At 37.6% G+C, this 210318-nt stretch overlaps 2 protein-coding genes across 4 annotated transcripts; both read left to right on the top strand.

The window, feature by feature from the left end:
• The first annotated feature begins 12127 nt into the window (after nt 1-12127).
• LOC132123099 (uncharacterized) lies at nt 12128-14076 on the top strand. Its single transcript, XM_059533639.1, has 6 exons — nt 12128-12228; nt 12591-12684; nt 12825-13154; nt 13256-13421; nt 13579-13706; nt 13807-14076. The coding sequence occupies exons 1-6, from the start codon at nt 12188-12190 to the stop codon at nt 14074-14076; spliced, it is 1029 nt and encodes a 342-aa protein (XP_059389622.1). The 5' UTR covers nt 12128-12187.
• A 17194-nt stretch (nt 14077-31270) lies between these two features.
• LOC132122823 (cell adhesion molecule 1-like) lies at nt 31271-203738 on the top strand. Of its 3 annotated transcripts, XM_059533263.1 has the most exons (11): nt 31271-31413; nt 144361-144381; nt 153516-153662; nt 158458-158610; nt 160962-161099; nt 164022-164180; nt 166109-166205; nt 166454-166626; nt 177043-177096; nt 202506-202631; nt 202717-203738. In XM_059533263.1, exons 1-11 carry the CDS (start codon nt 31275-31277, stop codon nt 202833-202835), a joined length of 1326 nt encoding a protein of 441 aa, XP_059389246.1. In that variant the 5' UTR covers nt 31271-31274; the 3' UTR covers nt 202836-203738. The 3 variants fall into 3 exon arrangements, with proteins under 3 accessions (XP_059389246.1, XP_059389247.1, XP_059389248.1); XM_059533264.1 differs by lacking the exon at nt 144361-144381; XM_059533265.1 differs by lacking the exon at nt 177043-177096.
• The last annotated feature ends 6580 nt before the right edge of the window (nt 203739-210318 follow it).

Genomic DNA, 210318 nt, shown 5'->3' with positions numbered 1-210318 from the left:
AGCTTGTTAACACAGTGATTGCAAAGACAGAATGGTGAAAGCATCAAAGCAACATCCTGTTAATATGTTACAGAATTTAGTTTAAATTCACTTTATAATGCATGCATGTTAAGACCACTAAGACCACAGAAATGCATGACCTTTACGCTTTCTAAGTTCCTTGAGAATCCATGCTGCAAGATTTGTGCTCAGTGATACAAGGACAAATGGAAAAATATGCATGACTTGCACCTCCCTGGTGTACCACTTCAATAACACTGCATATTGATGTGATTGTTGATTTGTTCTGTGGGCACTGAAAATGCCCTCTCTGATGGTTTTCAGAACAAGAGCACAGCCCATGGAACAGGACAAAAAAAGGAATTCATGTGTATGTGATGGTAGACTTCTGCCTTAAATGATGCTTTATTCAGAATTTCTTGTTTCACTTTTATAATACATGTATCAGATTTACTTAAACTCAAGATAAGTTTGTGTCTTCATTGAAATGGATTTGGAGAAATTTAGCATTACATTACTTGCTCACCAAGAGGTCCTCTGCTGTCAATGCGTGCAGTAGGAAGTCCAACACTTGAAAAAAAGGTCACAATAATCCACAAGTAATCCACATGACTCCAGTCCATCAATTAATGCATTGTTAAGTGAAAAACTGAAGATTAAAGCTGTGTGTTTGTAATAAACAAATCCATAAGTGAGCCCTTTTAAAGTACAGACCTTTGGTTCCAGCTAAAATATGATTCAAATAAAAACCCTCTAACTATAATATTATCTTCTCTCAGGAAAAAGTTGTTTTATCTGAATCAGGAGAGAAAACAGTCCAAAAAAAGTGACAAAATTAAACCACTTTAATGGTGGATTTGTTTATTACAAACACACATCCTTAATCTTCACAAGACATTAATTGATGGAAAATATTCAGTAGATTTAATTTTTGGGTTAACTATTCCTTAAAAGGGTTAAATTAGCAGAACACTGCAGAGTTATCACCATAAAAACTTTCCATAGCAATAAACTTTAAAAAGTAAAGGAAGTAAACATTTTATAGTATTTATAATGTATTTATTAATTTTTGTTTAGCCTGAAGGGATATGTTGTACTGAAAAGCACTTTTGATGATGGATAGATTGATTTGTAGCTTATCAAACAATACAGCTTTTAAAATTGAAACATATGAAACCACAATTGAGAAAAATGCATGACAGACCAAGATGGTGGTAAAATCAAAGGGAATATTTATATTCGTCCTAGTTTTTATTTGGTCGAAAAGGTGGTCATCTGCTGAATACTCAATCAACATTAAGAACTTTTGCACTCGTCAAAAGCTATCACAATTGGTTTAGACATGTTTTTGAATGCAGGGACGATCAAACTGAGTATAAAGAGTGCACAGAGATGTTTTAGGGTTTGGACAGTATAACTCCTGTTCACTGCATTCACCAGATGGCTTGTCAGAATATGTATACTTCACTACTTGCAAAAAGAAGTAGGTGAACATTACCTTGGTGATGTACTGTATCCAAAGAGATTTTGAAATCTGCAACCACAGGAGGACACATTACTATCCCATGAGGCTGAAGCTGATAAACTGTCAGAATCAAAAAGTGAAGAGAACTGTGAGCTGAGCCACGTGGCTCTTTTTCTAGACTAAATGCTATTAGAAACAAGAATGTATTTTTTTGTTTTTTTTTTGGTTGTTAGTGATAGATGAAATTGGTATATTTTCATTATGTTTAAACCTTCAAACATTTTTTTTTATAAATCTTGTTATGTTGACGTAAACAAAACCATGACATATACTGTGTAAATTGTTTATTATTTTATTATTATTAATGTTAATACAATTTTACGTTGCAATGAAATTGAAGTATTGAGAGATCATTTTTTTCATATCGTGACGTACATCCAAGTGTGATCTATAATATGCATTTAGATAGATAGAACTATCTATCTATCTATCTATCTATCTATCTATCTATCTATCTATCTATCTATCTATCTATCTATCTATCTATTTTTTAAATGTTTATATTTCAACAACAAACTAAAGTAGAAACTTAATTATATCTTTAAATAAGTATTTTTAATATTTTTTTTATTTTATAATAAATTCCTTATATCAAAAACATCCTTATGTGCACATGTATAACTTACAGCAATATTTGGGTTTATTTTATTTATTTGTTTTATGGAAAAAAGAAGACGTACTGTTCCTAATTGTTTATATCCAAATGAAAGGGAATCAATTCTCAAGCTTGCTTAATTAAAATTAGGAAAAATGAAATTTGTCTCAATATTCAGCCATCTTCATATATATATATATATATATATATATATATATATATATATATATATATATATATGTGTGTGTGTGTGTGTGTGTGTGTGTGTGTGTCTATATATATATATATATAATACTAACTGCTGCTTATAAACTAGCATGTCATATGACACTCTAGATCTACAAATAGCTATGAGTGTCAAGATTATGAAGAAATGACAGAAGTCAGCTGTATTACTGCATAATTAAATTCCACCTGCATTGAAACTCACTTCTGGACACAGTGCACCCACCCATCCAAATATCAAAACTATTCAAATGCCATAGAAACCTGTTTGATCAGAGCAAGCCTTGTACATTGTGGTCTAATTATGTAATTTCTCACAAAATGTCATGGTTGCCCATTTCATAAAGTTTGACAGCTCTCAGATAATTACATAATGTGACAAATTTGATCATTAGCAAGAGAAAATTAAATTCTGTGCTTGGACGCATTAAGTATGGCAGCCTCACACGGCCTATTCGAACATTTGCTGATCTGTCATGCAGTCCCCTAATGCTCAACACTGTGCCAAATTGAAAATGACAGCGGGGCTGAGATTCCCCTAGTGAATTTTAAAACCACAACTATACTGGTGGAGACAAAAGGAAAACTCTTTCCGTCTACCTGTCTTTGCTTGTTTCTGTTAAAATAACCCAGAGCATTTGACTTGCAGAGCGATGCAGAAGCGTAAGAAAGCCCACTGTGTACGCTTAGCTTTTGTGTGTTATGATTGCCTTGAGCACTGAATAAGAACCATTTTAAACATTTCTTTCAACATTTGCAGGCATGTTTTCTTTCTTTTAGAGTAAACGACCTTCAGTAAAACTCAACAGTAGTTTCTGTGGGATTCTGAGCTGTTATAAGAATTGCTACAATTTATTTACTGTACTTCATCTTTGCCACCTTGCTTCAGTGCAAAAAAAAAAAAAAAAAATTAACAGTAAGATAAAATAATAATAATAATAATATGCTAAGGACAATATTTGTGAAGGTTTAACATTCTACCTCCTCATCCAATTAGGGAAATGCACAAATTGTTATTAGAGGATTATAATAATTAAGGTCACTTTATTAAAGCCCTCTGGTTTAACAATACATTATGAATAATCCACAGGGAAGACTCTATGTTAAATTAAGCACGCTGTGGTGCTCCAATAGTGACTTAATATTTTATTATGACTTAATATTTTGCATTAATTGTGCATTCATCCTCCCTAGTAACCTTGTGTTTCTCATTTTAAACCACAGGTAATGATGCCATTTAAATAACTAGCTATTTACCCATTTATAGCAGATATTTTTAAGACAAAAGAACTTGGGTCATTTACATGTTCATTGTTTTTGTCTCTTTTATAATGCATCAAAAAGAATAGTTCACCAATAGTTATTAATTTTGTTTATCAGAACAAATTTTGCATTAAATCACTTTATCCATTAATTAACATTTTGTGAAGTGAAAACTCTGTGATTGTGATACACATACTTAATTCATAATAACGCTTGAAACAGTCCATCCCTTGTTGTCCTCTCACATCAAAATATACCAATGTATTTGTTTAGAACTGTTTTCAATTGTAAATTGTGCTTGATCTGACAATATTTCTCTCCTAATTCAGATGAGATGGTGTTTTATACTGGAGAAACAAATATTATGGATAGAGGTATTTTAGCAGGAAGCATCGGTTTGGCGTTAACTGATGGATATGTTTTTTACGACCATGCATTTTATTGCTTCACTAGATGTTAATTGATGGACTGGAGTCATGTGGATAACTTGTAGATTATTGTTATGTTTTTATCAGCTGTTTGGACTCTCATTCTGACGGCACCCATTCACTACAGAGGATCCATTGGTGAACAAGTGATGTAATGCTACATTTCTCCACATTTTGCCCCACTGAAGAAACAAACTGATCTACTGTACATCTTGGATGGGCTGAGGTTGAGCAGACTTGGCAAATTTTCACTTTGGGTGAACTATTCCTTTAATTTCTGAATTAAAATTAATTCTGATATTTTTTTTTGGGGGGGGGGGGGTGAAATGAAATTTTTTTTATGATATAATTAAATTAAAGAATTAAAATATAAGAATGAAGTTACTGAAAAAAAAAAATCAGTCTGAAGTAGCATGGCACAATGTTTTAATATTATTTCTTATTAATTATATTTCTTATAATTTTATATAATGACATTTTTACGACAAAATAAGGTTAGTACACATTGTAAAATCATGTGATGTGACTCTTCAAAACCCTGAATATATTTATGAAGTAATAATTAATAATATTTGTGAAAATGCTTTTATTAGGAAGTATGCACTTACATGTGTTCAGGGTGTAGAGGAAAAATATGCAACAGAGCAACATGGCCATTCTGCTAAATATCTCAGTTTGTGCTCCACGCAAGAAAGAATTGTTTGAGTTTAACGGTTTTAATGGATGATAAAATTATTTTTACTATAATTATTACTGGCTTATGCATAAACATACAACAAACAACTAAACACAATGAGATAACCTTCAATAAAGGGAATCTTCACCTCTAGCGAGGCATTCACACAGATGTATTGAGTGCTCCCCACTGATTACTGGAGTGAATCTTTTCAATGTGCCACATCGAATTATCCTTTCCAATTAGTGTTTAAAGTGCTGCAGGCTCCAGATTTCTCCATGTGACCTTTATAAGAGCAACATTGTCTTTAAATCTTTGTAATCTTGTGCATTTTAAATACAGCACTACACATGGCCTTGCTGAACAACAGCAAATAGAAAATACTATCTATGGTGTGGGTATTAATATGAGATTTTTATGATTTGACTCGCTTTAATTGTTAATGCCATATAAGGTTTGAATGTTTTGTTTATAGTTTTGACATAAAGTCTGTGTTGGGTATGACCCAGCTGCACGTAAAAATTAGTTTGGAGTGTATATGTATGTGTGTGTGTGTGTGTGTGTGTGATTGAAAAACAGTTTATTTTAAATCATACTGTTTGGAAGACTGAATACTCTCACCCCAGCCTAATATCTTCCTTTCAAACCTCTTTTAAAGGTGCAGTCCATGAACGACTCACACATTTCGGCCTGATTATTGTATAGATTCTGCTGCAAATAGATTAATAGCAGACCTATCCACAGTTCACTCTGCAGTGTATGATTGGCAGGTTGGTGTAGAAAAACCCAGTTAAACTGGTCTCGAGGGTATAAAGAGGAACTTGTTACATCCAAATTGCCAGAGGACTGCAGTTCTGCTTTGTGAGCCATGAAGCTAATGTTTATCTCTGGGCCAGACACAGTCAGCACAGTGTAATGAGCCACACAGCATTGAAATGCCCCAGAGAGGTGAACCTTGGTAATCTGATTTTATAGTTAAAAAATAGCATTTAATTTGAGAATTTTACATGTTTTATAAAATATCCTGGAATTAGTAATGGAATAGAAAGAGATGTCCTTTTAAGCCAACTGTTGGCTACTTAAGTTTAAAAATATTTTATAAGTCTGTTTTTGATTTAGTCAAAACCCATTCAGGATGATTTGAAGATCATTAATTTAGTTAACATAATCACACTGGCAAGATAATCAACCAGTTAGCACTGTGTTCTTGTGACTTTTACAAGGCTGTTTGCTACCGTACTGCAAAAAAAAAACAAAAAAAAAACTTTTTTTTATCTTCATCTTGAATATTGATTAAATAGATTCATCGGTTTTGTCTCATTTTCCAATAAAATATCTAAACATCAAGAGAAATTTACTTGAGGAGTTAAACAAGGTGATATCAATATTTGTTTTTAGGCATTATATATATATTTACTCATTGATATTATGTTTACTGTACATTAAAATATTGATATAATTATTTGCTCTTGCCACTTATTTTCTTTTTCATTCCTTTTATTAATATAAAATAAACAGAATTCAAGAAAAATTCCCTGAAAGCAAGTCTTTAAAAGTATGATTTTGTTTTAGGATGTTTAGATAGAGTAATCAAGGTTTTATTTTTATTTATTTATTTATTTATTTTCAGGAAAGGCATTAAGACCTGTTTATATATATATATATATAATACATTTTCTTATGCAAGATGTTATGTTTTCTGAGAATATATCTTGAAGTTTATTCTTCTTACCATTTTTTTTACCATAAAAAAACATAATCGTAAATCTCACTTCGCCAAAAGTTAATTGATCTTCTTTTAGGATGTTTATTTTTACAAGAAAATATGACAAAGTAAAGAGTTTAGAAAAGCTGATTTTTCTTTTTTTCTTCTTTAAACCCTAGCAGACTGCAATGCTGTCTTGGGAATGCATTCTTCAAACCCGGTTGTGCTCTCTTTGAGGGTAGACACACCTTTTGATGGACATTGGAGTGATGGCTCCACTTTCTGAATGTTATCTACTGCCTTTGACCAAATCGGTTGAGTGGACTGTAAAGTGCACTTTCAATTCCTCAGAACCATTGTTCCCCGTCCCACAAAAGGTTTGTTATCGCAGCCTCGTTTTGGACTTGAATCTTGCCTCAAATCAAATAGAGTTTAAAAAATAAAAAAATTAAAAAAAACCCTGCTTTGTTCTTGAAGTCTTTCAGGTCATTCTCCACTATTGACAAGCCAGGGCATTTAGTGCCTTCACTTTTCATGTACCTGAAATGCAGTATCATTGCCCTAAACTTTATTTACACATCACTGTCACTGCTAACTTCTGGCCTAAAAACTGATTTATAATGCCAGAACCTTTTTCTGCAGGTCTTGTCTTCAGGCCGTATTGTATGTCTAATATTGAATTTTTTTTCTTCTTAAAATAGTCATTGACCAGTGAGCAATTAGGTAATTATCCCACTATTCAAATGACAAGAAGCTCAGCAATGTTCATTTAAACTGACCCTTTGTGACAGAACATTTCTCTAATTAATATTATGCAAATACAAGTACATATGGCATATGAAAGAATGGTAAAGTAATTATGGATTATGATGTTTGAAGATACATAAAACTAATTTTCTTATGCAAATTAATCCAATTAAAAATTTCTAACCTTCCTTACAATCTCACTCAATTTGAATTTGAATACTCTATACTTTTCGCCTAAAATTAGTTAATGAACTCCAAGGCAGAAACTTACAGTTTGGAACTTGCAATGCACTGGGGGGAAAATTTGCTTGAATGATTTTATTGCAGCGATGCCATGGTACTCTTTCACATATATTCTTTTATGAAACTAGGCTTTATGAAACTTACAGTAGATACTGAAAATGCAACTATGTTATATGTGAATCAAGGGACACACTAAGGATGCTTGGTGAACTCTCTTTCTCTTTCCTTCGCCTGACTCTGATTACCTCGAAAGCCCTCCAATGAGCATACATTGTTATTTGGTCATAAGTGCAAAAAAATAATAAAAAATACAAATCTCAACTAAAACATTGCTCCACCCCTGTATATATAATTTGATGTTGACAACCAGTGGCAACCCAACACAGAACCAAAATTGATAATCATACAAAAGTAAACAATATATACACTCACTGGCCACTTTATTAGTTATACCGTGTTTGATCACCTTTTCCTTCAGGACTGCCTTAATTCTCCGTTGCATAGATTCAAGGTGCTGGAAATATTCCTCAGACATGGTTCATATTGCAGATTTTTTCTGCTTCACATCTACAGTATGATGTGAATCTTGCATTCCACCACATCCCAAAGATCTGACCCTATACCATCCGAAATGATCATCATTTCTTTTACCTTATAGTATTCTTCATGGTTTTTGTGGATGAGGATTTTGCATGCAGCCTTTTATGTCAACAGCAGAAAATATACACGTACACAGCAAAATCAAAAGTGTTAGATTTTCAGTGTTAGAGTTGAGAGCAAAAATGTAGAGTCGTTTCAACTCTTTTTAAATCTAATTTAACTACAAGAGAGTTATTTCTCAAAAAGAGTTGGTGTTGTCACTGAGAGTTAAATGTCATATAGATGGTTTAACTCTACAGTGTTGATTTAAACTCAAAAGCTAGTGTTACCGCCTGAGGTCTATCATTTCCGTTACTTGCCTGCAGTGAGGCGGGAAACCAGACAGCTTTTTTTTCACTCGACTGGATCGGACTGGACACGCTCGGAGCATTCACAAGTAAGTAAATTTAAACCAGTAACTTATGTTTATTTAATTATATTTGTAGTGGTGGACTTATTTTTTTCGACAGGTAACATTAAGTTAGCTAATGCTTAATATTCTAGTTAGTTTGATAGTGCTAGCTAATCAGTTCACCATGCAACAGTTATTACCACGCTCAAAAGGATAACTTATGTGTACAATTTCACGTAACGCTCAATGTATGGAACAAATACAGTGAGAATTTTCTTATTTCTTATTTTCTTAACGTTAACTTTTCTGGCTTTGGGTGGGTAAAATGAGCGCGGCGCAGTAGACGTGAATACGCCTCATTCGTGCGTCGACACACAGGAAAAAATCACCTCTCTTGGAAAAGGATTAGTGAGGAGATTGTACAACCTGGTAAGTTGTAAGATGTACAAATTTCACTTTTGAGTCACGTTATTGACCTAACGTTACTAACCAGCTAGAAAGCTGCCGTGCTGCAATTTTACAAATATTTTCACGCTAATATACATAAATATCTTGTAAAAAGATGGCCCCCAACGGATTTCGCCTCCGTTCTTTTTGACGCGCGAATGGATTCAAATTATTTAGACAAGGCAGGCGGGAATTTGACGCGCGTCTGGTGTGACTGTGAACGCACAGTCATGGAGGTTGGCTCGCTTGTTTCTTTTCCATGGACAGTTTATCTGTGCTTGCTGCCCAGGTTTAAAAAGTGTGCACGCTTGCTGTATAGCAAGATGTTGCGTACAGGGCATTGTGCAATTTGGAATAATTTTGTGTGAATATAAGCATCCACCTTCATTTTTTAAGAATACCGTTTAGGCTTCCTTTATCATGTTTCATGTGAACCTTTATGATTGTTGATATTGCGTCACTATTTTCTAATGAAATCGTGTAAATAAGTGTACGGATTTATTTTTAGGTTAGTCACATTTCCGAGGGAAATGTTATGAAATGTTAATGTAAACGTTATGTTAACTCGCCTCTCTCTATTAGCTTTACCTCCTCTGTGTTAGTGCTTGTCACGGTAACGTGCACATTTTCTCATTCATTACGTTTCTGAATGTATTTTTTTTTCTTTACAGCACATCATGTTGGTCAAAGTGAGATTTGGTGAAACTCAGAAGTATGTTAAAGTTGCCCAAACTGAAGAGGGCTATGAAGACTACAATACATTTCTTCAGAAAGGTTTTCATCACTTCATTATATTGAAGTCATCAGTTTCTAAAATGTATTTTCCATTTACAATGGGACTGTAATCTGGTTATATTGCCCCAGCCACCAAGTTGTGTTTATTGTGTTGGGCAGTAATAATTTCTTGTCAAGCAGTCCAAATATTGAATCTAAAATGCAGAAAAAGAAAAACACCTGACACTGCTCAGAATGCTACAATTGTTAACATTTTTTAATACTACAACCCGAATTCCGGAAAAGTTGGGACGTTTTTTAAATTTTAATAAAATGAAAACTAAAGGAATTTCAAATCACATGAGCCAATATTTTATTCACAATAGAACACAGATAACGTAGCAAATGTTTTAACTGAGAAATTTTACACTTTTATCCACTTAATTAGCTCATTTAAAATTTAATGCCTGATACAGGTCTCAAAAAAGTTGGCACGGGGGCAACAAATGGCTAAAAAAGCAAGCAGTTTTGAAAAGATTCAGCTGGGAGAACATCTAGTGATTAATTAAGTTAATTGATATCAGGTCTGTAACATGATTAGCTATAAAAGCTTTGTCTTAGAGAAGCAGAGTCTCTCAGAAGTAAAGATGGGCAGAGGCTCTCCAATCTGTGAAAGACTGCGTAAAAAAATTGTGGAAAACTTTAAAAACAATGTTCCTCAACGTCAAATTGCAAAGGCTTTGCAAATCTCATCATCTACAGTGCATAACATCATCAAAAGATTCAGAGAAACTGGAGAAATCTCTGTGCGTAAGGGACAAGGCCGGAGACCTTTATTGGATGCCCGTGGTCTTCGGGCTCTCAGACGACACTGCATCACTCATCGGCATGATTGTGTCAATGACATTACTAAATGGGCCCAGGAATACTTTCAGAAACCACTGTCGGTAAACACAATCCGCCGTGCCATCAGCAGATGCCAACTAAAGCTCTATCATGCAAAAAGGAAGCCATATGTGAACATGGTCCAGAAGCGCCGTCGTGTCCTGTGGGCCAAGGCTCATTTAAAATGGACTATTTCAAAGTGGAATAGTGTTTTATGGTCAGACGAGTCCAAATTTGACATTCATGTTGGAAATCACGGACGCCGTGTCCTCCGGGCTAAAGAGGAGGGAGACCTTCCAGCATGTTATCAGCGTTCAGTTCAAAAGCCAGCATCTCTGATGGTATGGGGGTGCATAAGTGCATACGGTATGGGCAGCTTGCATGTTTTGGAAGGCTCTGTGAATGCTGAAAGGTATATAAAGGTTTTAGAGCAACATATGCTTCCCTCCAAACAACGTCTATTTCAGGGAAGGCCTTGTTTATTTCAGCAGGACAATGCAAAACCACATACTGCAGCTATAACAACAGCATGGCTTCGTCGTAGAAGAGTCCGGGTGCTAACCTGGCCTGCCTGCAGTCCAGATCTTTCACCTATAGAGAACATTTGGCGCATCATTAAACGAAAAATACGTCAAAGACGACCACGAACTCTTCAGCAGCTGGAAATCTATATAAGGCAAGAATGGGACCAAATTCCAACAGCAAAACTCCAGCAACTCATAGCCTCAATGCCCAGACGTCTTCAAACTGTTTTGAAAAGAAAAGGAGATGCTACACCATGGTAAACATGCCCCATCCCAACTATTTTGAGACCTGTAGCAGAAATCAAAATTGAAATGAGCTCATTTTGTGCATAAAATTGTAAACTTTCTCAGTTTATACATTTGCTATGTTATCTATGTTCTATTGTGAATAAAATATTGGCTCATGTGATTTGAAAGTCTTTTAGTTTTCATTTTATTAAAATTTAAAAAACGTCCCAACTTTTCCGGAATTCGGGTTGTACTAATAATGGGAAATGCACTGTTTTTCTTTATTTTCCTAAATCTAATATTCTCTCAGTCATAGAAAAGTTAGGTCTTCCATTGCAGACCGAGCTGCATGTCACAGATGAATCTGGGACAGAAGTGGATGCGGATGTGTATGAGGAGCTTTTAAAAGCAGGGAATCTTATCATTCATGTGTCCACAGAAAAGTCTACAGGTAAGACTTTGCTCCGTTAGAGTGTTAGTTTTTCAAAGTTCAATTAAAGCTGAACTAGCCTGTTGTGCCCTAATATGCTAGACCGTTTGGTTGTCAAGCCTAAAATAAGTTGTTAGAGGTTCTTGAGCTTGTATGTTTCTTTTAAATGTCTTGCAGTTGTGCTTAATCAAGATCTCTCACATTCTTCGTCAGAGTTGCTTGTGTCCGACACGTCATCCTCTGTGGCGTCTGATTCATCAGATGCAACAGTGATTCTTGATAGAAACAATGTATATAAAAGAACCCACATTGAGCAGGAATCAGCAAATGAGGTATTGGGGAATTTCAGTAATAAATTAAGTTAGTTATTAATCCTCAAACACAAAGATTCTGTAGAAGAGCTGTGGTTTTATTGCAGGAATGTCTAACATGATGACTACCTTTGTGATTCTTCTTCATGTTTTAGATGGTGAGAAACGTTCTCCAGTCTAAGCCGGGGGAGAAAAAATCTTGCACGAGTATGACAAAACAAAGACATTGACGGATGCTACACGGCGACAAATGGTAAACCTCCTGGTTGCAGACATGATGGAAGTACATGGGTAAGTATACCATGTTGGTAACACTTTATTTGAAGGGGTGTGCATAAGACTGACATCACCTTCATAATCATGACATGTCACATGTCATGAGGTTTTATGCATGTTTATGACAACTGTCATTAAGTATCATTCACTCAATTATGACATTTTTAATGCAAATATGTCATAACAAAGACATCTCAAACAATGTCATATTTGCATTAAAAATGTAATAATTGAGCTAATGACACTTAATGACAGTTGTCATAAACACACCCCTTCAAGTAAAGTTATACCGTTTTGTTTGATAGGCATTAAGTCCATATTTGTATCCCTTTTGAAGGGGGAAAAAGCTTGAACAATAATATTTTCTACTTTTAAAGGAGAATACCACCAACCCATGTGCGAACAAAATATGCTGTTGGCATCACCACTCTATTTCCCAACCTTAGTGATCCATACTCTGGAAACGGATATGTACGTTTTTTTTTAATTAATGGCTTATATTGCAATATATGAAGAATGTGAGAATGTGTATGTTCTTAATTTCTTCTAATGTTGCCATGTGGTGATGTGACCCCTGTGTTGCATTCTTTTGTTCTTTTTGGGTTTTACAGGAACACTACTATGATGCAGAAAGTGGGTCTGGCTACTTGGCCTGGAGGATAAAGACCGTCCAGCGCAACACTGCAGTTCAATCTCGGAGATGCTCCACCAGCACTACGTATGGTCCAAAGAGCAAGAGGGATTTTCTCCTGGCTGACAAGCAACTGTTCGGCGAGGAATGCCGTGAGGCAATATCCTTATTGAAACATTCAACTGATGTGTCAGTTGTCAAAGATAAGATGATGGCAACATTTCAATACCGCCAGATGCTAGTTCAGGACCAGCAAAACTCTGCAACAGTCTTGGATGTGTTCCCGCGGTTTCTCGACATCCCCGGCTTGGTAAGAAAGACATACCTTTTTTTGATCAGCGTATTTTTGAAGTGAACAATTATGACTCAATATTTTTTCAGTATCAAGGACTTAAGGTGTTTCTTCTGTAGATTGACCAAGATTTCACCATGATGTTTGGAGAAGAGGTTTCTGGCAGATTTTTGGCAAAATGGCCGACGTACTTCAAACCCAGGCTCCTGGCAGACTGCAAGAACCGGACTTCTAATGAGCATGTTGAAAAACTCTTGTCTGCGCAGCAAAACTCAAATGAGTCTGGTAAGTGTGCCTCATTCTGCCTTTAAAACATTTACACAACAGATTCTTATCTTCTTACCTTAAGTATTGTCTTTGGCATAATCTGTCATTTTTTTAGTAATATTTTAAGATAGAAATGTTTCGGAACATCTTACACTTAATTCTACTTTGCTCCTAGGCTGGGACAGTGACCTGTCAAGCGTTCTACTGCTGGTTCACCTGCTCCCCCCTACGTCAAAAGGCCACAAGAAGAGTGCTAAGATTAGCTCATATCAAGCTGTCAACCATGTGGCGAGATATCTTAAGGTATTTTGTGTTTAATGTTTTTCATCCACTTGTTCTCATACTGCCGTTGCTTGTGTTGCATAACTTAAATTAATATTTTCTGTCTCTGTGTTTGTCACAGATTGGAGCCAGTGTTGAGGCCTTCCTAGGGAGCTTGGAACCAGGACAGCCCTTCCTCCTCTGTGTTGGTGAACAGAAGAACAACATTCAGAGGTTCTATGTCATCATTGACAAGAAGGCCATCCCTTGCAAGGCGCAAACATCCCTGGCAGTTTTCGATGAGCTTTTCAAGGCACACTTCATCTTCAGTGTTAACTACCATGAATCCCTCAACAGCTTCTACACATTCATCCAAACCACAGTGTTTAACATCGACTTGGGAAGTTTATGAAATATGTTTTATTTGTAAGGCACACCAGAAAAGTTCTGCATTGCTTTGTCAGCATTTGAGACTTCACCATGGATTATATCCAGGAAAGACATTACGTTTGAAATGTGGACAACCGGGATGTTCTTTATCATTTTGTACGTATTCAGGGTTCAAAAAACACCTTTTTCGTTTGCACAAGGACACTTGTTCACCAAATAAACACCTCGTTCGTTTGCACAGGGCCACTTGTTCACCAAATACTATTGACAATGTGGACGCTCAAAGTGAAGGTGATGAGCCTTCAAGTTCTCAGGCATTCTGTACAGACACTCCAGTAACTAGCCGGACCTCTGTTGACAAGCATCATTTGTTAAACCTGTGTGGATCTGTTGTAGCACAATTGCAAGCATCAGGTGTTGCTGAGAGCATTGTCCAAGCAATGGTAGGCTCAATGGAAGAGCTTGTAAATGACATTCATGAGCAAACAAGAGAAGCTGTTCTCAGCTGTACTTCTTCAGAGATTCAAGCAACCGATTTGGAAGAAAAGGTGGAAAATTGTTTTGATCAATTGGAAAATCCTTTCTCTGTCTTAAATACAGCAGCCAAACGACAGAAGTTCTTCGAGGAAAAGTGGGAAATAGTTGAACCTGTAGAGTATGTTCTTGGGGTGCGTTTTGATTTGCGAAGAGATCGGACAACAGGAGTTTACAATCAGATCCCTGTAACAGATAAATTTGTGTATGTACCCATCTTGGGAACCCTGAAATCTATGTTTAAGAATAGTGAATTATGTGAAAGTTTCCTGCAGGTCAAGCAACATCAAGAAGGTGTTTATAAAGATATATGTGATGGTTCATACTTCAAAAGTAATGATTTGTTTTCCCAGCAAAAACATGCTCTACAGATTCAGCTTTATTACGATGATTTTGAGACGGCAAATCCCTTGGGTTCAAAGAAAGGGATACACAAGCTTGGTTGCATTTACTTTATATTGAGGAACCTGCCCCCAAAATGTAATTCTGTTCTGATGAATATTCATGTTGTGGCACTTTTTCATTCACAAGACCTGAGGAAATATGGTTTTGATGAAATACTAAAGCCTCTCATTGATGATGTTAAAACACTAGAAATGGAAGGAATAGAGGTACCTTTCTCAGACTCACCGTTGCGAGGGACTGTTATTCAAGTAACAGGTGATAATCTAGGTTTGCACGGATTGTTTGGTTTGATTGAATCCTTCAGTGCAACATATTTCTGTAGATTTTGTTTAACTACAAAGGAAGAGTTACAATCTGTCTTCACTGAAGATAACCCTTGCTTGATTTTCCGTACAAAAGAAATGCATGCAGAACATTGTGCATCTCTACAGGAAAATCCAATGTTGGCATCAACATTTGGTGTCAAGAAGACATGCTTGCTCAATACACTATGTTTTTACCACATCTCTGATAACTATGCAGTTGACATCATGCATGATTTACTTGAAGGTGTAGTGCAGTACGAATTGAAACTAGTATTTCAATACCTGGTCAATAACAAGAATCTGTCTTTAGAAACATTGTCACAGAGGATCCAAAGTTTCAACTACGGTTATATTGAGCGAAAAAACAGGCCAAGTGGGTTGAAAATGGATGAGGGTAGTAAAGATCTTGGATTGAATGCAATTCAGTCGTGGTGTCTTGTGCGAAATGCTCCACTGATTTTTGGTGATGTAATTGAAAGAAATAACGGTCACTGGAACTTGCTCCTCCTCTTGATTCAGATAGTGAATATAGTGTTTTCACCAGTTGTTACTAATGGTTTGACGTATTATTTGAAGCATTTGATTAATGATCACCACAAGCTGTTCAGATCCTTGTTTCCTGACAGAAGATTAATTCCAAAGCATCATTTTATGATCCATTATCCAAGGTGCATTCGTAAAATAGGTCCACTTCTTCATGTATGGTGCATGAGGTTTGAGGCCAAACATAATGTTTTTAAACGAGAATTTTAATTTTCAGAGATTTGAGTTTGGTCCAGTGAGGAAAGAAATGATCGATAACTTGGAGGGTGGTGAGAATTTAAGTGCTAAGTTTCATGTGAATGCATTTTCTGATGTGTCAACTACTAATTGGGTGAAAAACTTTGGAACTGAGTATCAAATTGGTATGTTTGTTTGTATTACAACAGATATGGAAATTCCTGTGTTCAGAAAGATCACAAATATCATTATTAATGAAGATCAAGCTTTTATTTTGACATGCAGAGTTGACACACTTTATTTTGATGACCACTTTAATGCATATTGTATTGAGGAGAGAGCTGATTCCTTTTCTGTTATTTCTATTGATGAGTTGATTTATTACAGACCGTATGACAAACAGTTTTCTAATGAGATGGATGAAAAAACATATGTAGTGCCACATTGCCATTTTGTGTGACCTGTGCTAGAGGATTGGTTGTCCATTGTTAATGTAAAGCCAATGCTTTGTTGTGGATGGTGTGCTTTATTTAATATACAGTTTCACTTGAACTACAATCTCCCTGTTTTTGTCTTTTTTGTAAATTATTTTAATCAGTTACGTTGGGGGGAGGGGGAGGGGGTAAATTGATTCCTAATAGTATTACAAATCACAAATTAGAAAAGAGTTGCATTTTATGTTAAACTTTACAACCTATGTAGTGTTAATATGGCAACAACTCTGTAGTGTTGAAAGAAAAACTTTCTATTTTGACACTACGCACTGGTGTTGGGTAAATTCAACACTAACCAGCGTTGACTAGTGTTAAATGTTAACTTTTTAGAGAGTTGCTGCAACTCTGTCATAGTGTTAAATATTTAACACTTTGAAAAGTGTAGTTTTAACTCGATCTAGTCTGGACCAATATAGACACTTTTAAAGTGTTGAATTTAACTCTGTAGGTGTTGAATTAGCACTGCTGATTTTGCTGTGTAGGAAGCATTTTCCCTTTTAAAAGTGAATAAATTTATTTATCTGCTTAAATTTAGAAATGTTTTGTCACTGCCTTCTGCAGCCCTATCAGAACAGATTGTAACCCAACTGAGAAGCGCTGTCCTAGGTTACATTCTTAAAACCTCAAAGTCAGTTGACAGGAGAGGGTTATCTTTCACTGTGTACTTTTGAGAATTTTTTAATATTAACAGAGCGCTGTCAAATCAATACTCACAGCAAGCACTTTTGCGTATTTCTTGCGCTTGCCTCTTCAGCAGAGAAGACTACAGCACCAGCATTCACTAGATCATACTTTGCACATCCATAAAAATACCCCTACAGGCGAAAGCCATTTAGAAACATTGTATAAATTAAACAAAAGCTATATATAGTTAGTAAAGTGTTAAATAAAATGTATTATGCATTTTGTTATAAAACAGCACTGTTTTATATCTACACATATTGGACAACCTCTTCCTATTTCAACTGCCAGGGCTATGCTAACAGCCCTGAACAGCAAGAAAACGCAAATTAAAGGTAATAAATACCGCAATGCCTTTGATGTTGACAGATTTCTGAAAATATATAACAGATATTACATTCAGTCAATCTTGAAAGAGAAGCTGACAGGATCATAAAGACGTGAGGGCACGAAACAAAATCAGCCACGGTGGTTTATTTTATTCCATCATGACTCACTGTATCTACTAAAGTGCTGCGCTTTAATGCAACACTGCAGTTAGCAAAACAAAAAAAATAATAATAAGTGAAATGGCAAGGAATATGTGGTGTATTTTATCACTAAGACTGTCATCGTGATTGAAAAGATGCCTTCTTAGAACACACACACACAAATGTTTATATGTTCTGCATGTTGTGTACAAAAAAAGATTGTGCATTGCATTGTGTATTAATTCTTCATAGAACAGAATATACAGTACAGACCAAAAGTTTGCACACACATTCTCATTCAAAGAGTTTTCTTTATTTTCATGACTATGAAAATTGTAGATTCACACTGAAGGCATCAAAACTATGAATGAACACATGTGGAGTTATATATGGAATTATATACATAACAAAAAAGTGTGAAAAAACTGAAAATATGTAATATTCTAGGTTCTTCAAAAAAGCCACCTTTAGCTTTGATGACTGCTTTGCACACTCTTGGCATTCTCTTGATGAGCTTCAAGAGGTAGTCACCTGAAATGGTCTTCCAACAGTCTTGAAGGAGTTCCCCGAGAGATGCTTAGCACTTGTTGGCCCTTTTGCCTTCAGTCTGCGGTCCAGCTCACCCCTAAACCATCTCGATTGGGTTCAGGTCCGGTGACTGTGGAGGCCAGGTCATCTGGCGCAGCACCCCATCTCTCTCCTTCTTGGTCAAATAGCCCTTGATGCCTTCAGTGTGACTCCACAATTTTCATAGTCATGAAAATAAAGAAAACTCTTTGAATGAGAAGGTGTGTGCAAACTTTTGGTCTGTACTGTATGTTGGGGAGTAATAATATTGCAGTGTGCAGTATAAGTACAACTGTAGCATCACTACACCTAATAAAATCATATTGTCTCTAAAAATGAAGTCAGCTACCTTTTAAGACAACATTCAAACCATGGAACCTGATAACGAGTTGGAACGCACTACATAGGCAGCAACACCAAATAGCATTCCACATGGGCTATTGTATTTCAATACAATAGAGTTTGGCATTAGCATTTTGCTAAGCTACAGCATAATAATTGATCTTTTTTTATGAAATATGTTTATTTACCATTTAACCATTTCTCTGTACCACTGTTTTAGATGTGATCACATAGAGCGTGTGGCATTGCATTCTGGGGTTGGCTTCTCTGGAAATAATGCATGTGATGCTGCTTTCAAATTTGACTAAAACAATGTATCTTAAGACATCTTAATTACATTACTGTCACGCTGTCAGTCTCTGTTTTCCTGGGTGTCCACTAGTGAGCTCACTTCTCCTTAGGCACTTCACCATAGGCACTATAATTCCTCCAGTCTGGTCCTGTCTTCACAGTAATTGCACTCCAGTTAATCGCACAGGTGCAGGCAATCTATTGTCATTAGTCTCCTTATAAATAGCTGTCCTTCCCTGTTGTTTGTATGGAGTCCTTACCCTTCGTGTACCTATGTTCTCGTCTCCCGAGACTTCCCCTTACCTTCTCGTTCCTCCGAGTTCCCGTTCTGTTTCATCCAGTTACCTCTTTTGTTTTGTTTGTCTACTTGGACTGTTTGTTTTGTATTACCTTTTTGAGCAATAAACATACCAGCAATTGGATCTTCCCATCTCCTCGTGTATTCCTGATACACAACCGTCACAGAAGGACTCCATCACAAAACAGATCCAGCGGTATGTCTTGTCCAATTTCCTCCCCAGCCATCAAACGGGAGAGGAATGGATATGAGGGTACTCACCTTGTTGTGTTCCGGGGGACCAGGGGTGGTCGCTCCGGAGCAAGCAGTCGAGAGGAGGTCCGGCAGCGATCTCCACTGTGGGCTCCCGTTGACCCGGGGGTTCGGTTGGGAGCCGCCATTTCCCCATTATGACCAGAGAGGGGAGAGGAGACGCAAATCGGCTGAGCCAGCGCCGCTGTGCAAGATGGCCGCCAGTCCTGTGCCGCTGCACAAATTGGCCGCCAACCCAGCACCACGAGGCAAGATGGACGCCAGCACAGCGTCAAAGCACAAAGTGGCCACCAGTCCAGCGCCACAGTGCAGGATGGCCGACAGCTCAGCGCCAACACACAAGATGGCCGCCAGTCCAGCGCCACAGCACAAGATGGCTGTCAACCCAGCGCCAAGAAGCAAGATGGACGCCAGCACAGCACCAAAGCACAGGGTGGCCGCCAGTCCGGCGCCGCCGTGCAGGATGGCCGCCAGCTCAGGGCCAAAGCACAGGATGGCCGCCAATCCAGCGCCATGGCACGATATGGCTGCCAGCCCAGCGCCAGGAGGCAAGATGGACGCTAGCATAGCGCCAGAGCACAAGGTGGACACCCGTCCAGCGCCACAGTGCAGGATGGCTGCCAGCTCAGCGCCTACGCCCAAGATGGCAGCAGTGACATTTTTGGATTATTTCTCCAGGCTGTCAAAAATCCTAGAGATTCCCAAGACTGTTCACGTCCCGTCTGCTGAGCCAGCACCACTGCACAAGATGGCCGCCAGCCCGGAGCCACTGCAGAGGAAGGCAGTTACAGTGGGCTTTCCCGAGTCGAGTCAGATTCCGGTTGACCTTCCAGAGTCGAGTCAGGTGCCCGTTGACTTTCCAGAGTTGAGTCAGTTTCCGGTTGACCCTCCAGAGTCAAGTCAGGTGTTCATGGACCCTCCAGAGTCAGGGTTAGTCACTGTCGACCTTCCTGAGTCAGGGTTAGTTACCGTGGACCCTCCAGAGTCAGGGCTAGTTCCTGTTGACCTTCCCGAGTCGAGTCAGATGCCCGTTGACTTTCCAGAGTTGAGTCAGTTTCCGGTTGACCCTCCAGAGTCGAGTCAGGTGTTCATAGACTCTCCAGAGTCAGGGTTAGTCACTGTCGACCTTCCTGAGTCGAGTCAAATTCCAGTTGACTGTCCAGAGTCAAGTCAGGCTCCTGTTGACCATCCAGAGTCAAGTCACATTCCAGCTGATTCCCCAGAATCAAGTCAGATACCTGTTGATCGTCCAGAGTCGAGTCAGGTGCCCGCTGACTTTCCAGAGTTGTGTCAGTTTCCGGTTGACCCTCCAGAGTCGAGTCAGGTGTTCATGGACCCTCCAGAGTCAGGGTTAGTCACCATCGACCTTCCAGAGTCCGGGTTAGTTACCGTTGACCATCCAGAGTCAGGGCTAGTTCCTGTTGACCCTCCAGAATCTAGTCAGGTGCTCGTGGACCCTCCAGAGTCAGGGTTAGTCACCTTTGACTTTCCTGAGTCAGGGTTAGTCATCTTTGACCTTCCAGAGTCAGGATTAGCTACCATGGACTTTCCAGAGACAAGGCTAGTTACTGCTGACCTTTCAGAGTCAAGTCAAGTCACTGGTGATCTTCGAGGACAGAGTCAAGTCACTGGTGATCTTCGAGGACAGAGTCAGGTCACTGGTGATCTTCGAGGACTGAGTCAAGTCACTGGTGATCCTCAAGGACTGAGTCAAGTCACTGGTGATCCTCAAGGACTGAGTCAAGTCACCGGTGATCTTCGAGGACTGAGTCAAGTCACCGGGGATCTTCAAAGACTGAGTCAAGTCACCGGGGATCTTCATGAAGAAATGCAAGTCACCAAGAATCTTCGTCCTCCCGTTGGTTTGGCCACAAGGACGTGGTGGTCTTCCGCTCTGCCCTGGGGGACTCCGGCATCGACCACAAGGACGTGGCGGTCTTCTGCTCTACCCTGGGGGACTCCGGCATTGACCACAAGGACGTGGTGGTCTTCCGCTCCGCCCTGGGGGACTCCGGCATCGACCACTAGGATGTGGTGGTCTTCTGCTCCGCCCTGGGGGACTCTGGCATCGACCACCAGGATGTGGTGGTCTTCTGCTCCGCCCTGGGGGGGCTTCTTCTTTGACCACATGGGTGTGGTGGTCCTCTGTTCCGCCCGGGTGGGCATCACGTGATGTCCTTCATGGACCCATTTTTTTGTGTTTTTGTTTTCTTTTGTTTTTCTGTCTGTTTCCTTCTTTGGACCTGGCCCTCCGTCCCTCCCCCTGATCCTCCGCCGGTCAACCACCCTCCTGGACTCCTTGTTTTGTGTTACACTTCTCTTGTCTCTGTCTTTCCATTTTACCTGGTTGTTCCGTCTTTGTCTCCCCATTCTACCTGGTTCTCCTGTCTCTGTTGTCCCATTCTACCTGGTCATCCTGTCTCTGTATACTATGTTTTCTGACCCTCCGTCCCTCCCCCTAGTCCGCCGTCGCTCCACCTCCCTCCTAACATCTTTATCTGTTGGGTTTTCCTGGGTTCCAGGTGGAGCATCTGGCAGCTGCTCCGTAGGGGAGGGGGTAATGTCACGCTGTCAGTCTCTGTTTTCCTGGGTGTCCACTAGTGAGCTCACTTCTCCTTAGGCACTTCACCATAGGCACTATAATTCCTCCAGTCTGGTCCTGTCTTCACAGTAATTGCACTCCAGTTAATCGCACAGGTGCAGGCAATCTATTGTCATTAGTCTCCTTATAAATAGCTGTCCTTCCCTGTTGTTTGTATGAAGTCCTTACCCTTCGTGTACCTATGTTCTCGTCTCCCGAGACTTCCCCTTACCTTCTCGTTCCTCCGAGTTCCCGTTCTGTTTCATCCAGTTACCTCTTTTGTTTTGTTTGTCTACTTGGACTGTTTGTTTTGTATTACCTTTTTGAGCAATAAACATACCAGCAATTGGATCTTCCCATCTCCTCGTGTATTCCTGATACACAACCGTCACAATTACACTCAAAACTTTTTATTTTTTATTAATTTTATATTTATTTATTGCTGCTTGTTCAGTTTACTTGATTAAAATGATCGTATGCAACAATTTGGAATTTATTTTGTGACCATAATTTAATTGTATTAAATCCACTTAGTTTTGTAAAATGAGAGCTTACTTAATCCATTTGTACTGGGACTAAAACCCCTTTTGTTCCATTAAACTGGGCAGTGTATTTCTCCTTCCTAGGAATGAGTAAATGTTGATACATTAGCATTTAGCATGCTTATGTTTTATTTGTAGCTAGTACTAAAAGAGATTTGTTTGAGTTAGTTAAATTTAGTGGTGCTTATGCTGCTTTCAAGTGCATATTGGAAGGTCGGACCTCTGAGTCGGGCATTCATTTTTACAACATGGCTACAGTCAAGTCTGAAAAACAACAGAAGTATAGCCTAAACAAAACAAAAGAAATACATAGTGATTCATAAACCCAACCATACATCTCAGCCACTCGTGTATAATCTATAGTTAAATTAGAAGTAAATTGGTCATTCATTCTTGTGCTCGGAACTCATCATTATGATATTTCCAACTCCATTTGAAGAGCACTTTACTCAGTTATGGTATATTTCTACTACATATTCTACTTCAAGAGGTTTATAAGTTGAGTCTGCATGGTTATTTTGTATGCTATATATTTAAAAAGTACTCGGTTACTAAACGTAACCTCTGTTCTCTCTAGAAGAGCGAACGGGTACTGCGTCTTAGCTAAGACGCTACGGGAAAAGTCTCTTTTCACGAAATACTGAAGCAAAAAATTATCCTTAATTTAGTATTTTTGTAAAGCGCATTTGCAGCAGTACACAGCCATAGGCGAGACGGCTTGTTCGCTCATTGGCTTGTTCTGCGGCCACTGCACAGCCTATCGAGCGCAGGCTGATGCAACATCAGACCAATAAGGGCACTTCACGCCCTTCTTGCCACTTCCCGCCGAAACGGGTGTGGCCCAACCTATAAAAGGAGCTCGAAAAGGCTGACTCACCTGATTTATTTCATCGCCGAAGCGAACCAGAGTGAATCGTACGCACGGCAGAGAACGCAGTACTCGTTCGCTCTTCTAGAGAGAACCGAGGTTACGTTTAGTAACCGAGTACGCTCTCTTACGATAGCTCTCTCATACTGCGTCTTAGCTAAGATGCTACGGGAACCCAATGTAAAACGCCGTGCGCGCAGGGATCACACACCAATAAACCTGAAGCAACGCCCAGGATTTACAGTGCATAGTCACCTGAGGGACTCACAGAGAGTCCAGGACAGGAAGGGGGGCAGCCCTCAGTCCCATATCTAGCAGCATCCGTAGATGCTATCTGTAGATGCGGTGTTGAGGGATTTCGGCACATAACCGTGCCTAGGTTTGAGTATGACCTTTGAGTCATTAGGCCCAAACTCCAAGCACGACTGGCTCACCGAGAGCGCGTGCAGATCCCCCACACGCTTCACTGAAGCGAGAGCCAACAAGAATACTAACTTGAACGACAGATGCTGGGAACCATGGTTGGTTCTTCCAAAGAGGTGCTACAAGCAGTATTGAACATCTCGTTTCTCTCACCCGTTCCATCACCTGCGGAAGGAGGGAGACGGGAGGGAAAGCATAAAGCGGGCAGCACGGCCATTTCCGTGACAGCGCGCTTTCTATCTTGGAAAAGAACGCGGGGCAGTGAGCGTTTTCGTGGGACGCGAAGAGGTCCACCTCCGCCCTACCAAATCTCTCCCACAACAGCCGGACTGTTTGCGGGTGTAGAGACCATTCGCCCGTAGGAACATTGCCTCTGGACAGCTTGTCTGGACCCAGATTCTGTAGCCCAGGCACATGCACTGCCCTCAGTGAACGCACGTTGCGCTGAGCCCAAACCAGGAGGCGTTCCGCCAGCCTGTACAGGTTTCGGCGCCCGAGACCGCCCTGGCAATTTATCTAGGACACCACAGACATGTTGTCCGAATGGACTAAGACGTGGTGGTCCATGATTTGGGGACAAAAGCGCATCAGCGCGTTCTCCACTGCCAGCATTTCCAGACAGTTGATATGATGGAGCTTTTCCCGTTCTGACCACAGGCCAAAGGACGGTCTGCCCTCGAGCAGCGCTCCCCATCCCGAAGTGGAGGCGTCCGTCGACACCATCTTCACATTCGGGGTTAGTCCCCAGGCTTACACCTGATTGGTACCAGCCGTTTGCTGTCCAGGGTTTCAGGGCTGTGACACAGCTCTGATTGACCTTGAGACGCAGTCGGCCAGACACCCACGCTCTGCGCGGCACCCAGTTTTGATATTTCGGCCCGAAGTATGTGTGCTACTTCTGTTTTGACTGTAGTTTCGATGCGCGCTAAAAAGCGCGGAGGACGTTGAAAAAAACTGTAGCGAGTAGCCTCTCTTTATAATGCCTAGCACCCAATACAAAACCCCTGGAAGCGCTGACCATGCATCTGCATGAATGGCTAAAGGCTGGATGCGAAGCGCGCTCTGTTGACTGGGCAACGGCGGCGCTTGGGTGCGCTGCACCATGGGCGTTACGCCTGTGGCATTTGAGGCGGGGAGCGCGCTGATCACAGCGGGCAGATCGCTCGTCCTCGACCCCATCCCGGTGCTTAACTGATTGGGGGAGGGTCCCGTGGGACTCGTGATGTCTGCGAGTAACTGTGCACATTTACCACTTTCGACTCGCTGTCTGCCTGGGCATAGCGTACGTGCATGGGTCTTGCTTTTACAGAAACCACGCGACGTGTGTGACATAGTGTATGTGGGCACTGAGGAGTGGGCACGTTTACTATGTGGCGCGCGTGACCGATCTGAGTCGATCTTATGTGCGCGAGCCCTGTGTGCAGGGCTGTGCTTACATGTGGAGATGGGCACTGAGGAGTGGGCATCGTCACTACATTTATAGCACCATCGGCCGTGGCCGGACGAACGTGCACGGGTTTCGTTTTTACAGAAACCACATGACGCGTGTGACATAGTGATTGTGGGCACTGAGGAGTGGGCACGTTTACTATGTAGTGCGCGTGATCGACTTGCGTCGCTTTTATGGGCGCGAGCCCTGTGTGAAGGGCTGTGCTTATATGTGGAGATGGGCACTGAGCAGCGGGCATCGTCACTACATTTATAGCACCATCGGCCGTGGCCGGGACACCAGAAATTACACCTTTTTCGGGAAATATCTGGGTAGCCGTGATAACGGTTTTTGTGTGCAGGCAAGCGGGCAACCGCACAGGCTTGCGCATTGCAAAAGACGCTGAAACAGTCACAATCCCTGGAACTGAAACAGCGGCGCGCTTAGGTGAAAGCCCGGCCACAGCGGAACTCGTACACCGGCGCTTCGATGAAGCAGCAATCGTGTGTAGTGCAGACACAGCGTCATGCAGCAGGCATAGATGGCCTTCTTAGGATGGCTTCGGGGCTCCCGGCCTCACCGTAATCCTCTGCCGCGGTCCCCGCGGCGCGGGGCGACGGCCGGTAGAGCGAGAACGGGATTCTCGAGCTGCGTTGCTGAAGCTGTTGTGATAACGGCTTTTGTGTGCAGGCAAGCGGGCAACTGTGCAGGCTTGCGCATTGCAGAAAACGCTGAGACAGTCACAATTCCTGGAACTGAAACAGCGACGCGCTTGGGTGAGAGCTCGGCCACAGCAGAACTCGTACACCTGCGCTTCGATGAAGCAGCCATCGTGAGTAGTGCAGACGCAGCGTCACACAGCAGGCTTTAGATGGCAACACTGCTTTTGCCGCCGTCCAGCAGAGGGCGGACAAAGGTGCGTCGCTATCGCCTGTTCCACGAGACGGTTCCGGAATCCGCTGGAAGTGGCGCTTTCACGGCGCCTCAGTGCAGCGGAGAATGCAGGCTCAGAGAAAAAGGCCAGGCGAGTCCTCAGAGTCACCATGGCAACAGCTCGCAGTGAGGGCATCCGCCGTCAGCAAGCGCGAGCGCTGCATGATCTTCACCCAGGCAGGAGACACAGATGACGTACCGGTCTCCCTCGCTGAGTGGGGCTCTGACGTGCCGCAGGAAGGCATCTTAAAAAAGACGCAAGCTCTTTTACGAGTGTGTGTCGCAAGGCGAACACACACACACACACACATAAAGAACAGTTGGATATAACAGAATTGAAAGGATATAGGCGCCGGACAGCGCAGCAGGAACGGCAGTGGAAGGCGGCGAAGGCCAGCAGCTTCAGAATGGCTCGTCCCGCTGATATGCTTCTCAGACGGCGCTTGCTTCTTCTCGTGATCCAGCGATGCGTGATCACACCCGTTTCGGCGGGAAGTGGCAAGAAGGGCGCGAAGGGCGACCTTATTGGTCTGATGTTGCATCAGCCTGCTTTCGATAGGCTGTGCAGTTGCCGCAGAACAAGCCAATGAGCGAACGAGCCGTCTCGCCTATGGCTGTGTAGTGCTGCAAATGCACTTTACAAAAATACAAAATTAAGGATAATTTTTTGCTTCAGTATTTCGTGAAAAGAGACTTTTCCCGTAGCGTCTTAGCTAAGATGCAGTACGAGAGAGCTCTCGTAAGAGAACTAATTTCCAAATCCATTTTATTAAGCCACTTACTTACCCTTTTGAAAAAAAATCCTTTAATTTAAGTGATCTATAAGTGATCTTATATGTTTTACATTTATGCAGTTATGCATTCAGCAGGCACTTTTATCCAAAGGAACTTGTAAGTATATTCAAAGCATACATTTTATTATATTTATTTATTTTCAGTTATGAACCCATGACCTTGGTGATGCAATTCCTAGTTTTTCAGAAAAACCTGTTTATATGCACCGCAGAATCACATTTAATCAGGCTTTCCGACAGAGTATCTGAAAAGAGAGGTCCCCAGACACACTCAACTGTTCTTTGTTCGCAGCAAGATTTTTGATAGAGAACTCTGTGAGCAAGGATGATCTGAAGCGGTGATTTGAAACAGCCCAGAATGCTTTGTGTTTTTTTGATGCATGCCTCCACATCTATTGTTGAGGCCTGATAAATTGCTTAATGCCTTTTAAATCTGCCACTGCCATTGCGCTGATACCACTGGGCTAAAGGTAATATGTGGCACCCCAGTATGACAAATTTATGAGTTTTGTCAGCATTCATTACGGCTATTGCCTCAAGGCAAAACAAAGGGAATTCAACTGTCTTGGCTCTCTGTTCCTCCTGTGGTTCCCCAGAGAGTTCAATGGCACACAGCGGTCAACCTGCACACACAAACACACACATACACAGCCTCACAGTGGATAGGATTTGCGGTTCAGTGCTCTTATGTGCTACAGGGATCAGGCTGAGCTGTGACCAGCTGCAGCTACAGGGAAGCTTCAATCATCCAATATACCTTCTCTCACATTTCCGTGTTTTGTATGATTTATATTGGACCTAGAAAGATGGAAAAAATTCATAGAAAACCAACTGTCTGAATAGACTGTTTTCTAGAAGGGATCTCTGAACATGTCAGAGTGCCTAAAGGGTTAGAGATGTGTGATATACTGTAGTGGCCATATCGGCTGTCAATTGCTATTATATTTTTTATTTATCAGCATTGTTAACATTTAATTGTGCATGCTCATTTTCCAAACTACGTGTTTTAGATTACACTCTAAACAAATACCCCTTTAAAAATTGGCAGCTGCAAATTCAAAAGGACTGATTTTATGGCATATTGCTATCTGTATGTTTTACAAAATATTACAGTATATTATAAAAGTGATGTAATGTTAATATAACAACAATTTTACCTTAAAATATACAGATAACCACCATTATAATGCCTGGTAGTCTAATAGAAAATCACATGATGAATCGTAAGTGGCCTGTTCATAAAACATGGTCAATAGTCATATATACAATCTGCTACTATTGATTGTGGTTTATTTCAGATGGAGCAGGGTTATGCACACAAGAAGAAAACACTATCAGGGCAAGACAACACTAAAATAATACAATAAACATTATGCAATACAGAAAATGTAAGATATTAATATACATTATTGACAACCATAATAAGAAACAAAACTGTATAAATAATCATCAGGAGTGCTGTTTCATGCAGGGAGTTCTGGGAATGTCCTTTTATTATTTTTTTAACATTAATTGTATTAATTTGAACTTTGAAAGTATTTTACAGTAAAATTACATATAATGTCATGTGCAAACATTTAAAGTTTACATATACGGTATGAAAACTTACAATTAACCCATTAATAATTTAAAGATTTGCTAAAGAAGTTATAATTATTATTATTTGCTATAGCTAATTTGAAATTAATCATTCATTTTTTAGATGAACTTAATGTGAGCGTTAGATGATGTCAAAGGTGCACTGTATAAAAAGGTTTTTACTGTAGCATTTTAACCGTCTTTTTCTGTGAAAATTTAATTTTGCATACCTTTGCCTTCATCTAAAGCTCACATGAAATTTTAAAAAGTTGAAATTATATTACATTACATTAAAAAAAGATGAAATGATTGATTACACTGATTACCTTTAGTGAGTAATTATTTATTATAATTATCTTTAGCAAATCAAATCTATTTTTCCATCCTGTAGATTGTGATGTTCTGATGCCTATATTAAATGTAAATAAAAAGCACTTAAAATTAATTTATTACAATTTTATATACACAAAATATTATTTTTAAATCTGTAAATTATATAATTAATGTAATCCAGGTATAAACGGATCATTAGTTGTATGCTATTTGTGTGCTGTTTACAGTTGCCAAGCAGCTTGAATCTCTGTTTATTAATATAGAATGTGAATCAGAATTCAGAGTCTGAACTATCCACTTCATAAAAAAAAGACTGTCATATCCTCAGCAAGCCTTTTACAGTGTTTTAAAACTGAATTTTATTGATCACAAATGAAGCCTTGGGATGCAAAAAAAGAAACAAAAGAAAACCAACAACAACAACAAAAAACTGTCACATACAACAGCCCAGACAGGTATTACCCAAAGCTTGTTATCATGCTGTTATACAATATCTTGGTGCAGTATTTGCTACCTTTAAGAACGTTACAGTTGGCAGCCTGCCATGGATAATGATATCAAAAGTGAATTTGATGTGTGGAATTCAATCGTTGCAAAGAAAACTGGCTGGCAGATTAAAATTAGGTTCTAAATGCTATCTGTGGCTACCGTAGAATGAGAATTGACATGAAACACTTGGAGAAAAGATGCAAATAGATTGAGCAATTAGATGGCATTCTGTCTGCTCGGTTACTGGTACTGCCATGGCAATACAGACAGGGCAGATAATATACACTGTTCCAATCCCTGCACTTCTCTGCTGCAATTTTCTGTTTATTTTTCCTTTATTTATGCCGCTACTAGCACACAGCATTTCTTTAGAGAATGTTTTGGATGTAGCCTTGGGCTACACTTGATTAAATTAGTGCATATTTAAAAGTGTGTAGAAAAAATAACATTTTGACATCCTCTGGGAACAAAGCTACAAATCTCTGAACAATCTGTAAAGTATTGAAGTCTTTAACAAATTTTTTCCTCCTCTTCATCATCCTTTTCAAACTTTCGAGCGCTGTATCAGATGGAAATACTTGGTATTTTCTAGTACTTATTATAATAATTATATTAATAATAATATTTACATATTACTATTTAAGGTATACCAAGGTATTACCAAACCAGATAACAAGTTGGTGGCCAAAGAAAGCTGGTTTGGTTCTTATTTACAGCTTACTTCTAATTATAAATACTAAAAGCCATGTGGAACTGTAGGTTTTTATACAATTATTTTAATATTAGGGAATAAGTTATAAGGAATGGTTATAGCCAAAAATGAAAATTTATCATGCTATAGTATAATAAATTAGTAAGTAGCCCTACTAAATCATTTGAATGAATAACATGTGCTTAATATGTACTTATTTTGTAGAATAACCTGCAAATAGCTGTTCATATTGCTATTACAGTAAACTATAATAATATTTATGAAAAATAGTATCACCAAATTGTAGAAAAGCCATTTCAAATAAATTTACCAATAAAGTTGAAAAGCAGGATGCTCACGAGGTCATTTGCATTTTGCTAACTTGAGATGACTGACGGGTTAATGCAATGGAATGCAACAAAATGATTGCACTCATAAATCACTAGAAATACTCATACACAGATGGATGAGCATTTGTTGTGATTTATGGGTGGGCAGCTGGACAACTGCAGTGACATCGCTGTATTTTGTGGTGTCACTCATATGCTTGTTTTTACTCTACTTTTAAAAAGCTTTCTTTGTTTATTGTGTCTGGGTTATAATTCAAATCTGTTTTTGTCTTAATATTCCATAATGGTGTGGAGCTAATGAAAAAAAAACTGTTTAAATATCACCTCGGATATTGGGTTGTGTTGAGGCTGCTCTGCTACGCGCATGACCATAGGGGGCGCTGTTTGTGTTTGGAAACACTGTGATGGGATAGAGAAAGGCTTAATTCACACACACACACACACACACACACACACACACACACACACACACAAAACAACACGTACTGCCCAATATAGTAATTTTGAATGTAGGCTAAATATTGTAAATCCATTATAAGAATTTGGTTTTTAATAGTGTTTTACTCGTCTTGGAGTTATTATGAGCAAAAAAAAAAAAAAAAAAAAAAAATAGATAGATATAGATAGATAGAACTTTATGTCAGCGTTCTGATAGGGTTTGTTTTGTCGCAGTGACCGACCGAGTTACTTCACATATTATGGGATCATTTAATAAAAGTAATATTTCGCGCAGTTTGAAGTAAACAGACACTTTCTGTTGTTAGCTAATTGCATACTTTGTGCGCTCGCGCTCGTTTGTGTGCGTGCGCGCACGCGCGCGCGTTTACTCCCTCCAGATTCTCCGCATCTCATGATCCTGCGAGCGTCTCTAGGTGATTTAGCGCGCGGCGCCAGTCTGAAGCAGGTGTTCAACATGGCGAGCTCGGGACTCGGATCTCACTCTATTTCACTCTTTTTCTACGTGGTTTTTGCAACGTTTCTGCATAAAGGTAAGACAAGCGGAGTATGTATGAAAGCTTATGTTTAGTATCGAAGAGAGAGCAGTGTGTAAACAACATATGTAACACTTGCGCACGTCCCTGATGCTCTGCACTCGCAGTATGTGCACTAGTCCCAAAGCTCTCATAGTTTATCTGCAACAGTATTCATGGTCATGTGATGAGTTCTTCGGCACGTTTGACTGTTCTGAATTGTGTTTTTGGTTGTTTAGCTGGAGAAAAGTACTGTCCATATGCATTACATTAGCCTACCTCAGTGCTGCTGATGAGAGGGGCACGAGTCCGTATCTCACAGTCAGAAGTCAGTATTACATGCTGGTGATGTGAAAACGGTTAAATGACTAAAATATAGTCATGTTTAAGATGTTTAACGCAGATTTTAAACATTGAACGTGCGCATTGCAGGATAACGACACAATTGCATTAACTTTATGGAGTGACATAGCGCGCACTTGTCTAATGTAGCCTATCTTGAAACATATAGGCTACCGTCACTTATACTGACATTGGCATTTTATAGAGTCGTTTAATGTGGCGTTGGTGTTCTTATATATATATATATATATATATATATATATATATATATATATATATATATATATATATATATATAAAACATCATTTTACACCCTATTTGCTAGTTTTCCTGGCTTATATGGGAAACGCTCCGCTGTTAGATGGAGCATGCTGTTAGAATAGCATATGGAAAGCTGTTTTAACATTTATAGCTTTATGCTAGCTAATATGTACTTTTATGTTATTAGTAAGCTAGGCTAATTATTTCAGTTAATACTAATATAATTTCAACTTCTATTTTTAGTGGCACAAATATTCATTGGATACTAAACTAGTCACTAGCTCCAGATTTTATCATTACTGACTTCTATTGGGATCCGTGCTTCAGATATCAACTATTTACTTGACTGGTTTAGTCAGCACTGGTGCTTGTTCTAGTTTTACTTTTAACTATTTATTATGTAGCTACCAGTTACTTCTTATAAATGGTAGTTATCCAAACAGTTGCTGGCATTTATTAGATACTAGTATCTATTCACAAAAGAATAATTAAACACTATTTCTTGCATAGTTAAAATTGCCTTTTTTACTTTTCAAAGTCAGAATTTATAGTCCAATTAGTTAACTAAATACACATTAATTGTTTGACTGAAAACTATAATAGATACTATCTAAAGTATATTTAACCCTCTGTCTAAGGGTATTTTTGGGGCCTGGAGAAGTTTTGTCATGCCCTGACATTTGTGCTTTTTTCAGTTTCTTATAAATATCTAAATGGGTAAAGTCTAATCTCACTGTAATCAGCACAAACTGGGCTGTAATAATATGTGAAATGCATGTATGTACATGATTGTGTTTTTGAGAAAAAAAATATTATGCGTGGTTAGTGAAAAACTAAAAATGTTAAAACACTTCAATAAGGCAAAAAAACACATAAAGAACAATGGTTCCCGGGATTTTTGAGAACTGGAGCTTGTAGCCTAGAATTGTTCTTTCTAAATTATGTGAAAATCATCTTGTTTACTCACTCACAGAAAACAATATATTGATTTAAATTTCCTAAGACACTTTTTGTTGGTAAAAGTCATATGCGAGTAGGCGTCAACTACCATGAATATCATTGTGATTTACACCTGAGAAGACAAAGGCCTGCATAATGAGCTGCATAATGAGCCATTCAGTCATCTGTGCCACTGAGAGGGAAGGAGTTACAAGAAAGAATGTGAGAACAAAATAAATCTATATAATTTTATGTTTGTAGTTTATTTAGAATATATTTAATTATCCCACAACATAATTTAATATCCACTTGGGGGAGCAGTTAAACAGTTTATCAGGAACAATCAAAGCTGACTTTCAAACAAATTGTTTTGCATCATTACTCCAGTCACACAATCCTTCAGAAATCCTTTTAACAATCTTATTTTCTACAACAAAAACATTTATTGTTATTATTATTATCATTATTATTAATGTTGAAAAGAGCTGAGAATATTTTTCTGGATTTTTAAGGGGGAATAAATTGAAAGAAAAGCATTGTTTTTACATTTGTTACAGTTATCTATTTGTTACATTTATATTATTTACATCAAGATTTTGAATGGTATAGTATTGTATATTGTTATTGAAACTTCATAATGTTTCACTTGATTACTATACATTTAGTCAGGAATTATAGTTTGGAAAAAGTATTTGGAAAAAGTCTAACTAGTAAAATGTTTACACGTTATGTGAAAACTAGTACAAGTATATAAATAAATAAAAAGAGACTTACTCATGTTTATGATCTCTGCTGAATAAAGTGCTTCATTCTTTTTTTTCTGAGGAAATCCATTTCTCAAATCCTCAACCACATGACATCTTTTTGGGGTGATTTATGTCTTATTCCTCTCATCGCGAAGCAAACAGTAAAATAAAAACTTGAAGAACAGTCTCGCTGCTTTTTCTTCTGTTATGGGCGTATTCAAGCCACGCGCTTCAGTTTGAATCTGAATAGCGCGTTCAGCGCGGGGGCGTGGTCACATTAGATATAATGAAGGGAGACTTGAAAAACAGACATCGCGTTGTTTTCATATGGATTACTTTATCACAGAAAACCGGTTTTCGGCGGTTTCGTTGAGTATTCACGGAGTTACAGTTCATTTAAATGACGTGTTTGTAAAAGAAGATCGGCGGAGACAAAGGCTGCAGACAGCGCACCTTGTTTGTTATCTTTATTTTATAAGTGCACAAAGTTTTGTTGTTATTATGTCTGTATCCAAAAAAAGTAGACCCTTTACAGATTCGATTGATGTATTGCTCTTATCTGTACGATTAAAACTGAAAGTGTAATTAAAGTTCTTTTCGGGGTTATCAGGAGAAAATGACTCAAAACGTGTATCCGCGTTAATCGTCTCGAAAGGGTTAAAGTATATATATATATATATATATATATATATATATATATATATATATATATATATATATATATATATATTGGCAAAGAACAAGTACTTGTGAAATTTACGTTTACGTTACATTTATGAATTTAGTTGATGTGTTTATCCTAAGTGACTTAAGAGGAGAAGGAACAAAGCAAATTTGTCAAAGAGCTAACAAAATTCATTATACACAATGGCAGGTTTATAAGATAAATAGATTAGGAAGCAAGAAGAAAAAAATTGACAAAGATACTGTCACTGTTGGATTACTTGCTAGTAATAATCAAAAAAATACTATTCTACACTAGTATAATATACTAGTAGCAAAAATATACACTAGTTAACTTCAAGGAATAAATGTTTAAATGGCTTGCCAGAATAGATTTTTCTTCTTCCCATCCATCAACAGGTTTTCCTCAAGATATTGACTTTTTATTCCGTGTTCTGGGAATGAGATTGCAGTATTCTGTTAGAATTGAGTTATAATTATTTATTTTTTTTAGTGATTTTTGTGTGTGTTACCCATTCATTCACTGTTAAAGTCCCCTTTGTAATAGACATTTGTGGATGGTGCAGCCTATATTAACAACAAAGGTTTTTCTCTTTGTGAATTATGCTTTTGTCAAGGGTAATTTTCAGTTTGCATGACTCACAGGTATAGTTTCCTTCAGTGCGTGGAGCTCGAGTTGTAAATATTAGAAACACACTGCAGCTTTTGCATAATTCACGATGCCCCATGATAAATGTTATGGAAGATGAATGGTCTGATACTCCCCACAACAATCAGCACTAATTTAAAACCCTCTAAAATCAAAGAGAAACCTTGTAAAACATACCCACAGAGAAAAGTCTCGAGAGGAAAAAATGCTCATATACAGCATGACACTTGCTCATATATGGCAGAGGTGCTGCTTTTATAGTCATTTGTCTGGGAATTTCTGCACTTTTCTGCTGAGATTGTCATATATTTGTTTCTCAGAATGGCCTGAATTCCAGCAAACTGATGATACGCAGTGAATTAAAATGTTTTACCCTTGGTGCATTAACTTTCTAAGATCGTTTGTTGGAACAATTTTCTTTTCTATTTAAAGCGAAGAATTTATAGCTCATTAGATTTACATTATCCCTGCTTAATAAGCCTTGTGCTGATTGCTAAATAATGCACAGCACTACATTATGCTTCTACCAGATGCTAAAGTTGCCGAGATGGAAATGTGAGATAACTTACCATAGAAGTGAAGATGTTTATGATATGCCATGAGAAAATGATGCTGCCCAGAATAATAATTATTTTTTTTAATCAATGTTTTTTTTTTTTTTTTTTTACAATGTCATTAAGGAACTTGAATCAGAATAACTGCGTCTCGCATCAAAGCAGTCTTTTTAAGATTAAGTTCAAAGCTGGCTTTAAAGTTATATAATTTTGAAAGCTCGACAATTCTGCTTCATTTTGTGTTTGTGTATTTCAGCAAATATGCAGACCATATTTGAATATGAGTCCGCAATCTGTTAGTTGACTCCGTTGGGGTTATTACATATTGCACATCCTCTTACGTAACTTCATAACAGAAGCCTCTCTAGCGAGTCAACACACAAGTACAGGGGATGATGTGAAGCACTACGAAGACCTCCCCTGTCTTAGTTTTCTGTTTATGCCTCCGTATTACTAAACATCAGAGCTGAAGTATCCTCTTGTCAGTGCTAGTCTGTGAGGAAAATGATGCTTGAAGCCGATAGACTATTGCTTCTGTAGGACAGATACCAGTTGAGCACTATGCAGCAGCACACAGTGGTAAAAGATGGAAGGAAGCCCCAGTGGAGAGAGAATGCTTCATTCATGACACTGCTGGAGTAATGAGAGTGGAATATGATGAGGGGAGGGGGTTCCTGTCGTCTGTGATAAATATTGTGATTGTTCTCATTCTGCACTGTCTTTCATGGATCAAGCTCATTGTCTGTCTTAGTTGGCAGAACTGTTTTGGCACTGACCATGAAAAAAAAAAAGTAATTATGTTGTTTTTCAGGTCACAAAGTGCACTGCTTGCTTGGTTTATCAGCCTCTGAAGAGCTGCAGAAATCTATGTAGCATTGGAATGCTGTTGACACAATTGACTGATTTTAAACTGTGCTTGTCATACTGGGATGGATTTTGAATTATGGCGCCTTTCAAATGTCAGTATTTTGTTTTCAAAGTCTCTATTATTATATTATAATCAACTCTCTACTTTTGCGAGGTAATCACTCGCATATACTAAATGATGTCTAATATTAGCCGATGCCTAATAAATTCTTAGATTTTACTCGCCAGTGTGTGAGTTGGAGGCTAAGTATAAGTTTAGCACAGTTTTATTTTCACTCGCCGAACGCTCAGAGTTTCACTCTCCGTCAAGAGATCTGTGATATTTTTCAGGTAATCTGAATGGACGCCCAGCACACCTGTGTTTGTGTAAAAAAAATACATAATTCAACATAATTCTAATGAATGATTTTAAATGTGATGAATTAAAAATGCAATAAAGGTGATAAAAAATATATCTTCCAAACCATGTCTACCATGATAACCTAATAGTGATTTATATTTGCATACATACATCATTCACTTATGTATGCAAGGTAATAAAAGAAGTAAAAAAAAAAAAATTTTTTAAATATACATATTTACAGCTTCTAAAATGTATGCAATCCATGGCAATCCGAGCATAGGTCTGTCACAGTTCTGTATTTTCAGCGAAGCATAATCATGAAAATGCCTATAATGGTGTCACCTTTGCCTTGTGCATTGCGGAACAGAACCAAGACCAACGTTATTCAAGTTCACCCCTTTTGTAATACCAAATTTAGCATTTTATGAACTGTTTATCATATGCCTTAGTTCTTTTAGTACTTTTACTAAAAGAACTTCTCGTCCCCAGAAAAACCTTTATCCCAAGCAAGAAACTTTCCAAACCTTTCATTTCACCCAGATGGATAAAATCTTCTTTCTTTCTCTCATTGTATATTTTGTATATCTAAAATGTCACAGTATGGAAGCAAAACAAGTTGATTCATGTTGACCTCAAATAAAAACAGTACACATTATTTGCTCTCCATCCTTGTTCTCCTTGTTCCCAAAAACCTATAAAAACATATTCCAGATGCTCTGATAGGTATTTTTAGAGTCTGTTCACAGCTTGTGTGTTTGCGATAGACTTGTGAAACATATTTTTATATTTGTGTTGTGATGGCCTACTTCATCTCACCATGCTTTGAGTGTTGTTGTGGAAAATGTTCAGAAATATATGAATGGTGACATGCCCCCAAAGCTCAAAGAGATGTGACCCACTTACAAACAGAGCTGCTGATGGAACCTATAAGGTCTCAGCATCATCTCCAGAGACCCCTGCCTTTACTTACTCCATGTTTTTTCGTTCTCATGAATGCTAGAGAATTCAGCTTTTCTTCCTCTGTTTCCCTTTAAGCAGAAACTGATCTCAATCTCAGTAATTAAATACTTTGAGAGACAGTATTTTGTATTTTAAATATTTAAAATTCTTAGTCAAGTAGGTCATTTTATTCTCAAATAATACAATATCCATTCTTCACCAGAGTTAATAGTACTGCCAACTATAGCCTATCACAGTTTTTGAGATGTAAGTGAATCATATGACATCCTGTTGGATCCATAGGCATAAAAGGATGATTCCCACAAAAATTTCTTCGGAAAACAAATGAAGATTTGTTTTGCTGGATTTTCCCAGCAAAACATCCCTGATTCCTTAAAAATAAAAATGACTCTTCAGGCTCTCATTTTTAAAGTTTTGTCACATGCTGTTTACACATTACATGTTAAAAAAAAATCCTTCATAAAGCCCCTTTTAAAAAGTAATTTTGTCCATAGAAACAAGTAGCTAACTTTAGCTAGGAAGCTAATGTCACTTGTCAATAACATTGTAAGCAATAACTGATAGTATATATTTTAGTACATACTTGGCCAGGTTGCACTGAGCACCAAAACAGCTTCTTTCAAGTTGTAAATTTTTTGTGCAAACAAAGCACTCATGCCGCTTAATAAAACTAAGGTTAAACCACTGGAGTCACATGGATACTTTAACGATGTCTTTCCTACAGTTCTGGGCTTTGATTGTGTAAGTTGTGTTACTGCCTTTGGAGGGGCAGGAATCTCTCAGATTTCATCAAGAATATCTTCATTTGTGATCGGAAGATGAACGAAGGTCTTACAGGTGTGGAACGACATGAGGGTTGCTAGCTAAAGTTAGCTTGTTTCTATGGACAAAATTTAATTTTTAAAGGGGCTTTATGAAAGAATTTTAATGAGAAGAAGTATTAATATTTTTTTTATCGACAGTCTGTGAACATGAGGTAATGAAACTTTAAAAATGAGATCCTGGAGATTAATTTTTATTTTTAAGGCTGTTTCGCTGGGAAGATCCAAGGGAAACTATCATAACAGGGTACAGTGCCGATAAAAAGTATTCATACTTTTTCTTCACATTTTGTTATGTTGCAGTTTTATGTTAAACTGCTTTAAATAACTTTTTCCCCCCACTTCAATCTATAATGACAAAGCAAAAAACAGGTTTGTAACAACTTTGCATATTAAAAAACTGAAATGATTCCATTGCATAAGTATTCATACCCTGTTCTGGGACAGATGACATTTCACTCAGGAGCATTTATATACTTATAGATGTTAATACACTTCATGTTAACCTCGGGGCGATTCAATTGAATAGATGTGATTTAGAAAGGCACACACCTCTCAATAAAAGGAGTAACAGCTGAAAATGCATATTAAAGCAAAAACCAAGCCCTACGGTCAAAAGAACTGCTTGTCAAGCTCAGAGACAGGATTGCATCAAGCCACACATCTGGGGAAGAGTTCAGAAAAAAATTCTGCTGCATTGGAGGTTCACAGAAGTGTGTAGTCTACATTGCTCTTAGTGGAAGAAGTTTGAAAAAACTAGGACTCTTCCTAGAGCTGGCCAAACTGAGCAATCGATGGAGAAGGGCTTTGGTTACACTAGTGTTGTCAAAAGGTTATTTAAAGCAGTTTAGCATAAGGCTGTGACATAAAAAAACACACATTGGTCATCGCTCACTCACATTACTATGGAGTGTGTGTGCAAGAGCATGAGCAGTAAGTTGCTGGCCACAGCTCACTTAATGGCCACCGGTGTCGCTAGAATAACAAGGGTTTCCAAATTCTACACAAAGCCCTTTAACAGCTGAATTTAAGCATTTTCAGGAGTTAATCTTTACTGTTGAAAGTGAAATTGCTGGAGCCATCCTCTTTAGTAGGAATAGTATGACAATACATTTTCACAGGACTGCTTAATTTTTGACTCATTGATAATGAAATAATAAAGGTGCGATAAAGAAACATGAAAAATGAATTAATATATTGGATATATTGTCTAGTGTTAGAGTTAAGGATGTTGTTCAAGGAGGGGTAAGCTCTTCTCCTTCTCTTATGCGTGTATCTAACTCCAGTATTAGTAAATATAATGGCACTGTTTCTTGCACTTCAAATGATTGCTTGTATTTTTGTATCTTCAGATTACAAATTAAAGTTGTATTTTAATTAAATACATTTCTCACACCAGTATTTTGTATTTTGATGAGCAAGAATTTGTAATTTGTAACAAAATACTTTTTGATGTATTTGTGCCCATCTCTGATCTCAGTGGTTTTAATATTTAAACAGGCGAGGTGTGAGCTAGTTAGAAACCACAGTGACATCGTGAATGCGGTCTCGACTGCTGATCGCATCCCCATCGATCAGTTGAGACGTAGAGTGGGACTCCAGGTGTCTGAGTAAGAGAGAGTGACCAATCAATTGAACGTGCATACAGATGGTGTCTCAAAGGGGAGGTGCTATTCAATTGAGCTGCTGAATACTTAAGAATGTCAGGACGCTGGATACTCGCAGTGGTTGATCTCATCACCTCGAGCAAAACGAGGTTCTGGGACAGCAACATCTGTCTGCACAGTCATGCTTGTATCCGCTTGTACTATATTGGGATCATTGCTGTAAAATGAGTGCCATTGATTGCGCTGTTAAAGGTGGTTTGTGTAAAATAAATTTACCTGTATATACTTGTTTTATATACATAGACAACTACAAGTGAGCCAATTTTTGAGCCCCCTGATAAAATCCAGCATTGTGGCTTTGCGACGCTTTTAAAAAATGGCTTGCTTTGTTTACATATCCTGGCACAACCAGTGAGTTTGGCTGACCAATGGTAGACTGGAGTGTTTTTTCGGGAATTGCCTTTGGTGTTTCTAGCAATGTTATTTTAATATTATTTATATACTCATACAGTTTTCTATTAATATTTTATTAAAATATTTTCAGAACAGAAGCCCATACCAAAAATTAACATTTGAAAAAAAAAAACAACAACTCAAAATATATATAAAAATATTTTTAAATTAAAATGATTTATTAATATATATATATATATATATATATATATATATATATATATATATATATATATATATATATATATATATATATATATATATATATATATATATATATATATATATATATTATTTTTTTTTTTTTTAAAGTTGTAATTTTGAATTTTATTTAATTATTTGTATATATTATTTATTGTTAGTAATTGTGTTATGAGCATATTGTTAATTTTATTTATTATTTCAGTGGTAGTCTTCATTTAGCAATTTTCATTTAGCCATTTTGAAATTTTAGTGCTTCTATTTAAGCTTGAAATAACTTTCACATAGTCATCTCTGATAGCAGATCACCTTTTATTATAATGTAATAACATAAATTTTCTGTAAAGATGCTTTGAAATGCTTTGAAATTGAGTTTGAAAGATTTAAAATTATTTCAACGAGTTGCCAAGGCAGTATTAAGTCATTTTAGGTGTTTCATTTAATATTTAAATTTGATTTTATTTCAGCTTTTTTCAATTAACAAAAATGTTTAGAATAGTTTTAGTTTTAGTTAACAATAATAATAATAAAAAATTGCTTATTTGCTTTTTTGCCAAGAAGCCTCAATGGTGCATAAAAACGTACTCGGTTACTAACAGACCATTTGGAGGCATAGAGGCGTCGTATAGATGGAGCTCTAGCCTGTGAAATTGTGTTTAGCACATGCTCAGGGAGTCCCGTGGGATGCCAAATTGTTCCGTCCGCCTGAGAAAGGAGGTCCCGTCACAGAGGAACGGTGAGCATCTGTGACAGGTCGGCTATCCAGTGCTGATTTTCCCAGGGTGGGGCTACAAGAAGAACCCTGCATCTCTGGTCCCTGACCTGCCTGATTACTTGGGGAATCAGAGGAACCGGAGGAAAAGCGTAAAGAAGACGGTTGGGCCAGTCCTGGGACAACGCATCCTCGATCTTGGCAAAAAATATGTTGGGCAATGAGAGTTGTCTTTTGAGGTGAAGAGGTCTATTTCTGCTTTGTCAAAGATGTCCCATATCTTCTGAACTGTCTGCGGGTGGAGCCTCCACTCTTCTGAGGAGACTCCGCTTCTTGACAGCATATCCGCACTCTTGTTCAGTTTTCCCTGCTCTCAGGGACCCCAAGTTGCTCTGGGTCCATTCCAGCAGTCACGACGTTAGTCTGAAGAGACGCGTCGATGACAGCCCACCTTGGTGATTTATGTAAGAGACCACTGTCATGCTGTCTGATCTGACCAGCACGTGGTGGCTCTTTAGGTCTGACAGGAAGCTCTGGCAGGCTCGTTGAACTGCAATCATCTCGAGGCAGTTGATGTGAAAACTGCTCTCCTCTTTCGACCATCGGCCGAAAGCGGGTTTCCCTTCGCACAGCGCGCCCCAATCTTTGTTGGACGCGTCTGTGGAGATCACTTTCCTTCTGCAAACCATACCAAGCGGGGCATCCCGTTCCATCCATTGCATGTTCCTCCAAGGGGTCAGGGCCGAAATGCAGTCCTGACTCACCCTGATGTTCAGGCGTCCGTGACACCACGCATGAGGTGAAACACGCAGTTTCAGCCAATACTGAGCTCCAGCACCGGCGATGGAGCTGCCATAAGACCCACCAACTTCTGGAAGGTTTTTAGGGGGCGAGAAGCACCTATTTTGAAAGAGGCCGTGAGTCGCTGTAGAGCTGCGGCACGCTCCTTCACCATTGTTGCCCTCATCGTAACTGAGTCTAACACTTTTCCCAGAAATGATATCCGTTGGCTGGGGGACAGCAAACTCTTGGCAAAATTCACCCTGAGCCCCAGGCATTCCAGATGGCTGAGTAGCAAAGTTCTGTAACCCAATGCCTCCCCCTCTGACTGAACTAGAACTAGCCAGTCGTCGAGGTAATTGAGAATGCGGATTCCCTTCTGCCTGAGTGCGAGGCGCTAGAGACAGCCCAAAGGGGAGGACCTTGTATTGGTAAGCCACACCCTCGAGAGAAAATCTCAAGAACGGCCTGTGATGGGGGGCTATCTGGATGTGAAAGTAAGCGTCTTTCAGAACCAAACCCCTGAGCATATTTGTGAGAGGATTTGTTTCAACGTGATCATTCTGAAGCGCCGTCTCATGAGGGCATGGTTCAGATGTCTTAAATCGAGGATGGGGCGCAGCCCGCCATCCTTCTTGGGAACTAGAAAGTAACGGCTTCTTCCTTGCCGGCTCGCGGGAGGAAGAAAACGGGAGGGAGCGAGGAGCGAGATCGCTCTCTGAAAAGAAAGCGATTCGTGACCGCAGAGAGGCGATATTCATGTTCTCGCAATGAGAACAGGAATTCCCCGTGAACGCTGTCCCCGTTCATCAGCGTGCAGAGGGGCTCTGCACGAGCTGCAATGACGAGACGGCATTTGAAACAATGCCGTAGAAAAGGCTATTTTAGAGAAATTTGCTCTTTCAAACTCTCTCGCCGGATGGTCGCAGGGAAGCGATGTATCTGCAGTGGGGACCGGCAGTCGCATTCCAGTGCGAGGCGTGTCAACGGCGAGCAGTTTAGCGGAGATCAGCGAAGCGATGTGATGTCGTTGCTGAAGGAGAAGAAATCTGAATTCCTGTGGCGAAGCGGCCAATATATAGCCAGATTCCCCGCCCATTTTGGCGGGCTTTGGCGGGCTTCGCTGCCATAGGTTCGTGCAGCACCGCTGCCGAGCCATTGGTTTGTTTTAATAACACTGCACGAACCAATGGCCGTGCAGTTTCACTGCGTGATTGATTAAGGCTTCAGTTCAGGAGAAAAAATGAGTTTTTCCCATTAGCGTCTTCGATGCAGTACGAGTGAAGTATTGTAAAGGGAACAAAGGATTTAAAAAGTTTAACTTTGCTCAAAAGCACTGCACTTTCTTTATCCTATTGAGACACACTATCTTAGTTACTGTTGTAAAATAGGACTTTAATTTATCTTTTGTCACTGTTGAATCATGACAATGCACTCTGAGCAATCGTATTAATTCAGCAGAATCAGCCATCTATTGATCGCCGGTCCAAAGGGAGAAAGGTGTCCTTGTAATGAAGCCCCCTTTGTGGTTGATTGAGGAAAGGCACAGTATCAGATGGCTCAGATTGAATCTTCATATTGGTCCTCAGAATAGCATGATGGGTTTTTTTTTCCTTCAATCAGCTTTGCCTGTTGCACAGGCGTTTGTTAGGAATGACGTGTTATTAATGTCACCTCAAAGCATTAAAAGCAAAGCTGAAACCTTGTGCTCTCGGTAGCTATTAAAGCTTGTATATGAGGTGAGAGCCTGTTTCATCCATTTAAACAGATGTTAACATGATGTAGCATGTCTCTGTGAAGGTCTCTGAACAATATTCTAGCTCTTTTCACAGGGACGGGCTAATGCAAGAGAACCATTCAGATAATAAAACCCAGAAGGTGTTGTAGATCAATGGTTCTCAGATGGCTCCACCTCATAAACCAGATTTTTACATTATACAAATGATTCAGTGCAGTATTTCATTCATAAATGTCCTTAAACCAAATGAAATTAATTACAAATATCCTCAGAATAATTATAGTAAACTCAACTTAAAACCATAAAACTAAAACAAACATAAAATAACATAAACATGAACTGAAATAGAATAAAATAAAAAAATGATAAAAATCCCTTTAAATATATATATATATATATATATATATATATATATATATATATAGTGGTATCTCAAGATGACACTGACAAGAACTTTTTCTTATTTTTAATAAAAGTACAGCTTTGACGTCAACAAAAGAGTTTTCTCATCTTTCATTTTTTTTTTTCTTATCAGAAGATACATTAGTTGACAATCATTGTTGTAAGACCACAGCGGTGAAGCCTTTCCCTCATTCGATGATGTTAATAATAACATATAATGAAAAATATGATGGCACCTCGTAAATAAATCAAGTTTACCTTCATATTTTTTCCCTTCTGATAAAAGTCTGTGATGGTTTCAGAGACTCATTGGGATTAAAAAGATAAACATCAGGATCTTAGCCATCATGTGTTAGCTTTGGCCCAAAATCTCTTCTTCTTTTTTGTGTTTATAGTAGTTTACATCTGTACAATAGGAATGTGATCCCACTCCTACACATCAGCTGACAAGTTCTTTTCTCATCTGGAGCTTTGATCACTTCAAACAAAAACACCATTTGGTTTTAGTTTATCAAAGCCTTTGATTTGTGTGATATATTTGTGTAGTTCAAGGACAGGGATGTTAAACAGCAATGTAGGTTTTCAGCAACATCACAATTTGAGTTGATTTGTAGTTTGGCTTTCAGATGTAGTCATCTTTATGCAACATTTTCTTAGTAACTTGTAGCTTAGCTTGACTGTGGTTGAAATGCCTTGAATTATGGTTCGATTGTAGGTTAATAAGCTTCAGTTTCAGAGTAGCTTCCCTTCTGCTGTTTACATATACTGTAGGTGTCATAAACTTGGAGCTGAATTTAAAGACGTGGCAACTGGAAGACAACCTTGAGAAATATCAGGAACTAAACGAGTAGCTAGAAAGAAAGTGACAAGCCAGGGCCAAAGTAGATCCACTGCTTATATGGTCTCTTGGCGCTGTGCTGGAAAATGGTTTTAACCAACTCAATATCTATTGAGTGCAATCCTAAAATCATCTCCTAGTAGGATTGAGTTGAAAAGGCCTGTGAAAGGAGGTTTTCTGGATTGTGTATTAGTATACAAAACTTTAATTATATAGAGGCGCTGTTGAATTCCTGATTATGATTTGTTAGCATGTTAGTAATTTAACATATTAGTAATTTTCTGTAAATGCATGACTGAGAAAAAGCACAGAACAACTTACAGTGCATTTGTAGTGCATAATTTATTCAAAATATAAATCTTTTGTAACAATGTACACTGCTTTTTCTTTTTCTTTTCTTGTCTTTTTTTTTTTTTGAAGGAAGTTTATACTTTTATTCAGCAAAGATATGTTAAAATGGTAAATAGTGATATTAAAGACTTATATTGTAACTGTTTCTGTTTCATAAATGAGCCTATTAGAATGATTTCAGGGATCATGTGCACAGGAGACTGCAGTGATGACTGATAAAAATTCAGCATTGAAACCACAGGAATAAATTATATTTTAAAGTATATTAAAATAGAAACTGTTATTTTAAATTTGTAATAATATTTCACAATATTACTGTTTTTACTGTATTATTGATCAAAGAAATGAAGCCTGAATGAGCATAAGGTACTTATAGAAAAAAAAGAAAAACATAAACAATCTAACTGATCCCATACTTTTTAAACGACACTCTATATGTATGTATATGTGTGTTTTTTCTAAGAAAAATAAATATAATATAATATATGTATAATATCATGTTTTAGGGCTGGGCAAGTTAACGTGTTATTATCGCGTTAACGCATTAACTGATTAACGCAGATAATTATTTTATGGCGCGTTAACAGAGCTTTTTTATAATGAAAGTCCGTTGCTCACTGGCTCTGAATACACATACAGACAGACAAATAGCTTGTTTTATATTTAATTTAATTACATTAATGTTATAAGTTAAGATTTACAAGAACTATTTTAACTGCTACTATAGCCTATTGCCGCAAAAAAGCACATTATTTGTTTAAAGTGTTTGCAAACCAGATGTTATTGCACTTTTGTTAATATAGTAGTAGTTTTAAATGAAAAAAGTGCACAATACACTACTTTTAAATGCATTATTAGTTTTGTACATAACAATGTGATTAATTGCGATTAATCGCAGACAGTCAATAAATAAATAATAATAATTGTTGCCAGCACTACATATTTTATATATTTATTTCAGAAAACAACCATGAAACGGTTTAAATTTCTCAAATACATAAATTTGTTATTATTTAATTTAAAAATGTTTTTAATAAAGCAGTCGGGCAAAAGCAATATTATCTGACGCTGTTTCTGAGCAAGATATTTAATTGGTGGAATATGACAGTAATTCTACAAACCTGAAAGTTCTTATATATAAATATGTATTTATGGTAACTGTGGTGCTAGTGGAATAATTGCCTCTGGACAGTTATGCATTACCATTTTGAGTGAGAAATTTTCAATAATTCAGAGGTCTGTCGTCAATTATTTCTAATATATGAAACACAGATGCTTGTAGAAGTAGGGTTTTTCCCCCAATTAATTTGAACTAAGCAAAGAGTGCTACATTATGAATTGTTGATGTTGCTTAATGATACATAAATATTTGCTGAAAGCATAAAGGTCTGTGTTGGGATAGAGATTCAGCATAGAAACACACTTGAGACGATACTTGAGGTGAATAAAGCAGACAAACTACATTAAAGTGAAAGCAGTGATTGAAAACATTTATCCATTTGGCATTTCATTCAAAATAAGTAATAACTAAGTGTATTGCACTGAGAACTGCAAATGATTCATGCCACATTAACGTTACATTAGGCAACAAGTGTGAGGCAGATGCTCAAAAGCACTGATTGGCCTTTGTGAAACAATGTTAATTTCTTCTGACAGGGAAGAGGTTATTTTAGCCTCTGTAATTGGTTTGCTGACATGGAAGTTGGATTATTTGTAAAACCTTTTTCAGCACCTCACATTTTATCAGTCGTGTGGCACAGACAGAAAAACTGTCTGAAGGGAAAAAAGGGAAGGTTACATACTGTAAGAAGTACTTGAAGTCTGCATAGAAAGTTTTGCAGACAGAATGTTTTTATTTGGTTCATTTTCTGAATTTGTTCACGAAGTTCTGTTCATATGTATCTTATGAACATTGCTTGATTTGATAGAATGTAAATCCTCTTATTTCCATTGTCACTGGGGTGTTAAGTTAGTTTAAATGTGTATTTTTCAATTGCTCCACATCTCAGTTTGTTCGTCACATCTGGGTAGAAGCACATTTATCTTTTCTGCAAACCAAAAATTGCAACTGTCTGACCATGAAGAGTTAGTTCAGGTGGGAGCAAATGGCTGTTAGAATGCTGACTTCATTTGATTTAATTTTGTTTTGTTTTTACCATTAATCCCATCGCATCAGGCAGAATGGAAACACGGTGCATGACGTGACTAAATACTATCGAACCATTGGTCTATAATAGAGGTTCATTATATATACATCAGTCAGTAGAACTCCATATAATCAGTGATGTTGTCTACGCTGGATGCGGCATGCCATCACACCACAAATCCCTGACAGTCAACAAAATTTTATATATGAGTAAATATATATATGACACCAAAGTAATAAACGACATTCAGTTTGGTTACTGCAACTGTCATCCTTATGGTATAAAGCATTCATTTTAGATTAATATTTTTTTTAAGAATCTTGAATCTGCACTGATTAAATTGAAAAAAAAAATAATAATTTTTTACCTATGCCTTAAATCATATCAGTCAAATATACACGCTGGACCTTTGCCTTGTTCTTTATCGGCCTAAATTGTTAGTTAGTGTAGCTATTATTATGATGAATGACATGTTTTAGGTGGCGTGGGATTTTTGTGGTGCAAGGTATTCCTTGTTCAGTGATTATGTATGATTATGCATGATGGTTCCAGAGACACAGGGGGACATCAGCTGCAGACAAAATATATGTTTGTTTTTGTCTCCTGCTATTTGTCTTGTACGAGTCAGTCACGTTCCATTATTCATTATCTCTCTTAACTGACATCAATTCAATCTCTCCCTCTGAAACTTCTCTGTCCTTTTGATTGCTTCGTGCGTCGCCTTTCGAGTGCTATCAGAGTTTTACAGTGGTCTAATTATGGTGCATTAAGCCATCACAGTGACATATCTGTTTGTCACCATATGTTAAGTAGTGTGTCGGCACCGATCATTGTTTCTTTTAATAGTTGTCCGAAAAGGCTAGTGAGAGGGCTTGTGTTCTTTCACAGATGTAATTAGAGCCAGGATTTATGGGACCAATCAGGCTTTCAGTCAAGCATGGCCTGTTTGAAGGTGACATCGGGATGTATTGCTCTATGATGTAAACATCCTGTCAGAAGCGAGCCGCTTGCCTGCAGGCTGTCACAAACCTTTTAGAGGGGCTTGTCTCCCTGAGCCTTTTAAATCTTTATCAGTCCCGCTGGTTAGTTCACATGACATATAATGTATACGAAAGCCTGTCGCACATAGGCCACCGAGAGTGACTTTGAGTCTGCCAAGTCGGGGAGTGTGGGGTAAACTGTGCCACCTTTTGCTTAACTTGTCCTCTAGGCAAGGAGAAATAGTCAGTGTTAAACAAACATCTCTTGGGCCAAAGAAATTTGTCACGTCGAGAGATGTTATTGAGGAACACATGAACATTTCAAATATAAACATTAATATAAATAAGGAATAAATGTGTTTACTAGTGTATACCATACTTATTTTGATCGTATTATTCATATTTTCAAACGCGAGCAGGAAATGGTTATCGGTTTCTGAATATTTGAATGCAGTGAAATTATTGTTGCGCATTTTTCCTTCGTTCATTCACGGCTAATTTCAGTTGGAATGGCTGATATTTAATTTATGATGTTGTTCAAACATTTTTTCATTCTGCAAGGATGCATTAAATTGATCAGAAGTGACAGTAAAGACATTTATAACGTTACAAAAGATTTTGTTCTTTTGAACCCACTATTCATTAATGAAACCTTTAAAAATATACCACAAAAATGTATATATACTATATGTATATATTTATATATACATATAAACTGCTTGTAAATATGTTAAATCAAAGGGTGACAAATATTACCCCACTCTCCCCTATATTTCTCGACGAAACAGATGAGATGCATATTGTTGTAATGTTCTGTGTTCATTTGAAGGGATGGCACTGAAGGTTCATGGAACTAGTGATGCTCGAGCGACTGATCTCTCTTTTCATGTGTACTTTGTATTTTCAGTTCAACCTTTTCTGGACTACTCTTATGGGTCCCTCACAAATTATTCCGCTCCAGCTTTTTGCTGTGACCCCTGTGTCTTTTGCCATGTTGTTTTCTCCAACAGCTCTTGGGCACAGAAAGACAGATAAAAACAGCTAAAATCACATTCAAAATCCTGGGTGGCTCATAATGAATATGTTTAAAGGTTTTTTTTTTTTTTTTTCACAGTGTTTTTGCTTTCTTTACCCTGCCATGTTTGTTTGTGTTTAAAAAGAAACAGAATCATTCATGAAGCTGCGCTAAGTTCTTCTCTGAATTCTTGGAGGGCTGTGTGAAATATTCACCAGTACGATGTACATATATTTCACAAACATCTTATTTTACAGGGCTTTGTTGTTCAAGCATCCCTCTGATGCTTCAAGATCGTTTGACTCTTGGCTTTATGGATTCTCAAATAAAGCCCATGCCCTGGCCTGAAAGCGGAAAGAGTCTATTATGAGCTAAAACGATGGAGCTGTCCTTTAAGGTGTGAGCGCATCTCCCCAGGTGAACCCACTGTTGCTCTGCCAGATATTTTCCTATCTGCAAGGACAAAGAAGGATAAATTACATCCACAGAACCTAAGCTCTCTCCAAAGCTTTCATCTGCACCTGCAATTAATCAGCCATCACTAGAGAGCTCCTTAATGTCAGGCCAAGGATCTTATTAGGGATGTCCTTTATGAGCCTTAATGAGACTTGTGTCTTCATTGAGTATTTCATTTGACTAACATTGGCCGCCTGTTTAAGGTGTTGAGCACAGACCAGCCCTCATAAAGACCTCAGGCTCCTAATGGTCTTCCTGTGGTCAGATGTTCATTTGATATATTCTGAATAAACACAGTGAATCACTTTTTCTTTTTCTTTTTCATCACAAAATCTTCAAAAAATTATTAGTATTATTATTATTTTTTTAAGTTTCTCTGGAGATCTTTACTGGCACTACTAAACAAGTACAACTTTTTAAAAATGTGTGCAATATTTATTTCACTTTAGATTATATTTGGTTCAATTTTTCATATATTTTAAGATTGCAAATCTTGATATAGACATGGTAAAATGTTTCCAAGACAAAACAAACAAAATGAAAGTAGCTGAAATCTAGTAGTTTTAATAAAAAGCCACCCCTGGGACATAAAAGTGCCCGAAGTTGAAGTTGAAGAAATCCCCACATATTTGGCTTTCTGTCCTCAATAGACAGGGCCTGAGCATGAAACTCTGAACAAATTGTCCCCTCAGGATCTCAGGAAAAGGAAAATATGGGGTGGAGGAGGAATGCTGCAGGAACCACTGTAAGAAATGTATTTTGCAACATTATAGGTGATATTATGTGTACATTTATGTTTATGCACATATTATATCTCACACCTTAAAATAAACAATGCTTTAATTTAGATCATTTAAAATTAAATGAAACAAAAATAGAAGCTTTTCATGTGCACTAACTTAAAACAGTAATATTGTGAAGTATTAACTTTCTATTATTTGTATTAATTTTCTATTTTAATATATTTTAAAATAATTTCTAATGTCTATTTTATTCCTGTCCAGATTTGTCATCATAGGAATTAATTCAAAATTTAAGCTAATTTACAACATTACTATATTTTTTGATAATCAAAATAGAGTTCTTTCCAAAACATCTGGACATTTTTTTTAAATACTTAAAATATATCTGAAAATATAAGATCTGTATTGAAATGTACATTTCAGAATTTGCTCTTTATTATCTGACATTTTAGACTACTTTTGTTAGATTTGATGCACCTTCAGATTTAAAGAAATATTGGTGTATTCCACAGATAATGAAACCGCGAGAATACAAACATAAAGCCCTCACCCTACCAGAAAAACAACAAAAAAAACATATATATTTTTTCATTTTTCCGTGCACATCAAACACCTGTCAATCCATGTCAAGTGGAAAAAAAAAAAAAATCCATGAGCCTCACTGGCCACTGTTGCTTTTACACAATAACATCTTCTCTTCTCTTTCTGTCTAACATGAATAAACTAATTAAGCGATTCTGCCATCTTCACTAAACAGCCTAAAACTAGAAAAGCCCCCCTGGAGTTCAGCGCTGGTAAACAGATGTGATCCAGCCTGTTATTAGTCCTCCCAGTAGCAGAGGTGTGAGCCTCAGCGGTCTGTGCTCGCGGTGGCGACCCGCTCTGTATCCGGATAGGACGCAGTCTCTGCAAGACCAAAGCAGATTGCTACAGCAGACCACAAATGCTGACAGATGGCTCCTCAACCTTTTCACTGGCAGCCTTTGAAAACCACCCATTTGGAAGTATTTTTGGAGTTGTTGTTCCTGTTTCTAAGGGCAAAATATTTTCAGCATCAGCTTTAAAAGGAGGATGCTGTGCACAAAGCAGTTTGGAAAGTTTAAATTGGGTGCGCATGCAGAGGAATGGCACATTTATCAAATACAAAACTGTACGTATCTAGTGGAAATCATCATATCTACTGTTACTCGACACTTCTTAATTCAAATCGCAGCACTGAACGCCACAGGAACCAGTGGCTTTCATCCATGGCTTTCACTTTTATTTGTTTACACTTCTTTTCCACAACTAAATTGTTTTTGTTTTCATCACATTCTGGTTGGACTGTACTTTAATTAAGTAACATTTAAATTGTTTGATATTGCTAATTTTAGTCAGCAATAATTGAAATAGCTTTTGTCAATAAAAACAGCTTAAATAAACACTACCATTCGAACGTTTGGAGTCAGCATTTTTTTTTTTTTTTTTGAAAAATGTTTTATTTTATTAAGCAGTGATGGGTTAAAGTAATCAAAAGTGACAATAAATACATTTATTATGTTACAAAATAATGATATTTTTAATAAATGCTATTGGTTTTGAACTTTCTATACATCAAAGAGCCCTGAAAAATAAGGTATCAAAGTTTCCACAAAATAATAATAATAAAAAAAAAACTCAATTGTTTTTAAATACAAAAATTACAAAACTAAAATAAAATAAATAAATGAATAAATAATTTTTTTATGTTTTTTGAGCGCCAAATAAACAAATCAGTCTTACTTCTGAAGGATCATGTGACACTAGTAGTAATGGGAGTTGAAAACTCTGCATTTCAGCAGCCATTAATTCAGAATAATAGAGAATAATCAATTAAAATCAATTAATTATTTAATGAAACAGTTGTGCTGCATACCGGTCATGCATTTCTTTTTTCAGGATTCATTAATGAATATAAAGTTAAAAAGAACAGAATTTATTTTAAATAGAAAACGATTGTAAAATGTATCTTTACTGTCCCTATAAATATATACATTTAGTTGGTCCTTGCTGAATAAATGTAAAAAAATTTTTTTTTTAAGTATTGACCTCAAACTTTTGAACCGTAGTGTAAATATAGATGTTAAATATATATTTAATATTTTGGCTAGTGTGACGGGAGGAGCACAAGACAGACACAGTGGACGTGGCGTCAGGCCTCGGAGAGGCTTTTATTAACAGAAAATCAAATAAAACATGGGATAAAGGTGGCCAAAGGGGAAGAGTGTCCAAAATAAACAGGGAATCTGGTGTCCTCGTCGTGCTGCCGGGTTTGTGTAGGTCGGGCAGTGTTCATGGAGGAAGGGTCCAGGTAAGGGGCGGAGTCCGGCGGCCGCATGCGCTCCCCTCTTCGGTCCGGGGCGTGAGGGGCGGCGGCTTCATCTTGCGGCTGCATCACTCTCGTTGGCCGCGGCGCTTGCAGGGGATGGACGGCCCGGCATCCTGGCCCGATGGCCGTGAAAACGGGTGCGGTTCCCATCCGGATCGCGGGTCCGGCAGCTCACGTCTCTGGTGGTGCGGGAGTCCCTCTACGCACCCTTCCTGGACCCACAAGGACACCAGTGTGCATGCACGGGGAAGAGACCGGTCTCCCGAGGAGAGGCGCGTTGGGCTTTTAAACAGCGGCGGTGATGAGGCTCCATTTCCCTTCAGGTGTGCCCCATCACACGCCGCCAGCCCCGACTCATCCAGCGCCCTTCCTCTCACACACCCACTCCAGTCGGGAGCCTGGTGAAGGGCGGCGATTTAGGACGGGGTGCCGGTGACAATCAGGGAGGAGGCAGCTGACTCGTCACACTAGATAACCAGTATACAGTCCTTGTGCATATTCAGTAATATGCAGCAGCTCTATGGTAATGTTTGGGGCTCAGCATGTGATTGGCTCAATATTGGGCTCATTTTGAAAGTTAAGAGACCTTGTTATGACACCTGAGCTCGAATAAATGTAGCATCCTTACCAAATTCAATTCTACAGTCAGTTTGAAAATGAAGGGAGGAAAATTGGAGCGTAACTTATAATAACCTCCCATCTGCTGGTACCAAAATAGAAGGGTATTATTATGTCCCTGCCAGAGGGAAACGCCCTGTGTTTAGCCTGGTGTTGCGGCTCTGTGGTGATCAGATGGTGCGTTCTTGTGGTTCTTTGATTTGAAAAAGCTCAAATTAGACTGTCATGGTCAGGCCATGAAAATGTATTCAAACTTATGCTGTATCAACAACTCAGACCAGAATATACGGGTAAACAGTCATTTTGGAATCTAAGCTAACTGTTTTTGGTTTGTTGTTATCATTTGAACAATAACGTTTGTTTGTGTTTGTGACACAATGAGAAGAGTGTTTGTTTGTGCATAAATATGCTTTAGACGCTCTCCTTCTTCCTTTCTCTTGCATTGTTAGTCATCTAACTCATGTCAGTCTGGATTCAACAAACCGTGATCAAGACAGCTTTCTGAGGTTTTCATGGTCCTCTATTCATATCTGAGAGTCATATTCCTCAGGAACTGAATCTCTAGTGTCTCTTATGATGCAATTCATTGTAATATTCAATCCCTTTGAACTTTGTCTTTCATGTCAGTCAGCCAAACAACCCATTTTCATTGTTTTAGAATATAATTTTTTGTCAGTTAGGGAATATGAAATACAAGGTCATAAGAATGCTGCAAGTCAGAAGCTCTGCTTATCGGTTATATTTTTAGTAGAGCTTTCAACCTATTACATTTTTTAATCAGATTTATGACATTATATGCTGATTAGTAAATTGCAGTTAATTGCATATATCAGTGCTTCATCTATTAGTAAGAAAATTACCCCAAAAATATAATTCGAAGGCATTATTGTTGCAGACAAATAAATCATTGAATTTGTCAAGGAGTTTTCAAACTGTTATTATTGAAAATGTAAAAGACCTAAAAAAAATCTATCTATCTATTCTTTAGAAAATTACACATATATACTACAGTAATATGTATTATATAATTATTTTTTTAATTGATTAAAAGTTGCAGTAAAGTAATTTTTCATTCCACAAAAATATTAAGCATAATTTTTTTTTCAGCACTAGAAATATTATTTTAGCACAGAATCAGTATATTAGGTTAATTTCTGAAGAATCATGTAATGCTGACTACTGAAATTAACTGAGTTATTTTTAATTGTATTAATAATTATCAATATTGCGTTTTCACCAAATAATTATTTAAAAAAAAAAATTTTTTTTGAACTTTTCCACAGAAATCTTTAAGATGGAATTTACAAACTAACCAGGGTGATGATTAATTGTATTATTATGTTTTTGCATTATCTTCTTGAAAATGAATCCCTATAAATAATAAAGTTAAACTGACAGCCCTAATTTTTAGTGTTTGTCGGTGCAGCTTCAGTAACACGCTGTCAGATCCGACTGCTGCTTATCACCCTGTTGAAAGTCAGCGTATGTTGTGTTTGGGATGCTGCTGTCTTCTCTAGCAAGCTCAACCAGCTTCAGTAGAAACACTGTGCTAGTTGCCTAGCATTTTCTCCCGATATATGGCATATACCAGCTTGTAAATTCATGCTGGTCTTGTCAGCTGGCAGCCAGATGGATAAATGGAGTCTCCGTTGGTTTTGCGTCACCGCCGTAGAGGTGTGGGTTGGGCCTCACGCTGGCACTGGACTTATTAAGAGAGACCTGTGAGTTCACCTCCAGCTGGAGGAGAGTCCCGCTCGCTGACTGTGTGGGGGGTGGGATTCATTCTTGGAGGAGGAGGGTCAGCAGATGGAGAGGCGACACAGATTCCAGGCCCCTGAGCCTGAGATCTATGAGACAGGAGGTGCCGGAGTGCCGGCTTGCATGGACTGCAACATTAGTCATGGTTCAGCAGCACAAAACCGTCAACCTTTGATGCAAACTCCCTTTCTATGTGACCGTATTGACTAACAGTTATGAAACTAACAGAGATAGACATTTGTAGTAGAGCTGCACGTTTAATCGAAATAAAACCAAAAGGCAGTTAAATATATGCATTGCATGTCTCAGAGTAACGCGCGTGTTATTACACATGTGCAGCTTATTATCTGCCAGTCTTTGTTCAGTTTGCAGGTAAATGCGGCACCACACAAACTCATCTCTGCATCTGCCCTGACCTTTGGGTAGCTTTTAATGTGCATTTGGGAATGCAACATGAGCCAACTATCTTCCATTCTTGTGATGAGAAATCCCTGTCAACAAAGAGAAGCTTTAAGGGCCCCGTGTTTTTTTTTTTTTTTTCTCAAATAAAAGTTTGGTGGTGTGATGTTAAAAAATGAAGAAATAAAGTACTAATATACTATATTAAATAAATAACATCAATTTTAAAATATACTTAATGTTTTATTTTTCAGTGGAAATTTTACATTATAATATTTCTTATTAGTAATTATTGTTATTTTATTTACACTATTATTACTATTATTATTATTATTGACATAATAGTGATATCATTTTATTAAATATTAAGTAATTATTGCTGTTATTTTATAATAATAATAACTAATATATGATCATTTAAACTTAAACATTCTTTTCTTATATTTATTTTACAGATAATTATTACATTATAGTACTTTTGGTTTAGATTATATGGAATTTATTTTATATTTGTATTTATTAATACTACTACTACTATAATATATTATATTGATATATATAATATATTATGATATGATACTAATGTTATATATTTGCATATAATTATACATTTTATATAAATATTATATTAATATATAAAAAATAATTAATAATAAGTATAATTATCATTGATAATTAATTAGTCATTATTGTTATTTCATAATTATTGTATTATTATTATTAATATTATTTATAATACTAATCATAATAATATTGTCACACACCTGGACTCATTTTGTGTGTTTTTTGCCCCTGTGACCCAGTTTCTGTCTCTATTTGGTTTGATTAGTTCCCAGGTGTGTCTAGTCATTTCCGCATGTGTTCCATGTCCCTGTTAATTTAGTCATGCCATCCACCTGTGTTTCCCCATTATCCCTTGTATAAAAGCCTTGTCCTTTCAGTTCTGTTTTGTCGGGTCTACTCGTCTACTTGTTACTTGTCAACTTGTCTACTTGTCCACTTGTTACCTGTTACTTGCCACTTGCCACTTGCCACCTGTTATTTGCTACTTACCTTGCCTATGTTTGATTTAATAAATCCTTGTTTCGTTTATCCCTCGGCTCCGTGTTCCTTCCAGCAGCGTAAGCCGTGACAGAAGACCCGACCTAAAAAGTAAAAAAAACTGCGTGTTTTCCCTTCGTTTTGTTTTCCTTTTTTTCACAGTCATTTTCTTTCGGTAGTGTGTAATGGATCCCCTCTATCGCCCCGAATACCTCCTCCTCCTGCTGGAGCAGGAGGGACTTTCTCTCGAGGACCATACTAGACGGTTTCTCTTGATAGCTAATGCCACCATCTACCCGGACCACGCGCTCTGCACCTTTTATCACGCCAGCCTGAACTCCAGGTGCAGAGCGTTGTCGCCCGAAGATGGTCCTCGGGAGGATTTCGCCGCATTCATAGAGTGGAATCTGGTGAGAAATGGGTCACCTCTCACGGTCGGCCCAATGGAGGATCTCGCCAGGTCCACTCTGGACCCAGAGCCCAGCCTACAATCTCCCCACAGTACGAGGCATAAGCCCGAGCCCACCGATGACGGAGAGCCAGAGAGCAACCCGTCAGACCAGGTGCGAGAGCCGGCGACACTGCCCACCACGAGGGAGCAAAATGTGGAGTGCCAAATGGGTCAAAATGAGGGGGTTTCCAATTCACCTATGCCAGATCCTCTGTTAAGCCCAGGAAGGGCTCCTGATCTTCCGTTAAGCCCAGGACGGGCTCCTGATCCTCCTGTAAGCCCAGGACGGGCTCCTGATCCTCTGTTAAGCCCAGGAAGGGCTCCTGATTCCCCGTTAAGCCCAGGACGGGCTCCTGTTCCCCCGTTAAGCCCAGGACGGGCTCCTGATCCTCCTTTAAGCCCAGGACGGGCTCCTGATTCCCCGTTAAGCCCAGGACGGGCTCCTGAACCCCCGTTAAGCCCAGGACGGGCTCCTGATCCTCCGTTAAGCCCAGGACGGGCTCCTGATCTTCCGTTAAGCCCAGGATGGGCTCCTGATCCTCCTGTAAGCCCAGGACGGGCTCCTGATCCTCTGTTAAGCCCAGGAAGGGCTCCTGATCTTCCGTTAAGCCCAGGACGGGCTCCTGATCCTCCTGTAAGCCCAGGACGGGCTCCTGATCCTCCGTTAAGCCCAGGAAGGGCTCCTGATCCTCCGTTAAGCCCAGGACGGGCTCCTGATCCTCCGTTAAGCCCAGGAAGGGCTCCAGCCCCAGAGCTTACTCCAATGCCTGCTCCTCCGAAATTCCCACCCTCCCACCCACTCCTGCCTCCTCCTCCGCCGTCATCTGGCAGCCCCTCTGCTCGCCCTCAGCCTACCATCATTGTGGTGTGAGCTCAGCGGGACCGCCATCCTCCAGCGACGCCTTGGTTGGCGTCTCCCTCACCTCCGCCTCCAGCCTCTGAGGCCTGGACTCCGCCTTGGCCCGTTGACCCGTCGGCTCCACCATGGCTCCTAGATCCTTCCTCTCCGCCGTGGCCCGGCAGTCCACATGCTCTGCCTGGCTCCCTCGTCCCTCCGGCTCCGCCTTGGTCTGGCGTCGTCCGTCCTATGCCTCGGGACTCCACTCCTCCGGCTTCGCCTCATCCCTCCGTCCCTCCGGCTCCGTCAGGCTCCTTCATCCCCTCGGCTACACCTCAGTCCTCGGTCACTCTGGCCTCACCGCGGCCTTCCGGATCCACATCGCCGCGTCAGTCACCAGAGCCATCAGTTCCGCCTAGGACCTCCGGCTCCTCCCCATCACCCTGGCTCTTCGGCTCTCCGTCTCCGCCTCGGGCTCCTCCTCCACTTGCTCCGTTGCCGTGGGTCGAGTCCCTGGAGTCGGTGACCATTCCTCCTCCATGGCTCCTTCCTCCGTCGGCCCCACCTTGGGCCGTTATGGCTGTGGCCTGGGTCCTGCTGGGTGCCTCCTGCTTCAGATCCTTCCTGTCTCCTCCCTGGCTCCTCCCTCCGTCATCTCCTCCCTGGCTCCTTCCTCTGTGGTCCCTGTCTGCTGGCCTCCCTTTGTTGTTTCTACGGTGCGAGGACGCACCTACCGGGAGGGGGGAGTACTGTCACACACCTGGACTCATTTTGTGTGTTTTTTGCCCCTGTGACCCAGTTTCTGTCTCTATGTGGTTTGATTAGTTCCCAGGTGTGTCTAGTCATTTCCGCATGTGTTCCATGTCCCTGTTAATTTAGACATGCCATCCACCTGTGTTTCCCCATTATCCCTTGTATAAAAGCCTTGTCCTTTCAGTTCTGTTTTGTCGGGTCTACTCGTCTACTTGTTACTTGTCAACTTGTCTACTTGTCTACTTGTCCACTTGTTACCTGTTACTTGCCACTTGCCACTTGCCACCTGTTATGTGCTACTTACCTTGCCTATGTTTGATTTAATAAATCCTTGTTTCGTTTATCCCTCGGCTCCGTGTTCCTTCCAGCAGCGTAAGCCGTGACAAATATTTGTATAAAATATTTGTAATAATAGTGATATAATGGTAATATTTATATTTCTGAATTAGTAATTATTGAAAGTATTTTTGTAATAATAATAATTATAATAATAATAATAGTAATACTACGACTACTACTACTATTACTTTTACTACTATTGCTAAAATGTGGTGAAATTGTGCAGCTCTACAAAAAAAAAAAAAAAAAAAAAAAATTACCCACACTAATTCGAAGTTCATTTATATGATATATAATATGATGAAAAGCATACTCATATGTCTGCTCAAGGCTGATATGAAGGGTTAGGGATTTGTAAGTCACTTTTGATCCTTAATTATTTTTAAGCTCTCTCCTGGCACTTGACTCATACAGGGAGGTCAAACTGTTAGGCCAAGGCAAAAACACACCATATTGCAATCATCCCCCTTTATTCTCCCACTGCCGACGGGCTTCACTTTGGAAGCGGAGATTTGGACGTCCCCTACCGTCTCGGCCACCTGTGATATTTTCCATCTCTGGAGGGAGTTTTTACGGCCAGTAACTCTCATCTCATTGCTTCTCCACCTCAGTGCAGTTCTGTAACTTAAGTGGGTCGAATGAAAATGTTAGATGTAAATTATTCAGAGTGGCACTCTTTAAAAATGAGCCAGTTGAATAGACACTTTCTACCTGTGTTCCCCTATTGCCTGAGTTAAATGAAATGCCAGTCACTTAATTAGGTTTAAGTTTACCAAATTCGTGTCATAGACAGCCCTAGCGTATCCATTTCTGGGATAACCTTTGCTCGGATTACAGCGTCACGATGCTTTTTAGTTGCATTTTAAAATGCAGATGGACGTTCAGAAGCCCGAGAAGTGACATATTACTCAAAAGCTGTTTTTTTTTGGGATTGTATTCACCCCTCTTTACCTGTCTTTTACTGCTTTTAATAGTGAGCTTTGCCGATGCTGTATCTTTTTCGCATGCCATGCTGTGTAATAAAATACAGAGAGGAAATTGACGTTCCCCCATCCAATCAAACTGGGTCTCTTCAACACAGACACACAGTTTTACTCTGTTCATTGTTCAACTCCTGTTGCTCCCAAATATATCTGTGCTAAAATGGGTCATAAAGCAGCGACCTCAATGTAGTTCCCAGAGTTTTCCAGCATCTTTCAGAACACTCATCAAAGGACACGCGTATGATCTAGGACACACACCCTTGGCATCATGGAGTATTAAGGCTTGGTACTGTATGTACACGCATTATAGTAGCTCTATTTGAACTGTTTGATACCAAGGACTATTTGATATTCACCTCAAAGTATGGCATTTGGTTAATGTAAACAGTTGGTATTGGTTTGTTTACTTACATTAGTTAATAACTGAATAAGTAAATAAATATTATTTATAGTTCTAACAGAATTAAATCTATCTATCCATTAGGGTGTCGAAATTAACAGTTTCTTTGATGCATCACGATGCAGATGAGGACAATCTGTTATAGGTTCAGTAATAGACCATAACAGTAATAGATTATAGTGTACTGACACTTTTCTGACGTCATTTGTCACATACATGCTCCGTAGTACGAAGCATCTACCACATATTCCAAGAAATCGATTTAAGTTACGTGCACAAATAAAAGCCTAACAGTGTGTGTGTGTTTGTTGAATTTCTATCTCTGATAAATTATTCACACATTAAATTGTGCAATTTAATACCAGTACGAATATCAATATGGATGTAATAGAAGAATAATGTACACATATGAATTGCATTGACAAAATAGCATAAATGTGAAGTAAAATTGAAAATTGAGGATGCAGTGCATTGTCAATGCATTGTGACATCGAATTGAACCGAATCGATGACATGAAAATCGTAACCGAACCGAACCAGGAGACCAGTGTACAGTAGGTTCACACCCCTACCATCCATCCAGTCGATCTTTTTGGGGTTTGGCATCCCATGGTCACTGTATGGCAAGAGTTTCATAACAAGTCTTCCATAAAGTCAACTTTTTTTATTTCTTGAAAGAAATAACAACATATGTTTTGGAACAAAATGAGGGTGAGTAAAGAATGGCAGAAGTTTCTTTTATGGATGAACTATCCCTCTAAATTGTCAGCATAGAAACACACAGAGTGAAATAAACAACTAAGACACCTCTCTGAAAAATACTTTTCACACTGAAAAACGAGATGGGTGATAATTTCAGAAAATGTGAGACTTTTTGTGTAATGATGAGGCTGTGTATTTACTCCACCTTTATGGCCACTTCATTGCTAAAGGACAATAAATGAACAAGATGTAGTGGCCTTTCATGTGTCCGAGTAATTTCACTCCCTTCCCTGTTTCATCACTGCCAGAGATGCGGGATATTGATCAAAGGAGCCCAGAGCATAGTTTTATCTGCTATGTGTCTGCAGTTCACAAACTCTAATGTAGACACATAACATCTTGTGGCACTTTGTGTTGATGACCAATAACTTTACATACAGCACTGGTGTTGCTGTATAATGAGGATGTTTTGGGGATGGGTAATAGGCCATAATTACTTCTATGAGAAACTCCTGTGGGAAATAAAGTATGTGGAGCTATAAGAGCGACAAGAGAATATTGATCTGAACCTTGTAATGCTTTACAAAAACATGATATAACACAGTGACAATGACCCCAGCTTTTCACAAGTTTCCCTCAATATGACAGCAAATTAATCACCTAATTTGTTTTGTTTTTCATGCTGGGTTATAAATAAAATGATCATTTCATTGTCGCAATGAAATTTCTACCTCACTTCCCACTGAAAATGATCTTTTTGAAAGTATATCATCTGGAAAATATACTGTGCAGTTTGCATAACAACTCTGGCAAAAGCTGAAAAAAAAGGCAGTTCTGCTTGCCTTTTTGTCTTTAGTTCCTGTTTGTTTTTCTTGTAGGATACAGTTGAATTGTAGGGAGTTGTAGTGTGGCTGCATCTCTTGGATTGTGTGTTAGGTCAAACTAGGTCCTGCGGGTGGCTGGAGGCATCAGCCTCCTTACTCTGTCATGTTATTAATGGGCTTTTAGCAGAAGGCCAGGGGAAATAGAGACACACAGTTAATTCTTCAATGTTAGTCTTTGGCACACAAGTGAGCCTCCTCATCCATAGTGAGCCGTCCTCTGCTGCTCTCATAGAAATGCCTGAGGAAAGGCCATCAAAATGAACCAGACTCCAAGCCGAGTATATTCGTGAGCCATATGGTGCTCATATGGAAAATGCAGGTTCGAATCTTACCTACATCATGTCCTGATCTCGTTTACCCATTTCTTTTTTCCAAATACTTATATGCTTTTTTGATTTACACTGCTGGTCAAAAGATTGGAATAATTACGATAATAATTACTGAGGCTGCATTTATTTGATGAAAACTACAGTAGAAACAGTAATTTTTCAGTTTTTTATTTTAATATATTTTAAAATTTCATTTATTCCTGTGATAACAAAGCTGAATATTCAGCAACTATTACTCCAGTTCTGAGTGTGACACATGATTTTTCAGAAATATTAATTTTCTTACCTTACTGAAATTCATTCATTAATTCAATGTATTATTTAAATATATGTAATAAAAAAAAATAAAAAAAAAAAAAAAAAAAATATATATATATATATATATATATATATATATATGTATGTATATATGATGTTTTTGTGAATACATTCGTCAGTACATACTATTCCAAGGGGGAAAAAATGTCTTTGTGTTGTTTCATCAAAATGTAACAACAAAATTTATTTATTTTTTCTGCTAATGTCACTTATTGGATAATGTTAGCCAATAGCCATTTAGACATAATTTTTTTGAAAACCTGTAGTCAAATCTGATCTGTTCTGGTATGCAACCCCCACTTTTTAAAATCCCAATATATGAATTGTTAATTAAGGTGTATTATTTCGTTAAAAAAATTTAAGGCTTCCCTACAAATAAAAATATATTATTAATAATTAATTTAAAGTCTTCCCTATGAATAAAAATAGGTCCCGTTCTAATTTTATTTTATTTTTAAATTCAGAAATACATCATATTGTGCAAGTAAAATGTGCGGTGCATTTGATTTCATTGAATTTATACTTGGTTTTGATAATCTAAGACAGTGTTTGACCTTTGATCTTTTGACGGTAAAAGTCTTCAAACAGAATCTGATGCTTTTCATGATTTCACCAGGAGAGACGTGAGTGGCGTAATTCATCGACATTTGCATGAGCCTGGCACCCTAACACAGCGTTTCGAAGACTGACTGGGGTCAGTAAAGGTCAGAACCCGTCAGGCTCCCATTTCCTCTCAGGTGATTGCACATTTCGCCCCTTTCAATCGGCCTTGTCCGTACACTCTCCCCAATCTAGAAAGCATCAATCCGTCATGGACATCGCAGTAATGTGGGTTTTGAGCTGCTCTTCGGTTCATCCCTGCTCTGAGTGACTGGGTTGTTGTTATGGTATAATGTGACTGTCAATCTGTTTATAATTGAGCTGTGCTCTATTTTATCTCGTAGCAGCATGCAGTGAATGAGGGCTGGAGGGAGGTTGGGTCTCTCAGTTCATCCATCAGTGGGCTGCGTGCTGGATGATTGCCGCTCTCGTAGACATTGTGAGGAAGATGGCCGCTGATGGTGGGCCTATCTCACCTCTGTGGTCAGAAAATACATTTGACTCCTTTTGTGTTGTGGCACGCTGAAGAGCTGTCTAAAATGCCTGCACAAAAGGAGATACAGCAGCTGCCCCCTCTCGAGTGTGATTGCTCTCATTCGAGAGAATAGAAAGAGTCTTTGTTGTTTGCTCTATCTGTACTGTACATGGAATTTGAGTGTGTGTGTGTGTGTGTGTGTGTGAGAGAGAGAGAGAGAGAGAGAGAGAGAGAGACATAGCTTTTTAAAATTTACTTGAGAAGTATTATCTAATCTATCTATCTATCTATCTATCTATCTATCTATCTATCTATCTATCTATCTATCTATCTATCTATCTATCTATCTATCTATCTATCTATCTATCTATCTATCTATCTATCTATATATATATAATATCTATATATAAATAAGAGTATTTTCATAATTCTGTTTATTTTTACATGCAATTTCATTACAGAATTATTATAGTTATTGTTATTTTTAACCTCACAAAATTGTTGCTCAGGAAAATAAAACTAGATATATTCTAGGTATATTCTCTGAAAACAATTTGCAATTGAAAAGCAAAGCTGTTTAGAATAAAATAAGTTGTTAACTTAAAATAAAAGGTCCAGAAAATGACTATATCTAGAAATTACTATATCTGCCTGCAACTCATGTTTTCAATAAATATGAGCAATTTTGCCTTATTTTTGCCTTAAAGCACAAACTTCACTTATTTTTCTTGCAAAAAAATAAAAATAAAAAAATGAAGAAGAAGAAATAGAAATAAAAACTCTAAATACAGGATACTTTAGTATCACTGATATTCTATTTTAATATAATTTAAATAGTTTGTATTATTGTATTTAAAATTTAATTCAAGTTTTAATAATTTTGTTGTGTGTTTTTGTCGTTATTAATTAAGCAAGAGTAGCTATGTGTTTTTTAAACGTTTATATAGTTATTTTTAATTTTTATATTCAACTAAATATTAAACTAAAAGAATTCTCTGCAACTAGCTGAACTTTTATTTATTTATTTATTTATTTTTCAGTTCATGTAATGAAATTCATTTATTTACTTTTGTATTTTTTGTATTATTGATAATTTTTGTTTGAGTTTACAATAATTACTCTGGTGTACATTCTCTCAAAAGTCTTTGCTGGTTTTTGCTTTTCAAAGTAAATTTAACTTGCTTGAATGATTTTTTTTTATATTTTAAAGGACAAGATACAAATTAAGAACATGCTTTTTGCACTCTATGATATACTAAGCCAAGTCTGCCTCAAGCATAGCCCAGAGCATACAATATGTGGCACTGGAAGTACCCATATCCATTTGATCATATGTGGCTGGTCTGACATTCTATTTGAGTCAATGGATCGGATTGCATAGGTGAAAGAGCCATTATGTATGTGGGAGAGCCATTGTTCTGTGCTGATAGCATCCTGTTCCTTAGCAGTTGGAGTGGGCAGTGAGAGCTAATGTGGTACATTTTTCAGGCAATGTTCTGATGAATCTAATTTTAATGGTAGACATCACACTGTTTTTGAAGGAAACACATTCAGTCTCGCAACAGCTCTCCTGTAGAACACGACAGTCACACTGAATATATTATGAGCCATTAGACAGTCTCACTGACATCAACAACTTGGCTTTCAAGAGAGATGCTGATTCAGTCTCATATTCAACAAATTGTGTCTGCATGTCATACGTTGTAATGCTGATACCACATAAACTGCAGTCAAAGCTCACATTATGTCTATGGACTCCCTTCCTCTCATGTTATTAATTAGAAGTGGGCAAATTAGTCACCCGTGCAAACATCAAAACAAACCTCTCTACTCTATTAGATATTAAATTCACACTAACAAGCTCTGCTGAATTTGGAAAAAGTGAAAATGTTTAGTGACTTGTTGCATCTTCTTGAATTTTTCTAGCTGGCTTAATAAAACATTTTATGCATTTGGTTTTGTCCATATCAGCTGACATGTAAGGTATCGTACCAGTATGTATGTTTCCTGGGAATCGAACCCATGACTTTGGCAATGCTAGAGCCACTCTTCATTTAGTGCAGCAGAATAGTGAAACAGTGAGTTTTGCCATATTCTTTGCCTCTTGCACAAGCTCATATGATTCAACATGTCCACTGTTGTTCAGCAAATATAGATGTTTATGCTGAGTAATGAACTGTGTATAATCTTATTAGATAAGCTGCTCAACGTAGAGAAGCCCTATTGTGATTAATTAATCAATCAATAAGAAAATCTATTGGAAATCTGCCAAATAAAGTAAGAATAGTTTTTTTCTTGAATTCTGTTTATTTTTCTGACACTTTTGGCAGCTGTTTTTTCTTGTTTTAAACTTAAAGACTTCATTTAATTTATGACTTGACAAATGATTTACAGTGAATAATTTACAATGATTTAATTCAGATTTCCCCCCCCTTGCAAGTCACCAAAAATAACACATTTTCCTTACACTCTGAATATATGTAATTGTTAGTATACACATCTTAATAATTCATTTTAGATGAATAAAGGTTTTTTTTCACATATTTTACAACCAGAACTAAGCTTGACTTTTCATAAAAGATTTCATTATTTGACATATCAAGGACTTCCAATTATGGTGCACAAGTTGGAAAAGAGCATCAAGAACATTATTCTGAGTTTCTCTTTTTGTATCCCACGGAAGAAAGTCATACATGTTTGGAATGACATGGAGTTGAGTAAATAATGATTCATTTTTGTGTGAACAATCCATTTAAGCCAAGAAATATTCCTCTGAGTCAAATCAGCTCATGCTTAGATAAGGGACGTGGAATCCTAGAATTGCTCCTGCTGTGCAACACCCTGAATTTTCGGCAGTTGAAAGTCAGCATTCTCCCTCAAACTCTCGTAGCAGAGTTACCTTAGTTATTCAAACAGATGGTCCATTTTCTGCTGCTTTCTCAAAGTCAATAAGAAAACCAAATTGCTGCCACCAACCAGGCTCTTTTGTCTCTTTATTGTCCACCTCACTCTCAGTCCCTTGTTAATTTCTTAAAAGAGAGTGCTGGGGACAAAAGTTGTCTCTGATTGGCATCTGACTTCGCCTTCTCTGCACTCCATCGTCCAGCTTGCTGTTCGCTGAAACATCTGCCTCACGTCTCAAGTAGAATCTTGAATGTGAAATGAATGGTGGCATTGTGTGAATAAGTGCTGTAATAACACATCCTCCTGAAAATGATGCCACTATAATGGAAGCTCAAATTGTTTTCTCTTCGCTCATAAAAAAAAGAAAAAAAAATGCGAACGAGACAGCTCCCGACAATGACAATCTGGCATCTAAAGCTTTCTCTCTGCTTAAACACTCAGATAAAGAGATGCTGCTCTAAGCCGGTTTCGTTCCCGCCTGGCGGAACCGGTCTGTGTGGTTCTTTATCTGACTCTCATTCATGTGAGTGCTCGTTTATATTTCTTATAGCTCTTGCGTTAATTGCTGTCTTCATTAATGTATTTACCACAGACAGAGAGTGCCTCGCTATCATCTCTTTAGCAAATCACACTATTGTGTTGAACAGAGCTAATGTGAACGTGTTCTTTAGCTCTCATAATGGGCAAGAGCCGGTTAATTGGTATCTAGGGAGAACTCAACATATGTCCCTACACTGACAGCTGTAGCTAAATGGATAAATTGTGTACCTTTCACAGAAACAATGTGCATGGATGGTTTCCATATCCTGGAGATTGTTTTACTGATATATATTTATGACTGTATGTGTTTTACATACAATGTTGTACTAAAATGTAAAGTAATTACAGCTCTGATATAGGACATGCAGAATTAAAGCATTCCAACACTCTTTTAAATTGATCATACAGTATGAACTCTTTTGTAGCTTTTTTCCCTTCCCGAAGTCTACTTTATAATCTTAGTAAATGGATAAATGTGAAATGTTGTTTGCAACCCATTGTAGTTCCATAATTTGATGTACAATATAGAGATAATTGGCTTGGCCAGTATATTTAGGCATGTATTGGCATATGTAAATTGATCTTTAAATGATAACGTCCAAAACTAGTATTCACAGGTAAGTTAACCGATGCATTGTATAATAATATTATTAATAATAATGTGATAACTGGGTCAAAACTGCATTGTTGAATAAAACACAGATAAATTGTATTGGTGTGTCAGTGGTATTTCTATTATTATTTTCTGAAATAATTTACAAGATGGGTAAATAAGAACAGAGCAAAACAGGAATGCAAATAAGTTTTAAGTATAAAACAGACATAAATTATAGTGGTATTTAAACAAACAAAACAAAACATTAATTTAATTATATAAATTGCTTTGTATTAAACATTGAATAATCTGATGTTTCATATGACAAAAACAACTCATATTCAGGGGCATACAGTGATAATAATTATGTATTATAGTCATAATGAATATTATGTTTTTAGTGTAAATATACTTGATTTTATTTTTATTGTAATATTAATGATTTAAAACAAAGAAATTGATATTTGAATCAATTAGTTAATTATTAAAATTATTTTTTATTTTTTTTATTTTTTTTGCAAATCGGTTATCTAGCACCTTAACAAAAAAAATTATCTATATTGTATTAGTTATTAAAAAGTCAATATCTAGTTCACTTTATAAATGAAAATGAAACTAATTTTATTTTGATTTTCATGTTAACTAAGTAAATGCTACTGTACCTTTAAGACTTCTCTGTAAATGACCTGTTATGATGTTGTTGGCATGTATCGTTCATCAACAGGTTTACAAAACAGAATAGGGAATATCATGGAAAAGACTGATTTCAGGCATACACCCTCTTAACATTTCTGTGTATGATCTCTGCTCTTAATCTGATCTTTTGAATGAAATATGACGAGGGATCTACAGTGATGATGAACAGTTCTTTGAGTGTATTTTGCGAGTGTTATTTCAGGGGCCTGTGAGGAGTGTAGATTGATTGTGGTGTGCAGTTATAGGTAATGTTGTGATGGCCATGACAGATGTTCATGCTCCAATGAGAATGAAAGTGAGAGAGAGAGAGAGAGAGAGAGAGAGAGAGAGAGAGAGTGGCTGCTATACTCTTGGGACTCTGCCAGATGCTTCATGTCTCCATGACAACTCCCCACACTGCTCCTCTCCCTTTAAACTCTTATATATTTATTAATTTCTTTGTCAGCACTTCCAAAATAAGTTAATTAAAGCTGAAGAAAGGGAACATGCTGGGTGAGATGACAGGAGGTCTAAGATTATTTGTGATGGATAACTGCACTCCGCCATTCATTTATTTATGTCATCAGAAGCTTGCTGTAATTCCTTAATTGGTAAGCAGCGTGAATGATAAATGGTAATTTACAGAATATGTTATCTATCTCCGGGTTTCTTTCTGTTAATATCGAATAAAGCATCATATTAACATGCATATTAAATAGCAACATCATTTTATAGATATATTTAAGCAGTGTCACGTTTACAGTCATGCTGTTTTAGTGAATTTCATACATTTAGAATTTAATATGTGTTACTTCACTTTTAATGATGTGAATAGAAAATATATATTAGACATTACATTTCATATAATGTTTAATACATTTTATATATGGAGTCAATCACTAATAGAGAGTGATTTGAGATTGACACCTGTCAATCACCCATCAGTAAGAATGATCAGCATGATTGGATGTTTCCTTGATTCTATTATATTCCTATTACTGTCTCCAAGACAGCTTGAAATGATAACTAGATATTTTCTTTTCACTAGATGTGAAAACTTGAAAACTGTGACAGTTTTCATGCCTGTAGCATCATTTGCTTAGTGTGTGCTATCCGGCTATGTGTTTGAAGTGTTTTTAGTGTGTTACATTTTCGTCTATTTATGCATTAAGATGCACACTGAAAGTTAATATTAATATGAGGGATAATAATAGTGATACAAACCCCTACATGTACAAGCACCAAATAGTTTAAAGCCCCAAAATGTTAAATTATGTTTTTCATAATTCATTCTCTAATGAATACTGAATCCAGCAGAGGCCGTTTTTTTAGTGAGTCAGGCATAGAAGATGGTAATCTTATAGTAATTGCTTTCAAAAACATAAAACAGGCAAGCCACTCAATTTACACCGTAACACAATATGTTTGGCCTTTACATGACATGGCCTCCTTTTTGCTGCTAGTAAAAAAATAGGTGAAAAGAAGCATTGAGCTGGCTTAATATTGACAGATGGCTTTATGTTGAAAAGTGGAAAATAGACTTAAATATGATTGAAATTGCTGATGATGAAACTAAAATACAATAATATTTTCAAAATCTATTTTATTTTGTAGTATGACTTATTGCTTTATGAAGAATAAAGTGGAAAATAGACAATTTATTGACGTTGGTGATGAAATTCAAATGAAATAACATTCAAAATCAATTTTATTCTGTATTGTGATGTATTTTTGTGTCAAACTGGATGTTAGTTGAGAAAAAGGGCAGGGCTTTTAACAAATGTGTTTTTTTTTGTACTTCATTGTCACTTTATGTGAAAATATTCAGTAAAAAAAAAAAAAAAGTTTTCTCAGTGGATCTTTGCCTTTTGATTGATATGTGGATCCCATGTTGTTTTCTACTATGTGAAGTGAAGTTGGTGCCAGACTATATTTCATAGTTTTTGACTTGACTGTAGCCATCAGAAATCAATTGGATTATGAAAAAGGGCTGTATGCAGTTCATTATGGAGGATTACTGTCCTTCTAAAACATCGCCAACACTCATTGGTCGAAACTCAAGAGGCCTTGGTGATGTAACTCGAATAGGAAATTCAGTTAGAGGTTAAGCAAGCAAGTCATTACTTTGCATGACAGACAAACATTTTTGTGTTCTATCAATTGTTGTGACCAGGATGATAAATTGTGTGAATTTTGTGTTCATTCTTCGCAATGTCACCCATTTTGATCTTTTTCATAACAGTGTGGATGAATCTACAGGTTTTCTGCTGTACGTGTGAGTGAGCTCTCATCCTGGCTCAAACACTGTATATTGGAGCTCTGAGTGGGGATTTGAACTTGTAGATGAATTGTACGCTGTGAGAATGGTTAACAAAAGGCAGACTTTTGTTCAGAAACTCAGGCTGCGGATACAGTATCACATCCATGCACAAACTGCATTGGACAACGTAGCCCCACTCCAGATTCGCTTCTTTTTCTTTGATAATAAGCTCAGGAGGAGAGATAGATAGATAGAGAGACAGGGAGATATGAAAAGGAGAAGGGTTATCCATCAAAGGCTCCAACTAAGATTTGGATCCTCTGTGAAGATTAGGAGTGTTAAAAAAGATGGATCGCTATTGTCACAGCTAAGCATCATCCCCAAATGCTTAAATTAAATAAAAAAATTCTCTAGGGTGGCCACAATTACACCAGTAATAACTGCAGTAGGGCCAGACCAGACCAGCTTCACTCGTTATTAGAACTGCACAGACAAGATTGTAAGCTTGACAAATTATTACCATTAGCTTGTATTAACTCAATTGATATGTGATGGGGAAACTGGGGTGGCTTTGCATGTGTGTTTGGTGTAAGGATTGCTCATAAAACACTTTGTTCAGGAGGCCATTTTTAACAATTCTAATGATTTTCCCTTTGCAAACCTAATTTTTATTACACAATTTCAGAGATAATTGACCCTGTTGTGTGCCGCTGTCATTTTTGCTTCTGCTAACATTGTTTCACGTGGAACAATCAGTCACTCTCTCATGTTTAATTACAATCCATTCAAATTAAATGTGCTGTGGTTTTGTGGAGTTAAAACTCTCTCTATTCACTGTCATTTTGTGGAAAAGAGCAGTGTGAACATTCTGCTCTTTTTCTGTCTCTCATAAGCAAGAAAGTCATACAGGAATATTACAATAAGATTGGAAAGCCCTTGTGAAAAAGAAGTGCATTTAATGGAATGTGCACTTATTGTTTACTAAAAACCTTTTTATACCAAATTATATTATATATCACTAGTGGTCGACCGATATATTGCAAAGGCCGATATATCGGTCGATATTTGCCATTTTTCAAATATCGGCATCACGGATAAGTTTTTCTGCTTGGCTGATGTGTTCGAGACTTTTATTTTGATAGCATTCTTCCTCTTGATCGCTGTCGTTGTTAACAGTTCTGTCTAATACTGATAGAATTCTGTCTAATAATCCGATAGAAGGATTAAACAAAGGAATACTGACACACATGCATCCATTCACTCACTTACACTGACAACACTACATTTCCCATAAGCCCCGTCCTTGGACTCTGATCACCTGCACAGGTGCCAATCATCAAGACTGTGCATATAAGCTGGACTTTCACAGTAGTTTGACGCGAAGTCTTGATTTGCTGTGTCTGTCATTTCTGAGCATTTTTACCCGTGTTTGATTTCCTGTTACCGATTCTGTCTGTTATCTTCTACGTACCTTTGCTGCCTGCCTACCGACCCCTTGCTTGTTACTGGATTTTGATTCTCTGTTCTTCCCACGCTGTTGATATTGCTGGTTCCGACCATTGCCTGTACGACTACGGGTCTTTACAATAAAGACATGGATCCCATGTCGTGTTCTGGATCATTACAGAGATCTTGTGAATTTTTATCCAGCATGATCATGTGTGCTCTGTGTGACGGTCGGTTCGTGTGAATTGAATGCTTTAAACTTTAAACTCGTGATTTCAAATTATGCTGTGTTTTATGCATTTGCCCACTGTCATATTAATGTCATTTTCACTGTGTGCTGTATGTAAAAGGAGTGTTACCCTGGCTTTATTTAAAAAATATGATTACTAATGCACACAAACTTCCCAGAACACTGAGTGCCCTGTTGGTAACAGTGTTTACTTCCTTTTTAGTTATATTTTTATTAAATATTTATTTGTGAAAAATACTTTGTCATCTAAAGTATGACTGTTTTATACATTTATTTTTTAATCCATTGTCAAATGATTTCAAATTTCTTAAATATTAATTATATATACAAAAAAACAAATATCGGTCGACCACTATATATTACCATATAATTTTTATATAAAGACTAATTGCAGATTATATAATATTAATGAAAAAAGGCCACGTAAATATACTTAAAGAGAATAAGAGAGAAAAGAGAGTAAAGAGAGCCATAAATTACTCACCCTGAAGTCATCAATAAAGGCGTTCTGTAGCAAATCAATGCGTTTTTGTAAGAAAAATATCCATATTCAAAACTTAATAATCACTTTAATCTAGCTTGCGCTCACTGTTGTAAAACGGAAGCAGTTCTGGGGGAATGAAATATGAGGTCAGCATTGCACAGCGTTGAGTCTCGTGAAACACAACGTTTGTTAACAGGAGCAAAGGAAGAAAAGTTTCCTTACTTTAGCAAAGGAAAACCAGTTTCCTCTTGGCTTATATCGAAATCCTCCGACATTCCTCTTTACAATTCCTCGTTTTGTACTTTTAATTAGTGACCGTTGTTTTGATCTCTCCATTGCTTTTCCATGTGTGTCACATCTGAATGGCAACATGCACAAAGCTGACCTCATATGCCATTCCCCCAGAACTGCTTTGTTTACAACTGTGAGCTCAAGCTAGATTAAAGTGATTATTACGTTGTGAATATGGATATTTTTCTTACAAAAACGCATAGTTTCGCTACAGGGTGCTTTTGTTCACCCCCTGGAGACGTGTGAGACACTTTTTTTTAATGAATGACCATTTTATTTAACTTCTCATGGACCGATGGAGTGCAACACCCACTGAGTTGCATCCAACAGCATGAAAGAGCAAAAACAATTTTTAAAATTACTGCAACTGAATTTGTCTGAAAGAAGAAAGTCATATACAACCAGTATGACTTCAGGGTGAGTAATTTATGTTTAATTTTTTTTTTTTGGCTGAACTAACCCTTTAAGTACACATTTAAATAAAGTAAAATTTTAATCTCAAATTAACGGTTTAGCAAAGTATATTTTAAATCATACACACACACACACACACACACACACATATATATATATATATATAACTGTACTTAAAGATTATGATATTAATAAAAGGCCACTAAAGTGTACTTTAAAGAGAGTTTTTATGAATGTCAAATTAAAAGTACATTTTCAAATTCTGTTGTGATTTAAAGTACAATTATTTTGATGTTTTGACTAAGTTACTAAAGCACCTGTAATGCCCTTGATTATAATGTTAACTCACATTTACAGGCAAATATATTTTAAATATACCAAATTTCAATTTCTTTGCAAATCAATTTTAAAAACATGACATACATGAATAATTTTTCAGTTTTCAGTCAATTATGCATTACACTTTAATCATTAGAGTTTGAGAGCAAGACATTAGAATTATGAAATTGCACAGATGTACTGTACTCCTATTGAGTGGGTCAAAAAAGTCACTCTTCAATGTAAACATAAATTATTATACAATTTCATTTTATTGGATTTTATATGCAGTTAAGTGTCTGAAAACATTGCATTCCGTTCGCACTTAAGTATATCATTTCCAGAATATGTACTCTTTTTGTATGCTATATTCTATCACAAGGTTGTGAATAAACAATGACAGAGTTTTAAAGTGAACTGGCACTTTTATATCTTTAAGTGACACAATTGTTGCAGCACTGGGCTTTCTCAGATTCATTAGTTGACATGGATTATTGTTTTTTTCCACAGTATATCCTGCTGTAAATAAGCAGTATTATATAAACACAGGTTGGCTGGTTTCAAGCCTTTAACCATAAAACACATCTTCGCTTTTGCACTGAACAGGAGTATGTCGTGTTCTTGTCTGTGCCTGACAGGTCTATATCCACCTCTGTATGTGCTTCGATGAATTTGCAAAATTTTCTCATGGAAGTAAGTCTTTCCAGTCGTGTGTTCCTGGATAATCCTTCAAGGCTTCACTATTCTGCTGCCATGACAATGAAACAAAATGCACTAACAGAGCTGGCACGGATTGTGCAGAGCCCTTGGGGAGACAGCTCAGTTTTTGACATGTTTCTGAGATGTCTGTAATCCAGTCTGGCAGCTGGCAGCACACCTAAGAAAGCTAAGTCCACCTTGTATTAGCATACATTTTCTTTGCCACTGAAATCAATATGAACAAAAGCTAATTACTAAGCCATACACTTAGTGCAGAAGGTGTGCCAGCTCAGAGGTCTAGAGAATGTTAGGTATGGTCTTTACATAACTTCCTAATGGTCAAACTTCTTAAAGTAATTGTGGATTGGAATAGATCAGTGGCAACATATGCTTAATGTCTTGGTCTCTAATTAGAGCCCTGCATTTCAGCCTGGGCCCGACAGGCCCCGATTTTTTTATGCCTCTCGGGCTAGGCTTTTGGCCAATTTTCACGTCATAGTTCAGACGCGGGCCTGGCCGCAAATCATCAGTGTAACACTTTAAAAGTTCACAATCGTGAGAAAAAAACTGGCGGACATTCAAATAAAACTTTAATTACAAAATAAACAAAACAGCGCGACAGCCTCTCGCGGACGACTGTCACGAACAAACAAAAGCCAAACACAAAATAAAGCCAAGGCCTGGTCCTCTCTCATCCTTCACTCTCATCACTCTATAATTAAATAATAGTTGTTATTATTTCATTATGTAGTAATTTAAAGCTTTCTATAGATATATATATATATATATATATATATATATATATATATATGATATTGTGAGTGCATGCAAATAAAAGTAGACCATTTACAGTTATGAATGATGTATTAATCTTACCTTTATGAGCAAAATTATGGCGGATTAAAAAAAAGAAAAGAAAAATGTGATCGCGCTGGCGCCTCCATGTCCTGCAAAGTGCGCTTCATTTATCTACAGTAGGTTTAACATTTAAACATTGTTATATGCTTGAACGTTTATATCTATAGATTTTATTTTAGGCAAGTCGTGATGATTGCTCTGATTGTATAAGAAGGCTAAATTGATCAAATATAGGCTCACTGTTTGCTGCTGGCCACTAGGTCATTACTTTAAAAAACTAAAACCTATATTTAACAAAACAAAAACTGCTCCAAACGTTTTTTCTAAATTAACTTGATAAAAAAAGGAAGAGGGAACGAGTACTGCGTCTTAGCTAAGACGCTACGGGAAAAGTCTCTTTTCACGATACACTGAAGCAAAAAATTATCCTTAATTTTGAATTATTGTAAAGCGCATTTGCAGCAGCACACAGCCATAGGCGAGACGGCTCGCTCGCTCATTGGCTGCTCTGCGGCAACTGCATAAGCCTATCGAGCGCAGGCTGATGCAACATCAGACCAACATCAGACCACTTCCCGCCGAAACGGGTGTGGCCTAGCCCTATAAAGGGAGCTCGAAAAGGCTGACTCACCTGATTTATTTCATCGCCGAAGCGAACCAGAGTGAATCGTACACACGGCAGAGAACGCAGTACTCGTTCCCTCTTCTAGAGAGAACCGAGGTTACGTTAGTAAGCGAGTACGTTCTCTTACGAGAGTTCTCTCGTACTTTGTCTAAGACGCTACGGGAACCCAATGTAAAGCGCCGTGCGTGCAGGGATCACACACCAATAAACCTGGAAGAGACGCCCAGGATTTACAGTGCACAATCACCAGAGGGACTCACAGAGAGTCCTAGAACAAGGGGGGGGGGACCCTCCGTCCCATATCTAGCAGCGTCCGTAGACGCGGCAATATGACATCACATAATCAAGGCAAGGCCTGACCAATGTGGTAATGTGGGTCTTACGCAATACTGCCCATATAACAGTCGGCAGCGCATAGCGCTTGCGATCTCAGAGTTCCAATCAGGACCCTGATTCAACTATACCGACAGCAGCTTTGCTTGCAGGGCGGGAACCTCCAGGTTATAGAACCTGATAAATGTAGACGGCGAGGCCCATCCTGCCGCCATACATATATCCTGTAAGGAGATCCACTAGACCACGCCCACGACGAGGCGACGCCTCTTGTGGAGTTTGCTCTGACGCCCAGTGGGCACTGAAGGCCCCTGGAAGCGTAAGCTAACGCTATAGCGTCAACTATCCATCTGGATAGGCTCTGTCTCGAAACAGCCATTCCCTTGGAACGTCCACTGAACGAGACAGACAGCTGCTCAGTCTGTCTGAAGACAGCGGAGCGAGACACATAATCTCCTAAAGCCCTAACGGGGCAAAGAAGACTCGAGTCTCCATCCTCTCCTGACACCGACAGGGCAGACAGGGAAATAACCTGAGCCCGAAACGGCGTGTTGAGGGATTTCGGCACATAACCGTGCCTAGGTTTGAGTATGACCCTTGAGTCATTAGGCCCAAACTCCAAGCACGTCGGGCTCACCGAGAGCGTGTGCAGGTCACCCACACGCTTCACTGAAGCGAGAGCCAACAAGAACACTGTCTTGAATGACAGATATTTGAGGCTAATCGTTTGGATAGGCTCGAAAGGGGAACCTTTCATGGCCTCCAAAACCGTCGAGAGGTCCCATACAGGGACTGACGGAGGTCTGGGAGGATTCAGCCTCCTAGCTCCTCTAAGGAAGTTGATGATCAAATCGTTCCTTCCTATTGACTGACCGAGCGTTGTCTCAGAAAACGCTGCGATGGCCGCCACGTAAACTTTGAGCGTGGAGGGGGCTCTGCCCTTATCCAACATCTCCTGTAGAAAGGAGATAACCTCCGTCACCTCACAACTAAGGGGTGAACGTCCCCGAGCTGTGCACCAGCTGGAGAATACTGACCACTTCGAGGCATATAGCCATCGAGTCGACGGAGCTCTAGCCTGAGTGATAGTATTTAGCACTCCCACTAAGAGATCAGCGGGTAACCGTTGAGCGCCCACACATGGAGGGACCACAACTCCGGTCGAGGGTGCCAAATCAAGCCCCTGGCCTGCGAGAGGAGGTCCCTCCTCAACGGCACTGGCCACGGGGCAGTGTCTGCTAACTGCATCAAATCTGGAAACCATGGTTGGTTCTTCCAAAGTGGTGCTACAAGCAGTACTGAGCATCTTGTTTCCCTCACCCGTTCTATCACCTGCGGAAGGAGGGAGACGGGGGGAAAAGCATAGAGCGGGCAGCGCGGCCACCTTTGTGACAGCGCGCTTTCGTTCTTGGAAAAGAACGCGGGGCAGTGAGCGTTTTCGTGGGATGCGAAGAGGTCCACTTCCGCCCTGCCAAATCTCTCCCACAGCAGCTGGACTGTCTGTGGGTTTAGAGACCATTCACCCGTGGGAATGTTGTTTCTGGACAGTCTGTCTGGACCCAGATTCTGTAACCCAGGCACATGAACTGCTCTCAGCGAGCGCAAGTTGCGCTGAGCCCAAACCAGGAGGCATTCCGCCAACCTGTACAGGTTTCGGGACCTGAGACCGCCCTGGCGATTTATGTAGGACACCATATTGTCCGAACGGACTAAGACGTGGTGGCCCTTGATTCGGGGACAAAAGCGCGTCAGCGCGTTCTCTACTGCCAGCATTTCCAGACAGTAGATATGTTGGAGCTTTACCCATTCTGACCACAGGCCAAAGAACGGTCTGCCCTCGAGCAGCGCTCCCCATCCCGAAGTGGAGGCGTCCGTCGACACCATTTTCACTTTCGAGGAAGTCCCCAGGCTTACACCTGATTGGTACCAGTCGTTCGCTGTCCAGGGTTTCAAGGCTGTAACACAGCTCTGATTGACCTTGAGACGCAACTGACCGGATATCCACGCTCTGCGCGGTACTTGCGCTTTCAGCCAGAACTGCAAGGGGTGCATGCGGAGCAGGCCCAACTCAAGAACTGGTAATGCTGAGGCCATGAGACCTAGCATCTTCTGAAATTCTCTGAGCGAGAAGGTCGCGCCGCAGCGGAGAGAGCTTGCTGCACGCTGAATGCCCAACGCGCGCTGTGGCGACCGCCGCGCCGTCATGGAGCGTGAGTCCAGAGCTATACCCAAAAACAGTAGTACTGGGGTTCAGCGAACTCTTCGTCCAGTTGACACTGAGACCAAGTTTCTCGAGGTGATCGAGTAAAATGGCCCTGTGTTCCACGAGCTCTGATCGTGATTGAGCCAGAATCAGCCAGTCGTCCAAATAGTTCAGCACTCGCATGCCTCTGAGTCTGAGAGGAGCGAGCGCTGCGTCTATGCACTTCGTAAACGTACGAGGAGCCATGGACAAGCCGAACGGCAGGACTGTATACTGGTATGTCTGGCCCTCGAAGGCGAATCTCAAGCATCGCCTGTGACGTGACGCTATCTGTATTTGAAAATACGCGTCCTTCAGATCTATCGACATGAACCAGTCTCCTCTGCGAAAATGCGCGAGGATTTTGAAACTGCGTTTCGCCAATGCTTTGTTCAGCTGTCTTAGATCCAGTATGGCTCTGAAACCCCCGTCTTTCTTGGGCACTAGAAAGTATCTGCTGTACAGCCCCCCTTCGCTTTGAGCTTGAGATACAGGCTCCACAGCCCCTTTGCTCAACAGTTTTGATATTTCGGCTCGAAGTAGGTGTGCTACTTCTGTTTTGACCGTAGTTTCGACGCGCGCTAAAAAGCGCGGAGGGCGTCGAAAAAACTGTAGCGAGTAGCCTCTCTTTATAATGTCTAGCACCCAATCCGAAACCCCTGGAAGCGCTGACCATGCGTCTGCATGAATGGCTAAGGGTTGGATGCGAAGCGCGCTCTGTTGGCTGGGCAACGGCAGCGCTTCGATGTGCTGTAACATGGGCGTTATGCCTGTGACATTTGAGGCGGGGAGCACGCTGATCACAGCGGGCAGATCGCTCGTCCTCGACCCCTCCACGGTGCTTAACCGAGTGAGGGAGGGCTGAGCGGGTCCCGTGGGACTCGTGCTGTCTGTGAGTAATTGTGGGCTGTAAGCGTGCACATTTACTGCTTTTGACTCGCTGTCTGCCTGAGGCAGAATGAACGTGCATGGGTTTCGTTTTTACAGAAACCACATGACGTGTGTGACATAGTGTTTGTGGGCACTGAGGAGTGGGCACGTTTACTATGTAGTGCGCGCGATCGACCTGAGTCGATTTTATGGCTGCGAGCCCTGTGTGAAGGGCTGTGCTTATATGTGGAGATGGGCACTGAGCAGTGGGCATCGTCACTAAATTTATAGCACCATCGGCCGTGGCCGGGACACCAGAAATTACACCTTTTTCAGGAAATATCTGGGTAGCCGTGTTAACGGTTTTTGTGTGCAGGCAAGCGGGCAACTGTACAGGCTTGCGCATTGCAAAAGACGCCCTCATTGGTCTGATGTTGCATCAGCCTGCGCTCGATAGGCTTATACAGTTGCCGCAGAGCAGCCAATGAGCGAGCGAGCCGTCTCGCCTATGGCTGTGTGCTGCTGCAAATGCGCTTTACAATAATTCAAAATTAAGGATAATTTTTTGCTTCAGTGTATCGTGAAAAGGGACTTTTCCCGTAGCATCTTAGCTAAGAACTAAACTAAATATAATCACTTTGCCATTACATACAAAACTAAACTATTTTAATAGTTGGAAAAGTTGTATAAGCTATTTTGGGAGAAAGGGAAAAAGTATTAAAAGGTAATTCTGATAAGCTGTTGGACACGGGCCAGGCTAGGGCCTAAATTTGAGGCCCGTGCAGGGCTCTATCTCGAATGTTATTCATGGCCTTAAAGGGAAAGTTCATCCCAAAATCCTGCCACCATGAAATTACCTTTTCCCTTTTATGTATGTGTGCAACATAAACATTTATAAATATTTAAGCAAAATGATCAAATATATATTTTTTGTCCATAGCATGAAAGTCAATGGGCTTCAGTGTTGTGTGGATCCCAATAGTCTACAAAATATCTTTCTTTAGAATATCAGAAAAAACATATAGATATCAGAACTTAAATATCAGGGGAAAATATTCAGTTAGTTAGCTAGTTATTACATTTATTTATTAAGTTAATTTATTGCATTTTTACCACTTTCGGAATGTATCATTTTATTTACGATTTTTTTTTTCTTTCTTTCTTTCTTACAAAAAATAATTAGAATATACATTTAATACACATATTAAATAATAATTACATATTAAATACACATTATTTTTAAAGAAATGTATTTATTATTTATCTGTATTATTATTTTCGTCTTCTGCAGAAAATATAATAAATGAAATAATTATTTTCTTTCATTTATTTCTTTGTGCTTTTTATATTCTTTATTTATTGTTTATTTTTTTACCTCTTACAAAAAAATTAATTAAATATTAAAATTGTCATTTTGCTGTAGTAACTATGATATTTTGGTGGAAATGTGTAGATTTGTACTAGAAATATTTGTACCTTGTTTTTTTTTTTATTTACTCTATCACAGATTAAATATAAATTGTAATTACATTGATTTAAACACTGTTATTATTCAAAAACTATATTAAAGTCTCATACTCATCTAGCAATTAACAGAGTACCAGCTACACTTTTGATCAATAATATATGATAATTGGATTAACAATCCTGTTTGATAAATAATATATCCTGTCAAACTGATGAAGATCATTACCAGCCAGAAAACCTTCAGGAAGAGTTTGTGGGAATTTATAACAGCATGTCAAGCATTTGGCACCATACATGCAGCACAGGCCTTGTCCAGACAATATTTCGGATGAGCAGACTTAAATTATATCTAATGAAAATCTATGCCATTAGTACGTGTAATTAGTGGCGAGCCTGTATTGAAACCTTTGAAAGCCATGGCCTTCTGGCTCTCTGCCTGCCCTTCTATAAGACAGTCTAAATCCTCATTAGCTGCATGGCGTCCTCCTTTATGAGCCCAGCATGTTATGTTACACCTTTCATCTACTTTACAGAGCCTGTCTGTGATCATTAATGGAGTTCTGAAGCTCTATTAGCTTTATGCTCATGATGAATTGATTGACTTCTTATCTTTTTTGTTTCAAACTCCTATTCTGTCTTGATAAAGACAATTAGTGGGATTCTCCTTTATTGTTTTTAAAATATGAAAAATATCCATTTAGAATGAGAATGCAAATCATGGCTTTCTCAGAATTTTTGTGATCTTTGATGCTAATTTAATTCTTGAAGCGTTGTAAACCATTGTGCATTTTTGTGTAAAAAAAACTTCTCCTTTTACAGTATATACACTAGAAAGACATGCAGGGTTTGGAACAAAATGAGTAATGAATGTCAAAAGTGTCATTTTGAGTGAACTGCCCCTTTAAAAATGCCCATCATCATTATGCAACAAATGTGTACATTTTGCCTGATTAGAGGGAGGTTTCAGAAAGAGCTGTGCCAGGCCTCTTAGCTGACAGACACAGTTAAACTAATAAAACATCACCCGCTTTGGGTATTAGCTAGCTAAACACACACATACTGAACAAATAAACAAATGTGCTAAAATCTGAGCAAGTTAGGCTCTGAATAATAATCATGCAATTAGGGCTGGGTTAAACGATTATTTTTGAAACGATTAATCTAGCGATTATTTTTCCGATGCATCGATTAATCTAACGATTAATTTTTTCAGACTGATTCGATTTCGATTATCTCCCCTTTAATTGACTACTAACAATTTATACATGTTGATTTACATATCTGAATGAAAAAAACATGAATTCCTTAACATTGCAATATATGTTTATTTCTCTTAAAATTACAAAATAAAAGACTGACTAAGAATGCATTACTTTGCACTTGTAAAGAGATAGCATTCAATAAAACCTTGAAGCCTTGAAAACACATAGCTTACTGAAACAAGCTTACTGAACACATAGGGCCTAGCTTACTGAAAAAAAGTTATTCTTTCAGATGAAAATAACAACAACTTGATGTCTAGCGTTCAATAAAAAAAGTTCACCCAAAATACTTGTTTAGAGCAATTGAAAGAATACAGTAACCAATGTAAACTTTAGGGCTTTAAGCTAATACAGAGAGTGCTTTTCCAAAAAATAAAAATTAACAGTGGGAGCCAGCAGCCTGTCATGGAGAAAAAAAAAATCTCCGAATGCTCCACGTGAAACTTTGGCGTTCCGCCCTTTTTCTATCGTGTCTAATGATTTTGGTTAATATGCACGAGGGAGAGAGAGAGAGAGAGAGAGAGAGAGAGAGAGAGCAAGACAGCGCTCGTGTAGTTTGAAGACTGTGAGTGCGCGAGCGCGCGTGAAACTTGGGTATTTCGCCCTTTTTCTATCGTGTTTAACAGAAGTGGAAAGTAAAGAATTACATTTACTCGCGTTACTGTAAGTGAGTAGCTTTTTTGTGTACTAATACTTTTTGAAGTACTTTTTTAAATCTGTAATTTTACTTTTACTTAAGTATATTTTGTTTGAAGTATTGTACTTCGCTACATTTTAAAACACATTAATTACTGAGTAAAAAAAAAATAAAAATAAAAAAAATAAATCGCTCCCTGGAAACTACGGCAGTAAATAATGGGCAGGAGGACGAACTGGTGCTAAAATCACAAGAAAGATGCAGACGGACAAAACAGGCGTTAGTGGTGCAGACACCGCTGAAAACGAAACCCCGTCATATTCTGAAGTTGAACTCGAAGGAAATGAAGTGAACCCATGGCCATATGTATGCTCTATTATGCAGTGTAAGCTGTACTTGCCTAGGAAGACCAAACTAGCAGCTTATAAAATCTCGACAAGACATACCCTGCTACCCTTCGCAAGAATGTAGAGGTAAGCTAAATAATTGCATCGTTGCATTGGTGGTTAAAATTAAGCTTTGACATTTTAGCAAGAGGTTTTGCACAAATTAGCCATAAAGACAGTGGTGAGGAGTGTGCTATTTTTGTTTTAATGATGTGCGCGCGCATTTATAGTGCGTTCTTTCACTGTGTGATTCAGTCTCCTAAAATGCATTTAGAATGATCACAAAATTGAAGATATAGGGGCAGAAAATTCACATATTTATATAATTTCATATATTAAATCAAAATCACACAAAGAATGCCATCTTTTCCTCCAAAAATCATCATGAATATATACATACATATATATAACAGTTTAGTAATAGGGTGACCACCCGCCCCTTGTAGCGCGTGCGCGCACAGCGTTTGAAGCCCAATTCATGCGTCCCGCAAATTGAGACTGTGTCACGCAAAATCAATGCTTGCTCAAAAAAAGTTGATGGCTCTATATCCTCGAGCCCCAGGCAGCCAAACGAACATTACTTGACAGTTCAGCACGCTACTGCGAGAGCGGGAGCGAGCGAGTTTGAATGAGAGATTAAGTTTACATCTTTATTATTTCTGTTTTAACGTTTTTCCTACATTATTTATATTAAAATATGTTATGTAGGCAATAACTCAGTTTACTATTTGACTAATTTACTGAGGTGGCATCGTTGTTAACTTACAAAAATGATAATTTGGTGGATAATTTACATTTTTCCGTTAATAACAGGTAGTGTATTCCGATGTAAAATTAACAGTCGCCTGTGGACGCTCCACAACCATCTTATCTGAGCTCAAAACGCTGCTTGAGCAAGTGTCAAGATGTGTGTTTATTTTTGTTCTCAGTACGTTATTTTAATAGCAATTAATGATTATGAACATAAAGCATTACAATATATATATATATATATATTATTACTATATAGGCCTACTATCGATGAAACCACAAAGCTGACGCGGGAGGTATGTATAACTGCAATATAGAGTAATTTTGAGTATTATTGCTATTAGTATTATTTTCTAAAATTAGGTAGATGTAATATAAAAGTACACATGGCAATGTTTTTGCAACAGCTCCAAGTCTCACGCGCAGCGTAGGTTATACGCCACTGTCCGAATCCGTTCACTTATTTATTTATTCACTCCTTCCTGATATAGTGAACTCAACTGCCATACACTATATAGGGATTAGTGAATGAGTGAATTCCCTTCCCTTGAGTTGTGATGTCAGACTTTTTTTTTTACTTTTCCTGTGGTGTTGAGCAACTACAATTCATTTTAATCCTATAATTTTATATTATAATTTATTTAAAGTGAATAAATTGTAATGAAAAATTAATAAAATAGCTAAAATAAATCGTAAGTGGAAGTGCATCTGTCAATTCTGTCATGAGCATACATCAGCAATTACACATGTTTAGGGGAATAGGGCATTATTAATATACCATGTAAGGTGGTATGTGCTAGAAATGGGTAAACCACTATCAGTGAGTCTGCCCATGGGGTGTCCCACATTGTCCCTCAGAAACGTACCCCTTGTCCCCACTTGGGCTTATTAGCAGGTGGTCACCCTATTCAGTAAACATGTTAATTAAGAGACTTGCGTTTTAGACACCATATTGCCTTTTTTAGCTCTATTTCTACAACAGAAAATAATTCCAAACACAGCCACCAAAGCACAGTTTTGCGTCTCTGAGCAACGTGACAGTGTTTCGTTCCTGAATGAATCAACCGTTTAAATGATTCGGTTCAATCGCAATGACTCACTTATTAACAGTGACTTGCTGACACATACTGGCCATTTTAATTTCACATTTAAAGTATCTTTTGATTTTTTTTTAAATAATTAATTTCTTATCATTTCAAATGAGTATTAAACATTTTATGTCTTGTATATCAAAACATTATTCATGCATTTGTAACTGCAGGTTAAATGCATTCTTGTCCTGCACTAAACAGTGTAATACATCTAAATGCCACTTCCAATGAATCTTCTGCATTTCCTCTGCATTAAAAGATGAGTTTGTTGATACTGATTTGCCTGGTAACAGCCCAAATGTTTTATTATTCTAAATAACTGATTCCTTTAATTAAAAACAACTAGTTTGAGATTAATAGACCTATCCCAGGGGTGTCAAACTCAGTTCCTGAAAGGGTCGTAGCCCTGCAGAGTTTAGTTCTAACCCTGCTCCAGCACACATATCATGTAGTTTTCAAATAAACCTAAATGATTAGATTAGCTGGATCAGGTGTGTTTAATTAGGGTTATATCTAAACTGTGCAGGACTGCCCTCCAGGAACTGAGTTTGACACCCTTGGCCTGTCCCATTTTTGCCTCCCTCCCACTGTTAAAATGTAACTAAGTAATTTTTACTCTGAGTAAATTTTAAATGAGCTACTTTTTACTTTTACTTGAGTAGATTTTTAGACTGGTACTTTTACTTGTACTTAAGTAAAATTTCATTAATGTTATGGTACTTTTACTTGAGTAGAATATTTTTGTACTCTTTCCACCTCTGGTGTTTAATGATTTTGATTAATATGCACGAGGGAGAGAGAGAGAGCAAGAAGCGCTCGTGTTGTTTGAAGACTGTGAGTGCGCGCGCAGCCGGGGCTCTCTCTCGTACGCGCCCTGTCACTGTCACTCACCGATCAAATAAGGCTTTGACAGCCGCCAAAAAAAAAGATCAATGCAGAAAAACCCCTGGATTGGTTATATAACGTTGGACAGAATGTTGATCCGGCCATCGCGTATATTCAGCGTACATAAGGTAAACGTTTTGCAAACGTTTTTTAGAGAAATAAAAACAGGTCGACGAATCGATGCGCATATTTTGCGTCGACGTATTTTTTGCGTCGACGTCATCGATGACCTCGACGCGTTGTCCCAGCCCTACATGCAATGCATGATATTGAAGCACAGCTTTTTACGACATGTATATTGTTTTTAGTATTACTAATGTCTTTAATTCCATAATCTCTGTTTTTAATTGCTTCTCTGAGACAGCATTGCGATTGAATTGAGAATCGAGAGCATTGAATTGAATTCTCAGATATTTAAATAAATTAATAATTTTCTTCAGCAAGGTTGCAAAAAATTTATCAGAAGTGACTGTAAATACTTTCTAATGTTTCTTTTTAAATAAATGATATTCTTTTGAACTTTTTTCATCAAAGAATCCTGAAAAACATTTCTGAAGGATCACGTGACACTGAAGACAGGAAAACAATGCTGAAAATTCAGCTTTGGTCATAGGAATAAAGTACATTTTTAAATATGTTAAAATAGAAAACAGTTATTTTAAATTATAATACTATTTCAGAATATTACTGATAAAAATGCAGCCTTGGTGAGCATAAGACTTCTTAAAAAACATGAATACATCTTACCGATTTTTGAACAGTTGTGTGTGTGTGTGCTCGTTTTTGTGACATATCAGGACACAACTCTGTATAATGACATGGGTTTGACACAGGTATTACAAGGAGAGGGTGACTTATGAGAACATAACCCATGTCCCCATTTTTCAAAACGCTTATAAATCATACAGAATAAGTTTTTTTTTTTTTTTGAGATCGTAAAAATGCACAAAGTTTCCTGTTAGGGTTAGGTGTAGGGTTGGTGTAGGCCCATAGAATATACAGTTTCTACAGTATAAAAACCATTATGCCTATGGGATGTCCTCACTTTTCACAAAAACAAACATGTGTGTGTGTGTGTATGTGTGTGCGCTGAAGAATACTGAAGAAGGTTTACACTTCTCTTTTCTATAATATATCGGTTGTGAGCTCTTAAGTTCCAAAAAAGCTTGTGTGCTATAATTGAAGTCTGCATATTTAAAATTGATTCATCATTTTTGGTTGCAAGATACCCAAGAAACAATGCCATCTGGTTTCATAGACATAATGCAAATGAGATCGAAAAGAAATTCAGAGATTTGGGTAACCAATAAAAGAAATGTCATTTTTGGCTGAACTATCCCTTTGAATCTCCTGAGCTGTGAGCAATAAAATCTGACACGACGATAATGTTTTTTAGAGAATACTCTTGATAGTTGTTTAGAATAGCACTGGACGAATAAAGGCCAGCAAATTGTGGTAAATTCTTCATCCACCATCTTGTGTGATCAGACTCTGTTTAGTATTTTTCGGTGATGCTGTTGTTTCTCGTATCCCAACTGTGCTCAAGTGAGCCCGTCCCCTGATGAGAGAGAGCTCTCAGTTCAACGCAGACAGAAGATTGAGAGGCAATGGGGTGACAGCTATTAGCATAATGCTGGGGGAATAGGAAAATGCAAACAAGTTGTCTTGCCATCACTTCCTGCCTTAACTGCTTACATCGCTGGATTGCAAATGGCATTTACCTTCCCTTCTTTTCTGTTTCCTTATACACTCTTAAAAACAAAGGTTGAGAGCACAGTGATTCCACAGACCCATTTAGGATTCTTAAAAGAACCTTTCAGCAAATAGTTCTCAAAAGAACCATTTTTTTCTTAGTGTTAATAACTTTTTAATAAAGGTTTTTTTTTTTTTTGCAATGGAAAGGTTCTACAATGTTAAAGTAAAGGTTCCAAAAGGGTGTTTTGGTTCCCCAGAGAGCCTTTCAGTTCTTAAAAGAATCAAACATTTTTCTACAATAGAGAACCTTTCGTGGAATGTTAAGGTTCCTTGGATGTTCTTCATGGTACAGTACCTTTTTACAGTAAGTTTTTTAAGAGTGAATGCCATTTTGGGGACCCAATTTTCCACTGAAAATTTCCCAGAAGAACCTTTTTTTTCTTAGTGTTAAGAACATTTGAATAATCTGAAGTACACTTTTTCACTAAAAGCAACTTTTGTGCATTGGAAAAGTTCTCCACTTTCAAAATAAAGGTTCCAAAATTGGGTTTTAACGGCATACCATAGAAGAACCATATTTGGTTCCCCAAAGTCCCTTTCAGTGAGCAATTCTTAAAAATAACAATGTTCTGCTGAAGGAATATTTTAATAATCTGAAAAGCTTTTTTCCAATTCAAAGAACATTTTATGGAATAGAAATATTCCTTAAAGTAAAGTTTGCTAAAGCAGATTTTCACAGCAAGTTTTCACAGCAACAGTTTGGGTTCTGCCAAGATCTTTTCAGTGATTTAATAATCTGAACCCATCCTTTTGTGCAGTGTAAAGTTTCCATTAATATTAAAGGTTCTTTATGGAACTTTCAATGCCAGTTAGAAACTTTATTTTTAAACGTGTAATCACTAGTGGTGTGGACAAGACATGCATCATATAACAGTCCATAAATTAGTGGGTACTCTTTGAGCATATTTAAAGCCATCTGTGTTTCAGTCAAAACCCATCCCTGCGGAGAAACAGGGGAATGTTTTTTCCACCAAGTAAACCCTGACATGAAAAGCCAGCCTACGTCAACATGCCAAGAATACGCTACAGAGCCACGCTGTGTGCGCGTGGTTAAGGAGCAGCTTTGGAAAGGCCGCGTATCGATTGTGCAGAGTGGATTGTGTTTGAGGCTGTAGGCGCTGCAGAAGCTGAGGTCCCTTCTCTTTCTTGTCACAGCTCAGCTCCTTTTAATTAAATGGCTTGCAGTCATGGCTGAGTGTGAATGTGAACGTCGAGCAGCACCGACTGAGTCTGCGTCACTTTTCCAGCTCTCTTCCCTTCGCTTCACCTTTCCTCATTTACCCCTCACGCTGCCCCCTGAGCGCTTCTTTTCAGATTCTTAAGGGTCTTATTTCCATTTTTCCTTTCACCTTAATTTACACAGCTGGTTTTGTTAGATGTCTTTGGCATCGCCACACTAGACGTCTCACAGATTGCGGGTTTACCTGACCTTCTTCATAGCAGCCTCAGGACTGAGTTGGTTTCATTCTGGCCAAGCAGGGATCATTACCGTGCTGTTGATTTTGTTGGCGTACATAGAAATCCTTCATGTGAGGTTTTATTAACATAAGTACTGCCTTAGATGTGTTTTGGCCATTGCCTGTAGCCATCCAACGGCATATCCACGGAACATGTGTGCTCTGAATGGGTCCAGGGAGAGTCCTTTGCAGCTGGAAGCTGTGGCCAACTCAGAAATAGTCACTGGAGAGCTGAGATAGATACATCAATATACATAATGAACTTGGTGTCCGTGCGGAGTTGGGGAACTTAATTAGGCGGTCTTAAAATGGTTGGCTTGCCAATAATGGATGCAGAATAACAATGGAAATGTACTGTCTTATTCCAGTACTGGAGTCATTTGGTGCATGTGTGATTGTTGTGTGTGATGGGCTTATGAAATGAGCAGGGTAAGTCACCTCTCTGGATTCAAGTTTTTGTTGTCCATTATAAATGCTTGCAATGGTTCATGACTTTAAACTCATTCGCATTTGAACCACCATTATCTTATTGTGTCAAAATTAAAACAATATTATATTTATGCACTGTACTATATTTGTTAACACGTTATTCATTGAACCCAAGCCACATAAATGAGTGTCAATCATCCAGTGCATGATATTTTTTGTTTGTTTGTTTAAACAATATATAATAAACAACAGCTACTAGTGACAAATTAATTAATTAAACGACACATTTGTTGAAAACAGCATAATTGATGTCACTTGAGACTTTTATGTAAAAAAAAAAAATGTATGCATTCATTTATTTATTGCAAACAAGCTACTAATAAAATATAATAATAAAAAAAGACTATCAAATTTAGAAATAATAATAATGATGATGATGATTATTAATAATAATAATAATAATAATGTTACGGATCACTCGGAGACAGATGAGTAACAGATGAAAGATGTAGTTTATTAAATGGACACAAGCAGAGGAGCGGGAAGTGAGGAGTGGATGGGTGTTGGGATCCGTGCCGGGAAGGAGGGTACCTCACACACGCACCGTGGGGTCTTTAGGAGGATCTTGGAGGTAATCCTTGGAGAGAAGATGGAAGAAGAGACTTCGGAGGTTATCCTTGGAGAGAAGGTAAAGAGGAGTTAGTCCTAATAGTTAGCGCAGGAATGATCTTGTCGCGAACGTGACCGGACAATGACTGGGTGCGTGTGTGTGGCTTTTGTGGTGCTGAGGTGGATGATAGGTGATGCGGATCAGGTGGTGATGATTAGTACTCAGGTGAGGGTGTGTGCCGTGATTGTGTGGAGGAGGAACCTGGCGTGTTTGTGACAGTACCCCCCTCCCCAGGGCCCGCTCCTGAGGGCCAGGGACCCCGACGTCGTGGTGGGCATCCTCTACCCCTGGGCGCTGGTCGGTTGGGGTGTCTTGAGTGGAAGGTATCCAGCAAGGAGGGGTCCAAGAGGTCGTTGCGTGGGACCCAGGAGCGTTCCTCTGGACCGTATCCTTCCCAGTCCACTAGGTACTCCAGCTGCCCACCACGCCGCCGGGAGTCCAGGATGTCCTTGACCGAGTAGGCTGCGCCGTCATCTAGGAGGAGAGGAGGGGGGGCTTCCGTCTCGCCAGGTTCTGTGGAGGGAAGAACAGAAGGGTGGTGAGGTTTCAGGAGTGAGACATGGAATGTGGGGTGAATCCGGTACTCGGGAGGAAGTTGCAGTTTGTAGGTGACCGGATTGATCTGCTGAGTGATAGTGAACGGGCCAATGAATCTGGGACTAAGCTTGCGGCAGGGTAGACACAGGCAGACGTCCCGGGTAGACAGGCAGACCTTCTGACCGGGTTGGTACTGGGGAGCCTCGGAACGGCGAAGGTCGGCTGCCGTCCTGCGTCTACGGAGCGCCCGTTGAAGTTGGAGATGGGCCGCGTCCCAGACCCTCTTGCTCTCCCGGAACCAATAGTCGACCGCGGGAACGTCAGAGGGCTCTCCAGACCAGGGAAACAGGGGTGGCTGGTAGCCGAGTACGCACTGGAAGGGTGTGAGTCCGGTGGTGGGTTGACGGAGGGAGTTCTGTGCGTACTCGGCCCACCCCAGGAATTGGTTCCAGGAGTTCTGGTGGCCATGACAGAAGGTATGGAGGAAGCGTCCGATCTCCTGGACTTTCCTTTCCGTCTGCCCGTTGGACTGCGGGTGGTAGCCGGAGGACAGGCTGATGGCCACACCTAGGAGGGAGTGAAATGCTTTCCATACCCGGGAGATGAATTGGGGGCCTCGATCCGACACTATGTCCTCTGGAATGCTGAAGTACCTGAAGACATGGTTAAACATCAGTTCTGCCGTTTCCATGGCAGTGTGGAGACCCTTCAGAGGAAGAAGACGACATGCTTTAGAAAATCTATCCACAACAATCAGAATACATGTGTTATTATCAGAGGGAGGAAGGTCGGTCATGAAATCCACTCCCAGGTGTGACCACGGGCGGTTGGGGACAGCAGAGGATGGAGTTTGCCAGATGGTAGATGGCGAGGACTCTTGGACATGGCGCAGCTGTTACATCCACTCACGTACCTTCTGACATCCGAGGCCATGTTGGGCCACCAGAAGCGTTCCCGTAGCAACGAGAGTGTTTCATTGACCCCCGGGTGACCAGTGCCAAGTGATGTATGGGTGGCGTGGATGAGAGGAGTGCGACGTGTCCTAGGGATGTATTGGTGTCCTGGTGGGCAACCCGGCGGAGCGTTGGCAGGAGTTTCGGCTGGAGGTAGGGTTTCGGCAGACCAAGTGATAGGGGCAACAATAACTTTGTCTGGGAGGATGGGTTCGGGGTTCTCAGACCTCTCTTCGGGTGAGTAACATCTGGACAGAGCATCGGCCTTAACATTCTTTGCCCCAGGGCGGTAAGTGATGGAGAACTGGAAGCGGGTGAAGAATAGCGCCCAGCGGGCTTGTCTGGGGTTGAGTCTCTTGGCTGCCCTAAGGTATTCCAGGTTTTTATGGTCAGTGAGAACTTGAAAGGGGTGTTTGGCTCTCTCCAGCCAATGTCTCCACTCCTCCAGGGCAAGCTTGATGGCAAGTAGCTCCCTGTTGCCAATGTCGTAGTTTACCTCCGCCGGGTTGAGCTTCCTGGAGAAGAAGGCACATGGATGGAGGCGGCTGGGTGTCCCCTGCTGCTGAGACAGGACCGCACCCACTCCGGTGGTAGAGGCGTCCACCTCCACGACGAATGGTAAGTCAGGGTTTGGATGCACGAGGAGTGGGGCGGTCGTAAAGGCCAGCTTCAGGGCCTGGAAGGCTTCGGTGGCGGCTGGAGTCCATGACAGGGACTTGGGCTTCTGACGAAGAAGGTTGGTTAGAGGACTGGTGATAGTACTAAAGTTCTGAATGAATCGTCTGTAGAAGTTCGCGAAGCCAAGGAATCGCTGTAGTTCCTTGATGGTGGTAGGAATGGGCCAATCCCGGACAGCGCTTACCTTCCCCTCGTCCATCCGGATGCCACTGCGGTCGATGGTATAGCCAAGGAACTGCACTGAGGGCTGATGGAATGAGCACTTCTCTGCTTTTAGGTAGAGCTGGAAGTCTCTCAGGCGTTGCAGGACCTCCGCAACGTGGCGTCGATGTTCGGCCTGGCTCCGGGAATATATCAGGATGTCATCGATATACACTAGGACGAATTGATGGAGGAAATCCCCGAGCACCTCATGCTTGAAATCCTGGAATACAGAGGGGGGCGTTTACTAGCCCATTCGGGATCACGCAGTACTCGTAGTGGCCAGTAGGGGTGATGAAGGCGGTCTTCCACTCGTCCCCCTCGCGTATCCGGATGAGGTTATACGCGCTGCGGAGGTCCAACTTGGAGAATACAGTGGCACCACGGAGATGTTCTAGGGCCGCTGGGACGAGGGGAAGAGGATAGCGAAATTCTGAGTAATTTTATTCAGGGCTCTGTAGTCGATACATGGCCGCAAACCTCCATCCTTCTTGGCCACGAAGAAGAAACTCGAAGCAGCAGGGGAGGTAGATGGGCGGATGTATCCTTGAGCTAGCGCCTCCCTGATGTAATCCTCCATGGCCTTCTCCTCGGGAACGGATAGGGGATAGATCCGTCCCCTAGGCACTGGTTCACCCGGCAGCAGATCTATGGCACAGTCCCATGGCCGGTGTGGAGGCAGCTTGGAGGCAGAAGACATCACTGAAGGGGGCGTAACACTGGGGTATGGAGATGGACTGGTTGACGACAGGGCTTTCAATAGAGGTAGTGTAGACTGGTAGTGATTCGGAGGGACGTTCCACGGGAACTGGACAGCCGGAGATACATGATTGAAAGCAGGCTTCGCCCCACTTCAGGATTTCTCCGGTCTTCCAGGAGATCACCGGGTTATGCTGCTCCAACCACGGGCGCCCTAGGATGACGTCAGCTGGGAATCCTCCAGAACCAGCAGATGAATGACCTCATGGTGAAGGAGTCCAGTTTGGAGAGAGATTGGACCCATGCAGTGGCGTACAAACTTCTTGCTTAACGGCCTGCCGGTGATGGTGTGGATTTGGTAAGCGGCCAGCGTGGCCGAGGTTGGAAGCCTAAGTTGACGGCAGAGAGCGCCGGAGATGAAGTTGCCGGCTGACCCAGAATCGAGGAGGGCGGAAACTGGAAGAGACACATCAGCCGCAGTAAGAGTCACAACAGTGGTGAGTGGTTTCATAGAATATCGTGAAGGAAGGATGGCACTCACCTTGGGCCGAGGAGGACGGACGGGGCACCCAGCTATGGTATGCCCCGGAGCTGCACAGTACAGACAGAGATTCTGGCCCAGCCGTCTTTGATGCTCCGCCATAGTGAGGCGGTAGGAGTCCATGAGCATGGGCTCGCTGGCTGGTTCTGGGGAGCTGACGTTCTCTGGCCGGTAGAGCGGAGAGGAGGAATGCGCCTGGCCCTGGTGCTCTCCTAAGCACGACTGCATACGAGTGGCGAAGCGGATGGACAGCTGGATGAATCGCTCGAGGCCGATGGTATCCTCGTATGCAGCGAGATGCAACCGCACTCTGGGCTCCAATCCTTGGCGATAGGTAGTGAGAAGGGCCTGTTCGTTCCACCCACTAGAGGCCGCCAGAGTCCTGAACTGCAAGGCATAATCATTGACAGACATATTCCCTTGTTTCAAGTTGTATAATCACTCACCTATAGAGGAGTCCCAGGCAGGTTTGCCGAAAACTTCCCGGAAGTGTTCGATGAAGCTAGAATATGACTGGGTTACAGGATTATTCTGGGTCCAGAGAGAGTCTGCCCATTGTAAAGCCTTGCCTTGTAACTGGGAGATAATGAAAGCTACCTTAGCTCGATCCGTTGGGTACGAGAGCGGTTGCATCTCCAGGACCAGTGAACACTGAAGCAAGAATCCGCTGCATTCCTCCGCCGAACCAGAGTAGGGCGCTGGCCGTGCCATGGGACTGGCGTGCACGGCAGGTGAAGGAGGGATGATAGGATCCGCGGAAGTGCTCGCTGGTGGTGGTGATGCAGGTGCTGACATAAGTGTACGGCGGGGTGCATCTACTAATTCCTGGAAGGGATACGTGAGGCTCATGCTTGTGTCTCTCGGTGCTGGTCCGGTCATCTGTTACAGATCACTCTGAGACAGAGGAGTAACAGATGAAAGATGTAGTTTATTAAATGGACACAAGCAGAGGAGCGGGAAGTGAGGAGTGGATGGGTGTTGGGATCCGTGCCGGGAAGGAGGGTACCACACACACGCACCGTGGGGTCTTTAGGAGGATCTTGGAGGTAATCCTTGGAGAGAAGACGGAAGAAGAGACTTCGGAGGTTATCCTTGGAGAGAAGGTAAAGAGGAGTTAGTCCTAATAGTTAGCGCAGGAATGATCTTGTCGCGAACGTGACCGGATAATGACTGGGTGCGTGTGTGTGGCTTTTGTGGTGCTGAGGTGGATGATAGGTGATGCGGATCAGGTGGTGATGATTAGTACTCAGGTGAGGGTGTGCGCCGTGATTGTGTGGAGGAGGAACCTGGCTTGTTTGTGACAAATAATAAAATTATTATTATTATTATTATTATTATTATATGGATCAGATATGATCAAATAATTGTGCCCCCCTTTTCGGTAGCTTGTGTGCAATAAATAAATTAATTAATAGAAATAATGCACAGACTTGATGAGACTGTGGCATTTTGTAAAATTGATATTAAAGTTAATATTATTATTCAGATCATATCTCATATAATTTTTATGAATCAATAATCAAGTTTTAATCACTTTAACCACACTTTAGTTCACCTTTATACATCTCACTTAAAAATTATTTAAACACCATTTAAACATTCATTCATTCATTCATTCATTTTCTCATCCAAATTTAGGGGAATTTTTCTGTCTTCTTGGACTTCGTGGACAAAACACACACATACATACACACACACACACACACACACATTGCTCCATTAAAACATACTTATCTTAAGTGTTTGTGGTTGTGAGTTTATATTTTTAAAGTTATCACTAGTAAAATGGCACAAAAAGATGTTATAGGCTGTTGAGATGCCAACTCCTCTCCAGGCGTGCACTTATCCATGTCTCAATGAATGACCATTTTCTTTTCAAAAACTCTGTTAGCAAATCAAAATGTCCTCACAGTTAGTTTTGCTCAAATGGCAAAAAAATGGCAAGTCCTTGTCTGGACTTTTTTATTTTATTTTATTTTTTGATCTCTCAAAAAATCTTTTCCAAAGAGCAAGTGTTTTGTGTCTACTAAAACAGTGTGAAGTCTGTTATCTAGGTATGTTGAGTAGCACAGTCTGTGAATTCTGCTGTTCTGTTTCTTGATTGCAGGGCACTGCAAATGGGTGCTCACTTAAAACCTTTAATGGCAACCCTAAGGTTAGAAGTTGCTGTGAATGCTACAGATCTTTATTTGTGGCTTCTCCAAGTGCAGTTCTTACTGAACTTTTCCACACTTGGGAAGAGGAATGTGAAAATGCCTTTTCTTTCTTTTCGGTTTGTGTGGGTATATACAGTACAGCCTCACTAGAGAGACCCCAGGTGTCTATTAAGAAACATATTCACGGTATGAATAGTGCTAGAAAAATAACACATGTTAGTGTCCTTTCCTTATAGAGTGTGAGATACTCGGCAAGAAATGCAATGCATAATCACCAATGGCATAGGTTTCATTAGAACCCTGTCCTCACATAGCACATGATAAATGTTGCTGGTATAAAATGGTATATATTAGCCAACTCTGAGCTGACATTTTTTTTTATTATTTAAAGGAATATTTCAACCAAAAATAAAACTTTGCTGAAAGTTTACTTATCCTTAGGCCATCCAAGATGTAGATTATTTTTGGAAAAATTGAGCATTACATGACATGCTCACCAATGGATCCTCTGCAGTGAATGGGTGCCGTCAGAATGAGAGTCCAAACAGCCGATAAAAACATCACAGTAATCCACATGTAAGTAATGCACAATTTGCATGTTTGTACTGAACAAATCCATCAAATAGAAAGTAATATATCAATAAGTGAAAAAGTCATCTTGTCTGAATCAGGAGAGAAATGTGCACAGAGCACAGTTTACAAGCAAAAACACTCCAAAACTATTCTACGAGTCAGTGGATTTTGATGTGAGAGAACAACAGGAGATGGTCTTTTTCAATGGAGGAAGCATTATTTGAATTATAGTTTTATATTTTCATCCAGATGTGACCAGAAGCTTAAAGTTGAAATGCTTTAATAATGGATTTATTTGTTACAAACGCATCTTTTTGCTTTACATGATGTTAATTGATTGAATGAAGTTGTGAATTATTGTGATGTTTTTATCATTCACGGCACCCATTCAAAAGCTAAAAAAAATGGTGCTGTTACTGTAAATAACCTGAATTGTTAAGAGGAATCAGAACCAGAATGGTTGATGATTATTTAGTTTTATGATCCTTTTCTAGTTTTGCTTTAGTACTTGATGTTTTGTTAATGCATAAGCTCAGCTCTACAAATCCCTACAACATGTAGATTGTAGCTGATTTAATGCTCTTTTCCATCTCTTTTCTACTTGGCAATCACGTCTCATTCTGTTAACAGTGGTTACAGTTGATTGGTGCCAATGAAAGAAAGCAAGACTGATTAAGGCAACGTATTGCGGCACTGAACACTTAATGCACTCTGGATGGATGTGTACACATGCTAGCCGGTGCTGACTCTGCAGCCTGGTGTGTATGAGGTATTGCCACCCATCAAGAGCTGACCACTGACTCATTCAGAGCCCTTATGAAACTGAAAGGTATTATGTTAGTTTTAAGATGGATGTCTTCCATTATGAAAATGGCTACAGCTTCCTTTGGGAGTATGCTGGGTTTGTTTTAGCATTAAGGCACATAGGTCCTCAATGAAGGTATTTCTTTGAGTTACAAATAAGATATACTGATCAAATAAGATATATATTGTGAGAAGCACAGCAAGGGAGAATCCATATATATCTTAATATACACTACACTATAGTTTGCAGTATATATATATTTATTAAATTTATCAAAAGTAACATAAATATATGTAACATTGTAAATGTCTTTACTATATTTAAATTTTTTATGCAGCAAAACAGTTTTCAACACTGACAGTAATAATAATAATAATAATATTAATAAAATCTTGAACACCAAATCAGCATATTAGCATAATTTTTGAAGGATCATGAAGACATGAGTAATGCCTGTTGAAAATTCAGCTTTGCCATTAGAGGAATTCATTTTATTTTAAAATACAGTGGGTAGAGAAAAAATATCACCCCTCTTTAAAATAACATCTCGGTTACATATGGTAACCCTCGTTCCCTGAAGGAGGACCGACGCAAAATTGGCTCTCGCTTCTATAGACCAATCTACTTCGAGTGTAAACTAAACATGCAATTATTGCATCCAGCTGCCACTAATCACTGCGTGAGTATATGAAGGCAGCAGGTGCAATGCATACCAGGTTTTCGCTGAGGAGCCGAGACGGAGACCCGGCAGCTCAGCGGCGGTACAGCAGCCATGGCGACGGGACGTGGCGTCTCCGTTCCCTCCTTCAGGGAATGAGGGTTACCATACGTAACCGTGACGTTCCCTTTCAGTCGGTCACTCTCGGCGGCACGTCGGTGACTGACGGAAAATGGGATCCCTACCAAAGTGCCATGGGTGCTGCCCCTTCCAGTTGTAGGCCGGGACTCGGAACAAGTAGTTCCACTCACCATTGTCAAAGCACTACCTCACTGGGTGAGATTGGATAACACTGGGAAAACATAACCATTCTGCTTGGAACAGGGACGCTGCGGAAGCCCCATCCTTCCGGAAGGAGGTCTCTAGAGCAAATACACATATAGCATCTGTTTAGGTGTATATGGAAAAATTTGAGGTGATTAAAACCCTCTTGGGAAGGCAGAAGTCTACAGTACGGACACTCTGGAGCAGTTTAAGCAAGCTGACACTAACCGGGGCCTCTCAGTGCCACTACCCGTTTGAGGTGAGAACACAGGAGGATACCGGCTCAGCTCAAAGGCTATAGAACCTAGCGAACATGTTAGGGGTCGCCCAGCCCGCAGCTCTACAAATATCTGTAGCGAAGTGCCACGAGCCAGCCCCCAGGAGGATGCAACACTTCCAGTTGACTGAGCTCGCAACCTGAACGGGCAGGGCACACCCTGAGCCTGATAAGCCAGGGTTATGGCATCCACAATCCAGTGGGCCATCCTCTGCTTAGAGATGGCATTCCCCTTCTGCCGGCCTCCATAACAGACAAAGAGGTGGTCTGAGGTCCTGAAGCTTTGTGTCTGGTCTATGTAGCATCTCAATGCTCGGACGGGACAGAGCAAAGCCAGGGCTGGGTCTGCCTCCTCCAGAGGCAGCGCTTGCAGGTTCACCACTTGGTCTTTGAAGGGTGTAGTGGGAACCTTGGGCATGTAGCCAGGCCGGGGCCTCAGAATACCTGGGAGTCAGCCGGCCCAAACTCTAGGCACAAATGGTCGACCGAAAATGCATACAGGCCCATACCCTCTTGATGGAGGCCAGTGCAAGCAGGAGCAGAGCTCTCAATGAAAGAAACTTTAGCTCCACTGAATGCAAAGGCTCGAATGGGCCCTGCTGTACCAATTTAAGCACTAAAGTCAGGTCCCAAGAGGGTATAGAGGGTATATTAACCTCCCGGCCCCTCTAAGGAACCTGACAATGAGGTCATGCTTACCCAAAGACTTCCCATTCACAGGGTCATGGTATGCAGCAATAGCAGCAACCTGGACTTTGAGGGTGGAGGGAGACAGCTTTCGCTCCAGACCCTTGCTGCAGAATGGAAAGCACGAGCACAATCTGGCATTTTCGGGGGTCTTCTCGGAGAGAAGAACACCACTCGAGTAACAGGTTCCACTTCAAGGCGTAAGCGTGTCTAGATCCTTCCTCAGAGGAATCGGCCAAGAAGGGGCTGTCGCGAGGAGCACTAGCTCGGGGAACCAGGTCCAAGTGGGCCAATACGGTGCCACTAGCAAGACTAGCAAGACTCACGGACTTTGCACAGTGTCTGTGCAAGAAGGCTCACTGGGGGAAATGCATACTTCCATAGGCCCTGCGGCCAGCTGTGTGCCAGTGCGTCCGTGCCGAGAGTTCCTTCGGTCAGGGAGTAGAACAACTGGCAGTGAGAGGTCTCTGGAGAAGCAAACAGGTCTACCTGAGTGGCTCCGAACCGTCTCCAAGTCAGCTGGACCATCAGGGGATGGAGTCGCCATTCTCCCGGGAGCATTGCTTGAGACAGCTCGTCGGCTGTACGGAATGTGAACGGCACAAAGTGACCTCAGAACCTTCCGACTCCAAAGGAGGAGGTGGCGGGCGAGTTGTGACATGCGACGGGAGCGCAGACCACCTTGTTGGTTGATGTACGCAACGGTCGTGGTGTTGTCCGTTTGGACCAGCACATGCTTGCCTCGTAAGAGACCTTTGAGACGATTCAAGGCAAGGTGCATTGCTAACAACTCTAGGCAATTGATGTGCCATTGCAGACCTGACCCAGAAACGCACGGGTGAAACAGCATCCTTATAAGGACGATCCGTCGTCTTTACAAAGACGCACCCGTGAAGCTTTTTTAGAGAAATTTGCTGTTTAGGAAATGCTCTTTTAGTGCTGAGGTGCACAGAGGCCGCTTGCAACACGACAGGGGTAGTGCAGCCTGAAGTGTGCAATCCATTCTACACAGGAACAACCGCCGCTGAAGCGCAGTCTCGCCAAAACACGAAGCTTCCGAGAGCGTGCTGAACTCGTTGTTCACAGTAGACACAGTTGAGCAGAACGATACTAATGCTCGGCTCCAATGCGAAAAGCTGGTATGCATTGCACCTGCTGCCTTCTTATACTCACGCAGTGATCAGCGACAGCTGGATGCAATAATTGCATGCCAATGTGCATTGGCTCGTTTAGTTTACACTTGAAGTAGATTGGTCTATCGGAGCGATATCCCATTTTGCATCGGTCACCGATGTGGCATCGAGAGTGACCGACTGAAAGGGAACCACATTTTGTTGCTTTGCAGCCTGAAATGAGGGCGGACACCAGTTTTTGTTTTACCAGCTGTATTTATTCAGTTCAGCTTATAACATCCAAGTGAAAATATAACACCAACATGTCAGAAAAAAAGGGGATAATTGAGTTGGAAAAAGGATCACCCCCTTGTGTCAGTATTTTGTGCAACCACCTTCTGCTTTAATCGCAGCCTTTAGTCTGTTGGGATTTGTCTCTACTAACTTTGCACATCTAGACTTTGCAAGTTTTGCACACCGTGACTCTGCTTTGCAGAACTGCTCAAGTTCAATTAAATTTGATGGTGATCATTCGTGTACTGCAGTCTTCAATTCATTCCATAGATATTCAATGGGATTTAAGTCTGGGCTCTGACTAGGCCATAAAAGGATATTCACCTTTTTCTCCTTCAATCACTGTGTGCTCAGTTCTGCTGTGTGGTTTGGGTCATTGTCATTTTGGAAGGTAAACCTTCTTCCCATTGACAACTTTCTGGCAGAGGGCAGCAGATTTTCCTCAAGAATTTGACTGTATTTTTCCCATCCATTTCCCTTCTATCCTGCCAAGTGCTCCAGTCCCTGCTGCAGAGAAACCACCATGCTTTACTGTAGGGATGCTGTTATTTGGATGGTGAGCTGTATGATTTCCACCAGACATTTTGTTTGGTGTTGAGTTTAGATAATTAAATTTTAGTCTTATCTGACCTTAGAATCTTGAAGGTTTGTTTTGGCAAAACTCAGTTTTACTGCACGTGGCATGTCTTCAGGAGTGGCTTTTTCCCTGCAACCCTCTCATACAAGTCACATTTGTAGAGAATTTGTGATAATGTTGTCAAATGCACACAATGCCCACTCTTTGTCATAAATTCCTGCAACTGCTTCAGAGTTGTTGTAGGCCGCTTGGTTGCCTCTCTGACCAGTTTCCTCCAAGCTCGTAAAAACTGATGCTGTCCAATTAGGGTAAATAATTTTGGGCAAATTGTCTGAAACATCACACACAGTCAAATGCTTTTTCAATAACTTTTTCAATAAAAAAACATTAAAAATCATTATGAACATTAATATTTTTTTTCTTGTGCTGCTATATTTGATTTGGAACTCATGTGTGAAAATGTCTAAAACTTGACACAAATTCAGATGCAATTTCACTGCCTGAAAATCATGTCTTGGTGTTTCATTAAAACAACTTTAACATTGTGTTTCATCGTGGAATTTCAAATCAATTATTGTAGCACAAATGAAAGTCAACAAGACTTTTCTTTTCAGTGTACCCCACACATAAGCAGATGTTGACTTGTGCAGTCGTCATTGAAGCATCACTGCCTGTCAGTATAGTATTGCCAATAAACATTGGCATCTTTCCTGACCTCTGGTTGTTGTAGGGATCACATCTTTCAAACTGGCATACAATAATGTACCCAAATGCCTGGCTTTTACAACAACCTATTCTTCATCACTGCCCTCATCCTCAGTGCTTCTATCCTCCTTGGTCCTCAACAACTTTATTATTTTATTACTACAACCTGGTTTTCTGATGTACTCATATCACTATTATCAATACTTTCTTAAATAAGTACAGATTTTTCTCTCCATCTTCCAAAAATTTTAAAACACATTCATAAAGGCTAATACTGCCCAACTATGAGTGGCAGCTACATCAAATATGCATCACATAATAGGACTTTTGTCAGTTATGCATGATGCTCAGATTTGTTGGTCTCTGAGTTGTTGTTTTTATAAAAGTGCATTAAAAATGACAAAAAATAAATAAATGAATAAATAAATAAATAAAAAGTCTAGTCTAAAATGAGCTCACTATGGAGCCTTGAGAGCATGTGACCTAGCATGTGCTAATGTCTACTTTACTACTTAGTTACAAAAAATGCAATTTTCTTACCTTCATTTATAAATTATGATAAACCATAGTAATATAATAATATTTCAAAATATAACAGTCTATTTTCTCATAAAATATGTCATGTCTATTTTATTTAATATAATACAATTTAATCTCTTTTATATAGGAGTGTGTTCTAATTGCATATTAGCATTTGGTATATGTGAAATTTTGATATTGTGGCATTAATGTCCTACAACTTTGTCTGCCATTTTAATTAGTAAATTTGACAAACATATTGCGTCGTTGTTGTTGTTTCTGAACAATTCAGACTTCCCAGATGTGCCATTTGTTTTCATTTCTATCAATCAGTATTTATCTGATTGCACCTGACAATAATCTCCATCTGCCTCTGAATCTTAAAGATCTAGAAGATGGCTTTTCTGATGAACACTGTCAAATAGTATCCACATCATTATCCATTCTGCAAGTAGTCCAAAAGTTTCGTCTGGAACAGATGGCTGTGAATGCAGGAGGTGCATTTGTCCACATGCCATGTTCTTGTTATTGCCCACTTATGGAAACTAATTAGGTATCTGTGCCATAAGTAAATCTGTGCCATAAAGTTCTTTTTATTCACCAGGCAAATGTTTGCTTATTTTAAAATGGTTGAGATTTGTTTTCACTAGTGCAGGTTGAGGAATAAGGAGGAATGAAATCTCACCATGCGATAGATCAAGATCATAATGACATTTCAATGAGAGAACATCAAAAGTCTACTTTTATTGATATTAGAAAGCATCAAAAACCAATCGTGAAACATGTAAATGGTTTTATAAAACAGCTGCTCTTATCTCTGACAGTACAGATGAACCAATGAGCAAGACATCTTTTCATTTTGATGCTGAGTGTATTTTATTCTCGTTGCTGTGAAGTTATTGGGCCGTTATGGCCTTCCTGTACGATAAATTGGAATATAATGGTAGGGGAGTATGAATTCATTAATAATATTAGACAGTAAAAGCCTATCTAAGGCTGCTTTATCAGCGTGATACAATGTCTATGATTTCTGCTTGGTTTATACCTGTATAATGTATTTATTTTATTTTAGAACTGGTGTGTTTAACCAGTGCCCTTTTGAAATATTGTCGTCAATATTAGCAAGCTAAAGATGAAACTGTGCGGCCAAAGGGTTTAATTTGTTTCCTCTTAATAGTTCTTCTGCATAGCTTTTATTCAACTAATTGGTTATGCAACTAATTTTCTCTCATTCAGAACCTCCAGTGTGGCAAAACCTTCAACTCTCTTTGTTTACAGAAATAGGTCAAGCAAACACTTGAAGTAATACACATAAATAAGATAGTGTGGCATCTTTGAAGGTTTTTTGAGTTATTTTCCCCATATCTGCACTTGTCACAACGGTTTATGTCAAGCTTTCAACATTCCAATGTTTAAAATGGAAGGTGTGGTACTTCCACTTTCACAGGCTTTCCTTAGAGGTCTTAAACAGGCCTGTCGACAGCTGAAAGAAGGCAGAATGAAAAGCCCCTTCAAAGATCTTTTATCAATAATGGACCATATGTCATTTTAATCACTGATATATTAATAATAAAACTTATTTCAATAGTCCAATTGACTAGAAACATGGGTCAGGTCAGTTCAAATATTTAAATATATAGAAATATATATAAATATTTCTAGTTGGGCCAGTCGGGACATACTGAGTAACTCAGAATGACAAAGAAAGAATAGCCTTCACTTCTCTACTTAAGCAGAGAAATTAAAAAAATATTTGAAAAAGTTTTATGTAAAAAAATAAATAATAGTGCACTTTATAGCAATATTTTAACTTCAGTGGCAGCTGCCTTTTTGAAATCACATGACTAGTCAGTTTGACCCAGTCACTATAATAATATTATAGTAATAATAACAATGATAAGCAATTACGGTGCACTTGAAACACCTAATATCTAATTAAAATGATTAATCTAATTATTTTATTCAAGCTTTATTTCAGTTAACAAAAACTAATTTTAATAGTTTTCATTTTAGTTAACATTAGCAACACTGGTATAAAACATAAACATAAAACTCTGTTAGTGTGTTTGTATCTTTAGATAAAAGCATGAGCCTCAAGCAGGGAAGGTGGTCAAACAATGCCGACAGTCATCACACACCATGAAATACCTCTGTACAACACACGCACACATACACACACACACGCAAACACACGCACACACACACACACACACACACAAATATATATTCTATATTATATTCTAAGAAAAATTGTGTGATATTAAAATGTCAAATACTGCCATTTGTTTTCACTGTATTCAATCCAGGATCAATTGTTAATGTATTTTTGTAATAATTCTACATAAGTATGAATTCATTTCAAACTTATTTGTATAGTGCTTTTCCCAAACAGTTTCCCTTTAAACATAAACAGTTCTGATACAAAGCACCATAAGTTGTTGAATAAATGTAATGCTTCCACAGTAGCTGGTGTCAGTAAAAATGTGTACCCATTTTCTGAGGGCTACTTCCAGCAGGATAATGCACCATGTCATAAAGCTCAAATCATCTCAGACTGGTTCCTTGAACATGACAATGATTCACTTTACTCAAATGGTCTCCACAGTCACCAGATCTCAATTCAGTAGAGCAGCTTTGGGATGTGGTGGACCGGGAGATTCGCATCATGGATGTGCAGGCGACAAATCTGCAGCAACTGCATGATCCTATCATGTCAATATGGACCAAAATCTCTGAGGAATGTTTCTACTTTTTTTTCATATTTGTAGGCATGAGTAGACAGATTCAGATCTGCCATTGAGTGCAGCTTTATTGCAGTGATGTAATAACTTTTTCAATCTGGAGCCACTGGATAGTACGCTTAACTTCACGCTCTGCTTTTTCAACTCTTTGAAATAGTAAATAACCGAAGAATGAAGATGGAAAGTGCACTTTTTTTTTATAAAAAGAAATATCTGTACTTATTAATATGAAGACCTAAGGATGTTTTGTACCACCAGTTGTTTTTCTCATTTGTCAAAACTTAAGGGTTTTAGAGGAGGCGCCATTTAATAATGTTACTGATAAACTCTTTGCTTGGCAGGGAATATTTTAAAAACATAAATGGTAGAGTCAAGCATCAGAGCGTTTCAAGAAGCCTGTCTGTACTCGCCATATTAGCTGTCCATTCAGAGGAGACAAACAGAGATCATGCCCCTTGTAGATTATGTCAAAGGGCACATGAATGTTCCAGACCCGTGGTGATTTCCAAATGGCAACCATGACCTTTAGATGGGGATAAGATAAACAACTGAAGGAATTTAGGAAAGTAATAGGCTGGGTGTGAAATGAATGAGTAAACCTGACATTACCCACCATCTGCTTTTGGAGCAGATGGCAGCAACTGAGATTCACTAGTAGCACTGTTTTACAAAGGGGAAAGATACAACACTGAGATCTGGCTGAATCTCTTGCTTGTTCTTGATACAACCAGGGAGGTTCTCATGTTGGCAGATACACTGTAAAATACACAGTTGGCATATACACAGTTTCACACACTAATTTTATGGACTTGGATTCATCTGGAGACATCCTGGCATACGAAACGTGTAAAGATTTGGCTGTCTATGAGGATTTGTACAGGGTCAGGAAGACATTTCTTCACAGGGAATCTTTATTGTAAATGTGTATTGCTTGGCATTTGAATCCTGAAAGAGTCAAAACAGCCCTACAACACACAGTCAGAGATGGACAGGCTCTGGGGAGCAACCAAGACTCTTCCTGGTGGACTGACTGTCTTGTGTGCCAGCCTAGTTGTCAAAACCCGAAATTGCCAGGCCTGCCCACTGCTCTTGCTGGATTACAGATATATATACAGTACAGACCAAAAGTTTGGACACACCTTCTCATTCAAAGAGTTTTCTTTATTTTCATGACTATGAAATTGTAGATTCACACTGAAGGCATCAAAACTATGAATTAACACATGTGGAGTTTTATATGGAATTATATACATAACAAAAAAGTGTGAAAAAAATGAAAATATGTCATATTCTTGGTTCTTCAAAGTAGCCACCTTTTGCTTTGATTACTGCTTTGCACACTCTTGGCATTCTCTTGATGAGCTTCAAGAGGTAGTCACCTGAAATGGTCTTCCAACAGTCTTGAAGGAGTTCCCCGAGAGATGCTACATTATCCAGGTTTTTCGACATCATAAGAACCCTGGTTCTTATAATTTGAGGGGCCATTGGAAGTTTGCTGATGTCCCCTAGTGGGCCCCGGCCTTCCAAGCCAGCCTAGATAAAGGTTTTCCTGTAGTTTTCGTAAAGCAAGACTCGTCTATGCTGTGTAAGGAAAAAATAGTGTGATATAAAAAAAATCTATGTATTACATAGATAATTAAATAATATGTTTTCAAAGCACTAAAAAAAATAAAAAATACAATAATAAAACATTATTATTATTATTATTATTATATTATCAGTTCACAATAATAATTAATCTGATAATCTGTATTGTATTTTTGACAGTAAATATTGGTGTTTTCAAAACTTTTTTTAATTTTACACTATCATTTTTTTTTACAATATGGGGATCTCCAGAAATCCTTCTCCTAGACAATTAGCATTAGCTTAGCATAAAAAGCTAATGTACGTAATGTATGACATGAAACAATTTATTTTCATACTAACTCGAGCAAGTGTATACAGGAACATTTTTTTCTGATCTAATGTAGATCTAATGTAATCTAATTGTTTAATCATGCATGTATTGGTGTCCTTATTCATCTGTTTATGTTTCTAGCTCTTTCCTGTTTGCCTGTATGATCAGAGGGCCCACCATTATATTTTTTGTCTTAAGCCCTGACGGCCCTGTCCAACATTCAAGTTTGTGACTGTACGCAGAGAGTGATAACAGTTAACCACACATTGCTCCATCAACTAATGAGATTTCATTAAGGTGAGAACATTACGGTGGCCTCCTGCACACAGTAGAATCTTCCATTCACATGTCACACTCAACACGCTAGCACATGTCTCATCTTTTCGTGGCTTTGATCAAGTCTCCCGAGTATTGTGGATGTAATATAGGCAGACTGTCTCTGTGTTTGAAAGCTTGAGATGCGAGAGAAGTCTTGAGTGGGTCAGTTTGAGCCGAGATTCCATAGTGTTATTTAGAAATTTAATGAGACTTCTGTTCTGCTTTACAGACTTGCCCATTGATTTCCTCCTGGTGACTATTCATCATATTTTCTATTCTGCTCAGTACATATCAATCATTTGGAATTCTAACCATTAACTTCTTTTTAAGAAGAGTTTTTTAAAGCTCTTGAAGTATTGTTATGGTATTTTTTTTATTTTTTTTGGTTTGTTAGGATAGGACAACATTTGGCTGAGATACAACTATTTGAAAATCTGGAATCTGAGGGTGCAATTTTTTTTTTTTAATATTTAGAAAATCACCTTTAAAATTTCCCAAATAATCATAAATTAAGTTTTAACCCTTGTGCATCAATTAAAAAAAAGTGAAAAAAAAAGTGAAAACTTTTTTTTTATAGAGGTTTAAGTTTGTGTAAATGAGTTATAACACTATTTTATATAAAATATATATTTTATGAAACATGTTGAACTCTAAACCTGCTAGAAAATCAAAGCCATATATCTAAACAAGTTATGTTCCAAATTTGAGGTTGATATTTAAAAAAAAAAAAAGCTTTCAGTAAGATTTTGTTTGGGTGCAGTCCAAATTCTCCCCAATAGATGCCAGCAAAACTCTGCTGATGCACACAGTGGTTGGATTTGTGATTTGCAATTCAGTGGAGTTTTTCTCTCTCAAATATTACAAACACACACACAATTTATTTTCATAACACACATACAAACCACACTCTGACATCCATATCAACACACCTACATAATTTTAGCTGCATTATTTATCCAATTGGCTCTATAATATGCAGAAGCAGAAAACAGGAATAAAGCAAGTATTTGCTTTATAGGCCTGAAACCTGAAAAAAAAAGATGGTACCATCTGGTAAAAAATTATAATTGTATAATAATAATAATCTGGTAAAAAAAATATTTGCCAACAGAATAAAAGTCTATTTTTTTTTTAATAATTTTACAGTTAAATGGCACTGTGATTAAAAATTGCAGTTTTAAAGGGTTTCAATGGAAAATTTATTTTCCCTTAAGTTTCTGAGAGGAACTATTTTGTGTACCTAGTGCAAAACAGATTTGTTTTAGGAAATGAGGGTGAAATAGTAAAATTCCAATAAAAATACACACCTGTGCCAAAATTTATGCAGTTGGCAATAACACAGGAAAAATAAAAAAAACTGAAAAGGAAAAAAATGTCCAAAAGGTCGCATAAGGGTTAATATATTTACAGTAGGAAATGCAGTACTTAATATCCTAATGATTTTTGCCATAAAGGAAAAATCATAAATTTTGACTCACGCCATGATTTTTTGGCTTATTCAGAATATTTTTGCATTTGGGTATAATTTTAGCATACAACACAATCAAGGATGAAACTAATTGAAATGACTTTCCAATACATATGGATGGATATATTGTTTTAGTAGTAGAAGTAGGAGGAATATTCAATAAATATTCAAACATTTGCGGTCTGTAAGATTATTGTATGTGTCTTATGCTCACCAAGGATGCATTTATTTTGTATCAAAAATACAATGAAAAGTTATATTGAGTAACACTGCAATTTGCAGTAAAATAAAATAAAAGATTATATTTTAAAATAAAATACAATAAAAAATTCAATAGATTTTAATGTAAATTAATTTTTTTTTCTTAGAATAATACATTTTAGTATCAAGCTAGAAGATTTTTGCGGAATATGCTGTTAATGTCTTTCAAAATTTGTATTTTTACTGCAGAGTAAAGACATATTTTGGGGTCTTATACAAGATAATTAACATTATCTTGTGGCTATAAAGTTGTAACTCTGTTTTTTTATGTTTAAGAATTAACCCCTATTTAATTCATTGTAAGTTTCTCACTATTAACTGTAACTTTTTTTTAAAGAAAAGGTAAAAGTGGAAATTATATTTTGTGGTGATCATCATATAAGCCATTAAATGCTATTGAACTTAACTTAACTTAAACCCTGAATATTTCTTTTAAGTATTATTTTAAGTATTGCGCTCTGCTATAGTCAGTTATCACTCATTTTAATTCATTATAAAGACCTCAGGATGTCAAATCCAAACTATGGACTGTTGACTCTGAGATTTCCAGAGCAGAACCTCTGCTTTAAAGCAATCCAATCTGAAGTAATTACTCACAGGCCTGTGTGATCCCAGCGTGAGCAGGTCTCAAGGCATTAGTCTCTGCTATGTTCACCTTGTTAATTTCACCTTCTCATGACAATCTAATACAGCTGAATTGGACTCTGAATTAATAAAGGCTCAATAAAGGTTAGATCAACAGGTGGAGACAAGCCCACAATGAAACCTTGACAAATGTAACAGTGCAAACCGAGGGCTTTGTCGTACTTCTCAGTCTTTTAATGAACAGGGGCCTGGGTTTACTTAGGTGGTGGAGTCAAAGAGCCTAGGGACAAGCATCATTATACAGAACGAATTTGCTTTGCTTTATTAGTACAAGGGCTGCGTTAATAGAACTTGAGAATATAACGATTTGATTTTCCTGTCATGCTTTCAAATACACAATAATTGGTGTGATCAGTGACCTTGCTAGAGTCATGCCTTGAATTTCAATTCGTTTTTACTGGACAGTCATTAAAGACTTCAATCAACTTAAATTGATCAGGTACAAATGTCTCTTTGAGTGGACGTCAACCAAGATGGGTTTTGTCAGCGACTGATAAGGCTAATGTTCATGGTGACCAATATCTGACATAATGCCAAAAAACAGTACATATATGATATCATACAACTAAATGAAATATCATGCAATAATGGTCATGTTCTAGCAAATCATAAACAGTTCAATATATATATATATATATAACACATAATATGGGACACATTTATATGGGACACATTAAACTGATCAAAAGTGACAGTAAAGACAAATTACAAAATATATCCCGGTTTCCAAAAAATATTTCAACTTTAATAATAAGACATTTTTTATATCGAATTTATGTATATTTTATATTGTTTTTAATTCAGTTACATAATGAAATTAATTCAGTCATCTCTTGATATGAGTAGTTCATTACCTCAAAAGTCTTTAATTTACTGAGTCTTATACCTTCATTCAGTCATTCATTTATTTAGCTTTGAATTAATTTCATTATGTTTGTTGGTTGATTTTATTAATGGTTTAATTTATTGAAAAAAATTAATAAATCTATTTTTACCTAAAAAAGGGCAGTCACTGTGAGTTGATATATCACTACAAATTAAAAGGAGACTAAATTTACATAAAATTTACTCCAAAAGTAATTAAAATTTGAAAACATACCCTCTTAAATTCAGTCTTTTGTAATCATCAAAATGCATTTGGAACACCATGTATTGGCCAATTAATCTGCTATCTGCCTGCCATTTATTTTTAGCACTTTCTCAATCTTGATCTACCAAGCCAGACATGAACAATATTATCTCCATCACAGAATATTACATTTCTGTATAATAGCAGCCATGTCATCCTGAAGCGTTCTTAACAATGTTCTATCTGATTGCTTTATAAGGCTTCAGTCAGAATGTATAGCATTTAATGTTAATGGACACTGAACTGCGCCCAACATCTCCAAGCAGCTGATCTCTCTGATTAGATGGGTTTGCAGTTGTGGCCCTTTTGCCTGTGTCTGAACTCTAGGTGTTGTGTTGCATTCAGTTGTTGGTGCTCGGTGTTGCACAATGCCTATTTAGAATTCTCATTGATCTCCATCTCCATACACTGTCAAGGTTCCTGCCCTCTCTCAGATTCATTGTTGTATTGTGCTGCAGTCAGTGATTGCATTTGGCCATTCCCGAGCATGGCTATCACTTTCTTAGCCCGCAAAGCTTCTGCTTGATGACTCTGTTAACTCACCTGTAAATTGAAAAAAGATTAAGTGAAGAAACAAATTCACAGGACACACTGCGAACATGTTCTTGTTCTGCGAGAACCGAAGGAGGAGAATATTAATTAGAGCTGGGCATTCAGGATGACTTTTGTAGTTGTGTACTCCAACTCTTACAAAACAAGTAATCATTACTGGAAAAACTGTATTTGGTAAAAAAAAAAATAATCTGAAAGTGTTTCATGCAGTAGCAGTTCTACGGTTTAATGTCAAATTGGTGAAAACTGTGTTATGTGTTGAAACAAAGTAAAGTGAAAGTCATTTTTTATTAAAATACTCTTTAAATGTCTTTGTATATTTTTTCATTCATTGAAGAATTCATAAGACTGATTCAAACTCACTCTGTTTCTTTTTTTTTTAACAATTCATTAAAATAATAAATAGATAAAGCTACAGTAAACTTTTGTCTTTTTTTTTTCTTTTTCTTAAAGGGCACCTTATAAAAAATCCACTCAAGATGTTTGGACAGAAATGTGTGGTGGAATTGAATAAAAATCCATCCAGTCGGAAGTTGCAGCTCATTTTCATTTAAGGGAACACACCCCTGAAAATGCAACACTTTTCAACACATTATATAAAACGATCTGTATGGTATTTTGAGCTGAAACTTTACAGGCACATTCATGAGAACCATAAGATTAATATTACATCTTGTAAAAAGGGGCATAATAGGTGCCCTTTAAAATGGAAAAGAAACAAAAATAGAAAGAAACAAAGGAGAAAAAAAGAAATAAATAATCTGCAAAATTCACACACACACACACACACACACACAAAAGTTTGGACACCTTCTCATTCAAAGAGTTTTCTTTATTTTCATGACTATGAAAATTGTAGAGTCACACTGAAGGCATCAAGGGCTATTTGACCAAGAAGGAGAGAGATGGGGTGCTGCACCAGATAACCTGGCCTCCACAGTCACCGGACCTGAACCAAATCGAGAAGCTTTAGGGGTGAGCTGGACCGCAGACTGAAGGCAAAAGGGCCAACAAGTGCATTTCAGGTGACTACCTCTTGAAGCTCATCAAGAGAATGCCAAGAGTGTGCAAAGCAGTAATCAAAGCAAAAGGTGGCTACTTTGAAGAACCTAGAATATGACATATTTTCAGTTGTTTCACACTTTTTTGTTATGTATAGAATTCCATATATAATTCCACATGTGTTAATTCATAGTTTTGATGCCTTCAGTGTGAATCTACAATTTACATAGTCATGAAAATAAAGAAAACTCTTTGAATGAGAAGGTGTGTCCAAACTTTTGGTCTGTACTGTATATATATATATATAAAATATTATATATGAAGTAGGCTATGTATATTTTTTTCGTTCAATGAAGAATTTGCTGATACAAAAGTTTGTGACACCCCCCCCCCCAAATAATTGTTATTTTTAATGATTAAATAAAAGAATTGTCTCATACAATTTATTTGATAATCAAATTACACTTTTTAGAATTACCTGAAATACCTGTTATTACAATGTCATCACATTTCATTCATACTCCAAACCTGTGAAATTATGTAGTTTAATTCCCAAACTTTAAGCCCAATTACCATTTTAATTGTTTCAGAATAATTTCAAGATCCTTTTTTATATATATAAATAAATCAACAGTATACTGTTCTTTAACACAAAGATTTAATGATAATGATAATAAAGAAAAACAGAAGCTAGTATGAAAGTTAGACTAAAAGCCAGCCTATTATTTTCAGTTTGCATGTTCATATTTACACAAACATAGTTTTAATAAGCATAGTTTGAGTATTGTCATACCAGTCGGTTACTCTGCTTGTTAATGGACTTGTTTTTTAAGCTGTTTGTGTGTTCTTGAGAACTGGCAATATTCCACCCATAATAACAGCAGGCACATGTGATTTAAACCAATGAATGTTCCTCTGTGCTCTTGGAGAGTAAAGTTTGCAGGGCTGTGAGAAGTTTGCTTATTTCAGGCTCTGCTTCCGTCCCAGGAGGTCCAACATTGGCTGATTGTAGTCTGCTAACTCTCAGCATGTTATGATGGATGATGGTATTGTTATTCAGCATTTCTCCTGCATGCTTTTCTGCCAAAAGCTTGTCTCCTCAGATGCCCATTGTTTTGCATCCTCAGCAAGAGTCACCTCTATGCCATGGAAATAAATGAGAGATAACAAAATTAAGACATTAATTACAGAGTTTATCTTTAGGTAAACCTGCACCAAGAGATGACTTCAGCGAGCATCCATCATGGGTGTGGTTCTTGTGTGTTGCCGAATCAGCAGACACGGGTCAGCATGAAGAGATTAATTATACATCACTGCTTACTTTATACAACTGTAAACGCCCATAATGATATACAGCCATCTGCTCTGTCTTTTCATTCCATATTGGTGTCCAAGGTATAGGTATAGACAATGGCATTAAGGGCCCTTAAAGTTTGTTGACAGTGTCACCAAATTTTTGAAAGTTCATATTTTATTATGAACACTCTTACAGTAGCTCTTTGACAATGGTGTGAGAGTGAGGAGGGACTGAACAACCAATGACAGATGGGTGAAACAAGTTTGACACACTTTAAGGTTTAGTCTTGTTCCTCTAGCCTACACCATTATTTGTTCTGACATCCCTTTTCAGAGGGTCTGACAGGGGTTGTCAGGCCCAGACAGGATGACTCTGTCTGCAGTAGGGATTTCCATCCATCTGCATTTGAGAGGTAAACTAAGTCATGTTTAATATAAGTTACCATTACCAGGACAGAATGCCACTTATTTTTTGTTTAAGATAAGGATGTGTCACGACTAATTCATCTTATGCGGGATGCTTGTGTAAGTAATCGTGTGGGAGGCATTACGTTTATATTAAAATCCGCCCTCTATAGCAGAATGTTAAAAAGTCAAAAGACTGCCACAGTGGAGGAGAAGAATTTAATCAAATTTCATCAAGAATGATGAACGCTAATGTATTTATGGAACATTTACAGAGGGAAAAAACGCATGGCTAAATGTGATAATTGTATGCCAAATGTGTATCATGTCAACACAAATATGCACATATCTGTTTGGATAATGACCTATGAACACTCTGAGGAATCTCTTGGAGATGCAAAGTGGTCTTGTTTTATGCAAAACGCTTTCTTCTTCCATGTCATCTGAAAACATAGACTGCACTCAGTCGCCTGGCCAATTATGTAATGTGGTTCCTTGGTTTAAACGGCAGAAAAGAAATCTCAGAGGTAGTTACACATAATGATAAGTGGTAAGAAGGTCTTACTTGCCACAGTATTGCTGGCATTTGAAAGGCTGGCAAAGCAGACTGCAGGTACAGTGGAAGTCTGATCACAGGCAGGTGGCTAATGAAGAGCTGCCAGGAGACAGACACGCAGGCCCGCATGGGTGCGCGGAGTGCGGTGTGACGGCTACAGTGCTGCTTTCATCAGTCACACAAACCTGTGAGAATGCCATTGCGCTTAGTGGGATTCCTCCTCCTCTACTGGTGCTGTCTTGTTTTTCCACTCCAAAGGAGGTGTAATCAGAGTAAACATTTTAATTTGGCAAAGGAAATGAGAATCATTGTAGTTTAGCAGTGGCGATTGCTGGAAGACTATACAGGAAGAACAATTTTTATTTTTTTTACTCATTTTTGTCTTTTGTAAAATAATCAGTGTGCTGCTCACTGTCTGTATGCTTGGAGATTTTCACGTAGCAGTGTTTTTTTTTGGGGGGGGGGGGGGGGGGGGTGTCTGTGATGTTGCTCCTGAAAGTTGTTTCTTAAAAACTACTAACAATTAAATTACTCAACAAAAATAATTAAGCTCAGAACTTTAATTGTAGTATTTACAATTGCATTGGTCTAGACAAATCAGACCTCCATACTGCAGAGGCCGATAGACTTACCTTCAAAAGATTCCACATCTGACCGCTCCAGACACCTCAATCAATCAATCACATCTTGTCTTGTACTTGTCGTCACTCACTGTAAAAATCAGTGAGTTCAGTGAACAGTTAACTTGCTGTTGAGTGTTCATGGTGGCAACTAATGTATAGCAGCCCATAGAAACAGCCACTAATGAAGAATGTATGTATGATGTACACTCACCGGCCACTTTATTAGGTACACCTGTTCGATTGCTTGGTAACACAAATTGCTAATCAGCCAAACACATGGCAGCAACTAGATGTGGTGAAGACGAAATGCTAAAATTCAAACCTGCCATCAAAACGGGGAAGAAAGGAACTTTGAAGACCAATATAATTCTCACAGGCTCCCCAAATTTGGACAGGCTCCCCAAGAAGATTGGAAAAACGTTGCCTGGTCTGAGGAGTCTCGATTTCTGCTGCGACACTCAGATGATAGGATCAGAATTAGGCATAAATTACATGAAAGCATGGATCCATCCTGCCTTGTCTCAACGGTTCAGGCTGGGGGTGGTGGTGTTATGGTGTGGGGGATGTTTTCTTGGCACACTTTGGGCCCTTTAGTACCAATTGAACATCATTTAAATGCCACAGCCTACCTGATGTCCATGTCCATTCTTTTATGACTAGAGTGTACCCATCTTCTGATGGCTACTTCCAGCAGGATAATGCACCATGTCACAAAGCTCAGATCATCGCAGACTGGTTTCTTAAACATGACAATGATTCACTTTACTCAAGTGGCCTCCACAGTCACCTGATCTCAATCAAATAGCGCATCTTTGGGATGTGGTGGAATGGGAGATTTGCATCATGGATGTGCAACCAACAAATCTGCAGCAACTGCATGATACTATCATGTCAGTATGGACCAAAATCTCTGAGGAATGTTTCCAACACCTTGTTGAATCAATGCCATGAAGAATTAAGGCAGTTCTGAAGGCAAAAGGGGGTCAAACCCAGTACTTGCAAAGTGTACCTAAAAAAAGTGGCCAGTGATTGTATATATCTATGGCCAGGGGTACGCTTGTTTTGATAATTTCAGACATTTTTATACATTAAATGTTTTTCTCTCTCTTTCTCTCTCTCTTTCTCTCTCTCTTTCTCTCTTTGTTTAGCTCAGTAATTCTCAAACTAAAATACAGTATGTATTTCACCGGTGGTGTTTTGAAGGTAATTCTATTGCCACCTATCGCAGTACAGAGGTTTGTTACATCCTCCAGACCAGTCAATCATAAATATTGTAAGTATTTATGGGCTCAGGTATTTTGGTTCTGTTCTGTTCAAAAACTCTCTTTGCATAGCTGCTTTTGTGTTGGAACAATAGCTAATTACTCCTCCATCCCCAGATCCTCCTCTCATTCAGTCAGGATTTGGTCTTCTGATTCCCCTTTGAATCTCACTAATTTCTAAAATGTGTACATTCAATTATTGAACATTAATGATATCTGCAATACATTTATGTTGGTTCTGTTCTGTTTATCCTTGGGGGTTATCGATGCTCTCCCTGCTCTTATCCATGGTAGGCTGCATGATAATACTGAATGACCTTATATATGGATACCATGATAGGGGTCGTATCTATATGGGTAGATTTGGATAAGCTAAGAAACAGCTAATGCGAGCTTGTCTGACATGCCCTGCCAGACCTAAGACTACGCTTGATGATTATTTGACCAAACTGAGAAATCTCTTTGTTGGCAAGCAGATTTGTGCAGAATTGCAGGCAATTGTGATTATTGGGAAATGCTTGATTTGTTGGCACAGATGGATGCAGGATCTCTGGTTTCCTGTCAGCAGCTGTATGTCTGCGCTTTAATGACAAACTCCAGAATCAGTCTTGGGTGGCGGAAGCTAAATAATTAATGAATGCACATTATGCCCATATTCATATTAAACTACACTAATGTACAGTGGGATATCAGCCAATATGTCTGTGTGGCATTCTTGATGGCTTGTCAGATCAAAAGTGGACGTTTATGATGGACGGGGATTGTGTGTAAACCATCTCACACAAACTCTTGGCTGAATGGGTGATTCTTCAGGCAGATGAGAAAGTGTTTGTGGGTAGCTATTGGTCTTCTGTGACATTACTGCATTGGAAACGACACGGTATGTTTGGCTGCACAGGTCATTGGGCCCATTGATCACGCCTGGCATTTGAAGGACATTGTGCCACTTTTCCAAGGTGCACTTGATAACTTTCACCTGGGATGGGATGTATTGAAACGCTAACTTCACATTTTTTAGCTGGGGTGCTGATATGTCAGGGAACCAACTGAATTGACAGGTCAATCTAGGAAGAGTCTGTTCACAAGCACTCAATCTACATTTTTTATGGCGGCAGCTCGGCGGATAACGAACAAGTTATGGGTGTCAGGGGGGGAACGCATGTCGAGTCCAACAATGGATCAAAACACAACTGTATCTTCACCCAGCCATCAATAAACGTCCAAAACACACTGTTTAGCAAGATACAGTTTGCCAGCTAGCTCACAGATGCTCCTCTAGTGCCGGCTGCCATTTGACGGTTAGATGGTTTTCTCAGAACTCTGCTGGTAAATCTCAGTTTTCTACATGAATGGCTGCCTTATCAGTAACTTTCACACTGTTTTCTGCCGATTTCAGGGGCCCTTCATTGGTCAGATGAACATGGTTGTCAAAAACCTGTGACAGGTTTAATAAAGTGGTAAGATTTAAAGTTGATGCAGTTGATTTATCATGTAGCCTAGAGCACATTTAAGTTATATTCTGGGTTAAGTACAGGTTAAACTAAATTCAGAGCAGTGTAAATCAACTTGTAAGTCCTTTCTTTTATTTTCTTTTTCTTTCTTTCTTTCTTTCTTTCTTTGCAAAGATCAAAGTTATGGTGAGGTCAGTGTTATTGTTAACTAAAACTATTTAAAACAGTTTTAACAAGCTGAAATCAAATAAAATATCAGTTAAATTAAATAAAAAGTAAAAGTTTCCTTGGCAGCCAACTTAAAATAATTACTGAATAATTACTTTATAATGACTAAAACTTAACCTGAAAAAAAGCTAACCAGAAATATAAAAAGTACATACAATAAAATAAATAAATATAAAAGCATGTTACAAAAAACTAAAATGAAAACTGAAAATATACCAATTAAAGCTAATTTAAAATGTTAATAAGTTCTACAGAAGTATAATCATAATACTAAAATAACACATAGTAAGGCACCTACAATCAAAGTGATTGGAGACCATTTTTGAAAGATATACAGAAATGTGAAGCTTATATTTTATATCACCAATTATATTAATTATTCTGTTAAAATGATTTGATATTAGTTGATTTATAAAGCTGTTTAAATCATTATTTTACAGCATTTTTAAGTTTTTACAAGTTTTAATATTGTCATGGCAATGAAATGTTTGTTATAAAAATTTGTTATAACTGTGCACAGAAAAGGTTAGGAAGCAATTTTTTAGCACGCATATTGTTTGTCTCGTGTCTGTATTATTGAAACAGAATATTTTATCTTTTCAAATCCATTGTTACCCAAAGTTTTGCCTTTTTTTAAGAAAAGAAGGACATTATGCAAGTTGACATTTATTTTTGTGGTAATTAACATTATTGCATAAACTATCAATTGAGCTTAACTTGTAGTGAACTTGGAGTATTCCTTTAAGATATTTCTTCTTCAGGTTATTCTTTCTCTTATGTTTTATTTTTTTATTTTTTTTACAAAGAGCATTAGCCTCAAGCATGGTTACTCTGTTGACAGGAATTTTCAGCAACCGTACCAGAACCGTACCAGAGTGATTTTCACAATGCATCACGTAGGTTGAATTTCAACTAGATTTTTAAAATAAAAATGTGTCTGGGACCTTTGGAACTTTTTTCTCAATGGCACCATATTTATTAGGATACGTTGGCAATCCAAGGCAGAGATCTTGCCCTGGGCATGGAGCTTTGTTTGTGGGGAGTCTTCATTGCATGCCATTTAACTTATCAAAGCTGTGACTCTGGTTTGTTGCCGGAAGACATTTGAAACTGTGTGGCCAAAGGTCAGGGATGAAAATTTGCTTCTTAAGGGAAGAATATGCAGGTTTATATGATGGATGCAGTTATGAAAATGCCTTCCTGGTGGCATGCCTGAGGGACGGTCTCTGTGGTTTTTTGAAATGCAAATATGTATAAAAGGAAATTGTTAAAGTGCTGTGAAAAACTCAGTTATCAGTCTTTGAAAGAAATGTCTATGCATCTTAGTCATGTTTACTTTCCATTTGTAGTGCATTTATCATCTGCAGTAATGTAGATGAATCTACATTACGTCACGTGTTGATGTGGATTTACAACATTTTTAATAAAATTATTCAAACTTTTAAAATCTTTGATTGGACTTATGTACCTGGCCAATCCGAGATGTAGATGTGTTTGTTTGTTCATCTGAATAGATTTGGAGAAAGGCATTGCTCACCAATGGCTCTTCTGCAGTGAATGGGTTCTGTCAGAGTGAGAGTCAAAACAGCTGATAAAAACACCACTGTAATACACAAGTAATACACATGACATTTAATCTTATTTCTGTTTATGGTCGATCCATTTGAGAATCGGTTTCTTGATGCAATATCATTATCAGAAGTATCAGTACTTTAAGATTGATTTCTACCAATTTCTCCTCTCAACTCTCTGAGAAACCGTGAAGAGCTGCTTTGCGTTAACAGGAAAAACCTCTGGCAGCCTCGAGTGCCATCATATCTTGCTAACAGGTTGAAATTGTAGATTATTACATGAACCTCTGAACATGATTTCGATCAAACTCTCGTCCATCTCAAACTCACTCTCATAGCTTCAATTGCAACCTGCCAGTGAAAACGAAGTCTCTATCTAGAAAGACATGCTCTTAATGAATTATTAATCAGAAATCCATAATATTATTCAGAAAATAAAATGTTTTGAGTCTCATTGCAATTTGCCATGCAGTTCAGAAGTTCCCTCTTAATTGTGCCTTCCAGTCTGATGGCTAGATATGGTACTTCATCACATCTTGAGTAATCCCATCTGGATGTCCCTGCCTGACAGGATGGGGCATGCAGCTGCATTTGTAATGTTGCATTACAAGCTTCTCTTCACTCTCCGATGTGTGCTGGTCCTCGTTTATTTCACTCTCCTACTGTTAAGGTCGTGATGGGAATTATTTGGTTTTAGTGATTTTTTAACTCTCCATTCCTCATAGCTGCCATAGTTTTTTAATTTATTTATTTTTTATGTTGTCTATTTATAGAAATATTTATATTATTATATTATTTGCATTAACTGTATTCTATTTGAGTTTATTGGTAAATTACCCTATACAGTGTTTTACTTTAAAATACTATTAGAAATTACATATTATACTTTGAATCCCATATTATATAAAAGTACTGTTCAAACATTTAGGTCTGTAAGATTTGGCTTACAGACCTAAAGCCTTCATTTAGTTGATCAAAAATGCATTGAAACTATAATATTGTTAAATACGGTTACAGTTTTATATACATAGATATCGATAAATACCACGTTACCACATCAAGGTTTTGAACCCCTTTAAAAATGTGCATGAATCAAACTATTTCCTCTACATTTTCTTTGTCTGAATATAGCGTGTTCCAAAGCAACGAATCAGTTTCTTTCCTGCACCAAAGTCATTGTCTTTTTATTTCCAGCATCCAACACTAACCAGGATATTAACAATTACCACAGATCCACTTGAACTTTCGCTAGATCCTGTCCCATTACGTCCCAGACCGATAATTACTTTCACATCTGAAACTCAGTCGTCCGAGGGATCATTTCATAACCACCACGAAAGGGTGGGTTGACACCTAGGGAGGGGGAAATTGATTTTCCTGTCAGAAGGGGTGTTATGATAGGAAATCTAGCTCGCCATGGCTGGAGACACCTGCTCTCTCAATGGCAACTCTCCGGGGAGCGGAATCTAAATTAAACAGTTTTAAAGTGTCAGTACAAGGATTAAGGCCCTCGAGGGGCCACCTTGGCTGGGTGCTGCTTGCTCCATCGTGCCTGTGTTAATTTGCGAGGGTGGCATATCAGGGCCAGGGTAAAAACGGAGCTGTCAGTGCTCCGGGCATAATCACAAGGAGAAGACTTTCTAAACTCAGCCCTAAAGGCCACCTGTTCTTGCAGCTAGGAGAAAAGTGCCGCTCTCGGCCACTGATTGAACATGCTGTTCAAGCACAGCATCGATTGGACAGAAAAATGGATGTGGCATGCGGGAGGATGGTTGGACAACACAAACACCGTGGTGACAGGAGGGTGCGTTAGGGGCCACAGCGTTAAAGGATACAAGACAGTGAAAAATTTGCCATGTTGGGCGGCCCTTTGCCTTTCACTCGGTGATTTAAATGGAAAAGATTTTCCTCCCGACCATTTGCATCCACCTCATTTGTTGTACAGGAGCACCTCCAGCTGATGGTCATTTGGTGGCATTCTGACGCTGTTTTCCTGCCATCAGCGGGCCGCGCGGCAGTTCAAACAAAATGAAACACATTTGTCACTCTGCATTCTCGCTCGCACTTAATGTCAGCGGTGGGTCAGAGTGTTAACTACCACTAGGTCTTTTTTAACAAGAAAAATATGCCCTCCTGCCATGGTCTCGGAGTTGGAGTGGAGGGATGGAGGCTCTCTGGAGGTTGAAAGTTCAGCTTGGATAATCAGTGGATTGAGGAGCTCATTTCGAGGCAGCAACAGCTTTTTTGGGCGGTCTGTGTTCGTAAGGGCAATAAATTGAATGGAAATGAAGAGTGATTAATTCTCTCTAGTTGAGGCTGCTGAATCTTTGACAGTCCTACAATAATGACAGTCCTCTGTTCCTACAATAAGTAACAATCAGTGATGCAAACTTATTCAAATATGAGACCGAGTCATCTTATGTTGATTCAGTTCAGTTTAATAACTGCATTGAAAAAGTGCATTCATTATTAAATAGTTCAATTCAGCTGTATAAGCAGCTGTACAGTAATGAGACAAAGTTGATTCAGGTATAAAGCAGCTCTACGGAAGAAAGAAGAATAGTGTCATCATTCAGCTCAGTTAAGTTTTGTTCTCATCCGATGGCATCAGTGCTGTCAAATCAATAATATTACTAAATATTAAAGCGATAGTTCACCCAGTTGTCAAAAGCCATTGACTTTAATAGTATTTTTTTTATTTTATTCTCAACAGAAGAAAGAAACTTAAACAGGTTTGGAGTAAACAATGACAGAATTGTTATTTTTGGGGTGAAATATCCCTTTAAATATTTTTAAGTACACCTTTTAAGAAGTGGGTAAGAACCCAGTCTCCATCAGCCGGCAGAAATGTTGAAAAATCCTTGGGAGAAATAAAGATTAATACATACTGTAACAAACGTATTACACTTTGTTAATGTTAGTTAATGCAAGTAAAGTGTTATCAATATCTTTAAGAAAATGTGTGCTGAAAATGGTACAAGAGCATATTAAATAAAATATAGCATTGCACATGTATTTAAATTCAGTCGGGCTAGATCCTTCTTGCCTCTTTCAGCAGTGCAAAAGGAAATTTGTGGAAGCTGCTCCGCAAAGCCACCGGTTCTATTGGAAAGAATGCACATTACATTAATATGACTAATGATCTATCACATTGAATAAATAAATCTACAAGAGCAATAATGTATTTTAATAAGAAATGCTAAAGGCCATTTAAATGAAAAATTACCTCTCAAAACTGTTAAACCACAGAATAAATCAGGTTTTTTTCGAAAATTGTTGACAAAGGGAGTCATTTAAGGTTGATTTTAATAATTGATTGTGTGGAAGTGCTTTAAAAGATGCTAGCTGAATCGAAAGACGAAGGGTCTGATGTGTCTGTGTATGGCTCGGAGCTTTTGTTTGGTTAATCTTACGTATATGATCTGCCACATTAATCTAACGCTCGTTGTGATGGTTTGATAGACAGTCTAGTTAATGGTTGAACTATCTAAAGACTATAAATCACTGATGTTATTTCTGTAGCCTGTTGCCAGTTTTGAGCTGAATAACATGCAGCCTGTTGCGTATTGTGAAATGTCAGTTTTTAAATCATGCGATATGGCTCCAGAAAGCTCATAAAAGCAGCTGTAATTTTCAGTAATTAGCAGGGTAATTTCCTCCCCTTTCGCCTTTAGTTTCAAAAAGAAGTTGCGCTGAGAGGCAACAGTGTTGCAGCTAATTTGTCATTCTTCTTTAGCCACTCTGCATTTGCACTTGTGTCATCTGTCTGTGCAATCTGCTAGTAATTTGGAAATGAAAGAACAGCTGTCCTGAAAGGAGACTTAGAATGCCTTCTTTTTTTTTTTTTTTGAAGTGGACAATAGTTCCTGTGAGCCATATCTACATATTCTCCTTCCAGCAATCCAAAAGGATCTGACCATCTTGTGGCCTAGAATGAAACTGCCTAATTGAATTGCTTACTTAATAAGCCTAATTAATCAAGCTTTCATCTACTATTGCTGTGGTACATTGACAAAGCACCATCAGGTTCCTGTCTGAATGTTTATTACCCACCACAATACACTGTGTGATTGTAAAAGCACTTGCTGTTTTAATGGTTCTTGTTTGGTTTTATAGTTGAGAAAAGCACAGCAGATACGGCTTTCCTGTCCTTGTCACTTCATTTGTGATGTTCTTTTTTATATCTGTAAATAAAGATTCTTAAGATTCAATAAAGGCAGCTTTTCACTTAACCCATTGTTAGGCCCCGTGTGTAGAGATTATTGTGAAGTATCCAAAACAGCATTTAGATGACTAGTTATCTGACATTCATATCACATTACAATACATAATGTCCGTTGTAAACAACAGACAGTATGATACTGTTAAATAGTAGCAGAGTGGTGGATGGTTTGCCAGATCCGAGTGTTAGAAAAAAAGGCAGGTGTCTATTTCAGTCGTGGGTTTGCCACAGGACATGTATAAATCATCACTGTGGCTTGTGGTTCTTCACTGTGGGATCTTCTGCCAGACCCTGTGGGGTGAACAGACTGTGACCTGGCTGCTTTGGATCTTGTAGTAAAGCATGGGATTTGCCATGGCAGCAGAGACAGGAGGTCATGGAAAGTGTCCTGTGTCTCTTTAGTTTTTTCTGACCTCCTTGTCCTGTGCTTTCATAGTGCTAGACAGTGAGATGAGACAGTGATGCCGCGGGCCTGGATGCTTCCGCTGGTGTCGGGGTGGAAGTTTTCATGTGTTGGTTTGCAACAGACACTTTGAAGCAGTGCTGGAAATGGGGACACTGTTGTAGCTTCCTCAGGATGTGCTGAACCTGAAACACTCTGTTCCCAGAGTCCCTGTCTTCCTCCATAAGTCAAAAAGTTCCACATTCAGAGCCGGCATTGTGCCAGTTACACCAGCAATGAGAATGCAGCTTTGAATGCATTAAATTCAGATTAATAATATTACACTATTTGGATATTATCTATCTGTCTGTCTGTCCGTCCGTCCCTCCTATCCATATCTAGTCCTTTATGTTGCATATATTTGAACAAAAATACAGTAAATACTGTAATAGTTTAAGATAGTATTACAATTTAAGATAACTGTTTTCTTTGAATATATTTTAAAAAGTAATTTGGTCCTGTGAAGCTGAATTTTCAGCATCATAACTCCAGTCTTCAGCATCACATGATCCTTCAGAAATTTGCTGCTCAAGAAACATTACTTAATTATCAATGTTGAAAGCACTTGTACTGCTTGATATTTTTATGGAAACCATGAGACATATACAATTCATTTCAAATAGAATTTTGTAACAACGTGAAAGCATTTATTGTCACTTTTGATCAATTTAATGCATCCTTGCCAAAATATTTTTTTCTTGCCTTACCTTACTTTGAAATGGTAGTGTATATATTTAAATCCATTTCCCATGCTTAGTTTTTATTGTAGTTTAATTTATTTCAGGTAACCCCATCTCAAAATGCCATATAACTTATTATAGCGGTTAGCGGTAGTAAAGGGCTCTGTAGGTGGACCTGTTGAACTGAGGGTGGTGAGTCTTTAATTCTGCTGATCTCAGTGTGGTGTCTGTGGAGAATAGCTGTCTTTCCCACAGCTTAGTTCATAATTATTTACTCATTAATTGGCTGCAGACATTGGAGATATAGGCTGGCAGCTTCGTTACCTAAGCATGCCTCTATAATGACATCCGAGAAAAGGAATATGTTTTAATTAGCAATGTTGTAGTTGCTGCATCAGTGCCGCAGTGCTTTGTTTAATTTAAACATAATTCAGTGATTTATTTTTTCTGTTCATTACCAGTCAAACTCTGAAAAAATACCATAGCGCTACCATAGTACAGTGATGTATCAGATGGCAAAACAATGTGGCTTTGATATTTAGCAGGAATATAATGGAAAACAGATTTGATTAGTTATGATTTACTGAAGATTATATTTACAGTGCTATATTCTTTCCGTGTTTTTAAAGATTGTTTACTCACCCTCATGTCATTCCAAAGCTGAAACCTTTTTTGAATAATGTTGGTAACGGTACAGTTTTGGTTCCCATTGACTTCCATAGTACAGAAGTCAATGGCTACTGTCTACTGTTTGGAAAGAAAACTCTTGAGAGTGAATAAATGACCCTTTTTTATTTTTGGGTGGACTATCCCTTAATGTGAGCATTAGATGATGGCAAAGGTAATCTAAAGGTAAAAAACAAATGACACATGAATATGCACAAATTAAAAATAAAATAAAAACCTCTAATAATGGCTTATAAGCAATATGGTACCTATATATTGTGCATCTCCGATATATACCACAATCTTGAATGATTATCTTATTCCTATATCATGATATTTACACTTCATAGGTACCTGAAATAATATTATTGCATTCACATTATATTTTTTGCACTAGCAAAATAAAATAATTTTTGTGCAAACTGGTTGTTTATAGCCTTTTTGTCACGATTATTAGATGGAGTGCCCATGAACTTCATTAGAGGGCACTCCACTCAGGACCATTCCACCCATCAACCACCAGATGTCACTTGGACACTAGCACCTCTCATACTGTTGCACCACACCCAAACTACATTACCCATGAGTCACTGCATCACAATCACCCTGCCACACCTGCACCTCATTCATCAGCCAATTTCCTTGCCACACCTGCACCTCATTTACACACACACATAAAAGCAGCACATTCACTCTCACTCACTGCGAAGTCTTGTTTAGCCAGTCTGACATTTCCAAGCGTTTTCCCTGTGTTTATTATTCCTGTGTTTTGACCTTTGGACTGTTTATTCCGACTCTGATTCTCTGCTGCCTGTCTCGATCCCTGCTTGTTTCTGATTACGATTCTGGTTATCCCTGACACACCTGACGCCATTCCTGATTTCTGCCTGTTTGACCATTCTTTAATAAAATGCTGCATATGGATCCGAACGCCTCCGACTCCTTGTTACACTTTTAAGAAATATGAAGATTCTCACAGACAGCAGTAATCTTTTCTGGATCGAGGTAGTAAATCATGTCACCATCATCTTGGCCTTTTCTTATGATTTACAGAAGCTATTTTGTCAGTTAAATTCTATTCAGTTTGGCCGAAAATCAGAGGCTGCATGCATCACCGTCGCCATATATTGGATCCCAGCATTCCTTCTTCCGAACAACACCCCACTGAGCCGGTAATTGCACCATTCATGCAGTGAAAGGACAGGGCAATATTTTACAGTGATAAACACCACTTACTAACTCCACTTCCCTTCACATTAGCATCTGTGAACCTCATAGGTTGCTCCATAAGGGCTGCTAGAATGATTTGATTTACATTTTAGCTGGTAGACGGGTAATTTTGTTGGATTCACAGTGGGTTTTGACCGTCGATGAGAAACACTAATCTTGATGTGGTAACAAAACTGTCATTTGATGCTCCAGCCGGCTTGCGGAAACTGGTTGCTAGCTGTTAACGGTGTACGTTTGCTAAGGTAGCACATGCTCAGATGATGTGTTTGAGGAGAACGGCAGAATGTGTGTCACTTCAAAGGCTCTTTGGAGCAGCGCATCTCCCTCAGATGATGGAGGCTTGATATCCCAGCTGTCTGCACTTCCATCATTTCAGTGAAAGATCTCCGGTAGGAAATGCTCTGCACCTTGAGTCAGGGAGATTGAGCTGTTAGTCACGCCACGGCTGCCCTCACTTAACTAACATCAATGTTCAAACTGAGCGCTGGCTTCTCTGGCAGAGTCAGCCTGCGGATGCCTGTTTCTCTGCTTTCTCTCAATAGGTGTCGGCTCTGTTTTACATGAATAACTCGACTTGATATTCAGCACCAGATTATAGCACCAGAATTGTCATTTCGGTATTTGGAACAAAAGTTCTGTTTCAGAGAACTTTGCATGTTTATTTTATTTTACTTTACTTTATACTAGCCTTTTAAAGTCCACATGAAATCAAAATTGACTTTATTTACTTTACTAGCGCACATAGCTAGTCTTGATGTGAACAATTAATCCATGCAAGTCAATCCACTGAAAAAAATTGTTTGTCTTGGAAATCTTTAATCAAAATCTGAACATTTACATCCGCTCTGGAATGGCATTCCTTTTCTGATGATGTCAGTTTGATGATTTGGGCTGAATATCCTTAACTACGCCCCTTCATCTGTTAGTTTGCTATGAGAGAGAGACAGAGAGAAGGGGCGCAAAAATAAAACCACGCCCTCTATTCAATATTCCATTTCAGATGGAAATACGTCACTACACTGAAGTTTTGTTAAACAATGCTATAATATAAACAGTAAATAGCTAAATATTTTACAGACACTTGTCAAAATATGTTGTTAGAAAATATATAATTTTTGTTTGTGAGGCTGGGTAAAATTATGTGCCAAGCAAAAATGAGAACTTATGGCCCAAAAGGCTTGCAAAGAGAAACATTGTTGAGCCCTTGGCCATGCAAACATTATTTCACAGACGTCACCTTAAAAAACAATTCCCCTCTGAATAGTGCTTCTGTCTTTGGCTTAGCAATCTGATCCACTCAGGAATCAGAGAGCGATATAAAGACAGACATCTACACAGGAAATCCTTCAACCTTGTTTTCATCAGCACCATCGTGAACACAGGGACTTATCCTTATTTGAAATGGCATTCAGTACTGCAAAAATTAATAAGTCAATATTGAGAGAGCCGCGATAGAACTGACTCTTAATTTTCTTATATTCTTTTGCGGAACAGACAGCATGACGCACAGCGAGCGCAGCGGAGACGTGTCAGGTGTCCGAATGCAAATCGTCACGTCAGATGCAGCTCTAATCTACTGATGATGAGTTGGCTCCATGTTACACACATGCATCAGAGATAAGGCCTCATTTCGTATTTCACCTGTAACCTCATGCCACCTACCGAGTGTGAAATACATTGCTCAAAGCTGAACTCCCCTAATAAAAGAGTGCCGTGTGCTGCCATGTTTGTTGTTGGCTGAACGGAGCCGCTCACAGTGAGCTTATGGAGCCTCTCTCCACCTGTCAGATGTGTGTATACCCCTGGACAGGAGGCACTGATGTGCCAGGTGACGATCAAAGGCCCGTTTTCCTGTCTTTCATTGGGAGCTCATATGGCTTCCTCATTTTAGACCTTTTTCTGATTTTTATGCGCTGAATAGCGGTAAAACGGAGATGCCTCTTGCACTTTTGTCTCACTGATTGCTCGAGGTCTTCAGTGCATAGGTGTAGATTTAGGAAATGGGAGTAGAAGGATCTGAGGCTCTTTTTGTTTTTGTTTTGTTTTCTGACATTTTAAATAAAAAATGTGTGTGTACTGTATGCGTGGTCCTGGTATTCCCTACATTATAATAATAATAATAATTCATTACATTTATATAGCGCTTTTCTAGGCACTCAAAGCGCTTTACATAGTCTGGGGGTATCTCCTCATCCACCACCAGTGTGCAGCATCCATGCGACAGCATCCATAGTGCGCCAGAACGCCCACCACACACCAGCTTACTGGTGGAGAGGAGACAGAGTGATGAAGCCGATCATAGGGACTAAATATCCTGACAATTATAATAATACCAGTCAATGTTGACATTGTAGGGATATTTTTGGTCCCCATGAGGAAAACAGCTTATAAATCATTCAGAATGCAATTTTCTGAAAGTATAAAAATGCAGAAAGTTTTGTGTGAGGGTTAGGGATAGGATAAAGGGAAACAAAATAGGATAATTTGATCATTTTTTACAATTCTAATTTATGTGTAGAACTGCTTTTCCAAACTATTTTTTTTATACTTTACATTTTTATTTTGAGTATTACTATTGTTTATTTCAAATATTAATATTCCAATATTACAAAACTATTGTTAGTGTAATTGTTGTCAAATTGATTTGAAATTTAAAATTAAATGTATTTCTATTGTTCCTTACTTATATTATATTAAGTTTGTGTTACTTTTATGGTTAACAGTTCAGTTTCACTTCAAATTGAGTTTGTATACATTACAAAACTTTACATTTTTTAAATTTATATTTATGTTATTTCTTAACTAATTTAAATAATGGTTGCTCCAAAGTAGTGTAAACCATCCTTTCATAATGTGTATACTGCATCCTTTGATTCTTACTCCATCTCTACATACTTAACATAAAATAAAAACTTTTAAGAAAGATACTTTTTTTTTTTTAGTTTTTTTTTTTTTTATAGCCAAAACATCTCCTAAAGTGGGACTTTAGTCTAAGACTTTAGTTTATGTTTTACGACTCTTCACTACAAAGCATTTTCTTTCTCTTTTATTTATGTATTTTTATTTTTATTTTTTTCTAGGAAATGCGGTCTTGCTTCACAGGGGGTGGTTATATACCTAAATGAGACTCATTTCTCCTTTTGAATATTTATAATTAGCATGTGAAAAACATCCCAAGCAGAATAAAGAGAAAAAGAAACACATGAGAGATAGTTATAGTAGAAAAAATAGACAAGTTATTTACAAAACCAATGAAATGCAACTGTAATAGGATACATGTATACATACATATGGACTAAATCAGTATACATAATATGTGCTGGAGCTGTGCTACATCTGATGCTGAAAACCAATAAAAGAAAGCACTTGTGTGTAAATTGCTATGTGCTCTCAAGCACTAAAGATGTATATCACACTTCCTGCATGTCAGAATCTAAATTACAAACCACGGATAACACAGTTTTTTATCTTAAATGTGCTCATACCCAGCGTTCTGCAGCACTTCAGTGATCGTCCAACCGAAGCAATGAATCCTGGCAGACGCTACTGACTTTATGGACCAGGCTTTAAAACCTTATTTTAGTGACATGGCTTTTGCTTAGACATATTTCTCAGTTACACACACTCACACACATGGCGACACTGAAGCCAGATGGAGTATAAACACTAGCTGCGGAGCATCAGGCTTCTCGCCAGTCAAATGTGATTGCCATCAGTGGCAAATTAACAACAAATTAAGCAAGCAAGTTGGGTAATTATACAGTCAATCAATAAGACATACTTTACACTGGCAGCAGGTAAAATTCTGCATTAATAGCAAACTGGAATTAATTAATATTGATTAGAATTTCCTTCATAAGGAAGAACGACTTTTATATCCGCACAAATTAAACTACTGTTAAAATTGTTTGTTTTTTTTAAGTGTCATACAACATATGCCAGACAGACTTGAAGAAACGATTCATTTAATTTTGTGCAGAACACAAAAGGAGAAATTATGACATTTTGATATATTTTATTTAAATGTGTAAATCCTTCAACCTTGTTTTCATCAGCACCATCATGAACACAGGGACTTATTCATTTTTGTGTGTTGAATGTGTGATCTTTATTGTAAAGTGTACACTAATTCAACATTAACTCTTGTGTTGCTAACATTTTAAAGCTGTTTAGTAACATGATTTAAGCATACCACTAACAAATAATACAAAACAAACAAACATACTGTAGATTTAACAGTTCTGTTCCTATAGTGTGACACGTTTATAATGTTACACAGAAGAAAATGAATCATACGGGTTCGAAAAAACGTGAGTAAATGATTAAAGTAAGTAGCAATAATGACTTTAATGTAATTATTTTTAGTCTTTAAAGCTAGTTTTAAAGCCATAACTATTTTGAAGTAATGATGTTGATTTTAGTCCCTGAAATATGAATTATGTTTCCCCAGAGGGTTTTTTTTAGCACGAGGTCTCCACAGCACATAGTTTGTCAGGCAACTTGTTTGCATCATCACGTCCGCTATGGTGCATGGAGAATGGAGCTCGCTCACACTCTGGAAACGTTAAGTGACTGAGTGTCATTTATTCTTTTAATATAGCATAACATTTCCAGCCATTCGTTACAAGTGGAGGAGCATTGCAATACTAGCCCAGTCTACACATCATTTTGTCATAATTCAGAATGATTTTAATTCAGACACAACACAGTGCCGCTGTTTAAAATTCATATGCGTCCAAACGGTAAGCCTCTGAGACATGGACTGGTAAAATAACAGTTGTGGTCTACTTGTGGGAGGGAAAGGCTACTCAGTCAATGAATGACTTCAATGAGAAAACATGTTTTGGAAGTATGGAAACTGTTTATTGCTTCATTGATCCTTTTGTATGCTGTCTACATAGCAAGGTGCGGTTCTGTGTGCGATGTCAGATGTGAGGCCAAAACAGCCCACATTCTTCTCAGGTCATCTGAAACGCTTTAAAGACTCTTTATGAGACACGTTGGTCACAACATATGATAATTAACAGACTAGTGCCCCATCATTTTCTTGTCATTTTACCAGTTTCTGTCTGAAGCATGACAGCAAAAAGCCGTGTAATTGGGTATGTATATATTGAAAGATAGAATACTAAGGCCTGTGTATTCTATAGTACCATATTACAGTATATTTCAAAATATATTTTTAGCATAATTTCTCCTGTCTTTAGTGTCACGTGATCCTTTAGAAATCATTTTTATATGATGATTTGCTGCTCAAGAAACATTTCCTTTTGATTTCATTGTTGAAAACAGTTGTGCAGCTTCATGTTTTTGTGGAAACTGATACATTTTAATATGAACGTTTAAAAGAATAGAATCTATTTAGAATAAAAAAATGTTTTGTAAGATTATAAATGTTAATTTTGATCAATTTCAATCCATCCTGGCTAAATAAAAGTATTAATTATATAAAAAATTAAAATAATACATTTTATTCTTCTTTTTTTTTCTTCCACACCATTAATTATGCAATGAGTAAATCATTTACTGAATTGTTAATTAAATAAGCATGTTGGCTTTCCTTTTAATAAGTAAAGATATTTTAATGTTTAATTTGTTATTATGGTCAGTAATATTGCATGGAGCCGAACCGGTGTAGACTCACAGGAAGAAATCCCAAGTTGCCTGTGAATAACAACAACTAATCAAACACTTTATTTCGCATCTCCTCAGGGGTGAGACTTCATTTTGAGCAATAGAAGAAAAGGGAAATAAAAGAAAGAAAGTGTCAAAACAAATACTGTGTAATGTTTTGTAGGGAGAAAAGGTACTAAAGATTTTTATGCTACTATTCATGTTTTGTAATGTATAACGTATGCTAAAGATAAATGTTATTTTAGCTCCATTGGGTTTTGACAACCCCATATAATGTACAGGGTTAGAAATGCTTAGTTCAGCCGCCTACATAAAGGATATTATCCAGTAAAAAGATATTGTCCACTGTCAAACCAACATACTGGAAAACCACTCTTTTTTTTTAGACCTGCAAAAATTGAGTTTGCTTGTTTTGTCACTTATGTTTTTGTGAGCACTTCTTAATTCGTGCAACAAATATACAGGTTTGGTGTTTTGAATCAAGTACAAACATTAGGACACAAAACTGAACAGTGATCCTCAAATCTGGCTTGTGAGATCCACTTTCCTGCTCAGTTTAACTCCAACCCTAATCAAACATATCAATCCACAGATTTGTGGATCACAGGTGTAGAATAATGTGAATATTATTTACCAGTTAAAGGGGCCATATAATGCTACATGCACTTTTACAAGTTGTTTGAACTGAAATGTGTGTTGGCAGTGTGTGTACACAACCACCCTAAAATGATAAAAATCAACCAAGTGTTTTATTTGTAATCTCGTTAAATGTTTTCCCCTTTCTCAAATCGAGCCGTCTGACTATGTGACGTCACACGGTCGGAGGCCCCTCACATGATTGTTTGATTGACAGCAGCGCTTCAGCACAGACTGGACTTGTGCCTTACCTCAGACCCGCCCTCAGTGAGCCGTCATAAGTCCTAGATGCAGACGAGCATGACTCCTAAGTGATTGAGGTGTTTCGATGTAATAATGAACATAGCAGTAGTCATTTACTCCCGACATCTGAGCAACTGAAATCACAGAGGATTAACTTACATTTGGATCTGAGAGAAATGCGCCCTCGATCTACTTAAATGCGTTTGTTCGTGTGCGAATTAATCATTTATGATCCAGCCTCACCTACAAAAGCAGTGAGTATAATGTATTTTAATGAATCATTGAAAATCACCTTTCCTAATAATGTGCTAATTAGCAAGTTTCACTATGAATGTGGATAAAGTAAACAGTCTCATAGAGCAGCTGGAAGAGAGGGGCGGGGTCAACAGAGCTCATTAGCATTAAAGGAGAATTCCACAAATCAGCCTGTTTTGAAAAGAGCTGTTTTTTACAGGGTAAAAAAATGTGTTTTTTACACTACCATTGAGAAATTTTAAACAAACGACGTTACAGAATTTTGATTAAGACCCTAAAGAATCGCATCAATTTGTGGAAAATTGACTTTAATACTTAAAAGGCAATTTTAATCTCGTAATTGTGGCCTAGTGGTTAGAGAGTTTGACTCCTAACCCTAGGGTTGTGTGTTTGAATCCCGGGCCGGCAATACCATGACTTAGGTGCCCTTGAGCAAGGCATCAAACCACCAACTGCTCCCCGGGCGCTGCAGCATAAATGGCTGCCCACTGCTCTGGGTGTGTGTTTACAGTGTGTGTGTGTTCACTGCTCTGTGTGTGTGCACTTTGGATGGGTTAAATGCAGAGCACAAATTCTGAGTATGGGTCACCATACTTGGCTAAATGTCACATCACTTTCTTCTTTCCAAGCTGTGAATATATTTTACAAATTATCAGGCCAAATTTTGTCTGAAATACAATGATAAACTTGAATATCTTTTGTAATGATACAAGATGTAAATTTTCAATTATGAGATTCTAACTTGTATTTACAAGATAAACTTGGGAGAAAAAAAAGGTCTGAATTGTGAGATATAAACTTGCAATTGTGAGAAAATAAGCTTCCATACACTCTTGCTTATGTGCAATTGCTTAAATATTTATCAAAATCGAAAACGATCAATAGGAACAAGAGACCAAGACTACCAGGTGAGAAATTATCTTATATGTTGTAAATATTGGTCTCAAATGGAAAGACAGCCAGAAAGGGACCTTGACCTGCCAAAAGTTGAATAAAAGTCATTATTAGCACTCCTCGCGGTGTACATTTCCTCTGATGCTAGACGAATGAAAGCTTAGTTAGTCGAGATGTTTGCTTCATCATTCATTCCCCCCACCCACAGCGGATTGATTGTTGTGATTTTATTAAGAAAAGGAGAAGCGGAAATTGAAAAATGCTGGTAGCAGTGTGGAAACACAGCGTTGATTATAAACTCGTTGGTGAGACAAAGGGCCACCTTTCCATTTGTAGCCCAACAAATCGGCAGCAGGTGTTTTTGACAGGTGTCTGATTGTGTGTTACAAAAGACATTAAAAAAGCAAACAAATTGATGCATTTTTGTGCCTCTCATGGTAAATGGAGTCGGGCCTGATGGATGCTATTACCCAGGGATCTGATTGGTGGCACGCAGTGACTGAATAGCACAGGTGTTTTGGGGAGAACAGTTTGTGTATCAGTTATGCTGAGCGTTGTTGCTTAAATCGTGATCTTCTGAAGTGTATCTGTAGAGCGGCTCACTATCGCATTGGTAGTGTAATTGGTTTAACCTTTTAAATGGATAGATGATTTCCCATAGTATGACACTTGTGATTGAATTATAATATTTATAATGAATGGAGCATATGCAGCCTCCCTTGCAAATCGGACAAACATAAATCAGCGGTCCTTAACTGGTTTGGCATCAGGAGAAATCAAATGAACACAACCCAGTACCAGAATTGTTTATTACACAAAAACATAAATGTCCTTAAAAAATGAAAATGTTTGCATGAAAATTGTAAGCACTGTATTGTAGCACTGTAATGCAAAATATTCACTAAAAAGAACCAGCTCATAAGAACAATTTGTTTACGAATCACACTACATAAGTGGTGTTTTATGTATATTTGATTCTCTAAAAAGAACCATATGTGGAGTCATTTATTTAAAAATCAGGTACTGACACAGATTTCATGATTAATTTTGAGTTAATTAAATTATTATGGAGAGATATCAAATACAGTATATGTTAATATTTCTTAAGGAAAACAATGTCAATTAATGCCGTAATATATACTGTCAATTGGTACATTACTTATAAATTAACAACCAGTTAACCATTGAAGTGCTGTTTATTTTTAGATATAATAATCGATACTAATATTTAGTGTTGAGCTTTCATAGACTACAATTCACTTTATATATTTAATGCACTAATAAGCATTAGCTGCTGGTTTGATTCACTAAAAAGTACCAGCTCATAAGAGTCCCTTATTTGGGATTCACCTGTGCTGAACCAAATCAGTGGTGTCCAGTGTTGCTTTTGTCAACAAAAATTATGACTCAATATCATCTTCAACGAATCTCGTGACTAAAATGATGCAACGTAAATGCTGGTCATGTGACGATGATTATAATTAAATGTATAATGCAATAATGTTGAATTGCATTACTAAAAATAGACTAAAATACATTTTTCATTATAAAACTAGACTAAATGTCATCAGTTTTCTAAAACTAGACAAAAATGGTCATGGATAATTCTGACTAAAATTAGACAAATGCTCAGACTTTTAATTGACTGAAACTTGACTAGACTAAAAAGAGGATGAACGTGACTAAAACTAATAAAAACTAAAATGACACCATCACACAAAGGCTAGACTAAAACTAAAATTAAAACAGGCCGCCAAAAACAACATTAGTGGTGTCATTCTTTTGGGAGTCAGATTTCACTTGTTGTGTTGTACTGATTATTTCTGTAATGTGAATTTTGAATGAGAAGCATCTACCTGAATCATTAAATACAAAGTAAAGTAATTATGCCACCTATTGCATTTTCTCCGTTTTTGGAGAAAGTCAGAGTGGACCTGGTCCATAGCGGGGAGATTATTAATGTGAAGTCCAGCAGGTGGGTGAGTGCAGGTTTAGTGACTGTTCTGTGACCTGTGTTCTGTCGGTCTTAGTGGGAGGATGATGTCCCTGTCAGCTCCTCTCACCCTTATGTTCTCATTATCCACCTACTGTCCCCATGCTCCACATGACAGACTCAGGGACAGGAGCACACAGCCATTCACCACAGATTGTTATATAAAGAAATAGTGCATTATGGGGAAAAAGGAAGAATATAATCTAATAGATGACCTTTCATCAAATAAGCATTTCATCAGTGTGGGTTAAGCTTTAAAGGGGTCATCGGATGCAAAATTCACTTTTGTTGTTGTTTGAACATAAATGTGTGTTGGAAGTGTGTGTACACATCAACCCTATAATAATTAAAAAAAAAAAAAAAAAAAAAACAAGCGGGTTTTTAAAATTCCCCTTTCTCAAATCAGGCTGATCTGAGATTCCTGTCAAAGTGACGTAGTTCTGCACAGGCCCCTCCCAAGATAGTTGATTGACAAGGCCGTCTTACCTTAGACTCGCCCTGAGTGAGCTGTCATCAGTCCACCATTGTGTCGACTCCGGTGCAGGGGAAGACAAGAATGACCCCTAAGCGATTGAGATGTTTTGTTGTTGGATGTAAAAATGAACATAACAGTCGTCATTTAGTTACTCCTGACATCTGATCCGCTGAAGATGCAGAGGATTAATGTTACTTTAGTTTTTGAAGGGAAATGTTCCGGTCCTCCATCTGCCTAAATGCATTTAAGTTCGTATTAATAATTTGTGATCCAGCTTCATCTACAGAAGTGAGTATAAAGGTTTTTTTATGAATCTTTGCAAATTGCTTTATGCTAGTTAGCAAGTTTCATGGCTAAAGTAAACAATATTATGAGAATGGCTCGTCACCCCATGAAAGAGGGGGATGTGGTGAGCAGAGCTCATTAGCATTTAAAGCAACATGCGTGCTAAAAACAGAGCTAACTTTGACAGGGTAAAAGGGTTTTTTACGCTACCACTGAGAAATTTTAACCAAAGTATGTTATAGACTTTTCATTAAGACCCTAAAGAATCATATCAAAAATATCAAACCCTAAAATACACAAAAAACATCACAAAATAATTAAAGGCACATCTATACAAGTACGTTTTTAATCAACATTTAAAAACAGACACACATTCAGATGATCTAATATCCACTGGCAAACTATTTCATAACTGTGAAATACAAACTATTTCATCTCCAAAACTGCAAAAGCCCTATCTCCTTTTGTTTTATATCTAGTTCTTGGAACTGCCAGCAATTCATTAAAAGAAGATCTAAGACATCTCCCTGTTTCGTACAGTCTAAGAACAACATTGAACAAACTTCTTGACATGAAATTCAAAGTTTAAATGAGTATAAAAATAAACACCCACATTTTTTACTACCTGCTTTATTATTTGGAAAATCCCTAATTAGAGCAAGCTCAATCTGAATTTACTTGAGCTCCAATTGTCCAGTACCAATTGTCTCAACTTCACTTTTTTTTTGTATTTAACTGCAGAAAGTTTAAAGCCATCCAATTTTTTAAATCTATTAAACATGCTTGTAGGACATCAAGACTATTCAGATCCTTGCAACTCCATAGGTATAACTGTAAGTCATCTGCATAACAGTGAAAATGTATGTTATGTTTTCGGATTACAGCACCTAATGAAGCATGTCAATTGAAAACAAAATTGGTCCTAAAAGGGATCTCTGCGGAACTCCACATACAACTTCAGAATTTTAGGATGCTTAATCTGCAACTGACACTACAAATGTTCTATTTGACAAATAAGACACAAACCAATCCAACACCGTTCCCGAAACCCCGACCCATGTTTTCAATGTATTAATTAAATAAAATAGTCAACTGTATCAAAAGCTGCAGTCAAATCTAATAAAAATAAAACTGAACATTCACCAGCATCCTTTGCCATCAATAAATCATTAGTCACTTGTAAAAGAGCAGTTTCAGTACTATGGTCTGCTCTAAAACCAGCCTTAAATTTCTTAGAAATATTATTCTCATTAACGACCTTCAACAATTGCTTGGCTACTTTCCTATTATTTTGCCTTTTCTATTATTTTTTAAATAAAAGGTAGTTTAGAGATAGGTCTACAATCATTTTCAACTGCGGGATCTAATGAAGACTTCTTCAGGAGCCGTTGGATCAATCTTTAGCTCCTCCGGAATACATCCAGAAATTAGAGAACTGTTCACTATAGATAGACAGTAGAATAGGACCTATAGTTCCAACCACTTCTATAAACAATCTTACAGGAACCGTATCATCAAAACAACTCGAAGTTTTCAACTGTTGCACAATCTCACAAATATCCTGCTCTGATACAGGTAAAAAGGAATCCAACAATACCTCCCTACAGCCTGGATTATCCTCACAATGAACCAAAGGAGTGGAAATCAAAGCCCTTATATTTGCAATCTTGTCCACAAAAAATTACGTAAAAGACCTACAATCTAAAGGGCTCAACACAATATTGGGCTGGCGGGTATGTCAAATCTTTAATTACATTAAATAAAAACCTAGAATTGTGATGGTTGGTGTCAATTAAATTTGAAAAATAAGCAGATCTTGCAGCTTTAACTGTCTTATTAAAAAACATGAAGTCTAGTTGATTTCCATATTTCCGTTCTGCTTTCTGACACTTTCTCTTTAAAATACGAATATCCTCATTTATCCATGGTACTTGATTTACTAATGACCTTTGTTTTTATTTTCACTGGGGCAACTTATGACTTAAATTGAAATAAATATTAGAGTTTATGTGCTTTCCAGTGGAAAATGGCCAACAACAGAGCACGAACAGGTTCTTTTTCACACTCTCTGATAACTATTCACACATATCCAAGAGGCCGATATCAGTACATACAGTATACCGACTGGTGAGAGAAACTCTTTCTGGTTGATCTCATGGAAAGTCTATACAAATGTTTCTTTAGTGAGGTGACTGCGTTACATACAGAGCACTTACAGGCAGTTTGAATAGTGCTTTCATTTGTTTCTTTCGTTTTAATTATATTTTATGCTCAACAGCCATTAAAACACACCTGGCACCAGTGGAGGAAGGGAAATGAGAACATGAGACTTAAAAGATCAAAAAATTGTAAAAATATGATCATTAAAACGATAGTTTTATCTTAGTTTTAGTTAGTTTTTTCTTTCCATATAACAACCGTTCATAGAGACCAGGGGCTGTCAAAGGACCAAAAAAAAAAAAAATAATAATAATAATTAATGGCCACAAATTAAGAATTTGTTCCCAGAACTAATGGGAAGGTAAATAGTGGTTTTAGGTAAATAGTGGCTGGTATTTTCCTAAATTAATTCCTTTCCTCATTTTAGGGAAACCACGGCCATGCTAAATTTAGCCAAATTAACTTTTTTTTTTTTTTTTATAAACTATTTCTTTATATGCTTTTAAATGTAGAGTTTTATTAATATAATTTTCACCTTATAATGAAGTAGTTGGATTAAAAGTCTATTTGTAGCATCATATAAGGTTTAATAACACACTATTAAAGCACAGAATCACTTTCACAAATGGTACGAGATAAAATGTCATTGTTTTACAACCGGGAGCTTTGTGGTGGTTGTATCATGTGTCCTTGGGTGCACATGGCATGCACAGTTTTTCCATCAGATCCCTGTTAAGGTACACTTTGAATCTCCACCCCTACCCTTTTAATTAAATGAAAGCACAGCAGGTCACATACGAGCTCAAAGTCACACCACAGAAATGGACAGAAGCACATAGCATCAGAATACGCAAACATGGCCGCTCAGCAGGGTAACCAGAAATATAACTGTGAAATCAAAGGGGAAATGGGGCTGAATATCTGCAGGGCACACATTTAGAGGTCAACTTTAGCTGCTAATGTGATATACTAATGCAGATACTATATATAAATAGTTAAAAACACTAGCTTGATCTTAGCTATTTAAAGGAATATTGAAATGGTTGAATTCTTCATCTGGTTCTCATTTATTCACACTCATGTTGTTTCAAAATATATATGAATATGTATGACTTTCTTTCTGAGACTTTTTGAATAATGTGCTTCTTTCTGTTTTCCCGGTATTTACAATGAATGGTGGCTAAAGAAATATAATAGAAGTGGCCTGTATGACATGCTCTATATTTCAATCTGATGAAACCATACTATTGCTTACAGTTGGTTGTTAATCACTGATATACTGTATTTCTCTTCAGTTGAATATGTACTGTTTTGATTAATGACGAGACGTTCCGTTGAAAATTATTCAGTTCAGTTCTTTCACATATTCAGATATCAATACTTTTCATTACTTATTATGAACCCTCCAAAGAAAGTTGGGGCCGTTTTTCTTTTGTGAATCTATTCATCACACAAGGTGTCATATAACTTCAGAAGACTTGAAATATAGCAAATAAATAATATGGACCAGTTTATGTTTCTTTTATGATGTATTTGTTTCTTTTCAGAGCTTGACAGACCTCCAAAAAAACAAAAAGTTTGCAATATTTTGAGGTTGAAAGAAGTCTCTTATGCTCATTAAGCCTGAATTATATAGATGGATGGATGGATGGATGGATGGATGGATAGATAGATTCTCAGTTCTGAAGGCGAAAGGGGGTCAAACACAGTATTAGTATTGTGTTCCTAATAATCCTTTAGGTGAGTGTATGTATATATATATATATATATATATATATATTTAACTTTAATATACTAATATATACAGCCATTACTCCAGTCTTCAGTGACACATGATCTTTCAGAATCAGAAATCTTATTTCTTAGTATTATCAAAGTTTAGGAAACCATGATACTTTTTCAGGATTCTTTGGTTTGATGAAAAACATTAGCATGTTTTTTTACTGTTACATTTATTTAATGCATCCTTTTTGAATAAAAATATACATTTCTTAAAAAAATCTTACTGGGTTTTGAATTTGTTGCTTATTTATACACCCCATATAGTTTCAAATGGGACATTTATTTAATTTTTTAATTTAACCTGTTAGCCAGCACCCTCCATTATGAGACTCACAGCTGAAAGTGCCCTATCTAACTTAAAATTGTAACAGTTCCTTACTTAAGTGTGTTACACACACAATTTTGGTGTCTTTGGAAAGAAGACCCTTTGGGCTTTACTTTTTATAAACCAGATTTGATAATGCTCAAAAATATGAAAAGTTATAGACACTGAAGTGCCTTGAAATTTATTTATTTTACCGCACTGATTTAAAAAAAATTTTCATAAAAATACATGAAATGAGTCCTGGAGCAATCTAGAAAACTAATGGGTTGAAAGTCACATGTCTCATGAGTTTCTATTTCAAATCTGAAGAAGATCCATGAAAAATTAGATTCCTGCAATTATTTTTCTGAGACTATGTCTAGCCAGGCACATTCAACATAAAACACACTCACACATATATGAAAACTGTTGAAAAATAAAACAAATAAAGAAAAAGGCGATCGCTAAGTTCCTCCTCCATTAGCTGACAGGTGTGTCAGAGCGCGCGTCACAAGCCGTCACAAGAGAGCGCCAGAATTCAAAACGATAATCTTCCGCTTTTCTTTCACTTTTTTTTTGTGTGGATTGTCTCAGTCTGTCTGTGACACTGAATCAGGTCTGGGGTCAATTCAAATCTCAAAACAAAAGATTAGAGTTAAAAACAAACTTTTGTGTACCACTGATAGTCATACAGGTTTGGAACAGCATGAGGGTAAATGATATTCCCTAAAAAGGTGTAATGTGATTTACCATAGTCTTTTTCTTCAAATCCTGTATAGGTTTTGCCGTTGTAATATTGCACAACTGGCATTTGAGAGGAATCAGCTTTCAAAATCATCCTTTTTGAACGATGCCTTGCTAGAACAGCTGTCTACACTCAGATGGCATCAAATGGGCTTCTGCTGAAATCTGACCATCAATATCTTGTAAGAAGACTGACAGCAGTGACATCTAATCACTGCCCTACTGACATGCCATAACTCCAGTCTGATAAACGTCAGGCTGAGGAGCTTATTGACATGAGGATCCTCTATTTATAGCGCTATATGTCTGCTGTGTGTGGCTGGATGAATCTAGAAGATTCATATTGATTGATCTGCTTATAATCTTGAAACGTCTGTGAACTCGATTGTTAGTTGGATATGGAGATCTTGGACATCTGTTACAATATTTGAGATATATTCAATTATAATAATGCTAGTCCTAACTCAAATGTTTGGGAAATTTCCCTCAAGGCAAAGTATGTGTTATTATAGGAGAAAGGCTCCAGATTTATATTTTTCTAGTGAGTTTGAATTCTTTGAATGTCAAAAAATAAGACTTTTGGAGGGTGCTCACCAAGCAATATAACATTGTAATTTAATAGATGGATAAAATGCTATATGAAAGTATCCTTTGCAAACCGGTTAAGAGTCTCACTGTTGGATTGAGTTGAAGTTTGTACTCGATAACCGGCAGCAGCAAAAGTTTTACATTTAGATTTCAGAAAGTGTCCAAATGATTCTTAATGTTTCTGTGTTTATTCAGCTCTACAAAAATGTACATGCACACTTTGCATATGGATCCCTGTGAATACAAAACAAATAACCTCCCTTTTCAGCCAGTATGTTTCTTGTCTTTCTGCTCTGTCTGTGATGTCCAGCAATGGATTCTCCATAGCTCTCTTTCTTCTACAACAGTCTCCTTGACTTTGACAGGGATGGCAGTTTGCCATCAAAAAAGCACAGTGTAACACGGCACTTGAATAAAATGCTAATGCAGGAAAGAAAGAAGTGTGTGATCTCACCCAGTAGTGTCATTTCATCTTACATATGCTACGAGAAGAATAAAATCCAGGCCTGAATGAAATTTGGTGCATGCAAAGTATCTGATGAAGTGAAAAGTAAAAGTTTTCTGTTTTAACACTATTGTATGTGTCCCGTTTCTCCTTATGCTTGCTCAGGAGCTGCTCAGAACATATCAGGTACTGCTCTTCCTCTTCCATCTGGCGTCTTCAGACTCCTACATTGTCTTTCTTTGCACGTTGTTTTCCAGTTGTGCATGGTTTAATAGCTGGTCTTTCAAACTTAAATGTTTCTTTGTTCTGATCCTGCCTTGTCTACATTTATATATATATATATATATATATATATATATATATATATATATATATATATATATATATATATATATATATATATATATATATATATATATATATATATATATATTTATCTCTAATTTATTGACATTTTATAAGTTTTTCCATCAAACCCCTTGTGCTATATTACATACCCAGGACCAGGTGCATTTTAGATTTCCATTGAATAATTCTAGATGAAACCAGTGGTTGATTTACACAAGATTCATCTTGGAGTGCTTTTTAAACTGGATATATTATATTTTTTTTAACAACAACTTTTTCTAAACTGTATATTATTAGCCAATGTTGCCATAAACACTTAGAAGTCATACTCATTCAGCTATTTCAAGTTTTTTTTTTGTTGTTGTTTTTTTTTGGGGGGGGGGGGGGGGGTTGCATTTTGTAATTATGCCATAAGATTTCTAATATTGTTTTGGGAGTCTTACATGTATGCAATGTCAAAAATATAACATTTAATTTCACTGTTTTTCTCATTGATTTGTAAATGATTTCTACAAAGCAGTTCGAAGAATCAGTCTCTTAACCCCTCCTTTCTGTGAGCCTACTCTGCTCTGATTGGTTAGATGGCCCAGTCCTTTGCTATTGGTCGACTGCGTACAGCGTGTGTCAGAAATGATATGCCCGTTGCCATCACTCAGTGGTTCCCTGTCCTGGTCCTGGTGAACCCCCAACGCTGCACATTTTAGTCTCCTATTCAAACACACCTGTTTCAACTGATCAGCTCATTAGTGAAGACTCCAAGACCTCAAATGTGTGTGTCAGATAAGAGAGACAACAAAAATATGCAGTGTTGGGGGTTCTCCAGGACCAGGATTGGGAAACGAGAGAATCTACAGAGAGAAAAGATGGTATCAATTCTACTGTATAAATTCACCTCTTTTATAAAGAATTAAGTTTATGGATAGAAAATATAAACATCTATTATTTGTCATAATTTCAGGTTATGATTCAGTGTAGTAATCTGGTCCTAATAAACTGGGTACTGATCCATCTTTCAAGAGCAAGCATGATATTAACCACACGGAAATGCTAAAGTGTTTGAGGGCGGGGTCAAGTTGTCCGTGGCAGGCCAGCGTAGAACATTATGCAAATGTGTTACACAGTGACATGTAGCCATCAAGTAGGATTCAAATTCCTGATGACTGATTTAGGTGATTCAGAGTCAATTCTTTTTCTTTTTTTTTTAAGAGACAGTGCTTTTATTAACCGTGCACACCGTCAGCTTCACAACTTTGCAGATAACTGCATGAACCTTAAAATTAAATATCAGTCATTTAAGGTAATGAATTTAGATAACACTCACATATACAATAGATATGTGACAAAGGTCTGTGCTATCAAAAGAGACCTTCCACAGTTTAACAATCCAGTCCAAAACTGGTATGGTGCCTTTCTTTAAAATGTGTGCTCCTTTAATTTGATGCACTTGGTTAAATTATTATGTACACTTTTCACAACTTTTTTCACAATACGGAGAGATGAAGGCTAGCAGATCAACAGCAGTTGGCTGAATCGTACAAAGCTGCCAAAACACGTCGCAGTCAGTTTATCTCCACAATCAAAAGAAATAAATAATGATTATATTTTGCTTAAAGAAAAAGCAGTTTGCTTAAATTATGCTTATTTTAGGACCATTAAGTGTTTTTGCACTGTGACATTATTTTCATGACATTTCCTTCAGTTGTCAATACCATGATGCAATAAAAGATTCTTGTTATCATATTTTATGTGGCATTATATACTGTAAAGTATTTGCATGTCTTGTAAAGTCACTTTACAGTAAATAAAATGATTACAATAATCTTTTATGTACAGATAGATAGATAGAATGCTCTTTAAATAATGTCTTGAAAATAATGTCACAATTTAAAAAAATCTAAATTGTTTTAAATGTAGGCTTTTCTCCTTTTTGCAAAATATAATTTTTTTTTTCATGACAGGCTTTGTGATGTTCACACAGTGAAGAAAAACCTGAAAACACATCAGTTGTAAAGGCAGTGACTTTGAGGAAACCATTCTGTGAAGAAAAAAGGCATAAAAGAAAATTTTCTAGTCAAACAGATGGGTTTAAATTCAGACGAGTAATCTATTTCAGATGACTTCTTCACAATGCAAAGACGTTCACTACTGCGCTTGCACGCCTCCACACTCTGCAGTCAATGAATCAGTAATTCTTCCGTGCCAATTTCATTCTGACAAAGCCAGTTCAAAACTTGCTTTAATAGGGGCATAGTTCAAACCTACCTCAAACATGTGAATAGGTATGTATAAAATGGTAAAGTTGTGCATTCAACAGAAAAGGAGCTATTTCTTTTCCCAGTTGCACTCCCATTTCTCTTGCTGACAGTGGAAAGGATGCTGTCTAAACATCTGTTAGTAGGTTTATTTTTGCCTAACAACTGCATTCTATCTTCTGTTTTTAGACTGTTTCACATCAACCTGTTGGCAAGCAGCCCTGACTCGTGATGTACAGTACAAATGAAAATTAATATTTGACGTGTCGTGAAGCCTTCTAAACCTTCTAAAAATGGCTTCTTTAAATAAATTACTAAGCCAACTTTCCCATTAAAATGCATATAAAATAATTAATAATACTAATATAATCTAAAATGAATAAAACACATTCCCCTTTTATGTGTATTAACCTTAAGAAGTTCTCGCTTCAGGAAATGTGTATATTACCCATGGGATCTGTTCTTAAAAAGACTTTGAGAATGAGAGATATTCTATTATCATGTAACTTCACATGCATTAATTACATTTCTGAGTCATGTGACTCAACCTGTAGAGCACTCCAATCCTCCGAGCGCCTATTATATGGCATATTCGTAATAAAGAAAATTAATATTTCATTCATGTATTTGGCTGTGTGCCAAATAATAGTGAGCTGTCTACCTAGATGGCAGAAATGGTATTTGTATAGTCATAGCACTAGGTTTTCAGGAATAATCATATAATGAGCACTATTGAGGAGAGGTCAGAGACAGAGCTTGTTGTAAACATGAAGGATGGACACCTTGGTGGGGTTATGAGGCAGAACTGAACTAGACTGTCATGGCCTTGAAGGCTAAAGGAATAAGTTAAATCACAATCAGTCTTTTAGCCAATCACATTTTGGTTTGCTTGAGGTGACATTGTAGATGAGGTAGACTGCAATTGCCAAGATAGAACACATTCATGTGACTGTAGTCTATCTGTCATGTTCACCTACAGCTTCTTTGTAATGACATAAAATTATATATATATATATATATATATATATCTTTTTTTTTTTTCATGGACTGTGAGTTGGCTATATTTATGTGTGCATGCACGTGTGTGTGTGTGTGTGTGTGTGTGTGTGTGTTTGTGTTTGTGTGTGTGTGTGTGTGTTTGTACCTACCTTTCCATATTTTCGGGACAAATTTATTCCCAAAAGTGAGCAAAACCTGACAAAATACCAAAAACCTTCATTTGGGGACGTCCTCATCTGTAAAAATGGTATAAAAATATAGGAAACAATCATCTATTTTTTTAACATTGTAAAAATGCAGAAAGTTCTCTGAGAGGGGTAGGGGTGGGTTTAGGTTAAAAAGTGTATAACTACAGTATACAGTATGTATATAAAAACAATAGAAGTCTATGTAATGTCCCCATTTAGATAGTTAAGTAAACCTGTGTGTGTGTGTGTGTGTGTGTGTGTGTGTGTGTGTGTGTGTGTGTGTGTGTGTGTGTGTGTGTGCGTGCGTGTGTGCGTGCGTGCGTGTGTGTGTGTTGATTAAATAAGTTATCCATCCATATGATAGTTTTGGCTTTTGGGATCTTTAATGTTGAAGTACAAAACACAATGTTTGTCATTTTTGGATGCTCCACCACATAGAAAATGTAAAATGATGAGGGAACAATTCTCACAACTTTCCTTTTTGCAGTGACTTTTGACCTATTAGTCTCAAGATGATATTTAGTGAATGTATAAAGTCAGTATTTGTCAGATCTGCTAGAAGAGTAACTACAGATGCAGTTCATCAATGGACATTTGACAACCACAAAGTCCACCCAAAGTCTCTTATGCTCACCGACACTGCATTTATTTGATAAAATCTGCCTAACTTTTTTATAGAAACCATGACACACTACCATTCAAAAGTTTGGGTAAGATAAAAAAATTATATATATATATATATACACACTCACCTAAAGGATAATTAGGAACACCATACTAATACTTTGCTTGACCCCAGTTCGCCTTCAGAACTGCCTTAATTCTACGTGGCATTGATTAAACAAGGTGCTAAAATCATTCTTTAGAAATGTTGGCCCATATTGATAGAATAGCATCTTGCAGTTGATGGAGATTTGTGGGATGCACATCCAGGGCACGAGGCTCCCGTTCCACCACATCCCAAAGATGCTCTATTGGGTTGAGATCTGGTGACTGTAGGGGCCATTTTAGTACAGCGAACTCATTGTCATGTTCAAGAAACCAATTTGAAATGATTTGAGCTTTGTGACATGGTGCATTATCCTGCTGGAAGTAGCCATCAGAGGATGGGTACATGGTGGTCATAAAGGGATGGACATGGTCAGAAACAATGCTCAGGTAGGCCGTGGCATTTAAACGATACCCAGTTGGCACTAAGGGGCCTAAAATGTGCCAAGAAAACATCCCCCACACCATTACACCACCACCAGCAGCCTGCACAGTGTTAACAAGGCATGATGGATCCATGTTCTCATTCTGTTTACGCCAAATTCTGACTCTACCATCTGAATGTCTCAACAGAAATCGAGACTCATCAGAACAGGCAACATTTTTCCAGTCTTCAACTGTCCAATTTTGGTGAGTTCGTGCAAATTGTAGCCTCTTTTTCCTATTTGTAGTGGAGATGAGTGGTACCCGGTGGGTTCTTCTGCTGTTGTAGCCCATCCGCCTCAAGGTTGTGCGTGTTGTGGCTTCACAAATGCTTTGATGCATACCTCGGTTGTAACGAGTGGTTATTTCAGTCAAAGTTGCTCTTCTATCAGCTTGAATCAGTCGGCCCATTCTCCTCTGACCTCTAGCATCAACAAGGCATTTTCGCCCACAGGACTGCCGCATACTGGATGTTTTTCCCTTTTCACACCATTCTTTGTAAACCCTAGAAATTGTTGTGCGTGAAAATCCCAGTAACTGAGCAAATTGTGAGATACTCAGACCGGCCCGTCTGGCACCAACAACCATGCCATGCTCAAAATTGCTTTTATTTTATTCAGCAAGGTTTGAAAGTCCATGTAAAAGCAATTCAGAGGATTCTAAACAGATTATAAATGTTAGAAATGCATTGCTGAAAACACGTTAAGACAACTATGTAGTATTGAATTGTGGAGATCGATCGTGTGTGACATCAACCTTTGATGATCAAAGTAGCATGCAGAGTCGTCTGCTCTCTGATAGCTCTCGCAGTACGTTTATCTCATACACCGATCTGTCTGCGCAGCGCCTCTTGCTGCTGAAAATAACGAATAACTAGAGCGCTATTAGCATCAGTAATTTGCCTGCTCAATCGCAAGTTACTGTCATTACCATTAGTTACTAGCCTACATCCTAAAGTTTACTAGCTAGCTATGCCTTTGTCATGTAAATGCATATTACCAAATAGGTATGGCTGTGTAAATCCAAATAAGCTGCTAGAGGGAGCTTCCATTCAGGTTGTAGTGGCAGAGCCGATCCTCCCTATACACAAAGTACGCAGGTTGTGTAGGACCCCAGAAACAACAGGGCCCCCTTGCTCTCAATGATTATTAAAATTTAATTTTGTTTTTGGCCAGAGGTTAAAACAATGTGGTGCGCTGTTTCCCTTTCTACGTAACATCCAAATCAGTCGAATCATGTAAAGTGACTGTCATATACAGTCTCCTGCCATTCTTGCACTATACTAAAAAAAGGAAAGTTAGATTCGCGCTGAACTGCAGAAGAGACACTGTTCTCCAAGAGCTTTCCATGTGCGCGTTTCGAGACGGACTAAAACAAGGACAAATATAGGCTACTTTGCACTTTGTACATGTCAAAATGTCCATCTTGACTAGTTTTAACTAATCACAGTCCGTTATATCTGTAGTATAAATAAACAGTTTAAAAAGTAATCGAATGCTAGTCAGTATCTGTGCATTCCGTGACAGAATCCTACTGTATAAACCTGCTGCTGTCTGTCTTCATCTGTTAATCAAACAACAAAAGAAAAAGAGAGAATTATTCCTGCTTTTTACTGAATATTGTATAGTTTTGTTATCAATCTATTTACTTTTAATTTAATAAAGTGCTTTATGTTTACATTTGATTACTTAAATCAATTTATGTATGGTAGGCTATTATAGGCTAAAATGTTTAATAGTTAAAATAGTTTTTTATGAATGCACAGGCAGTCAAATTTGGCTGGGTGGTTAACTCAGAACAAATATTTTATTTAGCTTTACATGGGCTTTAAAAGTAGAGTCTCTGATCTTTATTTTGGTGTATTGCATATTCAAATATTCATACAGCAAAATATACTGGAATCCATCAAATATGAGTGAAAATCATTAAAATCTCTGGCTGGCAGCTTTTAAAAAAAATGCTAACAGGGAAAGAGTTAAATAACTGCTCTTGATTTGAACTTTCTGTTCCACAAAAGATGAGAAGCAGCATGTTACAACATTGATAACAGCAAGAACCCTTAATAATAATCGAGCACCAATAATAATTGATGAAAACTGAGATAGAAATATATAAAATATAACATAAAATTTGCCATTTTTATTATATCACAATATTACTGATTTTACTATATTTTATTTTAAATCAATGCAGTCTTGGTGAGCACTGAGAATTTTTGTATTTTTTTTTAAACAAAAACATAAAACCATAGTAACCAAAATCCACCTAAAGAAAAGTAGGTTAAAAGTCATACAGGTTTAGAACTACATGATGGTGGTGATTAAATGATGACAGAATGTTAATTCTCAAATGAACTGTCCTATTAATTGTCCAAATACTTTTTTGGGGCTCACTTATAGAAGTTCGAGCATCAGTCTGTAACAATGTACATGCGCTGAAACTCTTTTTTATGAGCCTTTTCAGTTCTGTCTGAGCCTTCCTCCTAGAGATTTTCCCGTTCTTTTGGTTGACATGATTGTGGCAGCGTGAAACTTGGCTTCACGGATGTCTAGCATCGGCCATGGACGCAGATTGTGGCAGTACAGCACACTCCCAGCATGCCTGACTGCTAATGTTCCTTCATGGAGTGGACGATGCTTCATCATCCCCAACATTCACAGCTCGTGAGGACAAGCTAAATGTGTTGTTTTTCCATGCTGATTTGTTGCTCTTGACTGGGACATGCGTGGCTGAGCTGGTCACAGTTGTAGTCGGGAAATTAAGATGTTTTTGCAGGTCTCTGTAAATGTCATGAGCGCTTGTAGGCATCTGATTGCTCAACCATATAAATTTGCATCGGCTGTTGTCTCACGGCGGTGCTAAAAGTAGTGTTTACTCTGGGTGTGAGGATAAAGTGTTTAAAAGCTTTTCTTTGGTCATTTTTTATCCCTCTCAACTCTGTGGGTATAAATATAGAGCAAGGCGACTTTTGCTTTTCTGCTGTCTTAACCTGCAAGGTATAATGGATCCCCATTTTGAATGTAAACCATAAGGGAGTGATGCAGCCTCTAATTATCAGCTGTTACTGGCTTTCAGTGAAGTGTATCAGATACTTTGTGCTTGCCTGAGTGTTGGCAGAGCTTGCCGCCCAGGTCTGGGTATTATGCTGTTGAGAGCCACTGTTGATTGCCAGCTTCCATCAGCTTGTTTAGATGGAGAGCTTTGATAAAGTTCTGCCGTGAGCAGCAATTACTAGCCTTCTCCTCTCGGTTGCTGAGAGCTGCAGTCTTGTAGCCAGGGAGTTCCACACACACCACAAACACACAACACTGTAAAATCAATATGTCCAAACTGAGAACCCAGCCTGTACATCTTAACATCGCATGCGTGCACGACTTCTACATGCTTCTCCAAATGTTGTTGCTTGTTATATTTATTTGCGTGTCACTCTCAGTTTCTTTCACACTCTGCAAATGTATGCATGTGTTATGCAAAAACATCAGTATTCAAAGGATTCCTCATGAGAATTCGCATTATCATGACAGTCATCTATTCAGCTTCAGCCTCAACTTTTACAATTTCATGATACAAGAGCAGACTGAAACAGGATCTGAATTGTAATAGTATTTTCAGGGTTTTTTGTGCCTAAGAAAAGAGTGTCATGATTGCCTCTCTAACTGAATAGCAAGGCAACAGCCAAATTACAAAAAATGTGTTCAGTGGATACATTGTAATTACAATCCAGATTGTGATAAGACATGCCAAATGTAATAACCTTATTCAGGTATTGCAGTGATGCTCACTTTTTTAGTGGCCTTGGCTCCGGAAATGTTTTTTTAATTTATTTTCTCTATTTTCTAGTTTAAAAATTCCGCAATAAAAAGCAATGAACATCATATATATGCATATATATGCAATAAACATCAACTATATTGTATATTATAAATATAAAAAAATATATGAAGTATAATTATATATTTTTTTATAAAATAGCAATTAAATATAGCAATATATTTTGTTAAATATATAGTATTTAGATTGTACAGGAACTGATTACATAATTTGCAATGCTTCATGGAAATGAGAAGTGTTTGCTGTTCATGTCTGCCACTGTTATTGTTTCCAAGGTAACAGCGTCTACTCTGATTGGTGGATTTCTTTTTACAGAATTATCTTCACTAGGAACAATTTTTTAAACTATTCAAAAAATCTCAATCACTCTGACTTATGCTCAGCCATTTCAAAGCTCTCGTACATCTTTCTCGAAAGGTATTCATGTTATCCCATATGATGAAAATGAATGGGCATTGTACTTCTGTTGCTCTGTGTTGAAAGTCTTTTTTGTGTTTTCTCTGGGTTACAGTGCAGGGTCAGAACCTGGTGACGAATAATGTCTCGGTGGTCGAGGGCGAGACGGCCATCATCAGCTGCCGAGTGAAAAACAACGACGACTCCGTCATCCAACTGCTCAACCCCAACCGACAGACCATCTACTTCAGAGACGTTAGACGTAAGCAGTACTGACTTCTCTCTCATGCTCACTTCAGTTCACGGCAGAAAGTATCATAATCCATCCAAAGCCTGCATTGTTTTTTGCAGAACATTACGATTTTACGCACCAAAACATCCCTGTAACCCCATGCAAATTCATAAGTTGGCACCTCGGCATAACCAAGCCTGTCTCCTGTTGTTTAAAGGAGCAGCAAGGCATTGCATTGTTAACAAGGTCCTTTTCAATAATTGAGTGACAGAGTGTAATTGTGTCAGGCTGATTAGAGTCCTCTGAGCGGACCGTTTAGATTCCAGCCTTGAGATTGTTTAGAAGCTCAGCGGCGCTCTGCATGCAAAGCATATAATCTTGCCTTCCCTGCTAAATAAGGGCCTTGATGAGTTGCTAAGTGACAGTCTGACCCATGATCCGAACCTAGTTTAGTTAATGTGTGGGAATAACCTCCTCATTTTTTTCTATGAAGCGAACGTATCACTCCTACAGTTACCTAAAATATGCAGATCAACGTTTTCAGAGGTATTTCATGGCATTTCAAATGCAATTTACATGTGTAGCTGGCCTATCTCTCCGCGGGATCCCGTATCCTGCAGTTTGAGTAAATATTCAAGGACGTTTGAAGTATTTGTAGATGTCTTGTTCGTCTTAACAAGTAAATGTTAGAGTAATACTCTGATAACAGCATCGTACATTGTGAAAACAGACGTTTTATGGTATCGGTTGCTATTGGGATTAATGCTTGTTCTTTATTTATGCATGGCCATATGTCAGTAATGCTTTTTTCCAGTGCTACTCGACCTTTTGGCAAAGATTTCATAGCTTCAGGGGAAACTGGGTTATTTTTACAACCCTTTCTTCATAGAAACACAATGATTGAATGTCGGAGTTAGAAACACATTTATGTTGCGTTATAACATTCAAGTGAGAAAAGAACTCTTTGATGAAAGGTCAGGTAGGAATTCTGTCATGAATTTAATTCAATTAATGTGTTGGTGGTACCTAATTTTCCTAGTGGGCATATTTTAGTGCAAGTTACACCTGACATAAGCTTTCCGATCCATGCGTTCTGCAAGAGAGGGAAGGGCAGGATATGGGTTGGGGTTTAGGGGAGGAAGATAGACAGAAAGAGATGGAGAGTGAGCGTTCTTGCTGCAAGCTCTGACATTATTTCTATGGATATGACTGGAGGGATGCTCAGCCCTCAATCTCTTTAATGCTGTCATGTATTATTCTGTCTGATGTTTACTGGGCTGCCAGCTCTGTTTGTGAGAAGTATGACCACTTGAACAATTCATAGTTTTATCCCTTCAGCACAGATGGCTGGCACTGTGCATTTAAAAAGGCACAAGAATGTGAATGTGTCTTAGTGTATATAGCATGCACCTGTGGATGTCAGCCGATGATATATTGCACGGTGCGCTTTGTTATATATTAGCATTATGATTCGGCAGTGGTTTATTGTTGCCGCCGTGGAACGATGGCTAAGGTTTTATCACATTACATTCAGACTGCTGTTCTCATTTCCTGTCACTTACGCTAGAGCTGCTCTATAAGCCTTTTAAGAGCAACTTAGAATTAAACAGTGACTTTAACAGTGATGGTCGGAGAAATTGTCATTTTCATTTTCTCAAGACTTAATGATATTCGCTACAAATTGCATTTCCCCACTGAAAGATATTTTTGTCACTTTTTTAGTGAACTTTCCTTTCAGTACACTCAAGTGAACTAAATTATAATACCATTAATTCCAAGAGGATGATAACTGTTTGGGTTTCATGTTATAGAGTCTACTGTATGTATAGCAAACTGTTTTTCTTCTGTTCTCCTAAGAAACTTCCTTCATTTGGGATCTTTGGGTAAACTGTAACCGACACTGCAGGTATTAAAATTTCATACCTTCATTATTAGGGTACAGCAGGTCTCTGATTTTTATTTTTATTTTCTAAATATTAAAGAACTTTGGGACACAGCTTGTCCCATTTTTCATTTATTTTAATCATATTTGGTAGTTTATAATATTTTGTATAGTTTATAATCTCTTTTGTATTGTACTGCTATTAGTAAATGGATTTTGCACATCTTACAGATACAGTACAGCTAGTTTATCTAAATTACACAAATGTACATTTCTCCAGTCACTGTAAAGCCAATTGTGACTGGAGAAGTCAAATTGGTTCCACTTTGCACATCTTATGCCAAGCTATTTGTTGCAGTACTACAAGTGTATAAAGCAATGCAGTGGTTTTATTTATTTATGTATTTATTTACTTGTTTGTTTGTTCGTTGATGTTTTACATACAGTATTTCAGGAGGAAATAAAAGAGCCTGTTACACCAGGAGAACTTGAATAAACTTGTAACGTCATGGTGCTAAAAACACACAAACACATGGATTATATGTATATATAAAATTTTATTTTAAAACATTATGTATCAAATATTTGTAAATTTGGTTCATGAATTAAAAAATATATATACAGTATGCATAAGCATAATTGTTTTTGTTTGTTTGTTTGTTGATTTTTAAAGGATCAAATGGAACACTTTATTTTTTCTCTTTTTTAAATAAAACATTTTTTAAACTATAAATTTGTTTCATAATGAGCCCCTAAGGGGACATGGTGATGGAAAAAAAAAATATGTGATGGAAAGGAAATTACATTTAAATGCAAACGCACTGTTGCTTAGAGAATACAAATTGTTAAATGCAGAACACTGAAATATAGTCCCCCCGTCATTCTTTTCTATGGACTTTGCAGCTTTAATTTGTGTTTATTTAGATGTTTTTGACAATGTCCAAACACAAGGTGGTATTTACAGTACATTCCTTTACAAAAACAGGTAAAATGTTCTTGAAGACAACTGAAGGATTCATGTGTTAATATACCCTCATTAGAGACAATATGTTCTACCCATTGTTTCATCAATTTAAGAAGATATATGCTGTTGTTTTACAAAACAATTTCAATTTGTGTTTGTTGCATCTAACATGTAATTTCCTGCACCCCTTCTCTTTTCATTCTCCATCAATTTGAGATAGCAGGCTAGGACAGCTGAAGAGCACCTCAAGCCAGCTGGGACACAGAACAATCAGATGCACTCACTGTCAACCTCTTACGGACTCTGATGCTTTAGAATTTATAATGTGCAATAATGAGCCCTGTTCATGTGCAGGTTTGCTTTGCAGAGATTTATATCCTTCATATTCTCCAAGATCTCTGCAGCACTTCTACAGGTGCACTGTACTGATGTAGAGAAATTACAGTCCTCCGGCATTACCTTACGTCTGAAGTCATAGATCTGTTTGAAACATAGTGCATAAACTCCCCATGTCAATTGCAATTCAGTCCGAACACTAAGAAATTCAGGCCTTTCATTCCCCGCCCACCATCTTTCTGCTCAAAACAAGCTGGCCTCATCATTATTCTTAGGAAGGAGACTTACAAATGATTCCCAGGTTCAGAGTTGGGATTAAGAGGAGGTTCTTAAAATGCATCATCAAAGGTCTTAAACTTCTGATGGAGTTGCTCAATTAGAGCTTTGACTTTTTGAACTTTGAAAATGAGTTTTGAGTTTGCTCATTTAAATGAAGTTCTCCAGAACTTTGTGATGTAGTATTATATAAAAGTTAGTTCTGATCTTTGAATCTAATTGTCAGAGTGGAAATCCAAACTTTATTCAATTCAAACATTTACTGTACATAAAAAAAAAAAAAAACATTTTTAAATGTACTACGAAAAAAATTTCAATCATAAATTGGGAGTAAATTTAATAAACAATAACAATAGTAGAAAAGTAGAAAGACTTCAATTGTATTTTCTTATAAAACATTATCTAAAAAATCTTTTTACAGTTACTTTACAGACCAGAGTACTGTATGTGAGTGGTACAGAGAGAAATACTTGTAGTTTCCAAGTCTGCTCATAATACATGGCGGAAAAAAACGGGGATCGTGAGTTGCAGCTTTTTGGGCTTACCCTATTTAAAAAAAAAAAATGGTTGCCTGTAAGGAAAATCTGACAAGCAACTTAGTTTCTTTACATTTATGTTCACCTTATTCTCCAGTGCAGTGATTGAAACTGTCAGCTCACAGTTAATAGCCGATCATTGCAATAATAAAAGTAAAAGTTTTTTTTTTTTTTTTTTTACAATGCTCTTGTAATGTATTAATTATCAGGTACTATAATAAAAAAACAAGTAATCATATACTAATACTAATCAGTAATACATCAAATATATTTTATTAGGCTATAAATATGTGGCTATGTTACAGTTCCCCCGATGAGTGGATGAGATGAGTGGATAGCGTGCGCCTCCTACTTTGTTGCAGTTTGCTGATTTTTGTGAAATAACTTTTCAAATAAAAGAGCGGTTTCAGTTATGTTGCAGGCTCATTTATTGGTAATAAATAATACTGGTCTTGTTTTTGAAGCTTTGGTTGCTTATTTGTCTTATGAGAGTTGGCAACAGTGGTAACATCCCCTACACACTAGTCCATCAGTCAAGACCAGTCAAATACTTGCCTCATTGTTCATTGGATATAGTTGAATTGTCACTCACCTGCACTCACCTAACATTGATAATAAATCGGCATATTAGGACAAAAAGAGAGCAAAAGAGACAGTACTTTTGACAGGTACTGTATAAAAAAATATACTACATTTAGTATAAATAAAAAGGTTTGGAATCATAATATATCTGAAACATTTCTCTTGTTTATTGAGCTATCACCCTCACGACTGATTGGTCTACTTCCTACTCATCCACGTCTGTACGCCTCACTCTTTATGTTTCCTCAGCCTTGAAGGACAGTAGGTTTCAGCTGGTTAACTTCTCAGACAACGAGCTGCTGGTGTCGTTGTCCAACGTGTCACTCTCGGACGAGGGACGGTACGTGTGCCAGCTCTACACGGATCCCCCGCAGGAAGCCTACGCAGACATCACTGTGCTGGGTATGACGTCTACCTTCAGAATGCTAAAATCCTGATTATCGATTTACCTCATTGATTCATTCACTCAATTGAACTTGTCTAATTGAATATCACCATGACACAATATCAACCAATTACTCTCATGCCGTTTCCAATAGCACAAGCCAAACAAAAAGGAACAGATGTTGCGCTATTGATATTTGTAGATCGCTTTTGGCAGGCGTATTGACTGAATTCCTCTTAGATGTTGAAAAGGCTACATCAAGCAATTTGGGAGTTAGCTTTGTGTGCCTCTTGCATTGAATGACACTAACATTAGAGGTTTATTATGCAGCATATTTGGACAACCTGGAGAGCTGAATGGAACTGAGTGCTCTCTAAAGTAGCATGAGTTTTATGAGGATATGCGTTCCTTCACAGCATGGACCCTTAACCACAGGACATGAAAGCATGAAGCAAGATATTAGAAAAAGAGCCCTCAAACGGCAGTTCTCCTTGCGACAGACGCTTTAGTGCCATCAGCAAAGTTCCGTATGAGTTAGTGTGCTGTGAAAAATTGAAACATGAGGAACACAGCTTAATCAAATACTGTCCAAGTACATAATGAAATGCTACTGTATGTACCTCAGAAAGTTTCAGGGATTTCTTAAACAGTTTGGATTGTTGCTTATCTAACCCTGCTGTTCATCAGCCTAATTGAGCTGATGAAGCTGGTCCAAAACCCAAAATACCCAAACACCCTCTAAAACCAACCCAGACCAGCTGGACCTAGATTAAGGTATTCAGCTGGCTAGTTGTTTTCATCCTGATCAGTTAAAAAGTGACCAAAAACCCATTGAAACCAGCCAAAAGACCAGCTTGGGCCTATGGTCGTTATCCTGCTGAAAGAAACCTGCTTAAACCAACTGTAGATGGTTCTTAGCTGCTTTATGATGGTCTTCAGCAGGTTTAGAATGTTGACTATCTATTTTAACATTCTAACCAGCTGGAAAGTGCCCAACCCCCCTACAATAACCAATGTGTCTAATGGTCAAAAAGGAGAATTTAAGAATACAGTAAAAACAATAACCTTATTGATGCTTATACAAATATTTGTGAAACCCATGATCCTTTTTTTATAGATCATTTAAATAGATAAATTCAAAATAACATTTATTCGAAATAAAAATAATTTGAAACATGATGAATGAATAAAAGTATACATTTCTTAACCCACATTTTTGAACGGTATCATGGTTTTCAAAAAAAAAAATGCTGAAGAAAAAAAATTTCAACCTTGATAATAATAAGAATAGTTTTTTAAGCAGCAAATCAGCATATTAGAATGATTTCTGAAGGATAATGTGACATTGAAGACTAAAGTAATAATGCTGAAAATTCAACTTTGCCATTACAGGAATAAATTATTATTATTATCATTATTTATTTTTTTATTATTTTTTTACTGAATTTCTGATTACATAAATACCTCGGGGAGAATATGAGACTTCTTTCAAAAACATTAAAAAAAATGTACATTAAAAAAATGTAATTTTATATATGTGAACCTTGTCTTAAGTCGCTATTTGTAGCAATATCCAAAAATACATTGTACGAAATACATTGTCAAAATTAACGATTTTTCTTTTATGCCAAAAATCATTAGGATATTAAGTAAAGATCATGTTCCATGAAGATATTTTGTACATTTCCTACTGTAAACATATCAAAACTTAATTTCAATTAGTAATATGCATTGCTAAGAACTTATTTTGGACAACTTTAAAGGTGATTTTCTCAATATTTTGATTTGTTTGCACCCTCAGATTATTTATTTATTCAAGTTTATTTATTCAACTTTCAGACTATGTATAAATCTCAATTTTTTATATATATTTCTGTAGAACTTTTTTTGTGTGTGTGTGTGTGTGTGTAGAACACACATTGTTCCAAAGAAGCTCTGCAAAAATAGTGCCTTACAAAACCCCACTGAGGAATCCACAGGCAACACTGGCAACCCCCTAACATGGTTAGGTGGTTTAAGGCGGAAACCTTGCGAGGAACCTAGGAAGTCATGCTGGTTTAGCTTGTTAAAATGCCTGGTGGGGACACCAGCACACTAGCAATCAATGCTGGAAACCAGCATCCAAACCAAAACACGGACTATAGGGTATTTTCAGATAGAATGAGGACGGGGGAGGGGGGTTGTGGGGGGGTCAAGATTGTCCCAAAAACACCTTTTCAACTATGTGGGCTTTATAACTGATTTGAAGTTCTCGATAGTCATCGGCAGATCTTAGTAAAATAACAGTCAAGCACACCGATAAAAAACATTGATCCAATGCTGAAGAGCTGTCGCACCATCTCTAATCCTGCCGCTGATATTCTGCCAGTTCCACCAGGCAATCCAATCTTAGAGTCCCGCGAGGAAATCGTGAGTGAGGGGAATGAGACGGAGATAACCTGCACCGCCATGGGCAGCAAACCTGCTTCCACCATCAAATGGATGAAAGGAGACCAACCACTGCAAGGTCTGACTCCGATCCAAGGAAGATTGTTCAGATAAGTCTGCTGTGATTACTGATGTCTCTGATCTGCACACAACACACCACGGTCTAGATTCTGACTTTGTAATGACTTTTAATTAAGCCTTCAAAAGGTGTATCCAGTGAATTAACAAGAAGATCACAACACGCAGGTCTCTAAATGAGGATTTTGGTGCTTTCAGTCAATCTTAAATAAGTAGCTTTGAATGAACTCCCACTGTTTACCTCCCACTCGGCAAATGCTGCCCACATATTAGTTCTTGCTGGTTAAGGCAGTGAATGCTGGCGTAAACGAGTGGATGTGCAGGCTGGTTAATGTGCTTATAAATAGCTTTTCTCCATTAAACAGCAGGGTGGGACTGTTGAATAACATTCAGATAGACTACCTGGGGAAACAGAGGCAAACATGGGAGAAGATATGGCACATTTAAACAGAATCTAAGTTTAATATGTCAACTGTTTATGGATTACAAATATCACAGCTTCATTAACTGCAGTGAAAACAGTCAGATAGTGGCCTACGGCAAGAGATTTCATCTGCTAAATGGATCAAATACTAGCTAGTATGCAGTAAGGATCACGAATAGCACACATTGAGGTAATAATGACTGGTTTGTTATTAAAAAGTATTACTCTGAACTACACTAACTTTGTTGTCATTACATATTGCACACAAAACACCATCGATTGTAAAGCTTTGGAGGATATTATTATTAATTGTAAAGCAAAATTTTGACTCACCAAAGAATAGAATATTTACCCAAAAACATACTTTATGTGAATGTTCTGCCAGACATTTTATATTTAATGTTTAAATAACAGCACATCGTTCCACTTTGGTCTACTACTTTAAATAATCTCTTCTTTCTAAATAAATAAATAACAAATAATGTACTGTATATACTGTATATAATGAATTAGCTTTTATTTTAAATTTTTAGTTTTACAGCTTTATTATTTATTTTAGTTTAAGATTTTTATTAGTTTATATTTTTATGTTTATTTTGCTTCATTTTGAATTCAGTTTTAGTTTTAGTCATTGTAGTACTTCGGCCTTTTTAGTTAGCTTGCAAAGCAACATTTCTAAATTCATTTGACTTTTTTTATTATTATTCTAATACTTATTTTCCCAGTCGCATTTGAGTTACTAAAGATGTTTTTTAATAGTTGTAATTAACATAAATAAATAAATAAATACTCAAACATGATAAGTGATCATAATTCTAATTAATAATTGAGGTTTTTTTATATTTATATAAAATATCTAAAATTGCAGTACAGTATGATTAAACTACAACAAGCAACACTGTCCCATTCCCCATGATGTGAGACACATCGTTCCCTGTAATTGGTAAACAGTGGTTAACATGATCAATGATCAATAATTTTTACAATTATTCAATTACAAAATTAGTATGATCCTTGATGAAAGGTCTTTGTGCTTTAAATTGTCTTTGGTGTACCGTAACTGATGTATTTTTGTAACACTGTCTTAGTATGCGCTGACAGAAAAAAAAAAAATAGTTGAGCTATAGGTCAATGCCGAGCTGTAATTATTTCCCACTTCATTAGGTCCAAGTAAACCATCATAAACTGTGCTGCAATTAGCTCAATGCCCTTGAGTCGAGAAATTGTCTTAGGATGAGGGCTAACATGATGGGCAGTAACCCTACAGCAAGCTACTGACCTCTGAGCTGCTTCATATGAATTCATCATGGTCACATGTCCTGACCATCCATCATAAGATATCACATCACAAAGAGGTAATAATGTTATATTTAAACAGTTCTTATAGCAGCAATGTTATTTTAGTATCATTTATATACTCTTACTGTATTGTAATATTGACATTTTGAATTGCTTTTATTTTTATATTTTTGGCTTTCTTTTACTTTTTTTTAAATACTTTTTTCCTAGTCACATTTCAGTTACTTAAGATGTTTTTTAATAGTTGTAATTAACAAATAAATAAATAAATTACACAAACATTAGTGGAATATTTACCTACAATCAACTGCAAATGCGTTTGCCATATCGTTTGCCATCGATTAACATTATTAAGATCAACACCTGCAGCTTGTGAATGCCTTAGTAGTGCAGATAAAGACATTTTCCCACCAAAAGAGTACTGAAACAGGTGCACAAAAACACCAACAGTATCAGAAATTACCTTGACATTTTTGAAAATTCATTTGGAGATATTTAAATGTATAGAACTGTGTCATGGAAATAAGACTCAACTGAAATATCTTTTTCTGTCATAGAGCTTTTATGCTGTTGTTTTCTTCTAAACATATCATGAAGGCATGAAGGTCACCCCTAAACGTAACTGTCACTGAAGCCTAAGCAGATCGTTTGAAAACATACAAACGACATTGATGGGTAATGTGTATGAATTCATACAAAGCGTGAAATAGTTATGAACTGCCATGAGATATCAGTACTCACACACCTTTTAAAAAAAGCAGCTTAAACCAGCCTGAACTGGTTTGATGGTTTGCTTGGAGACCAGTTTAAACCACCTAGGAACAGCACGGGTAACAGTTAACTAGCTCTTGTCATCTATAAATAAATACATGTGGCAAGCCACAAATAAAAAGCATTTAATCTTCACGTGTTGAACAAACTGTCATGCAACCCTGTGTTTTATGTCCTTTTGTGATTTTGGACGTCACACATGTGCCTCAGAATGTGCCCTATACACGCTGTATTAAGCATGACTGCTCGGTGTGCACTCAAAAGACCTGTCTCCCACAATTAATGAATGTGAAATTTGTTTTGGAGGTGACGGTATCATTCCTCGTGACCCTCCTCCCTCTCTTGGTGGCACTGTGTTATTATGAGCAGGCCGGGATGGAGAGAGCTCGCTTGTTATGGCTGACATGTCACTCTTGCGGCCGTTCCCAGGTGAGGCGACTGTCGAGGAGTTATACGACAGGATGTTCACTGTCACCAGCCGGCTCAGGCTCACCGTCTCTAAGGAGGACGATGGAGTGGCCGTCATCTGCATCATTGACCACCCAGCCGTGAAGGACTTCCAGGCCCAGAAATACCTGGAAGTGCAGTGTGAGTCATCTCAAGATGAGGAGAAAACTTTCAGCCCTACAATAGCCTTGGTTTAACCTTCCCACCTGTCAGTTTGACTGGCATTGTAATGAACGAAAGAACCGTTTGTTGCACAATTAGACTGTTTATGAGGAAATTAACAGTAGTGAAGGCACAGGAATAGTGACCCCCCCCCCCCAAAAAAAATGAATGATTGAAATTATTATGTTACATTAGTTTTTGTTTGAACACAAAAGGAATTATTTTAAACATATTTAAGCAGTAACTTGACTGACGTTGTAATGAACGAAAAAAAAAATTTGTTCCAAAATTAGACCATTTCTAAAGAAATTAACACAAGTGAATAGTCAGTAGTCAATTTAGCAGTTGAAAATGAGGCTGAGAGGGATAGACTTACAGTCTTTACAATGGCACACACACTGTATAAAGGTACTAGATTGTATTTTATTTTTTTTATTTTTTTGCCTATTAAAAAGTTTTTTTCAGAAAGATGTTCCATCAGATGAACAATCGGTATGTTGTTAAACAACAGTACAGTCCATTGAACACACTCACAGCCTCATTTTCATTCCTGTCAAAAATGAAATGTCACTAGTCTGACTAAAGTCTATAGTTCACGTTTTTAAGCATTGCCATGCAGCTGTTCTCCATAAAAGACAGTTCATAGTGACAGCTAAGCTCCAAAAATGAACAGCATTAAAGTGGTCTGTATAACTCAAACACTCGTACAAAATATCATTTTGAAGCATATGATACTGTAGCTTTACATGAGGAACACACTGAAATTTGTTTTTATTCATCGATAATCTTCCTCTCCAGTGAGCTATAACCTGACAACTGGGTTCAGAGCAGTGAACAAATCATTTTTCAGTGAACCGATTCTTTTCAGTGAACCATTTCTTTCAGACTGAATGATTTGTTCATGAGTCAGAGTTCAACTCTTTGACTTGGTGATCCGGTCGGTGTTTACAGCTCACTGGAGGGGATGATCATGTGAATAAGAGGTTAAAGGTTTCCCAAAGATATTATGTGTATTCAGAAGATGTGGAATATAGTGCATGAATCATATGGATTTTTCCATTGGTGCTTTTTTAATTTTTATGTGCCAATGGTCACCATAAATTGGAGAAGATCCATTTTTAGTGGTTCTACAGAAGAAATAGTCACATGGTTTTGGAGAAGAGGAAATCAAGTGAGTAAATATTGATGGAAATTCAATTTTGGGGTGAACTATTGCTTTCAACTCAGCTGAGGTCTAGGCATTTGCTTTAATTAAAACAGCCCTTTTCTTGTTATGAGTAAGCATGAAATGCTGTCCGCCAAATAATGCATTGATTAAGAGCGTTTGCCGCACTCTTTTTTTGTGGCACGGTAAGTCCTGAAAAGGTTAACCTACCCTTTTGTAATCTCAGCAGAATATTAATTTATTCAGATAGCTGACTGCTCAGGGTGACCTTTGAGAAGAAAAGACAGGAGGGATCGGCTCAACTGTAACACCTTGACATTTTGACTAACATAGATAAAAGAGAAGAAGAAGAAAAAAACATTTTACAGTACTGTTAAATTGACTGTTTAAATTCATAGCAGTGTCATCCTTCCTCACACACTTTACCCAGTCTATAAAAATCACGCAGTGTCATGTTCACACATTTTTAGGCTCACTGGGTTGAATTAATATAGTGTAACGTGAAAAGTAAATCTCAGAAGAGCAGCTAAGATCTGCCACCTTCATTGTAGAGGTCTTTGTATTAAGCATGAATACATAATACAAATGAATGTATAAATGTGAATGCACAAATGATGTCCAAACCTGCCGGGGCCTAAGAAAGATAATTAGATAGATAAAATAAGGGTTCAGAGCTGAATCAACCTACTGCATTACAACTTGAAATAAGTGTGTTTGTGTCTTTGTTGTATCCAATGCACAGATAAACCAGAAGTGCAGATTGTAGTGGAGTTTCCTGAAGGTTTGACAAGAGAAGGGGAAAATCTAGAGCTGACATGCAAAGCTAAAGGAAAACCGCAGTGAGTCCAATGCTGGGCCCTCAGGCCACTTTACTCCTTTCATATGAATTTGTTTGGTTGCTTTATCTGGCAGGTAATACAGATGATAACAAGAATAACTTGGATAGACAGACATGTGTGTCTTGTTTGCACAGGTGCTGATTTTACAGCGGTGCTAAAGTTGTCCTGAATTAAGCACGTTTTCTTCTCCTCTCTGCCTCTGAGCATTTTCACACTGAGCACTAAATGATTACTCTGATGTTTTACAGGCCTCATCAAATTAACTGGCTCAAAGTGGATGATGATTTCCCCTCCCACACCATGATTAGTGGCTCTGATCTCTTCATCGAAAACCTTAACAAGTCCTTCAATGGAACGTACCGCTGTGTGGCATCTAACTTAGTGGGAGAAGCCTATGATGATTACATCCTTTATGTATATGGTATGTACTTGAACTTAATCTGCATCTGTAAACAACAATTCATAAGAGCAGAGATTCCCAAACGGATAAATCTATAGTCTAGGACAAAATTACACTGTTGATAGTTAGTTTTAATCTGTGTCTGGATAACAAGCCCTTGATGTCTACATGCAATTGGCTGTGTAATGTTTTTTTGTGACTAAACGGTTTTAAGTACCTCATGCATTTGCTTTTCAAAGATGCCTGATGTTTTGTTCAAGACAGAACTTATTAACCCTCTATTGCACGATGCTGCCTCTGGCTTTTCTTCATTTAATGCCAATAAAATGGGTCGTAATGAAGGGATGATTTAAGTTTTTAGTCACACAACATATTTTTCTGGCATAATGCACCATGTAGTAAATTTTTACTTTGGAAAACTGCCTTCATTAGAGCATTTTTATTGATTTTTTTTTCATCCTTCAAAAATATGATTTATATTTCTTAGTGAGTAGGTTCTATTTTAAAACATTTAGAACCACATCAATTATTTGTATGTTTTGAGGGATGGTTTAAATATGGTTTTTGTTCTGAAGCAACTCTGTGTGACAGTGGCATTTATATAAATGTAGTGGATATGGATTCACTAAAATGCAGTTATTATTTTAGTGTTTTTAGTGTTTTATTTAATTTATTTAATTTATTTAATTTATTTAATTTATTCTTTACTATTTCTAACATCTTTAGGACTGTAACTTCTGGATAACAACAACAAAAAGATAAGAATAAAAGTCTCTCAGAAATATTCACAAATATATAAATGAATTAATAAATAAACTGTTGCACAGCATACCTAAAAGGAAACTACCATCATCCCAGATTTTAATTTTATTTAAATGAGTGTTTATTTTTACTAATGAGATCCATTTTATGCAAGACAAGCAAATCAGAAATGTCTTTTTCCACATTGTTTTCATAAAGTAAGCAATAGAGGGTTAATTGTTTTATTGAATATGCTTTACCTGAGAGTTTTTCATTGAACTTGTCTTATTAACACAGGAAGTGCATTGTGTTTGGGTGCATGTTTAATCCTTAACAAGGGCTGACAGCTGGATTTTTCAAAGCCCAGGCAATAATTGCTATGACAGTGGCACTTGAAGCCTGGGATTTAACAAAGCTTTGCTTTGCTATAGAAGAACTGAAGTGTTGTTATTGTTTAAAACAGGTTGTGTTCAGGACCGCTAATGGTCTGCCAGCTGCAGCTATTACTCTCTGATGGAAGAGAGTGTTTGAGGTGTTTGGTACCGCAGTTATTTGCCTCTGATAATGCTGATATTAGAGGCAGGTGTTTGGGAATGATGTCATCAGCGTCCCATCTGCAAATGGGAGAGTTTGTGTACATCTCATGCCTGGAAGCGGTTCCACTCCCAGTCTAGTTCAATGTCTGTCACCCCTACCTGAGTGATCACCACCTGCTGATTACTCTACTTCCTCTCATTTCACAGGCTTGAGGAATTTGGGTCTATTTGCATCAAGTGGGTGTCTCAGAAAAGAGGAGATTTATTGTTTTCTGGCTTCGTATAAGTGGCAGTTTATAATTATAGTCTCCTAAGCATTGTGTAATAAGTGAATGAAGACAAATTATTTTCAACCATAAAAAGCCTTATTATAATGGAAATTATATGCATTTGTAGTGTTACACTGAGAGTTGCTTTTTCTCTTTAGTACGGCTTAAAACGCTCATGCTTTGCAGTAAATAAAATTGTTGTCTTCTGGTGCATTTCTAAATCAATTTACGCTGGCAATTGTCGAGCATGCCTAACCTCAGAGGACTGAAAGAAGTGGAAAGACCTCTTGTAGCTTGATAATCATGGGCACACTATACTTCTACAGCCTGTCAGAGTTAATTTTAATGCTGCTTCTCGAGGGATGGCAGCTTTGATTTTGCCACAGAGCATTTCCATTTACTGCCACAGTAACGCAGTGGCTTGTGTTGAGCAAATGCTTATAGCTACTCAGACTTTACCTTCGTTTTGTCATTAATTTTTTATCCTTGAAGCCTTGAACAGGAAGGTCATAGGAGAAATTCATTTCCTAAAATCACAGAGAGCGTGAAGTGTAATACCAGTGAAACACTGGTCATGCCAAGACGATGGCAGAAGTGTAATGCTTTCTCCATTTACCATTACATGGCCTTCATAAAGGGGACTTTTTTGATGTCGGATCAAATGTTTTTTCAGGCTAATGTGAATTTGCACACAGAGAGAGATACATGTCACAACCTGATAAGCTTGTAGCGGAGATGCTGCGAGTGATAACCCATCCTGTTTCCAAAGCCTCAATAACAATAACAATAACAATAGCAATTATATATATATATATATAGAGAGAGAGAGAGAGAGAGAGGGAGGCAGGGAATTAGTTCTGTCCCATAAGAAATGAATCAGATGTTATTAGCTGAAAATAAAACTTTTTCTCAAATACAAAACTCTTCAAAAATACCTATTCAAAATGTTGCAACAGTTCATAAATAAACTACATAAATAAGTGTAATTTATGTAAAGTGATGTGAAGCTGAATTTTCAGCATTGCTCCAGTCTCCAGCATCACACGTTCCTTCAGAAATCATTCTAATATGCTTATTTGCTAGTCAAGAAACATTTCTTATTATTATCAGTGTTGAAAACTGTTTTGATGCTAAATATTTTTAAGCACTCTTTGATGAAAATAAAATAAAAAAACAGCATTTATTTGAAATATTATTTTTGTAACATTATCTATAACGCCGCTTTAAATCAGTTTAATACATCTTTGCTCAATTAAAGCAATAATTTCCTTTAAAAAAATCATAATGACCCCCAAATTTTTAACAGTCATCTAAATTAACTGCACAAAATAAAACTGTACAGTTATCTTACAGAACTATTTCTACCTGCTCTGACCTTTTAAATTAGTTTCATGGGTGTAACATAATGAATTCAGGCTGAATTCAGTCACATGTAAGATTTTTGAGGGGATAAATCCATTTTACAATGTAGTATATGCTTTATAATTTTTTAATGACACCACCTTTTTATGTTACAATGCAGGATAATCATGATTATCCTCTAATATTTCTATTTTCTCTTATTCCATTTTATATCCATGTGTTCCTTTGTTCTAGACAAAGAAACATCTAGGGCTGCAAATCTAGCTAAAAAGCTTTGTGATATACAACTAAAGTCAACTCCAGTTCAAGTAAAGGATGGAAGTAATATCTTCTCCTTGGTAAATATGATGTAACTCTGCTGCTGCAGGGGATTTTTCAGTGTGAAGAGATACAAAGTTAAAATCCAAATTGATCCCTGTTCTAGTGGTGGTGGGTGGCTCAGTCTGGAAACATCCGCACCGTGAACTGGAAGACCAAGGCTTTAGTCCTTCCAGAGCCACTTTTGTTAGCTGTTGTGCCCTTGAGAAAGACACTTAACCTCCTTTCACTGCAAAGGCACCCTTTAACCCCACTTATCTATGTTTGTGATAAAAGATCACAGATACACAGTAACATTTTTTTTTAATTGTGCATAGGTGCAGTTAACATTTTTTAACATTGAAAGCAACTTAAAGCAATGTTTGCCTGCACATTCCCAACTAAATGGATCTGAAAGCTTTTATGGACATTGCAGAATATTCTGCTGCAGAGACCTACAGTAGCAATACCTTCTGGCAGTACTAAAACACAATAGATCACTAGAAGTCAATTGTCCCAGTTCTTTAAACTAGGTCACTTACATCTTTTCGGATGAGCATTTAACTGGAAAAGGACAAAGAGTAGTTTTCTTCAGTCTAGCTATTGCAAAGTACTTTCTCCAGTAAATGTTCAGTTCACTTCATGGTCCTTTCCTTCAGAAAGATACAGGCTAGTTGTAATGGTTTTCCAGGTAGGTGATTTTGCCCACAGGATTGTTCCACTGACAGCAAAACCTGCTGATCAGGTACTTCTTTAATGCAATTCATGTGCATTTATATGCGTTTATCATTTGTCATCATAATGATGTTTTTTTTTATTATTATTTTTATTATCTGGAGATTTGGCAGCTGGGAATATGTGACACTGAAGGAAACGGTATGTCATTATGAATGTCTGCAGCCTTGACATTGAATTCATGCTCCATTCTTTTGTATCATTTTGTATACATTTGCCTTGATTATCCTTACTTTCCCCTGAGTCTTATTTCATCTTTGATGTAAATGTAGTTTACATCTTGCAAATCCTTCAGTGACTCATTACTCTTTATTAACAGAAAACAATACAAAGCAAAAGTATTTATAAAACTGTAGAAATTTGGATGTCTTAATAACAGCTTTTAATTAATCGGAGGCTTCTTATGTTGATGTAAAGCATGCTAAAATTTAACAAAAATAGCTAAATACACGTTAGTGATCACAGGAGAATTGATTTCCCCCACTAATCATGGAATCCAGATTAATTAGTGTGTATCTATTAACACCCTCTCTGCATTTTGTAAGTATAGCATTCACAGTGGAATATTGCTTGCAGGTGGAGTTCAGGCAGTGCATTTAATTCGTTGGTGGAGCTAATCAATCTAGTCCAGCTAATTGCATGTTTGCTTTTTAGTCTGTCTCTAGTTTTAAATGGCGCTGTTAACCTGTTTTGAATTTCCAGATGCTGGATTATGATTGGAAATGCTTTATTTGATTCAGACAAGAAGGATATGTTCATGGATCAACATCCTTATCAATATCAAATCAATCATAAAAAGGTAATACCATAATAATACTAATAGGCATTAAATATTAATTTAATATACGTATAATAATAATACTGTAATATAATCACTATGCATTTGTATTATAGCATTATCAGTTTTATTGTTATGGTATCATTAGTCTTATTCATTACTTATTTATTCCATAAATCACTTTCAATCACTAGATTTTCCTTATCTCATTTATTTATATTCATGTTCGTAGCAGATGATTACTTTGAAGTTCAGGCTGTTATGGTATTGTATTTTTGCATTTGCCATACACCCCCGATAAACTCTAATGTGTGTGTTTAAACCTTTAAACCTGCACCCTATGTGTTTCCACCTACATCTAGGTTGGCAGTGCTGTTATTTACCGCTCTTTTTAACCAACGTTTGTCCCAGTGGGAATTGTGTGTTTCAATTACCGTCACTTGATGTTCTGTGCGAAGGCCTGTTGGGAGAGAATAAGTATCGACACAGACCATGTCCAGCATTAACCTCCACATTCAGGCTCCTTTGGGAGATGTTCTCTCAACCAAACCTATGTAACATTCGCTCTTGTTAAAACGCAAATGTAGACTCAGAGTGAATGCGTGCAACATACAGTCTTATCTGTTTTTTTCTGACTGCCTCAGACTCTGAATGACTACAGTTACTCTGTAATGTTTGATATGAGGCCAATGTTTCTGTCAAGACTGCTAATATGCACTATGAAAGCGTACAGTGTACTGTATATTTGACAGCTTTTCAACAGCTTTAATTTCTGATTTGACAGCACAATACATTTGACATTGACAATAGGATTGATACACCACATAAAGGGAGCCATTTAAGGCTTTTCATAAATAAGCATAGATCATTTATCATCCACTTAAAGGTTTTTCGTTTTACTGGGTTGGAGACCACAAGGAGAGCTTTTTAATGAATGTTTATATATGTTTCATAATAGTCATATTTGCTACCTCTGTTTTTACTTTATTCCTACACAGGTGATCAGTGTATCAAAGTTTCCAAACGTTTTCTTCTGTGGAGCACAAATGATTACTATTATTATTCATTTTCTTTTTTTTCAGATAATGAAAGTCAATGGGGTCCAGTGTAAGCAAATCTTCAAAATACACTCACCGGCCACTTTACAATTGTTTAACTGCCCATAAACACAAATATCTAGTCAGCCAATCGCATGGCAGCAACTCCATGCATTTAGTCATGTGTACATGATCTAGACAATCTGCTGAAGTTCAAAACAAGCATCAGAATGGAGAAGAGACCTGGGGCTCGTTCTTCGTACGTCGCTAAGTCAGTTAGCTGGATTTGAATGTTGACGATTTGGCATGATCTTGGATCGTTTGGTTCTTCGAAGCTCATCCGGGAGCTGCTGTCATACAGTAGCAACAGGTCCGTAAGCTTAAACCTGCTCTGGAGCAGGCTTATTTCATGTAAACAGGATTAGATCGCTTCTTTTCAACCAGAACTGATACTCAAAATATGTCTGCCACCACCGCTGCTTTATTACAAGTGTATCGTACTGATCCAGGGACAATAATTTAAAATAATAATCATTAAAAAAAATATTTAAAAATAATATAAAAATGCTGTGTAGTCCGTAACAGCCTACTATAGACAGCCACTTTTACTCACTGAAATATTTATTTGTCATAAAAGTATTACTGCATAATTGTATTAGAGTCTTACACACATGCTATACAGATAATAGAGTCGTGCATTATTTTGAGTAATGACTGCTATTATAAGAGTGGCTTGATGGAGTGCAGGAGATGCAGATAACATGATATTGACCCTTAAGAAACTTTCATTAATGCTGTCACGTAACAAATCTGTCCAAATATAAAATGAAATGAATAGATAATTTCTACACTGAAATAAAAATGTAAAGACTGCACAACTATTATAAATTGCGAATCTAAATAATTGGGAATCATGAAAAAAATTCTAAATAAATAAAAACATTTATCTATTATATGTTTCATGTATCTATTATAACATGTATGTAGTTTTGTTTGCTTGGCTGTTTCCTTATAAAAGTCCAGAAATTTGTCAAGTTTTTCTTCAGGTGTCGTTTTAAATTATATGACGTCATTACATTGCCGTCTTGCCACCAGCCAATCGCTGCACTGCTGATCATGGTTTCGAGTATCAATACATATGCCCTTTTAAGCCAACACATGAACGCGCAATTATCTCAGATAACTCAATCCAGCAATAATAATCATACACAACAGGTGTGTTCGAAGAAACCAATTAGCCGGATCATTATTAGCACGATGATATCATCTTGGATGTGTCATTTGATCTCGGATGTAATAAGCGACGTGTACGAAGAACGGGCCCTTGATTTAAGTGACTTAAAATGTGGCATTTTTGTTGATGCCAGATGGGCCGGTCTGAGTGTTTCAGAAACTGTTGATCTCCTAAGATTTTCATGTACAACCATTTCTAGGGTTTGCAGAGAATGGTTCAAAAAAGATGTGAGCAGCAGTTCTCGTTACAACCAAGGTATACAAAGGAGCATCTCTGAAAGCACAAACTTCAAACTTTGAATCAGATGGTCTACACTAGAAAAGCAGAAGACTACACGAAGTGTCACTCCTGTCAGCTAAGAACAGGCTCACCAAAATTGTGTGTCTTCTTTAGTGTCCCATATAAGAATGAATTAACTTTCATTCATAGTACTTAAAGGATACCGAATATATAATACAGTAGAAAAAATTGTCAGTTCACTTTCTGAATTGTACATACTGTATGTTTTTTATATCAGAGTTTATTCAATCAGTAAAACGTTACTGTCATCATAAAAAGCACAAGTCATTGAGGTGGTCTCACCTGCAAACAGACCTCTTGGCGTAATTTTTCACCATAAACAACACAAAATAAAGGCAGGTCGACCTGACTCATGTCGTCTCAGCTCAAATCTGGACCATTACCCAGAGATTCAACACATTCAGCATTGCGGAGAGACTGTGTAACTGAGCCAGTGGGTTTTATGAGAACACGTCTTGCAAGTGTTGTCAGGACAATCCCGCTCGCGATGACTACTCGTATCGTCCATTTTCTCACCGCGTGATTGGAATTTCATATTTCCGTCATTCACATACAAATGGAAATATTGCACGTCCAAACACATTCACATCTCGCTGCTCATAACATTGAGCCAGGAGTCACCCAGCCTGCAAATTGCCCATGGAAAATTCTTGTTTGCTTGACTATTATGCATGCCACAATCTATTCAGACCTTTGTGTTGGCCGTGTCCCCTGCATGCACAATTTCAGCCACGGGACTATGACATTTCCAAAACCCGTCTGCAATCGGTCACAGCGCACGAAATCCCTGAAATATTTTCATCAGGCAGTGCATCTCGCAGCATCTACATTCAGAAACATTATCCTGTCCTTGATGTTTTATCATTAGTCGGAAAGTGTTTGGGCTCCTACTGAGATCTTTTGATGGAGCATAGACAATAAAGTGATGGAGACAGGCAGCCAATTTTGCCTGCTGCGACTGTTCCCCAGCAAGGCGCCTGAGTATCTGTGCTAAAAAGTGGAATGATAGTCACATTGCACATCCACAGTACAACAGCTTGGCCGCATTTGCCAGCGCCATATTATTCCACTGATTGTGCAATGGCTGTATCCAATATGACTGTGTATTTATTAATAAATGATTCTCATAATGTAATTTTCTCTGTCTCCCGTTTCCATACTCGCGGCATGATAGGAAAGCTGCCTGAAAGATTTGAATTTTGTCGAGTGCTTTTTGCAGGGTGCAAGGCCCCTTTGGCTTTCTTCACACTGCACGTAAATTCCATTCGGTCTTTGGAGGCAAACTTTGGGACTCACCATCCGAGCGGTGAAATCTGATCTGTTTTTTTTGGCCCTGTAAGACAATTACTGTTACAACTACATCAGTTGCTGTAGTAATGATGTAAGCGTCAGGAAGATGCCGTGATACTTTCTCATACAACATCTGAAAGCAGCTGTCAGTGTGGAAAGATAGGACGGAAAAGTGTAAATTATGCCTCTGCTTATGTCCATCACTGCATCTCACCATGGTGGTGAAATCACGGTGAAATCAAGGTACATTCATGCAAATACTGCTGATTTATTCGCTCATTCATTATGCCATGTATTCGGATTCATCTGCAGACTGTATTGCAGACTTTTGTGTGATGTTACATACACACTATGTCCCAAATGATGGAAAACGTAGATCGGATGCATTCCAAAAGAGTCAGATTTTAATCGGATTGGATGGGGTTTGGATCACTTTGTAAACATTTCATGTGGGGGTTTTTCGCTGTTCAGTCTACAAACAAAACAACTAAACGGATTTGAATCAGACATGCCCAAACGTTTGATTTTTGCTGCCTGTCTGAACAAAGCCTTTGGCACAGTGTGTTTTGTTTAATCACACAGCTTGTGTCAGCCTGTGTCATGCCCATTCAAATGCAGGCTTTACACTATTGCTTGGACTTCTATTTCTATATTAAGCCATAGTATTCTATTGTTGCAGGTTGTAAGCCCATCATTTCAATTCGTAACATGTTTCTTGCATTACATTTTATCAAATATCTATAGCCGGCCAATTTGCCTTCAGCTATTTCAATTACACTGTTTTGAAAGAAAATGTTTCACATTCAGACATGCAATTTCATGTAAAAACAAAAGGACAGGGTCTTAGGCCCTGTTTATCAGGACATTCTTTAGTGCATTTACATCCTGTATTGCATTATATCTCAAGTGTGATTAAAATTAGGGATCCACAATATTGGATTTTTGCCAATATCCGATAAGCCGATATTTTTTAACTCATTTTGGCCGATACCGATATATCTCCTTTTGTTTGGAAACACCACCAAGTCTCTCCAGTGCAGAATTTTTTATTTTTTTATTTTGTTTAGTTTTTAAAAAAGAACTTATTTGTTAAAAAATAGACAATAATGAAGGTTTTATGACAGTACATTGAAGCTTTGAAAATAACTATAAATAAGCTATATATTAATCGCTGCATTTTTCACCCAGAAAGATGCAAGGTTAGCCCTAACATTTTATTTTAAGATTTAACATTTGTAGATGGTCTAAAACAAAAGTTGTAAAAATTCTGAAAATCTTTTAGAGCTTATTATCTAAAAAATAAAACATATTATACATTAATTAATAAATGAATAAAAGTATATATAAAGTTATTTAATTTACAAGTGTTTTGTTTGTGATTTTTGTTTTATGAAAGCTATTGCTTCTGACCTTTAAATCAAAACATACTCATTTTTTTATGACATCAATTACTGCTTTATTTAATCAGAAACACAGTCTAAATGTTATTTGTGTAGGGTATTTAGCTTTAAATTTAATTAGAAGTAGGCACCCCCTACAGATCAAAACTCCTTACCGGATGGGTGTTAGGACCTGGGGGAAGCTGTCACTGCTGCTACTGCACATACTAAATCATAAACTGAATGTGTTTTACAGATTAATTGCAAATGATCCAAAACAGTCAATCTAATCATTATTCAGACAAAACATTGCTTCAAGAATGAGCCACACTGCTGACCTGATCTAATCCTTATACCCATTATTTTTCATAAATGTTCCTCTTTCTTTCAGATATCTCTATCATACTAACGTGGTGGCTTTTGTGACTTCTCTCCTTCATTTAATACCTCTTATGTGTGTTTTCATTTTCTCCATCTAGATGTTCTCACCACAACCCCCCCACCCACCACTACCACCATCAACGCTTTCCAAGGTACAGTATCCCATCTGAGCTGCAGGGTTCTCACTCCATCTCACCCTTTTTTACATTTTTCCTGTGTCCTGCTGTGCTTGTCCATCTACTGTATATGTATGTGCGTGTGAGAAAGTATGCCACTGATGCATGTTACTGCCCATGAGTTAAAAAGACTGCGGGAAGAGGGTACAGTGCAGGGGCTCGTGCGGAGACAGGCGGCCGATCTCAACGCATATAGTGGACTTGGTGGCCTTGCTGCGCCTCACTGTCATTGTCACTTGTCAGGTTGTGCTTGTCAAATCCTTTTCTCTCACTCGCCTGATCTTCCACCATAGAGATTCTTTTTAGAGCGAAAATCTTGCTCTGATGAAACACACACTGTAAAAATGTTGATCATAATTGCTACATTAAATCCAGTACTTGTTTCTTACTTATTATGGGCTTTTGATTCCAAAAAATAGTGTCCGTTTTGCTCTCGCACATCATACAATATGTGATGCATTTAGTTTTGCTTTTGACAACCGTTTGTAAGTTGAGACTTGAATTATCCCTTAATCACCAGAAAAAAAAAACTGCTACAAAGATATGATTTCTATCATGCTCTGAGCCTGCTTACAAGTATTTGTTCAATTTCCAGCTGATTTTCACAGGTGCAGTATGAATGATTGTGAAGACATTAATTCATGCCTTATCCTGATTTCAAGTTCAGAATTATGGCCAGTAATAGAGGAAAATGCAAACATGATCCAGATGTTTTCTGCTACATCTGTGGGTTTTTTAATACATCTAAACATTAACTGAAAATGACAGATTTTGTGAGAAAAACATTTATTTATAGACTTGTAGACATTAAATTAAGTTTTTAACATATTTTTCCGCTCCATTGCAGATTGTATATTTTTAATACCTTTTCTCTTGTTGACTGATTTTTTAATTTACAGTATGTTGTACAAGAAATTACTATTTCAGTCTTTCTGCTTCAAATTTTGTTTAATAATTCAATGCGTTACTTGCCATTTCTTTGCAATTATGTGCAAAATTTACTGGCCATGTTTGAGTGGGAATTATTTTTACACCAAATTTTTGTCAGTGTATCAACAGTCCTTTTTTTTCATGAATGTTGTCGTCAGTTGTCATTGTCAGTTTTCCAGTAGCTGTTTTATTCTGATCTTAATGAGGTTTTCTTGAGCTCTTAAAAATACTCTACCAATCCATGTTTATTAACATGCAAAGGAAAGCTCAGGACAAGATATTCCCAGCAAATAAATCGATGGCAGGTAATTGGTGCTATATAGAAATGTAATACATTTTTGATGAGCTACCAAAGGGTGAGAAAAGATAGCGTGCACTCTACTATCAAAAAAATCAATTAAGCAATAATGTCTTGCCGAAAAGCTCCGTAGCTTTAGGGGGTGACATTTAGAGATGATTGCCATTTATAACACAAAATAAATGGCTAAATGGAAGCACCGATAGTGGCACCTTTAACAGATGCCGCACTTTCTCCTCTTTCGTAAAATCGTCATGCACGGTGAGTAGGAGCGTGATAGTGTCAGCCTTTCAAAAGAATCATCTATGCTCAGGACTTTTCTATGATCATCAGGCTGAACTAAGTCATGTCTGGTTTTTGCACGGAAAAGCCATCCTCTTGTGTTCTTTCCCGGGCCTAACTTCTCCGCATGCAGAGTAAGCATGTAAGAAGTTTATTGGTGCAACCGTCTTAACCTCGGATTACCGTTCGAGCAGAACCTGCTTTCAAGCAGACATGGCGGGTAATCCACTCACACTGAGTACAGGAGAACCTGCTAGACATCTGAAACAGTCACAGTGTTTTATCTGATATGCAGTATGGTGTTTAAGGCCTGTGGATGGCTACGGCTGGAGAAACATGACCCTGGGTCCTGCGCGTTTAATCTGTGGGTGTGAGGGGTCAGCTCAAGGGGATTGGAGCTGCTGTGGATCAGCGATTAATATTGATGGGTGAATGTGAGTGCCAAGCTGATTTCTGTGATGAGAAAAAAGTGTTCCGTACATGTGGATATATTGTCTGAATGCATATGGGACAACCTCACAGCATTACGTTTTTACTGTACATACATTTGACTGTATTATGGTATCAACATTGATTTTACACATCATTAAAGCAGAATATGTTCTTTTTTAATTAAAAAAAAAAAAAATTTTAGAGTCTTGAATGCTATATGTGTTTATATTTGTTTACGTTTGAATATGCTATATATATATATATATACAGTACAGACCAAAAGTATTCTATGTAAAAAATAAGCATAAAGTACTCACTTACTGTCACACACCTGGACTCATTTTGTGTGTTTTTGCCCCTGTGACCCAGTTTCTGTCTTCCGTGTGTGTGGTTTGATTAGTTCCCAGGTGTGTCTAGTCATTTCCGCATGTGTTCCATGTCCCTGTTAATTTAGTCATTCCATCCACCTGTGTTTTCCCTATTATCCCTTGTATAAAAGCCTTGTCCTTTCAGTTCTGTTTTGTCGGGTCTACTCGTTACTCGGCTACTTGTCAACTTGTCTATTTGTCCACTTGTTACCTGTTACTTGCCACTTGCCTCTTGCCACCTGTTATTTGTTACTTACCTTGCCTATGTTTGAGTTAATAAATCCTTGTTTCGTTTATCCCTCGGCTCCGTGTTCCTTCCAGCAGCGTAAGCCGTGACACTTACATAGACTTGGAGTATAATGCATAAATAAAATGCAACACAATTATTATTATTCAATGCTTATAATGTATTTAAATGCTAATGTAACATTACAAATATATGTAATCATATACATAGAATATAAAATGATTGTTAATTGCCCAAAATTGCTGAAACATTGGTAATAATAAAATGTTTCAGTGAGTGTGCAGTTATATTTTGTCTTTACTAAAACTGCCCAAAATAACAGAACTGTCTCCATCAGAGGTACTGTTGCACACTTGGTCTTGAGATGCCATTCTTGTGGGAGGGTCTTTCAAGATTTTGACCAGGTCTGCAAGTTTAGTCTATGTGTATGAGGGGTCAGTCAGCATTATTTGATTTAGAGGGGATTGGATCTGCCATGGATCGGTGATTAATATTGATGGGCGCAAGTGAGTGCCAAGATGGTTTCCATGAAAGGGCAAAAAGCGTACCATCCAACTGGATATATGGATGCCCTGCTGGGTATTGATGAAATATAAAACAATGAAGACAGCTGAGCTCTAGATCAGGTGCGCCGCAGGGCGGGTTTATATTTTATAAGATGGTGTCAATTTAGAGGAGGGTTTTTTTTTTTTTCAGAAAACTGCTCGATGTGAATGCACATACTCATCAGCATTTGTAGATGTTTTTCTCCTCTCGTTATCCGGTATAGCCACCTCAAACTTCCCTGTCCTAGAAATCTCCTCCATGAATCTCCCAAACAATCCAATTAAGACTGGAACGCGTAGACAGGAAGCCGGACGCATCCGATTGTTTACCGAGTCACTTTTAGCAGTTTTGTTTTTGCGTTGGGACAATGCAGACATTTAAAGGTTACCAGATTTGCGTTAAATCCCTTTGAACAGACAAAAGATGATGTGTCCTTGCTCCATATGTAGACATCAGCAATGTTCTCCCATCTAATGAGTTCCTCCTCAGAAATTTTTCAAGGCCTATCCAATATGTCCTGGCTGCGCTCACTGTGCCTGCAGGTAAAGTGGAGGGTGCTGGGCTCATGGATCTGTCTGCTGAGTGTCATTTATGCAGCTCTGCGTGGGAATGATGGAGTTGCTGCCATCCAAACAACACACTGAAGACTTTGTGTGTCATTAGTCTTAAAACAAGCTCTCCAGCTTTGGCTGTGATTTAATTTGTCACCACAAAATGTACTGCGTTCCTTCCTACCTTATGATCTTCTTTCACAACACAATACCAGGGAGGGCTAATTTTAGACCTTTCTTACTGTTTGTTGACTTGAGGCACACAGTCTCTTGTTTTCTGGCATTGTTGTCAGCTGCATTTATAATACGTAAGCTTTTGGCTGCTTAGCTGACTTAAGCCCGATGCACGCTGTGCGATTTTGGAGACAAACTGTGGGATTTGTAAAACGATGGCAGAATAGTCTTTGCTTGTGATACCCTCACCAGTGAATGATTAAATGCCTTTAATTGCAATAAATTGAAGTACAGGCTATCGATACAGATTTTCAATTCAATTCAATTCAATTCAATTCAAGTTTATTTGTATAGCGCTTTTTACAATACAAATCGTTACAAAGCAACTTTACAGAAAATTATGTTTCTACAATATTTAGTAGTAGCTAGTAGTTTGTGCACGTTTGACAGGATTTTAGAAAAATAAAAATAATAATAATAATACAAGACGTAGTCAGCTAGATGATGAACTATCAATATTATTAATTAATAGTAATTATAGGATGCAGTCACACATGTAGCAATAATTGTTAGTTCTGTTTGTTGATTCAAGGTTAGGATCATCTGGGGTCCTCTGAGGGTCAGCATCATCTCTTCTCAGGTGTTCTGGATCCAGACTGGAGCTTGTGTAAATCCTAGTTACCACGGGATGTAAATCCCGTGGCAAAAGATAGAAACAAAATAGAGACATCATTAGCATAGCTGCTGATCCAACAAAGTAAAATTAGTTTAACCCAAGCTAAAGAATAAAAATGCAGATGCAACTACACTCACAATTTAAGAGATACATTATTCGAATGCTTGGCGAAAGAGATGCGTTTTTAATCTAGATTTAAACAGAGAGAGTGTGTCTGAACCCCGAACATTATCAGGAAGGCTATTCCAGAGTTTGGGAGCCAAATGTGAAAAAGCTCTACCTCCTTTAGTGGACTTTGCTATCCTAGGAACTACCAAAAGTCCAGCGTTTTGTGACCTTAGGGTGCATGATGGGTTGTAGCGTGGTAGAAGGCTAGTTAGGTACGCTGGAGCTAAACCATTTAGGGCCTTATAGGTAAGTAATGATAATTTGTAACTGATACGGAACTTAATAGGTAGCCAGTGCAGAGACTGTAAAATTGGGGTAATATGATCATATTTTCTTGACCTGGTAAGGACTCTAGCTGCTGCATTTTGGACTACCTGTAGCTTGTTTATTGACGAAGCAGGACAACCACCTAGAAGTCCATTACAATAGTCCAGTCTAGAGGTCATGAAAGCATGAACTAGCTTTTCTGCATCAGAAACAGATAACATGTTTCGTAGCTTGGCAATGTTTCTAAGATGGAAGAATGCGGTTTTTGTAACATTGGAAATATGATTTTCAAAAGACAAATTGCTGTCCAATATAACACCCAGATTTCTGACTGTAGAGGAAGTAACAGTACATCCGTCTAGTTGCAGATTGTAATCTACAAGATTCTGTGTGGTGTTTTTTGGTCCAATAATTAATATCTCTGTCTTATCCGAATTTAATTGGAGAAAATTATTTGTCATCCAATCTTTTACATTTTTAACACACTCTGTTAGCTTAGATAATTGGGAAGTTTCATCTGGTCTCGTTGAGATATATAGCTGAGTATCATCAGCATAACAGTGGAAGCTAATTCCGTATTTTCTAATAATATTACCAAGGGGCAACATGTATATTGAAAATAGAAGGGGACCTAGGACGGATCCTTGTGGCACTCCATATTTTACTGATGATAAATGAGATGACACCCCATTTAAGTAAACAAAATGGTAGCGATCGGACAGGTAGGATCTAAACCATCTTAGAGCCTGCCCTTGAATACCTGTATAGTTTTGTAATCGATCTATGAGTATGTCATGATCTATGGTGTCGAACGCAGCACTAAGATCAAGTAAGACTAGAAATGAGATGCAGCCTTGATCTGACGCAAGAAGCAGGTCATTTGTAATTTTAACAAGTGCAGTTTCTGTGCTATGGTGGGGCCTAAAACCTGACTGAAATTCTTCATACAGATCATTTTTATGCAGGAAGGTGCTCAATTGAGCAGACACAACTTTTTCTAAAATTTTAGACATAAATGGAAGATTTGAAATAGGCCTATAATTTGCCAGTACACTAGGATCTAGTTTTGGTTTCTTAATAAGAGGCTTGATAACCGCCAGCTTGAATGGTTTTGGGACGTGACCTAAAGATAACGACGAGTTAATGATATTGAGAAGCGGTTCCTCGGCTACAGGTAACAGCTCTTTTAGTAATTTAGTGGGTACAGGATCTAATAAACATGTTGTTGGTTTAGATACAGTGATAAGTTTATTTAGCTCTTCCTGTCCTATATTTGTAAAGCACTGCAGTTTATCTTTGGGTGCGATGGATGAAACTGAAGTGTTAGACGCTGTAGAATCTACATTCGCTGTTGTATTTCTAATGTTATCTATTTTATCAGTGAAGAAATTCATAAAGTCATTACTATTTAACGTTGGTGGAATATTTGAATCAGGTGGCGTCTGGTAATTTGTTAATTTAGCCACTGTGCTAAATAAAAACCTTGGATTGTTTTGGTTATTTTCAATGAGTTTGTGGATATGCTCTGCCCTAGCAGTTTTTTGAGCCTGTCTATACCTGGACATACTGTTTTTCCATGCAATTTTAAAAACTTCCAAGTTAGTTTTTCTCCATTTGCGTTCAAGACTACGAGTTACTTTCTTGAGAGAGTGAGTATTACTGTTATACCATGGCACAGTACGTTTTTCTCTAACCTTTTTCAATTTGATGGGGGCAACAGCTTCTAATGTATTAGAGAAAATAGTGCCCATGTTGTCAGTAATTTCGTCTAATTCATGTGTATTTTTGGGTACAAATAGCAGTTGAGATAGATCAGGCAGGTTATTTGCGAATCTGTCTTTGGTGGCTGGAACAATAGTTCTGCCCAGACGGTAACGCTGAGACATATAGTTAATATCAGTTATACGCAGCATGCACGATACAAGGAAATGGTCTGTAATATCATCACATTGGGGTACAATATCTATAGCAGTAAGATCGATTCCATGCGATATAATTAGATATAGTGTATGATTAAAACGATGAGTGGGCCCGGTGACATTTTGCTTGACTCCAAAGGAGTTTATTACGTCAGTAAACGCAAGTCCTAATGTATCATTTGCATTATCAACGTGAATATTAAAATCTCCCATGATTAGCGCCTTATCAACTGTAACTAGAAGGTCTGAGAGGAAATCTGCAAATTCTTTTAGGAATTCTGTATACGGCCCTGGTGGTCTATACACAGTAGCCAGAGCAAGAGATACATTAGATTTCTTTTGCATGTCTGACAGTGTAACATTTAGCAGAAGTATTTCAAAAGAGTTAAACCTATATCCTGTTTTCTGGGTAACATTGAGAATATCACTATATATTGTTGCAACACCTCCTCCACGACCAGTCTGACGGGGCTCATGCTTATAACAGTAGTTTGGTGGAGTAGACTCATTTAGACCAAAATAATCATTTGGTTTTAGCCAGGTTTCAGTCAAGCAGAGTACATCAAAACTATTTTCTGTGATCATTTCATTTACAATAACTGCTTTGGGTGTGAGTGATCTAATATTTATCAGCCCAAACTTTAAAAATTGTTTTTGTTCATTTACTTTACATTTTTCTGGTTTAATTACGATAAGATTTTTTCTAGATCCTACATTATATTTTGACCTCACTATTCGGGGAACAGACACAGTCTTAATAGTTTTTACAGCACAAGTACTTTTATCATTTAAGCGGGTGGAACAAAAGTCATCATAATAGTTATTAGAGAATTGTCTTACTAGTCACATGGAGCGAAGTGTCCTGGAGATGTTGTCAGAGAGCAGCTCCGCTCCGATTCTGCTGGGGTGTAATCCATCAGCGCGAAACAGCCTAGGACGCTCCCAGAAAAGATTCCAGTTATTAACAAATAGCAGTTTCTGTTCTTTACACCATGACAACAACCATTCATTTTTCAGATTTTCCAAATCAGATTTTCAGATTTACAAGCATTCAATTCTGTTAATATGATGACTTACGATTAATTTTGAAACATTTAAGTAAACAACAGTGGCCAAACCATGCATTCAGTTGCTGTTTAACCAAAAACTGCTCATTGAACCAACTGGAACTACAAATCACATTTCTGATATTATACATTAAATAATTACGTATTTTATCAAAATAATCCAGGAACTGCTCTGTAAGTTTAGGTAACTTTTAAATTGCATTTCTTGTGAATTATTTTTTATGTATTTTATTAAAATATTCGATTTCTGAGAATAACTATAATTTGATGTTTATTTAGTAAGCATTCTGATGGATTCAGGGAGTTCGTTCATTAAAGGATCCCTCAGAATAATTCAGACAGTAACCTCTGAATTCATGGGTCTTTTTGACAGATTCCTTAAATCATTTGTTCGACTACATTGCGCCGTATGTTCTGATTCAGAAGAGTTGGTTTCAGAGAGTCATTTGTTCGTTAATTGGACTACAGTGGAAAAGCCCTAATTAACTAATTGTACTGTGATTAACTGTAATGAATCTTGCAGGAAAATGAAGTTCTCACTGTATAATGAACATTGATGCTACTGTAGCTTGTCTATATGAAATGCAATATACTGTATTCTATTGTTCTCTTTCTGTTATGATTGTAAATACCTTGAATTGGCTTTGAATAAACAGCCTACAAATTCACTCATCAATTTTCAGATTCATTTTCATCAAGCCATGACAGACTTCAACATTAGCACAATGGCTTGAGAAGTGTCAGAATGTGACAGAGTTGATAATGTAAAACGCCCAGTCAACCCTGTCAATTGCGACCAAAACCCTAAGACTGACATAAAAGACGGCTGATGTCGCACAGTCTGCTTTGGCTTCTACCCAAAATCTCATGGGCTCATATTGCACACTCTGACAAGGAAAAGGAGTCTATTAGAGAATTTTTTTTTTTAAGAAATGCACAGCGGTGACTCATTATCAGGCATCATTCTTTGTAACAGCATGGTATCACACAGTAAGCTTCACAGTAACTCATAGAGTAAATCGCTGTGAATTCCCACCAGATGCAGTTTTACTAATCAGATGTGAAAACACAGTACCAGATGTTGCCTTTGGTCACCCCATATGAGCTCCTCAGAGAAGTTTCCTCTGTTGATTTTTTTGGAGAACAAAGAAAGGCATCAAATACGAAAAATGCCACACACCATGCAGTCTTTTTCAGAGCCGAATCCACTGTGGTTACGGCATGCGGCACGACGGCTAAAAACCCTTCATTTGGATTTTACCCTCCAATGCTCTCATTAAATGATACATGTAGATGTTCTGCAGAATGTAGGCTCTGTCTGTATTTCTGTCTGTCTCTATATTGTTTGATCATTCTATCATTCTACAGTTCTATCCATGTAATCAAAATAGTAATTTTTGCTTTTTGACTGATATCACAAATATAAAATAAAAATTCTAGATTCTTTTTCAATCACATAACAGAGGGAGGATTTGAATTATATAATGTGTATTATTTCACATATTATATAGCATAGCGTGCAGTATGCAAAATTCCATTTCAAACATGCCTGTGTTTCTATTGACATTGAACAGCCACCTTTTGGCTGGACGTTCACGCAGCCAAGCAAACCACCAAGCTCATCTTTCCCCCTCCTGTCCCCAACGCTAAAGCTTTATACACTGCTGTTTGTGAAGTTGCAGCATGTTGTTTTGTTTTTTTGTTGCATCCGTGTGCTTTGCCCAGTCTGTGTTTGTTGTTTGTCCTGTTTATTTTCATCTCATCTTGTTTTGCATGCACGCTCTTTCCCCCTTCTGTCCTGCTCATGAGCCCAGACAGCCAGCGTGCTCAGAGCCTTTTCAGAGCCCCTCTTGCATAAATCTGAGCCGGCTCTGCGCTCCTGCTGCTCCTGCTCTTTCATGTGCGCTCTCATAGCCCACATTAATATCACAGTCTACAATCATGCTGCAGTCATACATGTGTGAGAATGTCACTTTGCTTAAACACGCTGAGAGCCCACGAATCAATTCAGTACTGGGAGATTGTTCTTTCAGTGGGGGAAATAATGGGCGAATGAACTGGCATCAGGGGCTGATGAGAAGACCCAGTGCGTCATCGTGCCGCAGTGCCACCGAGTGCATGTGCACGATCGTGTTTTGAAATGCTTCTAGTTTGTTGTGTACGGGGGAGGATAAGTGATTATCGTATGTCTTGTAATTTCCCTTCATGCCTAATGGTGAGCTGTAGGAGGTCTCGAAGTCTCGAATCACAGGCTTCAGTGAGTTTTAGGCCTTTTATTATCATCTCAATATATACATGAGTGGAAAAATAAAAAGCCTGTGGTTGTGAAAATTCTGAATTTATTAATTGGTATCCTTTAAGTTCAAAAATGTAAACTTGATATTACAGGATGTTGGAATGACAGGATGATGAAATTTATTTAAATAAATAAAAAATCACCACACAAGAATTTCATTATTTTGGAATTATCTGTTATGTTAATATGTGACAAAACGCAAGTAATTATATTATTATGTAATATTAAACCCAGTATTCTGTGGTGAAAATTAAAGTTCAATTATTTAATATATAATATAATTTTTTCGTATAATATCAAAAACAAATATACATAAAACTTATTATAATGTAATAATGTTTGTATGTATAGATAGATGGATGGATGGATTGATGGATCAATGGATAGATTGATCAGGATGCAATTTAGATTTGAATTTTAAGACTCATTTGTTTTACAAATTAAGGAAATACAATTAAAATGCAATGGAATCGTTACAGTATGTGTAATTTTTATTAATTCTTTGTTCAACACTTGTAGAAGTGTGAGTGTGTGTGTGCATATATATATATACAGTACAGACCAAAAGTTTGGACACACCTTCTCATTCAAAGAGTTTTCTTTATTTTCATGACTGAAAATTGTAGATTCACACTGAAGGCATCAAAACTATGAATTAACACATGTGGAATTATATACATAACAAAAAAGTGTGAAACAACTGAAAATATGTCATATTCTAGGTTCTTCAAAGTAGCCACCTTTTGCTTTGATTACTGCTTTGCACACTCTTGGCATTCTCTTGATGAGCTTCAAGAGGTAGTCACCTGAAATGCACTTGTTGGCCCTTTTGCCTTCACTCTGCGGTCCAGCTCACCCCTAAAGCTTCTCGATTGGGTTCAGGTCCGGTGACTGTGGAGGCCAGGTTATCTGGCACAGCACCCCATCTCTCTCCTTCTTGGTCAAATAGCCCTTGATGCCTTCAGTGTGACTCTACAATTTTCATAGTCATGAAAATAAAGAAAACTCTTTGAATGAGAAGGTGTGTGCAAACTTTTGGTCTGTACTAAATATATATATATATATATATATATATATATATATATATATAGATATATATATATATAGATATAGATATATAGATATATAGATATAGATATATATATATAAGCAGATCAGCGTTTTTCAGTTTCATTGTGCTGTCATTCAAGTACAGTAATGTTTAGTGTTTGAGTAACACACTATTCATTGAAGCCTCTGCATACTTGATTTTAATTGAGGTTTCTTTACCGGTGTCAGCACATCCTTCTTTTGGTTTTGTCCCTGGTACGTGAGACATTTACAGTAGCCTTTCATTCTCGCAGATTATGCTTTCAGACCCCAAGTGCACTTTTCTCTTTTTTGATAAGTGTTTTATTTTCAATCCCTAACTGTGTAGCCTAGCAACAGGCAACAGGCAGCAGGCAACAGTTCAAGGCCTAAATATGGTTTTCTATGGAGGAGGAGCAAATGCCACGGTGAAGTACACATAGTTATTTAAACATCTCAGGAACCAAAAATCTTTTACAGTACCTGCCTCTGCAATTTGTTTATTTAATTTCCCAAAAAGCCCCAGGGCTCAGCGAGCACACAATTTAGACAGGCTTTTGTCCTGTGTTTAATACTTACACAAAGTTTTTTGCCCCAGAGAGACCAATCACCTGTACTCTGAGGACATTGGCTTCAACCAGACAAATAGATCAAATCCCCAGTGCTTTTACAAAACCCAATTCTGGGAACTCACCTCACAGCATCTGCTCCGGCTGTCTATTTCTAGTCCGAGCAGATTTCCTGCAGATAGGGATTTAGATCCCTCAGGTGAGGAGGAAGCTAATTTCTAGACAGAAAAGGTGTGATTTTGAGATACACTGATGATGGATAATGGTGAACCCTTGTCTAAGGTAAACCGTCTCTCTTTTTCCTCAGGAAGTTGTTGTGTGATTCTTTCTTAGTTATGTTTTCTTTTTATAACAGTCCAGATTGTGAGTCGCTACTGACACATGGATCTGATTAGTAACATTTTCTATGCCAATTCATTTTATTCACAGGTTCCTTTTTTTTCAATGCTGAGTTGAGGTTGGCCTGCAGGTAGCTGTGTCTGGTAGCAGATGTTTGGGTGTCATGCATTTAATTTAGTATTTCAGGCAATTAAAGTGCAGAATTTTGTTCTGGATATCCAAAGTATATCTAGATAATGCATTATATATTCAGAGCAGACTGTTTTAATGTATTCGGTACATTTTAAAAGCCTCCAGGGTTCATTTCCGTTCAGAAAGCTAACATGTGTCATGGGATTTGTGAGTACAGTTCTCTTGGGAGAATTTAAGATATCATCCATATGTGATATTAGTAAAGGGATTTGATTAAACATATTTAAGGCTTATTCATAAACATAGCGTTTAATTTACAGTCTATGACAATGATAAATTATATTTATTGATGTTAATCTTTTACCCTAATCAAACAGGACTACTTTTTTTCCCTGAGGATGTTAATACCACAATATTTTTTCTATTATTTATATTCTATTAACATTTTTATGAACCATTTGAATTATCTTTTATATTAATATTTTTTTTTTAATTTTAATTTTAAAGTCTTAGTTATTTAATTAAAATTTGTATGATTTAGTTAATTTTTACTTTTATTCATATTATTTTATAGTTTTAGTACTTCAACAGTTAGCCGCCAAGGCAACAACTTCTAATATTTATTTATTTTGGGAGTATTTCTTTTTATTTATTTTAAACCCATCTGAATCAAACATGTCAGTATTTTTCTCACACAACAGTAAAAATAACAGAGCAAATAACTCTTTTCTCATAAGAAATCGAATCCCATCCCGATTGTAATGTTTATGATTGCATGTATATTATTTTTTCACATTGTTTTTACTTATTTATTCTGACCTTCATTGAATACTATAAGCTACATTTCTCCCTGTGTTGCCTAGTGCACCTTCATTATGAATTTATACCTCTTTGCCAACTTTCTGGGTAAAATAACAGTTGGTGGTTCAAGCACATTAAAATTAAAGTGACTCTCAAAATTACAATGCCAATCCAATACATAACAAACGTCTTCTGTTAATAATTATAATTGACTTTTGCTTAGAAAATAATAGTATAGTTTAAACATTGTGCTTAAAGTAGCAAAAAGACTTGAATCATGGACGTTCAGCCATGGTGCTCATGAGGAAGATGCAGATTCGAGTCCAGCCTGCAACATTCTGGAATAAACTGCCAAGATAATATTAAGGAAAGCAACCATTTGCAAGGTATCCATTTACATAAGAGGGTTGGTTAACCATAACTAGTCATATTAGACATGGCCGAGTACCTTCTGTCAGTGCGGTTTAACTGAAGTGCTTTCAGCTTTATCATAGCACAGTTTGCCGTTTTCTCAGGTGATTAATTTTCAGTGAAACTTGTTCTGCCGTTACAAACAGGTTGCGACCATTTGAGCTCCCATTTAGCAGTGTGGTTTTAATTACGCCTGTCTGCCGACGGGGAGCAGCAAGCCGAGCGGCTGAGGCCACGACTGTCTGCAAGCCACTCAGACACGGAGCACATATGCTGCACGAGAGCAAATGAGTGCTGGGCGCAAATGGAGGGAAGATGAGTAATTCATGGCACGGAGTCAAGTCAGTGTACCTGGATTGTAATTTAGTCTGTTTGGCAGTGTTCACCTGAGTGCCAGCACAGCTTACAGCCCCCATCATGACATCATCATGATTCAAGAGCGCGCAGAGCTCTCTTCACATTCCCCTCGTATACTTCTTATTTGTTTATGTGTTCATTTAGGTCTTTGCTCTCTGTCAAGAGTAATTCTGCTGTCTGGTGAAATACGCTGCGGTTTTAGACATTAGGAGAGCAGTAGTGGAGAAGGCCAAAATAGTTTGATGGAGTTGCCTGTTACAAAGAAATTACTTCTAAATTGTCAAGAAAGAAGAAGAGTTGAATCTAGGGAGATTTTGTTTGGTGTTTACCTCACCAATTTCGGTGTGAATTATGTTGTTGCGTTAGTGCCTTATTGTTTGTTGTAGGTCACCTTGGTGAGAAAGCATCTGCTCAAAACAATAATATCATGTAAATGTTGTAGTTTGGATGGATGCTGGTGTCCTCAGCATTATTTTAAAATGCACTTCCAAAAAGCTAAATAAATGAATATATGTTTTAGCTATTTACACAAGATCCATTTGTCAATGCAAGAACGCAAGAACACAGAGAAGTTCTAGTATTTTTTAATGATATTATTATTATATATCCATTTAAATGTCAGCTTTATGTGAAAACGGCTTTTGCAAAGTGAGCAAAGTTTTATTATATATATATATATATATATATATATATATTTTTTTTTTTTTTTTTTTTTTTTAAGGGTATGGGTAGGATGATTTTTTTTTTCATGGAACGCAAACAGAGTTATCATGTCAAATCTGTTTTTGTTTTTCCATCAAATTAAAATGTTCAGTGGGTATTTTTTATTGGTTTAATACAGATGTTACACACACACACTAACGCATACTAATTTTCTATATTTAAAATTGCACACTTTAAAGTTTAAAGATCTCGTTAAACTTAAGACCGCTCAATTAATCTATAAAGCAATAAATAAACAGTTGCCTGGAAACATACAACAGTTATTTACAGATAGTGTGGGGGTTATAACTTGAGAGGGGATTTAAATTTGAGTCAACATAGGACATAGACAAAACTCAAAAGTATGTGTGTTTCGATTTGTGGGGTGCTTCTGTGGAATGGTCTGAGCAGTTCAATCAAACAAAGTGTTAATATGTTGCAATTTAAAAAAAGGTACAAAAGTTTTATGCTTGATAAGTATAGAAATGGAGAGGGTGAATGATAATTCATTATGGTGGGAAAGAATGCTTGATAATGGTTTTTGTACATGCTTTTTTCTTCATCTTAATATTAAGATAACGCATTATTTTAATTTAGTATTTTTTTGTTGTATTATTTAAAATGTTATGTTGATTTTTCTTGTTCGATTGTGAATTGGTTTGGGTAGTTACTGGGGGTAGGTCTTGATAAGCCTAGGGCTTCTACCTATCCCTTTTCGAACAGGTTGATTATTATGTTATTTATTTTTGTTTATTTATATGGATATTTCTTACGAATTGCTGTCATTTTTATTTTTATTATCATTTTATGAATTGTTCGAAATAAAGATTTAATTCAAATTCAAATTCAAATAGGGGTGCTGCTCACGGGAGTCGCAATTTTGCCAAAATCATTGTGTGAAAATCTTCTATAATAAAACCTTATAAATAATCAAATGCTTAGTTGTTAAAAATAATATAATATATAACATTTGTATTCAATGGTTTTTATTTTTTTTTAATGAGTTAAAAAATGTAGGCCTATTTATTAAAGTGAAGTGACATTCAGCCAAGAATGGTGACCCATACTCAGAATTCATGCTCTGCATTTAACCTATCCAAAGTGCACACACAGAGCAGTGAACACACACACACACACTGTGAGCACACACCCGGAGCAGTGGGCAGACATTTATGCTGCGACACCCAGGGAGCAGTTGAGGGTTTGATGCCTTGCTCAAGGGCACCTAAGTCGCGGTATTGAGGGTGGAGAGAGCACTGTACTTGCACTCCCCCACCTACAATTCCTGCCGGCCCGGGACTCGAACTCACAACCTTTCGATTGCGAGTCCAACTCTCTAACCATTAGGCCACGACTTCACGACCCTCCGACACATTACTGTCACAGACAGAGTCACATGACCAAAATGAATAGAGGAGAGAAACAATCTGGGGCACAGAACAGAAAAGAAAAACAATGCATTAAAATAAAGCACTGTACAAGTGAACTAACAGAAATTGGCAAGCTTACCCTATTCTTTATTATTTATTTATTTTATTGTAAGTCATGAAGTCATTCAACATTTGTCTTTGTTGCCTAAGAGGGCAAATAAGTGATCAATGTTTATATCAGTTAAAGTGTGTATCTATTGCTCAGAAAGTTAAGTCACAATATGTTTGTGAATAGGCGTTTGATTTACATTTGAGATAAAATGAGAAGGATACAAGGATACAAACTATAGCCACCTTTTGACAAAATTTGCTGTTTTGAATTTAAAATAGGCTGTTTGTGTGATTCAAGTAGATCTGATGAGTTTTTTTAAAAACTTGCTACTTCATACTTCAGTGATTTTATAATGTCTAAATATAAATCCAAAAGCAAAAGCTATATTATGTAGTGGAAATGTTAAATGAGACAATGAGGGATCCTAAGCTGACATCTAGTGGCCAGCGGGGGAATTTAATGAAATTCAATTTAATAAATTTTGTTTTTCTACCAGGTGGCAGAAATCATCCACTGAAGCAGGACCCGTTTTCCATGAGTTATCTTTATAAGTAAAAATGAAGAAATGCAGATGTTCTTAAAGTGAATTTTAAATAGTGTTTTTATATAAAAATGCACGAAAATATGAATAACTTCATATATAATATTTATGTATGTGTGTGTGTGTGTGTGTGTGTGTGTGTGTGTGTGTGTGTAAAGAGTTTTCCAAAATGAGATAAATGGCATTTTAAAAGAAGTTTCTGCCAAAATCAGTATTGTATTTGGTCAGTATTGAAAAGTCAATTTAAAATTTTATGCAAAAATGCGATATTTAAAGAGTTATTAGATTATGTTTTCTCCCTTTTTTCCAAACCACGACATGCGCCAGTCTCCCTTTTTTGCAGATTACGATATAGCCTTTCAACCAATCACAGTGCACCATTCCACGCACTCTAGACAGTAATGGCAGTACTTTGCATACACTCCGCATCTTAGTTTGTATACATAATAAAATATTATTTATTATAAAGTGTTTGTACTTTCATCGACATAAAACATCATCCTTCACATCGGCTATATCAGCACAGTGAGGCGGGGTAATGCTGAACGCAACATCTGTCAAACTGTCAAGTTTTGCAAAATAATTAAAACTGTAAAGCTTTTGCAAAATAAAGAAAACTACTCTCTGCTGTTTCGCTTTCTTGTCCGAAAACTTTGGAACACGTCAACAATTTAGCACAATTTTTCTTTCATTTCGTTGATCTGTCAATATGATTTAAGCAAAATATTTAGTGTATATGCCTATTCCTTTTTATGTAATCCTATAGGATTTTCTCCATTCACAGAAGCGCTGCAGGTGTGTGTGATCTGTTGAATTCATCTTAAACTATCCTCAGATAAACTAAAGCCATTTAAAATTTTCAGTTCTGTTTGGAACTGTAAAATTTGATTTAGTTTCTGGTTCTGGTTCTGTTCTGGTCACAATTTTGTTCATTTCTGTTTGTTTTCGTTCCTTGAACCGGTTCAGAGCCCTGATATATATTGAAAATCCCTCCAAAAATAACTAAAAAGTGAGCAATTCTATTTGTTTGAAAAAAAAAAAAACTTGAAACAGAAGTGTTCTACTGTCTGGGGTCTGCCTTCTGGAGTTAAAGGGGATGTTATACAACACACCTTTTTTTTGTCATTTTTTTCACCCCTGGTGAGCTAGTATCTTTTTCATCCACATGCTGTTTAATGAGCTTTTGGTCATCTACTTGCAGAAAGTTTTCTGCAGGAGTTAGTGTCAGGGGCTAGAAAACAGGAGGGCACCAACACTGATCTTGCATACCCCTCAGCAAATGTGCAGTTGTGCCCCTATATATACTGTATACTGTATAAGATTTGAACTCAGATCTCCTTAAATTTTTTAATTGCAAAAGAAAAAAAGGGGTCAGAGCAAGATTTTTTTTTTGATTAGATAATTTTTAGAATGACAGACCAATTCAATTTTCACAGTAAGACCAGAAACATACTGTAAACTGGATTTCATGTTGGTTTTATCTAGCAATACTTTCTTTGGCCAACTAGCTTCAGAAAAAAAAGGATGCTGGTCAAAAAGACCAAACCAGTAGATCCAAACATGAATTCATGCTAATTTAATCATTTATATATTTTCACCAATATTTGGTTTAATTTGACTCTACGGTTAGCAAAATGCTGCACACTATGTGAGTGAGCAAAGATGGATTCCGTCAGTTATTGGTGAAGTTTTTTCTTGTTGTTGAAGAGGTTCCTGCAGAAGTGTCTATAGCCTCCAGAGGGAACGCAACTGCAGAGAATCAATGAAGGATGAATGTACTCATCGCTCTCCTGTGACAACGTCAGTGTCAATGTTTAGTTCTCTTTCTATCACTCTACTGTCAGAATTCTGCCATAATAAAACACTACTCACACGGCACATCAATGAAAAATGACATTTTATTTCCCGATGCAGACCACCGCAGTCTGCAGCTGTGATGAATCAACTGTTATCTGAAATCAAACCAAAACAAGCATTAGCCGATGTGAGTTTAACTTTTTTTTCTCCATTGTGAATGTGAGAAGAGGAGCGCTGAACTCTTCGCTGTTTGTCATTATCTTGCTTTGTCTGAGAGGTAATTGTGTGTTAATGAGATGGACCCATGAGAGAGATTTCAAAAGCAAATTGAGTTGTGCAGGTGTTTATTGTCTTGCATGTGCTTCAGTGTTTAGGATTATTTGAATTGCATTGTATTCCAAAATATTCACCCATTCAGTTTTGTCTTTTTAATATAGCTCGATTGCAAACAGTAAACTAATCTTTTCCGCATAATGACAAGCAAATAACATGCACTTGTGTTCATGAGCATGACTGTGGATCAGTTTTGTGTTTTACTGCATTAACAACTGTACTTGTGAAACCACTTTTGAAATTACAGCTTTTCTAACTACTCATAAATTTAAGTAGATCAACTTAAATCAAGCTACTCTTTTGAAATTGTAGCAATTTTTGAAATTGTAGAGGTCTAAGGGTATTTTTGAGGCCTGGAGAAGTTTTGTCATGCCCTGACATTTGTGCTTTTTTCAGTTCCTTATAAACATCTAAATGGCTAAAGTCTAATCTCACTGTAATCAGCACAAACTGGGCTGTAATAATATGAGAGCAGCATGTATGTACATGATTGTGTTTTTGAGAAAAAAAATGTTTATGCGTGGTTAGTGAAAAACTAAAAATGTTAAATCACTTGAAGGCAAAAAAAACACATAAAGAACATTGGTTCCCGGGACTTTTGAGAACTGAGAATCGACTCCAGTATGTTTCTGGTCTTATTGTGAAAATTTAATTGGTATTCCATTCTAAAAAATATCTAATCAAAAAATAAATCTTGCTCTGACCTCTTTTTTTTCTTTTGCAATTAATAGGAAGCACACTTTCCTATTTTTAGTTTAAAAGAAGTATACTAATAGCAAACTTGAATAAACTTCTTTTGCGTAAGGGTAACTAAAACCAAACCAGGCTGTTGTAGAATAGTTTTCTTTTAGCAGGCTTGTAATACTTCAGTTCATTTAACTCACTATTTTTTTACTTAGTTACAACTCAACACTGATCAACAATCTAACAGCACTGCAGCTGTAACATTATCTATGAAGATCCCTCAGTTATACACTGAGTGTAGAGACTTATCCACTGAGATGATCCGTGGCTTCAGCCTTATTTCTAGCACTTATTACAGTGAGTTTAAAAAGTAAAATGAGTCGACTATTTACATTGAGTCTCTGAACATTCCCAGCCTTGTCTTGCCTTCATTCAGCAGGCAGCAGTCAGGCAGTGAATGTGGGTTATAGCACACTCATCTGAGGAGGGTAATCTGAGGCTTTAGCTGTGCTAATGCTGTGGGACTTGTTTGCATGTTAGTGATAATGTACGCCAGAGCCAGATGTGGAATACACATCCTACATGCTCTTCTTAATAGCCCTATCATTCATTATGCATATTGCACATGGTGCAAAAAGTTGCAGAGTTTTTGCTTTTAGATATGAGCAGAGGCAGCCATGCCAATCTTCTTTTTGAAGCTGTTATTTTTTGCACATTGTGATGCCAGTAACACTGAATTCATTACTTTGGATTTATTTCACAATTTGTGCATGTATTTGTCAAGTTTAATTAAATAAGTGTGTGTGACTGTTTCTGCATTATATTTTGTGGAGATATTCACACTAATGTCCTTGCTAGACACTTGCATAACATAGCAACAAGGGATTCTGTTTACTGCACAGCTTTCACTGAGCAGGTAGCAAAAGATCTGAATAAAACAAGACAAAATCTAGAATAAATTAAAGCCATGAATCCTGACAAACCACATTTTTGAAAGCATAATATAATAAAATTATTATTATATTAGATGTTTTGATGTTTGTGGTTTGGTATTTAAAGAAGATGGAACTATTCATGGACATCTCATATATTCTGAACATATATATATATATATATATATATATATATATATATATATATATATATATATATATATATATATATATATATATATATATTTAGTATATGCACTTTTTTAAGAAAACAATTTCTAAATGGTAAAATTATAAAATGTAATATTTATAAATATTAAATTTACAAATTTAATATCATATAATAAGCATAGACTTGTGTAACTTACTTATTGTGTAAATATATGTCTTGTGTGTACATGTGTATGTACTAACAAGGATAATAATATAAATTTTTTTTAAAATCAGTCTTAAAGAAAAAAGTTGATGGCTAACTTGTAAAAGTTGTGTAACGTGCATGCATTTATTTATTTAACATTCAGTAAATGCTTAAAAGGGAAAAATATTTGTAAGTGTTGGGTTCTGCAATTAATGTAGATAACCTTTGTGTATATATTTTATTGTATGTATTATTGATGATAAACGATATGTAATACAATGTTAAACAATATAATATGATATAATATGAACAATATTGGTAAATGATATCAGTATAATTTATAAATTAAAATAAAAATAATTTCTAATGTTGGAATTTCTGATGTTTATTTCGAATGTGTCTTTTTGTATGAGGTAGTGGACAGCCATGTAACATAAAAATATGGCGTTTTAAACCAATAGTAAATAGAGATTTAAAGAACCAAAAACACTGTAGCTAAGAGTCTTATCATCACCCATGTCAACAGTACTAAAGAGCTCTTCAGCCAGTAATAATGCATCAGCGTAATGCCAAAATAAAGGTCAGAAATAGAGGGATTCAGTGAAAGTGCCACATTTCCCATTACTTGTAAAACGCTACATAACTACAACACTTCTTTAGTCCAATTGCCAAAGATAGCTCAGCAGGCGGCGAGGTGCCAAAATAAGTCTGGCTGATTTTATCAAAGATGCCATTTCTTTTCTTTGTGAAGTAAACGACACATCTACAGTCTCCCTGGTTCTGAGCCCGTTTTTTGGGGGGGGTGGGGTTCAGACGTAAAGGATGCGCTCCATTTGAGTGGTTTAGGGAAGGGATCGCACGGAAGCAGCTTTCTCTCTGATCAAGAGTTTTCCGCTTTGATTGCGATGCAAAGGAAATTATCATTTGAAGTCGACTAATGTTTCCTTGTGATTACAAACCAAGCCAGTTGCATGCAGCAAGTCACTCAGAAAAGCAGAATGGCTGTGAGTTTGATATGAAAAGGCCTCTCACCAGCACACTGTAGACGTCTGCTATGGAAACTTGGCATATTTATCCTTCCATCTACACAATTCAGGGGGAAAATGTCACCAGCCATATGCTTTGTGGCAAGTAGCGGACTGCTTTTAGAACATTTTGGCAGCGCTTTGCATTCGCTGACTTCACTATGTGAATGTGATTTAGCTCACAGAGAGTCGAAGATAGTAGCAAATGTCTTTGTCACCCCTGTGGCCTGCTAGCTCAGTTTAGAGACTCTATCAGGAAAACATGCTTCAAAGGTTCCGCATGCTCAGGGTCCAATCTTTGTTTGGAAAGGTCTCCCTTTGTACCCCGGGACTGTTGTCCTTTCTCACCCAGATCCGAACTAGTTCAGGTTCAAACTCTCCTTAATGTTTTTCCTTTTTAAATCTTCTCACCAGCAGAAAATCTGTCATTCCGTGCCTCAGTTAAATGCCGTGTGATTTACGTTTCTTAGCCACATTGTTTCGCCTAGGTGTCCTTGGGTGAGCTGTGATTCGTTTAAAAAGAAATTTCCGTTTTCATTTCATCAGTGTGGCTTTCTCTCGTAGCCCTAAGACGAAACTCCAGGGAATGACCTGTGCAGTAACTCAAATCTAGATTTAAAAATCCAATAAAAGTGGGCCGGTGAACAGATTTCTGAGCTCTGTTCCTGAAGATTTCCCTGATTACTTTTTGAAGTGCCTTTTAGCGGCAAATGCCAGAAATATACAGAAAGTCTATAAGACTACCACACTATATCGGCCCGTCATGCATAAGCCTCATATTCTCATATACGACTGCTTGGCCGTTCCACTTTGGTCCGCAGCTGCTGCAATGACAGTGGCCTGCAGTTTAATTAGTCACTTCAGCACAGATGCAGAATGAGCCTCATAAAACATGAGCTCTCTAGCCCTGTAGCAGTGCATAAGTCTTCCCTCCCGCCTCACCCAGCTGTAAATCAGGCAAAAGTCCTCTTTATTTCCCAAGAAATCCCACTCGTTTCCCACCGACTGTTTAACACGAGAATGGTTTGTAAAGACTACCGTGTGCCATTTAACGCAGTGACGTTTGGACCCGTAGTTCCCAAGTCCAGAATACACATTATGAAATGGCAGGTTGGGTCGGGAGGTCACATCTTAAAAGAACAGTTCACCCAAAACTACAATTGTGCAGAACATGTACTCACCCTCAGGCCATCCAATATATAAATGAGTTTGATTGTTCTCAGGAACGGATATAGAGATATTTGGCATTACATCAGTTGCTCACCAATGGATCCTCTGTAGTGAATGGGTGCCGTCAGAATGAGAGTCTGATAATCCGTTCTGATGAAGAAATAAACTCCTGAGGGTGAGTAAATTTTAACCAAATTTAAATTTTTGGGTGATGTATTCCTTTAAGGCAAGACACCCAAAGTGAATTGGGTAAACTAAACCCCAGTTGAATGATTGCATGAAAAACAATAAATATATAAAGAAAAATTGTATTACAAAAAATGTTTGTTTATTTATTTATATTTGACCGAAATATGCAAATGAAGCATCTAATTAAAAATGAACTAATTTGTATACATTTCCAGAACAGAAATCAGAATATCGAATGAAGCCTATAAATATAAACAAACCCCTGACTCAAACCTTCAGAATATAGATGGGAATAAACTTACAGTTCCATGTATATAAGTGCTACTGAAGTGAAGAGATTTCTGACTGCATGAGAAGAAAAAAAATCTTTTTGAGAAAATGGCCTTTAAAGATATGCACCATAACTGAAATATATAGATGCAACTATACAGTAAACATTTAAAAGTGTATTTTGCATGTTTTCTTCCCACTACTCTAAATGAACGTAGTATGAAAAGCCAAATAGCCCCAAACCTCAAAATTGACCAATGCCTGAAAAAACTGTTTTTGCCTGTATTGTCTTGCCTTAAATGCTAACATGAGCTTTCCATAACACGTGTGCGTTATTAGTCACTGAATATTGCATTCACCCCAAAATTTCCTCTCGCAGGCTAAGATATCCATGCCCCCGGACACCTAATTTATCTGCTGGTGTCATACAGGAGGCAGGAGGTGGAGGAGGGGCAGAACCGGCGGAGAGAGGGAGGGGCGATACTGCGGAGGGAATGGAATGTGACAGTGCTCTTCTCCACTGTGTTCATTCCTAGTCTCATGCTAATTAGCACTGGAAGAGTGGGAACAGGCTGCCAGAGCCATGAGAGGTGCCTCTGGTGCAACATGATGCAATGCAGGGCTTCCCTGTGCTATATCAATGCAGAAACCTCTGTGGCTCATATCAAAGCGGCATCATCCTGCTGGGCTGGATCTGTTGGTTTGCTGCAGGCAAAAACAGGTTTATCAAAAGATCTTGTTTTCATGCTGTTGACAGCATTGACATGTATTCAGTCATTTAAAGTTTTAGGTAGGCTAATTAGATAGAGCCATACATGTTCTTATTAAATTCAAACAATGCTGATTGTGGATCAGGTGCGGTTTGATGAAAAACTGTAGTTCAGTCACTGAAGCTTTAGCTCTTTAAATGGAACAGGGCTGCTTCTGTTGCTCTTATGCCTGATGATGAAAGGCTATTGATTACAAAGCTGAATAAGTAATATTGAGGGGAATATAGTCTGGGCTCTGTTGAGGCAATTTTTAGTCCTTGCTCTCAGGTCTACATTCTTTCTTGTGGTTTGGTTGCTAGGCACTTCATCAGGGAACTTAATGTGTAATTAGAATGTGTGCAGGGTTTATTTTCTGTCTGTTCTCTCACACACACACACACACACACACACACACACACACAAAAAGCATGTCTTCAACTATATGAGCCACTGCACCAAAAACTAAGATAAAGTTAATTTGCTACATAAATGGAGAAATGCACCAGCATGCACTAGTAAATTGTCTAAATAAATCAAAAAATAAAATGCTAAAAGCATCAGGTTGCTGATTTGGGGGTACCAAATCTGCATTTTACAGTGATTTCTGAAGGATCATGTGAAGAATGGAGTAATGAATGCTGAAAATTCAGCTTTATCATCATAGGAATAAATTACATTTTAAAATATATTCAAATAAAAAAACAGTTGTTTTGAATTATAATATTTCACAGTATTACAGTTTTTACTGTATTTTTGATCAAATAAATGCAGCCTAGGTGAGCAAAAAAGCCAGTCCTTATAAATGCACATTGGGTGTTTTACCATGATTGGTAGAACTATTCTCTCTTTTCCACACATTTTAAAGTGTAAGTATGCTATCTATGATTTATTTCATTCAAACCAGCTCAGGCTGGCAACTTTTTTCTCCCCAGAGTCAGTGTTGACTCAGACAGCCGATGTTACAGGATCAAACCAAACAAACTGTGTTTGAATATGTGCTAGTCTGTATCATGCTACTTACACATTTACAGGAAATGTCACAAACAAGAGTCTGCCAGATTCACAGAAAGGGGGATTTTTATTTGTGTTGATTTGAATCTGGATGACTGTAAATATATATAGGGGATGGCATTAATGAATTTGTTTAAAGCAGAATAAAAACATTTTGCAGCGAATCTCACTCTGAATCCCTAACCAACAACAAACAGCTCAAGGTGCCTTTATATCTTTGCGTTTGATTTTCTCTTTGATACAGATTCAAGAGCAGATGGAGCACCACAGAAAATCGATCATGCCGTCATCGGCGGCATTGTCGCAGTGGTTGTGTTCGCCATGCTGTGTCTCCTGATTATTCTCGGACGATATTTTGCAAGACACAAAGGTAAATCAAAAGACACGATTTTAGCTTCAGCTTGATTTTGGGTTGTTTTTTTATCTCTGGAAGTGACAAATGTTCCTGTTTTAAGGTACCTACTTTACTCATGAAGCCAAAGGAGCGGACGATGCCGCAGACGCAGACACTGCCATCATCAACGCAGAGGGTGGACACAACAATTCGGATGACAAGAAGGAGTACTACATTTAACTGACTAGTCCCGTTTGCTTCCTGTGCTGAACAGCAAACTGTGGACTGCTGGGTTGGGAGGTAGGAGTTGTGGGATTCAATCAGGCTGGATTCACACCTGTGCAGCTGAAGAGACGGTGAGGAGAAGGTGCTGCCATCGAGACGGACGGGGTGTGGGATGGCAGAGCACTAGGAGAGCTCAATTTTAGACCGCTTCACCATCCAACACCTCCTGCTGGGGCCGGTTTTGTTCAGTTTAAACATTTGCTAAGAATTTTGTGCCTTGTTCTGTTCTTACTGAAGTTCCCACTTTCATCAGGACACCCGCGAGCTACTGTCTCTCGAACAGTTCAAACCCGCGGTTATTTTATTTTCGTTTCATTTTGGTTTTAATTGTCAGCACATCTTAACGCTCTCTCTAATGTCGTTCTGTCTGCAGGTCTGAAAGAAACCACACACAAAGTTTCGATGTAAGATTCTGTCAGAATAATCGCTTGGGTTGTTTTCATGAATTGATTCCAAGTAATTTATTTGACAAATTGCCTGTTGCTCTCCTTAGTCCCGCAGAGAATGACTTAAAGAAGATAGAAACCACTTTTGTTGTGACCAGCATTCAACAGCAGTATTGTGTTGCAGCATTATTTATTAGGTATACTGTATGTGATTATAATCAGCTTGTGCTGATATTAGGGCTGTCAATTGAACAATGCGATTAAATATATATAAAAAAATAGCATTAAGTCAATAATGCCTCTGATCCATACGTAAATTTTGTCAATGACATTACACATTTTTGTCCAATCTATTTACTTATTTAAATTATTATTTGGCATAATATTTTTATATTTTTTAGAAGAAAAGAAATATCAAAACTGCTGCAATGTTTATGTTTTTATCTAAAAATGTGGTGCAATCAACATGCAATTTTTTTTTTATATATTTATAGTTTAAGTAATGTAACTCCCCAAAGACGTAATGATATTTATGAATTAATAATTTGTATATATATATATATTAGGGGTGTAACGGTACGCAAAAATCACGGTTCGGTATGTACCTCGGTTTTAAAGTCACGGTTCGGTTCATTTTCGGTACAGTAAGGGAAAGAAATGCAAACATTAAACTGCAGGTTGTTTATTACTATAAACTTTTTTTTAAAATTTGTTTACAATTTGTATTTTTTTTTAAATACTTTTTAATAAAATATATATAAAATAAAAAAAGAATAAGAAATAAAATACTGCTGCAAAGTTCTCCACTAAATAAAATACTCTCAGTCTCAAACCAATATCATATAATGAAAAATATAAATAAATAACTATGATTACAGTGCAGCATTACCAATCCCAGCTTGTAGACCTGCTCATATGTAAAAAAAAATATATATAACTTTTATATATATAAGTGTAAAGTGCAGCATGAACAGTTTCAGTTTTTAGTTTTTCGTTATTGCGTTGGACCTATCGGAATTAAGAGCAAAGGTCTGTTTAAATGCCGACGTGAACTGCGTTTGAATTACAATCGTTTTTTTCCTAGTTGTAGTGATGTTCACACTCTCGTGATGCCTTTTGAAAACCTTAGGCCGGTGACACACTGGCATATTGCACCTGTCAAACATGGTCTATTTTGCCGTCAATACTGTTGACGGTATTCTTTATCAGTAGGCTTTATATTTATGCTCAACATGAAGAATAGATATTGTTGTAGTGAAGACAAGATCCTGGTCTCTCGGCACCTCGGCGGTCTCCCTCTATGTCACCTACAGCAGCAGCAGCGCGCCAGCGCCGTGTCAGGCACGATTCTGGTGTGTAAAGACACAGAGAACGCGAAGCAGGTGTCACGCAACTGACAAACAGCGGAAACGCCACGCAGCCAGTGTGTCACCAGCCTTAGAATCAGCTGCAGGGCGGGATTTGCGCTGAACGCGGAGACTTCCGCCACTTAATATGTTCGTTTGAAAACACGAAAATGTATATGTTCCGCAAAACAAAATATTGCATTCGGTCATTCGGTACACACGTGCACCGTACCGAAAGCCCTGTACCGAAACAGTCCGGTACGAATACACGTACCGTTACACCCCTAATATATATATATATATATATTGAGAGAGAGAGAGAGAGAATTTTTTTCTTCTTTTTTTTAAGTTCACCTACTCATATACGTGCATGGTGCCTTTAAACATGGTGCTCATGGCGTGAGGTGCCAAAAATATTTAGCATTTTAACAAAACATCACAGACTGAATACAATGAGAAATCCTGTTGTCGGAAAGACAGACAAACTCCAAAATAATTTACTGTAGTGGACTGTAGGGTGATTGACTTATATTCATTGATTTGGAAATTTAACAAAAAATGTATTGTCCCCCTGTGCCTAATTTGAATTAATTTGATTAATTCATCAGCATATGTTGCAAACGATTGACAGTCCTAATTGTTCCTTAGATATACTGTATGTGATTACAATCGGCTTGTTTTGATATTCATTCCGGCTTGTATTGTATTATCCATTTACCAGCTTCCCTCACAGACTAATTTATTGTAATTATGCCCAAGCATTAAAAATGAATGCCAAAGCAAAGAAGAGCAGATCGGCTCCTTGCTCAGCTGTACAGGAAGGCCGTCACAAAGATGTCCCTTCCTACGAAACACAACATATCTATCAGAGTGTAAAATAGCTTTCATTTTTAGCTTGTTCTCATTCAGTAGGCTCAGTATGAGGTCGAGGTTAGTGAGTTTCTCAGAATATTGTTAGTGCTTCTGTGCGCTTCTTATAGTAACATAAAAAAAATAATTTTGTACTAAATGAAATAGATGGAGCCTGTATGTTGTAAGCCATACTCACAGTTGTGCCCTCCATCACGATCTTATTCTCGATTCCTTCAGTCCAGCTCATGTGTAGATGCCAAATTGAATGTAATAACTCTACAATAATGCAAACGTTTATAAAAGTGAGTCCTGAATGTTCTGTTTATCTCCTCAAACTTGCTTTATGTTCAGGTGATGTATGCGAGGGAACATTTTTACTGGGACAAACATTATGTTTTATCTCTCTTAAATGTATTATATATGTATAGAACGTGAAATTATTACATTATTGTAGAGTTAGTATATAGTTGGTGAAATATTACACTCATATCAGGTATTGTTTCATATCTTTGGCCTTCGTCCTAGACAGTTGGACAGATGCGTATTTTTGTGATTAACTTCATGGGGGCATTTTGGAGTTATGGTGAGAGTATGGTTAACGTTGTAAAATCCTTGTGACAAAATTGTTTGGTCATAGCGTTTACATGAATTTGTGTATTATCAAGTGTTATTTTTTTGTTTGTTTTTCTTAGTGTTATTCCTGATACTATCTGACAGGTGAGCATTATTTAGATTTGAAAACGCTATTAAATTATGGTATATTCGTGCGAGGCTCTTGTAGCTAAGGCCACTGATTATTCTTGGTTATATGGAAAGAAACTTTCCTTTTGATTGTCACTGTATGTTGTACAGAATTTTGTGCTTTTATACAGCAGCAGATTTATTTAAACATATCATGTTCTGAACGCCTACAACACTAAACTGATTGAGAATGAAGTAAATGAAAGTTAAATTATGACCCCTAAAAAAAACTTTGGCCCAAAGGTCATACACTGCTTGCTATTTCTTTATTTTTCTTTTTTTAAATAGTACTATTATTTGTTGCATTAAATTGTAACAGTAATTGCATTAAAGATACATTAAACTGTGATCAAAACAAATGACAGTAAAGACATTTATAATGTTAGAAAATTATTATAATTTCAAATAAATGCTGTTCTTTTCAACAGTCTATTGAAAAATATGTATCATGGTTTCCACAGAAATGTTAAATGTTTTCAATATTGATAATGATATGAAATGTTTCTTAAACATCAAATCAGCATATTAGAATGATTTCTGAAGGAAATTGACATTGAAGACTGCTCACAATTCAGTTTTGCCATCACAGGAATAAATTATTTTATTCAAATAAATGAAGCTTTGGTGAACATAAGAGACTTATTCAAAAACATTGAAAATTTTTTATCAACTATGTGTGTATATATATATATATATATATATATATATATATATATATATATGCACCCAATTGACATTCCAAGCATGTGAAAAAAAAGTCATTTGTAAATGTATACTATATGATTTCGCTCAATTATCATACTGTAATTGTAATGGTATTTCCAACTATCACATGTTAAATAAGGACTACAAAATGTTATAACATGGTGAGAGTTTCCACCAACCTATTTCCAGATCACCCCTTTCCTTTCTTTTCTAATGTTTACTTTAAAATATAGTGAAATGGTAAGTCATCTAAAACTGCCCAAACCTGACAAGCATAACTTCGGTGTAGGTTTGATTCTGCCCTGCCTCAGGTCTGTCCATGAATTCATTTTTTGCATCTCAGGTAGAATGCAAAAGTGATGCCCCATATCTGAAAGAAAAGACTTTAAATTATTATCGAAAAATCATGCAGGATGGAGCATGTTCGACATGTTTTATCTGTACTTCAGATGCTGTGCACTGTGTAAATGTTCATATTACTTTCTATAGATGGGTCACAGCAAGCAGATGATAGGTTTATTTAAAGAAAATATATCTAAGACGTTAATCTTTATCTAAGTGCGTACCTTTACAATGCATTTTCCATTTTTAGACAACATGTACCATCAGAGCCATTCTTCAGTGTTTCCATAGGTTTTATGTCAGATATTTTGTCTCATCTCTGTAGTTTGTATTCCTTTGTAATTAAAGCTATTTACATGTTCCCGATTACACTTTGTATTTGACCATGAAAATACATTTTTACAGAAATGGAGCAGTACTGTCTTAATAAAAAAGAGGTATTAATGTTCATAAAGCAGTTTAATTGAGTCTTATGCATTTACTGAAACTGATACTGTATACTTCATGAAGTGTCCAATTAGCGCTGTTTGCTGATGCGCTATACACCACTTTATATAGAAACATTCCATTTCTGTCTAATTGCTAAAATAGTCTCATTTGTCATGCCGAGGATGAATTACCTGATAGCACAATTCATTGAGATCCATGGTTTGGCAATGCTGTAAACAATATGTTGTGAAATTCTGAGCCAGACCTAATTACGATAAGTGAAACATGAGGAAAAACTGAGCAGAACAGCAGCGTGTTTGTGTATAATTGAGCTTGTGTTCAGAATGAGGAGATGTGCCAGATGACTTGCACTTTTGTTCTACTTTTGGCACCTAAGAACCTTTATGACTAAGAAGAAACTATTAAACTGTGTAATCCAATTATAATTAGTAGTGCTCAGCATTGAGGATTTTGAACAAAACACTAACTCTACATATTAACTAACCAATCAGAACACCTTAACAACTACCTAGAAACTACCCAGAGCTCCTTAGCAACCACATAGCAACATTAGAACACTAAGTTTTACTTGACCTTAGTGCTGCATTTGACACCATAGATCATGACATACTGATAGATTGATTACAAAACTATACATGTATTCAAGGGGAGGCACTAAGATGGTTTAGAGCCTACCTGTCTGATCACTACCACTTTGCTTATTTAAATGCTTATTTATCACCAGTAAAATATGGAGTGCCACAAGTATCTGTCCTAGGTCCTCTACTATTTTTAATATACATGTTGCCCCTTGGTAATATTATTAGAAAATTCTGGATTAGTTTTTTACACAAGCTTCAGTTTGGATCCAGAACACCTGAGAAGAGATGATGTCATCCCCTCAGAGGACCTCAGATGATGCTAACCCTGAAACAACATACACAACTACCAAATTTTGCTGCAAGTGTGATTGCATCATATAATAATTGCTGTTGATAGTGTTCATTGTCTGTTTGACTACGTTTTTAATTAATTTTTCTGAAAATTTCTGCCATATACACATAAACTTGAAGTCACCACTAATGAGCTACTACTAAATATTGTTTTCTGTAAAGTTGCTTGGCAATGATTTGTATCATAAAAAACGCTATGCAAATAAACTTGAATTGAGTTAGAACCATTTACATTTCTTCATAATATGTATAAAATTAGTTTAAAATGTACTAATTACTGTTACTTGTGTAATGTTCGTAGACACTGTCATGTAATGTGTCTGCATCAGCTCCTTCCTCTTGCTTACTGTGAAGAAAGTACACATTTGTGTTAATTGCATTATTTTCACATAGAACTCTATATTAATTTTCAGTACATTTCATAAGCATATCTATGAACATCTATGCCTAATGAAAAGGCAAAGCCACCAATGAGAAAAAGCACAGGAGTTATTTATATCCAGTCTCTCAGCTGCTGTTCGTAAGTTCATGCATGAAGTTCCTCTCGAGAGGGTCATTGATTGGTCATAAATTCTTAAGAATGGTAGGTCAGCGCAAAATACAAGTGTTATAACTTTAATGCTTTCAGTGTTGTGGTAAATATCCTCCTGGGTGAAATAAATGTGGTCTTAATAGAAGAAACACACAGTTTACTCGTAGCTGAGCTACAGTAGCTACTACTTATTTATTATTTGTAAAAGCCACAGAGGTGATTTCCACAATCATCCCATTGATTCACCTTTGTGTTAAATTAATTCTCTGTCAACAGCATCTGTTACATGCTGTCAATTACTTTGCAATGTAGTTTGTGCTTTTATGCAAATTGCATCCATTTCATTCATTCTCTAGGAATCAGACCCATGACTTTGGCAATATTAATGCCATGTGCTACTGCTTGGACTACAGGAATTATTATCATTTACTATAGATGATAATTTCAATGTCCCTCAGTTTAAAAAAAAACACAAACACTATGTGCAATTTTATCAATGTTCGCATATTTTTCGTCGACAAAATCCAGTAATTTTAGTAGGAATCCATAAATTTCATGTGAGGGCAACATATTTAACAACAGGTTCAAGTTGGTCACATGGTTTTGCCATGTTAAAAAAATACAAAGCTACTTTTTTGAAAGTTACTTCTGTCTGAGTTGAGCTAGTAGGTACTGTACATCACACTATTATCAAAAGACAATGGGCCTTTTTTGCCTGTGACATTTCACTTCTGCTATTTGTTTTGATCTAATTTTGCAATGTGTTTTTTTTTGTTTAGCGAGTTAATTTAGGCAGTTAATTTTTCCTTTTTTTTCTTTATAATTATGTCATTTATATCTTCCTTTTATTTTATTAGTAGTTTTGTTTATTATTTTAGCCTTGGGCCCCTCCGAAGCTAATGCTCCTTACATTCATAACACTCTTCTTTAATAAAATATTTAACACTGATATTTGCCTTTGTTTAACTGTTGGCTGAGGTTGGAATCTGCCTCGTACCCTAATAAAATGGGCCGTAACAAATGGGGGCTTGTCGTACGATATGTATTTTTTATCTTCGTTTTGCTGGTAAGTTTGATTGGCAGTTTTTCTCGTGTGGCGGGGAAGGGAATATAAGAATTGATTTTAGTATTGAGGCATTTCAACAAAAGCCT

This window comes from Carassius carassius, chromosome 41, assembly GCF_963082965.1.
Source record: "Carassius carassius chromosome 41, fCarCar2.1, whole genome shotgun sequence".
Taxonomy (NCBI): domain Eukaryota; kingdom Metazoa; phylum Chordata; class Actinopteri; order Cypriniformes; family Cyprinidae; genus Carassius; species Carassius carassius.
Note: the sequence above shows the minus strand (reverse complement) of the source record. Positions and strands in the feature narration are given on the sequence as shown.

What these genes read in the sequence shown, in the direction of transcription:
- LOC132123099 (XM_059533639.1), top strand. Translation starts at nt 12,188, where the DNA reads ATGGTAAACCTCCTGGTTGCAGACATGATGGAAGTACATGG. An exon ending in GCAAAACTCAAATGAGTCTG is followed by an intron (nt 13,422 to 13,578) that starts GTAAGTGTGCCT and finishes CTTTGCTCCTAG; the next exon opens with GCTGGGACAGTGACCTGTCA. An exon ending in ATGTGGCGAGATATCTTAAG is followed by an intron (nt 13,707 to 13,806) that starts GTATTTTGTGTT and finishes TGTTTGTCACAG; the next exon opens with ATTGGAGCCAGTGTTGAGGC.
- LOC132122823 (XM_059533263.1), top strand. Translation starts at nt 31,275, where the DNA reads ATGATCCTGCGAGCGTCTCTAGGTGATTTAGCGCGCGGCGCCAGTCTG. An exon ending in AGCTGCTCAGAACATATCAG is followed by an intron (nt 144,382 to 153,515) that starts GTACTGCTCTTC and finishes TCTGGGTTACAG; the next exon opens with TGCAGGGTCAGAACCTGGTG. An exon ending in CTACTTCAGAGACGTTAGAC is followed by an intron (nt 153,663 to 158,457) that starts GTAAGCAGTACT and finishes ATGTTTCCTCAG; the next exon opens with CCTTGAAGGACAGTAGGTTT.